Consider the following 288358-nt stretch of genomic DNA (forward strand, 5'->3'; position numbering starts at 1 on the left):
TTAATTTAGCAAAAATACTCTATTTTTTGAGAAAATTAAATAGGGAAAACTAGTAAATTGATTTCAAATGCTGTGATATATTTATCAGTAGTTATTTAGATGTAAAGGAACCCGTGATAATTAGAAAAATCTCAGATAATTAATCTAGCTAATTACTTTAGTAGAAATACTCTGTTTTTTGAGAAAATTAAATAGGGAAAATTAGTAAATTGATTTCAAATGCTGTGATATATTTATCAGTGGTTAATTAGGTGTTAAGAAACCCATGATAGTTGAGATAAGCTCAGATAATTAAAATAGCCACTTACTTTAGAAGAAATACTCTGTTTTTTTAGCAAATTAAACAGGGAAAATGTAAATTGATTTCAAATGCTGTGATATATTTATCAATGGTTAAATAGGTGTTAACAAATCGATGATAATTAGGAAAAGCTCAGATAATTAATCTAGCTAATTAGTTTAGCAAAAATACCTCTATTTTTTGAGCAATTTAAATAGGGGAAATTACTAAATTGATTTCAAATGCTGGGATATATTTATCAGTGGTTAATTAGGTGTTAAGGAACCCGTGATAATTAGGAGAAGCTCAGATAATTAATCTAGCTAATCACCTTAGCAGAAAAAATCTATTTTTTAGACTGAATTGAGCTATTTATCAGAGGTTTATTAGACCTTAGGAAACCCGTGATAATTATGCTACCATTAGAAGATTAGTTTAACTATATATCCCAGTAAAATTACATTAATTTTAGGAAAAAATAAAAAGAAAAATATAGTAAATTAAATCAAAAACTTTTGATATCAATATCAGAGAAGGAATACACCTTGAGGAATCTATGATAAATATTCCAACCTTAGATAAATAGTTTAGGTATGCATCTTAAATAAAAGTAATCGATTTTTGTATAAAATGGACAAGAAAAATTAGGAAATGGATTTATCCAATTGCCAAATAAATAACCGAGGTCCAAAATCTTTATTGAAGAGTGGAAAAAAAATTACTTATAGCATAATTAAGTTATAGGAGGAATAACTTATCAAATCGACTATTAAAGATCCCTATTTATTCCAAAAATCCTTATTTTTGGGTAAACAAGGAAAATGAAGGCTATTCAATTAAGCTTCTAATGGATTAAGTCTTTTTATAAGGCTGCCGAAATGGCTCCCAAGAGAACCAGGGGAAATCCTCTGACTGAAGAGGATGTTAGTAACAAGCGCAACAAAGCAACTAATGACCATGAAGCAGGGCCTAGCCATAGGCCAACAGAGGAGAGTCTACGGGCACCTGCCCCATAGCACATGGACGAGCAGTCCCATGTGGATTTCTATTATGTTCACTGATAGCTTTTAAAGTTCATTTTAAGTTAAGCATTGCATACGTAAGGTTAGGAAGGATAAAACTGGTTGTAAATGGAAGGTAACTTCCACGAAACCCACGAGCAATGATTGTAACAAGGAAAGAAATGATTGGGTTATAATTGATTGACCTAGGAAAGAAATGTTTGACCATCCTTAAGATAGCTTGTCTCAAGACAATTCTGATTCCTTGGAAATATTTTACTCCAGGTAATGAGTAATGATGGAGATACCATCATGGAAGAGTCGGTTACCTCGGCACGTGTGGAGTCTTTACCCCGTGCTTGTTTATGTTTATGGATAGTACTTTCAAGTTTATCCTAGAGGAACCGCCCGGTTGTATGGGCAACTGGTTTTGGCGTATGGGCGCCCGGACTTTGGGTGAAGACTTTTTCCACCCCGGTTTTATAAATAAGGAATGGGTGCCGTTTTTCACCCCTGTATATGTGGTCTTGAGACAAGTTAGTACTGGTCAATGATACTTTAGAATGACAGTACCTTGTCTTAAGTCTAAAGATGTCTGTTTTCTAAAAGAATGTTTTCAATACTGTTTTCAAGGGTTGTCTTAAGGAAATGCAGTTTTGAAAGTTAAAAAGAATCATTGTTTTAATTGTGAAAAGAATGTTGTAGTAATTAAACAACACAAAAATCATGTGTGAGTGCGGGGTGGTAAGTGGGGATTGAATAAGGTTGTCAATCATGGACGGGTGGACCTGATTAGTCAGGTAACTATCCATTCCCGCGCACTAAAACGTTTAGAAACTTCTTCACTTGGACAAGGAATCCACCAACGGCTGTGCCCTCACATATGCCAGGGGAAAAAAGCGTTGGCTAAGGAAACCTTAATTTAAAGGATGAAGGCATAGGGCCAAAAAAAAAAAATTCTTATAGGGTCCCGTTTCCACTGCGAGACAGGACTAGGTCTCTTCTAGGGCTATAAACCTAAACCATTGCCAATGGTAAGGGTGAATTCCCTGGAATTTTTCTTGTTTAAAGACTCTGACTTTAGTAGGCCTAGAGACCTGTCAATGGTACCATCCCATTTTTGGTGTCGATGGGATTGTGGACCTTACATATACCTAGATGATATTTTGTTCTCTTCAAGAAATCAAGAAGAACACGAGCATCATTGTTTGTATTGTTCTTTAAAAATTATGAAGGCAAGCTTGCAAGGAAAATTAGAGAAATGTGTTTTCCACCAAATGGAGGTGGAGTTCTTGGGCTATCTCATCTCTGAAAATGGAATTTCAATGGATCCAAAGAAGGTTAAGATCATTCTCCATTGAAAATTCCCACCTCTAAATGAGATGTTCAGTGCTTCCTAGGTTTTGCCAATTTTTATCAGATCTTTATCAAAGACTAATCCAAGATTGATGCTCCTTTAACAAGCTTGAGTAGGAAAGTGTGGAATTTTGAAGTAGAAGAAAACATTTTAAGCAGCAAGCTAACACGGACATCATTTTTTGGAGTTCTCTTTGTAAAACATTTATTATTTTGATAAATCGGGAATATTGTAACTCCTATTTTCTCGGATAAACTCTATAATTAATGAGCCGGGGCTACAAGCTTCCAGAGTGTATCAGCCAGTCACTACCCAGCTTTGGTAGAACTCCAGATTATTAGTTTTGACCACCCAAAAACCTTGGCTAAAATATAAAAGCCAATTTTTGTAAGTCTTTTACAAGTTCTGGATAAGAAATACACAGCGTGAGCTAACGGCACTCACTTCTCTCCTTCTCGTGCTTCCTACTCCCTCCCCGGTTGTCACATTGCAATTGCGTTTGTTGCATTGCAACCGCAGGTAAGAACTCTACGCATTGACGTAAGCAATTCATAGTATTTCGTAGCTTTTGGCGTCATCGACCCGCGGCCTAATTTCATCATAACTAGGAATTTACACTTTTAAATCAAAAACTAAGCATAGGGGGGGGTATTGGGACATCATTGCTAAGCATTTAGATGCATTCTGGGTCGAGAATGACTAGGTCAAAAATCCACTGTTGTTAATAATCACGATTTTGGAACTTGACCTAAAGTGGGTTTTAAGACCAGAAGCATGTATGCTTAGGTCTTATAAACTTGTCCTAGAAGTTTCATTACGTTTGGATGTCATTTGATGCTGTAACGGATGTGATTTGTTTGCCAATGAGTGATTGGCTTTTGGTCATTTCAGTCACTTGAGTGTAACTTGAGTTAGAAGCGAGTTGTTAGTTATTTTCCGAGATATTGACAACCTCTTATAGCCTCTATGCACTAGTCGTGTTAGCTTTGTCCCATGGTTCGACAAATTAATCGTGGTTCTCACTAATACTGCAATAAGATAGGACGGTGAGGTTAGACATGCGTCCCACATTTGGCGCTACTGTCGGGGATCGAAGAGACCTAAACTAGGGAAAAACACGAGCGTCTTGTGTAGTTGTCGATTAACATCCTCTAGGTTCACCTAGAGTTCAAAACTTTCTTTTAGAAACCGCATAGCTTAAGATTGTCGTCTTTTGTTGTGTAGAGGTAGCTTGGAAGTAATCGTACTTGCTGAGTGCCTTTAGGATTGTAGGATTATATAATTAAATTAGGATTTTGAGAATGATTGGTAGACGAGACAAGTCTTAAGATCAAGGCTTTGAAAAACATTAAAAACACAAGAAAATGAGTGTTTGTAGACACTTTCCACAACCCCATTGCATGAGAATCTAAGAGTAGGATAAGTAGAATCCGAGGTGGATTTCAGAACATTGCTCTCTCTGAAAGAATCAAGTGTGAGTTGTTATTGGAAGTTGCATAATTTCAGGTCTACAGTTAGAAATAGCTCGAAAAGACTCGAAACCACTCAATCCGACTGGAGAGTAAGCCTAAGAGTTGTCTGAACCAGTTGGTAAGTTGAGAGAGTTCGAGGTAAAAATTTCAAGAGTTGACCATTATTTACTTTTTCTTGACATTTTAGGCCAAATTAAGTTTTGCCTTGATTCATAGGCTTAGAATAACTCATATAAAGATTGTCTTTGAAAAAATTGCAAAAAAGTGCTCATTTCAAGCCTAAAGTTAATAATCACGATTATTAACTTTCTGCTCTAAATTGACCAAGATTCATATCATTGACTCATTGCATGTGTACAAACAACTTTTGTAAGGGCCCAAGAGATTTGGATCACTAAACTGGCAACAAATTGGGTAAAAACTAAAGTTTGTAATGACTTTTTGAATCTTGAGTATAAATTGCGGGAAAATTTATCCAAACTTGTTGAAATTTGATTCATAGGCTTATGATGATATGATAAACATGTATGCATGCTCAATTGACCAAAAAATTACAAAAAAACTGTCAAAAGTAAAAAATCGCGATTATTTACATCTGCCCCATTTTTCAACTTTTTTTATCAAGTCAGTATGCCACTAGCTTTAACATGTTGTAATAAGCCCACAAACCAAATTTGGTAGGATTTGGATCACTGGATTGAAAATTGTGACTAAAATTGCAAAGTTAGTTTGCGGACAGATAATTGATGACCATTTGACCAAAAATTGTCTAAACTTGATGAAACTTGGCTAGTGACCTTAATTTAAGGTGCTTAACAACTCTGTGTCAAAGTTGAGACAAAAAGTTACAAAATTATAGTTGGAGTAAATAATCGCGATTATTTACATCTGCTTGAAAATTTTGCAAGTTTGAGTATACCACAAGGTCAAGCATATCAGGTAGACCTCACAAACCAATTTTGGTGAAATTTGGATCCCAAAAGTGCACACAATTCCTGAAGAAGTCTCAGACACTTTTTCAGATTCAAATCCGAAATGTCTTCTTACTCGACTCACTAGAAAACTGGAACGACAGTGCGCTATAAGCATATACTATCTTTTTACAAGACTAACTGTCATGGAGCCCAGGTTTACTTGGACCCTAACGAGGAGTATGCTATTCTCATTGATGACCATGGTATTTAGTTCAAAGAAGAGGTTAGGCCAAACAAACAAGGAAAAATGTACATGGATCGAAATGGAACTCATTATTTACAAGTCGAAAACCCTGACGTGATAGACAAATGGGGGTTAGAAGTAAACACCATAATCCCAGATATGTCAGCAAAAGAAGGACCACCAACTTTAGAAATCGAGGAATACGATGAAGTAGACTTGAAGCCTTTGAAACGGCTTAGTACGGATAATCTTAGGATCGGAGTCTATTGTTGGGAAGATAGAAACATAAAAGATCTTCTGTGGACATCTCATGCCAAACCAGGACAATTAACAGCCATGAAGATCATCTATATCTTCAAGATCAAAGATAAGGGGTCAGCGGACTTACCTACCTACCTGTTTAGGGATTGTTATAACAACAACTTTGTTATGATGACTCCTGAGGAGGTAGAACAAACCAAATACCAAGGGTATTCCATACGGGATTGGATATTGGGACAAGGACCAGAAATAATTCCCAGAGATAAACACCGTGAGAGATCATCTGAGAGTAACGTGAAGAAACCAAAAACCACCTCATCACGTAGAAAACCGTGTGACACTAAGGCCAGTCTAGGGCTACATCAGTCACTATTTCCAAGAGACTGGTTTGAAGGACTCGGAACAGGACCAACTGCCAAAAGACCTAGAGTTGAACCAAACAGACGCGTCAGACCAGCTGATTTTCAGAAATGGGTTAGAAAATACAGTGGATCAAGGGTTCCATACGACCACTTAGCAAGCTTTAAGCAAGTGCCAAGAGCGTAGCGTATATTTGATTTCCATACCCAATTCGAGGGGTTTGGAATGACATTAGAAGGAAAAGAATTGACATGGTTCCAAAACATTCTACCAAGGTCAATCATGGACTTGAACACATTAGCTCAAGAATTTGTAGCTGCTTGTTCCAAAACGGGGATCAAACATAATACGGTAGCTTAAATCTATAGCTTTAAACAAAAACATGGTGAATTTGTTAGCGACTGTGCAACTCGAATGAAACAATACATTGCCAGATGCCCAGAGCTGGAGATACCTACAGAAGAACAACTTGTATCTTTGTTTCTGGAGGGATTTCTAAACAAAGAACTTCATGCTATACTCTTTAGTAAAAATCATACGACCCTAGAAGCGTGTGTCTCAAATGCTATTGACTTAGGAGACAATTACGAAATTTTCAACGAAGAAGATGTCCCTAAGGATAACCAAAGTGAGAAAACAGCATCCACTAAACCAGCACAAGTGGGAATGACTGTTGTAGCACCACTCTTAGCCATAGAAGATATGCTAAAAAGGGATGAAAGACATGATGAAGAACATGCAAAAAGCACCTATGAGGGGACCAGGACAAGGGATACCTCCACATAGACAACTAATTAGGCCACAAAAATGGTGTGCAATCGAGGTGAAATGGACCAACCATGAGACTCACGAGTGCTATTCAGACCAAAGTATGATGGGAATGTTCAGTACGTGTCCATATGGCCCAAGCTCAAAGACCACCAATGGGTATGGAAAGACCTCAACCTGTGTTGGGACAACAACCTCTGTATCCAGGACATAATGCAGTGCCTGTAAAGTACATGCACTCTGAAGGAGTCATAGATGAACAAGCATTAGTGCTTGTTACAGCCTATGCGGAACCTAGTTCCTCTACAGTAATGGTAGAAGGAGATTGGTATAATCCACATCCGCCACCAATGGAAGAAACCGTGACTTATGCTCCACCAGAGCTCGCACCAATGTATTATGTAGCTAATCAATGTGTCAGACCTCCCATGGTAAGACCCATGATGAAGACAAGAACAGGAAACTGTCATAACTATGGTGTTGATGATCATTGGAAAAATGAATGTCCAGAGTCTGACAAAAACCTCAAACCGATTGAAGCCTATTGCATACAATGTTGCAAAAAGGGAGGACACTTTTCGGAAGATTGTCCTAAAAATCCTTTGAACAAGGGTAAAACGATAGTAAATGTAGTCCAAGTGATACCTATTAGCTCATCAGAGAGTGAACCAATTGTTTCAATCAAGGTAATCACTAGAGTGCAGGCAAAGAAAAAGAAACACAACTCCTCTGATGATTCGGAGCATACGAAAGTTTCCTCTCAAAGAATCAAAAGAAGCAGAAGCAAAAGATATGAGATGAGAAAACAAAAACAACGGGTTGAAATCGAGGAGAAAGCAAAGAAGCTATTCCAGGAAAAGTTGAAAGAAACTGGAAGTGAATTTAAAGAAACTTCCTTGAAATCTGGAGGATCCATTCGGGTTGATAAAATTTTTGGGCCTATTAATGCTGCCTTGGAAGCCTACCAAGCAAGATTTAAAGCAGGCCAAAACATGGAAAACAAATGGAAAAACTATCCTTCTCCAGACATGGAAGCAACTAAGCTGGAAGCTTATCAAAATTTGGTAAGAATCACGAAAGAAATGCTGGAAAAACAAAAACCCAAGCTTGAAAGTATCGCAAAACCTGAAGAGCTTGTGGTAAAAGAAACAAAAGAAAAATGCAATGTAGTGGCATAACCCCATCTTGACACAAAAGAACCAGAGCTTATAGTGCTTGACAGCGAAGATGCCTTAGACGGAATTCCATTCATAGAGGAAGACTGGCTAGGACATTTATGGGAAAAAGTGAGAGAGATCAATGATGGGAGCATAACTCAAAAGTCAGCTCCTATAGAGGAAGTCTGGCTGGATAACCTACCTTTTGATATGAACATGGATTTACAATCCTTGTACGGGGATTGCAAATCGAAAGCTTCAGGAATGTCAAAACCATTGACCTTGAAAACATTACCTTCTTACTTTGGAGATAACGAAGATGAATCCATCGTGTGTAAGACCACTCAAGTAAAAAGAGCTAAATAGACCCTAGAAGTAGACACCCATTCAATCATGTCTACACCCATCCAATGCACTATTACCTTGGGAGAACTGTTAAAACTCAGACAATACTTGTGGAATGATTTACAAAAATCCCTAGAGAAGGTGGGGATAACTGGGTTAATCTCAAAAAAATTTGAAATTTTGAAAAATGAAATGGACAACAAAGAGATTCGATCAGTTCCCATGAACAAAGTCGGAGAAGATTATGAAGGGGAAGAAGGAAACACCACCCTCCCAGTGAAATATAATGACATTGAAACCATGGCAATACTGGATAGTGGAGCTGGCATAGCCATAGCCACTAAATCAGTATGGGAATCCCTTGAGGACAGCCAGCCATTAGAAAAACTCGAATGAAATTGCAGTTGGCTGACGAACACATAGAGAAACCATTAGAGCTGCTTGAAAAAGTGATAGTCAAATTCCTGTGGAATTGAATATCAACACACTTTTACCATAATAGACTTTGGGGGAAAAACTCAACTATGAAATCATATTTGGAAGACCTTTCATGAGACAGGTATAGCTTATCCAAGATTGGGGAAACAATTATCTGTACTTGAAGCAAGTGGGATCTATAACAAGAGTCAATCTAAAAGATCACACTTATAGAGATGTCTTGAAAACACCCATCCAAGAGTTTGATTCAGTCTCTTCGGCTGAAACTAAACTCCCATCCTAGTTAAACAAAGACACTCCTATTTGGATGTGTGGAGCTTCAGAGAACCAAAGCTTAAGACGAGAAGAATGTATCCTAGAAAGGGACTACACAGAAGAAGCCTATGTACTTGAACCCTTTCCAGAACATTTGTTTGAGCCATTTGAGTGGACTCAAATTTTAGCGACAATGGATGTATGTGTGAATACGTCTATGCCTGCTCAATTTTGCAATGAGGATGGCTACGAAATAATTCCCATCCAAATGATTTCAATCCTCAACATTGAAGACGAAGACGAAGAACCCAAAAACTTAATGAAATCTCAACAAGTCTTTTCAGACCCCTATTACGGTGCAGCTGATGAGTTAGATGAACACTCAGCTACCTCAAAAGATTCGGGGTAAGAAAAAGAGCATACGAGAGCTAAGCTACTCTTAAAAGGAGGGGAGGAAAAGTTTTTTGACTTTCCAAACCAGAAATCAAGAAGACAAAAATGGTATAGACGAAAGAGAGACACCAGAATTGTGAAAACACGACCTATGTCATCAGTCTTCAGTAAAACAAAATTCTTGATGCAGATAGATGCAAATGATTGTGTCAAGGACAAAATCATTGGCAAATATTCTTCAAACAAAAATTCAAAAACGTCTCAAACATCGAGCTAAACAGGGAAGGGTACTCAAGCAAACCCACATGATAAGAAGCCACTCATGACCATAGTCGAGTGGAAAAAGAAATATCAAGAGTTGAAAAAATCTCTAAAAGATATATACACAACCGAAATGGAAACCATGGAAGAGGATGGTAAGGATGTAATGCATGTTCCATCCCATTACAAAAAGTATACTCTCCAAGATCAGAAAATCATAATCGAACAACCTGTTAGGGAACTATGGAAACAGGGTGAGTCTTACGAAGGGCCTGAAAACGCTAAAAAGATAAACTTGGTCGAACAAGGAGAAGAGCCTTGACCTGTTTACATTGCGAATGACCTAACAGAAGAAGAAGAAAAGCTTTTGCTAAGCTTGTTAAAGGAATACCGAGATATCTTCGCTTGGTCTTACAAGGATCTCAAGGGTGTTGATCCAGAAATCTATCAACATACCATACCCATGAAAGATGATGCAAAACCAAGTAGACAGAGACCATATAAAAGAAGAGATTGAAAAACTAAAGGAAGCCAAATTCATTTACGAAATTGAACACACAGATTGGGTGTCTCCAATTGTGGTAGTACCCAAGAAGAATGGAAAATTACGAGTGTGTGTTAATCTCAAAAAGGTGAATGCAGCTATCATTAGAGGCAACTTTCCTCTTCCGATAACTGAGCATGTTTTAGAACGAGTTGCAGGAAAAGAATCTTACAGCTTCTTAGACGGCTTTTCGGGATACAATCAACTTTTGGTTGACCCAAAAGATCAGCATAAAACTGCTTTTGCAACAGAATGGGGTATATCCGTTTGGGTTAACTAATGCTCCAACCACGTTTCAAAGGTGATGAGCCAAGCTTTCAAAGAATATCTTAGAAAATTCTTAGAAGTATATATGGATGATCTATGTGTACATTCATCAATCCGGGCTGATCATTTTGAACACCTCAAAAAGGTATTCAAAAAATGTAGACTTTATAGGATTTGCTTAAATCCTGAAAATGTACATTCATGGGTAGACAAGGAAAAATTCTTTGATATATAGTGTCTAAAAATGGCATAACTACTGATATTGAGAAGATTCATATCATTGCTGATTTGCCATGGGAGAGACGGTTGTAGCCATTCACGCCGAATGATATTGGCATCTATCTTCTGAATGGTCATAGATTTAAACATTCTCCACTCCCACTCCATCGCTTCTTTGGCCGTGTCTTTTATTGCCACTTTTATGGCCTTCTGTAGCTTTTCTTCTTCTTCTTGTGTCAGATCTTGGCGTTCTTGTGAAGGTCTCACAAGGATATCCTCTTGCAAATTGGTGTCCACTGGATCTGACACATTTTCTATGTCAATTCCTTCCATTGCTACTGGCCCGGTGCTAAACTGTTGCGTTCAGTTTGTTGTTGGCCTTTCAACTCATCTATCTGCTTTTGAAATTTCTTCTTTGCCTCTTCCGCTTGATCTCCCAGTTCACTAGGAGGTCGTTCAGAACTGCATTGATTTTTTTCGCCTCCTTGAGCTTCCTCTTGATGTCTTCATTTTTTGTTTGCCATCTCTGAAATTCCTCGTCCATCTTTCTTTTCACGGCTTCTAGCTCATTTTTCATGGCCTGGTTCTCTTCTTCCAAGCGGTTTTGCATTACAAGAGATCCCTCAACCAGCATCAGTCTTTGCCTCTTCTCCAGTGTTAACTCCTTTTGGAGTTCCTTTATTTGTTCTTCATACAGGTCATTCTCTGAAGTTGTGCCAGTCGAGCTAGCAGCTCTGACTCTGGCCAGAGATGCCCTTAGCCTTTGGATGGTCTGATCTTTCACTTTCATCTGATCTTTCAGCTCGATCACTTCATCCTGGCTTGCCTCATGCTCTATCTCGGCCTTTTCCTTGGCATTCCTCAAGGTTTCCACCTCTTTGGACTCATCAGCAAGTTGTAGAGTCAGATTGTCCCTCTCTCTCTACGCATCTGTCAGTGACTTGCTGATTTTCTTGTATTCCTCTTCAGCTCTTTCAAGCTTGTGTTCAGCTGCCTGATTCTGTCGTTCCATCTCCTGGCATCTTTGTAATGCCGTGTTCAGATCGGCTTGCAGCTTTGTTTGTTTCTCTATGTTTTCTTGGCCATGTTTTTGCAGAGAGTCCACTTCAGCTTTGATAAGAACTTCATTTGTTTTGAGATTATCAATCTCACTCTAAGTGGACATTGATCTTGCTCTGAGCCCGGTTAGCTTTTGCATTACCACATCCCAATCATTGCGTAGTGGCTATAGGTCCACTGTATTGGTGGCCATCTCTTTCAACTCTACTAACCGAAGGCTTTGCATATGTTCCTTGGGTCTTGTGCTTGCCAACTCAAAGGCTACAGTAGCTGCCTCTTCTCGAGAGTACCCAACAGCTAGTAGATCAAGAAATATTCTAAAATTTCTTTCCTCTGGATCGGGCTTCTCCTCTTTCGGCTCATTTTCTGCCTTCTGCTCTTCCTCTTTGTTCTTCTCTTTCTTGGACTCTTTTTGTTCCTCAGGTCTGTTCAGCTCCTCTGTTTGTTGGGTTTGTGGAGGGCTAAGGGGAGGTGGTGATGGTGGTGGGATGGATTCCTGGCTTGACGATGGAGTTGGTGGCTTCTTCTTGAAATCCCGGTCCGCCTTGGTTTTTCTCTCTCTTTCTTGGCCTTCCTGCTCTTCTAGCAGCTGCCGTCTCACTTTGTCCACTTCTTCTTCTGTAAATGCGATATTCGGGATATTCTCCGCCGTAGCATCTAAAATCTCAAAGTTTTTGATATAGTCTTCGAACCAATCCCGGTGAACCCTTCGAGATGATCCGGACATAGCTTCAAGGGATGGCTTACACAACTCGCTCAAATCCCCTTTGAGTGCTCTCTCGGCTCTGAAACTTTCCATCAGTGTTTCTAGCCGTGCCGCTTTCTGTGACTTGGTTTCCTTGATTGGCACTTGTAGACTTTCTTTCTTTCCCTTCTTTGACTCTGGCGGCTTTTCTAGCACGGTCTCTAACCGTCGCTTTATCCTTGTGGCTACCCTGGGTGCCTTGGGAGGTTCTTCTTCTTTATCTTCCTTTAGCTTTAGCCAATCATTTTGTGAGGGAGATAGAGGGTAGTTTCCTTTGGCATGCAATGCTCCATAGAAAACTTTTGTTATCAGCTCCCCAGGTACAATATAGGTGGGATTTCTGTTCCCCATCTTCACTAGATTGTCGTGGATGTAAGCGGTGTAATTTATCACTTTTGGTTTGCCCTTCTGCATTGCCCAGGTGACAGTGGTTGGAATGGCTCCAGGTGGAATTCTGTATTTTTGTGGCCGCTTTGTACACATGTGGAAGTATTGATTGTAGAGTTGGCTCATGATAGCCACCTTCGGGTTTGCGATATCTTCAAATGTGTAGTTATTCTTCTTTTCCGAGTAGACCTTGACTTCATCTCACCTCTTTGTCACACTATCTCCTTTGTTTGAGATGTCAAGTGCGGCTGCTACCACCCTCTGTGTGATGACAATCATTGTATCTGGCTTGCCTTGCAGATCTGTGACTCGGGCCACTCCATCTTCTTTGATTGTGGTTACAAATTCCCACACTCTTTTTATATCAATCCCCGCTGGCAAAGCTTCCAAGTAGTTGTGGAGATCCAGCTTTTCCAAGTAATCTCCCATCTTGCTCTTGACAAATTCATTGAGCTCCCGAGGTATCATGGGTAACTCCACTGTATTTCCTTCAGGATCTTTGAATACTCCTTGGTAGATTCTCAAATCATTGGACTCTAGCAGATCATCCTGAATCCATGTGCTTGTGGGCTTCAGAGTTCCCTTTGGGATCACAAAAGGCTCCACTTCTTCTAAGTAGTCCTTTATAGTCATCCTCTTCTTCTTTGCAGGTGAATTTGCGGCTGCCATGGATCCTGTTGCACTCAATAGTCCAAAGTTAGCGTTTTTTACATATTATCTGATAAACTGAGTTCTAGCTACCCAATGACTTGAAAATTGAAAATAAAACTTAAAAGGAACAAGGGAAACTCTGCATTTGCTCATAGTATCTTTCTGGCTAAAAAATTATCATGTAGACATCCTATGTGTAGGATGTCTACCTTGTCTGTTTTTGGTGAAACTTGGCAGGCTTGTGGCCCTTGACCTATGAAACATGGCTATGTGATTGGAATTGGGTTTGGGCATCAAAAAGTGCAATTTTGGGCAGCTTCAATCTTTTGGCTCACAGATTGGGTAGGATGTCCTCAACAGGTGGAAAATGATATTCAAATGGGTTGAAAGTTGATATACATGCTTCTTACACCATGTAAATGGTTTCCATGAAGTCAGATCCTGCACAGTAGGTCAATATCACACTGGAGACATCCTACGCGTAGGATGTGCATTTCATCAGAATGTCTTGAAGTTGGTTCTAGGGGTAGCCCTTAGCATGTGGAACATGGCCCAGCTCTTAGATTTTGATTTGGATAAGCATTGGTGTTGTTTAGAGCATGTGTAGTGTTTTTAGGCTCAAAAAGTGAATCTTGGATGTTTTGGGGGCCAAACGTGATGGGAATGGCTTGAAATTTGATACATGAGCTTAGGAAGGTGTTATAAAGAGATCTGGAACTCAAAAATACCAGCTGGGGTTCAAATTGGTCATTTAGACATCCTACGCGTAGGATGTCTATTTCATCCATTTTCACATCTGACCCCACAGTTAGCTTGGCAATGTGCTCATGAGTATATTGTGCAAGTTTCATGTGATTTGGACTAGTTTTGGTAGGTCTATGACCCATTATTGCCTCTATGCTATGACTTTCTGTTTTCTGATGCATATGGGTCAACTTTTGTCCAAATGTGATGAAACTTGGTGGCTAGCATGTACAGGCTATGTAGAAACTGTGTGTGATATGAGATGTTGAGTTTGGCTCCCAGATATGGTTTTTAGACATCCTACGCGTAGGATGTCTCCTGATGTAATTTATATGGGAAGTGCTACTGGTGCCTGCCCTGAGCCCCCCTGAGTCCCTTTTAAGTCCTATTTCAACAAAAAAGTCAAATACATAGATAGAAACTCCCTGTTTGGATTTCAGATCCTTTGAGCCGTTTTCTGACTCTTGGAGTGCTTTTTGGCAATGAAATTTCTTGATGTTAGTCTCCATAGCTTCACGGTTCCTTGGGATCCTTGCCATATGGTTTTTGTTGACTTTGGCTTCACCGGAGCTCCGTTTGGCAATTTGTCGCTTTGGAAGCGCCCGTGGTTGCGTTCACATGTCGTCAATGACTTATGGTGGTCTACCACCCTAGGACTTGGTTGTTGATGGTCTAGGAAAGCCGCTCCTGAAGTTTGGTGGAAAACGGACATCCGGTTTCGCTGTGAGAGCTAGTTGACGCTTTGTGTGTCTGATGCCATTTTTGAAGCTTAGTGCCGCTTCGGGTTGCCTTATGGCCATGTGGTCTTTATAGACTTGTTGAGCATGTCGAGATGCTCCTACCCATGAGTTTTGGTAGCATTTGGGCGCCTTTCCACCGATTTACCATTTGGTGGCCTCTTGCGGGGCTCTAGAAGTTAGGGTTTTTCACAATGGTTTTCCGCCTCCTTTGGACATCCAAGAGTGGTCTTCTATGCTAGGGTAAGGTGCCGATGAAGTTTCATTGCTTTTGGGTTAGCCATTAGGTGGCCACTTCTACCTGTAGGTCTCTACTGCTCGCTTCCCGTGTGAACCCTACGCTAGTTTTCGCGTCAAAACATCAAACATACGCGAAAAGCTCAAGGTGGTGAGCCTACCTCTCATGTCTGGAACCTGTCGGGTGGTCGTGCACGTCGTAGAAGCCTCTGGAAGTCCGGTTTGCTCTAGGTGGCAAGAGCTCTCTCTCAAGAAGGCAATAGTAGAAATGAGCTTCAAATGAAGTGAAAAAATCTTATAATGGGGGTCCCCGAACCACTTTCCATGAAATTTGACATGTGCTCCCAACTTCTTGCGAGATACGGTTTAGGCTTGAAAAATTCTTGATTTGGACTCCATTTGCCCAGTTTTCGAGAAATTTGACGTTTCGGTCAAAATCTGGCCAAAACACGCTTTTCGCTCCATTCACATAATTGCACCCCCATTGTACCATAGGTTGTCCTCTAGTCACTGATTATCCCCATATTTTTTGTCTTTCATTACGATCGTATTTCACCTACTTTTTGTATTTTTGAAGTTTTTCTGCCGATAATTAGTAAAATTAAAAAGAAAATAGCAAATTAAACCTAGAAAATCCCCAAAAATCATAATAACTCAAAAAAATCACCGCAAAACACTATATACACTCTCATGCAATTTTGATGGCCGTATTTCTCCGTTTTACCAATATTTTATCCGAAAAATGGCTATTTTTACCTATATACACACATCTAGGGGCTTGATTTGGCGTTTGGCCCCATATACTTGTAGATTCATGCTATATAAGGTCATATGTACTTAGGTTAGTCCAGAAAATTTTGCAATCAAACGACAACCCTCTAAAATAGTCAAAAAACATGCCCTTTTTTGCTCTTTTTACCATTGGGTCCGCATTTGAGAATGTCTCCCCCCCTCCTAGCCGGAGTCCTCCCGGACGACAAGGTATCACCACAGAGTATGTGCCGTGCATGGGTTAAAAATTGTGTTAATGCTCGGCCGTGTAATGTGGCCCTATATGACGCATACTCGGTCAATGCATGGAAAAATCAATGCTGTGCAAGAGGAGGGGGGGAGGCATTGATTTGGTTGGCAGATTTTCCTTGCAAGTAAAAGTTGTAACTCCACTGCTCTCTGTCTTTCTTGCAAAAGTCGCTTGGTTTGCCACTACCTTCGATATGGCCTTGGCTGTCTCCTTGGAGAGAATTGTCGTGGCGGAATTGGCCATAGTCTTTGTCTCTTTTGTTTTCCTTTGGTAGCTTTGTTTTGTAGGTTTATTGCTACTTCCGCGGTTGTCATTGTTGTGCTGCTGATTGGCACCCACCTAGATCGGTTTGTCGGTTTCATATGTAGTATATGTCTGCATGTCGATGTTGCTTGTACTGAAGGGAGTTCCTATTGCTTTGGTTTCGGATCCAAATGCGAGTCGCATTTAAGTTGTTACTGAGCATTCTCTTCGGGATCCATATATTTTTTATTCCCTTGGTTTTTGGTGGATCTCTGTGCGTCTGTTGACTTCTTCTGTTGTATTGTGGTTTGTCTGCCATGTCAACTTTATCCTTCTGCACCCATATTTGTTTTTTGCATGTTGCTAAGCTTGGTCTTTTCACTGTGGTCTGTGTTGTTGGATGTTTGTAGCGAACATGGTTGGCAGTTCCCTGGTTGTTCTCCATGGGTATCGTGTTGTTCTTTAGTGGCACCCATCCCTTTGGTTCTTCATCCAATGATTGTGGTGCTACCATCTAATTCTTTCGGGGTTGCTAAGCAAAGGCTACCACCTGTTGTTCTTGTGCATGCTGAATTTTGACTGCATCCGAATTCCAATCTATCTGCACATTATACTCTTTTTGCCAAGGTTGTCCCAACAACATGGGGTGTTGTGTGCTTTCATTCTCAACCACATAAAACTTGTGTGGGTATATATATTGATGTAGTTGTACATGCAATATAGTCCAACCCAATGTTTTTAGCGAATGTGATGTACTACTTTCCAGCACTTGTGGAGTAGGATGTAGTTGATCTTTGGGTTTGAGCTGTTTGTATAATTTGTAAGAGATCAGATTTGCTTGAGCTCCAGAATCAAGCAATGCTGTCGATTCAACTTGATTGCTACCCACTTTGACTGCAACTATTGGCTCCATTGTGTCTTCACCAAAATTCTTTAGTCGAATAGCATTTATTCGCAAAGGTGATCCACATTATTGTTGTTGTCGCAGAAGCCTTCTTTTTACAATGTGTTCTTTTGCTTCTGCTTGGGCCTCTTCTCGTACCCTCTGTTTCTCTTTCATTCATTGTTTTTCTTGATGAATTTGTTGAAGCATCTCCTGTGTTAGTGGTAAATGATATTTTTTTAATCGACACCCACTAATCCAATTTGGCATTTCTTCTCCTGCTAATGTAGCAAGTTTGACAGCTCTACTTTGTGATAAGTCACTAATCACAAAGGGTCCCATCCCTCGCTTTTTAAGTTTCTTGGCATGTTGCTTCAAGGTATAAACAAGTACATAATCACGTGTTTTGAACTCTTTCGTGCGCACATGCTTGTCAAAAAACTCTTTTTGTCTTCTCTTTTTAGCATAGATCGAAGCTACAACTCTCAATCGAAGTTCATCTAGCTTTTCAAGATCATCTATTCTTGAAGAGAGTTCATGCCCTGTCCATTTTAAGCGTTTCGCTACTCGTAGAGTCGGAACTAAAAACTCTATGGGTAATATAGCATTTAGACCAAACACCATGTTGTACAGTGTCGTTCCGATTGATGTTTTGTAAGCTACCCTGTATGCCCATAGTGTTGAGTGTAATTGTTGATCCCAGTCTGTCCTTGACTCTGATACAATTTTAGTCAGAACAGTGCACAGTGTTTTATTTGTGGCTTCAGCTTGTCCATTTGCCTGTGGATGATATGGAGCAGATTTTCTATGTATGACCATGAATTTGTCTAGCAGATATTCAATGACTTCATTAAGAAAATGTGTTCCTCGATCACTGACAATTTTTATTGGTAGTCCGTATTGTACAAAGACATTCTCATACAAAAATTGTGCAGTGGTTCTTGCGTCTGCTTTTTGTGTTGCCTTGGCTTCCACCCATTTTGTGAGATAGTCCGTAGCCATAATGATATATTGAGAATGGGTGCGATATGCAGGGGGTGAAATAGGCCCCACAAAATCAATGCCCCATGTTGCAAATTCCCTTGCTCCCATCATTGGCCGTAGTGGCATCTCATCTCTCTTTATCCGCACCTTGGTGCGCTGACATGCGTCACAACGCTTTCCAAACTCCTCAGCATCCATATGCAATGTAGACCACCATATTCCTGCGGTAAAGACAATTTTTTCCGTCTTATCGCCTGAAAAATGGCCTCCACTTATTCCTCCATGTGCGTGTTCTAGAATCAGCAAGTATTCACTTTCACTTGCAGAGATTCTAAATTGATTGTCCTTTCCTCGCTTATAGCGTTGATTCCCTATTAAATTAAAGTCACGAGCCTCCAGCTCTATAGCCCTTTTTCGCGCTTTTGTTATTTTTTCAGGAAATGTCCTTGTTGTTAAGAAATCAATGATATATTGACTCCATGCAGGTGCAATATTTACCTGAAACAATGTCGCGTGATCCACCGATTGTTTGGCACTACATATAGTACAATTGTTAACATAAGTATGTGTGTCATCATACATAGTTGGCCAATAAACCCCCAATTGTTTCAGTCTTACATAGTTGGCCAATAAACCCCCAAGTGTAGGGTGTGTTCTCATTTTTTAACAATGAAATGCACAATCCTGGATGTGTGCTTCTTTAAGATAACACTCGAATTCCTCAGGATTTATACATAACCATAGAATTTGGTCCGAGCCTAGATGATACAGTCGTCCTGCAATCAACTGGAAGTTTTTTGTTTGTTGAATTGTTTGTTGTTTGGATATGTCTTCCTTGTTATCAAATCTACCTCCAAAGGAAAGAATGCTAACAATTTCCTGAGACCATTTGGGTATCATTTCAATATTGAAAAGATAAGCATCAGGTATGTCATCATCTACTCCTTCAGAAGCTTCCCCATTTTGCAGCCTTGAAAGATGATCCGCCCGTAGATGAGTTTTACCCTTTTTGACCACCAGTGTGAAGTCAAATTCTAGCAATATAATAAACCAGCGTACAATTCTCCCAGTATTGCATGGTTTATTTACTAGGTATAAAAGAGCTTGATGATCTGTGAAGAATACAAATTTGTTTGCGAGCAAATAATGCCAAAATTTACAGCATAAATCATTCCTAACCCCTCTCTTTCCGTGGTTATGTAGTTCTGTTCTGCACTATTTAGCTGTCGGCTTGCATAACAAACTGGGAAATCCATTGTTCCGTCTCCAGGTTGAGCTAGAATACTCCCAGTTGCATATGCAGATGCATCAATGTGAACATGGAATATCTTTTCCCAATCTGGTGCTTTAAGTATATGTGCTGATACAGGGTTTTCCTTAAGCTTTTGAAATGAAGTTTCACACTCCTCAGTCCAGTCGAAACTGACTAATAAGCGATAGAGAGGTTGTGCAATGACTGTATACATATATATGAATCTTCGATAATATCCGCAATGTCCCATGAAGAATTGTACTTGTTTGGCATTAGTAGGCCTGGGCAAATCTACTATGACTCTGATTTTGTCTAGGTCAGTCGTTATGCAATTTCTTGAGACAATATGTCCTCAGATGCGGCCTTGCCTAACCATAAAAATGCACTTTTCCGGGTTAAGACAGATTCGATATGTTCTGCACTTCTCAAATACCTTTTGTAAATGGTTAATATGTTCTTCTCATAAAAGAGAGTGTACACAGAGATCATCCATATATATTTCTAAGAATATTCTTAGGTATTCTTTGAACGCATGAGTCATTAACCTTTGGAAGGTAGCTGGGGCATTGGTTAAGCCAAAAGGCATAACTCTATACGCATATATTCCCCATTCTGTGGCAAACGTTGTTTTGTGTTGATCCTCTACTGCAATTGCCAGTTGGTTATACCCTGAAAACCCGTCTAGAAAGGAATAAGCCCGTTTCCTAGCCACCCTCTCAAGTACATGTTATGTGATCGGCAAGGGATAATTATCCCTTATGGTGGCTGCATTTACTTTTTTGAGGTTCACACACACACACACGCAGCTTTCCGTTATTTTTGGGGACAACCACAATGGGTGACACCCAATCTGTATGCTCGATTTCATAATGAATTCAGCTTCCATCAGCTTGTCAATCTACTCTTTGATTTGTTTAGCAAATGTGTCATTATATGTGTAAGGACACTGTTTGCTAGGTTTGGCATCTAATTTCAATGGAATTGTATGTTGGCATATCGATGGATCAACTCCTTTGAGGTCTTTGTAGGACCATGCAAACACATCTTTATACTTCTTGAGAAGTTGTGTTAGCGGTTCTTCTTCTTCAGGCTCTAAATCAGTTGCGATATAGACCGGCTGAGGCTTTTCACCTGGCGCAGTGAGGTCTATCCGTTTTGCATTCTCCGGCCCATCCTAAGATTCCTGGTTTATTCTTTCCCTAACTGGTGGTGTCATTATGATTTTTCTGTCCTGGATGGTGAATTTTTGATAGTGGGATGGTACATTCATGTTTCCCTTTTCCAACTCCTCCTTACCATCACTTTCTTCCTCAGTAGTCCATACCTCTCGTAACGACCGTTTTAATTCTTGGTATTTTTTTTTACACTCCATTTTGGTCCACTCTGGGTCTTTTTTTTTTCCAGTTTTGATTGTTGAGATTTTTTTGATTTTGTTTTTGTTTTAGCCTTCCGTACTTGTTTTATTCCCTCTTGTGTTCCTTCCCTTCGATCGTTTGAGAATCTGCCTGATATTTGGTCTTTTACACAATCCTCTGCTTTGACAAGCATTAGATAGTGAGTTTTATCTTTTATCATGGGCATCAGGTTCTCTCTCATTTTGTTTTCTGCTCGTTTTTTTCTATATCGTTCCTGGCGTCTAGGGTGCTGATTGGCAAAATCATAAAACTTGATATTCTCTATTTTCTCCCCATGCTCGCTTGAGCTGTCTGAACACTCGTTATCTGCATCATTATTTACCTCCAGATGCTCAGAGGAGTTATAAAACTCTTCTTGTTTTGGTGGTTCTACAATCTCATCTCCTGCTGGTATAAAGCTTACCATGTAATAGGGTAGCACATCATAGCCATCCTTATCGTAAAATTTTGTCGTTGGGCTATCTGTAATGGTACAAACATCCAATGTTGCTAGTATGTGTTCCCATTCCAGAGGTTCTAAGGCATCTTCAATAAAAGGTTCCGGAATATAATCATTGTCCTCAATAGCTCTTTCTAAGACGCATTCCTCTCTTTTTAAGCTCCCACAATGTGAAGCTCGGAACATCCATAGCTCTCTTTTTTGCCCTAACCATGCTGGGAGTTCGGACCCTGCCAGTGTATCTGAATCAAACTCTTCCACAGGTGTCTGGTTCACATCTTTGTAACTATGGTCTTTTAGGTGTATTTTGGTTGTAGTCTTGCCATGTCTGAGGTATATGTGGTCGTAACCCCAATCCTGAACCATCTTTAATTGTCTCATGAATGGTCTTCCCAAGATGATCTCGTAATTTTTCTTTTTGTCGAAATCGACTATTGCAAATGTATGCTCATACTCGGTTCCGCACGAGGTGACAATTACTTTTTCTAAAAGTCCTAGGGGCTTTTCCATGAACCCATCTGCCAGTTGCAATTTCATTCTGGTAGCTCTCAAAGCCAGTTTTCCCCATTTTTTCCAGATTTTCTTGGTGGCGATAGCGACTCCTGCTCCACTGTCAAGAATAGCTTTGGAAACTACTCCTTGGAATTCTACTGGTAGTGTGGTATTTCCATCTTCTCCCTCGCAATATTCTTCAACCTTGTTTAAAGGTACTGGTCTAGTGTTTAGTTGAGGCTTGTCCAATTCTCTGATCCCTTCTTGAAGCTTCGAGGTGGGGTCTTTTACTCCAAATTTTTCTAGGCATTTGCCTACAGTGGTCCACATGTTTGGCCGTAGCCTTAGGAGTTCGGCTAAAGTGATTGTGCATGCCACAAGGGTGGACAATAACTCAATCAACCCTTGTGAATCCATCATTATGTTAGAAGAAAGTCTTTGAGATGGGATTGCTCTCACCTCAGACTTCGCTTCATACTCCCCTAGGTAAGAAGGTAGAGTTCTTAGCGAGTCTGGTTGGCTGTGCCCCGAACTAATTGCTCCCTGGTCTCCCCCTTGTGAATGCATATCAAAGTTCATTTGTGATCTTGCCTCAAATTCTTCAATGGGAGGTAAGATCTCATTTTTCTCTTTTCTCATGCTATTCATTTGGTAGCTCACCCTGTTAGCTTCGTTGGCATCACGGATTTGCTTCCACCGGTCATCTAGACCGTTACAATCCTTACCCATATCTATCAGTGTTTTAGGTTGAAAACCATCAATTGTCTCATCTGTGATATTTGGCACTATGATAGGTCCTCTCCTAGACTCAGAGGCAGTCATGAGTCTCTCCTTCATGTCTACTTGTTTCTCTAAAGTTAGTTTGATAGGGGTTGGAGCTGGTACTTCGTGCCAACTTGCAGGTTTACCAAGCGGGTTTTCTATCAAGGATTGGGGTGGTTCAATCATATTTCAACACATTTCCAACCTATTTTTTTCTATTTCTGCATATGGATAAGTCATCCAGCTTTGCTCTTGGGTTTGATTGTTTTTTAGTCTGGCTTCGTATGCTTTTAAAAACGCATCTAACTGCTCATTTACGTTTTCTGTCAACACTGATCCTCCTGATCCTGCACTTTTGGGTTCTGCTATTTTCTTGGGTTCTATGGTTGCCACAGTGTGTGAGCTTAGACTAGTTAGATCCTCTACCCGCTCGAATCTATTCTTTGTGTGTTTTAACTCCTCGGACAGATCCGATTGTTCTCGTTCTCTCCTGGCTTTCATATGTGCCTTTCTAGCTTTCCAAGTGCTTCTCTGATTTTTCATTTATGAACTTAGGGCATCGGTCTTTGGCTCTTCAATTATGGGTTCTTTGAGCTTGGGCTCGTGTCACTACCTGAATAGGTATTACTATCTCGTTTTCTGACCCTCCACTTGAAGGCACTGCTTCCAGCATGTTCAAGGTAGTTTTTGCTCCTTTGCTTGGGTTCTTAGGGCAATCAGGAATCAAATGAGTAATTCCACACTCGGTGCAATATGCGTTGACTCTAATGATTTCATCATGAGGACAGTCTCTTAGCCAATGGTCTCCACCACATTTGTAGCAGGGTCCCTTAGGCTATTGAGGTGCTCCTTGAGCTCCTCTTTGTTGGTATGCATGTCTCTGCCCGCCCATGCCTCCGTTGGCTATGAACAACAATGTTCGTTCATCCAGGCTATATCTTCCTTCTGCTGCTGCCTGTGCAGTTGTTGGTGGCCTTGCACTTCCCATCATGCTCCATGGTTCTGGCGTTAGGGGTTCTTCCAATGGATAACAGACAGGATTTGCAGCATATCCATTGGGATCTTTGTAATATGCATGCATAGGTACCAAAGCCTTCTCTTCTAGATCGGTTATTGTTGGTGTGTATCTTATGCCGACTGGTCATAAGCCTGGTAGGGGTGGTTGCTGCCCCAACACTGGTTGTGGTCTTTCTACACCCACAGGTCCTGGTAGGTTGCCTGCTTGATATCTAGGCATTGGTGGAAGTTGTGGAGATGCTACCTGAGCTTGAGAGCATAAGGTCATTCTCTCACATATCCCTTATTATAATAACATTCCTCCATCACACGGTTTGTCCATTTTTGTTCAATAGCACACCACTTTGGCTGTTTAGCCTGAGGCTTGGCATACAGGTTAATGTTTTTTAGCACTTCCTCTACAAGCTGCTCCTGGATTACAGCTAATTCTCCTTTCAGTGCTGTCTTAGCGGACTTGCTTCCACTTTGTTGTGAGAATGAATCGTCATCAAGATCCTTGAATTCACCCTCCTTGTAGACCGCACAATTGTCTACAAGGTAAAGAGCCTCCTTAGTTAACTCATTTAACGTCGCGCTCCTCTTCATATGTAAGTCCTTCTGGAGATCTGCATTCCTTAGTCCTTGAATAAATATAAGCATAAGTCTGGACTAAGTTGGCAGTTCTTCCATAGGGCAGAACTTAACATATCTTTTTAGTGGTAGGGCTGCCTTTCGCACAGATTCCCCTTCTTTCTGTTTGAATTTATGGATTTGTGAGACTATATTATGAGCTATTCCCCTTTGTGAGAATTCCTCAATAAACTCGTCAAACACCTCCTCCATAGACTCAAAGTCTCTACGCTCCACAGAGTCAAACCAAGTAGCAGCATCCTCCTCTAGGGTTAGTCCAAACCCTGCAAATTGGGTAGGGAAGTCTAACACCTCTTCAGCTCTAATTACATGCACAAAGGCTGCTACATGATCCCTAGGATCTCTGTTTTCCGTGTATTTCTTGTTTACCCATTTTTGCACCTGAGAAGGTCTAATTCTACGATGGTCTACAAATCTCATCATTGGTTCTCCTCATCCCAATCGATATACCTCCTCTGGCCTTCGGTAGTGGGAGGGTTCCTCTCCTAGAGGTGCTCTTAAGCCATAATTTCTGACAGTTTTTGCAAGAGATGGTTCATCTCTCCGAACTCGTTCTATGGGTTGTCTTCCAGGCTCTATTGACCCTTGAGTTTTTGTCTTACTCTCTCCTTGATACCGTGAATAGAGTGGTGGTTCTTGTAAATCTCTTAGCCCTTGTGTGGCTCGATAACCATCTCGATTTTGGTCTTGTTCTAATGTTGCACTTTATCGAAGCCATGCCTGCAATGATGATTGGGTTGCTGGTTGGTTTTGGTAGTTGGACGTCTGTTGTCGGTTAGAATGTGAGGTCGCGTCATACTCTTCTGAGAATGGATTTGTTGACTTGCTAAGGGTGTAGGTAAACCCTTGGCACTTCTTCGGGGGCATATGTTGATGTTTCTGGAACCGTTGCCTTTTCTACCTCCTCTGGGAGAATACATTTGTATTCTCGCCCGTACCTATCAACAAAAACGATATCCTTCCCCATATCAATTTCATAAGAGAATAAGTAAAGAACCTTGTCTTTGCTTAATTCTTTTGGGTAGGGTTCTTTGCATAGAAAATAAGAGACTACTCCCTCGCTCTCATGCTTGTAAATTCCCACATTCTCATTATAGGTTGATACCTTGGTTGTTTTCTTATCATACATAAAAAGAGCTCGAGGTCGATCAATGTTTGGAGGCGGTTCTTGAGTTTCCAAAACCATTTTTCCTTTTGCCACGTTATCTCCATATCTATTGTAATCCTCAGGGTTACTAACTATCAGATAGTGGTTCCCCTTTTTGTCTCGGAATCTATCTCCATCATCATAGACTCGAATTATCTCCAGTCTCTGAGCAGGTCTTTCTTCAATACAAATACACTTGCATCCTCGATAGTCAGAATAAACTAGGGCTCCCCTCGAATTTGTTCCTTCTAAGAATATTATAGTGAACTTGGAGTCGTTCAAAGGATTTTGGGAGGTGCTTCCTCCTAGCATGGGTCCTTCATCGGAGAAACCTCCTAGATGTTGACTACCCATCATGAAGAAGGACTTATCTGATGAAGTGTGAGTATCATTACCCTCCTCAATGATCGGTGCTAGTGGATCTAGCCTTGCCTGAGTTACACTCTCCTCGGTGGATACTAAGCTACCCTGATCACCTGCCACCTTTTGATCTCTAGGAATGTGTCTTCCTGATCTTAAATTCATCACACTTAGAAATGCAATTTATCACAAATCCAAACACTCACCTAGCAAAGGATCAGTTTCCGCACAACTTCTTGCTTTGCCCGCTGAATATACCTATACACAAGCATTTAATTTCGGCAATCGAATCAAAGCATTTAACCGCTAGAGGTGGTCTTAGTAATGATTGGTATAACTAGAGGGTTAACCTCAACCACTACTGTATTTTATACACTTTTGATGTTCTTGATTAGGCCTACTAATCTGGAACTGTACTTCCCTCAAATGTTGGTCAAATTACAAGAAAAGTCTTAATTTCGTCTTTGCTCCGTCAAAATGTCAAACAAGGTCCAATTTCACTTCTGAAAGAAGTTCTGGAACTCTTAAGTCAATTGGAACATCCCTCTATGTCCTCAATCAGCTTTTCTTTTCACTAAGCCCCTGTAGACATCCTATGTGTAGGATGTCTAATCTGCTTTGTTTTGCTTGGATTTTGCACTATAGATTCCCCTTGATGTGCTGAGTAGACAGCTGTTTTTACTTTTTGATTTGGACACCTATAAGCTATTCAATTGATCAGAAACCTATTCCAGTAGCCTGATGTTGGTTTGACCAGTCAAATCAACTCCAATTTGGACCAAAATTGACTAGGAGGCTTGCCTCAGGCTATACAACACCCTGCTATGCCTACAATCAGTTTCTGGCTACTATTTCATGCATTAGACATTCTACGCGTAGCATGTCTAACTGCTCAAAATGGCTTCAAATGCCAAGCACAGACTCCTCTTATTGTGCTTATCACTTTGGTATGCTCAAAGCTGGGTTTGGAGTGCTAAATCATACAGAACACATCCTACGTGTAGGATGTCTATATGGTCTATTTGACCCCAAACTTGATGTCAGCAACCCAGTGCTATGCTTAGATTTTAGTTTGGATTTCAAAAGACCACAATTTTAGCTTTCCTAGCCCTTTTCAGTCAAAGATGCTAAAGTCTACTTAAAACCCAATTTTCTCACCCAATTGAGATGAAACCTTTCTTAGACACTCAATAAATCATGCAGATCATGCTCATGCAGCCATCCTATGGTTTTGGTCTTAAAATAATGCTTTGGCACAATTTGGGTAGGATGTCTGGCAATTTTTCTTTCTATCTGGCCTTATCCTGTCAAGATATGGTCAAACTTCCACATTCTAGGTGAAAATAGGGTAAAATCTACCTTCTAAACACACTAGTCAACTCGGATTTTGAAAATTTCCACCAGAACTCCCTGTAGACATCCTAAGCGTAGGATGTCTCTTGGCTTAAAATTTATTTTTTTCCTGACCGAAGTACTCCTGATGCTCTGCATCTCTCTCAGAAACACTCACTGAATCTTTGGCACTTCACTTCAGCTTCTAAACACTCTTTTTCGTCTTTTACAACCTTGTGATGAGCCTAATAGCAAATATAACATGCATGAAGTGCTCCAGATCATAAATCAGGATGTCCTACTTACGCTACTCCTACTCATCATATGAGATGGTGATATTGGTGTCTCGGTTGCTTCCGGGCCTCTCCGGACTCTCAAGCTCTCCTTTCACCGCCTCTACCACTCCAACTCCTACTCTCTACACCACAACTCAACTAATACCTAAAACTATCTAAGTCTACCTCAGTCGAAGGATCTAGGCCAGACACTCGCTCCCTAGACTCCTCCTAATACCTAGAGATTCCTCCACCCTCTGATCCCATCTCAATATAAGACGAGACTCTGGCAAGCCAGAGAATCCCTGTCCTCAAGGACTAGTCTCGGTCACCTACCTAGGGTTTTTGTCCCCAGCAGTGGCGCCAAGTTGGCGGATACATCGTGACGGACGTCAGCACAGCGAGGACTCACCTAACAAGATTTTTCCACTAGGACAAAGCTCGACCCGCATGCGCGTGGAAGAAAGCATAGGGTGTCAACCTACACTTGACCGACTCTCGACTACTTCCTACAGAGGTCTCTACCCAATGTCTAAGCTACAGCCTTCAGGAGTGCATAAGAGGAGATTTCCTACAACGCTTTCAAGAGCCAAATGCCCATCAAACGTTCTTGAAACACCACAGAACTTGAAGGAGACCCTATTAACACCAATAGGTCGCTCTCCCTAAGGTCCATGAACCAAAATCCCAACCTTAAACACCTGGTGCTAAATCACGTAGGATGTCTGGTCGAAATTTGTAGGTCATCGTTTCCAAAAACTAAAGTGCCTAATGTGTAGCTCTACTCAATGCGAACGCGTGGATACACTGAAATGCAAAAGCAGATAACGTATGCTCACCGAATCACCAGATATAGCTCATGGATCAAGTTCGCAAAACCAGACCGTACACCCTCAATGTAGGTATTGGCGCGTAGCTCTCGTCGGGGGCAACACGCTGCACTTCTCCGCACTCGATTCCAACCGCCGGTGCGCACGTGGTGTCAAGATGAAACTCTATCTCTCTCATACACAGTACGCTCACTCACACAGACAGGACTTTTTAAAAATGACAAAGGGGTGTTTTTCATGAAGGTCAAAAGTGGTATAAATACCTTACAATCTCAAACCCTAATGTTCCAATTTAACCATCTACTCAATCTAGATGTCAAAAATGGGATACAATCTGGAAGCTTCTGCAAGCCCCACTATTTACAAAGGTAAAGTGATGGTTTTTCTCAATTAAAGAATAATTACAAAAAATAATATTCTGCCGAACAATCATTCTCCGTTGGGTGTGTCCGGCCGTCGCTAACAGCATATCAGGAAACAAACGAGCAGAATGATGGGGAGTCATCTCCACCACCATTAAAGTAAGTTCACAAATCATCAAAGCTCAATTCCATGTGATCACAACAAAAGATATGCCATACGACATTGTAATGAGAATGCCAATGGCCCAGAAGATGTTAGTGATACAGAATTCAAACATGACGGAGTCATCAAAGACAACAAAGAATGAAGACCAAGACTGGTCGCCCGCGAACAACAGCACAAAGTCCTCAAGCACAACTCAAATGGAAGATCTTATGGAAGATGATTCATCTCCATCGAGCAGAACTTGAGAAGAGATTAAAGCAAATCAAGCAATAGCAAGTGCAGATCAAACAAAACAAAGAGCAACCACGGAAGCTATTGAGCAGAGAATGCCACCAAAGCAAGAAGTTAAGAAGAACAAGGTTTCTGACAACCAAGAAGCAATAGGAAGTCCAAAGATCATTCACTCATTGCCAGTTGAATCAACTGATGAAAGGCAGATTGGAAAACAGGGTCTCAACCCACCTTCCATATAGACACAATTAGATCAAAATGAGATCAAGGAAAAAGCTCAACAAAGATCTTTAACAGAACCAAAAATGCCAGATTCAGAGTTGCAAAAGTCACAAGGATCGAACACAAATCCTGCATACAAAGGTAAAGCTAAAGTGGAACTTCCACCGAATAGCAAAGAAGGTGTGCAACATATGCCTCTACATCAAAGAACCCTCATGGATCAGATTCTTCAAGCAAGTCAAGCTTTCAAAACTTCAAGTCAATTGCTGAGCCAATTGAAACCTCTAAGGAGACACCCAGAAAAGCAAAGATATTTCAGTCAAAGTACTCAACAAAGAAAACAAAAGTCAAGCAAGTGTTTGTTTCGAGCAGTTTAGTCAAAGTCAATGATCCGATTTGGATTAAAGATAGGAAATCAACACAGAAATACAAACACATGAAATGGATAGCATCACAATGGAGCTTAAAACAACAGGAGTACTATGGAGGTAATAGACAGATATGGCTACCGAAACCGCAGGTTAGAGCATATGAAGTGAAGTCATGACCCTCCCAAGAAAGAAGGCCCACAAGGTATCAACTTCGACAATATCCCAGGATACCTAAGAAGCAGTTATACAACAGAACAACATCAAAAGATGCTAAAGTATACCACAACTCTCATGAGGATACAAAACAAAGACGGATCTCAAATGATCTTCCTCTTAGACAAGGATTCTACACAGGTTATACAGAGATTTGGCTACCAGTCAACCACACCAAACTACACCAGACCTGCATGAAGATCTCAAGAACTCAACAAGACCTAGAGCAAAACAAAGTCAACAATGGAGATACAAAGGTCATCAAGAGATTTGGATTCCTAAGTCTTCCAATGCTCCGAGTCAAAAGTCGGATGCTAACAGCCAACAAAGGCCTACAACAACATCAAAGACTCCTATCAACAGGCCTAATTGGAGAATCAAATGGATAATGGAGTCCTCACAGTCAAAGAAGGACAACCCAACCAACGTGAATGCATATTCAAAGATGATAAAATAGGTATGGCAAAAGAAACCTTCAATGCCAACTTGGTCCTTCACTAATCCTCTTTTTGAGGATTGAAGCTTTTACCTGAAGAAATGTTTGTAGTAAGCACAAGAAAGTAAAAATTCAAGTTGCCAGGGTGCAAAAAACACTCTTTGGCATAGTCAGAGTCGGGCTGCTGAGCCATAAAATGAGCAAAGCATTAGTCCCAAAGCTTCAAGTCATATTAAACTCTGTGCTAAGAGTTGTAGTTATTAGGCTTACGCTCAAGGTGGAAGAGTTGAGCATATCTAAGTCATGTTGCTCATGATGGACGAGATGAGTATAAGAGTCGAAGTCTATTAACTTACAATTGGTGGAGTGTAGTAGAGTCCAACACTCACTCACAGTGCACAGTGAGATGAGAGCACATATCCTCGTCCTCAACGAAAACCATTCTTAAAGGGGTGCCAACTTGCAAAGCCATGTCAAATTCTTTTATAGCTACACCATCTTTCTGAATAACCCCTCAAAATCTTTCTTGCACAACATATTGTTTCCCATGCATTTCTGTGTATGCATAGATGTCCCATCATTGGACATATGCATTAGACACTCTTTTTTGCTTCCACCTAAGCACCTTGAGTGGACTACAACAGGCAAACCAATGTTCCATCATTCTACCCTTTCATATTTTTTGCCTTTTAATTCCATATCTATCAGCAAATAATCCTTTGAGTACTTCATTAATATTTCCCATGCTAATAAGTACTCCAATAATGCGTGTATCCCAAAGACACTTTTTTCCCGATGGATTTTTTCCCTTTGGTCATTTAGGTATTAGACCCTAATTTAGAATCTCATCATTCTACTTCCCATTGTACATACTTTTCATAAATACACATCAGTCTCACCAGTATGCTATTACAACGGACAAATACAACATCATCTCTCACATGAAACAACTTTGGACCACTGAAGATGCTGCAACAAATTGAACCTCATCAACAACTTCAATGACAAATGAAGACAATCAACCCATCAACAACCAATCAAAACCTTCCCTTGCCTCCATGGACACCTTTCAATAGTGCCCGAGGACGAGCACTAAAGTCGAAAGGGGGGAATGTTAACTGAGTCAATGTCAGTTAACAAAAGCTGCTAAAGACCGAAGACATACGGATTCACATCAAAGATCAAAGTGAAGAAGCAGTAAAGATTGGAGTTACACAATTTTCACGTTTTTCCAAAATGGTCACGTATTGTAAATTCCCGAATTATTTCAAGCCATTGTAATATTTTAATGTGTTACGGGATCAATGGGAGCTTCAAGATGTAAAGAATAGGTCAGTTAATGTGCCTTGGTAGCAGATTCAGTAAGTGGTGAGCCTTAAAGGCCTTGGGTGCCCGGACATTGCATATTTTTACCCTAGGTATATAAGGCAGTGTGTAAAAGAAATTAGGGTTCTCAAGTCATTTGTTGAGAGCATTCTTTGGTGAGAGCTCTTGAGGTGTGTGGCTATGGAGTCCTTGAGCTTCTCCTTGCTCATGAGACTTGATTAACATTAATCAATGATTCATTCTCTCTTACTTATTATGATTTCCTATGATGCTTAGATTAACTAGATCTTAACTAATTAGTGGTTAATCCCTCTCTAATCTTGTGTGATTGCCCTCTTTTGCTTGTGTGTGCATGTAGGTTTGATTGGAGTGTGGTGCTCGATAGATCTATGTGTGTGTGCTTACAATTAGTGTGTTACATGATAGGATTAGTGTTGTGTGTGTCTTGCAATATTAGTGTGTGCGTCTAATCTTGTGTGATTGCCCTCTTTTGCTTGTGTGTGCACGTAGGTTTGATTGGAGTGTGGTGCTCGATAGATCTATGTGCGTGTGCTTGCAATTAGTGTGTTACATGATAGGATTAGTGTTGTGTGTGTCTTGCAATCGTAGTGTGTGTGATTGGGTTTATTAGAGGTGAAGAGAAGTGGATATGGAGATTTCCCTTCATTGCAGCTTAGCTCCTCCATAGGCCGAGAAGCTCACCTCATAGAGTTAACCATTTGTGTTTCCACGATTAGCTCACTAACCATGTGAGTGTTTCCATGCCCTAGCCGGGTAGCTCATCCCTCCGGATTGATAATTTTATTGGTCATTGGAGCTATTGCAATGATGGAACCCCCCAACACGCATGTCTGAATCATTGGTATGTGCTTAACTCACAATAGTATGATGATTTTGTATGTGATGATGATGGATTATACCTTGCAGTTATCGGATCATCATCCTATTTTTTTGACACTATACTTTGGGCAATCCCTTTGTGATCGAACTCTTCCTTGCTCATGGGGCGTTTCAAGATTTGATTTTTGGACTTATCCCCCCCTTGCTTGCCCATATGAACCTTGATCTTGATGTTGCTTGGTTTTGTTTTTTTATGAAAATGCAATGTGCTATTCAAGACTATGGTAAATAGTACATGCATCATCTATTTGCAAGAATGTTAATGCTGCCAAACAAATTTGTCAATGGCTCCATGCATTGGCTAGCCCAAGGCCTTTGTCTGACTCTAGAATGTAAGCTTGTGTATGTATCCAACATAATGACAAGCAAAAACTTGATAAATGGCAGATACATGCTTGTCACAATGAGCTTTTGTCGATAAAGATTGCACTTCAAAACAATTTTTTAAGCATTTGCATCATATAAGGATTTCCCAGGACAATAAGCGTGTTATGCTTCCTTTAGGTGCTTAGACATCATCCAAACAAGAACTTGATGATGCCGTGGTCTCACATTTGAAAAAAGTGTTTGCTCCTCCTCCTTAGCCCTCTATAGTAGTTTGTCAAGCAAGACAATTGTTGCTCTCTCATGTACATCCAATACTTTCCTCACAGGATGCACAATTCCTTGAGAAACCATTCACTAATTCTGAGGTGCATTGTGTGTTTCTTGCATTGGGCCATTGACGATCCCTAGCTAAGATGGGCTTACTATAGAATTATTCCTTTCCTTTTGAGAGACTCTCAAAGAGACATTTCTTTTAATGCTAAATGTGGCATGACAAAAACAAGATTTGCCAGTATCCTAGGAAGGGACTTTGCTCAAATTGTTGCCTAAGCAAGCACTTTGGAAGCAAATCTTGCATTGGCGATGGCCAATTACTTTGCTGTCTATTTTTTACAACATAGTGGATAACTTGTTGGTGAATTGAATTAAAGATCACCTTCTTATAGGACTTCATGAGGATCACTATGGTTTCATTCCACGTTGCCAAATTGCTGACAACTTGGTGAATACATGCAATGGGATGTACTTGTTATGCAAGTTGATATTCAAAAGACTTTTGATACTCTGTAGTGTGACTATTTTGCAGCTACAATGCGGTGCCTTGGGTTTGGTCCTAAGTTAGCCAATGTCGTTTATTTGTTCTATGCTCATCGTACGTCTTCGGGGATTCTTGAAGGTGAACTGACAAAATCTTGGTATCTTGGCTATTGAGCTAGGCAGGGCTGTCCACTTAGTGCGTTGTTGTATGTTATTACCACTCACCTCTTGTTGATGTGTCTTGATTATTTGACCTCTGTTGTTCGTCTTCATGGCTTGAAATTACCCTCAAGTCAAAACTTTACTATGCATGCTTATGTAGAGTGGATTGGGTTATGCAATGCTTGAATGTAAAATTGCATTACTAGAAATTATCCACATGGCCTTTGCATGTTTGGCTACAAGTCGTTCAAAGTGTCTTAATGGCTTATGTTTAGTTCTATTTGCCATTGTTGCATTGGCCTTGTCATTGTCTCAATTCTCTTATGTTAGCTATTTTGTCTCATACTGTGGTAAACCCATGCTCACAAGAACGTAGAGTTTCTACAACTACCATGAACACTCCTCTTAGTCACCTGCTTTGGGATTGCTGCATTACTAGAGTTTGTCTGTACCGCATGTCAGCTTGTATGTGGTTCCGTTTCCTCTCTATGGTCTTCCACAAATGGTTCTAGGATTTTGGCATTCTCCCACCTTCCTTATAGCAATTTTCCGCCTTCTTGATGTGGGTCAATTTTTGGGCTTATTGGACCTTATGGAACTAACATAATGGTTGTATGTTCCACCGCCCTAATGTAGATCCTTCTCCATTTTTCAAGCTTCCCCTTAGTCAATCTTTACGTTTTGCCATGGAAGTTGGTGATATCACCCTTGAGATACATCAACTTTCCTATGAATGCTTTTAGCCCTCTTTCACAGTTGAACACTTATGTGCTCTTTCTTTTGTATATTCCTTTCCATGGGTTTTTCTTGCCTTGAGGTTTCCCGCTTGTAAATTACTCCCAAGGATTTACGAAAAAAAGAGTGTATAAGGAGTCTTGCATGACTTACCTTGGGAGGTGCAAAGCAAAAGGGAAGGGAAGAGATACGCCTAGGTCTTCTAAGGAGGACGTGGAGATATAAATATGCCTATTAAAATATGTTTGAAGGTGAAAATTTGCACATTATGCTATTTAAAGATGGAAAGAGATGCATTTTGTGCATTGTGATGCTTGTGTCTATCAAAAAAAAAGAAAGAACCATATGTACGGTGTGGAGTTGATAATAATACCATAGCAAACGTGTCCTTCCCCCACCACTTTTATCCCTCTAGAGTTGATATGCTTCTCATCTAGTGTTAAAAGGACTTTCTCATTGTGAAAATACTACATTAACGATGTTTTATGAAGACATATATCAATCCAGGCTGCCATGCCATGGTGTATTGTCCATGTGCCCCTTTGTTGGGCATCACAAAAAATCTTCAATCTTTATCACCTTCATCTATACTCTTTATAATAAAAATTATGTAAATTAATTGCTTTAATGTGTACATGATGGAATTTACGTATTTTTGAGATTACATAGAGAAAATCAAAATATGGAATATAAGTATATACCTTTGGTATTGATCGTCTTCATCAAAGCACAATCTTGGATGTATCGACTGCTAGACCTTCTTTACATTTTTCCACCACCTTGCCACTAGTATGTGTTTTGCCATCGTCATCCCTTCTGCGACTTCTGCCAACATGTCAACTTCACTTTTTCTATCATGCCTACCATTACCTACACTACTGATGTTCTTGGTCTCAGGGTATGTTAAATTTTCCTTATTGTCTATCTGTAGGCTCTCTCTCTCTCACACACACACACACACTCATAAACACAAACTTGCACTCTTTGGGACACCCATCTTGCATACATATGGATCAAGGCACGGCAAAGCACAACATCTTTCTCCAAGATCCCCTAAGACCACAAGCTTTTGAGATGCAAGAATAGGTTGGAGAAAGTCCTTCCCTTTGCATACATGAAAATAGGTCAAAGCTTCCTTGCACTATCCATGTTGGGCATATTTTGCAATCAGTGCATCCAAGTGATGAAATTTTAGAGAAGAAGCACTTCTTGTCCTTTTTTGACAAACCACATATGGCAGTCATATTGACCAAAGAACTAGGAAAGCACATCTTTCTCCAACCACCCCTGACGAACAATGCTATTGTGAATTTTCTTGATCATGTCAACATCTTGCGTAAGGTCACAAGCCTTCAAGATGAAACCTTGCCTTTGACTTGGAGTGTTGCAGTCGAGTTCATGCAGCCCGGAGTCTTGCCATCACCTTCACTCCTTAGCCAATTTCATAATGGTTGTTGCTGACATTTCTAACCCCAGTTTCCTTTGTATAAGCACATGTGATGCTTTACCTCCTACTGCTTTGATTGATGGCACCCTGGTTCTTTTATTGATAAGCAAAGGAGGCATTTGCACCCCTCCTTGCTCTAGATGGCCAATCGTGCCCTCTCAACTAGTCCTAATTTCCTAATTGCTCTTGAATAGATCACATTTTCCTAGTGCAATCCAATAGCCACCTGGCTGTTTCGTCCACACACCAGAGTTAGCGCACTCTAAGAGACCACTTTCTATGCAGGAAGCTGATTTGAAACTTTTTGAGCTTTTGTAAGGGTGCATATCAAACAAAGCACCTCCAAGCACAACATGTTTCACCAAGAACCCCCGATTAGCGCCCTCATCATGAGTAAACTTTTTCAAGGTGATGTCTTTCACTGCATAGGTGATTGTATCTGAAGAGACACCCTTTTCAATCACATGTGATAAAAATAGATACAAAATGACACCACCCTACAAGGTGCATGCATAGGTGATTCCATTTGCAAAGAACCCTTTTCACTTTGCGTCTGGTGAAAATAGTCTAGAGATTCCTTGCCACAATCATGTTGGGCATATCCTGTAATCAACTCAATCCAAGAGACAGCATCCTAAGCAGGAGCTCATCTAGAACTTTTTGAGATTTTGGAGGGCACCACATTTAGCATACAATTGACCAAAGCATCTCCAAGCACAACATGTTTCTCCATCGGCCTTGACTGGCAACCTCATAATGAATACTATCACCCACAACAATGTCTCACACAATGCCACATGCATTCAAGGTCATGCATAAGTATTGCATCAAGAGGGACCCTTTTCATTTTGTATCTTGTGAAAACAATCCAGACCTTCCTTGTCATGGCCATGTTGGTGAAAAGAATCCAGACCTTCCTAAGGTGATTGCACTCACAGAGACCAGATTTTTGCTTTGCATATGGTGAAAACATATACAAAATTTTAGAGGCCTACAAGTTCCATGCATAGGTGTTATTTGAAGTAGGGCCCTTTTTGCTTCACATCTGGTGAAAACAGTCCAAATCTTACTTGCCATAGCCATGTTAGGGCATATCCACTCACTCCAAGAGACAACATCCTGGGGCAGGGAGCTCATCCAACAACCCTTCCTTTCATTAGGCCCGCACTGAGTAGTAGACCTTTGTGCGCTCTAGTGAACAATCTAGCCCTTGCAATCCCTGTTGCCCCTAGCCTTAGATTAGTCTCTATTTTGCATTCCCAATGCTGGCCCTCAAACTTGTATTGCCAACTACTTACTAGAATTTCCACTCAACACAACTCTCATTCCTCGCAATAGTCAACCCTTATTGTTGTTTTTCATATCTATCCATACTACCTACTTATTTGCCCAACCTTCGCTTTCCACCTCTAACCCATCAAAGAGCTGCTCTGTCCACCCCTTCGAGCCACCCAGTGGAGCTTCCAATTTCCCATACACAATTGCCTTTTAGATTTATATCATGTGCAAATAGTCAAGAGATTCCTTTCCACGGCCATGTTTAGGTAAATCTTGAAATCAACACACTCCAAGACAACCTCCTACGCAGGATTACATCTAAAACTTTTCAAGATTTTGTGAGGGTGCAACATTTATCCTACATATTGACAAAAATACTTGCAAACACAACATGTCTCTCCGACAACCCATTGACTAGCAACATCATCGTGAATACTATCCCCCATGGTAACATCTTGCACAATGCTATAGTCCTTTTAGGTGCATACACAAGTGATTGCATCTGAAGAAGGGCCATTTTCACTTTGCATGTGTGAAAGAAGTCAGAGCTTCCTTGGCACGCCCATGTTAGACATATATTGCAATCAATGCACTCTAAGAGACCACATTCCAATTCGAAAGCCGATCCAAAACTTTTCAAGAGAACCTCATGTTTCTTCAATAGACCTTGACTAACAACCTCATCATGCATACTATCATGCATGGCAATCTCTTGCATGGGCAGGATACACTCAAGTCAACACATAGTTTAGAGCATCTAGTTTAGACATTGATGGGTTGTAGGCTTGCCTACTGTACTACAGATTATGGAGCCTAGAGACAAGTGCCAGTTTGGGTGCTTCTTACTCCAAATACACACAAGGCACTCATGGAACCTACAAGAATAGTTTGAGAGTGTGGGAGATAGTTACAACTCAAGGATTGAGAGTCCCAAGATTACATATAGACAATTTTGATACTACAAGGGCTTGTAGGAGATACACGCCTAGATAATAGATGAAGGCCACACACCCATGTACACCTGATTTTTCCCATAGGCTGACTTTGCATCCATCTCTCAGGTGAAATCGTTCTCTTTAGTGGTCACCTACAAGGGCCATGTTCATCCTCATCATCCAAATATCTTCTTTTCATCCATGGATAATATTGCCTTGTCATTTGTCCACACCTCTCATGGAAAGGCTAATTTTATTCCCTTATGTTATAGGCACAGACATTCAGAACAGACAAACACATGAATCAAAATGGAACTGGAACTGGAACAGAGCACAGAAATCGGAACAAACTAATTCCGCCATAAATTTTGCCTTCACATTCCCAAAAAGACACTGATCGACAGTTACATAATTCGAGAATACTAATGGACAACGCCCTTTCCCAAGAACACCCCTTGGAATCCCAAAAATACAAACGTTGATATTCCAAATTCCACTAAGGTAAAACATCAAAACTTCCCTTAGCTTAATACCTGGCACAGCCCGGTGGCTAGAGCCATAGGCTGACCTGGAGCCACAATCCCTTGATCAAGTAATTTTCTCCCCAGCAACTCCTTCTGCATCTGTCTCTACAGCCTTTTCTGTCACAAAATCCGGATCCGCTTGCTTTTCCACATCCGCTTCCACCTGATTTTCCACTTTCGATTCCACTCCACCTGCCAAATTCTGATCTAGTTCCAAAACGCCACTGCTCAGTTCCGTTGTCCACTTACTCAGACCCCCTGCACTTACTTCAATTTCCTTTATTTTGTTCTTCAACTCCTCCATCTCTGCAAGCCATTTGTATTTGATTGTGCCCTGAAAATCCATCAAGGAAAGTGTACATCTCATGTCCCGCTACATCATCCATAACTAAATCAATAAAAGGTAATGGAAATGGATCTGAAACTATTGCTGCATTCAATTTTCTGTAATCCACACAAACCCTTAACTTCCCAAACTTCTTAGGTACCACCACAATTGTTGACAACCACTCTGCCTGATCCACTGGCACAATGAATCCTTCATTTAGCAATTTGTCCAATTCCTCTTTCACCTGCTTGGCGTAATTTGGATTCATCCTATATCTTTGCTGAATCATTGGAATAGCATCCGTTCTCAAATTTATATGATGCTTGTAAACTTGAGGATCCATGCCTTTCAAATCAAAATAATCCCATGCAAAGACATCTATATACTCCAATAGTAATTCCTTCATGTTCTTCTTGAAACCATCCTCCAAATGAACACTAACTCTTACCATCTTTGGATGATCCTCCGTCCCCAAATTCAGATCCTGTAAATCATCCTCCTTAACTCGAGAAACTTTCTTTATCATCTTATCATACAGAGCATCCGCTCTCTGAATTGCCTTTGGCTCCAACTCCGAATCCTCCATCACAGTTTCTTCTTGGATTTTCCTCTCTTTTGAATTTTCCTTTTCCACACCATCTGTATTCCTCTCCAACTGATCAATTCCCAAACTGTTCTCTTTCACTACATTTTGTCAATGATCCGTTCCACATCAACCTCGAATACCGGAACAATTGTTGGATTTGCTACTAGGAAATATGCCTCTTCGTCATCCTCCAATCCTTCAGACATATTAATTGCTTGTGCCAACATCGGCTTTGTCGATTCTGACAATTCCTTCTTCGGCCCCATTGGTAATGTAACTTCTCTCCTTCCTTTCTTAACCATCACTTCATTTTTTTCCCAATCCTGTTTTAGCTTAGCCGTGAGAAACCATGGCCTCCCCAACAACATAGAATAAGTATTTTTTGAATCCTTCATCCTGATGACTACAAAGTTTACCATAAACTGCAATCCATGAATGATAATACCTTGCCTCCTTAACATCCCCATTGGTTGAACTCTACTCTGATCAGCCATGTGCACTTGAAATGGAGCTGGTTCCAACCTGAAATCTTGCATCCTTAGAAATTCCGATTCCGAACGTATGTTGACACCTGATCCACCATCCAATAGAACATCGGAAAATTTGCGGTTATTAAATTCCAACGACAGTGTCGGTACTGAAAATCCACATCCTCCGGGCTAATTTGGCAACTCTGAACTGTCTGTTGCACCTCATTCATACTTGGAGCAGTCTTTGACCTCCGCATCACTGTATATAATTTATCCCTGAAAATTGGAACTAATGACAACAACTGATCCAAGGTAAAATGTATAGAGGAATTAGTTAACTCTTCAAACAAGGCATCCGTCCTTTCTCTTTCCTTCTCCTCCTTTTTTACCCCTTTCTCCTTTGATTTCAGCTTGATCTGTTGTTGATCCTTTTCCATCAAATCTTCAGCTAGCTCATCCCAAATCTCCTTCTGCTCCTCCCAATCCAGTGGAGGTTTCAACCTTGCTTTTGACCTTGTTGTCACTAATACATCTACTTCCTCTTGCAAGCATTTAGAACAATCACATTCTGGCTGACAATCCATAGCCACTTCATTCACCCCCTGATCCTGAAACGATTCTACTACTATCAAACTACTTCCCGGTTCTTTGTTTGCTTCGACTAATTATGCTGGTGGTGCTGGCAACTACGGCACTTGTCCCCTTGGTTGTTGGTGATTCCCCCCTTGATAATTCGAAACCGATTGATTCCATCCTTGTGGTTGTGGCTGCCAATGTTGCTGCTGATCCCAATTCCCCCCCCATGCGGGTCTTGAATTATGCCATCCTCCATATCTCGGTCCTCTTCCAGAATTGAAATTTCGTCTTAATGATGGTCCCCCTTGATTAAATTGTGGTCTCCACCGAGAATATGGTTGTTGCCTTTGCCAACCTTGATTGTTGAACATCCTCTGCCTTCCTAATGTCTCTGGAAACACCCCATGACTTTGAGGTCCTTGTTGTTGAATCTTCTGCTGAATCCTTTCTGGTACAACACCCCTAAAATTTGGATTAAACCAACATTCCTTTGTCCAATGCCCATCCTTAACACAAATTTCACAATGAGGGGATTTTGATTCCACAACTTTCTGCACTCCCAACTTTTTCAATTTCTTCTCCACCAATTTGTCCACTCTATCATCTTTCCCTTTATCCTTAGACTTTTTCTTCAACTTCTTCTTGCTTTTCTTCTTCTTATCCTCATCTCCTTTTGAATCCGAATCATCATTGGAATCCTCTTCACTATCAGAATCCGTTTTCGTATCTGAATCAGTATCAGTTTCCGAATCCGAATCATCATTGGAATCCTCTTCACTATCAGAATCCGTTTTCGTATCTGAATCAGTATCAGTATCAGTTTCCGAATCCGAATCGGTGTCCGAATCCAAATCATCTGACCTCTTCCTTTTCTTCGACTTGCTTTTCTTCTTTTCTTTAGATGACCTCTTGGTTGCTTTCCCATGAGAGACCCCAAACCTTTTCTCTGCTCTTTGAGCTGTTTCCACTAATGCTTGTAATCCACCCACAACATCAACTCCAACAACAGCATTCTTCAATTCCTTCCTTAATCCATTCAAAAAATACCAAGCAAGCATTTCATCAGTTGGCCTTTCTTGAGCAGTCAGCCTTCTCACATATTGGTTAAACTTTTGTGCATAATTCTCAACAAACATTTTCCTTTGTTTCACTTTCCTAAGCTTGGTCAACACATCATGTGGAGTCTTTTCCCATCTGAACCTATTCAAAAATGTTGCTTTCAAGCCATCATAATCAGCAAAATGACTTGCTAGAAAATTGCTAAACCATTGCATAGCCTTCCCATCCAATGTAGCCTCAAACTGGCGCATCTTAGCTTGGGCATCGTACACTCCGGAAAATCCTCTGGCCTCGGTGTGTATGATGCCCAGGCTAAGATGCGCACACACCTGGTGAAGGGAAAAAATTCCCCGGCAGTCCTAGTGTGTTCACACACATCACTACCACATGTATATGGTAACAAATCTCCCCTGGGAGTGATGTGGTAAATGAGGGTTGGCACGAAGAGTAAAGGGAACTGCCATGCCCTGAGGATAGGATTAGTCGACAAAGGAGAGCAAGCCCAAATCTTTGCAAAAATCTTTAAACTTCTCACAAGACAATGCCTTTGTGAAAAGATTTGAAAGGTTGTCTTGTGTTGGCACTTAAGCCAAGCTAATCCCTCCTATTGAGAGCCTCTCCCTGACATAGTGGTAATGCACCTCAATGTGCTTTGTGTGAGCATGAAAAACTAGGTTCCTTGCAACTGCCAATGTGCTCTGACTGTCAGTGTGGATGATGTTGGCAATGTCTTGTACAACACCCAAATCAGCCATAAGGCGTCTGAGCCATACACACTCAACCATAGATGTGAAGACTGTCATGTACTCAGTCTCACAATTGGAAGTGGCCACAGTCGGTTGCTTCTTGCTCAACCATGAAATAAATGAACTGCCAAGCATGAAATAAAAACCACTTGTGGACACTCGCGTATCCTAACAACCAGCCCAATCTGAGTCCAAAAAAACATGTTAATCTGGCGGCAATGATCCCCCCTTGGGATAAAACAAGCCAAGATGCAAAGTGCCACTCAAGTAGAAAAAGTTCCTCTTGATTGTCTGCCAATGCTTAGACCCTGGGCTATGCATAAATCTACTGGCCTGTGAGACTGCAAATTGAATATCCGGCCTCATGTTGCATACATAAAGTAGGAAGCCAACAGTAGTTTCTTAAAGAGTGACATCAGCAGGATCACCAGCATCATGTAGACTCAACTTCAAACATGTTTCCATGGGAGTGGAAATAGATTTGCAATCCTCAAGTCCAAACTTACATAGCAATGTTTCTATGTAACTTTTCTGACACAAGGCAATACCACCATCACACTGCTTAAGTAATGATACAACAGCCCAAAATCTTTCATCTTAAAAGTAGCATTCAAATCAACCTTTAATTTAACAATATGTGCTTCATCGGGACCAGTGATCAACAAATCATCCACATAAAGAACAACAATGAGAAGTACATTGCCCTCACGCTTGACATACAAGGTGCTTCCTGTTGGACTGTTATGAAAGCCTCGTTTGACCAAATGAGTGTCATCTTTCTCATACCAAGCACGAGGAGATTGCTTCAACCCATACAAAGACTTCTTACACACTTTGTTCTCTTGTCCTTTCTTCACAAAACCACGAGGCTATGTTACATAGACTTCCTTAAAAATGTCACCATTCAAGAAAGAAGTAGCAATACTGGATTGATGTACATCCCAACCAAAATGAGCTGCCAATGCACATAGAAAACAAACAGTAGTCATATGACAAGTGGGAGCAAAATTTTCTTCATAATCTATGCCTTTCTGTTGCGCATAGCCTTTGCAGCAAATCGAGTCTTATGGCGATCAACCTCACCATCCGGCTTGCATTTTAACTTATAGACCCACTTTGTACCAATGGCCTTTTTTCCAGGAGGAAAATCACATAAAGTCCATGTGTCATTTTCTATAAGTGCATCATATTCTGATTGCATGGCAGCCATCCAATTTTCTGAATTCAGTGCTACATCAAAAGATAAAGGTTCCTCTATATCACATAAGCTAGACACAGCCAAAGCATAACAATCTGATGCGTAAGAGGCATGGTGAGAACTTGAACGAGTACGACTAGACAAAGGTGCATCCAAATGCAAAGTGTGCACCAATCATTTTGGCATACCTCTAGCGTGCTCATTTTCAGCCCTTTCCTCATCAAGTAAATCATGTGCATCTACATCAGTAATAGGCTGATTTGTAACATTTTCAGAAACCCCCATAGGCTGTACATTTTCCTCATTTGAATTTACATTCAAACTTCCACCACTAAAAAGAGGCAATAAACTATCATGAATGTCCTGTGAGCTTACATTACTATATCTAGTACATGATAGCAAAGGCTGAACAGAATCTTCCACAAACACAACATCACATGAGACCAAAATACGCTTTGTTTGTGGATGGTACAACCTGTAATATTTTCTTTCAACACTATAACCAACAAAAATACATTTGATAGTCTTATCATCCCAATTTTTTGTGTTGCACTTGTGGCAGTAAACCATAAGCCAAACAACCAAAACACGCAGGTTCTCGATAGATGGCTTTCTATCATGCCATGCTTCATATGGATCCAGAGATTGCAATGCTTTCATAGGATACCTGTTGAGTACATAAGTGGCACACATGACAGCCTCGAGCCAAAACAAATGTGGTAAAGCTTGACTATTGACCATACATCATGCCATTTCCGTAAGAGACCTATTTTTCCTCTCAACAATACCATTTTGTTGAGGCGTATACGGTAGTGTACATTGATGTTTTATCCCACACAAGACAAAAATGCATTAAATTCATGAGACATAGACTCCCCCCCTCGATCGGAACGGAGGGTGCCCATAGTACATTTTGACACATTTTCAGCCATACCAAGAAATTGCTTGAAGCACATAAACACTTCAGACTTAGCTTTCGACGGATATACCCATGCATGCCTAAGTAGTCATCAATGAAAGTCACAAATTACAAGTAATTTCCTAAGGATGGAGTTTGCATAGGTCCACAAACATCACTATGCACAAGTTGCAATCTGCATGTAGCATGAACTGACCCATCCTTTGGAAACTTAGCACGCTGCATTTTACCCAAAATACAGCCTTCACAGACATGTTTGATAGGTGCTTCAAGAGGCAGCAAAGAAGCAACCATATCATATCTTTGCAAACGCCAACAAATGCAGCAAAGTAGAAAAATTCAGATGCCCAAAACGTGCATGCCAAAGTTTTGCATCTGAAACATCCCTTGAATGTGCAATTGCATTCCCAAATTTTTGTCCACACTTGTCATACAAAGTGAGCTTATACATCCCATGACACAAAAGGCCAGATGCAACAATTTCATCACCAAAATTGAGCTCATGAATTGTGCATCTATCATCCACAAATTTGACTATGAGACAAAGTCTTGTAAGTGCAGATACAGACAAAAGATTCCTTTTTATCCCAGGTATATACAATGCATCAACAAGTGTGAAAGAACTACCATTTGCAGCAGTAAGCACAATATTTTCAACTCCTTGAACATGATAAGTTGCATTGTTGGCACAAGTCACCGTATTCCCATGAGGAGCATACTCAATAGAGGTAAACAAATCACGATGTGAGGTAATGTGCTTTGTAGCACCACTATAAAAAAACCAAACATGTGAATTTGCAGCAATTGACATACATGCATCATGGAGAACAGGATCATAAGTGCACTCTGCACTAAATGCCCTTTCCGCATCAACATCAGCATCACAATCTGCTTTGACAGAAGACCCTACAGCCAGTGCACTTGTATTGGACCTTGTAGTGGATCCAGCCTCTTTCTTCTTAGCCTCTTTTTCCTTCAATTTTGGACACTACTTGATCAAGGATCATTAGCTTTACAATAATGGCAGTGCATCTTATTTTTTCCCTTATCACCAGAATTACCAAACAAAGTGTTGCCAGCAAAAGCATTAGGAACAGAATTTGTGTCACTCGCACAGAACCATAAGAAGTGGTTACATTGCTATTCCCACCTTTTCTTTGAGTTGCAATAAAAGCCTGTTCAAGTGCACATTGCCTAGTCTTTTTTTTTTTGCAAAGTGGCTCTTGCAACAACAATGTACATAATGCATCAAACTTGACAACTTCAGGATTTCCTTGGGTCATAAGTCTCCAAGTACTAGCAAAAGTCTGGTAAGAATCTAGCAAAGCATCAAGAAACAGTCTGCACAAGTGAACTATCAAAAATGACTTATCCTGCAGAAATTAGTTGCTCATTAACATCCTTGACACCAGCAAGGAAAGTGTCCATTTCATCTTTCTCATGCATAATCTTCGATTCCAGCTCTTTACGCAGCAAAGCAATTTTAGCCTCATTGCGGCTTGCGTAAAGACTTGCTAGAATATCCCAAGCCTGTTTGGTAGATTTTGTTGAACGGATGTGAGGAGTGATAGTGCGCTTCACAGAGAATGCAATCAATGCATGAGTCTGTGCATCTCTTACATCCTAAGGAGCCTTCTCAAACGTAGGTAAAACAACTCTGACAATAGTAACCTTGGCAACAAAACGTGGAGCATCTTCAACATCGCCTGGATCCACAGTACTAGGATGCACATCAACGCAATGCACAATGTTCCAAACTCCCTTTGATACAAGTACATGATGCATCATGTAAGCCCACATAGGGTAATTTTCCCCATCCAATCTTTTCTCAGTACCAAACATCTTGAACACATCTGTGTTGTTGCCAGCCATGAAAACTTCCTACACCTGATGTGAAAACTGCTTGAAATGAGGAGAAATTGATTGAGACCAGCACGTTCTATATAGAACAACCCACACTAGACTGTATGGGACCTGTTATGCAATAATTGGCACTAACAAATTTTTGCACAAAATGCCAAACTTGCCTGTGCAGACCTAGCTGCAGTGGAAATCGAGGTCAAAATGAGCTTGAAATTAAATTCTGAGCAGACCGTGCTGACCGTGCTTGTAAGGTCTCTGACCCGATCACAAGAGCACCCTTGTAACACGAAATGAATACAATGGAATACGTTACTATTTTTAGCAGTTTTCCAGATTCTGTCAGTGCCATGATGTTTAGAATGTTATAAATCTTCAAAATGTGAATTAAAATAATTTTTGTAAAAAAATTCTAAAAATAGTAAGTTTTTGGTCAACTGAACCGTCCAGTCTCGACCGTCTCCAAAATCTGCACCCGTACCCCGAATTTGAAAAAAATGCATTTTCGGAACCCGGGGGGGGGGGGGGGGGACTGCTAAATATGGCATGTACTCAGACCCGTACGTCTTAGTTAGAGCTTAGTATAGCAATTTATGGCATCAAAATCCGACTCGTATGGCCCGTTTTAGCCTAAAACCAATTTTTCACAAAATTGTCCGGGAGGCACCGAGGGCCCGAGGCTGTGTGGGAACAGGTCCCAGCCCACTCCAGACCTACTTTAGCAGCTAGGGGGCGCCCTCTTGCTTTGTGGGAGTCTTGGGGAAGCTGCCAAGCCTGCAACTCAGTGTGAGAGTCAGTTTACTGAGCCAACTGGACACTTGGTGGGTAGGCAACTGGACTTGCCATGCAAGGACTGAGTGCTCATCCAGATGCAATTAGCAACACAAATCGATTTTCAGCCTATAGGAGCCTATTTAAAGGCCTACACACACACACACAGACATATATGCTCACACACACTCATTGCATACTCACACACCTACACACTGGGAAGGTGCTGCCGGCACACACACAGCTTTTGAAGGAGAAGCAAGGAGGGAGGTGCTGCCGAAATTCCCATCTCGAGGATTCATTGCATCAGAAATTTAAGAGGATTCTCATCCCTAATCACGGTAATTATGGTTTAATTATTGCTCTTCTTAATCTCATCATTACCCACTCATAATTCTTGTCTACTATGCCTACTTTTAGCTATAATTCTCTATAGCTGCTCTCTAAGTTTTCATAGCTATACTTCATTACATAATTATCATTCATTTAGTTAATTTATTCAGCCATTCATCATCCTTAATCAAGGATTAATGCATGATTAGGAAAGATTCTCTCTGTAGGCGGTATAATCAATAAATTGTCAGCTAGTAATAGTGTAGATTTGTCAGAATTCAATCTTTCACTACTCAATAGAGTTGTAATTAAATTATACTTAATCTTCTCCCACATTTAGATGCGATTAAGGCTGAAAATTAATCCGTCATTAGTCCAATAAGAAGAAGGTTTTTCCATCACACATGCCTCCGGTCACTCTGCACCTTCATATTGCTCTAGGAAAATGAATGAGCTTGCTTACTTCATATCTTTCGTGAATCAATTAGAAAAACTCTGAATTTCTTAATCATCTAAGCCAAGTAATTAACCTTAGAGTCGTTTCCCATAGGGTGGATACAAAATTACCCTTAAAAATTGCTAGGGCAAAAAGGGAAAAATCTAACCTCGTGCATAAGGAGGAGTCTTTAATAAATCTAATCTGCCGATTGGTTTGTCATGTTACTCTCGGACCTTAGCTCTTTTTTTTTTCAAGTCTATCATTTAAGTAGTGAGAAAAATGGCCCCGGTTAAGAGGACTCGCTTCGGTGGAGCCTACGACCGCGAGGCGGAAACAAGCAATGTCAACGGAAAAGGAAAGGCTCCCATGGACAAGCAAATACCGGCCATCTCACGGGCTATTGACGAAGAAATGGAAGAGGTAGGTCCCAATTTCTATTCAAGTTGTTTAATTAACATTGCATACGATTAGTTAGGAATGAACATATCCCCGAACATGTTGGAGAAATCCGACAGAAACCTCGGCATTGAATGCATAGTACATTTAAGTATAAAGTAGGAAAGAAATGATTGATGGGTATGCTGTTTGCAAGAGGAAAGAATGTTTGCTAGGGAAAATTTAGCTCGACATGTTCATTTTATTTCCAATGTTGAATCAGTCCTGACCCCCCTACTGATCACAGGGGGCAGAGTTCCTCGTTAGGGCTCTTGAATCCACGACTTACTTTTTATGCAGTGGATACCCACGACTTGCTTTCTATGCGGTGGGAACCCACGTCTTGCTTTCTATGCGGTGGGAGTGTCCATGACGTGCTTTCTATGCGGTGGACATACCTAGTTGTATGGGCAGCTAGGCGACAACGGGAGGAGTGAACTCTCGCTGGAGGGGGGATGTTGTACCTCCAGAACATTGGAACTTTTATGAATAAGTTTGAGTAGAATTTTTACTAGAATTCTGTCTTGGTGTTGTTTGCAATACTGGTTGAAGGGCTGTTTTAACGAACCATGTGATTCGGAATTAAACAAGGAATATCTATGTTGAACAACCTTTGTGGTAGTAATTAGGTCACACGAGGAAGTGTGAGTGTGGGGGTGGAAAGTTGGAGCTTGGCTCGGGTTGCCAATGCCTACGAGATGGGTGGTCTCGATTGGTCCGGAACTCTCTGTCCCCATAGTGCTTACTCGATATGGGTATTACTCATTGCCCCTAGAGCGGAGAATCCTCAAGAGTACGTGCCTCTGAAACATGGGAAAAAAGGCACTCGGGGTTTCTCTCCTCTTGGAAGGTAGGTCTTAGGATCGCTAGATAGTTAAGTACGCTTCCCCTGTGAGGTGGAGCTAGATCTCGTTGCTAGTAGGCTCGAACTCGACTCACTTTGTGATGAGAGATCGTCCGCTAGTTGAACCCTGAACCATTTTGTTTGCTTCCGCTATAGATCTAGTGGCCACCAGGTTTACCATCAGATCCGTTGTTTGATACGACGGGGTGGGGACCTCACACCTGGTATCAGAGCCTAGGTTAGGCTGGGAAAATAAAGTCGTATTGTTTGAACATTTAAAAGGAACTGAAAGTATATAGGTAGTTGATCCGAATTCCTTGCATTGGTGCTGCAGGAAGACCCCGTGCTCGAATATCGGAAGTTCCAAGTGTTTGAGCTTATTTATGAGCAAGCTCGAAGATCCCCTGTTTACCAGTTCAGGCGAGATGTCATGGAGATACTGTTGAAGGCTTATACGCCACACTCCACTCGCATTGATAAAGGATGGGAACTTGATTGGACATTTCCAGGAGGGGTTTACTACATCAATGCTCGGAAGCTAGGGTGCCTGGCTACCGACTTGAAGAAGATACGTTGGGGAGAAGAGTTGAGAGTGATAGAGATATTCTACTTGGTGCCCACACGATTGGACCAGACTGCTTGGGACAACAGACTAGCCAACCAAACCTATAACCAGCGCCCTATTGTAGCTACCACCACAACCATGGAGTTCCCCGATGTTCGATGCTATGGTTGCGGCGAGCACGGACATTACAGATCCAATTGCCCCAGGAACATTCATGCAACCAATGCCAATGCCGTACCCTTGAATACCCGTGGGCGTGGCCAAGCTAATGGAAGAGGAGGACGCGAAAGAATGAACAGAGGGCGAGGGCGTGGAGCTACCGCCAGAGTGAATGCCGCAGTAGTTCAACCAACTGTGGGTGATGAAGCAGTGGAGAGAGCAACCCTACATGCTGCAATTGACAATCCCAATGGTTGTGAGCAATACGCAGTCATTCATACGCCAGGATCTCTCAGAGGTGAACAAGTTAACTTCCTTATAGATTGTGGAAGTACTCTTTCATTTCTTTCACCCAGATGCATGAGAAAGCTTAAGCTAGATAAGTATCCGTCAAGCAAGCTAGTTGTCAAGTTAGCAAACGGCAAGGAGGTAGTATCTCAACACTCTGCAGGCAAAATTGACTTTGATTTATGGGGACACCCAACTTCTACCCAATTTCGAACCCTACCCTTAGGATTCTTTGATGGGATACTAGGGATGGACTGGTTAAAGCAAAATAAGGCCCATATCCATTGTGCACAAGGAAACTTTACATTTACAGATAACTTGGGTAATGAAGCCTTAATTCAGGGGGAAAATGGGAGACCTAGGGCTATTCTAGTTAAGGCCAGCAGACTCTTGAAGGGACTAAGAAAGGGTCAGCAAATATATGCAGTTAAACTCAATAAGGTGGACCAATCAAATACCTCACTTCGACCAGACTGGCTGAGGGAGTATGATGACGTATTCCCCGAAGACCTTACGAATCTTCCACCACACAGAGAGGTAGATCATGGGATTGAGACTATCCCTGGGTGTGAACCTATCTCAAAAAGACCTTATAAAATGTCACTTCCGGAGGCCATCGAACTCAAAGAACAACTTAGGCAACTCATTGAGCAAGGATTCATTCGACCCAGTACTTCTCCTTGGGGTGCTCCAGTTCTTTTTCAGAAGAAGAAGGATGGGACCTTAAGGCTATGCATAGACTACCGTGGGCTGAATCAGGTAACTGTCAAGAACAAGTATCCAATTCCAAGGATCGACGAACTCTTGGACAGGCTCCACGGCACCAAAATATTTACAAAGATTGATCTAAGGTCAGGATATTACCAAATCAGGATCAAGGAATTAGATATTCCAAAGACAGCTTTCAACACCAGGTATGGACACTACGAATTCACAGTAATGTCTGTTGGTCTAACAAATGCTCCTGCAAGCTTCAATCGACTCATGCAGGATATTTTCAAACCTTACCTGGACGACTTTGTCTTGGTTTTCTTTGATGACATTCTAGTCTATTCTAAGAATGAAACAGATCACAAGGATCATGTTCGCAAAGTACTTGATCTCCTTCGAGAACACCAGCTTTACGCTAAAGAGAGCAAGTGCACTTTTTGCTCACCAAAGGTCAACTATCTTGGATTTGTCATTTCGGCTGAAGGGATTTCAGTGGACCCAGACAAAGTCAAGGACATCGTTGACTGGCCTCAACCATCCACTGTCAGCGAAGTAAGGGGATTTCTTGGAATAACGGGATGGTACAGAATTTTTGTCAAGGATTATGCACGTATTGCTGCACCTTTGACGGAACTCCTGAAGAAAGGAATGAGGATCGATTGGAAGACCGAGCACGAGTCTAGTTTTGCTAAGCTAAAAGAATTCTTGGTCTCAGCTCCTATTTTAAAGCTTCCAGACTTCAGTAAAGAATTTGAAGTAGCGACAGATGCTAGTAAGTCTGCTCTAGGCGGAGTTCTTACTCAAGAAGGAAGACCGGTGGCGTATACTTCGCGAAAGCTGAGGGATCATGAGAAGAATTATCCCACTCATGATCTTGAACTTTTAGCAGTTATACATGCATTGAAGTTATGGAGACATTATCTTCTTGGACGCAAGTTTCAGCTGGTTACAGACCACAAGAGTTTAAAGTGGATTTTTACTCAACCCATTTTCAATATACGACAACGGCGATGGATAGAGCTATTACAGGAATATGACCTTGACATAAAGTATAGACCAGGGAAGGAAAACGCTGTTGCAGATGGTCTTAGCCGAAAATCGTTTCTCGGAGCTATCTCTATTCCAAATAACCCTATCTGGGATAGAATCAAAGAAGCATCCCTCGAAGATCCAGAGTACCAACATATGGCTTCATTAGTCCAGCAGAATAAGATGCCTGAAGCTAAAGATTACTCTCTTATGGGAGGATGTCTTTACTACAGACATAGACTCTGTGTACCCAGAGACCCAGCTTTAAAGAAGGCCATTCTATATGAAGCACACGATAGCCCTACATCCGGACACCCAGGCTATGCTAAAACTCTTCACGCCGTCAGAAGGAGTTATTTCTGGTCTGGAATGAAAGGAGACATACTTCGCTATGTGAGGCAATGTCTTTCTTGTCAACGGATAAAGGCCGAAAGGATCAAATTACCAGGGCAACTTCAACCTCTTGACATACCCCAGATGAAGTGGGAATGCATCAGTATGGATTTTGTTACAGGGTTACCTTCTAGGTTATGATTCTGTTTTCGTGGTTGTTGACATGCTCACAAAAGTGGCTCATCTAATACCCGTAAAGACAACCTTTACTGCTTCAGATATTAGTCGGGTATTCATCAAGGAGATTTTCAAGCTACATGGTCTACCCAAGCGTATTGTCAGTGATAGAGATGCCAAGTTTACATCAAAATTTTGGACTTCTCTTTTCCAATCTATTGGGTCACAATTAGATTTCAGTACAGCATACCATCCACAAACAGATGGGCAAACTGAAAGAGTTAATCAAGTCATTGAGGACATTCTCAGAGCCTATTGTTCGCAAGAACCAAGGAAGTGGTTACAATATCTACCTTTGGTAGAATATGCTTATAACTCTTCCGAACACAGAAGCATTGGAATGTCACCTTTCAAAGCTCTTTATGGACAGGACTGTTTAGCACCACTGAACTTTTCAGATCCAACCATCAGAGTAGAAGCCTCTAGAAAGATGTTAGAAGATATGGAAGCACAGACTAGAGCCATTCGCCAAGACATTCAGGCAGCTCAAGATAGGCAGAAGCACTATGCAGATAAGAACCGCACAGATAGAACTTTCAAGGAAGGAGATAAGGTTTTTCTCCGAGTCCGACCTAAGAAAAGCAATTTATCGCTAGGCAGATACAACAAGCTAAGCCCAAGGTATTGTGGACCATTTGAGATCGTTAAGGTTGTAAGTGACCAGGCCTACAAGCTAAAGTTACCTGCAAACTTGAAGGTTCATGATGTATTCCATGTCAGCTTACTCAAACCCTATATTCCCAATCCTGATCAATTCTTGGACTCAAATCAGATAGTCATACCAGCACAAGGAGTTCTCGAGCTCCAACCTGACTATGTACTTGAAACAAGGGAAAAAAAGTTACGCAACAGATCTATCACGGAGCATCTAGTAAAATGGAAGGATTACCCTGAAGAAGATGCAACTTGGGAGGACGAATCGACGCTCTTAAAAGATTACCCAAACTCATTCTTGAGATGAGGACATCTCAAATTTTTCACGTTGGGGAGGTTGTAAGGTCTCTGACCCAATCACAAGAGCACCCTTGTACCACGAAATGAATACAATGGAATAAGTTACTATTTTTAGCAGTTTTCCAGATTCTGTCAGTGCCATGATGTTTAGAATGTTATAAATCTTCAAAATGTGAATTAAAATAATTTTTGTGAAAAAATTCTAAAAATAGTTAGTTTTTGGTCAACTGAACCGTCCAATCTTGACCGTCTCGAAAATCTGCACCCGTACCCCGAATTTGAAAAAAATGCATTTTCGGACCCCGGGGGGGGGGACTGCTAAATATGGCATGTACTCAGACCTGTACGTCTTAGTTAGAGCTTAGTATAGCAATTTATGGCATCAAAATCCGACTCGTATGGCCCGTTTTAGCCTAAAACCAATTTTTCACAAAATTGTCCGGGAGGCACCGGGGGCCCGAGGCTGTGTGGGAACAGGTCCCAGCCCACTCCAGACCTGCTTTAGCAGCTAGGGGGCGCCCTCTTGCTTTGTGGGAGTCTTGGGGAAGCTGCCAAGCCTGCAACTCAGTGTGAGAGTCAGTTTACTGAGCCAACTGGACACTTGGTGGGTAGGCAACTGGACTTGCCATGCAAGGACTGAGTGCTCATCCAGATGCAATTAGCAACACAAATCGATTTTCAGCCTATAGGAGCCTATTTAAAGGCCTACACACACACACACAGACATATATGCTCACACACACTCATTGCATACTCACACACCTACACACTGGGAAGGTGCTGCCGGCACACACACAGCTTTTGAAGGAGAAGCAAGGAGGGAGGTGCTGCCGAAATTCCCATCTCGAGGATTCATTGCATCAGAAATTTAAGAGGATTCTCATCCCTAATCACGGTAATTATGGTTTAATTATTGCTCTTCTTAATCTCATCATTACCCACTCATAATTCTTGTCTACTATGCCTACTTTTAGCTATAATTCTCTATAGTTGCTCTCTAAGTTTTCATAGCTATACTTCATTACATAATTATCATTCATTTAGTTAATTTATTCAGCCATTCATCATCCTTAATCAAGGATTAATGCATGATTAAGAAAGATTCTCTCTGTAGGCGGTATAATCAATAAATTGTCAGCTAGTAATAGTGTAGATTTGTCAGAATTCAATCTTTCACTACTCAATAGAGTTGTAATTAAATTATACTTAATCTTCTCCCACATTTAGATGCGATTAAGGCTGAAAATTAATCCGTCATTAGTCCAATAAGAAGAAGGTTTTTCCATCACACATGCCTCCGGTCACTCTGCACCTTCATATTGCTCTAGGAAAATGAATGAGCTTGCTTACTTCATATCTTTCGTGAATCAATTAGAAAAACTCTGAATTTCTTAATCATCTAAGCCAAGTAATTAACCTTAGAGTCGTTTCCCATAGGGTGGATACAAAATTACCCTTAAAAATTGCTAGAGCAAAAAGGGAAAAATCTAACCTCGTGCATAAGGAGGAGTCTTTAATAAATCTAATCTGCCGATTGGTTTGTCATGTTACTCTCGGACCTTAGCTCTTTTTTTTTTCAATTCTATCATTTAAGTAGTGAGAAAAATGGCCCCGGTTAAGAGAACTCGCTTCGGTGGAGCCTACGACCGCGAGGCGGAAACAAGCAATGTCAACGGAAAAGGAAAGGCTCCCATGGACAAGCAAATACCGGCCATCTCACGGGCTATTGACGAAGAAATGGAAGAGGTAGGTCCCAATTTCTATTCAAGTTGTTTAATTAACATTGCATACGATTAGTTAGGAATGAACATATCCCCGAACATGTTGGAGAAATCCGACAGAAACCTCGGCATTGAATGCATAGTACATTTAAGTATAAAGTAGGAAAGAAATGATTGATGGGTATGCTGTTTGCAAGAGGAAAGAATGTTTGCTAGGGAAAATTTAGCTCGACATGTTCATTTTATTTCCAATGTTGAATCAGTCCTGACCCCCCTACTGATCACAGGGGGCAGAGTTCCTCGTTAGGGCTCTTGAATCCACGACTTACTTTTTATGCAGTGGATACCCACGACTTGCTTTCTATGCGGTGGGAACCCACGTCTTGCTTTCTATGCGGTGGGAGTGTCCATGACGTGCTTTCTATGCGGTGGACATACCTAGTTGTATGGGCAGCTAGGCGACAACGGGAGGAGTGAACTCTCGCTGGAGGGGGGATGTTGTACCTCCAGAACATTGGAACTTTTATGAATAAGTTTGAGTAGAATTTTTACTAGAATTCTGTCTTGGTGTTGTTTGCAATACTGGTTGAAGGGTTGTTTAACGAACCATGTGATTCGGAATTAAACAAGGAATATCTATGTTGAACAACCTTTGTGGGAGTAATTAGGTCACACGAGGAAGTGTGAGTGTGGGGGTGGAAAGTGGGGGCTTGGCTCGGGTTGCCAATGCCTACGAGATGGGTGGTCCCGATTGGTCGAGAACTCTCTGTCCCCATAGTGCTTACTCGATATGGGTATTACTCATTGCCCCTAGAGCGGCGAATCCTCGAGAGTACGTGCCTCTGAAACATGGGGAAAAAGGCACTCGGGGTTTCTCTCCTCTTGGAAGGTAGGTCTTAGGATCGCTAGATAGTTAAGTACGCTTCCCCTGCGAGGTGGAGCTAGATCTCGTTGCTAGTAGGCTCGAACTCGACTCACTTTGTGATGAGAGATCGTCCGCTAGTTGAACCCTGAACCATTTTGTTTGCTTCCGCTATAGATCTAGTGGCCACCAGGTTTACCATCAGATCCGTTGTTTGATACAACGGGGTGGGGACCTCACAGTGCTCTACAAATTCTCCCAAATTTTTTATTATTGACGCTCGCCAAAGCTTGTTGAAATCTGAGAAAACGAGCAGGGGTGTTTTGGTGACGTTGGCCCGGGAGGACGTGACCTGCTCTGATACCAATTGTTGGAATTAGGGTTGCACGGAAACGTGCACAACTTGGAGAAGACAAAGGAATCTCAAGGCACACAACAGAGAGTGTATTAATTACTGTGAAATGGAAAGATAGTTGGCCCTAGAGTGATGGGCGTATATACAATGCACAGAGGAAAAAACCTCCCAAAGAGAGAAAAAATGCCCCAATGGTCCTAGTGTGTTCACACACATCACTACCACATGTATATGGAACATAAAGGAGCTCCTACAACCTCTAGGATTGGATTGGATTGCCTTACCAATGATAATACTAGCTAAAATTGATGCTCATTGCAATGTGTTTAGACTTAATTATTTCTATAAAGAGAGTGTGACATTTTGAGAGGAAGTAGTGATTTCTTAATGACGAAACTAAGGTTTTTGTATGGAAGAAGTTGTTATGATGGCTGACCTGCTGGTTGCTGATTACTGTGGTCTTTACTCCTTTTTTATCATCATGGAAATTTTGGAAGGTTTCTTCCCCATAGGTCCTTATTTCATTAACTAGTTATTGTCTTATTTTGGTTTTCAACTCTACTCTACCTGTAATCTATGGCTTTGGTTTGTTGATATTCTAGGGATACTAGGCTTATGCTATCTTGAGGAATTCTATCAAATCTTAGTATACTAGTTATCTCTTGTAAATTTTGGATCATGGCAGTATATGGCACATATGGTACTTGTTTGGCTAAAAGGGTTTGTCTTGGATTCCTTCTTTGTCTAGGCTCTTGAACCCTTCATACTATTATGATGGTTTGAAAATGCTCCATAAAAAAATTTATATTGATCTCTAACTTGATCTCATTATAAAAGTTGCTTTACTTCTACATAAAGGTTTGTTCATTACTATCAAATGTAAATAAGAATGTATTGGATATTGGCCATGATAAATTTTTGTGGCTTGGGTTGATAATTGATAGTCAGGTACTAGAAAATAAGGACTTTTTGGTTTTGATAGCTTTCTCTTACCTAATATTATGATAGACTTCCTCACTCTCGCTAGTACTTCACTAAGGCCAAGCACATAGGTAGAAATTTGGAAGCTTATGTACCCCTATGATACTGACTATTGGATTATTTTTTCCCATTCTAGTTGTAAGCCTTGATAGGATTTCTTTTCTAGGATTATTTTCCAACATGCATCGGACCAGGTTATCACTATTAATTATTTCTTTCTTGCTTGTCTCCAAATAATATTACCTTGCATGTGGTTTAGTTACTACTGATCATATCTAGCCATGCACATATCTTGTTGTTTCTCTATCTTTGTAGTGACTACTTGAAGGGACTAATGGCGGACATGCTCACTACCTTGTTGGTTATGTACCCTGATTGGGATTGCATAACCGTTGGATACTAATGTGACTTGCAACAATCTTGGTTTTTCATGATTCCTTCTCTACCTTCTGATGATTTTGAGGAGTTGAAGTACCATTGATGGCTAAACTCTAATTAAAATTCTATGAAAGGAAGTATCCCTTACCTTGGCTTCCTTGCATCTTGAATCATAAACTTGTTTGGGTAACCTTTTGACTGATCAATAGGTACAATTGCTATACTAGGTCTTTAATAGATATAGCTTTGTTGAATCTACACTAATGCAAGATTTTGATGTGCATCTTTGTTTGAAAAACAAAGCTTTACTTATCTTATCATTCACTCATTTGAAGAACTATTTCTATTCTTGCTAGCGCCAATTCTAACTAATTTTTTAGGAAAATAGTGCTCAATTGGTTGTTTTACGTTGAAATTCATGCTTTATTACACAAGTTTTCTTTATCTCAATAGCATATTCATTGTGTGCTTGAATGGGATTTAGCCATCTTCATACTATAGACCTTCGATTCAAAAACATTCAAGTTGACGGTTTGCCTGATATACTAGGATATTTCTTTAATCTTAAGGCATAATGTTGAAAAAGAGAATAAAGGCGTGCAAAGTAGAAGTTGAGCATCAGGTTTTGGTTTTGATTTTCTATATTACCTAGTTGCTTTACCCTTCCTTGCTACTCATGGGCTGACCTGGTTATGGCGAGGCTCCCCTTTCCAAACCTTTTTTATTCTCTATAGGAAATAATCTCCCGGGACAAAGAAACGTTTGAGAATTGATTCTGATTCTTATCATGCTAACGATTACCTTGTTTTTTGTAAATTTTTAGATTCATATGATTTGTTAGCTTATTTTGTTGATACACTATTTTAGACTTTCATAGCCTATGCATTGCAATATACACATTTTGGACTCTAGTGAGATTAATATGGTTATCATTACTATGCTATCCAAAAAATAGTTGTTTTACTTCTTAACCTTTTAGCTGACTTCTAGTTTTGCTTTGGATTGATCTACAGACCTATTGATTAGATCATAGGTCAAATACATTGCCGATTAAATCATTTTCTCATACAACTAATGAGTATTGATTTCAAGATGGATGAGCTAGGTGGTTGATTTGGTTACTTGGATTCTATGTTGAATGAAAGCTACATTAAAGCTTCCTTTGATTTCTTTAATACTAATTTGAGATTGTGCAACAATGGCTTAGACTACAATTCATGGATTAGTTAAAAGAAAGAAGTTAGAAATTTGAAAGAAAATTACTCGAAAAACATGGACTACCAAATATAAGAAGATCTTCGTGATGGTAGTAGTTATGTGGTATAGAAAGTGTCAAAAAATACATGATTTTTTATGACTTAAAAACATGAGTTTTCCAGAGTGTTAAAAGATTGATACTTGAATAGGAAGTAGGTTACCTAATGCTACTTAAACCATCTCAAGGGGTGATGGCCTCTAAATGGGAACATATAATGAGTTTTTAAAAATTGAAGGACCCCAAACATTTAGTTTACAAGCTCGGTGTCAATGGACGTGGCGAAATCGGGCTTTGGAAAAAACTTCTTTTACTTCAAAACTTCACTTATTGTATGAAAGTAGCTAATCTAAAAAATATTATGTACAACATGGATCACACCTAATATGTTGAACTTATTAAATGTATCCAAGGCTCACAAATTTGTTGTCTTATTTATATGGATGTAGGTGATATTTCTATCTTTGCTTAGACAGGAGTAGTTTTGCTACAATCCAACCCTCAAGATAATGGCGTACTTGTATCTTTTCTTAAAGAGGAGTAGGTTTGCTACAATCCAACCCTAAAGATAATGGTGCATTTCATCTACGATTTCGTTAATTCTATCTTGATAAATGAAATGTATGCCTCATTCTGATCATATTGTACATAAATGATTCAAAGGCAGAGAAGTTTTTGTGCAAATCACCTTCCTAATGTCTAAAGACGGTTTTCTTTTGAACAAAGTATTCTTTTGTGTAAAAGTAGAATCTTTAAAACAACACACACATATGCACACACACTTTGTCACTATACTTGGCTTGACCTAATGACCTGCCTAGGCACTAATTCCCATATATCTTGAGAAGAGTGCTTATATGTGCTTTCCCTTTGTTTTACGGTTAAACACCTCTTTAATGAAGCTACTTCTGCTTGATATCCTGTCGCTATTTTAACTAACTTTTAATATGCTTGTTGATAGAGCTAATGGTTATTATGTCTTGTGGGTATTTATCAGTTGAATTTACCCTTCTATTGCCTCTAGTGGAGAAAGTGGGTCTATTTTGTAGGATGGAGCTAATGGGTATACTATTATATATGTGATTAACATAACCTGAGTGGAGGTTTGCCTAGCTTTTACTACTGCACTTGCTTTTGCCATACTTTTTGGAGCTGATGGTTATATTTTCTTAAAAGTAATTACCATAGAATTTTACTTGCTCTTGCTATGCATAATATTGTTGATGGTTATATGATCTTATCTCCTCATTAATTTCTTGGCTTTTATTATCATATGAATGATTGTGTGTTTTTGGCAATTCTTATGGCGAAGTGGGATCACCTTGTCTAATAACTGATTGTGTTTTTGGCAACTGATTTTGGTGAGTGTCCTTTTCAGCAACAACAGATTTTGGGACTTTGTTGCACGTCCTATGACGTGGTGGGAACTCCCTCATCAACATTTTTTTCACTCCCTCTTTATGTTGGTCTCATTTTTGTGCGATTAAAACCTGCATTAGTGAGATGGTGGAGCGACCCACTGCCTCTTAGGTTACCTTTTAAACATGTTGTTGGGGTATAAAGCCCAATGTGGTCGCCCAGGTAAGTGGGCGGGCCGCCAGGTATGTACACATATTCTTTTGTAAAAAACTAATAAGAACTCACTATGCTCTACACATTACAGTAGAGCGAGTTCACCATATCGTCGTGCTCTTCTTCTCGCACTCTCTCTCGCGTCGCACTTCTGCTCGTACTCCTTCAACTGGTATCAGAGCTCAGATCGAGGCTCGGGGAAGCACTGCAGGAGGCTAGATTCACCAGCTCAGATTGGAGTGAAATTCGACAAGCAAAGACACGGCTCCAAATCTCGTGGGCAAGCCCGAAGGGCTTGGTGTTGTCAGAATTTCATTCTGAGGTCATCTCGGCCATCGTTCGGCTTCGACAAAGGTCTGCGCAGGCCATTTTCGACTACGTGGTCTCGACGGGTGCAGATCCGACTCTGCAAATTTGGGGTTTTCGGCCTACGACTGCAGGTGTTGAGGATATCGACACTCCCAGAGTGTTGATTTGTGGTTGTCTACACATCGAAGGACGACTCACAGTTCTTGGAGGCGTGTCACATACGACACGGGCGCATCTACACACAGACTGTAGGCGACATCCACTAGTTCATCAGGTAGCTTGTGTTTGCTCGTTGATATTCCAGATTTCATCCTGATATTGTAGGTACTTCCACATGGGATGTATTGTCAGAGATGATGTATGTCTGTTGAGGGTTTGCTGGCTGTGAGTCACGCAGCAAACAACCGCCGCAGCGGTTACAGCATACAGTGAGAAATTTGTGGATGTATGACTTTGTGGGAAGTCTATGTACTGTCAGATTTACTGCAGCCTTTGTTGAGGGTCGAGTGAGGTTTTATTGAGCTGGGGGATTCTCGAATGTTGAGATCCTTTCGGTGATACAGGTCTTGGAGCGATCCCTCCAGCACCCTTAGATAGGCAGCTAGGATGTATTGACTGTGAGTTAGACAGTTGGGATTGCATCTTTGCTTTACTGCCGTTGAGGCATTGTCGCAGTCTATGCTTACAGGACAGTGACAGGACAGTCAGAGATAGTACAGGTGCAGGACAGGTTTACCCACAGCTTACAGTGTTAGAGAGACAATGGTTTTTTGAGCTGTTTTTTGGTCTGTTTTTAGTACACCAGAGCCATTTTACAAAGGAGACTCTGCCAAAATTTCTGCAGAATCTGAAGCTTTCTTGGTTCATTTGACAGGTTGATATTGGTTCAGAGGTCAGTTTACAGGGGAAACTCTGCCAAATTTTTCCCATGAAAGTAAACTACTGTGAAGTGTAGCTATGGCTAGATCAAAGGACACTGCTCTTTACAATATCAAGAAGCTGGATGGAACCAATTTCCCATTGTGGAAGAAGCAGATTTGGCACGTGTTGGTACAAAAGAAGCAGATAAAACCTATAAAGCTCAAGGGGATAAAACGAGAAGATATGGACGAAGATGAATGGAGCGAAATGGATGAATTGGCACTTTCTACCATTATGCTGACTTTGGCAGAAAGCGTTTACTTCAATGTAGCAGACGAGATGTCGGATTATCAAGCATGGTTAAAGCTGAGTGATCTTTATGAGAAGCAGAGTGCAGCTTCACAGGTATACTGGCTTAAGAAGCTTGTTGACTTGAAGATGAAAGAAGGGACACCTATGTCCAATCATCTGAATGAATTCAACACAATCTATAGTCAGTTGTCAGCTCAAGGTGTCAAGTTTGATGAACCTGTTAGAGCTATGTTCCTGTTGATCACATTGCCGGAAAGTTGGGACACTTTTCGCACAGCTTTGAGTAATTCTGCACCTCCAGATGGTTTGAACATAGCAGGTGTAGAAGGAATTCTGCTTACTGAAGAAACCAATAGAAATACAATGGACAAAGGCAAAGGAACAGCCTTAGTTGTCAGGGGAAGGACCAAAGAAAAGTACAAAGGTGGAAAGAGGAATCAGTCTCGTAGCAAGTCCCGCAGTGCTAAAGGCAAGAGTGACATAGAATGCTACCATTGTGGCAAGAAGGGTCACATGAAAAGAGATTGCAGAGAATGGAAAGCAGAAAAAGGCAAAGAGAAAGCTGAAGACCATGGTGAGAAGAACAAGTCCTCAGTGAAGATTCAAGAAATAAATGTGACAAACACTGTTGCAGAGGATGACAATCTAGTGTCAAGAGACATCTACTTCTTGAAGAATACAATGGACTCAGCTCTTCTTACAGCATCTGATGGAAATGCACTGAGTGACTGGATTATAGACTCAGGAGCATCACTTCATGTGTCTCCAAACAAGGAGTGGTTTACCTCTTATGTGACCACTAAAGATCATGTTCGGCTAGGCAATGGGCAGACATGTGAGATCTTAGGTGTTGGAGATGTTCAATTGAAGTTTCAGAATGGCTCTTCTTTCACGCTGAAGAATGTGAGACATGTTCCCGCAATTACAAAGAGCTTGATCAGCATAGGTTTACTTGATGATGCTGGCTATGTCACCACTTTTGGACAGAACATGTGGAAGATATCCAAGGGTTCTATGACAGTAGCACATGGAGTAAAGTCTGGAGGACTTTACATGATTTATGTATCAAATGTCTCTAAAAATGTAATCAATGTAACCGAGAAGCCGAACGTTTCTTTGTGGCATAGCCGGTTAGGACATATGTCCAAGAAGGGAATGGAAATCTTGTCTCGTTCTGGTTATTTGCCTGGCTTTTCATTTAATGATTTTGAATTCTGTGAACATTGTCTGTATGGTAAGCAAACACAGCAGCCACATAAGCATAGAAGCAGTAGAAGAGATACACAGTTCGCACTTGTTCATAGTGATTTGTGTGGACCTATGCCTAACCTATCTCTAGGGGGAGCTTCTTACTTTATGACATTTATAGATGATTACTCGAGGAAAGTATGGGTTTACTTTCTCAAGCACAAGGATGAAGCGTTTAGTGTTTTCAAAACGTTTGTGACACTTGTGGAGAATCAGAGTGGCAAGAAGCTTAAATGCTTACGCACTAACAATGGTGGAGAGTATGTTTCAAAGGCCTTTCAGGACTTTTGTGAGTCAAATGGTATAAAACGTGAACTTACTGCTCCTTACAATCCTCCTCAAAATGGTGTTGCTGAGAGGATGAATAGGACCATACAAGAGAAGGTCAGAAGTATGTTGTCTAATGCACAGCTGCCAAATGGGTTTTGGGCTGAAGCTGTATCAACAGCTGCTCATCTTGTAAATAGATCTCCTAGCAAGGTTTTGCAGAAGGATTCAGTGCCAGAGATGGTATGTTCAGGAAAAATGCCCTCATACAAGCATCTTAGAGTCTTTGGCTGTGAGGCATATACTCACGTTCCAAAGGAATTTAGGAACAAACTTGAGCCAAAGAGTAGAAAGTGCATCTTTCTAGGCTATGGTAATTCTGGTGAGATGGGGTACAGACTTTGGGATCCCGAATCCAGAAAGGTTGTCTGCAGCAATGATGTTCACTTTAATGAATCCAAATATCATTCTAAACCAGAGAGGGTTGAGGAGATTAGAAGAGTTGTCTTCCAAGAAGATGGACCTGCACGTGCAAGACAAAATGTCAGGGCTCAAGAGGAGCAAGGACAGAATAGAGTGGAACCACAGGTTGTGGCTGAGCCTGAGCCACCTATTGTGCGTAGATCTGGACGTGTCACGCGACCTCCTGATAGGTTTGTTCCATCTATGAACTATGTCATGTTGACTGATTGCAATGAGCCTTCATGTTACAAGGAAGCAGTGCAAATGAAGGACTCCGGGAATTGGCAATTGGCCATGCAGTCAGAGATGACAGCTCTGCATAAAAACAAGACATGGAAGCTAGTTAAATTACCACAGGGCAAAAAGGCTCTACCTTGTAAATGGGTTTACAGGTATAAGATCACCGCTCATGATAGTCAGCCAAAGTACAAAGCAAGGCTTGTTGCCAAGGGCTTTAAGCAAGAACAAGGCATTGACTTTGATGAAGTCTTCTCTCCGGTGGTCAAGATGACTACATTGAGATGCTTTCTTGCATTGGTTGCCATATTAGATTTGGTGTTGCACCAAATGGATGTCAAGACAGCGTTCTTGTATGGTGATTTAGATGTGGAAATTTACATGCAGCAGCCAGAAGGGTTTGTTGAGAAAGGCAAGGAAGATTGGGTATGCCAGTTGTTAAAGAGTCTTTATGGCTTAAAACAATCACCGAGGGCATGGTACCATAAATTCCACAAGTTTATGCTTTCTCAAGGCTACAAACGTAGTGAGTTCGATCACTGTCTATATACAAAGAAGGCTAAGGATGGTAGTTGGCTGATCCTTATTTTGTATGTGGATGACATGTTGCTTGCTGGCAAGCACTTGGAAGAAATTTCAGCTTTGAAGTCAAAGATGGCAAAATCGTTTGACATGAAAGACATGGGTGAGGCAAGTCATATACTTGGTATGCGCATTGAGAGAGACAGATCAAAGAAGTTGATTTGGTTATCTCAAACAGAGTATATTGACAAGGTTTTGCAACGTTTCAATATGGAGAAGGGAAAGGCACTGAGTGTTCCATTGCCACCATGTGTGAAACTTGGCAAACAAGATTGTCCTGTGTCTGAGGAAGAACAAGATGAAATGGATAAGATTCCATATGCGTCTGCAGTGGGTAGTTTGATGTATGCAATGATTGCTACTCGCCCAGACATTGCATTTGCAGTGGGAGTAGTAAGTCAATACATGTCAAACCCAGGCAAGAAACATTGGGAGGCAGTGAAAGGAATATTGAGATACCTGAAAGCTACAAAGAGTATGTGTATATGCTATGGGAGTCAGGAGCTAAGTGTAAAGGGTTTTACAGACTCAGATTATGCAGGTGACTTAGACAACCGATGGTCTACGTCAGGGTATGTCTTTACATTGGCTGGTGGAGCAGTATCATGGCGTTCTAGATTACAAGATTGTGTTACTCAATCTACTACAGAGGCTGAATATGTTGCAGCATCAGATGCATGCAAAGAATCAATTTGGCTTAATCGACTAGTAACAGATTTGGGAATCAAAGAAGAGATGCCTGTGTTATATTGTGATAGTCAAAGTGCTATACAATTGGCTCGCAATCCAGTTTATCACTCAAAGACAAAGCATGTGGATGTGAAGTATCATTTCATCATGGAAATGCTCGAGGATAAGCAACTTCAGCTTGTCAAAGTTCACACCACAGAAAATCCTGCTGATCTACTTACAAAAGGACTTCCCTCAGAGAGCTTTGCGCATTTTTGCAAGCAGTTAGGTGTAGGGTATTACATCACTTCTCTACATCTCTTGTACATTAGCTTGTATAGTAGCTTCTCTCACACTTAAAGTACCACATTGGACTTTAAGTGGGAGGTTGTTGGGGTATAAAGCCCAATGTGGTCGCCCAGGTAAGTGGGCGGGCTGCCAGGTATGTACACATATTCTTTTGTAAAAACCTAATAAGAACTCACTATGCTCTACACATTACAGTAGAGCGAGTTCACCATATCGTCGTTCTCTTCTTCTCGCACTCTCTCTCGCGTCGCACTTCCGCTCGTACTCCTTCACATGTTGTCCTATTTGCAGATGAGTATAATAAATCTTTGTGTATAGATAAACCTTTTTGCTTGGTTCGTTGATAGTGTTGCATAACTTTACATGGCCTGTTCTTTCAAATAACTTTACATGTTATTAGTTTTTGGCATGTGTACATTTAGTTTGATAAGGAGTGCAACCACACTTACAAATCTGTAGAATGAATGGCTTGGTGTGGGTTTTGACTGGCTGAGAATTTTTGACCTATCTTAGGAGGACATGTTGTATACCATGTTTGTTTAACCAGTTTAAGGCTAAAAGAGAGGATCTTTCCAAATGTTGGTTTGTAGATAATATTGACTCTTGTTTTCAATTGTCTAGTGTGCTACTAGGGTGGCTTATAACCCGTGATTATTTTACTTGATTAGGCTTACATATTGAAGGTGTTCTTAGTTATAATGCTTAAGCTGGACCTCACCAATTGGGTTTCGAATCCTAATATGGATTGCTAATGATTCGGTCCATTGATTTCTCTCCTTGTTTTGATAAAATCATATACAAACACTCATTATTGGTCTTTCATACCCTTGCTACTTTGGGCTGATGCTTGGTGACTGTTCAGACTTTGGCTGATGACTTTTTTCCTCCTTTTTTCTTTGAATCCCATTTTTTGTACTCTACTTTATTCAAAGTTAAACCATATTTTGCAAAAGGTATCCTCAAGATTAGAAGGCCATCACCCCTTTTGATTCAAGTGTCGTTAGGTATTTACAAAATGTAATTTATTCAACATCTCATTTGTTTTACGAAATCCAAGCTATTTAACTTTCCCTCAAAGTTGATTTGAAAAAACTATATATGTTCCTAGAAGATCTAAATTTTTTGTGATAAACTTGTCACATTATCTTGCCAAACCGTTATCATTGAAAGCATGCAGTGATTTAGCTACACCAAGGCATCATTTAAAGACTAGTAAAAGCTGCTTATAAGTATGCTCATTTGCCTTTAAGTCCATAATCATGAGTTAGGATATGGAGCAAGCTTTGGAGCGAGCTTTTTTTTTTGGGAGGGGGAGCCACTGGAGCACCACCATTGCCACCCTGATTTGCCACCAAAGCCACCAACTCTTCTCCTCCATCCTCTCCTCTTCCACCCCCTCCTTGGCCACCACTACTGCCACCCCCCTTGGCTACTTAAGCCACCCACTACTCCTCCACCCTGTCCTCTTACACCACCCACCTATCCCCTCTCATCCTCACTACCCTTTTCTCTTCACTCTCTTGCTCTCTCTTCGTCTCCTTGCCTCCACACCTCTTTCTCACTAAGCTCTCTCTCTCTCTCTCTCTCTCTCTCTCTCTCTCTCTCTCTCTCTCTCTCTCTCTCTCTCTCTCTCTCTCTCTCTACCATCGCCTTGCTTAACGGCATCCCTCTCCTACACCCTTCCTTTTTGTTTCTTCCTCCGTCCCTTTCTTCATCCACCCTTGCCTCTCACTACCACCAGATGCCGCCCATTACCACCTCTACCACCAGCGGCAAGTGGCACTATTTTTGAGCCACCACAACCCCTCTTGCTCCTCCACATTGCACCACCAACTTCCAACTCCCCTCCTCTCTCAAGCTCCAACCGCCCTCTCTCCCTCTCTCTATCTCTCTCCCCCCTCCCCCCCCCCCCCCATCTTCCTCTCTATCTCTCACACAATCTCATGTTTTTTTCTCCCTCTCCTTTGCTTCTCTCTCTCTCTCTCTCTCTCTCTCTCTCTCTCTCTCTCTCTCTCTCTCTCTCTATATATATATATATATATATATATATATATATATATATATATATATATATATATATATATATATATATATATATATATATATATATATATATATATATATATATATATATATATATATAGATGTGTGTGTGTACCTATCATAGGTACATAGTATTTATCTACTTCCTCTCTCACCATAGTTTTCTTAGTAGGTATTCTCTCTCTCTCTCTCTCTCTCTCTCTCTCTCTCTCTCTCTCTCTCTCTCTCTCTCTCTCTCTCTCTCTCTCTCTCTCTCTCTCTCTCTCTCTCTCTCTCTATGTGTGTGTGTGTGTGTGTGTGTGTGCGCTCGCACGTGTATTGAGAACCATCTCCATTTATCCAAGTCTATGTCTCTCCATACTTTCTTATGTAACCTCCCCCTCTCCCCCCCCCCCCCCCCCTCCTCTCTCTCTCTCTCTCTCTCTCTCTCTCTCTCTCTCTCTCTCTCTCTCTCTCTCTCTCATGTACACTATCTATCTCATTATTGTGCATTGAAGAGGTGGATATGGAAGGAGCATGTGCATTTGATACATCACATCATCCCTTTCATATTTTTAATGAAATGCAAAAGCTCGTGACTTTAGTATTGTGTGAAACTTATATTCTCAAACTTGCAGTGAGCATAATGTACATAGTTGATGTGACTCTTTTCTATTGCCCCAGTGTCCCGTCTTGCATTGAGGGGAGTAAGAGCCAAGCTGAATGATTCAGATAGTGTGTATCATTGACAAGTGGATAGTTTCAAGCATATTGGAAGGAGTATGGTTTTCTTTTTTTTAGCAAATAACATGGTTTTGTAGTTGGGGGCAACATCGGTGATGTAATGTATGCAGCATAGCACCTTGGTTGTTGTCAAATCCAAAATACACTAGAGTGTGTGCATTTGTGTGTGTGTGTGTGTGTGTGTGTGTGTGTGTGTGTGTGTGTGTGTGTGTGTGTGTGTGTGTGTGTGTGTGTGTGTGTGTGTGTGTGTGTGTGTGTGTGTGTGTGTGTGTGTGTGTGTGTAGCAGTTCTAAATCTATATAAATATACGCAAACGAACACCAACTGTTCACAGACAACAATTCTAGAAAAGTACACTGGCTTTGCACAGTAATTTATTTGCAGTTGAAAATAAATTATGTACAAGGTAATGAAGATAACAAAATACAGCTCAAGAATCCTTAAACACAAAGTTTGGGAAATCTTGTATCACACTACGAGATCCACCATTTGTTAAGAACTGGACGTTTTAATCAAGGAAGGTAGCCCTCACCTGCACCCATAGCCACAAGAAAACTATTCGTTAGCACGTGACTGTACGCAAGTGATGCAGGGCATCCCAATTGTTATCCATGTCACCTTAAAAAACACATAGTTCTTAACTAGTATATTGTTTATATTTGAAAAAACATTTCTTTGGCATTTTTGCCAATCTGATACAGAAAAGTGAACACTCATAAAGCATCTATGTATGTCAGAATTTCCAAATTTATAAACCTGAGATCACCCCCTTTTTTTATTTTTATTAAAAAAAACATTATTTCTCAACAAATATTTATGCTTATCATGTCATGTCTGCCATATTGTAGCCCAAGCCAGATATAAACTTCATATATATATATATATATATATATATATATCATAAAGCCCTAGATGAGTTAGTCCTTAGACGAGACTCAGACCTGTCGAAAAAGAAACGACAAAAGATTCACCAGCAAAGATCAGTGAAAGGGAATTATATGACTTTCCTTATCATACCAAGGCCTTAAAAACCAACTTCTAGAAGCTTTTATGTATATACTACAAGATGTTAGGTATGAATCAGTTAATATGTATTTGAGTGAAATTAGGAAGCCAGCAGATGAAGACCAGCAAATTCTATTGAATAGCCGAGGTTCAAACTAACCAAGACCTTCAAACCTCAGTCACTATGTTGAAGTAATGGTAAGTCACCGAACACTATCACTAAACTTCATAGTATGAGATGTATAAAAGACCAAGTAACTTTGCAACCAGCTTAATACAGTATGTGTTGCCACACTTTAGCTCCATAGACAATCCGGTATGTGTTGCCACTCTTAATCAATCCAGTATGTGTTGCCACTCTCAGCTTTTTAAATAATTAGAGAAAGAGCAACCTATCAGAAGCTAGTACTAAGTAAATATAAAATAGTTTTTAGCAGATTCAGTGAGATAGGCATTTGCTCTTTAAAAAAATTCGATCTTACTAGTAGGTGATGTAATATGGTAGAACCAGTTAAGTCAATTTGCAAAACCAAAATTTTCTCCTACACGTGGTTATGAGATACTACTTACTACCAACCAAATATTAGACGACAGGACACCATTTCCGAAACCTGTATTAAGTGCCCTCAGAATAATCTACAGCTGATTCAATAGAATAGGTACCAGAACTAGAAAGTGAATCACTGAAGGGACTGTCCTCTTACTGAAAGGACCTCAACAAAGTAGTGTAGCAATAAACCAAAATATCTTTTCAACTTTATAAGATCATTACGGGTCATTTTTTTGTGAATTTCTGGTATTTTTTTTTTCTTGCAGTATCCCTTTCAAGAGTACATTACATCTAATGAGTATTTTTTAACAGAACATAACATCATCACCCATATATACAATTCCTTTCCTTTAAGTACCATACAATCCTCTTACCTCAACAGTCAAACTCCCTTATACCAGGCAGTCTCCCCATTTTTCTTTTTTTATAATTTTTTTTTTACAGATTATTCCTCAGAAAACCAGTTTTACAGCACTTTTTACGGCAACCAATCATATTACCATCATCATTCAAAAAAAAAAGGTATTTCTTAGTTTAACTGAGCCATTCACACTTCTTCCCTTAACAGTAAGAGTCAATTTCTAGAACCAGGTTATATATCTATTCTTTTGTTTATTTTACGAAAACAAACACTATTAGTCAAAAGAGGGTTACAATTTCCTAACTGTCCTAGAGCAGACATGTACTCCCACTAAAGTCTCTTCATTCCAAAAATTCGGTACCAGTATTCTGAGTTTATTCAATCTGAGGTCAGCACATGTAAAAATTGTACTCCGACTCTTTAGTATTAGAGCAGACATAGGTTTCCAACATTATATGCACACTATTTTTAGCTTATTTTTGTAGATATTTGTGAATTTCTGGCTCTATGTAGAGACCAGCGAGACATACATCAAACAATTGAATAATCCCAGCTAATATTACCTTTTCCAATGCAGTCCGCTCCCTAATCATGCCATTGGACATGCTCAAGTCATATTATTCCATAGCCGACAGTGTCAGACTAATCCCCTCCAAAAAAGATATAGCATACAAAACCAGTTTTTATTTTCCCTTCCACTTATTTCACGGACCCATACCACATAAGTCAAAGAAAAACCATAACTTGCATCGATGACAAAGCGAGCCAATCTTATATCTCCTCTTACTCCTTTTACACACGAAAGCTCAGTATCCGGAAACGAATTAACTGGTTTTTTTTAAAAAAAAACTTTCTCAAAACAGTCTCAGCAAAGCTACACAGTGTTTATAGAAACTCCCTAGAGCAAGACAGAAAATTTCTGTTAACCTGAAGATTAGGAGACGATGACGCCTCCACAATGGCTTTCTCCGATTTTTTCGGCGTGTTTGAGCCACAGCAACCAGTAGATAGAATACGCACAATTTTGAACTAACACACGCAGAGAAATGATAATAGAGCATGCAGCTATGTGAGTATGATAACTCACCTTAGAAGTCATATTTATATAGTTGATGCTCCTCTGTAGAGTAGACGGGACAGTTGAGTTGGACAGGTTATGCCCACAATCGAGGAAGTCAGTCTAGGCACGTACACCAGTATCCCCCATAGCCTAAGATCCGCAGGCAGAATCCGGAGGTTAACAGGTAAGATTCCTCAATATGAGCACCTACTGCTCAAGGGAAAAATGGTAGGGAAGACTGTCATCGCAGACCATTCCTCAAAAACCTAAGCGGTGGCGTGCAGTACACATAACCGGAGAGCATGCAAAACCCATTAGGATTCCTAGAGTTTGTTTGTAGCAGGTATTTCCTAATTGGATACAGCTGTTATTCAGTAGCCAAAGGATATACTTATAAAGATCTTCCTCTTTAAAGCTGAACGGTGTAGATTTATTCGATTTTTTTACCCATCCTTTATTCGCTTTTTGTGAGATGCATGTATACCCAAGTTCCTTTCTGTGGGCAAAGGCAATCTTTATAAGACACGATAAGGTAAAAATAAGTCCCCATGGCCCATCTAAAGGGATGTTTTCATAGCATTGAGTTATGTCTGCCGTGAAGATAGAGTAAATGCTTTCTGGGAGGTTGATAAACACCTTAGCTGCGTTTTTAATGACCCAAAAAGGGCAATAATCTATATTTCTGAATCTCTTTATATCTCTGTGTTTGATGGCATGGATATTTTTTATTTCTAGTAGGACCAAATTTAAGCAGTGGGTGATATCATTCGTAACACAAGAGAACAGGCTATTTGAAGCGTCAGAAATCCATCTAAATTTCTGCTTATGATTCTTATATGTTGGGAAGAGTACAAGAATTTTTAGAGATTCAGGACTATAACCGAGTCCTGATAATTCCTTGTTCAATGTTGTAGCTACACAAAGCGGAGAGTTATCAAGTTTACTAAAGTCATTACTATTAGGTCTTGAACTGGCGGCCTCAAATTCCAATTTTTTACATATAACGGATGCAGTGTTTGAAGCTTTATCTAGGCCAATAATGAGCCATTTCTTTTTAATATCATAGATAGAGGTCTTCATTTTTGGCGTAAGCCAGGTAGTATCAGTGTTTAGCCGTACTTGTGGCAAAAGACTGATCTTTTTCCAAAAAAATCTTTTGAGTGTTGATGTAAGTTGGAAGTGAACTTCCTCCTCCAGTTGGAGTTTAAAGGCCAAGTCGGCCAGGCATTCAAGTATTGCTGATAAGGCACTTTGGGGATTTAACGAAAAAGGAGGAATATGATTCAATCCATTACTCAATAGACTCCTTACTTGAGGATCCGAAACGATTTCTAAGTTAGAAGTACAAACATGTAAACCAAAGTCAATGAAGGTTTTACAGAATTTTTTAAATAGATGACAAGAGCAGATAGGTATCTCATTATTATGGAGAAACTTAATGGAATAAAAAAGATTCTTAATAGGCGGCGAGTATTTCCAACCAATCATCACATCCTTTAGTAATAAATTTGACCCAAAAATATGTCCAAAACATTCTGCAAAGACAACTTGGGGAGTAAAGAAATCCAAAATTTTGTTTGTAAACAATGTGTGAAAATCTTACTACACACTTCTTCCTTTGGAGGTAGGTAACGTCTTCCGCAAGCAATCCATCGATCCTGCATATTACATATCCAAAAGGTTTCTGACCGGTAGGTTTCTACCCCTACCTCTCACAAAACTTCTACCTCTCCCTCTTCCAAACACAGATTCACTCGAGGAGGGGGTTAGGAAAGAGGTGTAAGACGCCGCCGGAGAGACAAGAGTATTAGGACGTTTGTAAACTTGAGATTCATCTTCTTCAATATTCGGTTTAATTTGGCTAACTATACTTTTGATACCTTTAAAGCCGCCATAAGTGGTTAGCAGAGTCCCACATCCATCAGATCCAAGCTCTTCAAGGGTGTCACGCATAATTGATCTATACTGAATAAAGGCAATTTGAGCTAAGACCAGATCCTTCGCTTGACCACCAAGCCAAGAACAAAAGAGGGAAATGTGAAATTCTTCTGCTTTATCAGGAAAGATACTAGGCAGATTGTTGAGGGCATACCAAATAGCATGGTCAAACCAGATTATGCTTGACTCGCAAGAAGCTTTGGGGTCCAAGAATATTCAAGCACACTTAAGGTCAGGCCTGAACACATTTCACACTGTTTCGGTGTAGTAATCAGCAATGCTTTTACTAAAGGTCATCACTCCTTTAGTCCTTGCATATAACCCTGTATTCAAACTACATTTTTTATCATCAAGGAAACTCATATTGAAAGGAGCTTTAATCAGATCCCCTTTGTCCAAGAGTTGGATCCCTTTTAGAACTTTAAGTTTGAATTCCTCAATAGTAGCAAGGGCCAAGTTGGCAAGGAAGACCCAGGTTTCCATGGATATGGGTGCAAGAAATCCTTTATTTGGAAACATCCACAACATGTGCTCGACTCCCAAGGATTCTACCTCAACTTGTCGGGACGGTAAAAAAGGAAAGGCCCTAGAGACTTTCGGTACCATGTCCAAAAGCGAGGCTTCACTGAGTGAACAAAGGTCTTTTTGAAATTCCTTTACAGCTTCTAAAGCAGCTGCATCTCTACAGAAGAGGCTATTCTGTGGAGGGACAATAGGCGTAGAGGGAGCAATAACAAAGATAGGACTAAGCCCACAAAATTTTCTAAGAAGATTGGACAGTTCAGAACCTTTGGAAGAAAAAGACGCTAAGTCTTGAATATGTGCTTTGGAAAGTCCAGCCAAATTTGAAGTAAATTCCATCAAAAGGTTGATACCATCATATTTATTTTTTACAAGAAGAGCTAGTACTTTAACCCATACATCAAATGAAATCAGTTGGACAAGAGATAGACTAGACTCCTTCGAAGCATCATAAATTAGGGCAGAAGCTTCTCTATCTTGTATACATCTTAGTACAAGAAGAGAGGCTAGGGAAAGGGGTTCCACAGGAAGAGCCAGTCCTTGGGAAAGGGGAACAATCTGCAAAATTATCATTAGTTAGAATTCCATAGTCTAGGAAGAGGAGCATAGACCTGAAGATCTAATACAAAGTGTTACATTTTTTTGAATTTTACAGCCCTATGAAGATAAGGCCGAGTCCTATGTGAGATACAAGGGAAGGTCTTTTCTATTTCTTTAGCTAGACGTAATTTCTCTGAAATCAGAGCTCTTTTCTGGGTCAAAGAAGACTTTCATTCTTGCAGTGAGCTTTCCCACGACCTGGTTAACAGAAGTAATAGATTATGTAAATGATAGTATTTAAAGTAAAGTAAGAAGCATGAATATAAAGTGGAATGGTAGTGCTAGCAACCTTTTCACCAGTCAGGTTAAAAAAACCACAGAGACTGTGTGATAGCACCCCTGCCTATTAGAGTATAAACTTTACACTATCATAGGCGAAAGTTTCTAGAGTCATTTTCTGAGAGACAAAAACTGTCAAGTCAATCTCTCTTTTGCGTTTATTGTGTGTGTAGCAGTTCTAAAACTATATAAATATACGCAAACGAACACCAACTGTTCACAGACAACAATTCTAGAAAAGTACACTGGCTTTGCACAGTAATTTATTTGCAGTTGAAAATAAATTATGTACAAGGTAATGAAGATAGCAAAATACAGCTCAAGAATCCTTAAACACAAAGTTTGGGAAATCTTGTATCACACTACGAGATCCACCATTTGTTAAGAACTGGACGTTTTAATCAAGGAAGGTAGCCCTCACCTGCACCCATAGCCACAAGAAAACTATTCGTTAGCACGTGACTGTATGCAGGTGATGCAGGGCATCCCAATTGTTATCCATGTCACCTTAAAAAACACATAGTTCTTAACTAGTATATTGTTTATATTTGAAAAAACATTTCTTTGGCATTTTTGCCAATCTGATACAGAAAAGTGAACACTCATAAAGCATCTATGTATGTCAAAATTTCCAAATTTATAAACCTGAGCTCACCCCCTTTTTTTATTTTTATTAAAAAAAACATTATTTCTCAACAAATATTTATGCTTATCATGTCATGTCTGCCATACTGTAGCCCAAGCCAGATATAAACTTTATATATATATATATCATAAAGCCCTAGATGAGTTAGTCCTTAGACGAGACTCAGACCTGTCGAAAAAGAAACGACAAAAGATTCACCGGCAAAGATCAGTTAAAGGGAATTATATGACTTTCCTTATCATACCAAGGCCTTAAAAACCAACTTCTAGAAGCTTTTATGTATATACTGCAAGGTGTTAGGTATGAATCAGTTAATATGTATTTGAGTGAAATTAGGAAGCCAGCAGATGAAGACCAGCAAATTCTATTGAATAGCCGAGGTTCAAACTAACCAAGACCTTCAAATCTCAGTCACTATGTTGAAGTAATGGTAAGTCACCGAACACTATCACTAAACTTCATAGTATGAGATGTATAAAAGACCAAGTAACTTTGCAACCAGCTTAATCCGGTATGTGTTACCACACTTTAGCTCCATAGACAATCCGGTATGTGTTGCCACTCTTAATCAATCCAGTATGTGTTGCCACTCTCAGCTTTTTAAATAATTAGAGAAAGAGAAACCTATCAGAAGCTAGTACTAAGTAAATATAAAATAGTTTTTAGCAGATTCAGTGAGATAGGCATTTGCTCTAAAAAAAAATTCGATCTTACTAGTAGGTGATGTAATATGGTAGAACCAGTTAAGTCAATTTGCAAAACCAAAATTTTCTCCTACACGTGGTTATGAGATACTACTTACTACCAACCAAATATTAGACGACAGGACACCATTTCCGAAACCTGTATTAAGTGCCCTCAGAATAATCTACAGCTGATTCAATAGAATAGGTACCAGAACTAGAAAGTGAATCACTGAAGGGACTGTCCTCTTACTGAAAGGACCTTAGCAAAGTAGTGTTACAATAAACCAAACTATCTTTTCAACTTTATAAGATCATTACGGGTCATTTTTTTGTGAATTTCTGGTATATTTTTTTTCTTGCAGTATCCCTTTCAAGAGTACATTACATCTAATGAGTAGTTTTTAACAGAACATAACATCATCACCCATATATACAATTCCTTTCATTTAAGTACCATACAATCCTCTTACCTCAGCAGTCAAACTCCCTTATAACAGGCAGTCTCCCCATTTTTCTTTTTTTATAATTTTTTTTTACAGATTATTCCTCAGAAAACCAGTTTTACAGCACTTTTTACGGCAACCAATCATACTACCATCATCATTCAAAAAAAAAACCAGGTATTTCTCAGTTTAACTGAGCCATTCACACTTCTTCCCTTAACAGTAAGACTCAATTTCCAGAACCAGGTTATATATCTATTCTTTTGTTTATTTTATGAAAACAAACACTATTAGTCAAAAGAGGGTTACAGTTTCCTAACTGTCCCAGAGCAGACATGTACTCCCACTAAAGTCTTCATTCCAAGTCTCTTCATTCCAAAAATTCGGTACCAGTATTCTGAGTTTATTCAGTCTGAGGTCAGCACATGTAAAAATTGTACTCCGACTCTTTAGTATTAGAGCAGACATAGGTTTCCAACATTAGATGCACACTATTTTTAGCTTATTTTTTTAGATATTTGTGAATTTCTGGCTCTATGTAAAACCAGCGAGACATACATCAAACAATTGAATAATCCTAGCTAATATTACCTTTTCCAATGCAGTCCGCTCCCTAATCATGCCATTAGACATGCTCAAGTCATATTATTCCATAGCCGACAGTGTCTGACTAATCCCCTCCAAAAAAGATATAGCATACAAAACCAGTTTTTATTTTCCCTTCCACTTATTTCACGGACCCATACCACATAAGTCAAAGAAAAACCATAACTTGCATCGATGACAAAGCGAGCCAATCTTATATCTCCTCTTACTCCTTTTACACACGAAAGCTCAGTATCCGGAAACGAATTAACTGGTTTTTCTAAAAAAAAACTTTCTCAAAACAGTCTCAGCAAAGCTACACAGTGTTTATAGAAACTCCCTAGAGCAAGACAGAAAATTTCTGTTAACCTGAATATTAGGAGACGATGACGCCTCCACAATGGCTTTCTCCGATTTTTTCGGCATGTTTGAGCCACAGCAACCAGTAGATAGAATACGCACAATTTTGAACTAACACACGCAGAGAGATGATAACAGAGCATGCAGCTATGTGAGTATGATAACTCACCTTAGAAGTCATATTTATATAGTTGATGCTCCTCTGTAGAGCAGACGGGACAGTTGAGTTGGACAGGTTATGCCCACAATCGAGGAAGTCAGTCTAGGCACGTACACTAGTATCCCCCATAGCCTAAGATCTGGAGGCAGAATCCGGAGGTTAACAGGTAAGATTCCTCAATATCAGCACCTACTGCTCAAGGGAAAAATGGTGGAGAAGACTGTCATCACAGACCATTCCTCAAAAACCTAAGCGGTGACGTGCAGTAGATGCAAGAAGGACCTCAAGCCACGCTTACAACAAATTAAAGATTTGTACTGTGACCAACACAATGTGAAGCCAAGTTGGACAGTCCACCTCAAACTATGGTAACATAAGATAGCATATATTCCCATAGTCAAAGCCCGGTTTTTATCCACTAGAAGCGATTATATTCGGTGTCGGGTATTTAAACCCCAGTAGGTATTTTTATCTGCTATCCTAGCCTGACCTTAAGTTTTAGTATTTCCTTAGTGTAAAACACTTTTCTACACTGTGAGTATATGATATTTTTTGGGAGAACTTTCCAAATCATAATAAGTCTTAGGAGTTAATAAACTTTTTTTATTCTAAATGGTTGTTTAAATAAATAAAAAAACAAATCTCGAGTATCATTTCCAGAGTAAGTGGTTTTTAACTATTTTGTTTAAATTTAAATGCAAAGCCCGGTCAGACAGACTACATCACCCCAAGGTAAAATTAAATAGCAATAGTTCCCATATTCATACCCAGGTCTCTAGACTCATAGCTAGTAAGTTGTATTAGGTCTTGGGTATATATACACAGTAGGTATTTATACCTGCTATCCATGCCCTATGCTAAGCTTCCGCCCGCACACTAGTGTGAAAAAAACACCTTTTAAAGTGTGAGAGACAACACCATATTAGGCACACTTTCCTATTTCAAAAATGGTTTTATTAGAGATGGTTGGTCAAATATAAAACCCCAAGTATAGAGTATCATTTCCAGAGTTTGGCATTCTTCATCTATTTTGCATCCTTGGTGTATTATGGCCTACTGTCATGACCAGGTTTTTTTCATAGCAACTGCACATCTCTTTATGTCAAATGAATCTATACACCGAGCAACATTACTCCGTTATGAACAGCATCTATTCCCGCAGTTAGGAACTTCTGTTTCCCAAACAAAGTGGTGGACATATCAGGACAGAGTGACCAGAGTGACACTTTGGGGTCGTGAACATTTCAAGAATAATATCTGATTGGTGATGTTTACTGAAGCAGTGGGTCTAGGGCCTAAGTATTATTATATCGAGCATTCCATAAAGCCTGGTTTTTCAGATCGGCTATATCTGCTAGCCCAATTTCTACCTCCTCAAAAGATTTTCCTATACTGTAGTTATGGTCATCAGCTACGAGGATATTTTAACTATACTCACCACACTCGGGAGTATGGAGTAGCCTTGGCGACTCGTATTGTGCCTTTGGCAGAGAGGCCAAATACTTGCTTCTACTGTGACAGCTGTTTGTGTGATCATGCGATGGGCGGCATAATAGAGATGTAGCTGCAAAGCTCATTAGCTAAGCTTTTTTTGTCCCATGACAGCTTTTTTGTGTGAGTGTGTGTGTGTGTGTGTGTGTATGTGTGTGTGCCCACCCATTCCCAGGCACCTTATCCTATGAGGTAGTAGACCCCATAGAATAGGGGCCTACCACCTCAAGAAGTGTTTGTATTAATTCGCAAACAAGCTATGCTGAGGTTAGATTTATTCTGATTTAAGCAGACTTATCAGATTTTGTAAGTCAAACTTAAGGTAGGTCCATTTGTGTTTTTCTAAGGAGTTGCAGATGCATGCAACAAGGTCTTTTTTTGTAAACCCGTTCTTAATGAACTTGGTAATCAAAGTTTCGATCGCTTCATATGCTCTAAAACAGTCGGACAAGGCATACATTATAAGAAAAATCATTCCAAGACAAGTGTGTAGAGAGTTTTTGTACGGTCTATTGCTTTTTTTCTTCGTAAATTCAGAGGACACAAGCTTAAGTTTATCTCTTTTCCAAAAGAAACGAGTTTAAAAATTTCCCAAAAATGGGGAAGTTAAAGTAATCTCAATATTCAGAAAGTGTGTTCTAGAAATGATCCATTTATCTTGCCATAGTACTCTCTCGGAGAATGTAGGTTCAATACTTAAGCAAGGTGGATAAATATCTTTAAGAGTAATCTCAAATATGGGGTTGTTGATGCTACAAAGGTCATCCATAAATCTGAATGAATGTGCAAAATGTGTGAGTAACGAATTACTTGCAGGGTTATTTAATATTTTTTGGAGCCATTGATATTCGAAGTAACAGAGATAAAGATTACACATAACCGGAGAGCATGCAAAACCCATTGGGATTCCTAGAGTTTGTTTGTAGCAGGTATTTCCTAATTGGATACAGCTGTTATTCAGTAGCCAAAGGATATACTTATAAAGATCTTCCTCTTTAAAGCTGAACGGTGCAGATTTATTCGATTTTTTTACCCATCCTTTATTCGCTTTTTGTGAGATGCATGTATACCCAAGTTCCTTTCTGTGGGCAAAGGCAATCTTTATAAGACACGATAAGGTATAAATAAGTCCCCATGGCCCATATAAAGGGATATTTTCATAGCATTGAGTTATGTCTGCCGTGAAGATAGAGTAAATGCTTTCTGGGAGGTTGATAAACACCTCAGCTGCGTTTTTTATGACCCAAAAAGGGCAACAATCTATATTTCTGAATCTCTTTATATCTCTGTGTTTGATGGCACATATATTTTTTATTTCTAGTAGGACCAAATTTAAGCAGTGGGTGATATCATTCGTAACACAAGAGAACAGGCTATTTGAAGCGTCAGAAATCCATCTAAATTTATGCTTATGATTCTTATATGTTGGGAAGAGTACGGGAATTTTTAGAGATTCAGGACTATAACCGAGTCCTGATAATTCCTTGTTCAATGTTGTAGCTACACGAAGCGGAGAGTTATCAAGTTTACTAAAGTCATTACTATTAGGTCTTGAACTAGCCGCCTCAAATGCCAATTTTTTACATATAACCGATGCAGTGTTTGAAGCTTTATCTAATGAAAAAGAGTGGAGATGAGAAGACAGAAGGACTATGCTAATTTATTTATTTTTAATGTATATTCCAAATGTGCAATATGGCACAACATTTTCTTTTGCTATGCTGTTATTTATATTACATGAATAGCTTTCCACCTTTTCATGCTTTCACCCGTCTATGAGAAGCATCTAAGATTGGTATCAAAGTATGATTTGTAGCCTCTTACATCTATTCATGTTTGGTAGAATTTGTTAAGAGAATGTGCCATGCATCACTTTTAGAAATGCAATAGACTATATATGTAGATAGAGAGCACTGATAGCATTTTCTTGGAAGTGAAGATAGCCCTGTGAGAATAGAATTGATATTTCTTTGGCCACAACAACACGTGGATCACATACTAGTCTAGTTAATATAAAATCAAATCTTTGGAAGAATCTAAGCAAGATTAAGAAGTGGAGTCTTGCCAAACTGTTATGAGCATGTCTTGAGCTAGAAAAGAGCGAGAAAATGTGCTCACAATATACAAGATCACATTACAAGACTAGAGTACAAGGCAAGACTTGATTATAAGAACAAAACCCGAACACAAGATAACTAGAAGAGGACTTATCTCACAACTAGTGTTGGGTGGTAAGATTGAGGGGCTTTAGTCCAAGACCTCCATTTATACTTTTGCTTAGGGAGGTTAAGAGAGACACATGTCAATACAAGAGTGTGCCACATGGCATGACATGCACATCAATACATGGTGCACATGCATGGTGACACATGGCGTAGGAGGTATGATAACATAAGTAATAACATAATTTTTAATATTTTTGCCTTTTTGAAATAAAATAAATGTGCCATGGTCATAAATTGAGAATACAGGGTATATAACTTGGTTAACTCTTAAACCAAAATAAGTTTCTTTTGAAATTTTTGGAATCTTAAGGATAGATTTAGTTCAATTGAATATGTTTTGAATCAAATTCAAATAGAAATTGACCCCAAAATCATATCTAAAAGGTTACAAGGATAGTTTAAATAATGAAAATTTTGAAAGCCCTAGTAGATACTATATCACATGGGCTAGAAGACATTAAATAACATGGACTAACATATATACATATTTCTAGTTGAAGTAGGAAATTGCAACAAGAGTTAGCAGAATCATAGTTTCAAGCGCATATGCTTGGGAAATATGTTTGGCCACATGCCAAAGACTAAAATAGTAGCACAAGGTGCCTAGGGAATCTAAAGGCCTACTTGGGAAGTTGGGTGGTGCTAAAGGATAGCTTTGTTTGCTAAGAATCTATAAAAAGGACGTTAGCTCTCACAATTTCTCTTAGACTCAAGACCTTGTCATTTTATCCCTAGCTTTAGAGAGACTCTTCTCAAATTCACTAAGAGAACAAAATTCTAAGTGAATTAATTGAACTAATTAACCATAAACCTCATAAATTGATGAAAGACAAATAAATTTAGGCTTATTTTTACATTCATATCATAAATTAGGAAGAATTATGCCTCTCCACATTTTAAATTAGCTTCATTATATATAACTAAAAATAGAAATTACATGTTTATTAGAATATTTAAGAGTAAAATTGCTTATTTCTAGCTTATATATTGAGGAAATATACTAAAATAATTTACACAATAATGAGATAATTTTTAAACCTTTCACACACTATTGAAAATTTGTTTAAATTATATCAAAATTACATTTATAATTCTAATAGCTATTAGAGTGGATACTATCTACTTTTAGCCCTAAAATTAATGAGAAATATAGAAACATAACCTTCATAATATTAGTAATTACTAGGCTCAAATCTCTTTGTTTTCATAAAATGTCAAAGAGAAAAATTAATACATTAACTTAGAAAATTATGTGATAACTTTCAAAGTTAAAACACGTTGCTAGAAAGTCGTAATAAAAATATCTTGATTAGATAATTAGCTTAGCTAATCACCAAGTCTAAAGTTATTTATTTTAGTAAAAAATTAAAGGGAAAATTTTATAAGTTTATTAAAAAAATTATGTGATAACTTTTATAGCTAGAATACAATGTTAGAAACCATGATAAAAATATCTTGATTGGATATTTAGTTTAAATAATTACTAAGCTCAAAATTGTATATTTTTAGCAAAAAATGAAAGTGAAAATTTAGTAAATTAACTTAGAAAACTATGTAGCAATGTTAAAAGTTAGAGTATTATATTAGAAAGTTGTGATAAAAATTCTTGATGATATACTTAGTTTTAATAATTACCATGTCTAAAATCCTCTAGTTTTAGTAGAAAATCAACAAGAAATGTTGATAAATTAAGAAGGAATGTTAGAAAATTTATAAGGAAATTTATTGAATTAACTCAAAAAATTATGTGACAATTTTAGAGTTAGAGTGAACTATTAAAAAGTCATGACAAAAATATATTGATCAGTTATTTAGATAAGTAATTACCATGCCCAAATTTTGTGTTTTTTATTATAAATCAAAAGAGAAAATTACAAAGTTAGCTTAAAAAATTATGTGATAATTTTGTATAGCTATAACACACTGTTAGAAATCTAGGATAAAAATATTTCGTTTCTATATTTTGTTTAGATCATTACTATGCCAGACAATCTATATTTTCAACAATAAGTTAAAGGAAAAAACTAGCAAATTAGCTTTGAAATTTATGTGATAATTCAAAATGCTAAAACAAGGTATTAAAAACCCATGATTTTAAAATTGTACCTAAAAGGACTTGTAGTACTATAACTTAATAAAATTCTTAGATTCTTGAAAATTGGATTAAATAAAGTAGGAAAAATGCATCATGGAAATTCTCATGGTAAACTTTTGAGGCGTCAAAAATACTTTACATAAATAATGGTTAAGTATCCTTTTACATAACAGTTAGGATAGGGACTCAAAAAGAATGTGCGCAAGCCATCAGATAGAGGAGGACGTCACCGCAAAGAGGGCCATTGCCACTCACGACCATGAGGCCGGTATGAGTAGCATCTCAATTGATGAGAGTGTTTGTGTTCCCTAAGCCACAATAGATCCTAGCTTTGAATTAGTCCTAGGTGGGTGATTGGCTATTAAAAATTCTGTAATTTAGTGTAAGTTCTTTAAGTTATAGCATTGCGTGCGTTAGGAAGTAGATAGGTTCTTAGGAAATGTTAAACTAACCAAGCATGCATGGAAGGACATCTTCCAAGAAACACAATGAACTTGTTTAAAAAACTAAGAAAGAAATGATTAAGTTAGTCTGGATGAACTAGGGAAGAACTATTTGATCATCCTTGAAACACCTTGTCACTTTTAAGCCCGCCACTCTCGTGGATGATGAGTCTCTACTCAATTTACCTCTATGTTTCTACATATGTAGGATACCATTTTCTTATCCTAAGGAAGCTGCCTTGTTGTATGGAAAATTGCTTAAGGTGTATAGTGGGCATCCAATCTATTGGGTGTTCTTCTACCCTGGTTTGGGAATAAAGAAATGGTTGTTGTTTTTTACACCTACTTATCAAGAATGTATAAAAAAGCTGGTATCTCTCACAATTTCTCTCAAACTTAAAGAGTTTGTCATTTTATATGTAACAAAATTGAACTTATTCTTTGTAACTAGTGAAAAACAGAATGACTTAGTGAGCTTTACATTAAGAAAATTCCTTATAAAGATAGAGAAAGTCCTTGGTTGGAGATAGCATCATGATCTACACATCTATCTAGCATGGCATGAACAGTAACTTGAAAAGAGAGAGTAGGAGAGAGTGACAACAGTTGAGGACAGGATTTACTTGGACCCGGTCCCCCCCCAAAAGGATTTTGTATTATAGATACTCCCATGAAGAGAGTCTTGTTTACAATACAAGATTTGTGTTCCTCAAGACAACTTGGATGCCATGAAGATGGAAACCTCGGCCTCAGACACCTTCAAAGGTGGAGAGAGCTAGCAGGGAATGAGGAAAGATCGAGGGAAGAAGAAGTATCATACGAGAAAGAAGTATTCTTCTCATCATAGATTACTCTTAGAGCATAGAATAGCATAGTATTGAAAATGGAGAGAATATGCACTTGCTTTAGCTTTTCTCTTGCTTGGATTTGCATTCCATATACAAGAGTTTTCAATGTAGGCTCTCTACTTCTCAAGCTTGGAGAAGGAGATGAAGCTTTCCATTAAAGCTTGGAGCTTTGTCTTCCTCACAATGGGAGTTTAAGAGAGAAGAGAGCACTCCTTCCTCATGCCTTGAAGAATCAATGAAAATACACTGCAAGTACTGGTTTTGTGTGTGAGGGGTTTTCCTTATGAGTGAAGCCTCAAAATTCCACATTCACTCATGCTCACTCACACACACACATTCCCCACACACACGCACGTGCGCAAGGGTCGAATTTGACCTCCCTTAGAGTTCCTTGGGGCATACCCAAGCCCTCCCTTTGGTTATTTTGCCTCTCACATCCCCCTCTCTCAAGCTTTCATTGGCCACTTGAGCAGAAGGCCCATACCTTGCACTTTGCATGCCTAATTTGTATTGGATAGCTTAAGGAAGCCTTTTAGCAAGTAAGTGAGGCTATGTACCTTAGTCAAGACTTCCCCTTTGATCCAAATGACTCACCTTATCTTCTGGAAGTCTCCTTGAGCCCATGTGAATACATGTCCATGTGCTAATCCTATGTGGCATGCTGACACGGCATGCCTATGTGGCATTAACCTTATACCTTAGAATGACCTTAGTCTTTTAATTGAACTATAGACATAAAATTATAACATAAACCAATAGGACCATCTTTTAGCTATAATTTAGGGAAGGCTATGCGGTAGCCTCGGGGTAGCAACTACCTGCTAATTTGGAATTGACCAAATTAAATTGTCTTAGGTAGGCTCCTCGTACCCTAGACCACATGCTTAGTCTTTATCAAGCATGTTGACAAAGTAAAAAGTGCTTCCTATATTTTAGGATAATTTCCTATAATTTAGGAAATGCTAAATTATAGCTCACGATGTTCCCTGACTTTTTATCTAATGGTCCTAGCCTTCAGGACTTGAAACACTTACCTTTGGAGGCTTTAATGAAGCAACTCGTGAGGTCCTTGAGCTCCATTACATGAGCATTGCTCTTTGGTAGACTGTCTCCAATTGGAACTTTAGAGAGATGATTGCATCTCTCTCTTCTTGATCCCGTGCTGAGACAAGACTAGTAGCACATTCTAATATTCCAACCCTTGTTCCCTTTATCCTCCCGTATTAAATGATCATTTTAATAAAAGTGAATCATTTGGAATTGTTAAATATTAGTTTTTATGACATTACCTTGCCCTTGAAATCATAGTCGTCCTCGACTATGAGGCATATATGATAAAGCATATCCGTTAGTCCATGTTGCATAGCGGGTATAGGATCCCTTTTTACCCAACAACATCATGCTAGAATGGATGACTAATCCACTTGGTGCTTGAGAGACTAAGCTACCGCAAGCATGTCTTTACTTTAGTCCATATCATACTTCCAAAGTAAAGTGACAGGTTTTACTTGGCGTTTGGAGAAGTCGTCACCACAAACATGATCCTAAGTATGCATACTTTCAAATTTGTGCACAATAAAAGTGAAAGAGAGTCTGATAAGACAAAACTTTATTTATTCACATTGCATTTACATTTGCTTACTCCATTGTATCATTGTAAGCATCCATCTTACCCTTAAGCTATACTCCTTGCATCCACTTAGCATCTTAAAAAGGATAATTATTAAATTTGATAAGATATCATCAAATAATATTACCTTTTTTAGCCTTCTCCTCTTCTCGTAAGATGTACTCAGGGAAGAGTACCTCTTCTTGATGTTCGATCTTTGGAGGGTCGTCATTTACTGTGTCTCGTGGTGGCTCTCCTTTTTAAGGCTTGAGTAGGCTTGCATGAAAAGCCATGTGTGTGAGGTAGTAATTTGAGGCTTTTTGGGCTTATTGCTCTTTGGTAGTCTATCTCTCCTTGTGGACCCATTTATAGATATTTCTAATTCTCCTCTTAGTCCTCTGTGGAGATAAATCTAAAAGCACTTTTTTGCCCGTAAAATACCTTAAACAAGGCTTTGAGCTAGACCTTTCATTGTCTGTGAAGATCAAGGCTCTTTTGTGCATAAGAGCAACAGCCTTTCTCTTTTGCTGAAGATAAATTTTTCCTATGTTTTGGGCATAGTTATTAGCAATTAAGATCTTTCTAGATACTTTAAATAGTAATGGACTTTTGGATCTTTCATTTATCATCTCAAAAGGTGTCGTTTCCTTAGAAATATGTACAATGTCATAACTATTTCTCTTATTAGGAACATTGATCTACTTCATAGAGTTTTTTTTAGGTGAACCATTGTACTTTGGCCATCCATTTATAGGTGATAGGCCTAAGAAAATTTAATTTTATATCTAGAGTTAATAGACCCTTCCAGAAGTTACTAGTCATTTTAGGATCTCTATCCAACATCATAAACATAGGCAAGCCATGATACTTGAAAACGTTTGTCTTGTTGCCATACCGTGCATTTTGAAACATAACATTGTATATGTCGTTTCATGGTCATACATTTCTACTCCTTAAAGAATAGCTTGAATCTCTCCATGTCCCGCATAAAGGGAGCATGAAATTCTACATATAGCCTATTGCCATAGAGAAGATAACCATCTTGTAAGGTAAATGGTTCTTCTTTTTTTCTTAGAGCAAGGGCTGATATTATATGCTTGAAATTGGGATCAATAGCATACTCACCTGATTTGTTTGTCGGAAATCTTGGTTTGCGTCATGAAGTACTTGAGGCTTTGTGATTTGTTCGTAAGATGAATGGAGTCCCCAACAATAAATAATGCTTCCATGTGTTTAGGGCATGTAGGACAGCTAATAGCTCTTTTTCATAGATGCCCAAAATTTTCTCATCAGATTTGAGTCTTCTACTCTCATATGCTATGGCATGTCCTTCTTGAAGTAAAGATGTCATAAAATCTAATATCTAACCAACCCAAATGATTTTCTCATATTAAATTGATCACTTAATGTGGGAGAATAAATGGGAACAAGTGTTAAGATATAGATATGTGCTTATAGATCTATCTCAACACGGGGCCAGTAGTAAAGGGGCCCAAATGGGAGATGGTCTATCAAGAGCAAGGCTAACCAATGGAGCATAAGACCTTAGAGTTAGATTCATTGAAGATATCCAATAATGTGTGTAAAAGTCCTTTGACCTTAGGTAAGCTAGGGCTGAGCTTGAGTTGGGAACCCGGCCCAAGCTCGAGGTGCTTGACCTGCTTGAGGTGCTTGTCGTGCTTGAGGTGTTTGTCCTTCTTGAGGTGCTTGATTAAGGTGCTTGAGGTGCTTGACTTACTCCATGCTTGAGGTGCTTGACTTGCTACATGATTAAGGTGCTTGAGGTGCCTTGAGATGCTTGCCTGAGATGCTTGTGGGAACACCCCCTAGTCCAAGTGCTTTGTCATGCTTGATGACTAAGGTGCTTGAGCTCCTAAAGTCAAAAGCATCCCTACAAGAGGGGGGGCAAGCCCTTTTCCTAGGGATTAGAGAGAGAACACACACTCACACTCACAAGGGAAGCCCCAGCTTGAAGAGGCAGCAAGGACACATGTCAGGTCCCTACCCATGTTACCTTCATGTGTTGCTTGAAGCCTATTGGCTAGGCTTCAAAGGGGTCCAATGATAAATTACTTGAATTATCTAATTGTTTTTGCATTTATCAAGTCCTCTCTCTCAAAGGGGAAAGGGGGACACTTGTCCCAAGGCTACCCATGTTGCTTGTAATGGCTCCTGCTTGTGATTGGCTAGGCCTGGAGGGGTCCAATGAGCTTCAAGCATGAGCTACAAGGGGGGGTCAACCCAAGCAAGCTAGGGGGGTGCTTAGGGGGTATACTCACCCACACACACTCACAAACACTCTCATTGTGTACTATGCAAAGTGCAAGAGCTCCCTCTCCTTCTCCAAGAAAGTAGAGGTTGAGAGCCTACACCAACACTCTTGGCTATGGAGTGCAAATCCAACCAAGAGCCATGCTTCAATGCTTAAGCTTGCCATCTCCTTCTTCTTCATTACTATGCTATTATGTATGCTAGCAACAAGAGTATGATAAGTGAGGAACTAATTCTTTCTCCTACGAAATGTTTCTTCTTCCTCTTCCCTACCCTCATTCCCTGCTAGCTCTCTCCACCTTCGAAGGTGTTTGAGGTCTTGGGAATGAGGCTTGGGATAGTTAAAGCTTTCTTCAAGTTTATGTTATGTTTGTGATGCATGAAGCCTTCCATCTCCATGGCATCACCTAGGTCACAAGGAACACAAAGACTGTATTGTAACAAGTCTCTCTTTATGGGAGAAATCATAATACAAATGCCTATTGGAGGGGGGGGCGGCTCCACATAAATCCGGTCCTCAACTGTTGTCATGTTCTCTTAACTCTCTCTCTTGCAAAAGTATTGTCTATGCCAAGTTAACTAGTTGCTATGATTATGTTGCTATCTTCAATTATGTCAACCCGCTATGCTCACAAAATCATTTCTTGAAAGTACTCTCATTAAATTCCGCTACTCTCACATATTAAGGCAAATTCCATTACATTGGTATCAGAGCATTTGGTTTCTCTTTTCTTGCTTAAGAAGAGAGGTCCTTAAGTAGCCTATAAATGGTTGATGTTGTTAATTGTAATAGAGTAAGTGGAACTGGGATCTAATATCGGTTTTGTTAAGCCCACTATGTGGGGGATGGTGCACACCTCGGGAGCTTTGGACTTAATAATGGAGTCTTTTTAGACTTGCCTACGGCTTTACCATTATTGAGCCATAAGAAGTCTGAAAGGAGCTAGCCCTTGGCAATTCCGCTATGTTAGACCTACTCCTCTACTCTCTATAATTAACCACTTTGAGCCATGGGTGTAGATACTTAAGAGCCGATTTTCAAAGGCTAAGAGGAGTGGCAACTAAGGTTTTGTATTGCCAAAGCATACACTAAGTATAAACATAAATTTTGTTAACATGGCTGACAATAATCAAGAGAGTAGAATGAACATTGATAGCTTTGATTTTGCACATGAAGGTGCTAATGATGATGCTCCCATGTTTGTGAATTATCTCGTCACTAGGTTGCAACAAGCTATGGGCAACCCTGTTTTGCAAGCCGAAGTTACTCAACAACTTCGTGCTTATGGAATTTCCCTTCCTCTCCCAGAGGAGAGAGAGCTTAGGAGGCCTCTTGAAGAGACCCCCAAAAGAAGACTCTCTCCCATTCGAGAGGAGGAATCCAAAGAGAAAGAAAGCAATGAAAGTCTAAGTTCTTCTGAAGAGGTGGCTCCACGAAGACGGCGGTCTAGACGATCGCCTACTCCTCCCAAGAGGAAAAGAGCAACCTATAGTCCTTCTCCTCATCACTCTGAAAGGCAAGAGAGGAAACAAAGGAAGAAAAGGGCTAGGAAGAGGTCACCCTCTTCTCCTTCTTCTTCACCTTCCTCCTCTTCCGATGAAAGTTATGGCTATTCTCTTAGAGAATACAAGAGGGGAGGACATCGCAAATCATTTCCTGCATGGCGAAGGTCACAAAAGCTAAAGAAGTTCAAGGAGGGAGGAAAGAGTATCTCTTTTCTCACCTACGATGGCACCTTTGGTGCTACCGGCAAAGTGTTGGCCTTCATCCAGCAATTTGATGCGGCCTTTGGGGACGAGGGCTTCACAGAGTCCTCCAAGCTACGCCATGTAGCTATGCACTTCCAAAAATCAGCTCGTCAATGGTGGGCTAGCCTTCGTGGCAATGGAGAAGCCCCAAAGACATGGAAAACTCTACGAGTTTCCATCATGAAGCAATTTCTTCCAAGTGATACTAAAGATAAAGTTCTTACCGAATGGCGCGGCTTGAAGCCTCTCTCTCATGAGTCTATCAACAAGTATGTATACAAGTTTTGGGATTTACATCTCAAAGCTGTTGTCTTTCAAAAGATAGACTTTGCCGAGCAAAGACAGCAATTTTGTGCGGGATTACCTGAAGAGATGGCCGAATATATCAACTCTCAACGGCCCGGTACTATTACCGAAGTAATCCACCACACCATGGTTGCTTCACGCATCAATTTCCATCAAGGGGCTAGACGTAATGTCAAGCCCATGGAAAACAAAGATAAAAATGATGCAAAGGGGAAATCCAATGCTCAAAATAATTCCCAAGGCACTTCCAACAACAACAATCGGTCCAAGGAGAAGGGAGTTTACAAAGGTAAAAACAAACTCTCTCCTGAAGAGCTTGAAGCTTTTCGCAAGGACCATAAATGTTTCAAGTGTGGGGAGCAAGGACATGGCTATCGTTCTTGCCCCAAGAAGAATACTCGCAATGAGACTCCTAGGGCTTCCACCATCGAAGCTCCAAAAGAGGATGCTCATTGCAAAGGATCATCACTCTCCTATGCTTGGGGAAAGGTAAGAGAGCATGATGCCTTCATCTTGTTTGACCCTGGCTCTACTCTCAACTTCATATCAATAGAGTTGGCCACCAAGTTGGGCATTCAAGCTTTTGAGATGGGAGATATAGTAACAGCTGATGCAGCTTTCAAGGGACAACAAGCCTCCGTTACTCCCTTGATTGGGAAGTTGAGGCTTCATGTCCAAAGCTATGTTGACAAAGAAGATTTCTTCATCTCTCCTCTCCAACATCAGGATGTTATCCTAGGGGCACCATGGTTTGATCGCATGGCTGCCAACATGAAGTTCCCTGAAAGGAGAATTTACTTCACCTACAGGGGAAAGAACATGTATATAGATGCTAGTGAGCGTGGTCGCACTATTCCACTTGTGAATCCTCTTTCTTTTGATAAATCAATGAAGAGGTCAGTTTCTGCGTACATGATTTATGTCAAAGAGTCTCTAAAAGCTAATAATGTTTCATCAAATGAAAATGATAGGAATCAAGAAGAGTTAGACTTGTCTACTTTTTTAAAAGGATTCCAAGATGTGTTCATCGATGATATCCCTATGGACCTACCTCCAAAACGAGGGGATGATGACCATCGTATTGAGCTCCTTCCAGGAAGCTCACCGCCTAACAAACCTCCTTATCGAGTCTCACAAGCTCAACAAGAGGAGATTATGAGGCAAGTACAGGAATTGGTAGACAAAGGGATGGTGAGGCCTAGTTCCTCTCCCTTTTGTTCTCCAGTCCTTTTAGTGCAAAAGAAAGATGGTACATACCGTATGTGTGTGGACTATCGAGCACTAAACCATATCACTATCAAAAACAGATTTCCCGTGCCTCGGGTAGAAGATCTATTTGATAAGCTACAAGGCTCTACCTACTTCAGTAGGATTGACCTTAAGAGTGGCTATCATCAAATAAGGATAGTGGATGAAGATATCCTAAAGACCGCGTTTCGCACAACATTTGGTCTTTATGAATATCTAGTCATGCCTTTTGGCTTGACTAATGCACCAGCTACTTTCAATCGTCTCATGGAGAAAATTTTTAGACCATATCGTAAATTCACTGGAGTGTTCTTTGATGATATCATCATCTACTCCAAGTCTTTGGAGGAACATAAGCAACATCTCCAAGTGATTTTTCAAGCCTTGAGGGAGAACAAACTTTTTCTCAACCAAAAGAAAAGTGAATTCTTCCTTCAAGAGATTCAATATCTAGGTCATATTGTCTCTCACGATGGTATTCGTATGGATCCATCAAAGTTAGAGGTAATAAAATCATGGCCTAACCCAAGGAATCTACATGAGCTAAGAAGCTTTATTGGTATGTGTGCATACTATAGACGCTTCATAGCAAAATTCTCTCAAGTAGCAGGACCACTACACGACTTAACAAAGAAGAACGTTAAGTTTGTATGGACTGCTAAGGAGCAAAATGCTTTTGAAAAACTCAAAGAGCAGCTTACTTCCCAACCAGTCCTCGTGCTTCCGGATCTCTCAAACCCATTTGAGGTCCAATGTGATGCGTGTGGTGATTGCCTTGGAGCGGTTTTGCTTCAAGAAGGGCATGCCATAGCATATGAGAGGCGAAGGCTCAATAGTGATGAACGAGTCTTGGGCATTTATGAGAAAGAGCTTTTAGTTGTTCTACATGCCCTAGATACATGGAAGCACTACCTATTGGGGACTCCATTTATCCTACAAACCGACCACCAAAGTCTCAAGTATTTCATGACGCAAACCAAACTTTCCGACAAACAAATGAGGTGGGCAAATTTTCTTTCGCAATTTAATTTCCATATTGCTCACATAGTTGGTAAGCACAATCAAGTTGCCGATGCACTTTCACGATGACCAAAAGTTAATGCGGTGTCTATAGCTACTCACAATGATCTATCCTCTATGATAGATGAGTATGCTACTGACCCTGACTTTAGAGACATAATGACAGCCCTTGCTTTGGGGAAGAAAGAGGAACCATTCACCTTGCAGGATGGTTATCTTCTCCACGGCAATAGGCTATGTGTTACCCATTCCCTTCGTGAGAAGGTTATGTATGAATCCCATGCTCCTCCATATGCAGGGCATAGAGGTATTCAACCTACTCTCCGAGGAGTAGAGACGTATTTCTATTGGCCTACCATGAAAGTGGACATACAAGAGTATGTTTCAAAATGTGTAGTATGCCAAAAGACCAAGTATGATAGAGGGAAGCAACCTGGATTACTCCAGCCAATGCCTATTCCAAATTCACCATGGGAGAGTATATCCATGGATTCATCTTTGGATTACCCAAGTCTATCCATGGGAATACAAGAATATGGACAATAGTCGACAAGTTTAGCAAGCAAGCACATTTTATTCCTGTCAAAAAGACTATTAAGGCACATCAAATGGCAACTCTCTTCATATCTCAGATTTTCAAACACCATGGATTACCCACATCCATCGTGTCAGATAGAGATCCTAGAATGACCAGTAATTTTTGGAAAGGTCTCTTTGAAAATCTAGGAACAAGATTGAATTTCTCTTCGGCCTATCACCCACAAACGGATGGCCAAAGTGAGATAGCCAATCTTACAATACTCAATCTACTCAAGACTTATGTTACCGAAGTAGATCAACGCTCACAATGGGAAAAGTATTTACCTCTAGTAGAGTATGCCTACAATAATACTGTCCATACTTCTACGGGGAAAGCACCTTTTGAGATCATAGAGGGAAGACCTAAACGTCCCTTGCTACTCAAAGTACATGGGAAGATCTTCGCCGCCAATGAGTATAGCCGTGCCTTCTATCTTTCCTTTCCCTCTTCTTGTCTTGGTGAGGAGAAGGAGATCTCTTACTTTTTGGTGGTGATAGTGACCTTTGGGGCCTTCGTCTTGTCGAGGAGCTACATCCTCATCATTGGAAGAATTACAGGGATGATCCTCTTCCTCCATTGGAGCTTTATCCTTCTATATATTTCCATGACTTTGATGGGCAATTCCTTGCCTCTTTGCTCATGGAATATCAGTTGGCTTTGCTCTCTTTTTCCCTCAGGAATTTCTATTTTGGAAGTCTCACCATGAGGCCTCTCTGAAATTCTTTCATTTTGGGGAAGAGTGAGTAATGTGCCAGCTTGAAGTTGAGCTTGCACTTCAGCTTGTAACTCATAGCTTCTTGTAACCTGGTAACAAGAAAATTCACAAGCATGGGAGCATCATTAACAGCAACTTCATGTGCAAAATCAAAGTCATCTACACTAATTCTACTCTCTTTATTATTTTCAGCCATGTTGCTAGATTGTGTAACATCAATTCCAACCTTCATGATCTACTCTAGGACCTCTCTTCTTAATCAAGAAAAGAGTAACCTAATGTTCTGATACCAATGTAACGAAATTGAACTTATTCTTTGTAACTAGCAGAAAACAGAATGACTTAGTGAGCTTTACATTAAGCAAACTCCTTATAAAGATAGAGAAAGTGCTTGGTTGGAGATAGCATCATGATCTACACATCTATCTAGCATGGCATGAGCAATAACTTGAAAAAGAGAGAGTAGGAGAGAGTGACCACAGTTGAGGACCGGATTTACTTGGACCCCCTCCAAAAGTATTTTGTATTATAGATACTCCCATGAAGAGAGTCTTGTCTACAACACAAACTTTGTGTTCCTTAAGACAACTTGGATGCCATGAAGATGGAAACCTCACGCATCACGACATGCTTCTTTCTACAACATAACATATCCCAACCCTCAGTCCCAAGACCTCAAAAACCTTCAAAGGTGGAGAGAGCTAGCAGGGAATGAGGAAAGATCGAGGGAAGAAGAAGTATCATACGAGAAGGAAGTATTCTTCTCATCATAGATTACTCTTAGAGCATAGCATAGCATAGTAATGAATATAGAGAGAAGATGAGCTTGCTTTAGCTTGTTTCTTGCTTGGATTTGCATTCCATATACAAGAGTTGTCGATGTTGGCTCTCTACTTCTCAAGCTTGGAGAAGGAGCTGAAGCTTTCCATTAAAGCTTGGAACTTTGTCTTCCTCACAATGGGAGTGTGAGAGAGAAGAGAGCACTCCTTGCTCATGCCTTGAAGAGTCAATGAAAATACATTGCAACTACTGGTTTTGTGTGTGAGGGGTTTGCCTTGTGAGTGAAGCCTCAAAAGTCCACATTCACTCATGCTCACTCACACACGCACATTCCCACACACACACACACACACACACACAAGGGTCGAATTTGACCTCCCTTAGAGTTCCTTGGGGCATACCCAAGCCCTCCCTTTGGTTATTTTGCCTCTCACATCCCCCTCTCTCAAGCTTTCATTGGCCACTTGAGCAGAAGGCCCATACCTTGCACTTTGCATGCCTAATTTATATTGGATAGCTTAAGGAAGCCTTTTAGCAAGTGAGGCTATGTACCTTAGTCAAGACTTCCCCTTTGATCCAAATGACTCACCTTATCTTCTGGAAGTCTCCTTGAGCCCATGTGAATACATGTCCATGTGCTAATCCTATGTGGCATGCTCACATGGCATGCCTACGTGGCATTAACCTTATACCTTAGAATGACCTTAGTCTTTTAATTGAACTATAGACATAAAATTATAACATAAACCATTAGGACCATATTTTAGCTATAATTTAGGGCTATGCGATCGCCTCGGGGTAGCAACTACCTGCTAATTTGGGACTGACCAAATTAAATTGTCTTAGGTAGGCTCCTTGTACCCTAGACCACATACTTAGTCTTTATCAAGCATGTTGACAAAGTAAAAAGTGCTTTCTATATTTTAGGAGAATTTCTTATAATTTAGGAAATGCTAAATTATAGCTCACGATGTTCCCTAACTTCTTATCTAACGTTCCTAGCCTTAAGGACTTGAAACGCTTACCTTTGGAGTCTTTAATGAAGCAACTCGTCAGGTCCTTAAGCTCCATTACATGAGCATTGCTCTCTGGTATGTCTCCAATTGGACCTTTAGAGAGATGCTTACATCTCTCTCTTCTTGATCCCGTGCTGAGACAAGACTAGTAGCAGATTCTAATATTCCAACCCTTGCTCCCTTTATCCTCCCGTATTAAATGATCAGTTTAATAACAGTTGGAATTGTTAGATATTAGGTTTTATGACATTATCTCTAGCTTTAGAGAGATTCTTCTTAAATTCACTAAGAGAGGGAAACTCTAAGTGAACTAATCAAAGTAATTAACCTTAAATCTTATAAATTAGTGAAAGACAAATTAATTTATGTTTATTTTGATACTAATATTATAAATTAGGAAGGACTAGGCTTCTCCATATTGTTAATTAACTTCATTATTCATACTTAGAGTGTTGAACATTCTTTCATAACCAAACAAAAACTACATGATTATTAGAATACATTAGAAATAAAATTGTTGATTTTAACTTAAATAAAGAAAAAAGACACTTAAATGACTTAGTTAGTTATGAGATCATTTTCAAAGCTTCCACACACTCTAAAAAAGATTCAATTATTAGATCAAAATTCTATTTATTATTTTGAAAATTATTAGAGTAAAAATATATATATATATATATATATATTAATCTAAGATATATAAAAACATACGGAAATTAGTATGTTAACTTAGAAAATAAGGTGGTAACTTTTGTAGCTAGAATACATTGTTAGAGATGGATAATAAAAATATATCGATTGAATCTTTAGTTTAGATAATTACTAAGCCCAAAATTCTATAATTTTTGCAAAAAATAAAGTGAAAATTTGGAAAATTAACTTAGAAAACTAATTTTCAAAGTTATAGTACTATATTAAAATTGCATAATTAAAAATTATTGATCAAATATTTATTTTAGATAATTATCAGGCCTAAAATTCTCTATTTTAAGAAAAAAATCAAAAAGAGAAATTGGTAAGTTAACTCAAAAAATTTAGTGATAATTTTTAGAGCTAAAGACATTGTTAAAAGGTGATAATAAAATAATAAAATAATCTCGACTAGATATTTAGTTTAGATAATTATCATGTATAATTTTTTTGTTTGTGATTATACATCAAAAGAAAAAAAATTAAAGTTAGTTCAAAAAATTATGTGATAATTTTTAGAGCTAAAAAACAATGTTAAGAAGCTAGGATAAAAGTATGTTCTTTAGACATTCAATTTAGGTAGTTATTATGTTTAAAAACTCTATTTTTTACTATAAATCAAAGGAAAAAGTTAACAAATTATCTTTGAGATCTATGTGATAGCAATCAAATGCAATATAAGATATTGGGAAGCCATGATAATAGTACATATAAAAAAGAACTACCAGTAGTACTATAATCCAATAAAAGGCTAAGATTCTTGAAAATGGGACTAAATTAACTAGAAAAAATGCATCATGAAAACTATCATTGAGTTTTCAATACTTTATCCAATTTTTAAACATTCTTTTATATAAGGATAAGGATGTGTCCTCGAAAAGAATGCGTGTAAGCCATTAGATATAGGAGGAGCTCACCGCAAAGAAGACCAAGGCCATTCATGACCATGAGTCTTGTCCGAGTAGCATCTCAACTGATGATAGTGTTTGTGCACCCCAAATGCCATTCCCAAATTAGTGCCAGATTGGTCCTTATAGGAAACTTGACGAAGTAACAAACCTCTGAGGTAGTACTAGAGCTAGGCATAGTTGAGAAATCTAAGAGTGCTAGTCCTCGCATGGGTGTGTGGGTGCTACATAGTGGCACTATGGTGGTGGCTATTGGTGATCCTTGATGGCACTTGTTGGTTGTTGTCATGTAGGCTTGCAAGGGTTGGTTCCTAGAGAGGGGGGGGGGGGGGGGGGGGGCTTGGCACCCTCTTTTGGGATGAATCTTGGGCTTGTTTCACACTCGTTGTGGTGGCTGAGGAAAAGGTCATGGTTGGCATTAACCAGGTGGCATGCATGTGGAAAAATTACCAAAACAAGTGGGACACTTGTGTGGTCAAAAGTTGAATTCTAAAAAAGTAAAGACTCCCTTTTTGTATCGACCTTGGAAAGCATGTAGGAGTTTTATTTTTGGATTGTGTGAAGAGCAAGAGTAGGTTGAAAACCTTTTTTGTAAGAAGAAGCTCCGTAAAAGTTTTGGGTGCTCAATCACATCGTTTTCATTTCTTTTCAATGTCAATTTACCCTTCGCCTTCGTCTTTTTTGTGAGTCTCTTATCCTTGTTGTGCCAATTGAGAGAGAGAGAGAGAGAGAGAGAGAGAGAGAGAGAGAGAGAGAGAGAGAGAGAGAGAGAGAGAGAGAGAGAGAGAGTGCACGTGTGCGTGTGCATGCATGTGTGCGTGTGCATGCATGTGTGTGTGTGTGTGCGCATGTGCATGTGTGCCTTCGGGATTGTGGATGTCTACAAAGGGGGGAGGGGGGGGGAGAGAGAGAGAGAGAGAGAGAGAGAGAGAGAGAGAGAGAGAGAGAGAGAGAGAGAGAGAGAGAGAGAGAGAGATAGAGAGAGAGAGGGGTGTTTGAGCGTGTTGGAGAATCAAAGCATTGGGTGTGTGTGTGTGTGTGTGTGTGTGTGTGTGTGTGTGTGTGTGTGTGTGTGTGTGTGTGTGTGTGTGTGTGTGTGTGTGTGTGTGTGTGTGTGTGTGTGTGTGTGTGTGTGTGTGTGTGTGTGTGTGTGTGTAGTTGTATTACTTATATAATAAAACAAAAATGAACTTTAAAGCTCAAAAGACAGCTGGCTTTAGACAGTTAACTGACAATGATTATTACAAAAACAACTCAGTCTTAGAATTATTTTTGTACAATTCTATATGAATGAGGTCTCATTCTAGTGTAAAAGTACAATAGTTGATCTCAAAAGTATGTTCCAAGAAGTAGTAAGAGCCTGTGATGTCAAGGATAGACAATTTCTTTAAGCCAAAAAGAATAGAGGAAATTGAAGTTACTTCATATGCCCTAACCTGTGGTTTTGGTACCCATATATGTCAGTTACCTCCATACTACTCCTGCTCTTTTAAGCTCCATTGTGATGCTATCCATCCCATATGTTTGTCTTTATGTGTTGATTCCCTGTCTTTAATCCAAACCGGATCATTGACTTTGACTAAACTGCTCGGAATAAACACGTGCTTGACTTTCCTTTGCTTTCTTGAGTACTTTGGCTGATATACCTTTGATTTGTTGGGTGGCTCCTTAGAGGTTTTAGTTGGGTCAGCAATTGACTTTAAGTTTTGAAAGCCTGACTTGCTTGAAGAAGCTGATCCATGAGGGTTCTTTGATGTAGAGGCATATGCTGTCACATCTTCTTTGCTAATTGGTGGAGGGTCCACTTTGGCCTTACCTTTGTCTGCAAGATTTGTCTTCTTTACCTCTGGTCTCGGTGGCATTCTCTCCTCAATAGCTTTCGTGGTTGTTCTTTGTTGTGTTTGATCTACACTTGCTATTGCCTGATTTTCTTTAAGCTCTTCTGAAGTTCTGATTGATGGAGATGAATCATCTCCAATAAGATCTGCGTTAATATCAGTCTCCATTTGAACTGTGCTTTGAGGACTGTGTGTTGTTGTCCACAGGTGACCAGTCTTGATCTTCATTATTTGTTGTCTCTGAAGACTACATCCTGTTTACATCTTGTATCTCTAACATCTTCTAGGCCATTGGCCTTCCCATTATGATGTTGTCTGGCATATCTTTTGCTATGATCATGTGGAATTGAGCTATGATTATCTGTGAACTTACTTCAATGGTGGTGGAGATGATTCCCCAGCATTCTGTTCATTTGTTTCCTGATATGCTCACAATTCAGGAGCATCTTCCAGTTGTGGTTGGCCACATTTTTTCCAAAAGCAAAAAGACAAGAGGTTTTTGTCTAGTTGAAAATCTAGCTTTACTTCTCTTGACAACTTTTCTTCGTTTTCAACAATGTTGCACTTGATCATCTCAGGAGTTGTTGTGTCCTTTGGTTGAGCTTTATCTGAAGTTTCTTTGCTTTGACCACCTGCTTCAATCGATGTTGGCTCCATTGGCTGTAATATTGTAGTTTTTTTTGCAACTAATGAGCATTATCCACCTGCATCTGAGTACCTTTGATCTTAATAGATCCATTGTACTTTCTGGTGGAATCTGTCTCTTCGGAGGAGATTTTGGTGGTGACATTTGTGTAGCTTTTTGGACTTTAGCTCCCATTGAATTTGAATTTTCTTTCACCTGTTCTGATATCTTGAGGCTTTGCATCATCTTCAGATAGTCTTTGAATTTAGTTGGGCCATCTGTAGGGGTTTGTACAAGGTCATGATCTTGCTGATATTTGTTACCATGTGCATCTTGATATGCATATGTGAGCTTGATCACATGTAACTGTTTGAAAACTATTGGATTTGTTGGCTTTTGGATTTGACTTGTGGAGATCAACTGAAACTTCTGTCCTTGATGATCTTCATAGAGGCATTTGTCTGCAGATTTTGAGGGAATCTGGGTCATTTGGAAACTTCCAACAACCATATGATCTTTTAATGGTTTCTGTCTTGAAGGGGTCTGTTGGTTAGAGACTCTAGGGCTTCTAACTGGTGTAGCATTTCCTGATATATAACTGAGCTTGATGGATTTAGAGCTCCCCCCTTCCTAGGGTGATCACTATAGCCTGTTTCATTTATAAGAGTTCAAAATTGTTTGGCTCTGGTTTAATCTCACCTTTTGGAACTGTGAAGACACACTTTGGGTGGCACTGTTGATGTTTGGCATCTGTCAACCTTCTGCATAGTTTCCTATGTATCTCCTTGAAACATGACAAATTATTCCCCAAGTCAAGCTATAGATAGCATTATTTTGCCCTGATATTGTCTATCCCATGGGTCTCCTATGATATGAGCTTCTGTGGTTTCATGACCCAAGGCATCATAGATCGTTTATATCTACGAATGTTTTGGTCAAAGTATGTGCTCGTCTGGTCACAACATCGAAGTCTAATTTCCGATGGAGGAGAGTTTGGCGTCGAACAAATTTATGGGTTCACTCGGGTGATATCCTTCAACTCTAGAGAGGATGGGCTATAATAGATTCTTTCCTCTGAAATGAACCATCCTTTATGATCTATCATGCACTTCTATAAGTTGGTATGTGGGCCGTTCAAACACTGGTTGATCCTTTTTGTACAGGTTTCCTTTTTGGTCTACATAGTGTGCATATGAATTATGGGTGCGATACAATGCTAACATCATTATGTTTGATGTGTCCCTTAGACTTGTGAATAATTCCACACTTGTGGCAGTGGATGTAGAATCATTTGCAAACCTAACATTCTTTTCAACCTTTGGTGATATCTGGACACCTTGACCAAATTCATGCAGGGATTTGTTGCTCAAAGAATCAATTTTAATCTTTTCAGGTTTTTGTGCATCTTCATGCTGATTTTGAATTTGCGGTGTTTTTACTGGTGCATCTAAAGGTAATGCAGAATCATTTGATTGCATTAAAAGTGATGAGTTAAATGCACTTACATCCAGATTCTCATTTCTAATTTTTATGTACCTTGCTTGGCAGTTGATGTATCCTTGTGTCTGAATTTCTTGAACAATCTTCAGAAAAATGTCCACCTTTTCGTCCACAATCTCAGCAATACGCCATGACTAGTGGTATTTCATTTGGTTCTGTCATGTCAAGTAACTAAGGAGCTTCTGCTTCTATGCTGGCCAAGTTGTCGGCATCTTCTTTTAAAACACTGAGCATCAAGCTATAGACTGCTCCATCTTGACCTTTGTACCGTCTTTGACTTGGTTCTTTAATTAGACTGGCTCCAATTGCAATTCCGATTCTCGATTATAGATTTGACCACTGTAATCCATGTACAATGACCCTGATTGCATATGCACCAACTATATGTTTTGCTGGCTTATGCAGATTTCTAGATAAACACTTGGGTTGATTTTTTGCACTTCTATTTGCACTTCATCTTTGATCTTGCAATACCTGGTTCCACTGAAGTTTGTGAACATCTGGGAGTTCTCTGAATCTGGCTTCACTCTGATCAATAGGATCTTGGCTCTTGTGTTTCTTTTACTGCTCATCAAGTATCTATGGCCTTCTGAATCTGCATATAAGACTTTATCTCCATTGTAGCCATATAGTTGTAAAATATGGTCTTGTGCAGTTGTACATGTGTTGCCACTGCTAGTAGCTTGCTCTGTTGTACTTCAACTCTCTGGTTGACTTGAGTCCATGTTGGCTTATTCTGTAAAAACTGTTTCCTAGCAAATTTTGGTATCGATTAGCAAAATTTTTGCTATTCTTACTAGCCTAATCTGCATTCACATGTGAGTGTACCCCTGCTCGTCCGACTGGGAGCTCAATTTGCAATGCTATACTTGCACCTGCTCGTTTCTCGCATGCAAAATTTTGAAATTTATTTGCCTGACACTGTACTGCTTGGAGTTGGTCTTTTTGCTCGTTTTTTTCGACTGATCTTCTGCTATTTATGACTGTTTCATTATTTGCTCGTTTCTTTTCTCAGTTGTTGCTCTCGATTTTCACTCGCTTTTGCGCGGTGTGATTCTCCGACGTGTGTTTTTCCAGGCGTTGTTATTTTTGCTTTTCTGGCTTTTTCTGGCACTTTCGATGACTTTCTTTTTATTTTCTTAATTTTTTGGTCTTTTTATGATTTTTTAATGATTTTTTTGGAAAGTTTTGACTTTTAGGAAATTTCTTGTCAATTTTCTGAAATTTTTATGAGGTTTTTAATTTTTATGGTTTTTTTGAATTTTTGTGATTTTTTCGATCAGTTTATGATTTTTATGATTTTTCGTGGCTTTTTATAAATTTTCTATGATTTTTGGTGAATTATCTTTGTATTTTCAAATTTTTATGATTTTTTAAGTGTTTTTTATTTTTTTGTGAATTTTTTTTTTTTTTAATGATAATTTTTTGAGTCTTTTTTTACTTTTTATGAAATTTTTAGAATCTTTTTTTATTTTTTTGAATATTTTTGTGATATTTTTAATCCTTGTTTTGATTTTTTTATTGGAATTTTTTTGTCAATGTTTGATTTTTCTAATTTTGTGTGATATTCTAAACACTTTTTGATTTTTAAGAGTTTTATAAATTTTTTTGGTGATTTTTTATTCTTTTTTATGAGTTTTATTCTTTTTTATGGTTGTTTGTTGTTTTGATTTTTGAAAAGAAATTATTTTTTGTGATTTTATTTGATTTTTTATTATTATTTTTGTAATGTTTGAAACTCTTTTTTTTAATTTAATAGCAAAACTCACAATTGTGAGTGAATTATATTGAACGGCCCAAAAAATTACAAGGTCTTGACATGCTCTTGTTAAGCCATGACATCATCTAGGGACCATACTTACATCGACTATCAGGGTAGCCACCCCTACCAACCCGCCCCCTCCTCCTTGATACACAAGGTCCATAATCTTGTTATTCTGAGATCTTTTATTTCCCGATGACCAAGATTTGCCCCCATCCTAGGCATTCCATCTGCTGACAACAAGGCACAAGTAGTCCTAGACCAATCCTCCGAGTGTTGCTTGGGCCTGAGTGTCCATATTAGCACTTTGCTTTCTTGTATAATTTCTGCGAAGCTTGCCACCTCAAAACCTCCTTCAAACACATGGCGGTTCCTTGTCTGCCATACATTATATAAGAAGAGGTATCTGACGATCTGAGTGATGACGAGGAGTGCAGGACTACTTGAATTCTTATCTCCAAGGAATAGGTTAGTTTTGAGAAAAATAATTTTCCATGTTCTTTGGACCCACTTGCATATTTTCCCTGCGAGGCCTTTGATAGTTGGGCAATCCATGAATAGGTGGGCTAGATCTTCACTAGCCAACCTGTATCCCAAGCATCGATCTGACCCAATCCCTCTCTCCTGAATCTTCACCCTCGTCGGTAAAGCCCCCCACATAACCTTCCATAAGAAAACCTTCATGTGCTGCGGAACCTTTGGCTTCCATATGTTCTCCATTACATGCTCCCACCTTTCCTCCGGCCATTGCTTTTTCCATAGCTTGTTAAGAGGGCTAGACCAATTTTTCTTTTGCATCATTGTCTAATAAATGATTTCAGTATGGGGTTTCCATAAGAGACTGCTTTTGGGCCATTTCCAGGCATTCCAGTCCAACTCCGAATCACAGATTGGCATCACTAGATTGTCAAGCTCTTTCATCACTTTGTGGACAAGCAAGACCTCCAAGCTATTAAGTTGGTACTGGGTAACCATAAGGTCAATGGTTTTCCAAATCTTGTTGCCACTGTCCCAGAAGTGCCCAAGTCACTTCAAACCCTTATTATTCAGCTTCCTAGTTGTCTCAGTCCAATGGGGAGTTTGTGGCGGATCTACAACTTTGGAAAGCCACGGGGACCAATGCAGAATGGAGTTCTTGAAGTATCTGGCTTCTTCTCCCCACTTTAAGACTCATGCTACTCTATTGCATTTTCTTACCAATTCTCCTGAGCTCCCCCCTAGTCTTAAGGTAGACCACGCTGGGGCTAGCAATTTGTCACGAACCACCACCCCTCTCCACTTTCCACCCTTCGAAGTATCTGGCTTCTTCTCCCCACTTTAAGACTCATGCTACTCTATTGCATTTTCTTACCAATTCTCCTGAGCTCCCCCCCAGTCTTAAGGTAGACCACGCTGGGGCTAGCAGTTTGTCATGAACCACCACCCCTCTCCACTTTCCACCCTTCGAGCCAAGTTTAGCTGCTTCTATCATATCTCTGATCATGACATCCCAAACTTGATCCTGTTTAGTCAAGGAAACAACAAATTTGGCGCAACAAGCTTCTGCATGGACCACAGGGTTGAGAATTTTGAGGCCTCCTTGATTCCCCAACCGAGCAACTGATTCCCAACGGGCCCATTGCCATGGCCTTGAAGATTTCGTGTTATTTTTCCATAAAAACCTTTTTACTGGTTTCAAGAACTCTTTCCAGTGACACTTAGCCATCTTGAGAAGCGGGCTAGTGAAGGTAATATAAGGGATCATAAAGGCATTCATCACTTTTATCCGACTTGGGAATGGGAGAAGAGCATACTCCCACCTACTCATTTTTGTTTTGATTTTTTCAAGCACCCACTCAAATCTTTGCTTGTGAGTTACGTCCACCCCCAAGGGGGCTCCCAGATGTCTAAAGATATTCCCTTTTGTGACAATCTCCCGCGACCAGACAAAAGGGTCAAATGAGTCATTTTCCGATAGGGAGATCAGCCTTGACTTCTCTATATTACACTAGGACCCCGAAGCTACTGAGAATATTTGTACAATCTCCAGATCTTTTCTGATGACCTGGGGGCACGCCTTCAAGAAGAGGAGAGAATTGTCTGCAAAAATTTCTGCCAGGAGTTGGCTATTTCCTGGTAAGGCAAGGCCTTGCAACTCCCCTCGTTCCGCACTAGCTTCGAGCGTTGTGATTAGAGGATGTGATCCTATGGCAAAAAGTAGGGGGGCCAGAGGGCATCCCTACTTAATAGACCTTTTGACCTCAAAAGAGCCCACAATTCTATCGTTGAATAGGAGCTCTGACTGGCTTCCAGCCCCCATTACACGTACCAGCCGACATAGGCGAGGCCCAAAGCCCAGAGCTTCCATGACGGCTTCTATATATGTCCATGTTATTCTGTCATAAGCCTTGTCCAGGTCCAACTGTAGAAGAATGCACTCCTGCTTTGTGACAGTTGCGTATTCGATGCCCACCATTGCTGCCAAGATGTTATTGTAAATGGACCTTCCTTTGATGAACCCATGTTGATGGGGTGAGATGATCTTGGTTAGTAAGGGGGCTAATCTGAGGGATACTGCTTTAGCTATAATTTTGTAGGCCATCAACATCATCGTTATAGGGCGCCAATGTTTCAGTTGAGAACAACAGATCTGTTTTGGGATGGGTTTGATAAGCCCTCTCTTTACACTTATCTCCAACGACCCTTCGACCATGGCTTTATTGGCCAATCTTGTGATTGGGCCCTTGAGATCATCCCAAAATTCTCTATAGAATTCCACCGTCATCCCGTCCCAACCAGGGGACTTTTCCTTGCCAAGGGCTTGCAATGCTATTGAACATTCGTCTTCGGAGAACGCCCTTTCCAAGCAATTAGCTTCTGAGTGGGGAGTTTCCTTCTTGACACTCTGAAGTAAGGTCCCTATGGCTTCTTCCACTTCTTGGGACTGGGTCTCTGGCCATCCAATGATTTGACTGAGGTAGCTCAATGTCATACCATCCATTTCATCCTGGTTATGAACTGTTGTCCCTTTCTCATCATCGAGCGAGCAGACGTGGCCCCGGCTCTTCTTGATTTTCAAAGCCCTAAAAAACTGAGCTTGATTGGAGGCTTCAGGTTGAAGGAAAGTCTCCCTGGAGAGAAGCCTTGCCTGTTTTATATCTTCTAACTGCTCAGTAGCAAGGTTAGATTTGGCTTTGAGCCATCATTTGTGCTCCTCCTCAGTAGCATGCCCATTGGCTTTTATGGAGGTAAGCAATTGTACCTCTGTAGTAAGATGCAAAAGGTGTACCTCCCTAGATTTCTTGATTCGGGGGCCCGAGGTTTTGATTTCTTTCTGGATGCTCCGAGCAAAGATTACCCACGCATTGTGTTTGTTGAGGTCGACATCTTTTTTGAGCTTGCCCAATGCTTTCTTGGTTAGATTCCTGAAAAGAGGGTCTTTGAATAGGTGTGCCCCTTTCACTAACAGTTTTTTCTCACCTCTTGGGGTCTGCTCCTCCTCTTTATTCTTCTTAAAATGTATGTGCAGAGGAATGTGATCCGAAAGGCTTTTTGTTGGGACTACCTTCATCTCCATCAACGATGGTATCCAGTCAGCTTGGTGCGAGCAATAGCATCTGTCTAGCCTGGAGGCAGTGCGGGAATACTGGAGGCTTGTGTAGGTGAAACCAGGCGTGCATTGCCCACTTTTTGCACAAACTTTGCCATTTAGACCTTTCTGAGCCAGCTAGCATACTAGAGGATCCTGTTCTATCCCTACTCTTTTCTACCATACTAAAGTCGCTAACCAACAGCACTCCCCTTCAATAGGGGTATCTCTAAGATGCATCCATAGTTTAGCTCTATCTTTTGCATTGCAAGGGTTGTACACATCCCCAATGGTAAAGAGACGCCCTTCCCATCTGATTCTAATCCCCAGGATTCTGCCGGATGGGTGGTCAAGAACCAACTTCGCTTCCAATTCTCTGTCCGCAATGCTGAGGACGCCATTGAAACCGTTACTTCCTTCTCCATAGAATACTAGTTTCTTTCCTAGCACCTGCTTTCTCTTGCTATGGGCATCTAAGTGGTGTTCCTGGATGGCCCAACAGTTGACTGTCTTCTCCTTTCTTATTTCCTCCTAGAATAGGGTACTCTTCTTACGGGTTTTCAACCCCTTTACGTTCCAAGATTGGATAGTGAGAGACTCCATCATTAATGAGGGGTTCATTGGGATAGAGGAACAAATTCTTCAGCATCCGAATCATTCCCCCTCCCTTCTCCTTGGTCTCAGGAGAATCCGGGGGTTCCAAGTCAGGGGATTCCTTTTCTTGCAGTGCTGCAAATGGATTGTGTAGTGGGACAATGAACCCCCCTCCTTTCGAAGGGGTGGAGGATGAATTAGATCCTTTCACCTCAAGTGTTCTCACGACTTGCAGCACTTTGGAGTCTCTTTCCACTGTCTTCACTCTTTTGGCTCTTTTCAGACCAAGGACTTGAACAATCGTCGCTGTTGTCACTGTCATAAATTTGGGGGTAGCAGCGGGAGTAATGATCCTATTATTATTTCCTACACCTTCTAAAGTTCCTTGTATGGGAATCAATTCCTCTACAATCTTTTCCTACATCTTAATATCTATTTTCTCACATACCATATCCCCTTTATCCTTCCCTGCATTTTTCCCTTCGTTACTGCCTCCTTGCTTCTCCAGCCCTTCCATCGGGGATTCCATTTTATTGGGGGCCTATGTTGTCGGAGCTGCAGTATCATTACACTTCAAGGGGCAATCCTTGGCGAAGTGCCCAAAGTTTTTGCATTTAAAACATGCCCCAAAAATGTTTCAAAGTTTAGCGGGATGGTAACAAGCCCAGCTCCGACATTGATAACCATGCTCTTAGGTGGCGTTTTAGACGCATCCCATCCTATACAAACCCTGTTTGAGGTTCTTCCAAACCCTCTCTTGTTAGATATAAATAAGGGAGTGCCCAGTTGGCTAGCAAGCATCTTGAGATTTTTCCACAGCCAGCTAGGCAGTCCCACAAACTCAACCCAAACCGGATGAAACTCTTGTAGAGATTCAACTGAGTCGAACACTCACTCCCAAGGCACCACACAAACCGTAGTTCTATTAAATAATAGGGGCCCTTTTGTCAAGGATCTTTTCTACATTGGAGGCCCCTTTGAATCTCACTGAACAAAAACCTTTAGCTAGGTAAAAAGTACTTTCAACTGCTCCTCCATGACCAAGAATTTGAGGGCCCTGAAGCCATTGGATCATCTCAAACCTGTTTGGGATTCTTCCATTGAACCCAACTACAAGCGTTAGCTTAGCTTGCCTGGCTAACTGTTTTTTAATAAGTGTTGGTGGATCGCTACAGTAATAGCCTCCGCAACCTCCAACTGCTGTGGAAAAGACTTTTTTAAAGCAAAAAAGGCTCGATCTGCCAAACCGTCTCCTACCAACCCACTGTATTCTGTTTGGGAGCAAGTTCTTTTGTTGTTGTTAGGGCCGGACTCAATCATTTTGCTGACTTCCATGAGCTCTTGTTGAAGTCTAGCTTTTGTATTCTGCAGGTTTTTGATATCTCCTTCACTTGACATCCCTTCTGCTAAGCCTTTTCCGTAATCCTTAGGGTTAGGCCCCTTGAGTATGCTAGCAAACGAAATACCTAGCCTGCGAGTAGCAAATGCACTTGACACTTTATTTACGTTCGCACAGATGGGACCCTGAGGAACCCCGTCTTGGAGGGTTTTTACCTTGAATTTGAACCCTTGTGCTGAGCCCATTTTCTCTCTTGTTTCCTTAGAGGGAGCTTTTTCAGTTGGGACAGTTTTGTCCTCTTTCATGGTTGGAGCCTTTGGCGAGTTGGGGCTTAACATGTCTGTATCATGTATCGGTCTCAAGACGGAGCCACTGCCTACATCCATTGGCACGGCTAGCTCCATTCCGGATATTTTCCCCGCCGCTAACATCTATGAAAATTTGACAATATCCTCACTTGCGACCAGAGCGTTGAGTTCCATTATCAACAGACTTACAACCCTTGATTGAGCTCAAGACCTTAAAGGCACATAGGCAAAGAGACAAAGAGGTAATAATCTCTTGCTTGATAAAAACTTAAGGCTGGATTTTGGGAAGCAAAGTGATAATCTTTAATTTAGATCACCAAACAAGAAAAAAAAACGTAGGCAAGAGCTAATAATCGTTGTTACAAACAACGATTAATAGCAGGCATAACAGAGAAAGAGGGAGCAGGGGTTGCGGGAGGCAATGAGGTGCTCGTCATGCAGCTTCTGTGCATAGGAGACAGTGACGATCCTGACTCAGGCAAGGCGGACGCAAGCACAACTCTGTACACGTTTTCTGCTCGCCATCGCTTAGGTCAAAAAGATATTCTCCGGCTTATCAGTGATAGCTCACATCTTGCAGCAGTAGCTCATACCTTGTTGAGCTTGCAGGAAAAGCTAGAGAAGGCAGCTCTGTGAGTTTGCGCCGGTCTTACTATAGCATTCTTCTCCCCCTGTGTAGGTTTTCTACCTTACTCAACATGCTCTTTACAACTCTTCTTCTTAAACTCTTTTTTATCTGATTTTAATTTTTTTATTAAATTGAATAATCAAACTAACCTAAACAAACTTAAATAAACTAACTCAATTAAACTAAGACTTACCTGGGGACAGCGTTGACTTCAGAGCACGAGCCCTGGCAGCTGAGCAGCGAGCAGAGCAGCGAGCACAGATTACGAGTCAGCGCACGCGCGAGCAACAACAGACGAGCGTGGACGGGGGCGGCCTAGGTCTGGCTTGATGTTTCGCACGTGTGGGCTGCAGCTAGTGAAAGAGAGAGAGTGGAGAGAGGCTTGGCACGCGGTAGTGGAGAGAGGAGAGAGAAAGTCAACGGCCAGTGGGGCAGCATGCACTAGCAGGGAGGTACACGCCAAAAGGAAGAAGAGAGAGTGCGTGCGCGTGGGGAGTGAAAAGACAACACAGTGATGTGGCGGTGGCAGGCCGAGTACGATGAGGACGAAAGGGTGTGTGTGTGAGAGAGAGAGGGAGGTCACGCTGGGAGAGAGAGAGTGAGGGTGTTAATGTGAGGGTGAGGGGGAGGAGAGAGATGATTGATAATCGTTCTTGTTGTGAGAGGGGGAGGAGAGAGAGAGAGTGAGGGGGTTAGTGAATAGTCGTTAATTGAGACTTGGGAGGGGGAGGAGAGAGAGAGAGAGAGAGAGAGCGAGGGTGTGGGGGTGTGTTCACGCGGAACGAGACAAGCGCGGACGGAAGGAGAGGAAGAAAACGAAGAAGATTTTTCTAGTGTCGTAGGAAACTATCCCAAGAGATCGTAAAGATCTATCCGTAGAGGGATTTTATTAAGCTTGAAACCGGCCATTTTTATTATTGTTTTTTTTTATTTTCAAATTTCCAAAAATGCCAAAAATAGGTCAAAAATTAGTCGAAAGCGCTAAAATTTACTAGAAAATCCAAAAAATCGCCAGAAAAATCCAAAAAATTCTTGAAAATTTCTAGAAACCTTAGAAAATCATCATCATTCACAACCAAACATTTTTGACACGCAAAAGCAGACCAAAAATACAAATTTTACCGAAAATGTAATTTGCGATATAATCATCAATCCGACCCTCGAAAATAGCAAAACGCTCAAAACTCGACCACAGAGGGCACAAATGCGAACAAATGATGTCGTAAATACGCACACACAAAATAGCTCATAAAGATCACAAAATATTAAATTTTTATAGAATTAATAAAAAATTAATGCAAAAATTATTCAAAAAATACCCAAAAAATTTCTAAAAATTTTCCACACATAGGGGAATAGTGCAGCCAATTAAAACTGCAAAAATCTCATCAATTCAATTGCCAAACAATTTCATCAATAAAATCAAGTCAAGGCAATTAAAGCGCCAAATTATTGACAAAATTAGGTAAAAAGTTGATGCAATTGGAGTGTGTAAATCCCTGTTTTGAGCACAAAAACGCAGCAATTAACCATTACACACATCAAATATGCAATCAAAAATTAAATCAATCATGCAAATTAAACACTTTTTAGGCACACATACACTAATACAATTGGCATTTTTTACCAATCTTTAGGTGCGCACACAAAATGGTAAAACTTGTCGAAATTGCAATGTGATTTCACAAATCATTAGTTGGGCATGACCACAACACAAATCAATCATCACAATTGAAAATTCATTAAGCACACATTAATTTTTAGATGCACAAACATGAGCAAAATAGTGCACACACACATTAAATTAGGCATACACACACTCAATTAGAATGCACACACACTTGATTTTAGTGCACACACACTTGAAATTGACCATCCAAACATGCAATTAACTCAATTAGGCACCCAATTAGCAATCCACAATCACCAATTAGCAATTGAAACTTGTCAAATTCATATGCCAGCAAATCTTAAAAATTTCGGGATTACGACGGTATGAAAATGAATAATCAAAAAAATTTCAATCCAACATAGCATCGACATTGCATTGCATCAACATTACATTGCATCATGGTGGGATCTCTACACAATTTTACACATCCTTAGATTCTAGGGAGGTTGAAAATACCACCTTGATTACCTTTCCATTGAAGATCAATTGAATGGTCGAATGCTCCAATCCTTCATAGCAAATTAGTAAGATAGCAAGAATTAGTCAAATTAGCAAGGGTTTAGTGTGAAATTAGAGTGTGTAAAATACGGTGACACATTAGGGAAATATGAACGCATTGCTTCATGCACACACATCCAAAATCCACAAAAACATAAACACACAAGTGAAATTAGTGAGGAAACGCATTCATTTATGCCGCAATTACACTAGCTTAGGCGGCAATGACGCCAAATGTTGAACGGGTGTCTAACCTCACTCCTATCTTATTGCAGATTTAGCGAGAACCACGATTAAGTTGTCAATCCATGGGATGAAGCTGACTCGACTAGTGCATAGAGGCTACAAGAGGTTGTCAATCTCTCGGAAAACAACAAACAACTCATATCTAACTCAAGCTACACTCAAGTGATTAAAATCACCAAAAGCCAATCGCTCATCAGCGAACAAATCACATCCGTTACAACATCAAATGACATCCAAATGTAACGAAACTTCTACGACAAGTTTATAAGACCTAAGCACACATGCTTATGGTCTCAAATCCTACTTTAGGTCAAGTGCAAAAATCACGATTATTAACAGCAGTGGATTTTTGACCTAGTCGTTTATGACCCAGAATGCATCTAAATGCTTAGCAATGATGCCCCAATACCTCTCCTATACCTAGTTTTTTATTTTGATTCGTCCGTGGGTTGGCGATGCCAAAAGCTACGAAATACCGTGAAATGCTTACGCCAATGCGTAGAGCTCTTACCTGCGGTTGCAACGCAACAGACGCGACTGCAATGTGACAAACCGGGGAGTGAGTAGGAAGCGCGAGAAGGAGAGAAGCGAACGCCGTTAGCTCACGCTGTGTATTGCATTATCCAAAACTTAAAAAATAACTTACAAAAATTGGCTTTTATACCTTAGCCAAGGTTTTTGGTGGTCAAAACTAATAATCTGGGAGCTCTCACTAAAGATGGGTAAAGACAAGTTGATATAATCTAGAAGCTTGTAGCCCTGGCTCATCAATTACAAAGTTTATCCAAAAAATAGGAGTTACAATATTCCTGATTTATCAAAATAATAAGTGTTTTTACAATGAGAGCTCCAAAAAATGGTATTTGAGTTAGCTTGCTTCTAACATTCCCCCCCTCCTCGCCTATGCCGTCCCTTGACACAGATTTATGGACTGAAATAATCTTTGAGTTGACGACGACTGGCGAGGCGGTCTTTAAGTGTATGTAGAGCCTTTTCGTATTTGATCTTTCTCTCCTTGTCTGGCACCTGCAAAAACTATATAGTGACTCTGTTTTTAAGCTCGACTGCGGAGTAGCCTATAAATCTTGAAGTCAGGTTGCTTATAACTGGGCCAAAAATCTTCGTTCGCCAAGTGAAAAACCCTGTGTAGAACTCTTCCTCAAATGCCAACATATTATGAGAAGGTAAGAACATGCAACTCGCGTAGAAGCCATAGAGGAATTCTTTGGAAGGTTGGCCACTGAGGTCGTAGCATAAACCCTTATTGCCCTCAAGGAAGGACATCCATGGGGCTCCTGCTTGCTCTAGCTCATGAAAGACTTCGATGCAGGTGAGCAACATTCGGAAAATTTTGTAAAGCATAGCACATGAGAGATCAAGAGGCTTTTGAAGAATGACATGGCACCCGTTAGGGTTTTCACCATGTAGTCCTCTGTCCGGCGTTCCCTTTTCTGGAGTTGGCAATCTTGGATAATTCAGCCATGTAGGCCGCTTCTTTGTTATTGCCTCATGTGCTTGCCAGGTCCTTACTCTTGGTACGTGACAAAAAGTTGGATCTTTTTGAAGTGTCGTAGGTGCTCTTGTGAACAGAATCAGGTATCTAGGATTCTTGTTCAGCCAGCTCTTTCTCCACTAAGGGTGGACTTCATTTGCGCCTTCTATTTGCATGTCTTTATAAATTCTTTCCTTGACTTGGAACAGCTCTACTTTTATCAAGGCATATGGCAGTGATTGATGATGCCATCAGGCATTGATTTGGTTGGGAGTGAGTTGAGTAACATTGGCAGAGTGAAGAACTCTCAACTCCCAATCCATCGTTGCTTTCCATTGCTCATCTGTCTCCTGGGTAAACTTTTCTTTAAGTGCATCTTTCTCAGCTTTTGACAGCTGGACCATTGGCACTTCATCAGCTTCTATTAATGGTACTTGGAAATCTTCTTCACCACCTAGCCCTTCTGCTAGGCTGTGTTTCCATCTCAACGAAAGATACTGAGGGAATATCAATATGTGGCTGCTTTGACATACCTGCTTCTTCTTACATCTCTTGCTGTCCATCTCACAGTAGCTGGTTCACTCTCTTCAGCTCGGCTATTTCCTTGAGCAGCTCTTCTTCTCTTTGTACCCGCATTAATGCAAGGTCTCTGAGTTGTGACTGCTCCAGCTTTAGCTCTAGCTTGAGATCTTTATTCTTGTTCTCTAGTGCTTTGTACACTTCATCTGTACCTTTGATCGAGGCAATTGCGGGATTTTCTCTTATCTGTCGTAAAAAGGTTGCCTGATTGTTGATCCTCTACTCTGAATATTGCAATGATCCGTTTGCTAAGTCTAGCTGTACTTGGATCTTCTAAATTGACAAAGTTGTAGTTAAGATTTTGTTAGTAACCTCTGTCAGCTGCTCGTCTTTGGTTTTGTAGGCATCTGTTAACTTCATGAGAAGTTTGCCTAACTCTTCCATTTTCTTTTGCTACTTGTCTCTTGCTAGCTGGTGTTGTTCAGCTTCAGCTTTCAATTCTTGAACTTGTTTTTGAGAATTAGTGATGACATTTAATATGTCCTCTAACTCTCCTTGGAGAGCGTCGATCACCATCTCCAATTCTTTAGCCTTTGTGCTACGGCTAAGTGTTGTTGACCGGAGTTTTTCTGTCATATCTGCATCTACTTTGCATATTCATTGACTTGGAGAATTACCTCATCATTGGTCTGCAGTGTTCATTTCTTGTGAGTTGCCTAGACGTTTTGGCAGTCTCTTGTGATTCTCTTGGTGGGGTTCTGGCGGTTGTTTGTGGTAGCAACCGGGTTTGTTCTTCCCCTTGAGGCTATGCCTGGGCCTCTTCTGCTTTGTCTGCTTGAAGCTTCATGGATGCCTCAGCCATTTCTTGTTGGGTGGTGGTAGATGGGGTTTCCTCTGTTTCATGTTCCTTGTTTGCTCAAACTTTGTTGACTCCTCTGGTGTAGGACTTGCTGCCCTTTCCGGCTCTGGTTCTTTTGCTTTAACTTGGTCAAAAATATCTCCTGCCTGTTGTGTAGAATTTGCTGCTTCTTGTGGTTCAGGCTTCTTTTTCTTTGGTTGGCTCGCCCTCTGTGGGTCTATCTATTGGTGATGGTTGTGGGCTTGGCATGGGGTGGCCGTGCTGTTCCGTAGTAGGTGAAGATGGTCAGGGAGACATGTCACTTTTTTCATGCTGGGTCTCTCGTTGTGCGGTTGCTTCTTCTGCTTGATTTTCTTGCTCGAATGCATCTGCTCTAGCTTTTCTTTCTACTTCTTGAGCTTCTTTTAGCTTTAATGCCTCCGTCTCCTGATACATTCTTCCCAATAAATCCTTTGGATCTTTTGCTTCTCTCCCTGCAGAGTGCTTTGTTCTTGGTCTTTTTATTTCTATAGGTACCCACTTTGCAGGGTCCTTGCCTTGAGCTTGGCGGCTTCGTTCATAAGAGTGCTTCTCTCTCTCAAACCTTGCCTGCTTTTGTTGAGGCTCCTCTTGATGTGTTGCCACTGGTTTTCTTTACATTTCTTCAATGCGGGCTCTTCTTTCCTCATTGTCTCAGATTTCGCTGCTATGACAGAATCTTCATCAAATTTGTAAGTTCTTTTGGTGGACCTTGTGGCTCGAAGGGATGGTTGTGCAGACACGATCCATGTGTTCTGATCTGGGGCAAGTGGCAAATTGTCTGCCATGCCGATAGCATGGTAGGCTATTCTTGTGAGTACCTCAGGTGCTCCCAGATATGTTATCTTACCCTCTTTCTTTGTATCCCTCAATGTGGACTAAACATATTGTGCGTGCTTGAGGGGTTGCCTGGTTGTTGACTTTAACACTTGTGTAAATTTATTCGCAACTACATGATTGGGTGTTGTGTATCTTGGTTGTCTCTTTGCAAGAAAGTGAAAGTGTTGATGATATGATCTTGCTGGTTCTTCCATTTGCTTCTAGATAAGGTCGACAAAGGTTGTCGCAATGGTTTCCTTGGTGAAGGTATCTACTGTCTTTCTATCTCTAGCTCTCATGGTCATCCCTTTTGCTGGCAATTTGAGGGCTTTGGCCACTATCTCCTTCCTAATTACCACTTTGACCTTGTTCCCTTGCTGATCAGAGATCTGGGGTGTTCCATCTTTCTTGACTCTGGACAGGAGCTCATAAGCTTTCTAAAAATCTACTCCACATGGCTCTTGGTCGTAGAACTCTCTGAGCCCAAGCCTTCTGTTAGCTTCTTTTGTCTTGGGCTTTGCTGCGACATCATAGACCTCTTTTGGCACAAGTTGTAGTTCTACCTGATGTCCTTCTTCACTTTTGAATCTACCTATGAAAATCGTTGTGTTATTTGTTAAGTATGGAGCCTGATTTACCCTTGTAATTTTCTGTGGTAAAAGCTTACATTTGTAAGGCCCCCATTATGAGGAGAAGCCATCGTGCGTGAAGGAAAATCACTCACCGGAAACCAAAATTTTCACGGACAAGAATCAGGGGCAACTTTAAAGGCCACTTTTTTTTTCGCCGGAATATTATGGCCGGACGGCGGCCGGAAAGTGGTCGAAAAACAACCAGTCGGTTGGCCGGTGGCCGGTAGTCAATGGCCGATGGCCGGTGGCCGGTGGTCGGAAGTCAATGGCCGGTGGCCGGAGGCCGAATTCAAAAGCGGACTTGTCTTCTCAAGAGTGGCCACACATGGGCGGATTGGAGGGTCCGATTTGGATTTATTCGCACAAGGGCGGCTACACATGGCTGTCTCTCATAAGAGAGGGCAGCCCTTTTGGCCTATAAAAGGAGGCCATTTCTACACACATTTGATAGTGTGAAGTTGATGCAACAAGGTGAGTGTGAGGTGGTGAGAGTGAAGCAAGGCGGGAGCTCCATTAAGGGTATAATCCCTTTGTAAACTACTACTTGTTTTGAAGTACTAAAGCCATTGAGTGGCTGCTTTCCCGTGGACGTAGCCCACATTGGGTGAACCACGTATATCGTGTGTACTCTCTCACTCTCTCTCTACTCTATAATCTCGTGTATATAAATCTGTCTCTCTCCATTAAGTAATCTACTCAATTATCTATTTAGCTACGTCTTATTTCCTAACATTATTCTCCTAAAGCTGTTCTTTAGACAGATAGGTTGCTTTGGCTTTCTTTACTGAAATGGGGTCCAGTTGGTATGGTGGTAGCTCTTGCAGCTTCTCCTTTTGGGAGACCCTTTTCTTGGCCTTCTCTGCAGCTTGCATGGCTCCTGTTAAGTGAATAGAGTGTCAAAGTTAGAAAATTTAGCAGATTCCGCCTTGAATTGTCCTTCAGTCTGAATTGCTAACAAATTGAGTCCAATTTGCTTCAAATCAGTTTTTGAACATACATAGATGCATAAAACATGTACAGATCAAAATCATGAAGTCCAAGCAAAAACTTCCAACAAAAGTGAATAATCGTGATTATTTACAGCTGAGAGATTTTTTCTTCTTCTTGCAATTTTGACATTATAGGCTTGAAGTATGTATCAATTAGATACTCTGAGTGAAGAGTGGGCTTATTTGGGTGTACAGGGTGAAATGGTGTCAGATTTGGGCTTTAGGTCTCTGAAACAGTAGATGTAAAGGAATTTTGAGATTTTGAACTCCAAATTTGTTCAAATTTGGTTAGTGGGCTTAGGACATCATGTACTTTGGTCCCATGATGGCAAAGTTGCGATTTTTTCCCATCTTGGCAAAACAGTAAATAATTGCAATTATTAACATTTTCATCAAAAAACACCAATTTAGGAATTTAGGGAATTATTCAAGTCCCATTTTTTAACATAGGACTTGAAAACTCAAAGCTTTTTGTCTCTTTTGCTCTAAATTTAGCACATATATTGATTGTTCCATTTATGATCAAGGCACTAGAAGATCAATTTAGGAATGCTCTGAAAAGTTCATCCCATCTTTTATAATGGTGCTTCTAATTTTGGCTATCTAAAGGAGTCAATCATGTAGTGTATACTATCCTCTTAATAGTGGAAGAATATATGCTCTACAACTAAATATACATATACATTTTAACTATTTGGAGATAAAAGATTTGATAGTGTTCTAATGTTACATAAAAATTAACTTCACTTTTTTAAAATTTTGGACAAGGTAAATTTCAAAATAGTAACCAATGATTGGACTTTTTCCAAGAACAAAGATACAGTTTTCCTCCTTCAGACCAAGTTTATGCAAGAAAAAATAAAACATGCTAATGCTTATAAAAGTTTGAAAATGTCTATCACAATTCTTGAAACAAGCTATAGGTTTGTGATCTCTAAGAAAAAGGTTTTGTTTAAAGTTTAGAATTCCCACAAGGGTCAATCTTAATTTTGAGCCTTCAACATTTTCTAGGAATAAAATCGGCATGAAGCTTGAACTTGAGCTTCGACCCACTTATAAGCACAAAATGGGCATGGGTTTTAGCCTCCACCCCATTTTGGGTAAGGAATGTGCAAGATCCTTGAACTTAAGGGCAAGCCTCTATCACTTGCTAGATAGAAAATGGGTACAAGGCTTGCCACTCCACCCCTACTAGCTACAAAATGGGAAGAAAGGAACTCACATGGATATCTCAAAAAGAAAGTGCGCATGAGACCTCCTCTACCTTGTAAATTGTTGTAGAAATAATGGGCATGAGGCTCGAACTTAAGTTCGAACCTCCACCTCATTCACACAAATTATTGGTATGACGCTCAGATTCAAACACAAGCCTCCACCCCTACTAGGTACAAAATGGGAAGAAAGGCAGTTACATGGTATATCTCAAAAAGAAATTGGGCATGAGACCTCCTCTACCGTGTTGTAGTAATAATGGGCATGAGGCTCGAACTTAAGTTCGAACCTCTACCTCATTATTTTGACACAAATTATTGGCATGAGGCTCAAATTCAAACACAAGCCTCCACCCGTACTAGGTACAAAATGGGAAGAAAGGCTACATGGTATATCTCAAAAAGAAATCGGTCATGTGACCTCCTCCGCCTTGTTGTAGTAATAAATATGGCCATGAGGCTCGAACTTAAGTTCGAGCCTCAACCCCTCCAAGGTACAAAAAAGGCACAAGACACCCACATGACATAGTTCAAAAACCTAACATAAGGCAACAAAAAGTAGAGAGAGAGAGAGAATGGATTCTACAGAAGATACTTGGTGGACGCAATCTTGTTGCACACAAGATATTCTTAAATTCAGAATTGCCTCGGTCCAATGCTGTTAATTTAAGCTGACTAGCACAATATGGCATAGCTCTTCTGGCTACCTGGAGGTCTCTTGGAGGTTCTCTTCAAAATGACACACACCCCTTGTGGCCTACTTGAAATTTCTCCATTGTTGGTAGCAGCTCCAACCTGATTCGCTATCTTGTTAAGCAACTTCACCAAATAAGCCTGTTGCCGTTTCCATGACAATGGTCGCCTCCTAGTGGTGGACAAGAGCCCAAGGGTGGAATGATAGTGGTGCATTGAATGGTGAGTTTGAGAGTTTTATCCTGTATGAATCAAAGAGCTTTGCTTTGTAGAACTCGCTACTCGCAACACACACATTTGGCAGCAGCATCAAGTTTCCAAAACTTTTAGCGTGGGCTGCTAGCAGGAAACGGTGGCAGATGGTTGCCAAAAGGTTCAACATAGGCAGTGGGCAATGGTGGAGGATGGTTGCCGAGAGGTTTAGCAGGGACAGTAGGCGATGGTGGAGGATGGTTGCAGAGAGGTTTAGCAGGGACAGTGATCCCCTTTTGCTTCGTCATCCTCCAAAGTTGTCGGCTTGTCCCTTCTTGTTGTAGGAGCAGTTGGGATCATGCCGCCTCACACTATACATTTGTCTCTACAAAGCCACAGATGTTGGCAACAATCTAGGCGACATAGAGGCGGATGGTTTAGCATGGACTTCTAGCACGAACGATCATTACTGGGCGGTTCAGCAAGTGGGATTGCCACCTCACACCGTCCGTTTGTCTCTGTAGATCCACAGATGCTAGAAGCAGTTCAAGCGATAGTGGGGTGGAGACTCAATGCTGAGAGGTTCAGCATGGTGATAGTGGGGTGCGACTCAATGTTGAGAGATTCAGCATGGTGATAGTGGGGCTGATGGTTGCCAAGAGGTTCACCATGGTAATCGATAGCAGCGTTTCCAGATCCGTCGTTAGTATATGACGGCTGTCAATTTCAAAATTCAAATTAAAGTGTTCTAAATTTGGATGGGTGGCCAAGGTCGAGCATACAAATTCTTCATCGTGCGGATGGGCCACACCCTTTGTTCACTTAGAGATCAAGAGTAGAGCATCCATTGACCCTCTAGGCTCGACATCAAGTTTGAGCATTTGGTTCAAGACTTTGTGCTAGACTTGGGGAAAAATGCATTTGAGCCTCCAAGGTAGTTATGAGTGAGAGTCCTGTCTCGCTAAATTGAGTGTCTGCAAGGGCTCAATGTGGTGCAACAACTTGGTGCACATGTCATGAAAAGTGCTTCCAAAACTTGGAGGGGATGGATCTATGCTCTATAAGCACTCCAGAAGCTGGCTTGATCATGAGGTTTTACAAAGCATCAGCATGCCAACCGGTTGTGCCAGGTCACAAGTAGCTCAACAAAGAAAATAACCTATTGAAACTGCTGCAACAAAATGGGCAAATTGGTAAACCCTTACTTGCTCATCGGAAGGCTACCTACAAATTTCCTTGCACTTTGTCATAGTCGTGTGCCAGGAATGAGTGCATATAGAACATGAGAACGGTGAGCCTCTCCAACCCTTGCAAAAAGTGTTAGGTGGGATGTGGCTCTGAGGGTGTTTACAAGTCATAGACTTGAGCCTCAACAGCAATTTTGATTCCATCTTTCCTAATCTATTATCACCACAAAGAATCTACAATTGTTTTTGTTTGCATTGGCAAGGAGCCTGAACCTAGAGCTTGAGCCTCCACATCTCTAGACACACCCTATAATTGTTTTTGTTAGTTAATGCATTGGCAAGGAGCCTAAACCTAAATTATCTTGAGCCTCCATGTCTCTTAACAAAACTTTTGTTCTTATTCTTGCTCAATAGTTACTAGTCACTGGTGGACATAGCAGTCATAGGGGTAAAACATCACATGTTTTCTTTATACACATCTTTTCATGTTTTAGCACAACTAGAATTTTCACAAGATCGAGACTTATGCATTGGCAAGGAGACTCATCCTAGAGTTTGAGCCTCTAAATCTCATCTACCACAAGCTTTGTTTGGGAATTTGAGGACCACTGTTAAATTTCAATTATTTACAGCTTTCTTGCAAAACTTGAGAATTTTGACCTAAACATATTCTATACACCTAAAACAAGTCATAAATTGAATTTGGTAAAATTTGGAGTTGTCGGCATCACTTCGTGCTTTATCGACTCCGAAATCACCAATTTTTGTGACTACATGGCCTGTACAGTTGGTTAGTCACTTTTGAAGCTATGGACTTGTCCGCTACATAGTCCTGAAGCAACTCATCCAATTTTGGTCCATTTGGAGTCAATTTGACCTCGTATGGCTTTTTCTACTTTTTGAGGGCTTGCCTTGATTGATTTTATGAAACCAATCATATATATTGTGTCTAGACCTCATATATAAGTTGTTTGTGGAGTCATAATCCAATTCTGGCATCTGCCAAAAACCTAGCTTTTCTACTTGGGACCCCCTCACCCTTGCCGAATGGTGAACTATTGATATAGAAGTGTTCTATTATGTTGGGGCCTGCTACAGTTCAAGTCTCGTCTGATTTGGTTGAGCTGACAGGCCGCTATGGTCGATTTTTGGCCGTAGGTCTTCGCGCACTGCTCGGATTCTAGGGTTTTTTTCAAGGGTTTAGACTAGCTACCGGCCGTACAGAATGGATCATTGATAAGTATAGAACTTACCCCTCATGTGTCGTGTAAGATGATGCTGAAAACAGGCAGTTGTGGACTCCAGAAAATGCACGCGAAGAAGGTCGAAAAGCTCTCTCTCCAAAGGCAACAAGTGGAAATGAGGTGATTTTAGCCTACCTTGGGTATCTATACTCGAACTTCCCGAACCATTTTTTTTCAAATTCCTCTGTTAGTCCTACTAGGCCGTGAAATCTATGTTACTCAAAAATTTTCCCAAGCGGATTCCTATAGCTCATTCTGCAAGAATTCTGCAAAAGTAGGTCTGGCCGCCTAATTTAGGCTTCCCGCTTCCATCTGCCGATTTGATTGAAATTTTTTGTGCATGTCCGCCTTGTCTTTTTTATCATCAATGTATCTTCTATTTTTCATCTGAGCTCCTTTGTTATTTATTATTAATTTTTGACTTGTTTATTGGAAAAATCAAAGAAAATAACAAAATACGCTAAAAAAGAAAAGTAGAAATCAATAATTAAGAAAATCCATTGAAAAACACACCTTGACTGTTTTTTGTTGGATTTCTCCATTTTTAAGTCTCAATATCAAGAAAAATAACCAAAAAGGTCTATTTTTTGATGATTTTTTGATAGTATATACACTATTTACACTCATTGGGGAGATATGTTAGTTAAATTTCCATGTTGATGATTTATAAGGGTATTATTAGATAATTTTGCAAAAAAAAATGCATGTTAATATCAAACTTTTTCCTCCCTCTTCAAACATTGCCCTTAATTATTTAGTGCCCTTCCACCCCTCCTAGATGGCGTACTCCGAGACGACTGTGTGAATGGGTTGAACAATCGTATCTATGCATAGCCCTAGTTGGCTCTACCATGCTTTGAAGATCTATGCAGTTTAAACCATTATGTTGTGCAAGAGTTGGGTCTTGAGTAATTAACTCAAGGGTTGCTGATGTCGAGGCTAACTGATGCTGTCTTCAAAAGAGCAATTCTTGTAGCTTGTGTGTTTTTTTCTTGATTGTACCATCAGGATGCTTTACACGTTGATTGCCTAAGCTGTTGGTATCACTTTTGAAGGTTGTCAAGTTTTTAGCCGCCATTGATATCTTGGTTTGTCTTGGTCACAAATGGTGTGGTTGAGTTTTTTGAGGCTTAACTCTCCATTGCTTGATCAGTTTTATAGTTTGCGGAGAAGATAAGTGCTCCTTTTTCTTCCAAATCCATTTCGTGTTAGGTTCCTTGCGTAGAGATGCTTGTCTCTATGTTGTACTCTTTGGAACCATCTTTGGTATTGTCGATGATGTTTTGGGCATCCAGATTTGAATTGGGTTGTCCTTAAGCTGTGCTTTTGGTACCCAAATTTTCTTGACTCCTTGCATGCTACTTGTAGCATTTGCTTGTTGAGAGAATTGAGAAGAATGATTGCTTTGTTGTTTTCTCTGTTGATTACTCCCTTTCCACTCCTCTTTGCTTGGTGCAATTGGAACAATGAGTTGTCCGCCTTTAGGTGATAGCTTGAGCTGATTTGTATCCCAATCTGGTACTGCCTTGTACGTCCGCATCCATGAGATTTCAAGAATCACTGTCTCATTCATGTGTTCATATAGTAAGCATACAACCTTATGAGGACATGAACATCCATGTACTATCACATCTAAGTTGACTACTCCCAATGTTGGTGTTCGGTTCTTGTTGCATCCTTTGATAGTTGTTATTCCTGCTGTTTAAGACTGACTTGTTGCTTTCTTGTACGTGGAATAACTAATTGCATTTACTTGGGCTCTTGCATAGACCAATGCATTTGTGCTATGATTGTTGAGTTGTACTTTGATGCAAAGGTCCATTCCATCTAACTATTCATCATCTGTTAACACCGCATCTTTCTGCAATTCCCATTGTTGGTCATCTATTTCTAGGGTGTTAATGGGAATAGGTATTTGTTGATTCTTGAGAGCAGATTTTCTTTTGAGTACTTGAAGCTGAGCTTCTTCTTAGGCTTCATCAATAACCTGCTGTTGTTTTATCTTCCTTTGCTTAGCTGTATGCATTCTTTCTAGCAATTCATTGGTTAGTGGCACATTATACTTCTTTAATTGACAGTTGCTAATCCAATTAGCCATTGGTTCACCATCTAGGGTGGACAACTTAACTGCTCCACTTGGAGATACATCTTCAATGATAAACAATCCGTTTCCCTTTTTCTCCAACTTGGAAATGTGTGGCTTAAGAGAATAGACTAAAACTAAATCCCCTTTTTTGAAGATTTTTGTAATTAGATGGGAATCAAAAAACTATTTTGTTTTCGCTTTTGTGCATAGATGTGAGCTACAGCAGTTAGCCTTTGCTCATCTAGCTTTTCTAAATCTTCAAGTCTCTCTGACAATTCATGCCCAGTCCACTCAAGATCCTTAGCTACCCTTAGTGTCGGCAATAAAACCTCTATTGGTAGTATGGCATCAAGACCATAAACAAAGTTAAAGGATGTAGTATTTAAAGTTGTTTTGAATGAAACTTGATAAGCCCATAGAGCTGCATGGATATTCATTTCCGAGTCTATCCTTCCTGAACTAACCACTTTGGTCAATACCGAGCTAAGAATTTTATTCATATACTCAGCTTCTCTGTTTGCTTGGGGTTGATAGGAGCTGATTTGTTATGGATGACCATAAATTCATTAAGCACATACTCGATTACCTCATTGAGGAAATGAGTTCCCCTATCACTGACAATATCTATTGACATTCCATATCTTGTGAACACATACTCATATAAGAATGCGGCGGTTGTTCTGGCATCATTCTTTTGAGTTGCCTTAGCCTTGGCCCACTTGGTCAAATAGTCCGTAGCTACAATGGTATATTGAGCTTGGGTTCTATAAGAAGGTGGTTGTATTGGCCCAACAAAATCTATACCCCATTTTGCGAAAGCTCTAGCTTCCATCATTGGTCTTAAGGACATGCTATCTACACGTGCTGATATTTTTGCTTATTAACAAGCATCACACCTTCGAACATATTCTTTGGCATCTGCAAAAAGTGTTGGCCACCATATGCATGCCATTAAGATTGCTCTTGTAGTGGTCTCACTAGAAAAGTGACATCCAACTAGTCTAGCATGTGCTTGTTCTATAATTGGAATATATTCGTCTTCATTTGCACAAAGATGCAGATGTTGGTCCTTGCCTCTCCGATACAATTGGTTTCCAATAAGAGCATAATCTCTTGCTTTAGTTTCAATTGCTCTTTGACGACGTTTACTCATATTCTCAGGAAATGTTCGGCTTGATAAGTAAGTAACTAGATAGTTACTCCACTTAGGAACATGCAACATTTGGAACAATGTTACATGAGGTATGGGTGTTTGTTTTTTACATTGAGGATAGTTTTTCACAAAAAAATAAATATCACTCCTCATAGTTGGTCAAAATACTCCAAGTTTTAAGATCCGTCACATAGTTTGATCTTTTGCAAAGTGAAGTCCTACTATGGTAATATGTGCTTGACTTAGGTATTGGGTTTTCTCCTTAGGATTGATGCATAAGAGCAATATTCCATCCAATTTCTTTTGTACAACCTTCCAACTAGCAATTGATATATAGCCAATTGCTCAATTAATCCGGTTATAATAGGAAGTGGTATTTGCGAATCCACTTGAGCTATGGTCATCAATGATACCATATTTTCCAACCATCGAGGTATCATTTCCAGGGAGAACAGATAGGCATCTGGTAGATCATTGTCTACTCCTTTAGGTGGTTCCCCTGAAACAATCCTAGATAAATTATCTGCTCTTTGATGAGTAGTGCCCTTTTTCACAACTACAATGAAATCAATTCCAGAAGAATGATGAACCATCTCACTATTCTTCCTGTGCTACATGGCTTGTTGATCAAGTACAATAAGGCTTGGTGGTCCACAAAGAACACAAATTTGTTTGCTAATAGCTAATGTATGTACTTTTTTACGGCATAGATCATTCCTAGTCCTTCCCGTTTGGTGGTGGTATAATTTTTTTCTGCCATATTCAACTGTCCGCTAGCATAAAAAATAGGAAAACCAATTTTCCCGTCTCCTGGTTGAGCTAGTACAGACCCAATGAAAATTGGAAGCATCTACATGTATGTGGAATATCTTATTCCAATCTGGTGCTTTCAATATTGGAGCTGAAGTGAGAGCTTGCTTAAGCTTCATGAAGGATTCTTCACATGCCTCAGTCCATTCAAAGTGTGTAATCAAGATATACATGGGTTTTTCAATAATAGCATACATATAAATGAACTGTCTGTAATATCCCCAGTGCCTCATGAAGGCTTGAACCCCCTTGACTGTTGTCGATCTAGGCAAATTAGTAATAACATGAATTTTTTCCATATCATTAGCTATACCATTTTTAGACACTATATGTCCAAGAATTTTTCCTTGTCTCCCCATGAATGTGCACTTCTCAGGATTTAAGCAAATCCTATAAAGTCTACATTTTTCAAATACTTTTTTGAGGTGTTCAAAATGATGAGCTCGGATTGATGAATGTACGCATAGATCATCCATATATACTTTTAAAAAATTCCTAAGATATTCTTTAAAAGAATGGCTCATCAATCTTTGAAATGTGGCAGGAGCATTAGTTAACCCAAAAGGCGTAACTCGATGGGCAAAAATACCCCATTCCGTTGCAAAGGTAGTTTTATTCTAGTTTTTGGGGTCAGCCAAAAGTTGATTGTATCCCAAAAATCCATCTAAAAAGCTGTAAGCTTCTTTACCTACAACTTGTTCTAAAACATGCTCAATGATTGGAAGAGGAAAGCTGTCTCTAATGGTAGCTGCATTCACTTTCTTGAGGTTGACACACACTCATAATTTGCCATTTTTCTTGGGTACTACCACAATTGGAGACACCCAATCTATGTGTTCAATTTCATGAATGAATTCAACCTCCCTTAGCTTTTCAATATCTTCTTTGATCTTCCTAGCAAATGTTTCATCGTATGTGTATGGCCTTTGTCTACTTGGTTTTGCATCATCTCTCATGGGTATGGTATGTTGACAGATTTCTGGATCAACACCCTTGAGATCCTTGTAAGACCAAGCAAAGATATCTCGATATTCTTTCAGTAAGCTTAACAAAATCCCTTCTTCTTATTTCGTAAGGTCATTTGCAATGTAGACTGGTCTAGGCTCTTCTCTTGGTTTGGCCATATCTATCTTTTTTGCGTTTTCAGGTCCTTCATAGGACTCCACCTGTTTTTGTAGTTCCCTTACAGTTTGTTCAACTATGATTTTTTGATCTTAGAGAGTATATTTCTTGTAATGGGATGGAACACTTATTACATCTTTACCATCTTCTTCAGTGGTTTTCATTTCAGTTGTATATATCTCCTTTAGAGCTTTTCTTAACTCTTGATATTTCTTTTTTCATTCGACTCTTGTCATGGTTGAATCCTTGTCCTGGTTTTTAGGTTTTGCTTGAGTGTCCTTTCTTGTTTTTCTCGATGTTTTTCACATTTCTAGATTTTTGTTTGAAGGATATCTGCCACTCATTTTGTCCTTGACACAATCATGTGCATCTATCTGCATTAGGAACTGTGTTCTACTGGAGACTGATGGCATAGGTCTAGCTTTCAAATTTCTAGTGTCTCGTTTTTGTCTATACCATTCCTGTCTTCTAGGTTTCTGGTTAGGAAAGTCAAAAGACTTTTCCTCCCCTCCTTTCATGAGTAGTCTAGCTCTAACATGTTTTTTTTCTGACCCTGAATCATCTGAGGTAGCTGAGTGTTCTTCTAACTCATTTGTTGCATCATAGTAGAGGTCTGAAAAAACTTGTTGAGCTTTCATCAAGTCCTTGGGTTCCTGAATTTCGTCTTCAATGTGGAGGGTTGAGATCGTTTGTATGGGGATTATGTCATATCCATCCTCATTGCAGAATTGAGTAGACATAGACGTATTTACACATACATCCATTGTTGCTAAAATTTGAGTCCGGTCAAATGGCTCAAAAAAATGCTCGAGAAAGGGTTCAAGTACATAGGCTTCGTCTATGCAATCCCTTTCTAAGATACATTCCGATGGTTAATTCTTTTATAAAGTTTATGTTATGCTTGTGATGCATGAAGCTTTCCATCTTCATAGCATCACCTAGGTCACAAGGAACACAAAGATTGTATTGTACCAAGTCTCTCTTTATAAGAGAATATTTAATACAAAAGCCTATTGGAGGGGAGATGTAGACCGTTGGGTCAACAACACAACATAACTCAATTTTTGTACCAAAGTCTAATTTTCATGAGAGTTATGAAATGCTATCGATTATGATTGAAAACATCATCTGGAATGAGTAGTTACTCTAGTTAAAGAAGCCGGGGTGCAATGGCACTTCTCGATTGTACATACAAAGCCATTTTACCCCTTGAACTCTATTTTAGGTTTAACCTATGGTAGCCTTAGTATATATAAGGTACCTATATCATTTTGTAAAGAAGAACTTTTATCATAATCAAGTTTTAAGCTGTTGTCGACTGTGTGAGAGAGGAAGAGAGAGAGTGTGAGCTTCATCCTGACACTGATCCCCATGCATTCATCACATTGGAGATCTGACTGCACCATCATGATAGCCTCAACAAGAGCTACACATTGATACCAAGCATTCCTTGCAGAACGTAGCACACGCTCTAACGCATCTACGAGCTATTTGCGGCTATAAGTGTATCAAACAATGTCTATTTTTTGCCTGTAAGTAGTCCTCAGAATCATGGCAACGTAAGCTATGCCTAGGGTCTCATAGATTTCAATTTTGGACACTTCCAAAATATTGCTCTGTCTTCATATGCATTTGAGTGTAGAGGCTTTGGGACAGGTGTATCCTAGTGAGGGGACGGTGTTCCATAAGTTTCGTACAATTCTGGTATGATTTGGTGAGTTTCCTTTTGTTTGTGTGTATGTGAGTTGAGTGATGTAGTTGAGAGCAGTGAGATTCTAGATTGTGGTTTAGTTAGCCTTCCAAAGTGTTGTATGCATGGGATGATCTCAGCCTGACAAGCTAAAGAGATTCACTTTGTTCACCTATCATGTCATCTATGTCCTCGATGGACATTATGTTGATCTAGGTTGTGTTGCATGCACTTTATGGTGGTGTGATTTGCTCCCGCAACATTGGCGCCACTGTCAGGGACACAAGGACTTGAGTAGGTAATCCTACTAACACTCGTGTGATGGATGCTTGCTTTAGTTTTGGCTAAAGAAAGCATTTTTCTTAAGTGGATCCGGAAGAGGTTATTCCGAGATCAAGTGGATAGCCTGGAAGCGTGTGTCTTGTCGAGGGTCTGTGACTAGGTAGATTTAGTTAGAATTTGTAGTATTAGATGTAGATTAGAGTAGTTGTTGGTTGTTGAGTGTGATTTGTGCCGTGATAAAAACGTTTGCTAGTCCGTGTGTGGCATTGAAACGTTTTTTCTACTCATAGATGCAAAACCCCATATGATGTGTAGGAGTAACTTTAGGTAAGTGATCTGATTTTGATCTAGAGCTATTCATCATTGATTTATTTTGCTGAAGTGCTTGTTTGCATTTAGAATCTCTGAAAAGTCTCCTTTTGAGGAAAAAATGCAATAAACAGCTTTCTGTTGCTCTTTTTGCATGATTGATTGATATTGAGCATATAAGAGGGCATGTGCAAGGTTTCTATGAAGAAAAACTGAAATTCTATAAACTTGGACATCATACACGTATGATGTCTCAAGAGGCTTATGGAGACCAAATCTGAAAAATTTGACTACACCAGAGTGTTCAAAAGGGGGGGTTTACCCTAAGTACACATTGAGACTAGAGTTTTGACCAACTCTTGACACCCAAAAGACAAAAGACGGAGTGTCGGAAACGGAAAAACAAAAAACTGTGATTTTGAGCACATTTTTGCATGAAAATTGGTAGAAGTGCTTGAAAACTAGTCCTAGAGACTTGGGGATGCTTGTGAATGAATTTTGACTAGAAATTCATTAGCAGACATCATACGCTTATGGTGTTTGAAGGGTGATTCTGGCAGCAAATTTGAATTTTTGACATTATACCTATCTTCTGCATGTTGTATTGATTGAGCACATACACAAAATCTCATTTCATTTGGTCTTATAGATTGAGAGTTAAGGGGATTTTACTCTTTCAGGGGATTTCCTTATCAAAAGTGATGATTTTGTGCAATTTTGGCATCCAAAATTTGTTGAGCACATATTCTGTTCTACACATTAAGGGTAGCACCTCGTCACTATATGGCACGGCTCCAGCCAAGGGGGATCTATGGTGGGAAAGAGAAGCGAGAATTGCAATGCAATCTCAATCGTCCATCGACGTAGTGAACTAGGGGTAAACTAGGATGAACTAAGGATGAACTCGGGGCAAAAATGGTGCCCCGAGTTTACCCCTAGTTCACTCGCCTCGCAGGGTGTGGGTTAAACCCGGGACCTCTCGATTGCCACATGAATGTCCTACCACCATGCTAGCGCATGTCGCTGCCGATGTTGGCATGGCACATGATCACACCCTAGTTTACCTACCCCTAGTTCACCCTTGGTTCACCCTTGGTTCACCCCCAGTTCACCCTAGTTCACTGCATAACGCGATGGCTAAGATTAAAGCCCGAGGGATTCACTCTATATACAAAATGGGACGCCACCTGCAAGCGGACAACTTTGATAAAACCCCTATATACGACTCATATTAGGGAATATGACCCCCCTTTCTACGCTTATACGACAATCAATGAAGAAAACTATCATACCCCTATCTTACATATAAATGAAGGAAACTATGATACCCCTATAAAATTTAGGTCTCGCATTATCTAACAGAGTAAAACTAGTCAAAGAGTGTGTAGCATAGTGATTGGCAACATACTAAGGAACCACTCTTCTATTGATAACTAGATGTACCCTCAATTTATCTTCGTTTAACTTTCAAACTATGTGTTCCATTCAAACAAGACAACAGATATGTTAGACTTGAATTTGTTTTACACGTGTCAATGGACTTTATCAATTGTTATACATGTCCATCTTACAACATTTTTAACTTAAAACTATTGTCCAATCATTTATTTTTGTGTTTGAAAAAAGTCTCAAGGTGTGAGTTATATCTGGTTCTTTTTAAACTTGTTATCAAAAAGGTCATCACTCCTTTAAAATACAAGTATGTTAACATAGGTTATAGATAAGGTTATTACATACCTCATTTTTTTATTATCTTTAAAAATTTCTTATTTAAATAGTTAAAATTTTGATCAAAAGGTCACCACCCCTTCCGATCCAAGTGTCTTAATCCCTGTTTTTGTCCAAAAAGCATTTTGTGTCTTTTATACCCAAAGTATTGTTTGTAAAAGTCTTTTGTTTGAGTCAAACAACACCATAAATTAGTCAAAAAAACAATGTTCAATCCAGTCCAAAACCTAATAATCTATATGATTGAAACCAGTAAGACATCACGGTAGAGAATAGTTTGCCCAGAAGCACAGATAACCCAAGTTAGGCCCCAAGCTATAGCATCCATGGTACCGGGATTGTGTCCGACAAAAAGTCCTTCAAGTTTACAGGGCTAAGAGGGAGAGTTGTCAAAAAGGTAGTAGTGTCGAACCCTCCAAATACCAACCAGTTTAGCTTGATAAACAGATTAGTACTACATTTCTTAAGCTACAACAGATTTTCAAAACAGTAGACAGTTCTGCAGCTTATTCCTCACCGCATCATCAATACCCAATCAAAACATGTGAACACCATTCACATTTGGATAAATAAAAACCATAACCCATTGTCTTAAACCAATCCAACTTAGATGATAGCCCTAATAAGCTTGTCTTGGAAAGGACCAATCACGACTGAGAGATTATAAAATGACAAAAAACCCCTTATCATTATCGATCAAATACGATCAATACAGAGTTTTTGTATCACCTTATTAAGTGCCACCTATTTCCAATAGGTAAACGAAATGCGATACCCATGAAATAAGTCTTAAACTTACGATCAGTATGTGTTCGAGGCAGGACACCCCACCAGTTTATGGTGCTCTTAGGTCATGTTTAACCAAGCAACTGATATTCTCTTCATTGTGAAGACTACTATAAAGCAAATCAATCAACAAGTAGTGCAATCTTTCATTAACTAATTTCCATACTCACAATAATGTAAGTGTCCCGTTTTTTATGCAGCGGTATGCTTATGCGAAGCTCACAAACCAAAAACAAAAACTGATGAAGTAACCAGATCATTAAAGCATGAACCATATACCAAAAAACCTTTAGAACATTAGTATATCAACCAGATTTATGAGTTATCAAAAGTTAAACACTGACCTGAGAGGGTTGTTCAGACAACTCCATAATTGCATAGTAAGTGGCTACGCACTCACTCCTCTCTTTCACATACACACTCAAAAATAAAATCACCCAAGACTAAGTGAGGGACCAAAGAACCCTCACCTCTTATATAGCAGTGCTGCAAGGCTCAATACTTTAGACTTAGCAAGGCGGTAAAAACACCCACGATCCCTGTACTCATCAATAGGTGCAAGTTTCCAAAAAGCTAATACGACCGCCCCTACTTGTATAGCAGGGGTTGAGAGGGAGAGAAAAGGCAGGATTTAGCGTGGGGTTGCCCTGAGCACGGGGTATGATGCAATAGGGACAAGGGGAGAGGGCGTGAAAGGTCGGCCGGTTTTTAGAGGCATGAATTTCATGTTCCTTAAGCTTTGTACTACAGGTGGGTACCCATAAGCGGAAGAAAAAATAGAATTTTCTCGGTTATCAAATTAAGAAATGTTGAGCCAAAGGATGGGTAGAGCAAGTCTAGGGGGGATTTTTTGTGGGCATGAGGTGTATTTCTTAAGGGTTTTAAAAAAATAGTTAGACAAACACAATTTATATTAATGCTAAACAACATAAGTTGTGATGTTTTCAACAGAAAATTTGTAGTGCATGTAAAGTAATTAGCTGTTGAAAACATGATCTTGGTTTATGGGTACCCCAATTTATTAGGGCAAAGGTTCCTATGGGGGGAAGGAACTGTGAGGGCATGGGTCAACCAATCAAAGTTGGTAGCAATACCACTTTGTGTGTGTGTGTGTGTGTGTGTGTGTGTGTGTGTACCCAAGGTTTCCCACTTGTAACTAATTCCAATGTTTTACCCCAAAAAAAAAAGTGTGTGTGTGTACCCAACCTGTCCCAAGCTCCATACACAATGAGTCAGTAGTAGGCCCATTGTGCATGGACCTACTACCTAATTAGAGAGATGAGGTTAGCACGGCTGAGTTGTAGGCCAGGCAAGTCATTTCGAGAAATAGTCTTGATGATTTTGTTTATTAAGTCATTCCTTTTGAATCCGTTAAGGAAAAACTTGTGAATAAGTAGCTTGATGTCTTCCCATGCTAAGAAACCGTTAGAGGAAGAATATAAGATTAAGTATAGGAGGATGATGCATGTACTAAGAGCATCTTTATGAGGTTGGTTAATGTTCTTTTTTATGAATTCTACGGGAGGGATATTCAATAGGTCTCTTTTCCAAGTGAAACGGTAGTCATAGCCGCCATTACAAGGGTTATGAAGTATAATTTTGAAGTTAAGGAGTTGTGCCGATGTAGAATAGAAGCCAGAGGTTGTGGTAAAACCTTAACCATAAGTTGGTTCAATCTTGAGGCAGTTAGGGTAAATAAGATTAATTTTTTCCACAAAAAAAAAATTGTTGAGGCTTAGGGTGTCATCCATATATCGGTACATATGTTCAAACAGGGAGAGTTTATGATAGCCATCTTTATCTTCCATGGTTTTGAGAAACCATTTTTGTTCAAAGTAGGCTAAATATAGATTACACATAAGGGGTGAGCAAGAAAATCTCATAGGGATGCCTAGGCTTTTTTTAAAGCATTGGCCTCAGAAGAGTATAGTATAGTTATCTAGAATCCAAGAAATGCTATTTAATAGTTTTTCCTCATTAAAGTGTAAGGGGTGAGAAGAGTGGGGCTTTTAAATCCATCTTGGTATATTGGTAAGAGAAAGTAGAAGAAACCTTTCTTCCTAGCATGTTTAAATGCTAACCCAATCATTTGTAATAGAATATTATTCAACCCTATATCTCCATCCAAAGGTATATTTTTGTAGCATTGAGTGATGCCTGTTGTGAAGAGTTTTGGAAAAGTTAAGAGTGACCTCAATAGAATTTTTAACTAGCCAAAAGGGGTTATACTGTATTTGGAGGAAGTTGAAACAGATTTTTTGTTTAGTTGCACAAACAGATTTAAACTCTGAAGTACAAGGTCAAGTCAAAGGGTGATATCTTTAGTAATGTCAGTAAAAATCCCATTCAAAGCATCTGATATCCATCTGAATTTACTCTTATAATGTTTATATATGGGAAAAAGGATGGGAAGCTTGATAGTCTAAAGAATAGCTAAGATTCCAAAGATGCTTAGAGATCTTATCTCAGTAACCATACGAGGAGAAGCAGTGTGAATTCATTCCCAAATTTGAGAGTGAGTTGCTTTCCAAGCCAAGTTTTTGCACATAAGAATAGGATAGTTGGAGCTTTTATCCAGCCCTACTACAAACCAATTTTGTGAAAGTTTTTGAAATTCAACTCCAAATGTGGTGTGATCTAGGAATTCTCAGTGGACAATCATTTCAAAGGTATGAAAGGATTTTTTGAAAGAAACATTGTTCAACTAATTTAGTCAAGTCCAGTAGGATTGTCTTCTCTAGTTGGAGAGTACTAACAAGGTCAGTTAAGCAGCTAAGTAAAGCTAATAAAGCAAGATATGGGTTTTTTGGAAAGTTAGGGATGTGATTTAGTCCTTTAGCTAAGATTTTTTGGACAATATTATCCTTAATTAAATAAAAATCACCAAGTGCAGACATGCTTTCCATAGTTATCAAAATCCTTAACAAAAGAACCGTATTTATCACAAGCCATTCCGGGATAGTGTTGTGATGTAAGAAATCATTCTAGTAGACAATACTCTTGATAGGTTGTTGATACCTTGAGCCAATGAGCACATTATCAACAATTTCATGATTGCCAATAATTAAGTAAAAGCACTCACAGAATACCGTTTTGGGGTGAACCCAATCGAGAAGTTCATTGTGGAATAGACATTGTAAATAGATAAACTCCTTGGAAGAGGTCTTCTTTGAAAGATGCATCCTTCCGCAAGGGCCAAAAGTAACCTACACAATATCGATGATCATAAGTCAAGGAGGTGCCAGATGGGAGTATTTCTTCCTCTTCCCCTAGTAAAGCTACGAGACTTTCCTCTGTTATAATTGGAGGAAGAATTGGGGGTCAAAAAAGATGTGAACGAGTTATTGGGGGTGGTTAAAGATTTAAGTCTTTTCAACGAAGGGGAATCATCATCTTCAATACAAGGCTTAAGTAGACTAGCGATGGTTTTGACACCTTTATAGTTGGCATAAGTGGTCAGATACCTGGTTCATCGGATTTGAGTTCTTTAAGGATATTCAACGTAAGCCCACAAAAAATATTAAAAGCAATTTGAGCAACCACTAATTGTTTGGCTTGGCCTCCTAATTAAGAACAGATAAGGGATGAATGAAGGTCCACCGGTTTCTCGGGGAAGAGTTGGTCAAGATGGTTGAGGATATACCAAATAGCATGGTCGAACCACATGAGGCTTTGGGGTCAAGAAACTTGCAAGCATATTTTACATATAGCCAAAATACATTCCAGATTGATTTAGTGTAAAAAGTCAAGATTGCTCTTAGCAAACTCCATGTTCCCTTTTGTACGAATGTACAATCCTTCATTAGAGGAGCATTTAGAGCGGTCAATAAAGTAAAGGTTGAAGGGGTCTTTGATGAGTTCCCCTTTGTCAAGGAATTGTCCTTCTTTCAAAATCCTAAGTCTACAATCCTCAACTATGGAGGCGGGTAGATTTGCGAAATAAACCCAAGTTTCACTCAAAATGGGTGCCAAAAAGGCTTTGTTAGGTAGAACCTAGAGCTGTTGATCCTCTCCAAATGACTCAATTTCAATTTGTCTAATAGGTAGAAAAGGAAAAACTTTGGAAACTTTGTGTACCATTTCTAAAAGGTTAGAGTCACTAAGGGAGCAAAGATTGTTTTGAAACTCCTTGAAAGCTTCAAGCGCAGCACTATCTCTGCAAAAGATGTCATCTATTTGAGGAATAGCTAGAGTAGTGGGGATACTGATAAAAGATGGATTGAGGCCACAAAATTTTTTGAGAAAGTTAGATACATTAGGGAATTTGGGAGGTCATTTGGAGGGCCTTCTAAGAAAATACAATTTTTTTCCTTCTCTCTCTAGAAAATTGGTGTGGTAAAAGAAAAGGTGTCCTCATCAACCGGTCAAAAAGTGTACTTTGAAGTGGATTCTTTTGACAGAGTCATAACAGCCGTAATGATTGACGGAATGTCCCTTTTTAGTTATCTTGAATACACCTCATCATATAGGAGGAAATTTCTTTTCCATACGATGTATGCAGTAGGGATTCTAGGGAGTAATGGCTCTATACTCTTCTGTTTCTTGATTTTCTTGATTGTGTATTCATGGCTTCTTCATCCACCCCCTCAAACCTTCTCAATAAACTTCATAAATATCATTTACACATTGAATTGAATCCTAAAAATGAGCCTTTATGCAAGCGAAGTAAAATAAACACAACAGTAACACCCACGGAGAAAGCAAGACTCAGAGTAGGGGGAGCAAAACACATAGATTTATGGAAAAAATGGCTCTCTCTATCCTTTGAATCCTATGACCAATTCCTCCCTTTGAATCCTATGACCAATGCCTCCCTTGCATTTGCAAATCCCACTACTTTATTGACCTTTGCAGGTGACGGACAAAATGCTTTACTTGGCTACTACACAAAGCTCTGCCTGGGAAATTAGAAATTCAAAACATCATGGTTCACCATCAAGCAAACAAGATTGTACAACTTTCTACTTTGCATTGTGGGGACCAAAAAACCCTTTTGCAGTGCACACAAGAAATACAAAAATTGCAAGAAAAAATGCGGAACTTACAAAGGAAAGTTACAAGCTTAGGTGTTCGTGTGCAAAAGAAGAGACTACGGAATCTTGAAACCTTGAAGGTTGGCTCTGGAGGTCTCAAGAAAAGAATCCAAGCAGTGAGGTCAGAATTGTGAACCTTTTAGTTTATTTCAACTATAAATTGTTTCTTCTTATGTCTGTATATTTTCTATGTAGACATGTTATATATCCAGACAAAGAAAACATAGATCCAAAGGCCAATGTAGGAAATCATTTGAAGCCTTTGATAGCAAGTGGTCTCTCAAAGGATATAATGCATGACAAAAAGTATAAGGTTTTGCAGCGGGATGTTGTTGACCGTTTTATTACAAAGATTGCAACAGTGCCTACCAGTGAAATACAGGGAACACTTGACTCCCTTGGTGTGAGTAAGAGAGGGTACTTAGCTATTCAACAGTCTATCTCCTCCATTTTTTTGAAGAATGGAATAAAGTCTAAACTTCTATCAACAGCAGCAAGTGTTTGGAAAGAAAGACTTAACCTCAACCATGCACCGATAGATTTCATTGGATGTCCATTTCATATTCATGGTATTTATAGATCTCAAGGAACAAGTCTAACCTACGATGAGTACAACAATATCTTCATGGACCTCACTTTGTTGCAAACTAAAATAGTTGAGTTCTACAATGTAACATTTGAAGAGACGGGTGGCTTGGTGCTTTTCAAGTATTCCATTTTGATCTTCTCTTCAGCTTTGGTGAGCCCTCTTGAGATTTAATTTTAGATTTAGTTTCACGTCTCATGCAAATTTACTCTTGAAGGTAAAGAAAGAAGACCATGACATTTTATATTGGGTGTTCCATCAAACCCCTATCAAAGAAAGACTTAACCTCAACCATGCACCGATAGATTTCATTGGATGTCCATTTCATATTCATGGTATTTATAGATCTCAAGGAACAAGTCTAACCTACGATGAGTACAACAATATCTTCATGGACCTCACTTTGTTGCAAACTAAAATAGTTGAGTTCTACAATGTAACATTTGAAGAGACGGGTGGCTTGGTGCTTTTCAAGTATTCCATTTTGATCTTCTCTTCAGCTTTAGTGAGCCCTCTTGATATTTAATTTTAGATTTAGTTTCACGTCTCATGCAAATTTACTCTTGAATGTAAAGAAAGAAGACCATGACATTTTATATTGGGTGTTCCATCAAACCCCTATCCCTGGTATCATTAATAAACAAGTGAATCAAGGAAAGGTGCTAGTTGTCAATGGGAGGGGAGACTTTCAAGTCCAATGGAATCTTATAGGTGACCTTAAAACATTGAAGTGTATGTATAATTGTGGAATGTGTGCTATGATAAAGGCTCCATGCTTGTATTGCATGGAGCCTGCAAAGATGATGGACCCAAAATGGTGGAGAAAGGCTCCTACCTGCCACAATGAGGATCCTAATTTCCACCCAGTTTTGGATATTCAACTTGTCAATGCATGCTCTTTGCAGAATTGTGGAGAAGTTGGTGTATCTATACATCGGGTTTGCTTGGAAAATCAAGAAATCAAAAGAACAGAAGGCTGCAGTAGAGGCGCTTGAATTGGTTTTGTCAAAGATGGGTCTCCATGGAGGCAATGTGAAAATCCAGCGGGACGAGAAAATGTCAACCAATGATAAAGATGTACCTTGCAAACCATCTATTGGTGGGGTCAAGGCACATCATTTTTTATCAAAACCAATAGGCGTCAAAGATAAGAAGCTAACCAAGCATGGAAGGATATATCAGTCCACTTATGTCAGCAAAATTGAGTTTCAGCAATGGAAAAATCTCCATATGGCAGTGAAGGACCAAGAACCCACAACTCGCAATGCCAAGGGTGAAGTGTGGCGTTCCATCGATGTGCTATTTCAGATGTGTGACAAAGATGAGTAGACACATAATCATCTAAACAAGTTTAAGGAGAACCTTCAACTACTAAAGAAAGCATTTAGGACAGCATGGACTGAAACTCAGATTACTCATTACATGGTATTGTTAAAGCACCCTTTTAAATGATAAGGGCTAAAAGGTTGTTTAAAATTCCTGACAACTTGTTTTATTTGCAGTACATCATTTTCAATCACTTACCATACTTCATTTAAAAGTATGGAAACCCAGGCATATGGAATACCCAAGGCTTGGAAAAGTCTCATTACATGGCCAAGAATGCATATTTCAAACACACACAACATGATGGCTCTCGAGATAAGGCAAACAGTTTGAAAGAGTTGCTTCAGTGGTTTTATCACAGAATCCTTCATTAGCTGTAGGCAAAAACATGTACTCGATTGTTCGGCAACAGCACAAGCAATTAGGCATTTGCAACAAAGGAAACAGAAATGAGTAGAGGCATTCAACAACTCCAGTGCTCGTGAAGGCCAAAGAAAGTGGAGAGAGACAATGCATCATGTTAACTATAGGTGGATCAAGAGATTTTGATTTTAGGTTACAATATGTATAAGAGATGTCTAATGATATAATAGATATATTACAAATCACAAGTCTCTCAACTTGATGACAGATAGTGGATATCTTTTGGCACATTACCCTTGTATCGGATCATTAAATATTTGCCATAATCTAATAGTTCATTTTGATTCCCCAAAGTGAGTGCCATTGTTGTGTATGTGTAATAATAAGTTGCACGACCACCAGTGTGCCCCGGACAGTATCCAAAATATTCTATAGCAAAAACTTTGTCAATGAGGATAACTTTGTCTGCATTTTGTGGTAGGCTTGGTCCACCTAGGAAGCGTGAGAGCATCTTGAGGGTGAGTGTTGCAGTACTTCCCTCTTGGGACATTCCATTGTGAAAGGCTAGTATGGTTGTCTCACAGAGTTTGGCAAGGTATTGTCCTAGTGTTGCATCCCTTCCGTGATACTCTCTTGTTCAATGACAAAGGAAGTCATCCTTTTCAGCAATCCATGACTGTACACAAAAGGATGAGTTAGAGAAAGTCCGTAACAGCTAGAAATTTTTTTAATGTTTTTTAGTTTTTTTTTTTTTTTGTGGGGAGGGGGGGGTTACCATGTAGCTCATCTTGCATATATAAGTCATCCTTCCATAGGTCCATTGACCTCGTGGACCCTTGTGCGGGACGCATAAACCAGTCCTCTATTCCTGAGTATTGGTTGATGGCCTGAGGTCGTTTCTGATAGCTTGGAAGGTGGATTCATCTGAAAGTGTCTCTCTACACTTTTCTGCCTTCTCAAAGCAGAGTTTTAGGCACTCCATCAGGTTACTAGAGGTTACCATCACCTCCTCCTCACTGATGTCATCAGATACAAATCAACTCCTCACCTCTTGAAATTTGGAGAGCATGGTAAGTGCAAAGTCCTCCCTTAAAGAAAATATACTTTGAATGTCATGGAGGAAAATGTATGATCTCTCACCAAATTTGAACTCTGGCAATCCAAGAAGCATCAATGTGGCTTGCTTCTCACTAAAGCCAGAGACATCTAAGGTAGTTTGATGTCAGATGTTTTAACTGTAAGTATTTTGCTTTGTTGCACCTCTTTAGCCTCTACCTCAAGATTAATATCCTCCTCAATCTCAGGAACCTCATTGGACTCCATGTCCTCATCATCTTGTTCATCGGGTGGTTGATCCTCCTCATCCATTACCTTTGTAGGATCTTTCAATAGACTAGCAAATAGAGAATTTAAGAATAGAAGGAACCCAAAGGATTCTTTGATTAGCTTGAAATCTCGCTCGTGCATAGGACACTGTGAGGGTCTATAGATGATAGGCAACTGATGGTACTTCTTGTATGACCATCTTGTGGAAGTGCACCATCACCATGTCAGCAATAGCCACCTTGCTCTTGTGGACCTCAAGCTCAAACTTGTCTCTTTCATACTTAAGGAATCATTGTGTTGAGATATAGGTCATCCAGAATGAATGGGGCATTGAAGATAGAAGAGACCTTGCCGAACATTTCAGCAGCTCCTTCAGATACTGCAAAATCAAACAGTCCTTCATCCACACATACAGGATCTTGTAATTTATGCTCATTTAAGAAATTTATAATGCATAATTTCTTGCAAAAGAAACATTGCTATAGAAAAACCAGAAAGTAAGCATATAGATTCCCCAATTGTGTCCCTATGAGGTATTTGTATATAAATAAATGAGTGATCGAACAAATCCAAAAGTGAAATTTGTTTTAAGGCTAATCTTTCATAAATTAAAAATAAGAAGCTCAACATGTGCAATCTTTGGGATATGACAGAAATCATCAAATGTGGCTTGCATAATTATCGAGCAAAGTATCACCCTAAGTAATGGAGTGATAGATCTAGTATACATGCAACATAAGACTATGCAAATTTAGCTGAATTAAATGTTGCATGTGGTCGTTAATTGAATTCACAAATATTGCATATTTGACCCGAATGATTCTCTGTATTAAATTCTAGTCGAAAAGAAAAAAAAATTCACACAAGAGTTGAAAAAATGTAAAGCACATATATAAGTGGTAACCGTGGATTATTGCATGCACCCCGCTCATGTTTTTCTTAGACTAGGGAGCAAAGTTACTGAAACATCAACTTTTGTTTTGCATAGGTGCTTTTCATGAGTGTAGTTACTATTGAGGTTGTGTGTAAAAGTGAGGGATTATAATTTTTATGAGTGCTTTGTCTAGCATTTTATAAGTTTGCAAAATCATTTTTTGAGATGTTTTCTACATTTCTTGTACCAAAGTAGTGCTAATTTTTACAAACAGCTCATTCATATGTTTTCATTTGGACCCTAGAATGAGAAGCAAGTTTTAAATGTCCAAAAGAGGCCATTAGCATGAAGCCAATTCTTCGTCAATCCAAGTCTAAAGTTATATTCCATGTTCATGTGGATGTATTTGGTATGGCGATGAGGGCTATTTTGGTGCAACCTGGTGGGAAGGCAGACTACTCAATATACTTTGTCAGTCACCGATTTTGTACGGCAGAGTTACTCCACAACTGAGAGAGGCATTGGGAATGGTGTTTAATACAACCAAATTCAGACATTATCTGTTGGGTTGCACTTCTATATAGACCATCAAGCACTTCTCTTTCTGATTAACAAAGTGGTTCAAGGACAATTAATCAGATGGGTGATTTTTCTGTTAGAGTTTGAATTTAAGATCTCCCATAAGACAGGAAAAACTCACTGTGATGCTAACTTCTTATCCAGAAGTACTGAGAGAATTTTAGCTACATCATTAAGAGACGAACCAGTTGATCCTGAACTTTTCCAAACTACGGCAACGGATGGGCCAGATCCAAAGTGGTAAGATGTGTATGATTTTCTCTAGTTTTGAGGCTTTCTAGAGGATTGGTAACAAGAAGGCTTTGATAATCAAAAGCTTAAAATTCACTATCATAGATGGATCACTACACAAGTTAGACATTTGAGGGAGTTTTGAGAAGATATGTGCCGATGCAGGGCAGAATGCAAGTCAAGACTAAGGCTCATAGTGGGAGCTCACGAGAACATTTTTCCATTGATATCACTTACAAGAATATTTTACAAGTAGGGTTATGGTGGCAAAGTATGTTATCAGATGTTAGGGATTTTTACAAAACATGTGATATTTGCAAGAGAACAAGCAGACCAACTACAGCAGACATGACACCTCTAACCACAACATAACCATCGGGCATCTTTATATGAAATGGGGTCTTGACTTCATGGGTCCATTCAAGAAGGTTACTCTCAGCGAGAACAAGTATATACTTATAGGAACATGTTATTTGAGTCCAAAGAAACCCAATCTAAAGATAGCATGGTTAGGACCATATGAGGTGGACTCATTATTCTTGAATGGCATTTGATTCTGAAGATCCCCCACTCAATCTATTCTTTATAAGACCAAAAGAGGTCAGGATAGTTGAAGAAAGGCATTCAAATGATGATATGAGGGTCACAAAACTTCAGACTCAGATAGGGGATAATCACAAGGCATATAAAGTTCATAACAATCACTGGTGGTGCATTAAAGAGCGTATCTTTTTGGATAGCCCATCGGTTATCATTATAAGGGTAGAACAATGCATGAACGCCACGTCAATAATGGCTAGTATACTCTCGATGTGCGCAAAGAGTGGAGTATTCATGGCTTGAATTAGAATAACTACGAGAAGGGTGTGCGACCCCTGAGCATTCCTTCACCCCCTACGTGCACAGAGCTTCCTACTAGAGACGCTCCTCTTGTATCTCCTCCACCTCCAATTGCTACACGTGTCGATAAACTTGAGTACTTGTGGTTTGCATCACCTTCTTCCTCTAGTGAGTTTTCCTTTTCTAACAAATTTTGTCATAGGGCTCAAAGATGGTGAAGCGAGGTGCAATTTCTACTCAATCCATGCAAACAATGTTGGTTGGATGAGTAGAATCAACCATAACTAAACTCTAGCAAGGGTTGGTACATCCTGAGTCACAGTCCACGGTGCCCATGAAAACATCAACAAGAATGTGTTTCAGGAACAAGAGAAGGAGTTCTTACAAACTTGGGGTATGATGGCCTTAGTGAAAGCTATCAGGTTGTCATTTGATGCCAACATCATCCAGCAGGTCATTGATACCTTTGAATTCGACGTAGGGAAATCCATTGTCAATGGAAAAAACATTCAGATCACTATTGTAGCTATCTCTCAAGTGTTAGGTTGCCCTTTGACCAAAAGGCATGAACCGCCCATCAAGAAACAAAAACTTACAAAAGAATTATCGGTTCACTAAGAAATCTATCACCACCTCAACTATTGAGAATAAAGTGAAACCAATACCCGACCATGCTCTTGGGACTTCAGGAGCAACTGTAACTATATTGCCTTGCACAACTCCAAACACAACCATTGAATTGCAAAAAGTTCCATAGCAAGCAACTACATCTAAGCAAACTACTGTAGTAACCTCTACAATCATCAAAACTCCAGTCGATCGATTGCAAGCGTTTTAGAAGAATTTGCTGGTGGGCAGCGTGGTGATGGATTCATCACAAAAATTACCACTGCCATACAAAGTTTATGTGCTCACTTATAGAACCAACAAGACAAATCCAGAAACGATTACAGATGGGTGTGTAGCAACCATCCAGATTGGGTGCAACATTATGAAGTGCAAGGCTCAGTTAAGCAGTCTGATATCACCCATATGGAGGAAGATCTTGAGAGAGAGAAAATTATTTCACTTAAAGAATATCTAATTGAAGAGGAATGGAGAATCTAAAGACCATCAAGGAGCTCCAACAATAGGTGGATCAGTTGACGCTGCAAAATTCCACTTAAACGCTGATAACTGGAAACTGACCAAGGACATGTCGGCATAGCGGGTGCAGTTGGATCAAAAAACCACTACTCTCAACAATGTGAAGGAAGTGCACAATGTCACGAAACAATCCATTGACAAATATATATATCAGCCTCTGGTTGATATTTCCAACCCTGAGAAGGAAATCTAACGTTAAAACTTGAGGATTTGTAGAATATGGCCAGTACTCTTGAAGTCGAGCTCGATCTACACCAACATTCTAGCCAACCAAGCTCTCATCGAGCATTTCACTCACAATGTTGATGATGATGAGGATGGGGATGATGAACAAGATAAGGACCGAGAGACTTGGGGGGGGGGGGGGGGGGGGGGGGGGGGGGGGGGGGCTTAGATAAGAAGGATGATGATGACGAACATCCTCCACCCCCTCCGGCTCCTAGATCTACTTCGGGTGCCAATCATCCCAGTTCAAGAGAGGGAGACTCTGTCCAATGGACCAGTCGGCTGATAAAACTCAAAGCCAGGGTGACCAAACCAAGTAAGGGCAAGCTGATGTGCCACCAGATCGGCCACCACAAGTCCAACAGTAGAGGATGAGGATCACCAGATGGGATAAGGGAAAGGTCGTGCTAATAGGGTTAGATTCATAGCCCAACACAGGCTTCTCCAACCACTATCTAACCTCTCTCCAAGTCTCAACAAAAGCCTACGTCAGGAAAAATCCCTCCAAATCTAGAATTTTCTACATGATGATGACACTTACTCACATCTAGAGAGGTTTCAGATGTTGTATGTTGATGCTAAAAGCATGATCCAACAATGGAAAGTCATTAATTATCATGAATAGGAAACCTACACATTACCTCCTCACCCTAATTCCATTCAAGTAACAGACTCGGTTTTGGACAGAGTGTGTACTAACACAAGATAATCTACTGGTAAACCCCCAAACTCAAGAGTTGAGCACGATGAATATTTAGAGTTTGGGTATTCATCTGAAAATGTTGCTAGGGAACCAACTAGCTTAGAAATGTATGAAAGATGTGAGAATGGAGATGCGGGCTCTACTGGTGAAGATGTAGATCAACATGAGGCTGCTAGACCACAAAGTTACAATCCTTCTGGAAAATAATGCATCCAGTAGCAAAGGGCCACGAACTTGGATGAGCCTCAGAGAACAAGAGACTGCACTAAAAAGCCTATTTCATCCAGTTAGAATTTTGAGAAAGGTGATGCAATAGGAAAACCAATTTGTCTTGAACTATATTAGAGCAGTTTTGGACTCACCAATACTTATGTATGTCATTCATATGAAAGATGATGAGCTATATTGTCTCAAACTATATTCAAGCAATATCGGACATACGTAAGTACCGGACTCGCCAGTACTTATGTATGCCATTCCTATGAAAGATGAGGAGCTACCACGCTTCTATCCTAGCTCTATACTTATGTATGTCAAACCTATGAAAGATGACGAGCTACCATGCTTCTATCCACCTCTGTACCCGAAGTACAATGAACCAATTTATCAACATAGATATATCATAATTGTGGATCATATCAGAGAGTGATATAAGTAGAACAAGGCACTTCGGGTCACCTAGGAGAATGTTTTGAATGAGACAAAGTAGAAAACCACAGTCTCACATCTCAAAGAGGAGCTAATCAATTTCAGAGGGATTATGACTCAGTGGAGAAGCCAGATCAATCTATTGATCAATTGTACAAATGAGTTGTTACAACTCTCAAAATCAAGGCTTTCAAAATCCTTGAGAAGGAATTGGCCAGCAAATCCAGCTAGTTGGATTCATACTGCTTCAATCTTTCATAAATTGGCAAGGACATGGCTTACCAAAGGCTAGAAAACTTGTGCGACCCCGACACTAAGACATGGAATGTGCTTACGCCCTACGAAGCGCAGATGATGACGAAACATTAAAAGCAATCGGAGCATGAAACTATCTATCGCATCAACTAGAAGGAGAACACTGGCATTGGAGCTCAAGGTTGTAGCCAATGAGGATTCCTTCAGCACCACAGACGATCCAAAAGGCCACTATGAAGAAAGCTTCAAATAAACGCAAGTGCAAACGCTAATTTCAGCACAGTATCCTAAATTTTGAAATACATCAAAATCCCAAGAAAGGGGAGGAGGATGTAGATAGTGATATTTGCCTCTATACAAACACTTCAACGTAATCAGATTATCAATCACCAATAGTAATTACAATTAGTAACTATAACAATGTACGATCAGTTAGAACCCAGTGCGAACACCTATAAATAGGACATGCTACTTTCATTTTGGGGACCTTGTCACTCTATCAGTCTGTCATTAGCCGGTCAAGTTGTTGGTCTCATTGTAACCCAGCACTCAGTGCCCATTGATACTTTTGATTCATTATCTGAATACATCATTTCTAGTGTCTTGTGTCCAATATTTGACTTTGTGCTTTCAATTTAGTTCATTATCTGATTTTTTTTATGTTCATCTTAAGAATGGATCTGTTGTCCTATCAATCTAACATCAATATTTAACTTCGTGCTTTCAGTTCCCGTTCATTATCTAATTTTTTTGATGTTCATCTTAAATCTAGATTCATTGTCCTATTCAATCTGACAGCTGGCTTTGAAACTCGAACCTGGAATAGCTGTTAGCGTGACCGCCGCATTCCAACCTCCAGCGATGTCTAGGCAAGCTTTTGTGACCAAGATGGTTAGGATAACAAAACCAATGAGGCACATATTAAGAAGCATTTAGAAAGTTAGATATAATATATCAAAGTGGTAGCTTCTACAGGCGAATAGGCAAGAGATTGTGATTATGAATAAGTCACAATTGTTTAGATTATGCCACAATCGAGTTTGATTCTTTACATACCTCTTCTATGGTACTTCAATTAAAATTTTAGGGTAAAACGCAACTTCACTAACACGTGGATGTCAAGAAGAACAAAACATCGCGGCTTGGGAAAAGGTAGACTCGCTTTATCGAGTACCGATTCACATTAAAGAATGGCCACCTCAAATTTTTGCAAGAAGGATTTGAGGCAGGCTCAAATTTCAAGTGGCAGTTGAATAGTTCAAAACTATGTAGAAGTTTCCTTCTCAAACATGTTTTTCACCTTCTCACAAGAGTGAAAAGGATTCAAAGCCGGCTCCATAAAATCTTCTCATAAACAGGTGAAGACTGAATTCAGAGCAACCTCCATAAAACCATTTTCTCTAGCACTGCAGAACGGTGTTCTCAAAACAGAAAATTGGGGTTTAGTACATTTTTAATCAGTTAAAATTGCAAAGTCCATGCTAGAGAATCCTTGAAGAAAATAGAGAAAATTACAAGTTTTGTGTAATAACCGCAAATCCTTTAGATTTTGACCTGAACACAGGCCAGCTTCTGGCAGACGTCTGAATGAACCCTGTTTGATAACGATGATGGAAAGGACAGCAAGGTCCCTACAAGTCCAATCAAGTCCTTCGCTTTTAACGTACAGGCTACAGCGTGGCATGTCCACAGCTAGAGTTTCAACTTGAGCAGGATAAAAGGGACAGCAATGAAAGAAGATTGATTGACTGTATGCACACAACTAAAACTGGCTTAGCATTATGCAAGGCAGGAAGCTACCAATTTTAAGATCCACATACACGTCTGATTTTCTGGAATAGTGGGCTTAGAGCACATGCAATTGCAATCCCGCAGAGTTATCTCCGACAGATTCCTTCCTGAGGGACCTTCCACTGAGAACCAACAATTTATGGAAAACTAAGGCTCTGATTAGCTGCCAGATGCCCTGCAAATGGAAGGCTGGAAGCCTCGGTTCGAATCAAGAGGGCAAACTTTTTTATAATGGCAGAGGGGCCAACCATGCATGTGTCCATGACATCTGTCAAAGACCTCTCTAGGTTGCGAACTTGACTCTCAGAAGACCCAACATTCATTTGTTACCCTTGCCATTGGTTACCCCATTCCAGCTCCTGATCCTCGAAAGCAGAGCAAGTTCTAAGAGAAACAGGACTTAAAAAAGCTGGAAAGATGGTTCCCACTTTCAATGCATTGAGGCACAAATACAGCTCTGTTTCACATGAAGCACCAACTCGGTTTGTGATCAACGTACCACCAAGGGAAGCTCCCATTGGGAGCATTGCCATTCACGTAGGTCAAAGGACAAATGCAGTGTGGACATTCCCAACAAGGCAACTTACATTCTCAATTCAGCAACGATGGCTCCCAAGCTGCAAGGGCATCCCTTGGCATACAAGGTCCATGACCAGGGGTCCATCACCATCCCCTGGTCGCTGTTCCCAATTCCCCTGCTACCATACGCACCCCAGATAGCGAGCATAGGATAAAATTTGGCATGATATACACATGCAGTTCAAACATTTGGCAGTGGCAAAAGTGACTAATAGCGTTCATTTAACTCAAAAGTATTGTACAGTTGCATCATAGAGCTGTGGAGATATGGTGTGCAGGGAGGTCCAACAAAATCAGCCTTGAAGATGCAGAATGGGTCTAAGGTGGTTATATCACACGCTAAAGTTGTGACCCTTGCAATTCATATATTGGTAAACTTTCAAAGAACTTTATTTTTAAGAGTTCAGAAGCTTTATTTTTGACATAGGAGCATGTTGCTCCTCGTAACAAACTGACTACCAGAGAGTGCCAATTCTCCCAGGTCAAGCAAAGCAAACAGAAGAGTACATATTTAACATTTAGGTGAAATGAGCCACTTTTAAGTACTTAGTTGAACCAAATGTACCAATGAGGAAGACGCTTACAATAAGAATATGAAAACTGCCAGTACATAATCACATGCGAGTTTGTTGTAGAATCAATACAAACTCATCTACAATCATGTGGCTTACTTGCATTAGCCTCCAGAACGGCTACATCAAAAAATTTGTTACAATTGGCATTAGCTCAGCTGCAATTATTGCTTGCTTGCATTGACCTCCACAAGAAATCAATGCAACCCTTGCTATTGTCATCAGTGTCGACCATTAATACGACACATGTAAGCTCAACCAACTTCCTTTTTGAGCTCTACACATTACAGTTGAGCCTGTCTCACTTTTGTCGTTTGTATATCTTTCCCAAGAACGCTTTTAGCACAGTCTGCACCGATATAATCTCTCTCTCTCTCTCTCTCTCTCTCTCTCTCTCTCTCTCTCTCTCTCTCTCTCTCTCAGCCACACCCATACGTGAACACATATATAAATATAACTTTTTAAAAAAATAAACATGAACCCAAATATAGCAATGACTCACTTGCAATGCGTGATCTTCTTGATTCTCAATTTCAGCAACCAGCTTATCGTAGACTTCCTTCTCGTATTCAGAGAATACTGACTGAAAAATCCCACTCAAATTTGTCAATGGCATAAAGCGCAGACTACCTTAATCCTTGCTGGAAACACAAGCAACAAAACCTGTAAAGCAAGCTCATTGTAGATTGTTTTCACTTTAGAAACACATGTTGGGTCTGCCTTCCCATAATTGTCCTGTAAATAATAAGTGCTCATTACATGGAACATTGAGCTTTATTAAAATACAAATGGAAAAAAAACCCCATAGATATTACAAGAAGACATTGTCGTTGATCACAGTTTGCTCGCTTGAGGGCTTGAACAATAAGCCAAGAGCATTTACTATCTTCTATATCTGTTCCAATCTACCGCATAGCAAAGAGATTGTTACAGACAGAAATCTTGTCAATTTTATAAATAATTGAAACATAAACCACTACTCACTTTCCCAATGAAATGAGGATCTCCATAGCAATCCAAGTAATCATCCTGCAAATAAGTTGCATATAGGTGAGCTTTCAGCTTCTCCACCAGATTGCTTTTTACAAGAAAAACTTAAGCCACCTGAACTTGGAAATAAGTGCCCATCAACACCAGAATATCTTGTGTGGGCTTATAATTTTCCAAGTTCTTTCCCATCATCAGCAGAGCACAGGCAACCTAACCAAAAAAAAAAAAGCTTGTTATTCTCTTCTGTTCCGTGTGAGATATTTACGTAAGAAATGCTAAAAATGTATATGATATTGATAGAAGTCCTACTGGAAGGTAAAAGGAGTAATATGCTGTTTTGCATTGCACAATTTTTATGTATCTGCACATTCAAAAACAGGTTTAATATGTTAATGTTGTTGAAAAAAAAATCACAGCCAAGAAAAATTCCACCATGATACTAAAAAAAACCACATTCCAGTTATGGATTCTATAATAAAGCATAAATTTCGAATGGGATCACATACGTTGATATTACGTATTTGGAGAGGTCCACTTCTCCAGCTGGAGTAGTGATTAAATCTAGCATTTGTCCAGCAGATGTCTGGAATTCCACCTGATCAATGGATCAAACCATTAGCGTATCGTGCAGCATTAAATATTGTTGAAGACCAAAGACTCTCAACAACTTGCCTCGTTGAAAAGATCGTTTAGTTCCAAGTAGTAGGCTTTGCTTCGAAAGTACCACCTCAGCATTCTGAATATGTGGTTTCGGAGTAAAATTCCATCATTGATGGCAATAAATCCAACCTACACAAAACACTGTTTGTTGATCACCAATACTGACAGGAAAGTCTACACCAATTATTGATAGATGTAATGTGTGTGACCATTTGCGAAACTTGCAAGTAAGAATGTTACTAGAACAGAACACCGTTTCTTTCATCAAATAATAGTAACATGCACTAAGTTCGTCCGATACATTTAAATAGTTTACGACAAATTCAGCAGACCTGTGGAACTCTGTACCAACATGGTTGGCCACGTCTTGTAATGGAGCTGTCCATTATGTCATCCAAGACAAGGAAATAAGCTTGAAGCTGACCAAACACCAGAGATGCATGAAGCTTTAGAGCATGCCATCTATAGATCTTTGCGCAATCAACACTACAAAAAAGAAGGAGCTTGCGTACCCACTCAATACACCATCCAAGTACAGATGCCAATAATTTTTCCTCTTCAGAAAGCTCTACCCCATTTTTTAGATGTTTTAGGCTGTCAACTACAGACAAACCGCGGTTGAGCTTTCCTGCAAAATAACAAGACACTGTTGTTAACATAAACCATGGAAAACTGGGCATCGGCACTTGCATGAAGCAGAATGCAGACCAAAAAAAAAAAAACCACAGAAAGCAACCCACCTCCTGGTACATTATAGTCGAGCATCTGCACAGAAACGTGAAATTTTATAATTCACACTTCAAATGAGGATGGAATTGAAAACAAACAGCAAGCAGAGCAATGCATCACAAATGAACCACCACAATTGTGCCATATATAGCAGATCAAGGTCGATCCTACCCTCGCCACCCATCTTCTGGAATCGTCTGTGTACGTGAAAGCCTCTGTATCTTCCAACAATTGAGATTTAAGCTTCTGATAGACTTCAAGAAACTCTGCGCGATTGGCGGGTGCACCCTTGGCTACGTCAGGGTCGGCATTGGGAGCCATCGTACACAGGAAATAGCAGACACAACCACAAATTGCGGGTGAATGAAGATCGCCTACACACAACTGCGCAAAGATGTGTGAGAGAGAGAGAAGGAAAGGAAGAAGAAAGGGGGGGGGGGGGGGGGGGGGGGGGGGGGGGGGTATGTTGCTGCTGCTCGGCCCGTGCACTCCTGAAATCTAGCACGGGCCCTATTTCTATGGTGTCCTCAAGGGCCTCAGCACTATCTCACACGGGCATGGGTTGGATGGGATCAATGGCCCACTCCTATTTCCGAGAGCAGGTGCATCATGGGCCGTCCGATGTTGCGATGCACCCGAATTTACCAATTTGTTCGAATTTACTAGAAGAAGAGATTCTATCCGTCTATGCTTAATGAAGCGTCCCTACCCCTGCTCTACGACGCGAGAGCGCGAGAGAGAGAGAGAGAGAGAGACAGAGAGAGAGAGAGAGAGAGAGAGAGAGAGAGAGAGAGATCTAATTGGAAGGCATGGCATCTTCTCGTCATGGCCTCCCCCTTCTCACTCCTTTACCTCTAAATCTCCTCAGGCATCTTCTCGTCATCTCTACTAATGGGCTATTTTTTTATTTTTTTTGAGCCGGTACCCCCCGTCCCCACTCATAGATGGTTTACATATTACAAAGAGCCCCACTTAAATAATAAGGTAAATGTGCACATTGTTCATCATCATTTTGAAACAAAATACAATAAAAAGAAAGTTGTTTTTGCTTTCGTATTATAAGAAACGATAGATTCAATAAGCATAGAATGTAATAAAACAATTAAGTGAAATGAATTTTTTTGAAATCTTTAAATGAAAGGACCCTTTATCAATACCTGAGAGAGTGGTCGGAAAAGTCTTTTTGCTGAAATAGTGAGTTTCTTCCTTAGATAGATGCAAAGTGGAAATACTAGTATTTCAAATTTGCAAGATGTTTGAGTTATTTTCTAGTATATTTTATTGATTTTTTTTTTGCTTTACCATCCTTTGCAACCGATAATCTTGATTTTCAATCAACTCAACATTAAACTGAAGCACGCCTTTCTCGAACACTAAACCTCACATCATGGGATCAAACTCCTATGAATATGTTGTTTAACCTTTTGTTCTCTAAGTCTTTTTCAAGCATACCAAAACAAAGTTAAGGGAGGAATGAGATTTATGAAAAGTAAGTTTAAATGAGTGGTTACAATCACGTGAAATTTTTATTGTGTTTTAATATAAAACTAGTGTGTGACTTAGAGTTGCTGCAGTAATGGCTTTTAGTATTATGAAACAAACCTGTGCTTCAATAAATAAAATATCAATGTACAATGGATGTTACATTAATGTATATTAAGTTTTTTTAAACACTCAATACTTTTTGAATTTATTTGGTCATATTAACACAACAAAATAAAGAAATTAAGGTGGATCTATAAACCATTGCATAAACTCATGTACACCATAGGGTCACCAATGATTAAGATTGTATAAATCTCTGGTGCTTTTGTAACTGAGATGATATGGTAGGGTTAGCGAATTGCGAGCGTGGTCTACAGGTGTAGGGGCTGCAAGGTCTCATGGTTTCACAATCTGGGGCTCTTTGCGAAGCATGAGGATCACGATCTGAGGACTCGAGGGTAGGAGGATTGCAGTGGAGTTGTGAGTGGTGGGTAGCAACAGGACCTGCTCTACGAACACGTAGTGGTGGCTACATGGCATTGCTCAGCGGGCTCTTGAGGTGCGAAGGGGTGGGAGGTTGCCCGTAGTCTGCTTTGCATTCGAGCCCAGCCCCAGCCCATGTCATTTTCTTGATATTGAGCGTGCGGCCATCTCCCAATTATTATCTTGTTGGCGATTATTGTCTAAGAGACCAAGCTACGATTATTATCATGCTGACGATTATTGTCTAAGAGACCAAGCTACAATTATTATTATCATGCTGACGATTATTGTCTAAGAGACCAAGCTACAATTATTAGCTAGTTGTTAAAGCGATTATTATCTTCTTGAAGTTCTTTTTGGCCCTTTAGGTCTTGAATCTATTATTTCTTTAAATTCTTTTTGCCCTTAAAAGTATTGAGGTTAATCAAGTATTGTTAGTCTGTGTCATTCAGCAATGGAACCCGACGCTCTGGTCGTAAGTGAAGACATTGTCAAATTTTTACAAATGTTAGCGGTGGGTAAAATACCTGAAATGGAGGTAGCCGTGCCGATGGATGAAGGCGACGGCTCGGTCTTGGGACCGGTGTATGATGCGAAAATGTCGAGCCACTTCGCCAAAGGTTTCAACCGTGAAAGAGGACAAAACTGTCTCAATTGAAAAAGTTCCCTCTGAGGAAACAAGAGAGAAATTGGGCTCGGCTCAAGGGTTCAAATTTGAGGTAAAAACTTTCAAAGACGGGATTCCTCAGGGTCCCATCTGTACGAATGTAAATAAGGCGTCAATTGCATCTGTAGCTCGCAGGCTAGGCATCTCGTTTGCTAGCATAGTCAAGGGGCTAACTCTAAAGATTATGGAAAAGGCTCATAAGAAGGGATGTCGAGTGAAGGAGATATCAAAAAACTGCATAATACAAGAGCTAGACTTCAGCAAGAGCTCAAGGAAGTCACAAAATGATTGAGTCCGGCCCCAACAACAAAAGAACTTGCTCCCAAACAGATTACAGTGGATTGGTTGAAAACGGGTTGGCAAATCGGGCCTTTTCTGCTTTAAAAAAGTCTTTGCCACAGCAGGTGGAGGTTGCTGAGGCTATCACTGTAGCAATTCCACCAACACTTATCCAAAAATAGTTAGCAAGTCAAGCTAAGCTAACGCTTGTATTTGGGCTCAGTGGAAGAATCCCGAACAGGTTTGAGATGATTCAATGGCTTCAGGGCCCTCAAATTCTTGGTCATGGAGGAGCAGTTGAAAGTACTTTTTACCTAGCTAAAGATTTTTGTTCAGTGAGATTCAAAGAGGCCTCCGATGTGGAAAAGATCCTTGACAAAGGGCCCCTTGTAATGGAAATTGTCTATGAACTTTGGAAGTAGCGGAATTAGGAAATTAGGTGAAGCACTTTTAAGAGATTAATTTGTGAGCATAGCGGGTGAACTTAGTTGATGGTAGCAACATAAACACGGTACTTAGTTAACTTGGCATGAACAATACTTTTGCAAGAGAGAGAGAGAGAGTTTAGAGAACATGACAATAGTTGAGGACCGGATTCATATGGAGCCGGTCCCCCCTCCAATAGGCATTTGTATTATAGTTTCTCCCATCAAGAGAGACTTGGTACAATACAATCTTTGTGTTCCTTGTGACCTAGGTGATGCAATGAAGATGGAAAGCCTCATGCATCACAAACATAACATAAACTTGAAGAAAGCAATAACTATCCCAAGCCTCGGTCCCAAGGCCTCAAACACCTTCGAAGGTGGAGAGAGCTAGCAGAGAATGAGGATAGGGAAGAGGAAGAAGAAACATTCCATAGGAGAAAAAAGTAGTTCCTCACTTATCATTACTCTTCTTGCTAGCATACATAATAGCATAGTTAATGGAGATGGAGAAGATGGCAAGCTTAAGCATTGAAGCATGGCTCTTGGTTGGATTTGCATCCCATAGTCAAGAGTGTTGGTGTAGGCTTTCACTCTCACAAGCTTGGAGAAGGAGGTGGTGTTCTTCAACTTTCACCAAGTGAGAATGGTGTGTGTGTGTGTGTGATGGTGTATATCCTCCTAGCACCCCCCTCCTTGCTTTGGGCGAGTGGAGACTTTTCCACATGTTGCAGGCTCATTGGACCCATCTCCCCCTGGCCAATCACATGTAGCATGCAGTCAAGTACATGGGTAGACTTTTGACAAGTGTCCTCCTTACCCCTTAGAGAGAGAGAGAGAGAGAGAGAGAGAGAGAGAGAGAGAGAGAGAGAGAGGGGAAAGTTAGACAAGTCTAACTCTTCTTGATTCCTACCATTCACCTTTGATGAAACATTAGGACCTTTTAGGGATTCTTTGACAAAAATCATGTACACAAAAGATGAGCTTTTAATTGATTTATCAAGGGCAAGAGGATTTACAAGTGGTATAGTACGACCAGACTCATTAGCATCTATATACATATTCTTTCCCCTATAGTAGGTGAAGTAGATTCTCCTTTCAGGGAACTTCATGTTGGAAGCCATGCGGTTGAACCATGGTATCCCTAGGATAACATCCTCATGTTGGAGAGGAGAGATGAAGAAGTCTTCTTTGTCGACATAGCTTTGGACATGAAGCCTCAACTTCCCAATCAAGGGAGTAACGGAGGCTTGCTGTCCCTTGAAAGCGGCATCGGCTGTTACAGCATCTCCGATCTCAAAAGCTTGAATGCCCAACTTGGTGGCCAACTCCATTGATATGAAGTTGAGAGCAGAACCAGGGTCAAACAAGATGAAAGCATCATGCTCCCTTACCTTTCCCCAAGCATAGGAGAGAGGTGATCCTTTGCAATGAGTATCCTCTTTTGGAGCTTCGATAGTGGAAGCTCTAGGAGTCTCATTGCGAGCATTTCTTTTGGGGCAAGAACGATAGCCATGTCCTCGCTCCCCACACTTAAAACATTTGTGATCCTTGCAAAAAAATTCAAGCTCTTCAGGAGAGATTTTATTTTTACCTTTGTAACCTCCTTTCTCCTTGGACCGATTTGTTGTTGTTGTTGTTGGAATGGCCGTGGGAAAAATTTTGGGCACTAATTTTTCCCTTTGCATCACTTTTGTCTTTATTTTCCATGGGTTTGACATTCCGTCTTTATGCGTGAAGCAACCATGGTATGGTGTATTACTTCGCTGATAGAGTCAGGCAGTTGAGAGTTGACATACTCGGCCATCTCTTCAGGTAATCCCGCACAAAATTGTTGTTTTTGCTCAGCAAAGTCTATCTTTTGAAAGACAGTAGCCTTGAGATGTAAATCCCAAAACTTGTCCACATATTTGTGGATAGACTCATGAGAGAGAAGCCTTAAACTCAGCCATTCGGTGAGCACTTTGTCCTTTGCATCACTTGCAAGGAATTGCTTCATGATGGAAACTCTTAGAGTTTTCCATGTCTTTGGGGCTTCGTCATTGCCTCAAAGGCTAGCCCACCATTGACGAGCTGATCTTTGGAAGTGCATAGCTACATGGTGTAGCTTGGAGGACTCCGTGAAGCCCTCGTCTCCAAAGGCCGCATCAAATTGTTGGATGAAGGCCAATACTTTGTCGGTAGCACCAAAGGTGCCATCATAAATGAGAAAAGAGATACTCTTTCCTCCCTCTTTGAACTTCTTGAGCTTTTGTGACCTTCGCCATGCAGGGTAAGATTTGCGATGTCCTCCCCTCTTATATTCTCTAGGAGAATAGCCATAGCTTTCATCGGTAGAGGAGGAAGGTGAAGAAGAAGGAGAAGAGGGTGGCCTCTTTCTTGCCCTTTCCTTCCTTGGTTTCCTCTCTTCCCTTTTGGAGTGATGAGGAGAAGGACTATGGGTTAACAGTTTTCTCTTGGGAGGAGTTGGTGATCGTTTAGTCCTCCTCCTTCGTGGAGCCACATCTTTGGAGGAATTTAGGGATTCATTGCTTTCTTGATCTTTGGATTCCTCCTCTCATATGGGAGAGAGTCTTCTTTTGGGGGTCTCTTCAAGAGGCCTCGTAAGCTCTCTCTCCTCTTGGAGAGGAAAGGAAATCCCATAAGCACGAAGTTGTTGAGTAACTTCGGCTTGCAAAATGGGGTTGGCCATACCTTGTTGCAACCTAGTGACAAGATAATTAACAAACATGGGAGCATCATCATTAGCACCTTCATGTGCAAAATCAAAGTTATCAATGATCATTCTCCTCTCTTGATTATTGTCAGCCATGCTAATTAAACTTATGTGTTTACTTTGTGTATGCTTTGGCAATTCAAAACCTTAATTGCTACTCCTCTTAGCCTTTGAAAATAGGCACTTAAGTATCTACATCCACGGCTAGAATTGGTTAACTATAGAGAGTAGTGGAGTGAGTCTAACATAGCGAAGTTGTCGAGGGATAGCTCCTGTCGGACTTCTTATGGCTCAATAATGGTAAAGCCGTAGGCAAGTCTAAAAAGACTCCATTATTAAGTCCAAAACTCCCGAGGTGTGCACCATATCCCACATAGTGGGCTCAACAAAACCGATAATAGATCCCAGTCCCACTTACCCTAATATAATTAACAAAATCGACCATTAATAGGCTACTTAAGGACCTCTCTTCTTAAGTAAGAAAAGAGAAACCAAATGCTATGAGACCAATGTAATGGAAATTGCCTATGAACTTTGGAAGTAGCGGAATTAGGAAATTAGGTGAAGCACTTTTAAGAGATTACTTTGTGAGCATAGCGGGTGAACTTAGTTGATGGTAGCAACATAAACATGGTACTTAGTTAACTTGGCATGAACAATACTTTTGCAAGAGAGAGAGAGAGTTTAGAGAACATGACAATAGTTGAGGACCGGATTCATATGGAGCCGGTCCCCCCTCCAATAGGCATTTGTATTATAGTTTCTCCCATCAAGAGAGACTTGGTACAATACAATCTTTGTGTTCCTTGTGACCTAGGTGATGCAATGAAGATGGAAAGCCTTATGCATCACAAACATAACATAAACTTGAAGAAAGCATTAACTATCCCAAGCCTCAGTCCCAAGGCCTCAAACACCTTCGAAGGTGGAGAGAGCTAGCGGTGAATGAGGATAGGGAAGAGGAAGAAGAAACATTCCATAGGAGAAAGAAGTAGTTCCTCACTTATCATTACTCTTCTTGCTAGCATACATAATAGCATAGTAATGGAGATGGAGAAGATGGCAAGCTTAAGCATTGAAGCATGGCTCTTGGTTGGATTTGCATTCCATAGCCAAGAGTGTTGGTGTAGGCTTTCACTCTCACAAGCTTGGAGAAGGAGGTGGTGTTCCTCAACTTTCACCAAGTGAGAATGGTGTGTGTGTGTGTGATGGTGTATATCCTCCTAGCACCCCCCTCCTTGCTTTGGGTGAGTGGAGACTTTTCCACATGCTGCAGGCTCATTGGACCCCTCTCCCCCTGGCCAATCACATGTAGCATGCAGTCAAGTACATGGGTAGTCAAGTACATGCAGTCAAGTACATGGGTAGACTTTTGACAAAAAGAGAAACCAAATGTTACGATACCAATGTATGGAATTGACCTATTAACTTGAGAGTAGCGGAAATTAAAGATAGTACTTTTCTGAAACTACTTTGTGAGCATAGAGGGTGAACATAATTGATGGTAGCAACATAAACATAGCATTTAGTTAACTTGGCATGAACAATACTTTTGTAAGAGAGAGAATTTAGAGAACATGACAACATTTGAGGACCGGATTTATGTGGAGTCGGTCCCCCCTACAATAGGCATTTGTATTATGATTTCTCCCGTCGAGAGAGATTTGTTATAATACAATCTTTGTGTTCCTTGTGACCTAGGTGATGCAATGAAGATGGAAAGCTTCATGCATCACGGGCATAACATAAACTTTGAGGAAAGCATTAGCTATCCCAAGCCTCAGTCCCGAGACCTCAAACACCTTCAAAGGTGGAGAGAGCTAGTAGGGAATGAGGGTAGGGAAGAGGAAGAAGAAACATTTCATAGAAGAAAGAATTAGTTCCTCACTTATCATTACTCTTCTTACTAGCATACATAATATGAAGATGGAGAAGATGGAAAGCTTAAGCATTGAAGCATGGCTCTTGGTTGGATTTGCATTCCATAGCGAAGAGTGTTGGTGTAGGCTCTCAACCTCTCTACTTGCTTGGAGAAGGAGAGGGAGCTCTTGCACTTTGCACTTCACACAATGAGAGTGTGTGTGAATTAGCACATGTCTATATCTTAACCCTTGTTCTCGTTTATTCTCCCACATTAAATGATCAATTTAATATGAGAAAATCATTTGGGTTGGTTAGATATTAGATTTTATGACAGTATAATGGCAAACTGAAGCCTCAGCCATGTGTCAGCATATCTGAGAGAGAGAGAGAGAGAGAGAGAGAGAGAGAGAGAGAGAGAGAGATGCAATCTTGAATGTTGGACCAGGGCAAGGGCGAGATCCTATAGGTCTTCAATGTATAAGCATGTCCAACTGTCCCCCCCCCCCCCCCCCCCCCCCCCCCCCCCCCCCCCCCCCACCCCCCCCCCCCCCCCCCCCCCCCCCCCCCCCCCCCCCCCCTCTCTCTCTCTCTCTCATGGTCCATGTTGCGCTAGCCATAGGTTTCTTATTCTCCCCGCCTCTATCATGCAAAATCCTCCATCTTCACAACATACTCGCACATAAGGTCTCTCCTCACCCTGCTCAACCACCCTTCTCCTTGCATCTGCTAGATTTTCCATCTCATTGCACTCCAAACCGCTGCCATCCCTCCTGCCTTTCACTATGAGGCTCACCACAACAATAGTGAAAGGCAGGAGGTCTTGAATGTTGGACCAGGGCAAGGCCAAGATCTTATAGGTCTTCAATGCATAAGCAAGTCCAATTGCCTCTCTCTCTCTCTCTCTCTCTCTCTCTCTCTCTCTCTCTCTCTCTCTCTCTCTCTCTCTCATGGTCCATGTTGCGCTAGCCATAGGTTTCTTATTTTCCCCGGCTCTATCATGCAGAATCCTCCATCTTCACAACATACTTTCACATAAGGTCTCTCCTCACCCTATTCAACCACCCTACTCCTCGCGTTTTCTAGCTTTTGCAGCTTGTCGCACTCCAAACCGCTGCCATCCCTCGCCATCAATAGGACCCTCACGATAGCCAATGTAACATTTAATGGCCTAATAACTTATGTGTAGCGGAAATTAGCATGAACATAGTGGGCATTTCATTAGAATAGATTCCTAATGAGAATTACAAGAGTGCTTGGGTGGAGAGAGCAACAAAAAGCATAACACCTAGTTAGATAGCATCAACAATACTTTCAAAAGAGAGAGAAATTAAGCTATTGACAACAGTTGAGGACCGGATTTGCATGGAGCCGGTCCCCCCTCCAAAAGGCTTTGTATTATGGTTTCTCCCATCAAGAGAGACATTGTACAATACAATTCTTTGTGTTCCTTCAAGACTAGCTAGTGCAATGAAGATGGAAGCTTCATGCACTAAGCAAAACACTTAATCAAACACAACTTGAATTATCCCCGTTCTCAGACCCAAGACCTCACACACCTTCGAAGATGGTGAGAGCTAGCAGGGTATGAGAGTAGATTGAGAGGAAGAAGGAGTATCTTACGAGAAAGATGTACATCTCCTCACATAATCACTCATATGTAGCATATCTTAGCTTAGTAATTAGCTTGGTAGAGGAGATGAGCATGCATTGAAGCTTGGCTCTTGGTTGGATTTGCATCCACGTGCCAAGAGAGTGTTGATGTAGGCTTCTATCTCACAAGCTTGGAGTAGGTGATGAGTTCTCCATTAAAGCTTGGGGAAGAGATAGTCTTCTCTTTCTTCACACATAAGCTTGTGTGAGTGTGTGTGTGTGATAATCCCTTGCAAAAATCATCCCCCTCTCTCTCTTGGGCGAGCCATCTTGCTAATTGCTCTTGCTGCAGCCTCATTGGCCCTCCCCCAGTCAAGCCAATTACAATTAAGCAGCATAAGTGATAGCCTTCTGACACGTGTCCCCCTTTCCCCTTTTGTGAGAGCTTTAGGTAATTAAATAATTAAAATAAACTCTCATTGGATCCCTTTTCCTCCTGGCCAATAGGAATCAGGCAAGCCATGGGGCTCCTGAATGCTCATTGGACCCCTTGGGAGACTGCCCAATAGTCTTCTAGGAGACTTAATTCTCATTGGTTTCTTTTATTAAATGTTTTTAAATTAATTAAACTAGATTTACTCTAGCTTAATTCTCATTGGTCCACTTCAAGGGTCATCCAATAGAAATTGGGCACACCTTGTGGGCATCTGGCCTAGGGAGCTGACATGTGTCCCTCATTCCCTTTGTGTAAAGGGAACCTGTGTGTGTGTGTGTGTGTGTGTGTGTGGCTTTCTCTCTCATCCCCTACCTTTAGGGCTCGCCCCCTCCCATGTAGGGATGTGCAAAGACTTTTAGGGCACACACAAAGCATCCAATTTTCCCTAGGGTTGACCTTTGGACACAACTTTTGAATTTTGGAACCTTAGCATTTTGGAAGTCTTAATGGGCTGAACCTTAGGGTCTTTTTAGCCCATTGTTACACATGGCTCTTTTGCATATGGCCCCCCCTTTGGATCCCTATTTTCCCTCCTTTGGATCCCTACTGTGGCAGGTCTGCTAGCTTAACCAATATTCTAGCTTTTTCTCCCCTGGCCTTCCCCACATTAAATGATCAGTTTAATATGAGAAAATCATTTAGGAGAATTAGATATTGATTATTATGACAGCCAACAATTTTTCATTGCCTATAGACTTGACCTTCTGACCTTCTTGCTCACCACTCCACTTTCATTTGACCTCCGTAGCTCTAGCAGTACCCCGCAATCATTCGACCTCTGTAGGGTTCTCCTATAATGATACTGCATTGCTAGCTTTTTCTCTCATCCTTTATCGCCATTATTGGCTCTACTCCTATAAATTTTTTCCCCCTGCCATCGAGGTGATTTTGGTAGTGGCAATGCAAACATGCATTAACAATTGCAAGGGTTGGGTCACATCTCCTAGGTGGATAGGATTGTGACTTCCTGACATGGCATACTCTGGATGATGGTTAAGGCGGACAGCCCGCTGTCACGGATGCTTGAGAGTCAGTCTTCTTGAGTTTCCTACAAGAAAGCATTAGAAGATTCTAGAAGGCTCTAGAAGATTCTAGAAAAATGGCATGGAAGATTCTACAAGATTGAAGAAAGCGTTGGAAGGTTCTAGAAGATGGATTGCATCATTGCTTATGTCATTGTCTATATCATTTCTTATGTCATCGCATGTATCATCACCTATGTCATTGTCTACATTATCACTAGAAAGTTCTAGAAACATCTAGAAGAATCTAGAAGGACCCAAAAGATTCTAGAAGATTTTAGAAGGTTCTAGAAGCATCTAGTAGATTCTAGAAGTATCAACAAGATTCTAGAAGTAGCCAGAAGAATCTATAAAGTTTTAGAATCTTGAAGAAGAATCTAGAAGGTCCTAAAAAGTTCTAAAAGCTTGGAAGGCTCCTTAAGTTTGAGCAAGAATTTAGAAGAATTTTAACCTCTTAAGCTCGAGGAGGAACCTAGAAGGTTCTTAACCTCCTTAAGCTTGAGAAATGTCACGGATGCGAGTTCTTAGAAGAGTTATAAAAATTTCTAGAAGTATCTAGAAGGTTCTAGAAAGTTCTAGAAGCTTGAAGAAAAATCTAGAATTTCCTAGAAAGTTCTAGAAGCTTGATGTTTCTTAACCTCCTTAGAGGAAGAATCTAGAAGGTTCTTAACCTCCTTAATCTTGAGGAAGAACCTAGAAGGTTCCTAACCTCCTTAAGCTCTAGTATAAATAGAGGTCTTGGGCTACACGCCCCTCAATCTTGCCAGCACCGGTTGTGAGGCTCATGCGAGGTACGTCTTCTTCTAGTTATGTCATGTTATCAAGTCTTGTTCGTGTAATGAGTCTTCTCAGCACCAGTGGTGAGGCTCCTATGAGGTAAGTCCTCTTCTAGTTCTTGTCTTGCAAGTCTTGCCTTGTAAGTCAAGCTTTGTAATCCAAGTTTGTAATCAGGTTCATATAATCAAGTATTATGTCTTATAATCAAGATTAAGTGTTACAATCAAGTTTCAAGCCCTTGTATATTGTGAGTGCCTCCTCTTACTCTGCTCTAGCTCAAGACGTGCTCATAATAGTTTGGCAAGACTCCACTTCTTGATTTTGCCTAGCCATGGAATCTATTTTGAAAGGTGTTATGTCTAGCTTGCAAACATTGAAACAACAAATTTAGGAGCTACATGCACGATGGAAAATAGAGCAACCATGCTTGCCAAGTCTAGTGGTGCAAGATCAACATAGAGTCTAAGAATCACGTGAAGCCAATATGTGCAAAAACCACCCGTGGTTTTAGTTAGTCCACCACAACAAAGGAGGGAGCCCAAGGTCAACCCACTTGAAAAGCATGATGGGACAAGATCAAAGTTTAGAGGCTTCTTTTAGCAAGTGGAGCTCTCTATATGAATGCAACCAAAGCTATACTTGGATGGTGCTTCTCAAGTTAGTCTCATTGGTGCACTTCTCTAAACACGCTTTGGAGAAGTAGTTGTCAAAACTACGCTTACCAAGCTACAACAAGGCTATCACCCTTCTTCATTCATTGGGGAAAGAATGAGAAAGCTTTTCTTTGAGGATATTTACCACTATCATGGGCTTCAACGTGACATTGTTTCAAATCAAGGACCATCGTTCATATAAAAGCTTTTGGAAAGGCTTGTTCAAGCTTCAAGTAGTAAAGATTACCTCTCTTCATCCAATCATCCACAGAATGATGGACAAACAGAGGGGGTGAATCAAGTCTTAGAGCAGTATCTTGGATGCACAATCAACTATATCAAGAAAATTGGGTAGTCCTCATTGAGTTTGCCTCCAACAATGTTATTCATGCTTCTACTCAACATACCCCATTCTTTGCCAATCATGACCCAGGCCCAAAGATACATGTCCACATGAATCACCAAGTGAAGAATCCAACTGCCACAGATTTTAGCCAGACATCTACAAAAAATTCGTAAGGAATTGAAGATGGATATTAGAAGAGCTCAATGGATCTATAAAGCTAGCATGAACAAGCACCAAATGCAACATCTCCCTTATGAGATTGGGGATCGAGTGTAGCTTCTTCACCACGACTTGCGTTCATCTCGCCCTTTGCAAAAGCTAGACTATCAAAGACTTGGGCCATTCGAGATAATTGGCCAAGTGAATCCATTTACATATCATCTCCAGTTACCACATTCTATGAAGATTCATCCAATCTTTCATGTTTCATTGTTAGAGCCTTGTCATCAGTGCCAAATTTTTGGTAGATGCTCATAGCCACCACCACCCTTAAAGATTAATGGTCATGAAGAATATGAAGTTGAGCATATCCTTGACTCCAAAATCTCTCATGAAAGACTTTAGTACATTGTACATTGGAAAGGTTATGATGCAAGTGAATGACCTTGGGAGGTTGCATAGTAACCTTCATCGTGCATCAGCCAAATTTCATGAGTTCCATCAACAATATCCACCGAAGCCTTCCCCTACATCAAGAAGGACAACCGCTCCTTGTCTCTAGAGGAGGGGGTATTGTCATGCATACGATCTCTTAGAAGAGTTTTAGGAAGTTGCAGAAGAATCTAGAAGCTTGAAGAAAAATCTAAAAGGTCCTAAAAGAAGCTTGAAGAAGAACCTATAAGGTTTTAGAAGCTCGAAGAAGAACCTAGAAGGTTCTTGACCTCCTTAAGCTTGAGAAAGAACCTAGACGATTCTTAACCTCATTAAGCTTGAGGAAGAACCTAGAAGGTTTCTAACCTCCTTAAGCTCTAGTATAAATAGAGGTCTTGGGCTACAAGCCCCTCAGTCTTCTCAACACCAGTTTTGAGGCTCTTACGATGTAATGGAATTGGCCTATTAACTTGAGAGTAGCGAAAATTAGAGAGAGTACTTTTGTGAAATTACTTTGTGAGCATAGCGGGTGAACATAATTGATGGTAGCAACATAAACATAGCATTTAGTTAACTTGGCATGAACAATACTTTTGCAAGAGAGTCAGTATAGAAAACAAGACAACAGTTGAGGACCGGATTTATGTGGGGCCGGTCCCCCCTCCAATAGGCATTTGTATTATGGTTTCTCCCATCAAGGGAGACTTGTTGCAATACAATCTTTGTGTTCCTTGTGACCTAGCTGATGCAATGAATATGGAAAGCTTCATGCATCACGAGCATAACATAAACTTTGAGGAAAGCATTAACTATCCCAAGCCTCACTCCCAAGACCTCAAACACCTTTGAAGGTGGAGAGAGCTAGCAGGGAATGAGGGTAGGCAAGAGGAAGAAGAACCATTTCACAGGAGAAAGAACTAGTTCCTCACTTATCATCACTCTTCTTGCTAGCATACATAATAGCATAGTAATGAAGATGGAGAAGATGGAAAGCTTAAGCATTGAAGCATGGCTCTTGGTTGAATTTGCATTCCATAGCCAAGAGTGTTGGTGTAGGCTCTCAACCTCTCTACTTACTTGGAGAAGGAGAGGGAGCTCTTGCACTTTGCACTTCACACAATGAGAGTGTGTGTGGGAGAGTATACTCCTCAAGAAGGCCCTCTACTTGCTTTGGTCGACCCCCCCTTGTAGCTCATGCTTGAAGCTCATTGGACCCCTCCACGCCTAGCCAATCACAAGCAAGAGTCATACCAAGCAACAACGGTAGCTTTGGGACAAGTGTCCCCCTTTCCTCTTTGAGAGAGAGGGATTGATAAATGTCAAAACAATTAATTAAATCCACTAAATTATCATTGGACCCCTTGGAATGCCAACTAATAGGCTTTAGGCACACCATTAGGGTAACCTAGCTAGGGGCTTGACATGTGTCTTACTTGCCTCTTGGGCAAGGGGTGCCTTTTGGGGGAGAGAGTGGTCAAGCAACCACCCCCCCTTCTTGCATGGCTCACCCCCTTCTTGTAGGGATTTACTTTGACTTTTGTGCCACCTCAAGCCCCTCAACCTTGGGCCTAGTTCTCACCACAAGCTTGGCCCTTAAGCCCCTCAAGCTTGGGCTAGGTTCTCACCTCAAGTACAGCCCTAACATCTCAAGCATGACAAGCACCTCAAGCATCTCAATCATCAAGCACTTCAAGCATCTAAAGCATCTCAATACTCATGCATGTCAAGCACCTCAAGTTTGGACCGGGTTCCCACCTAAAGCACAACCCTAGCTTACTAAGGTCAAAGGACTTTTAACACTAACTATTGGAAGTCTTCAATGAAGCTAACCCTAAGGTCTTTATGCTCCATTGATTAGCCTTGCTCTTTGATGGACCATCTCTCATTTGGGTCCCTTTACCATTTGTCATAAAAACTAATCTAATACTTCCAAATGATTTTCTCATGTTAAACTGATCATTTAACATGGGGAAGTACCAGGGGAGTAAAAGCTAGGATATTGGTAAGGCTGCCAGACCGTTCTTTGTCAGGGATCCAAAGGAGGGAAAATAGGGATCCAAAGGGGGACAGTCTGCAAAAGAGTAATGTGCTTCAATGGGGCTTAAAAGACCTAAGGTTCAACCCCAGTAAGACTTCCATAGGCTAAAGTTCCTAATTTTGATTGTATTGTCCAAAGGCCAAAGTAGGGAAAATATTGGATGCTCATGGGAAGACTAAAAAGTCTTTCCACATCCCTAGGAAGGAGGGGGCAAGATTGTAGGGGATGAGAGAGAAACACACACACACAGACGCACTCCAAAGCTCCCCCTTTACACAAAGGGAATACTGGACACATGTCAGGATCCTAACCCAGTTGCTCCCAATCTCCCCTCAAATCCTATTGGATGGCCATAGAGGTGGACCAATGAGAATTAGGCTAAAGTAAATTTAGTCTAATCAATTTAAAAATGCTTGGTAAAAGAACCAATAGAAATTAAGCTCCCTAGAAGACTATTGGACAGTCTACCAAGGGGTCCAATGAGCATCCAGTAGCCCAATGGCTTGCCTGATTCCTATTGGTCAGAAGACAAAAAGGTCCAATGAGAGTTTAGATGAATTATTTAATTACCTGAAGCTCTCATAAAAGGGGAAAGGGGGACACACGTCACAAGACTATCAATTATGCTTCTAATTTGTGATTGGCTAAGCTTTGAAGGAGCCAATGAGAGGCCAACATGAGCAAAAAGCAAGAGGGGTCGACCAAGAGAGAGAAAGCTTGGCATTTTTAGTCTTACACACTTTGCTACACACACACACACACACACACACACACACGCAATTTATGTGTTGAGCAAAGAACTCCATCTCCTTCTCCAAGCATTGAGAAGCAGAGGCCTACACCAACAACTCTTGGCTATGGAATGAAAATCCAACCAAGAGCCAAGCTTCAATGGCATGCTCATCTCCTCTACCATGCTAATTACTAAGCTAAGCTATGCTACTAGAGTCATTATGTGATGAGAATACTTCTTTCTCATAAGATACATCTTCTTCCTCTCAATCTATCCTCATTCCCTGCTAGCTCTCACCATTTTTGAAGGTGTGTGAGGTCTTGGGACTGAGGCTAGGGACACTAGGTGTGTTTTTCAAGCCTAATTTGGTGCGTGAAGCTTCCATCTTCACTGTACGAACTAGTTTTGTCAAGGAACACAAAGATTGTATTGTACAAAAGGCTCCTTTGCTGGGAGAAGCTATAATACAAAGCCTTTATGGAGGGGGACCGACTCCATGTAAATCCGGTCCTCAAATGTTGTCAATTGTTCTATTTGTCTCTCTTTTCAAGTATTGTCAATGCCAAATTAGCTAGGTGTAAATTGCTATGTTGATTTCTCAAATTAAGTACTCTCTCTATGCTCATTAGGGTCTTGTTCTTAATGAAAATGCTCACTATGTTATCAATTTCTGCTACACACAAGTTACTAGTGCATTAAATGTTACAACTTACACCATTGGCCCTGTGTTGAGATAGATCATGTCTATATCCTAACCCTTGTTCCCATTTATTCTCCCACATTAAATGATCAGTTCAATATGAGAAAATCATTTTGGTTGGTTAGATATTAAATTTTATGACATTACCTCTCTCTTGAAATCATAGTCGTCCTCGAGTATGAGGTTCAAAAGATAAAGCCTTAGTCATTAGTCAATCATAATTAGCGGGTAGAGGATCCCTTTTTACCCTACGACATCTTTCCAAGATGTATGACTAATCCATTTGATGCTTGGGAGACATAGCTGTCGTAGAACGATATACATATTTTGGGGGACCACTCCACCAATACTATGTAAATCCAGGAGAAGTGAAAACCACAACTACTCGCACGCGACCAGAAACTGGGCGTGTAAGTCCACTGAGAACTAGAGTGGAATATTCTTTTGGACAATGATTTTCAAACACACACAGGGGTAGTGCAACACTTGACTTGACTTACCCCACTAGAATCCCTCCGACTATTACACGAGATTGACTTAATGAACGTATAGCGGATAGGATACCAATTATAGTGCCAAGGGGAGATTTTGAACCTAGAGAGACCACACTAGGAGGACCAGGGGTGGTGAGGATGGTTGCAGAGTCCAGATGCATGCGACCATCTCAAGTGGCAAAATGTGTACCCAAAAAGTATAGTGGATTGGGAGATCCGTATGCCCATATTCCGATCTTCAAACACGTGTTGAGGGCAGAATAGGTAACTGATTTCCATACTCAATATGAAGGTTTTGGGTTGAATTTAGAAGGAATTGCTTTGACCTGGTTTCAACCTTTAAACAGCCTGGAATTCCCAAATATTGAGCAACTTCTCCGAGAATTCGCTGAGGAATCCTCAAAGAGAGGAATTAAGCATAATAATGTCTCCCAGATCTATGCATTTAGACAAAAGGAGAAGGAAAAGGTGAAGGAAGCCTTGCTTCATTTCAAGCAATACATAGAAAGATGCCCTGCTAGAGAACTACCTTAGGATGAGAGATTGTCAGTCCTTTTCATAGAAGGGTCGCGAAATGACACTCTCAAAAAAGACTTGCACTTAAAGGCATGTGTTACCTTTGAGCAAGTCATGAAAGAGGCATTGTATCTGGTAGACAATTCCAAGGCATATGGAGAGGTGACCAAAGACACAAACCAAGGGACGAGTAGCACCTCTTCAACCACTAGTGAGTCCACAATGAAATTGGGCAGGCAAAACCCAACTGTGCCGAACGTTGATCAAATGATCGAAGAAGTGATCAGAAGGATAAATCAAGGAAACAGGACGAACCTAAACACACGATAATCGTCCACCCAAAAATGTGACACTGGCGGAGGAGATCACCAAACTCAGTGGTGCAACCTTCAACAGAGGCCAGGAGTCAACGTACCACTTGTACTAAAGTGGTGTGCTACTGAACAAACCATGAAACCCACTAATGTTTCTATAATAGAAACTATACTCGAGAGAGACAATACGGGCCACATGGAGGGCAGCAGTTTCCACCCCCTCCAAGATACCAAGTTGGGAAAATAACACAATCCAAGGGCAGGAAAAACCTCAACCTGTGTTGGGGCATCAACCTCCTTTATCCCAAGAAAACAGGGCCATGGCAAGGATTTCTCAACCCATAGAAGCACCTTCTGATCAGAGTATGGTCTAGGTAGTTTCGTACCAAGAAGATTTAGACAATACCTATGAGAGAGGGTTTGACAGGAATGCATATGCTTTGGAGGGACAAATTCCATGGATGGTCCCGGAAGAGATGCCAGAGCCCTCATACATAGCCCAACCAACAAAAAACCATTGGTTGGTCGTTGAAAATATGCTTATGTTTATGGCAACTAGAACTATAGACCTAGGGGATATTGTCCTAGAACAAGACAACCAATGGGGGCTCCACAAGCTTCTCCACCACCTGTAGGACCATGCTATGAATGCGGGGGGATCATTGGGCAAGGATTTGTCCACACAAAGGAGAACGAATCAAACTTTTTGGGTTCTATGAAGGGTGTACAAATGACCATTTCATTCCACATTGTCCAAAAAACCCTGATAACAAAGGAAAACCAACCATGAACAAAATTGGAATTGTGCCAAGCTCAAGTGGATTAGAAACAGAACCAACCATTTTGATAGACATGGTAATGAGAGCCCAAGCACATGAGGCTACAAGGAACGCCCCAGCCAGCCAAACAGAGATAGAAAATTTGTCTGTCAGAACCCCTAGGAAATCCTAGAAGGCAAAACGAGACAAGATAAAAGCCAAAAGAGAGAAAGAAAAAATGGCTTTGGAAACCAAATTATTGCAAACGGAGGAACAATTGAGGATGGAAAGAGACCTTAAGAAAAAAGGTGATGTAGCAAAGCCATCGGCAATACCGTTGGGAGGATTTGTCTTGGTGGACAAGGTCTTTGAGCCCTTGGCCGCGATCTTAAACGCTTACGATGCTAGGTTAAAACCTAACCAAACTTAGGATAGGTGGCTAACGTACCCTCACCCTGGGTATGAAAAAGAGAGGTTAAAAATGTGCAAGGAGCTCATCCAAGCCGCTCAAGCGCTTATGGAACCACTTGTTCCGATTGCTCCAAAAATTGAGCTATTAATCCGCAAAAAAAATCAAGGGTTAAAGGAGTGTAGAATTGGAGACGGAGATCAACAGATTCTGTAAAGGAAATGCCCTTGGATACAAGGATAGCAGCCAATACGACAGATGGGATGTATTTGCAAGCACCTTTGCCAATTCCTGAGGTGGAAGAACAATGGCCACAGGATTTGTGGGAACATATCAGAAACAAAAAAGATGGAAGCACAACACTTCAATCAGCACCAATCACGGAGACCCACCTCCAGTATGAGCTCTACCCAAATGATATCCGATCATTGTATGGTGATGCAGGTACGGAGATATCGGAAGACAACAAACCTTAGTCATTGAAAACTTTACCTTCATTTATTGGCAACCATGAAACCAGATCAGAGGTAAAGAAAGTACCATCTCAATGGAAGGCTAATCCTAGATGATGGATACCAAATCTCTTCATGAGCTGATGTCATCTCCAATCCATTATATGCTAACTCTATCAGAGTTACTACATATAAGATCTCATCTTTGGACAGAGGTGGATTTCTTTTTGGAGAAAATAGGGTTGGTAATTCCGCCACCAAATGCTTCTCCAAAAACACTGAATATCCAAACCATGAAACAGGCTAAACGTGAGCTAGTACCAGTGAACAAGGTGGGAGACTATTGTGAAGGGGAAGATGGAAATACTACCCTGCCCGTGGAGTACAAAGACGTAAAGTCAATAGCAATATTGGATAGTGGAGTCGGAATAGCCATAGCCACCAAAGCAATGTGGGAAAAATGGGAAAAACCTGCTCAATTGCATATGAACACACGTTTGCTATTATGAATTTTGATGAGAGCAGCAATTTCGATATCATATTGGGCAGACCATTTATGCGTCAGCTCAAAATGGTACAGGATTGGGGTTACGACTACATCTACCTAAGAAACAAGGATGTCACTACGAAGATCAGTGTCACGGACCATAGCTATAGAGATGCGGAATGAACCCCCAGGAGAGGAACTAAACTCCACAATTGACCAAGAAGGAGAAATACCGGCTTGTCTACAAAACAAAGCTCACAATTGGACATGTGAAGCTTCTGAAGGTGGTAGTTTAAGAAAACAAGATTGCATTCATAATAGGTAAACACAAGATGAGGCATATGTACCAGAACCATTTCCAAAAGAGATGTTCGAACCTTTTGGATGGAAGCAAATACTGGCCACTCTTGATGTACTTTATTTGACATTTTAGTATGTGAAGAAAACATTAAACTTTAGTTGTTACTCTTTACTATGAGACTAGTTATTACTTTAAATTATGAAAAGTTAAGTAAAGCTTTACACTGCATAGGGCCAATTTTATGTTCTTTGCTTTGCAATATAGAGGGCCATGGCAAGAAAGGAAAGAGATGGTGGCCACACAGGGGGAGGGGGAGGGGGCGAGAGAGAGAGAGAGAGAGAGAGAGAGAGAGAGAGAGAGAGGGAGGGAAGGAGAAGGGAGGAGGAGGGGGATAGGTAAAAACAAAAGAAGACAATGTCGAGGTTTTGCAATAGTGCATTTCTGTTATGACTTTCAATGGTTTGCTTATGCATTGTGTGGAGTCCCCGTGTAGCAACCTCCTTCCTCCCATGTAGTTGTGTGCAAGAGGAGCTCCCCTTGCTCAACAACAATATGGGACTATGGAAAGGTTGTTCATGGAGTTGTAAGTTTGGTTGGGCATGTCATAAGTTTGGTTGGGCATGCACGAAGCAGATGGTACACAATGCCTTGTCTTGTCCGAAAGAGGTCTAGCGTTAAGGAAACTTAGTGCCAAAAAAAGTAGCTATGGGGATATGTTGTACAAGTTATCTCCCCCCCCCCCCCCCCCCCCCCCCCAAAAAAAAAAAAAAAAAAAAAAACCCATCTCTCTTCACTTGGATTCCTTTTGAATGATTTGCTCAGCTTTTGCTTTGCTCACAAAAGTTTGCTCGCCATTTGGTAGAACTCGCTACCAACAATTCCATAGACTCATGCTTTTCTCTCAAGTGAGTAATTGTTCTCTTATTTCAACCAAATGATGGAAGAATGCTTAACAAGAACAAATCATCACTATTTGTAGTTTTAAATTGCAAACGAAAAAATAGTTATTTGCAAATTGGTGTGGAACAATCCCCAAAGTGGCTTTGAAAGAGGAAAAGAAAGTTGCTCAATCCCATAAGGCAAAGACATGTAATTGTACTCATCCGTGCATATTGCTACAGAGTGCCCTTTGCACTAAACACATACATGCCTGCACACATTCATCACTGTTTGCACACACCCCATCACCATAGTCGTTTGGAATTGTATTTTAGATTACTAAGAAAACCCTTTTAACCATGTGAAGAATAGGAGGTGTGTAAGAGAGAGTGAGGGATAAAAAGACTTTTTCAATGCTTTCTCAACTTATGTCTCCAACCCCCTTACCCATGCATCACAATTTTGCCAGCCACATTTAATAAGACCCAAATTTAGTCCAGGCTAAGGAATATTGCATTTTGGTTTTACTCAAGGTGAAGAATGGAATACACAACTTACACAAAGCAAGAGTGCATTTTGTGTAGCTGGACCTGGATAAGGCTTATGACAGAATAACATGGACATATATAGAAGCAGTCATGGAAGCTTTGGGCTTTGGGCCTCGCCTATGTCCTCTTATTGATGCACTAGGGGCTGGTAGCCAATCAGAGCTCCTATTTAACAATAGAATAGTGGGCTCTTTTGAGGTCAAAAGGTCTATTAAGCAGGGATGCCCTTTGGCCCCCTTCTCTTTGCCATAGGTTCACATCCTTTAATCACGACGCTCGAAGCTAGTGTTGAGCGCGGGGAGTTGCAAGGCCTGGCTCTACCAGGGAACCACCAACTACTTGCAGAACTATTTGTAGATGATTCTCTCCTCTTCTTGAAGGAGTGTCCCCAGGTCGTCCGGAAAGCTCTGGAGATTGTACAAATGTTCTCTGTAACTTCGGGGTCCCAATGTAATATAGAGAAGTCAAGGCTGATCTCCCTGTCGAAAAATGACTCATTTGACCCTTTTGATTGGTCGGGGGAGATTGTTACTAAAGGAATATTTTCAGACATCTGGGGCCCCCCTTGGGGGTGGACGTAACTCACAAACAAAGATGTCAATGGGTCCTGAAAAAATCAGAACAAAAATGAGTAGGTGGGAGTATGTTCTTCTCCCATTCCCAAGCCGGATAAAAGTGATTAATGCTTTTATGCTCCCTTATATTGCCTTCACTAGCGCGCTTCTCAAGATGGCTAAAAGTCACTGGAAAGAGTTCTTAAAACCGGTAAAAAGGTTTTTATGGAAAAATAACACAAAGTCCTCCAAGCCATGGAAATGGGCCTCCTGGGAGTCAATCACTCGGCCAGTAAATCAAGGAGGCCTGGGAATTCTCAACCCTATGGCCCATGCAGAAGCTTGCTGCACCAAATTTGTAGTCATTCCCTTCAATTGGAATGTTGTTAACCGACACCCATTGTTAGAGCCTCTAATCATAGGGGACATAATGACTTTTGATTTGAATCTTGTTGGGTCACATTAACTTCATGGGATCCAAAGTTGCACCTCTTGGGTTAGTAATCTTTTGGAAGATTTTGAATATGGAAATATCCTCCTCCCTGTTCTCATTTGATATTTTTTGTTCACTTTTAAACCTTCAATCGGTGTAATTCTTGAAGGCGTGTTCCACCCAACTCTCCTTAAAACCGTCTTTTGCTTAGTTTTTGTCTCCCTCCGTAGAGTTCATCTACAAAATCTATGAACATGATTTATTGCATAATTTTCGTCAAGAATTCAATTCATATCATAATTCATTAGTATTGTTCATATGTGTGTGTGTGTGTGTATATGAGAGAGAGAGAGCGCCACTTCAAAGACCTTCTCCCAGGACTTGTGAAATTTTCACTTGTTTTTTTTGGCATGCCAAAAAAGGCCTTAGAGAACAAGGGATTAAGGAGTGCACTCATAAGAGTTTGATCTCTTGATGTGAATATTGACTCATTGAATTTTCTAAATATTTTAATTTTGTGAAAGAGTTGTTTCATTCTTTTGGTTATTAAGTCTACCCTTTCTTATTAAAAAAAAGATATATATATTTTTTTAGTTTGCTAATGGGTCATTTTATTTTATTGTATTTATTTATTTTCTTATTATTTTATTCTATATTAGAATGCCAATGTGAGCCTTTCACCCATTTTTTTTTGGCAAATCTCACAATATGTGAGAGGTTATATTAATAAGAGAAAACCATTATATCAGCACCATGCCCAATCTGAGTCATGCCCACATACATTCCAAAGTAGAGCAATCAGGATTTTCACAAGGAGCCCCAACCTTGCATACATCAAATCGTCATAGTTTTGATGGTGAGAGTTACCCTATTCCGTTTGTCTGAGATCTTGCTTTTCCCAATCCCAATAATAGTATCCTTGCTTTCTTGGATAATCTTTGAGTAGATGGCTCGAGAGATCCTGGACAAACACTCGGTTGTTCTTGGCCTTCTAGATATGGTGGAAGAAGAAGAATCTAACAGCTTGAGTACTTATCACAAGCACTTCGCTTTTCATACCTTTCCCTCCAAGGAGCAAATCATTCTTGGAAAACCCTATCTTACAATTCTTTTGTATCCATTTGCACACCTTACCTTCCATCTCTCTAACCCTTAGGCACTCCATGAATAAGTGGGATAGGTCCTCCCTAGTCGTTTTGCAACCTGAGCACCTATCAGAGACAATACCTCAGCTAAGATCTTGTCGCCTATTGGCCGGGCCCCCATAACACCTTCCATAGAAAAATATTCATTACAAGGGTAGCTGAGGGTCCATATGGTCTTTGTAGACAACAACCACCGAGCCTGCGGCCATTGCTTCCTCCACTGTTTGCTGAGTGGGGCCCTTTTTTGTATCTCTCTATAAAAAAAAGGGCCCCACTTAAATGACAAACCTTTCATCTTGTTATTTAAGTGGGGCCCTTTTTTGTATAGAGAGATACCTACAACTTGAAATTACAGCTCACACACTGGACTTTGTGAGGTGGAGCATCCTAGCCAGATAAAGTAGGTAGAATGCCAATGTGAGCCTTTCACCTTGTTATTTAAGTGGGGCCTTTTTTGTATAGAGAGATACCTACAACTTGAAATTACAACTCACACACCCCACTATGTGAGGTGGAGCATCCTAGCCAAATAAATTAGGTAGAATGCCAATGTGAGCCTTTCACCTTGTTATTTAAGTGGGGCCCTTTTTTGTATATAGAGATACCTACAACTTAAAACTACAACTCACACACCGACTTTGTGAATTGGAGCATCCCAACCGGATAAGGTAGGCTAACCCATCATATAGACTTAGGGAACAATCCCTAAGGACTACATGTCATATGAGTTGTCAAGGGGCTTTCAACATAAGACCTTGGACACAAGAGGCTCTTACTCTATCAACTGAGCTAGCACTCGTTGACATTTAAGTGTGGCCCTTGGTAACATATAAGGATTTGTGATTGTGTGTGTATAATGAAAAATACAGTTTTATATTAAAACGAAACAAAAAATGATGTGATTATAAGCACTGTTCAAACCTACCCTCCATAACTCTTATTGCCCTTGACTTAGACAGCCTTCTTGACTTCTCTTTCTTGCCTTAACAAAGAATGTACAATGGAACTCATGCACTACATGTGCCTTCCGGGGACAACATTTCCAAAAAGGAGCTATAAAATGTGGCCTTATAAAGGAGCCATTCACCAACCAGGGAAATGCACTAAACCATTTGTATATTCTATAACAATAAAACAAAATGTAAGGTACATAAGACATTATTGAAGATGGGAGTTAGACATGGCACATTTAAAATTGTATTACCTTCTATACTTACTAGTGTGTGACACGTGCATTGTTGAGGCCAAGAAAAGTATGGCCATTGAGTCATACACATCCACATATATGCAGGTGTGTGTGTGTGTGTGTGTGTGCATGTGCACAAGCGAAGAGGGTGGAATGTAGTCCTTATAATCACTCCAAGAAGATGGTAATTTTCTCTCTTTTTTATTAGATCTTGAGATCAATACTCGATGAGTAGATATTTGATATCTATTTGGATTGTTCTTCTCCCTCCCTCTCTCTCTATCATCAGGTCTCTCGTCAAGAATGTCTCTCTCTCTCTCTCTCTCTCTCTCTCTCTCTCTCTCTCTCTCTCTCTCTCTCTATCATCAGGTCTTGAGTCAAGAATGTCGCTCTCTCTCTCTCTCATCAGGTCTTGAGTCTCTCTCTCTCTCTCTCTCTCTCTCTCTCTCTCTCTCTCTCTCTCTCTCTCTCTCTCTCAGACACACACGTGCACAAAGTTTTGATTTGAAATCTTGTTAGGTAGATCTTTCAGATATCTCTTAGTGAAGAAGAAAAAAAACTATAGTCGATTCTACAACAAGAGATGGAAAACCATTGACCTTCTGGTTACCCAGTACCAACTTAATAGCTTGGAGGTCTTGCTTGTCCACAAAGTGATGAAAGAGCTTGACAATATAGTGATACCAATCTGTGATTCGGAGTTTGACGGGAATGCCTGGAAAGTGATGAAAGAGCTTGACAATATAGTGATACCAATCTGTGATTCGGAGTTTGACGGGAATGCCTGGAAATGGCCCGGAAGTAGTCTCTTATGGAAATCCATCCTAAAGGCATTTATCATACAATGATGCATAAGAAGACTTGGTCTAGTCTCCCTTAACAAGACTTGGTCTAGTCCCCCTTAACAAGATACGGAAAAACCAATGGCCGAAGGAAAGGTGGGAGCAAGTAATGGAGAACATCTGGAAGCCAAGGTTTTGTAGTACATGAAGGTATTTTTATGGAAGGTAATTTGGGGTGCTCTACCGACGGGGGTGAAGATTTAGGAGAGAGGGATTGGGTCAGATCGATGCTTGGGGTGCAGGTTGGCTAGTGAAGATCTGGCCCACCTATTCATGGAATGCCCAACTATCAAAGGCCTCGCAGGGAAAATATGCAAGTGGTTCCAAAGAACATGGAAAATTGGTTTTTCCAAGACTGATCTACTCCTTGGAGGTAAGAATTCAGGTGGTCCTGCCATCCTCATCAGCACTCAAATTGTCAGGTACTTCTTCTTACATAATGTATGGCAGACAAGGAACCACCGTGTGTTTGAAGGAGGTTTTGAGGTGGTAAGCTTCACAGAAATTATACAAGAAAGCAAAGTGCTATTATGGACGCTCGGGTGCAAGAAACACTCGGAGGACTGGTCTAGGACTACTTGTGCCTTGTTGTCAGCAAATGGAATGCCTAGGACGGGAAAAAATCTTGGTCATCGATAAATAAAAGATCTCAGAAGAACTTGATAATGGACCTTCTATATCAAGGATAAGGGGGCGGTTTGGTAGGGGTGGCTTGCCTGATAGCCGATGTAATTATGGTCCCTGGATGATGTCATGGTTCAACACGAGCATGACACGACCTTGTAATTTTTTGGGTTGATGAATATAATTCACTCACAATTGTGAGTTTTGAAAAAAAAAAAAGAAAGAAAGAAAAAAAACTATAATAACCTTTGAGTGTGGCAGATTGGTTACTATAATTCCCTCTTAAATACCATGTCTTAAGTTCAAGACTTGTCAAATAGAGCTTTGAGCTCCCTTGATGTGTTCCTATGATATTATAAATTCCCTCTCTCTCTCTCTCTCTCTCTCTCTCTCTTTCTCCATCTCTCCACTTTCACAAGCCTAGGCCAAGTGCATCTTTGAAGTTTGTTGGAAGTTTTTTTTTTTGGTGGGTTGGATATTTGATCGAGTAGATCTTTGATATTTTTTGGATTGTTCTTATGACAATAACAAATTTCTTCTTCTTCCTCCCTTCTTTCCCTCGCTCTCTCTCTCTCTCTCTCACACACACACACACACACACACACACTCTCTCTCTCTCTCTCTCACACACTCACACACACACACACACACACACACACACACACACACACACACACACACACAAGTTTTGAGCTCAAAGACATGTCGAGTAAATATTTGGGATATCTCTCAGCGAATAAGAAGAGGAAACTATAACAATATTTGAGTGTGACAATTTGGTTATCACAGTTCCCTCTTAAATGTTAGGTCTTAAGTTCAAAACTTTTCAAGTAGAGCTTTGAGGTCTCTTGATTCTCTCTCTCTCTCTCTCTCTCTCTCTCTCTCTCTCTCTCTCTCTCGCTTCAAGTCTTGGTCAAGTAGTTCTTTGAAGTCTGTTGGAATTCTTTTTTTATGGTGGGTTGGAATTCTCTTTATCTCTCTTTCTCTCTCTCTCTCTCTCTCTCTCTCTCTCTCTCTCTACATTGCACAATGCGTAGAAGCATCAAGAGCTTGAATTTATTGAAGCTCTTTAAAATAAAGTTTCAAGGTAGAGCCACCCTTTAAATGGAATGTGGATGCCTCCAGGACTCCTCTCTCTCTCTCTCTCTCTCTCTCTCTCTCTCTCTCTCCACGCAAGGGTTTAACATATTTTCAATAGGTACACCCCTCCTCTCTTGGTATAGCATGTTGTCTGGTTGGTGAGAGATTGATTGTGGATGTACTGAGCATCCAAATTTTCTACGTTTGTCATTCCTTTCCATTTTGGGCTATTTAGGACACCTGATGTTGACTAAAAACCCAGGATTCAATGTAATTTTATCACTAAAATTGCAAAATCCCGGCTCGAGTCCAAGCTTTCCTTGAAGAAAATAGGCAAAATTTTACAAGTTGGTGTAAACATCAACAATTCTTCAAATTTTGACCTAAAATCTTAAAGAGTTTTATTATGCTCTTATTTATTTTAAAATTGCTTTGATTAGGAAAAATGTTTTTGGCAAGCCCCATATTCCATACCTCTCTCTCTTTCTCACCACATACTCATGTTGTTTCACATTAGATGTAGGTATTGCCAATCTGACTCCAAGACCATCTGACTTTGCCTCTTTGCGCAAAGCTACAATGTGCAATGTGTGTATGGTCAGGGTTAAAAGGACAATGATACATGAAGGTGCCAAATACGAGGTTTTACCTCAATATTGTCCGACCAGTGGAAGTTTTTAAAGTTTGGCCTTTTTTGAAGCTCAAGTATCAAAATGAATCACCATTCAAATTTGAGGGTTGTCCGCGTGCATATTGTGTAGAAAAAATTAAGTGAAAGGGTCACGATGGCTTTCTAAAACAATAAGAAAGTGGTAAAATCATTATGTTGAGTTTAACTAGAATTATATAAGGGAAAGCATTTCTCAAGAATGTCTCTTTTATCAAGCGACCGAGTTTACTTCTTGCAAAGAAGCGAACCGAAAATACTTGCAAAAATATTAAAATTTGTGGATTTTTGAACTAAGTTCTCACAGCTTTCATTGTTTTTTCTTCCCTTTGCCATGGTTTGCTCTCACACACACACACACATAAAAAACTCATGAATATATATGTGTGTATATAAATAAATAAATAAATAAATATGTGTGTGTATGTGTATAAAATTTACTAAAATCATGCAAAAAATAGAATACAAGAGAAATCAAGCCATGTGAGGATGTGAAATAAATAAATCTATTTAATATCTAAAATTCAAAAGAATATTTAAGATAAATTTCAATCATAATCATCGTTGAAAACATTGACTAACTCAACTCTCCTCTGAGTCTTGTTTTAAAAAACCGAAAAGGAAAAAAAAAAAAAAGAGTTCTACTTGACCTTCAAATGGAAAGTAGAACCACCTTTCCAATGGTTTTCAAAAGAAAAAGTAGCCCCTCCAAATTTGAGGGTTGGAATTTCTTTATCTAGAAAAGCCGAGTCTCTTTTCAAATGACACGTGGAGGGTTTCTTTTTGCTTGAAATTTCAAAGGTCCATTACATATTATACACAGTATAAATATGGACCAACCTTTACTTTTACTATGAAGCATTGAAATCTTCTTTTGTTTTTAATTTTTCAAAAGTCCCCGTCGTTTTCAAACCTTCTCAGTTTTGAGGTTTTAGGATGCCAAAGTTAACATTCACCTTGTTAGACTTGAAAAAGCACGCACCCCTGAATTTTGAGCCACAACTTTCAATGAAAATTAAAGCTCACATATAACAAGCAAATCAGGAGCCAACATGTTTCTTTCAAGTTGAAAGAGCAAAGTAGGGTGCAAGAAAAATCTGTTGAAACTTTATGAGAATACTAGTATGTCACGCACATGTTGCTACTGCTAAAGAAAAGCATGGCTTCTATTTTGAAATACGATCCTCCTTTTCAAAGTCAAAAAATTAGCCTTGTTTTTGGTGTTATGTGCACAACAGGGGCACTATTGGCACATTGTACAACCCCCTAGAAGGTCGAGCACCTATCCTCTTGAACCTTCCAAATAAAGTGATATGTCATATCAATGTGTGTCATCTTTGCATGAAACACTACGTTCCATGATGGCACTTTGATTATCACAATGCAAAATTGAAACTTTTACGTTAATGTCTAAATATTTCACTAGATGAGTAAGCCATATAACTTCTTGCTAGCATCTGATGTAGCAACATACTTTACTTTTGTAATAGAATGAAGCATACAATCTTGCAAACAAGATCACCATGAACTACAACATTAGTTAATGTAAAGACATAATTATGTAAAGACATAGCCTATGTAGATGGTTTGATGTCCACATTCCGTACATAATCTGTATTTGTGTAGCCAATTACGCATGATTCTTTGCCTCCAAAGAATATTAGTTAATGTAAAGACATAGCCTATGTAGACGGTTTGATGTCCACATTCCCCTACATAATCTATATTTGTGTAACCAATTACACATAGCAAGTACACAACTCTTTTGTACAACAAAGTATAACATCACACCAAGGATTGCGCGTGGATCTGCGGCTTGGTAGGAAAGACATGCAAGTGGGTTCAAAAGACATGGAAGATTGGGCTCTACAAAAAGATCTCTTCTTGGGTGGGAAGGTGTTCATGAGCCAACCACTGCTAATCAGTACACAAATTGTCATGTTCTGTTACTTTAAACACGTCTGGAAGGTCAAGAACTATCGGCTATTTGAGAACGTCATTGAATCATCCAGATTTATGGAGATCATCCAAGAAAGCAAGGAAGCGATAATAGCCATTGGGAAATGAAGGAACTTTGAAGAGTGGAACAAGGTGGTGACTATAGTAATATCGAAACCACATGGGTAAGTGCTTTACAACTGCTATGGCGTGGTTCCCTTATTAGCCAATGTACTGATGGTTGTTGGAAGATGTCATGGCTCAACATGAGCATGACTAGCTATTGTAATTCTTTTGGTTTGTTAATATAATCCACTCACAATTGTGAGTTTTGCAAAAAAAAAAAGAAAAAAAAAGGAGAAGAAGAAATCTTGGTCATATCATCTCTTTACACATGAGATTTGAGACAATAATCTTGGCTTAGTTTCACATATGGAGGCAATGGAATGAAACTGGCTTCCCCCCTCCATATTGAAATGCTTCAAAACATGGCAAATGTACTTTTTTTGGTAACAAGTAAAGAAACTTCTTTTAGTTGTTGTCTTGTGTAATGCACACTTTGGGGTAAAGGTAGTGTGCCTCTTATTTCGGTCGGACACATCAGAGGTCCAATCGTTCGTCGTTACTTCTACACACCTTATTCTTTATTAGTTAGAAGAATAAGTGGCTCTCTCACACACATAGTGTAAAGCTGCTCCACCACATCCATCTCTCTCTCTCTCTCTCTTCCCCCCCCCCCCCCCCCCCCCCGCACATGCACCACATTTGTGCACTCACATTTGGTATCATAGCTTTGGTTTTACGATAGATGGAGTGCTACAGAGAAGTGAGCTTTCGGCTATGGTGAGCTCGTTTTTGGTGGGAGTTTGAGTTTGGTGAGCAACCACTATATCTATGCTCATGGAAGCTTAATGGACATTCCCAAGCTTGAGAGAAGATTGTATTGCAAGTGTGTATGCTTTTTTGCAGCTATATTTGTAAGAAGAATGTAGCTTTGTATTTCCACAGGTCATTTTTTGGTCTCCAAAACAATGTTTTATACATAACTTTTGCATATGGAATGCAATTTATGCAAGGGCAGGGTGTAACCTAGGGTTTTGGCATGCTCCAAACACAATGGTGATGTCTATTTGGACTAATTTTGACCTCTAAATTTTTTGCAGCGGTAGCTATTTGTTGTGCGTCGTGGATTTCACACATGGTTTTCTCTCCGATGTGAGAGTGGTATTAATTGCATGCTTGCTCTCAGGTGGGAGGATATGATGTAGGCTTGAGTGTGGTTTTTGTGCATGATTTCATCATGGTTTTGAGCATGTTTATGGTATGTATGGTTATTATGGTCAGATAGTCAAAATGCTGCTGAAACTCAAATTTTGCTCCTTCAGTTTTATGCGCATGATTTGATGTAATCCAAGTAATGATTGCAAGTTGCACTCAGGGCTTGTGCAAAATCCTCTACAAGTGGGAGATTAGTGGGTGTATGCCTCAATACCGCACTGGGTGAGCTTGGTGATTAGCTCAAAGATTTGCAGCGTCTTGTGCATAGATATAGTTTATGTATTGACATTGTAGAGCTTTACGTTCATTGATTCCAGTTGAGGGATTTCTGGATTGTTTGCCATTGGCTTTGGCATTGTGCAATTGTGTTTTGGCATTTTTTACTTCCTCAGTTTTTTTGGTGACATTTTGCTCCAATTATAGGGGGGACTGCCGATTTTTAATCAGGTTTTATGTGTTTTGTGACAGGTGCTAGAGAGCTATTTTAGCCACATTTTGGCTTACGCCTATACGAATGGTCATTTTGATTGCACTCTCATTGCGTATGGTCACGATTTATGCATGATTAGTTCTTGGTTTTGGAAGAGGGTTATGCGCTTTATACGATTTTTGCCATAGTTTTGGTGGCAGGTGTTTGATCAGCTAGTTTTCTTTTGTATTGTGTGGAGCAGTTATGCTCTTGTGGATAGTGCATTTACACATTGTGTGGGTGATCTATATACTCATTTTGTGCTCAATTATGGCATCTTGCAGTGACAGTTCATCATTGGATACACAGGTTGGTATATCAGGTAAATCTTAGAAGCGCATACATGTGATTTGTTGGCATTGTGGCCGACTAGGGCACATGAGGAGCCGTTGTAGAGAGCTTGAGATCTTGCAAGCGCGTGCGCATGCGCACACACACACACACACATGTGTACTTATTTATCCAACAATTAAATTATATAAATATAACTAATTTTTTTCACAAGGTTACGTATTTACCTTGATCAAAACTCCTAGGTTATACCCTAAACCATCTGAGATTACACTTGCTCCTACCACTTGTGAAGTAATTCTTTATTGGGTCACTATCATTGTATACTAGAATGAGGCTTCATTCTCATATGCCATGTACAAAGATAATTCTAAGATTAAGTTGTTTTTGTACTAATTTTTGCCTTTTCTCTAAATCCAGCTGTCTTTTGAATGTAAAGTTCATTTATGTCTTATTATATAATTTAAAACACACACACACACACACACACACACACACACACAAAGATGGAGGAAAAACCGTGTTCTTCTTCTTCACTAACTCAAGATAAGAGGTCTACAAAAAATAAGAGAAAAGATAAGAATATAAAGGGAAACTAGTACAACAATCTACTGTAAACTACTTGTGAGTGAGGTGAATGGATAAGTGTTCCATCAATTGGTAGGTAGACCAACTTGATGTAGTACAATTGTAGTATAATTGACAAAGATATGTAGTACAACTGTAGTATCATTGGCAAAGATATGTGTATTCACCAAGGCATGCCAGTGATGATGACTATTAGTGATAGTCATCTAGGAGTTGTACATGTTGAGCTTGCCATCTCAACACCCACAAAATATATTCCCCATTCAGGAAAAATTCACGCCCTTATCATTGGTCTCAATGGCATATGATCTTCTTTCTATGGAATTTTTACCCTTTGGCAAGCATCACATTGTTCAACATAGTCTTTGTCATAAAGAATCAGAGTAGGCCACCAAATCCTAAGCATCATAATAGATTTAGAAGCGGTGTCAGCTGAAAAATGTCCCCCTATTAATCTTGCATGCATTTCTTCTAAGATAGAATTATATTCACATAAGCAAAGTTGTTGGTCTTTCCTTGACTATATAGTTGGCCTCTAATAAGAGCATAATCTTGAGCCTCTATTGCAATTTGTCTTTATCTCCATTTACTCTAGGTTTTTTTTTTAAAATCAAGTCAAGAGGTACTCTACTTTGTGTTTCTCCCATTGGGGTACAACCATAATCTTGAATAGTATGATAGATGCTACTGGAGCTACCTCACGACATTGTTCACAACTCTCATGTATTTATGGACATCCATTTTCATTGATGGAAAATAAACACCTAAGCATTTGAGCCTTTTAATAGCTTGACCCTTTACAAAGGGCCAACTTGTTATGGTATCATGAGCTTGGCACAAACCAAAATATTATCTTGCAATTCTATGTGTAGATTTAGAACTCCATTAGAATTTTTTGAATACATATTCTTGCAAGTAATTAGTACATTTCTCATTCTTCAATTATCTTAGAGTTTAATGGAATAAAAATCCAAGTGTCAAATTTTGCTATGCTTATTAGAGTAACAATTTTTTTGACCATTTTATGGAGAAAACTCATGTATTTGGTAGAGCATCATCTACACCTTTAGATGCTTCTCTTGATGTAACCCTAGAAAGGGGATAATCTCTAATATGTATGGTTAAAAAAATATAAAGTCAAATTCCAAAAATATTATGAACCATCTCATGTTTCTACCTTTCTCCCAATGTTAAAGTATACTTCATCTTTGTGGACATCAAATAATGCAAGTTATGTGTGTCCCTAGCTTTCACCACTTTTCTTCATTCTCACCTATGTATGAAGATAAGGTTTTAAAAGTATTTGATTTTGAATTCCTAGATTTCTTTTGAACCCCAATCCCTAGACAATCGATTGCATGTCAAATTCCATGGGTGGATGTTCAAAGCACAACTCTGCAAATGGTGCAAACCCTAAAGTCTAACTACCATCATTTGAATTTCTTATAACATCCCATAGATGGTTAAGCCAGACTTCTACCATAAGAAAAATCCCATCTACTCCATCCTTTGTATCAGGCACAATAAAAGTTGGTTTCCTCATGAGCTCATGTTCTTTTTCTTTTCTGTGTCCAACTTTTTACTCGTTTTTTATTTTTCTTATTTTGTTCCAACTAGTGTTGATGGTCTCGTCTTTTACATTTCCAAAAGTTCTTGTGTATAATTTGAACCAAGTTTTGATAAGCTTTAAGCTTAGCTTTCTCTAGCTTAGGGTTTTGGGTAGTGTTTCCATTTTTTTTCCAAGTTCTACCTAGCTTGTAAGCCAAGTTAATATGATTCTAGTGAAGCATTTATTGGCTCAAATACTTTGTCTACCAAGACCTAACCCCCGAGGGGTTAGTGGATTCCTCTTTCTTATCTTGGAAAGTGGATGTATCCATTTTCTTAAGCAATCTTTCTACTTTCTTGGGCCATATTTTGGTGTTTCTTTTTTCTCCATAATGTTTTCTTTATATAAATTATCCTATTTTCAAATGATTATTTTACTTCACCTAAATTTTGTGCAATTTCTTTCCCTTGGAGCTTGTTTTGAACTCCATCAACTTTCAAGGGTATTTCTATCTCACTCTATGATAGACTTGATGGAATTACTCCCACCATGTGAATGGTAGATTACCCTTATGATTAGGGTTTTATGACATTCATTTGGAAAGTGTCCGCCCCTTTTGCAACAATCATAGAAATAGACTATTGAACACATGAGGATATTTGTTCTTTCAACGGCATCAACCCCACAATTATGGCAATTTCTAGTCCCAAGTCTTGTCTTGGGTTGAGGCTATTGCCGTACCAATGGCTATCTTGCCCCTTGATCTACAATGAAATACCCTAGGGTAGTTTTTGATTATGTATAATAGATTGGTTCCATCATTAGAGCTAGTTGTTGTGCATACCATTCCTCTTCCACAAACATTAATGAACTACCCTCTCCATAGATAATTATTGGCACTAAAGCCTTCTCATCTATGAGATCTTTAGGTTGCATCATTTTGACAAGAATAGCATTGTTGCTTGGCAAATGGAGGTTGTTGACCTAACAAAAATTGAGATTCCATGCCCATTGCAAATTTTTTCACCTATACATAGGATTCTCTTATGGTATCATCAACACGTGTGATATGGTCGCCTCATATTAGGCTTTTAGCAGAACTCATGGGTCTCTTGGTTAGTCCATTTTTGCTATACAACACATCATTTCTAGTTTTGTTGGCCCATTGACAGACTTGCCGGTGGTCCTTCTCTTACTACTCTCAATGCTAATTGTGCTAAGTAGTTCCTTGTTCCACAGTGGTGCTTGCAAAGGAGACATGAGGATTTAGTTTTTTTGTTATTGGGCAACCATTGCCTGATCGAGAGATCTCTGTACTTTGTTTCTTAAATCTCATGGTCTCCCATTAAATTAAACATGTTGTTATAGTTATCCATGAATGAGTATTTTGAAAGCAATGTCATATGTTTATCTTGAAGATATAGATGATTTTATTGTCATTGAGAGTAAGTGGCTTAGGATTCCATGCCATTAAGAATTTGGTTGAGCTCCAATTGTCCCATTTGTGAATCCCTAGGTCATTGGTGCTTTGTTTTTGGTAGTACAAAAACTTGATAGCACATAATCATCCAAATTAGTGGAAGGTGGACCGTCCTTGACTTTGTTGAGATGGTGTTGTCTCAGGTGCTATTGGCACTACTAGCTATTTTAAACATCAACATTCTTGTGGTCCTCGATCTTGAGAAATTTGGTACTCTTAGGGTCAATGTAGTAATCTCCCTATCTTAAAGTCAACAAATATTCTTGAAATTTAATTTCATGGTTATCAATACTGCCACATACTCATCCAATGGTTATCAATAGTAACCACACATTGTCACATACTCATCCAATGGTTCTATAGATTTGATTCCCATGTTTATTCTACATATAGAACTAAAGGGTACACAAATACCAAATAGTTGTGTTAAGTCTTGAGCTGCTTGATTGGGAGCCCATTTAGAACAAATGTAGAGTATAACTCAAATCTTCCTTCAGGGATTGTTGACAATTGATCTCCTTGGTGGCACTCTCTTCACTTGATGCCAGACTCTTTGAATCTCTAATTGATCCTAGGTGTCACGATATATGGCCTGATTTAAGGTGCATAGATTTTTACTTAACCACTAAATTGTAAGGCTAACCTGGATTCTTTTGACTAGTAGTTTGTTGGCTCCAATCCGCTCACACACCACCACCACCACCACCACCACCACCACCAACAATGCTTCAAATCTATATGGGAACTTGAATTATCAATATGGAAGTTTTGTATCCACACTTTGTAGAGGACTAACCTATTTTTGGTCAAGAATTTCCTTTTCCAAGGTCTGAAATCCACAACATACCATATTTGACATGAAACCCCGTTTTGGGTTAAACTTGACTTGTGGTGGGTATTTTTGACCCAATCTTGAAAACCTATAAAGTGCTTATGTCTCTACAATCTTGTTAAGTCAAATAGCCCCCTCATGAACAATAGTCCAATGATATAGATTTTTAGACCTTCCTAAGTTATGATATGACACAATTGTTTCCTATGTCAAGCATAATACCTTGTCATAATTTGGTCACACTTGGATCGCATTAAATTGTCTTAAGTCCAATTTTCAATCTTGCTAACTCTTTGGTTTTAGTTTTTGGTCTTGATTGATGATAAAGTTGTCCAAATTTGGTTTTGAATTTTGCTATAGGCTTTGTTAAGTAACTATATACACTCTAAACCCAACACTTGGTAAAAAGGTCTGTTACAAGTCCCCAAGTCAAATATCACAATATTGGACTTTTGTCCTAGCTTTTGAACAAACTTATTATTTTAATAATCCTCTACTTTATAAGACTAATGGTACCTCTTGTGTGCAACTTGGACTTGCTTTAAAGAAAAGTTTTCAATCTCTTGGTTTGTTTGCAAATTTTTCCAATTTTACTCAGTTGGTCTCAATTCAAATGCCCAAATTTGTCAAAAACTGATGTGCACCTTGTAGACAATATGCACCGATAGGTTAGAAGGTCTTTAATCAAATTTTGCCTCAGACTCTAGTATCATGTGACTTCTTTACCTTGATGGTGCTTACCCTATGTATCTTGTCGTTGACTCTCCTATAGATTGACTATTGTAGCAATTGGGCGCATTAGTTTTAAATTTGGAAATAGTTTCGGATTTGGAAATGTTGAAAATTTGAGTTGTTGATGCCTTAGAGCCCTTTCAGATTCTAAAATATCATTAATCTTTGCATTTAGCAAATGACATGAGAAGCTTAATTCTATCAAGCAGTTTCTTTGACTCTTTTATCCAAGAAGGCTTGACCATTGTGGGTGCAATGTTCGTAGGACTTAGGCTAGCTTTGTTTGTTGTTGTCAATGTGACTCTTTGGGCCTTGGGAAGCTGATTTGCACAATCTTTGACACTTTGTGACACTATTGACTCACCTTGACTACTCTTCATAAAAATTTCTTGGCTTTGGGGTTTACAAATGAATTAAGACATTTTGTGAAGAGGACCCTTGAAATACCTCATTAGTTGGTGTTGCTTGTGTGTTAAACAAAGAAATCTCTCTAACACTGGTGGCTTTTTGTCACCAATTTCTTAGGAAGTGGCTTGTAGAGTGCTAAGATGTCAAGCTCAACATGTAGTACTACTCCTAGATGAGTCATTATTACTGATGTTCCTTGGTGGATACATATCTTTGCTAGTGACACTACAGTTGGATAACATTGACTTGGTCTACCTGTCAAAGTGATGGCACTTATCCATCCAATTTGCTCACTAGTGGTTCACCTTAAGCTGTTGTACTAGTTTCCTCCTATGTTGTATTTTTCCATTCATTTTTTGTAGACTTCTTATCTTGAGTTAGTGAAGAAGAAGAAGTACAAGTTTTTCCTCCATCTATGTGTGTGCACGTGTGCGTGCGTATGCTCAAGCTCTCTCTTTCTCTATCTCTTAACACGGTATCAGTTGGTTGTGTCTGAGGAGTTTGGAGCAACAATTAGGAGTAGTAGAAGAAGCCATGCCACGATTCTCGAGAGCCATCATCAAACGATTTCTGATTGAGGTGCTTCTTAATGGAGATTGTGCATGTAGGGTTTGTCTAGTCAAATTTACATTTCAGGTGCGTTTCAACCCCCATTTTGGAGTTAGAGCGCGTTCGCATGCAAAAAGGTAAAGTTTGGTTTTTACAGATCTACGTTTTGGTGGTGCAAAACATTATGCTTTGGCTATTGTGTTCTTAGATATTGTTTAGTATTGTGAAACATGTGAATTTATGCATACTATGCTTACTGGTGGCTAGTAGGTTGCTCAGAGACATGGTGGAATGTTGGAAACATGTCATCCAAATGATGGTGGACTCAACTAGATTGTTAGAGAGAAGTTGTGGTAAGAACAATTTCCATGCTTGGAAGTTTAGAATGACCAATTTCCTTATGGGTAAAGGTTATTGGGAGTACATTGATGGAGAGTATGAGACAACATCAATCTTACCAGAGGAAGGTGCAACTTTTGTGCAAATAAAGGTATTTATATATTGGAACCAAGGAACTCAAAAGGTTATGTATTGGCTTCTGTGAGTGTGCAAGGCACTATGATTGAGACATAACAGATGCTCACACCCCCAAGAAGGCTTGGAAAGAACCAATTTATCAATGGCTATTCACTAAAGATAAAGTACATATGTGAGTCCCTTGCATCAATTGGTGTTACAATTGATGATGTGGAAGGATGTTTATGAGGATTAGGTCAAGAATACAAAAAGTTTAAGACTGATATCCATCTTTGAGAAATGTGGAAGTATGTTTGTGAGGATTTGGTCCATAATACAAACATTTTAAGACTGATATTTATCTTCAAGAAATGTGGAAGTATGTTTGTGAGGATTAGGTCCATAATACAAACATTTTAAAACTGATATCCATCTTCAAGAAAATGTTACCACCTTTACAAATTTGGTGTCCTTACTAATTATGGAAGAGAAGGATCTTAAGAAAGACTCCTCTAAATAGGGCATAAATAATTCTAAACAAGTTTTCTTTCACAATAGAGGAAGAGGACCCGATACAGGTCATGTAGGTGGTCAAGGAATTATCAACCACCAAGCACATCAACAAAATAATGCTCAGAGAGAGAGAGAGCACATGTGGCCAAGGAGACGGTTGGTTTTTTGTTTGGAAATGTAGTGCTTGAAGTGTTGAATGAGCTGGTCTAGACGGAAGGTTATGGGTTAAAAGTTATGGCTATTCAAAGTTGAGGTGGTTTGTAGACCCTAGATGGACATGACAGGTGGAGATAGTTGGTTAGAGATGGTTTTAGCAGATAGAGGTGTAGAGCTCATCATGTGGAGCATGTTGGTCTTTTCAGATCGTCATTTGGAGTTCTGGTTGCCAAGGTATTTCCAGTTGAAGTTTCACTGGGGGCCAGTTTGTGCTAGTTTAGCTGCATTGGTCGATGTTCCATCTGAGGTTGATGGAGCCTTTCTAGGGTTTTTATGCAGAATATGTGGTATATGAAGACCATAGGAAATGAATACACATCAAATAGAGTTCGGATGGGAAATATGCTAAGGTTTGAAGTTGGGGAGCAAATGCACTAAAGTGATGCCATATTATTTTTTCCGATTTTGGTGCGCATCGTTGGAAGGCCCGACAAAGTCAAGGTGCAGTGGGGATTATATGGCTTGAAGTCTACAAAGTGGAGTTCCGAGGGGAAGTCGGGGCTCCTAGAAAGCAGGTATTCATGCATGGCTTGGGCCTCAAGCAAGTTGTCAAGAATAACAAGGGCGCCTTCACATGCAAAGTGGGGGTCCAAATATAGAAAAAGCTCGATAAAAAAAGAGTGGTGGTTCACATGCCCATAAGAGGAAAGTTTTTTGTTATTAAGGAGGTCAATTTTTGGCCAAGAGAGAGGGTCAAGAGGAGCTCTCGAGGGAGATGAGTTTGTGGACATCTTTGGAGCCAACAAGGGCTCCAGCATGAGGTTTTCCAAATTCTCTCAACAAGGAGAGCAACACGGAGGTGAAGCCAAGGATTGCAAGGTTGTTTTTGCACTCATTGATGCCATGCCAACATAGCCACATTGTAGCAAGTTTCATGGTTGTTGTAGAAGGTGTTTCTTCCCCCTTCCCCCCCTCCTCATCTTTGCTCTACTCCAACTGTCTGGTGCTGGTGTGCAAGATGTGTGTGCCTCCTCGGGCCTCTGCGTGTGTGTGAGAGAAAGAAAGAGTGACGTGTGATGTGTGAAGGTTGTAAACAAGTAAAACTAGTGTGGTGTGCTGTCAGTCGGTGATGCAAAGCATGCGTGCAAATGGTGGTTTGCATGTGGTTTGTATCGATTTTTGAAGGTAAACTCTAGTGGATTGGGGTGCAATGTATATCCTGGGCTATAGAGAGGCATCGTGTTTGTGTTCTGGGTGCATTCCCATTTCCCCCTTTCCATCTTCTAGTGCCTCCATGGAGGAGCATCTGATTGCTCCTGGTTGAAGGTTAAAGCAGGGTTTTGGTGAAGTCAAGTGTGTAGTTTTTGAAGAGTAGGCATTGGTGAAGAAAGACATGGTTGGGTTATCTAATTTCGCTGGAGAGTAGACTGTCAAGAGAAGAAGGTGCAGTTTGAGTTTTTTTGCTCCTGGTTTGGGGAAAAGCAAAGAGACGGTACGACTGATTGCAAGATGAAGAAAAGGCAAATTGGATAGCTTTGGAAGTGGCTTTTTGACGTCAATTTGTGCGGGATGTGCAGTTGAATGAAGTAAAGCGGAAGCTGGATGACCTAAAGCAAAGTTTGGATGGAAATTTTCAAACATTTGTGTGGGAATTTGAAGCCCTTTGCAGACAACTAATGGAGGTAAGTGCTACACAAAATGTTGATTATTTGAAATTGAGCAAATTTATGGATTTCCTTCATGAAGAGGTGCGAGATAAGGTCGAAGTAGATGGGAGTGTGATGTATGATAAAGCAATTAATTTGGCAAGAGGTTGGACCAAGAAGATCTTGAAGAAGCGGCAAGCGAGGCAAAGTTTGTCAAATGCGGTGGTGCCCATGTCAGTTGAAGTGGTGGAAGTGAAGCCAAGGTTGGTGCAAAGAGAAGTGTCGGTGCAAGAGGAACCGAGGGTTTTATGGTTGCAAAGAGACGGAGTGGTTTCTATGCCAAAGATGCCAATTAGGGAAGCTCTAGTTGTGGAAGAAGTGCAAGTGGTTCCAGGTCGGGAAGAAGATGCACATGCAAACTCAGGCATGGTTGAGGAAACTCCATTGGTGAGTCCTAGAGATCAGAGATTGCGGTTTGCAAATGAAGTCAAAGTGATAAAGGTAGAGCAAATCCTAGAGCTTGAGATAGAAGAAGAAGTGAAAACGAAGGATAGCAGTTCGATGTATGCTGATAAGGCATTGAAAATCTACTCGTCCCACTTGAGGTATGAGGAATTTATATTTTGCATTTGGATAAAGATGCATTCAAGAAGTAGGAGAAACTGAAAACCAATGTGCCACAGATGAAGTTCAAGTGGAGGAATCCAAGAATATAGAAGTGGACATGCATGTAAAGATGCTATGCACTGCTATGCTAATGGCTATGCTTGTGAAGATTGCAGAGTGGAATGTGCTACAATGGTGCAACATGTACGGAGTTTTTCTGTAAAAGGAAATGCAAACTTGGCTTTGGAAGGAGACGAGGGCAATGCAGTAGAGGATGATTCTCTATCTCCTTTGGCTGAGGATGAAGAGGAAGAGCAGGTAAATGAGGTTGACAAGGCAGAGATGATGATTGATCTTGAAGGGCCTATTGATGAAGAAGGGGTTGATGATATTGGGATTGAGTTCAAAGAAGGTGTGAAAGAGAGCGTGGAGATAATGGTGTAACCATGCAGGAGGTGTGCTCTATGGCAAATGATGGAGATTCCCAAGTTGTGCCAAAGCTTTTTGAAGAGGTATGTAGTTCATTATTTAAAAGTATGCTTGTGAGTGCAACAATAGAGTGTTTTATAAGCAAGATACAGGGTTCTCTTGAGAGGAGAAACACTTTACATGGTTGGAAGGGAGGATCAGACGTGTTTGTTGGTTCAGATGGTGTATTGGTAGAGTCAGATGTGTTGATGAGGCAAACTATTGCTCAAATGACTCATAAAACTTTGAATTCACTGTTTTATAGTATACCTTTGGACTTCCTCTTTGGGGCTCTTTGAACACGGTGAGCCACATGCCTTCGGGCACATCATTGTGGCTCAGCTGTCGTGGACTCTCACCCATGAGGCTAAGGCCATTTCCTATGGAACCCCTCCTTACTTCAACAAAACTTTCCTTGGCATGGATATTCAATTTTGGGGGACATTAAAACAATGACCACTTGCTTCACACACAAAATACCTCACATGCAACCCATAAATCTACACCGCAAAGTCACAAAATGAGTCAAGTAACTATTGACGTAATGCTCTTCTTTTCCATGATAGTGGAATGCACTCAATCCTAAGCCTTGTCTCCCCTGCTGTTCAAGGTCCTACTGTTTTGTGTCCCTCAGCACCTAATTCTTCATGCAACATACTTCTAAGTGTCCATGGTGCTTTTGTTCTTTTGAGAGCCGTCTTTTTTGAGCTTCTATAGAGTCTCTCTCTCTCTCTCTCTCTCTCCTCTCTCTCTCTCTCTCTCTCTCTCTCTCTCTCTCTCTCTCTCTCTCTCTCTCTCTCTCAAGTTGACAAATTTTTTGTGAGAACTCGAAGATACCTGTCTGCTCAAATTTCTAATTTGGGCTCATTTTGGCCTTTGTTTCCACTACAGGTAGTACTGCACAAGTTATTTTGTCATTTTGTGCAAATTTTTTATAAGTGCCATTTTTGCATAATAAGTCCCTTACGCTCTTCTACAGTTTGTGCTATATAGCACGTGTTGTTCCCACTCTCGTTCTCCTCTTTTCAACCAATTTTCACATTAGGTGCATCATTTACCATGGCTGACAACAACATATATGTGTTCAAGATGTTTGCTGTTGAGGACAGATTGGATGTGGAAAATGACCCTATGTCCGCTTATATGATGCAACATGTTCTTGTGTCAAAGGGCTTTTGGAACATTGTGCAGGACATTGATGTAAGTCTTGGTTCTGAGGATACACGTGATGTTGAGGATGTTGCAGGTCTTGCTGCTGTTAGAGTTGTTTTTCCTACAGCAGAACAAGCTCGTTCGGATGTAAAAGATGCACAGGCTCATGCATTGATTGGTTTGTCTTTGAAGCACACTATTACTCCTCACAACCTTTCATCAAAATCTACAAAACAGACTTGGGATATTTTGGCTGGTCTTTATGCAAGTCGCAATGAGGCAAAAATTGCATTGCTGCGTAAAGAGCTGGAGTCAAAGATTATGCATGAGGAAGATGATATGAACACTTTCCTTGCTAGTGTCAAGGATATCAATGAGAAAATTTTGAATGTAGATGAAGTCATTTCAGACAATTCCCTTGTGCAAACTGTTCTTGATGCCTTGCCAGATTCTTACCAGAATTTTGCTAGTACTTGGAGACTTATGACCCGAGGAAATTCTGAAGTTGTCAAGTTTGATGCATTATGCACATAGCTATTGCAAGAGTCGCATTCCAGAAAAAACAGGACTAGATAGCGTGCAGTTGAACATGCCTTTATTGCTGCTCAAAGAAAAGGTGGTATGTCATAAATTTAATATCTAGCTTTACCAAATGATTTTCTCATATTAAACTCATCATTTAATATGGGAAGATAAAAGGGGAACAAGAGTTAGGATATAGATATGTGCTTCTAGACCTATCTCAACAGGGGACCAAAAGGAGACAATCTACCAAAGAGCAATGTGCAATAAGTGCTTCTAGACTTATTTCAGCAGGGGACCAAAAGGAGCGGTCTACCAAAGAGCAATGTGTAATAAGTGATTCTAGACTTATCTCAATAGGGCACCAAGAGGAGAAATGGTTGCATCTCAATAGGGGTCCAAAAGGAGATAGTCTATCAAAGAGCAACGTGTGTCTAATGGAGCTTAAAGACCTTAGGGTCTGCTTCATTAAAGACCTCCAAAGGTTAGTGTTAGAAGTTATTAGACCTTAGGCAAGCTAGGGTTGTGTTTGAGGTGGGAACCCAGCGCAAGCTTGAGGTGCTTGAGAAGCTTCCCATGCATGGGGGGGTAAGGTGCTTGAGGGGCTTGAGTAAAAAAGAGACCCTACAAAGGAGGGGGAATCTTTGACTTAACCTCCCACTCATCCAAAGGGCACCCCCTTTCTCAACGGGCACATGGACACATGTCACGCTCTCCTTATTAACCACATGGTGTGCTTGAATTCTATTGGCTAGCTAAAGAGGGGTCCAATGAGCTTCTAGTTTAATGCAACAAATATCTAGATATTTTCAAGCTCTCTCTCTCTCTCTCAAAAAGGTAAGGAGGACACTTGCCCAAAGACTACCTATGTTGCTTGAAATGCATTGTGCATGTGATTGGCTAGGCTTAGAGGGGTCCAATGAGCTTCAAGCTTGAGCTACAAGGAGGGGGTCGACCAAGACTAGCGTGGAGCCTTCAAGGATCAAGAAGCCGCAATTACTCCCTTGATTGGGAAATTGAGGCTTCATGTTCAAGACTATGTTGACAACAAGGAATATTTTTTCATCTCTCCTCTCCAACATGAGGATGTTATCCTAGGGGCACCATGGTTCAGTCGCATGGTTGCCACTATGAAGTTCCCTGAAAGGAGAATTTACTTCAATTACAAGGAAAAAGCCATGTATATAGATGCTAATGAGTCGGGGAACACCATATCGCTGGTAAATACGCTTGCTTTTGATAAGTCCATAAAAATCTCTACTTGTGCATACATGATTTTTGTTGAGGAATCTGTAAATGATTCCAATGTTTTCACAAGTAGCAATAAAGGGAATCAAGAGGAATTAGAGTTTTCTAATTTTCTAAATGGATTCCAAGATGTTTTCAAATGACATCCCTAGTGAGCTACCTCCAAAATGAGGGATGACGACCATGCAATAGAGCTTCTACCAGGAAACTCACCGCCTAATAAACTTCCTTATCGAGTTTTACAAGCTCAACAAGAGGAGATCATGAGGCAACTGCATAAATTGGTGGAAAAAGGGATGATGAGGTCTAGCTCCTCTCCATTCTGTTCATACCAATGCTTTTAATGCAAAAGAAAGACGGAACATATCACATGTGTGTCGACTATAGAGCACTAAATAGGATCACTTTAATAAAAAAAGGATTTCCCATGCCACAAGTAGAAGATCTATTTGATAAGTTACAAGTTTTGGCCTGACAAATTCTCTACCTGCATTCAAACTCATGATGGACAAAAATATTCAAGCCACTCAAATTCTCTTGAGGAGTACAAGCGACACCTCCATGTAATTTTTCAAGTTGTGAGAGAGAATAAGCTTTTCATTAATCAAAAGAAAAGTGAATTTTTCCTACAAGAGATTCAATATTTAGGTCACATTATCTCTAAATATGGCACCCGTATGGATCCAACAAAGTTAGAGGTAATAAAAGAATGGCCTAATCCAAGGAATCTACAGGAGGTATGAAGCTTTATAGGTATGTGTGCATACTATAGATGCTTCATACAAAAATTGTCGCTAATAGCAGGCCCATTACATGACTTAACAAAAAAGAACGCTAAGTATCCATGGACTGCAAAAGTGCAAGAAGGTTTTGAGAAGCTTATCTCTCAAATTGTGCTCACACTACTAGATATCTCAAAACCATTTGAGGTCCAATGTGATGTTTGTGGTGATTGCGTTGGAGCTATTTTGCTTCAAGAAGGGCATGCCATAGCATATGAGAGTCAAAGACTCAACTCCGATAAGCAAGTATTGGACAAATACAAAAAAGAGCTACTAGCTGTTCTATATGCCCTAGACACATGGAAACACTATCCCTTGGGGACTCCATTCATCCTGCAAATGGATCACAAAGCCTCAAGAACTTCATGACGCAAACCAAGCTCTCTGACAAAAAAAAAAGAGGTGGAAAAATTTTCTTTTGCAATTTAAATTTCATATTGCCCACATTGCTTGCAAGCACAATCAAGTGGTCGATGCACTTTCACGACAGCCAAGGTCAAATGTGGTGTCGATATCACTCACAATGATCTATATTTTATGATAGATGAGTATGCTCTTGACCGAGACTTTAAGTATGTAATTACAGCCTTTGCATTAGGGAAGAAATAAGAGCCATTCACCTTGGAGGATGGTTACTTTCTAAATGGAAATAGGCTACGTGTTACTCATCCATACAATAAGAAATTCATGTGGTATGAATCCCATACTTCTCCTTATGTGGGGCAAAGGGGGATTCCATAATCTATTCTTTGAGGAGTAGAAATTTACTTTTGTTGGTCTACCATGAAAAGTAAACATACAATAATATGTTTCAAAATCCGTGGTATGCCAAAAGATTGTTTCAGTCGTCGTCGACAGAAACAATCTTGGATATAACCGAGATTCACAAGAATCTTTTCCAAAGATTAAAGAGGTTATATCCATCGCACAGCAAAGGCAAAAAAGGGCTGCTGCTAATAAGCACATAAGATCCTGAGCCTTTAAGGAAAATGATTGGGTCTTACTAAAGTTTCTCAAGGCTCATCTAAGGCATACTACGCGCAAGAATCCTACAGGCCACCAAAAGTATTATGCTAAACTAGCAAAAAGATACTATGGTCCTTTAGAAATTCTTAAGCCAATCAATGAGATGGCTTATCAATTAAAGTTTTCCAACCATTGGCTCATGCGTAATGTTTTCCATGGGAGCCTACTTAAACCTTACAAAGGAGCACCACCAAAAGAAGCAATAGTTGTAGACCCTCCAAAAATCAAAGATCAAGAATAATACTTCAATCTGAGTCCATCCTATGACATGAAGACAACATATTAAGAAACGATAAGACTATTTGCCCATATCTTATCAAGTTTAAGAAATATCCTTTTAAAGATGCTAGATGCATGCAAGGAACCTAGCTAAAGGATAATATAACCTTGTCAATGCTTACAATGATGCCTTAGAGTAAGCATTTTAAATAAACAATGTTTTTGTCTTATAAGACTCATTCTCTTTCTTCTATTGTGCACAAAATTCAAGAAGTATGCATGCTTGGGATCATGTTTGTGGTGACGACGTCTCCCAAACACCAAGTAGAACTTGTCACTCTACTTTGGAAGTATGATATGGAATAAAGAGCAGACATGCTTGCGGCAGCTAAGTCTCTCGAGCACCAAATGGATTAGGCATCCATTCTAGAATGATGTTGTAGGGTAAAAAGGGATCGTCTACCAGCTAAGAAACATGGAATAATGACTAGGCTTTATCTTCTCTACCTCATAGTCAAGGACGACTAGATTTCAGGAGAGAGGTGATGTCATAAAATATAATATCTAACTTTACCAAATGATTTTCTCATATTAAACTGATAATTTAATATGGGAAGATAAAGGGGGAACAAGAGTTAGGATATAGATATGTGCTTCTAGACCTGTCTCAACAGTGGACCAAAAGGAGAAATGGTTGCATCTCAATAGGGGTTCAAAAGGAGATGGTCTACCAAAGAGCAATGTGCAATAAGCGCTTCTAGAATCATCTCCAGGGGACTAAAAGGAGAAATGGTTGCATCTCAATAAGTGTCCAAAAGGAGACGGCCTACCAAAGAGCAATGTGTAATAAGTGCTTCTAGACTTATCTCAGCAGGGGGACCAAGAGGAGAGATGGTTGCATCTCAATAGGGTTCCAAAAGGAGATAGTCTATCAAAGAGAAACGTGCATCTAATGGAGCACAAAGACCTTAGGGTTAGCTTCATTAAATACCTCCAAATATTAGTGTTAAAAGTCCTTAGACCTTAGGCAAGCTGGGGCTGTGGTTGAGGTGGAAACTCGGCTTAAGCTTGAGGTGCTTGTCATGCTTGCTCACTAAGGTGCTTGTTGAGGTGCTTCTCGTGCTTGCTGACTAAGGTGCTTGAGGTGCTTGTCATACTTGATGACTAAGGTGCTTGAGGTGCTTGTCATGATTGATGAGTAAGGTGATTGAGAAGCTTCCCATGCATGGGGGGTAAGCTGCTTGAGGGGCTTGAGTAAAAAAGAGACCCTACAAAGGAGGGGGAAAGCCCCAAATTTAGGGGAATCTTTGACTTGACCTCCCACTCACCCAAAGGAAATCCCCTTTCTCAAGGGGCACATGGACACATGCCAGGCTCTCCTTATCAGCCACATGGTGTACTTGAATCCTATTGGCTGGGCTAAAGAGGGATCCAATGAGCTTGTAGTTCAATGCAACAAATATCTAGATATTTTCAATCTCTCTCTCTCAAAGGGGTAAGGAAGACACTTGCCCAAAGACTACCCATGTTTCTTGAAATGCATTGTGCATGTGATTGGCTAGGCTTAGAGGGGTTCAATGAGCTTCAAGCTTGAGCAACAAGGAGGGGGTCAACCAAGACTACCAAGGTGTGTACTTGGGGGTATACACCCTCACACACACTCATTTTTCACATATTCTCACTTGGTGAAAGTGCAAGAACTCTATCTCCTTCTCCAAGCTTGTTGAGAAGTTGAGAGCCTACACAAACACTCTTGGCTATGAAATGAAAATCCAACCAAGAGCCATGCTTCAATGCTTAAGCTTGCCATCTTCTCTATCTTCATTACTATGCTATTATGCTATGCTAAGCAAGAAGAGTGATGATAAGTGAGGAACTATTTCTTTCTCCTATGAATGATTCTTCTTCCTCTTCCCTACCCTCATTCCCCGCTAGCTCTCTTCACCTTCAAAGGTGTTTGGGGCCTTTGGGATTGAGGCCGGGAATGGTTAATGCTTTTACAAAGTTTATGTTATGCTCGTGATGCATGAAGCTTTCCATCTTCATAGCATCACCAAGGTTACAAGGAACACAAAGATTGTATTGTACCAAGTCTCTCTTTCTGGGAGAATCTATAATACAAAAGCCTATTGGAGGGAGGACCAGCTCCACATAAATCCGGTCCTCAACTGTTGTCAAGCTCTCTAAATTCTCTCTCTTGCAAAATTTAATTAAGTATAATGGTTATGTTGCTACCACTAATTAAGTTCACCCTCTATGTTCTCAAAGTAGTCTCATAAAAATGCTCACTATAGTTCTCTTAATTCCGCTATTCTCAATGTTCATAGGCCATTTCCATTACATGAAAACAACAATGCAACCACTTCTTATTGTTCTTCTTCGCGTGGAAAATCACTTGTTTATAATGCTTTTTCTGGCAGCAATTCATTTGGAAATTTTGGTGATAAGGACAAAAAGAAGATGCATTGTCATTATTGTAAAGCCAATGATCACTTGATCAAGCAGTGTTCTAAGTTGAAGACCAAAGAGGCTAAGAAGAAAGAGGTTGGTTCCACTACTAATGCCGGTTCCACTACAAATGCAACTATTGTTGAGTCCTCTATGAAAGGAGATTGTGATACTGATATTGATGCAGAATGCGCTTCTAGTGCAGAGTGCACCTATAATCTTGTTGTCCATGATGCATGCATGTCAGTTGTTTCAGATTCAAAAGTGTGATATTTTGACAGTGGTGCTGCAAAGCACATTACCTCACATCATGATTTGTTCACCTCTCTTGAGTCTGTCCCTCATGGGAATTCAGTTACTTGTGCCAACAATGCCTCTTATTGGGTTCAGGGAGTTGGAAAGATTGTGCTTATTGCTACAAATGGTGGTTCTTTACACTTGTTGATGCACTTTATGTACATGGGATCAAGAAGAATCTTTTGTCTGTATTTGCACTTGCTAGACTTGGTCTTGTAGTCAAATTTGTGGATGACAGATTTATAGTACATGATCTCAATTTTGATGAGATGAAATTGTTGCATATGGCATTTTATGTTGTGGGCTGTATAAGCTCACTTTGTATAACAAGTGTGGGCAAAATTTTGCAAATGCAGTTCTGGATTTAAAGGCTATTTCAGATGCAAAACTTTGGCATGCACGTTTTGGTCATCTGAATTTTTCCAGTTTGCTGCGTATACAGAAATTTGATATGGTTGCTTCTTTGCCACCTCTTGAAGCACCTATCAAATATGTTTATGAAGGTTGTATTTTGGGTAAGATGTAGCGTTCAAAGTTTCCAAAGGATGGTTCAGTTAGGGCCACATGTAGGTTGTAGCTTGTGCATAGTGATGTTTGTGTGCCCATGCAAACTCCGTCCTTGGGCAATTACCTTTACTTCGTGACTTTCATTGATGATTACTCCAGGCATGCATTGGTATTTCCGCTTAAAGCAAAGTGCAAAGTATTTATGTGCTTCAAACAATTTCTGGCTATGGTTTTAAATGTCTCAAGATATACTATGGGCACCCTCTTTTCCGATGTCTCATGAATTTAATGCATTTCTGGCTAGTTGTGGGATAAAACACCATTGTACAGTGCCTTATAAGACTCATCAGAATAGTGTTCCTGAGAGGAATAATAGTTCACTTACAAAAATGGTACAATGTATGGTCAAAAGTCAAGCTTTGCCGCATTCGTTTTGGCTGGAGGCCATCATGTGTTCCACTTATGGACTTAACAGGTGTCCTATGAAAGCTTTACAGTCTATGACTCCATATGAAGCATGGCATGATAGAAATCCTTCTATTGAGCACATGCATGTTTTTGGCTGTTTGGCATGTGCTTTGGTGCCACAAACACATCATAGAAAATTGGATGATAAGGCTGTCAAATGTATTTTTGTTGGTTATAGTGTTGAAAGCAAAGGTTACAGGTTGTATCATCCACAAACAAAGCGTATTCTAGTTTCATGGGATGTTGTGTTTGTGGAAGATTCTTTTCAGCCCTTGATGTCATGTACTAGAGACAATAATGTAAGCTCATATGAATTTATGACACTTTGTTTCCTCTTTCAGTGGTGGAAGTTTGAATGTAAATTCCAATGAGGCAAATGTACAACCTATGGGGGTTTTTGAAAATGTTACAGATCAGCCTATTACTGATGCAGGTGTACATGATGTACTTGAGGACGAAAGGGTTGAAAATGAACAAGCTAGAGGTATGCCAAAATGGCTGGTGCATACATTGCGTGCTAGTAAATTGGATGCACCTTTGTCTAGTCGCACTTTTTTAGGCTCTCTCCATGCATCTTATGCATCAAATTGTTATGCTTTGGTTGTGTCTAGCTTACATGATGTTGAGGAACCTCTATCTTTTGATGAAGCACATAATTCAAAAAATTGGACGGTTGCCATGAAATCAGAATATGATGCACTTATAGAAAATGACATATGGAATTTATGTGGATTTGCCTCCTGGCAAAAAGGCCATTGCTACAAAGTGGGTTTACAAGTTGAAAAGCCGGATGGTGAGATTGATCACTATAAGACTCGACTTGTTGTAAAGGGTTATGCACAACAAAAAGGCATAGATTATAAAGAGACTTTTTCTCCCACTTATTGTATGACTACTGTGTGTTTTCTATGTGCATTGGCAGTTCATTTTGTTTGGGATGTACATCAATCAGACACTATTACTGCTTTCTTGAATGGTGACATATTTGAGGAAGTTTATGTAACGCAGCCTCATAGTTTTGTCAAGAAAGAACAAGAGGATAAAGTGTGCAAATGTAACAAAGCTTTGTATGGGTTAAAGCAATCTCCTCGTGCTTGGTATGAGAAGGTTGACACTCATTTGGTCAAATGAGGCTTTTGTAATAGTCCTACATAAAGAACATTGTATGTAAAGCATGAGGGTGATGTACTTCTCATTGTGGTTCTCTACGTGGATAATTTGCTGATCCCTGGACCAAATGAGAGACATATTGTTGAATTTAAGGCTGATTTGAATTCTACTTTCAAGATGAAAGATTTGGAGATGTTGAATCATTACTTGGGTATATATTTTAAGCAATGTGATGGTGGTATTGCCTTATGCCAGAAAAGTTACATAGAGACATTGCTATTGTGGACACTTCTAGTTGTGAGGCTGAGTACATGGCAATCTTCATAGTTAAGGTTGAGTGTGTATGGCTCAGATGCCTTATGGATGATTTCGGTGTTGGACAAGACACTACCAACACTAAGTACACGGACAGTTAGAGTGCATTATCAGTTGCAAGGAACCCAGTTTTTCATGCTCGCACAAAGTACATTGAGGTGCATTACCACTATGTCAAGGAGAGGCTCTCAACAAGAGAGATCAGCTTGGCTTATGTGCCAACATAGGACAACCTTGGAGATCTTTTCACAAAGGCATTGCCTTGTGAGAAGTTCAAATCTTTCCACAAAGCTTTGGGCTTACTCCCCTCTGTGGACTGATCATGTCCTCAGGGCATGGAACTTCCCTTTACTCTATGTGCTAGCTCTAGTTCACCGCATCACTCCAGCGGGGATTTGTTACCATATACATGTGGTAGTGATGTGTGTGAACACACTTAGGACCATTGGGGCATTTTTTCCCTCACTAGGATGTTCCCCCCCCCCCCCCCCCCCCCCCCCCGTGCATTGTATATACACCCATCACTCTATGTCTATCTATCTTTGCACACTTAGTAATACACTCTCTGTTGTGTGTCTTGAACTTCCTTCATCTTCTCCAAGCTATGTGTGTATTCCTACAACCCTAATTCCAACAACTACCATGTAGAACACCCATGTAGCAATTATGGCATGCTTGGATGGGGCAAGAAAGCACAATTGGAGGGCCAACATACAACAAGAGAGTTGCCAAGAATAGCGGGCTTGTGAAAACAACAGAGAGGGTCTGATGTATAGAGACAATGTGTGTGTGTGTGTGTGTGTGTGTGAGAGAGAGAGAGAGAGAGAGAGAGAGAGAGAGAGAGAGAGAGAGAGAGAGAGAGAGAGAGAGAGAGAGAGAGAGAGAGAGTAGTCATGTGTGTATTGTGGGATCTTGAAGGACTCATAATTGGGACTAGTTGCAGACTTGGGGATGTCAAAAAGAGAGAGAGAGAGAGGGAACTTCAGAGGATAATCTGTGCAATTCTATAACGAGCCCCACCCAATCAATTTCATGCTCAACTCTCCTTTATTATCATTCTTTGCATGCAACCATAAGTCAAAATTACTTGCAATTGATTGAACTTGTCTAAATTCTTCTTGTCACTCTATTTTAGTAAAAGAAATGTGCACAAATTAATCCCAAAACATAATTAGCATTGGCATGCATCCAATCCATAAAGTCTTTCACCATCTTGCAATTCTCGTGTCAATTTGATAATTCCTTTATCACACTTGTTAGAATAGATTGAATTCATTCATGCACAATTTTTTTGGTTTTGAATTCAAATTTGGATTGATTTATAAATTATAATCAATTGAGAGATGCATACATGCGTGATTAATGCATGAATTCCTCACAATTGCAACTTCAATCCCATGTATTGATCATTGCAACTTTTTTGCTCACATGCCATGCCAAAAAATCATCCAAATCCAATTTGGATTTGTCAATTGGGTCTGCAAGGCTATACACATTTATTTTTTGGGTACGATTGGGTACATATAAATGCAACATTGGCATGTTCCTCCTTTGGTTAGTCATTAGCATAGAAATTCACTTAAAATTTGTAACTAGCAAAAGGTACCAATTATTCATTCACACATTAGATTGCACATGCCATTGATTGGAATACACACCCAAAATTAGGACAATTTTTTTTGCAATTAATCCATCAAATTCACATTGCATAGCTCAAAATTCATACTTGATCAAGCATAAACCAATCAATCGATTTCTCAAAAATCAACCCTAATTTGACCTAATCAATTTCACTCCAATTCAATCAAATTAGGCATAAAGTGTAGGTGACTTGATTTACACACCTAATTTTTAGCAGATGATTAACACACATTGGAGCCACATTAACCAATCAGGAATTCAGTTGAGCAAGTGTTAGCGGGTTCGCCGTGATGGACGATGGAGCACAGTGAGAACACAGACCAACAAACTGTCAATCCGAGGACGTAGCTGACCCGACTAGGGCATGGAGGCAATCTCTGGGTTGTCAACCCTGAGCTAGACACGAACAACACTCTACAGTCACTAATCCTACCACAACACTACCATAAAGCAAAGAAACAGACAACGCATCCTACGAAACACTACAAGCTCGAAACAGTCTCAAATCATATCAAAATGACTCGAAATCGGAGGGCAAGACTCACAAGGACATATCCTATATGGCCAAACACCTAAACCCTGAAAACCATAACTGTAAGATCTCTAATGGCTGTCGCGATAGACTCAAAACAACAATTTCCAAAGTGTCCGAAACTGATCTACAAAGACATCAACACGAAGAGCTTCTCGCCCTGATTCTAACGACTACTCGATCATTCAGAACGGATATCGTTTGAGGTACTTACGACCAAATATAGCTCGTAGCAGGCGAGCTCGCGATGTGGTCCTCGGCTTGCATTGCTTGCATTGACGCGGAGAGCTCCTCGACGCTAACACGCTCCTACTCTCATATCTGCAATGTGATTAGTGTGCACGACGGTGTGTGTGCGTGAAGCTCACTACTGTGTGCTGCAGAATCCACGACTGTATATTAATTGAGATAACGTAACGTGTCCTTTACAAAGCCTTAGGTTTGAGCTTATATACAAAGCCTTCAAACCTAATGTCCGGCCAAATGACCTGAATTGTCCCTAGGCTTCTACAGAGCTTAATTACAAGAAACTGAGTGGGCTTTACTCATGATACAAGCATCTGCGGCCAAACTACAAGTGCCGATTTAAAATATGAGGTTCCCGTAAACATTACAAAAGTGGCTGTAATGGCTCAAAATAATAATAACGGGATATTCGATGACGTCCATGAACTCATATCTTCATGTTGCAGCATCCATCTTCATCTTCATTACTTCATCACCATCTTCATGTGGAATCTTTATAGAATCTTTAAGGAATCTTAATGGAATCTTTGTGGAAACGTTGATGAAAGGGTGTCCTTTCTACACTCTCCCCCTCCAAATTCTTGTTGTCCCCGACAAGACCCTATGTCTTTGCTGGCCTTGAAGAGTTCTTGATGTCTTGGTGTTGGTTGAAGTTGTTGTGGCAGCCTCTTCTACAGTTGGTTGCTTTGCGTGATATTAAAGCTGTCTTGAAGTTGTACCTGTAGTGTATCTGAAGCCTGGAAAACTCCCCCTCCGATTGGTTGTTGTATCTTGAATTGCATGAGGTTGTATCGACTTGTTGGTGAAGCAGGTCATTGTCATTGTAGCTCTAGTATTTGCTTTTCCTGTGGTTGTTATCTGGCAGTTGTACCTGTAAGTTGACTTGAAGCTTTGTCAAACTGTTTTTTGGCCTCTCCCTTTTGACTTGTCAGTAGATTTTCAATTAGTAGTGTGGGGATATCGTGGTTCTTCTTGTTTTTGTTGTTATAAAAAATAAAAGAGTAAAAGTAAAATGTAGCGTATATACAAAATGAAGGTCTTAGATACCTGGATAAGACTAAAGGGAAAAACCCAGTGGGAAAAAATGTCTTTAGTCATAATTAAATGCGAGGCTATATGTACTTAGGTTCTGATGTTATAGAGTTATGCTGAGTTAAAGTACATATGGCCATATGGCTACTAGTATGGACTTGATATACATGGATAAGTGTTAGTAGCTTGAAGTCAGAGTCATTGCTGTTGAGCAAAGGCTTATAAAACTTGTTTCTGCTTGGTCATCATCATTTGTTTGTGTAAGTGCATGAGTGGAATAAAAAAGAGTGCCTAATGCATATGTCCAATGATGGGACATCTATATGCTTGCACAGAGTTATGCATGTTAAACAAGATGCGGTGCGAGAGAAGAGTATTGATGGGTTCTTCATGGAGTTAGTGTAGCGAGCAAAACATATAGCATGAGTGCTTCAAAAGCTTTCACTACTCATAGAAGGGTTTTTGTTGTCGAGGTTTCTCCACTCTTCCTCACTGTGTCAAGTGCGTGAGTGTTTTTGTTTTGGACTACTCCGCCTTCTCCACCTTATATATTATATGGACTTTGACTCTTATGCTCACCTCTTCCAGCATGAGCGACATGATTTTATGTATGCTCAACTCTCCAACTTGAGCTTATACCTATTAGCTAGACTCATAGACCACAGAAAAATATTAACTTGAAGCTTGGGTCTGACACTTTGCTCATTTAGTGGCTTAGCTGCCCGACTCTAGACTCTTATGCCATGTGAGTTTAATGGCGACTTGGACTTAGCTGATCACGGCCTGAAATCCAATTCCATATGCTTTTGATGTTTAGGCCTTTCTCGTTAGTTTCTGTTTGAGATGCCATGTTGTCCAATACATTAGCATATATCTGCTCTTCATTCCTTGGTAGCAAATTGTGGTCGCTTGATGAGACATGTATTGATGTTGAAGCAATGGTTGATGAAGTCTTCTTCTTCGAGATAGTGTTCTTCAAAATTGTGACCTCCGCATTTACCGTTGCTTTCTTTTTGTTGTTAAGAGGCCGTAAGGAGTTGTGTATCTTTCTTGTTGTTGAGCCTCAATCGCGGATTTTGGAACCCACATTGTTCTTGGGCCTGGTGTGATCTCCTTTGCCACTTGCCTTGTTTCTTCTTTGACTTGATGGTACCTTGTCTTTAACTTCCAAATATGGCTGTTGCTTTTGTAAAAGCCTTGCTCTTGTAGTAATTGACAAGGGATCCATCTATAGGTTGTAGTACTCTTGGGTGTAGCGTGTGGCTGCCCTTGATTTCTTGATGTTTCTTGCTTTTCCTGGGTGATTCCTTGATAAGCTACTACCTTAGGTAACCAGATTTGAAAGTTACCCTCATAGAATCCTTGTTCTTCGAGTAACTCGACTGGAATGAATCTTTGGACTTGCTTGGAGGTGAGATCTTCACTTGACTTTGTTGGGTAGTCTGGTAGAATTCTGATTTCATTACCTAGACTTGTCATATGGTTTGTCCAGTGGAAGACCTTCTCTTTTGCTTTTTGTACCTGTCCTTCCTCTTAGTTGAGTTATGTGATTGACATTGATGGCTTTGTTGATTCCTGTCTGAGTGGTTGTCATGGGATGGATATCGCCAGGCTAATCTTGGGCTTGTTGACCCAAACATATGAATTTTCTTTCTTGTAGCCTTGTGCATTAATTGACTCGCTTGATGTGATCCATCCTGTTACCTTTGCTTGTTGAGGTTGTTCCTGTGATTGTATCCAAATTGGATCATTAACTTTAATCTGTGCCTTGGATACTAGCACTTGGTTGACCTGTTTTGACTTCCTTTGGAGACTTTTGGGCGATGGAAACTTCGGTTGATAGACTTTTTGCTTGGGTTTCCATTGTTTTGTTGATGGTTTGGCTTTTGAGGTAGAGGCTTTGTCTTGCACTTACATTGGCTGGGCTAGAGACTGTGGGCTTACTTTAGCTTTGCCTTTTTCAGTAGCCAAGAATCTTTGAACTGTTGTAGGCTTGATCTCTGTTGCCACTTGATAGCTTGTCGTGATGACCATTGTTGAAGATTCAGGCTCATCTTCAAAGACTTGTGCCCATGGCTTGGACAAAATCAAGTGTGTTCCCATTTGTCGAGAATCTACCACCAAGATTTTTTCTTTGACATTCTGTGAGTGTAGTTGGAGAGTAGCTTTTGCAATCCCCATACTTATAACATCTACTTCGGGTGAGAGATTTACCTTTAATTGAATATCATAAAGCTTTGGCTTACCTAGAAGTAACCACATGCCATATGACATGACATTAGTCGTGGAATTTGTATCAATTTCTGCCATAAAATTCATCTTGACTCCGTCTTGTGCACTTAGCAAAAAGTTGATCTTCTTTGGTACTAGATTGCCTGTGTTCTCTTGAGTGACTTGAGCAATCTTTGGCCTGGACTCCTTGTTGTCTTCTTCTTCATTGTTCACACTTGTGAGTTCATCTGTGTGTTCTAGATCCTGCTTGACCACCATTTCCTCTGATATGTCTTTTGGAGAGACAAAATCAGCATTTGGTTCTTGTAGAGTCATAGGCTCTTCTTCCTCGGCTCAACTGTTGAAATGTCACCAATAGTGTCTGAACTTCCTGTCAATTGCTGCACCTCTTCTTTGATTGATTCCAAGTCTTCATATTGCTCGTTTGTAGGTGCTGGACCTGAAGCATCTTCTTTGGATCTTAGCCCTTCTTCCTACAACTTTGCTTTGTTGACTTGTGGCTCCTCCTTTGTACTATGCATTCAAGTTGGACAATTTGTAATCAAGTGTGTTATCGCACACTGATTGCAAAGAGCACCTATTTCTATATGACCAGTATTCGGGCTAGGTATCTGGTTTTGTGCTATCCCCATAGCTGATAACCCCGTTTCGAACTCATACTCAGATTCTTCATCTATCTCACACATAACCCTTAGCATGTAGTAGGGGACTATGTCATACCCATTCTCATCGCAATTTTTTTTTGGTGTGGTCTCATTAACACAGACATCCAAAGTAGCCAATATCTGAGTCCACTCTAGCGGTTCTAACGCCTCTTTCGGAAAAGGTTCTCTTATGTAAGCATCATCTTCTAAGACCCTCTCTAAGGCATTCTCATTTCTCCCAAAGTCACTACACTCCGATGCTCCGTACATCCAGATTTCTTTCTTTTTACCCATCCACGGATGGTCTGTTGATCCATTTGTGTTGCAGAATCAAAATCTTCCACAGGCGTTCTAGTTACATCTTGGTAACTATGATTTCTCATATGTACACGTGTTGTGGTTTCAGCATGTCTCAAGTATAGATAATCATAACCCCAATCTTGTACCATCTTGAGTTGTCTCATGAATGGTCTTCCAAGGATGATTTCATAGTTATTTTTCTTGCCAAAGTCAACTATGGCAAAAGTATGCGGATACTCTATACCACAAGAAGACACCACTATCGCTTCTAGCAATCCCATGGGTCTTTCCACATGCCCATCCGCTAACTTTAATTTTATTCTGGTTGTTCTAAAGGCGGGCCTACCCCATTTCTCCCATATTCGTTTTGTTGCTATGGCAATTCCTGCTCCGCTGTCAAGTATAGCTTTCATTTCAATCCCATTATACTTGACAGGCAAAGTGGCATTACCATCTTCTCCTTCATAGTACTCTCCTACTTTGTTCAGAGGTACCGGTCTTACATTTGATCTAGGCTTCTCGATCTCATCTAGCTCTTTTTCCACGAACCTTAACGGGCTTTTGATCCCAATTTTTTCCAAGCATTTTCCTATATCCGTCCACATACTTGGCCTGATTTTTAAAAGTTTTGCCAACGTAATTGTGCACTTCACTGGCGTGGATAGCAAGTCAGTCAAATTTTTTGTGTCCAATTCTTTTGTCCCTCCTAGCCTCTGTGATGGAACTCTCACAATCTCAGACTTTGCCTCAAAATCTCCCATGTATCTATGGCAAAGTTCTTAACTATGCAGGTCTACTGTCTTCGGAGGCTACCGATCCTACGTCACCATAATATGACCTCACATCAACACTCATTTGTGGTCTATCTAATGTGATTTCAGGAAATGGTGCTGGTCCAGCATCCTCTTCTCTTTTTTGGGCATCTCGGATAGCCTTCCATAACTCCTCTGGCCACTGCTCCTCAACTATAGGAACATAAGGTGGGAAATCCCTCATTGATTCATCTGTTGTATTTTGGACTACCCTTGAGTCTTGCGACCTTGGCAGTGGTTCTTCCCTATGATCCACCTCTTCTCTAGGCAATTCGTCTACTTTAATGCTCTCGTATTTGTGCACTGGGGTGACTATCCTATCCTTCAGTTCTGGTGGAGGTGGTTCTAGCAATGCTTTAGCAGTTTCAATGAGCTGCTTACACATTTCTAGCCTCTGCTTCTCTAGTTCAGGATAAGGATAAGTCATCCATCTTTGTTCTAAGGTCTGTCTATTTGCCAATCTAGCCTCATAAGCCTGTAAAATCGCGTCTAAAGGCTCATTCACTTTGTCCACTAGGATAGATCCTCCTGAACTAGCACTCTTGGGTGCTTCAGCTGGTTTAAGGGTTTCAACTTCCCTTTGCTGTGTCTGTTGCTCTTGAGTTGTTTCCAACTCAGCTGTAACAACCTTTTCTTCTCCTTTTTCCCTTTCTAGTCTCGCTTTCATTCTAGTCCTTCTTGCTCGTCTAGAGTTTCTACGGCTTTTGGAACTCTTACCAGTCTCTCCATCTGTAGGCTTCTGCTCTTGCACTTTTGCTTGTGCTCTTGTGACAACGTTTACTGGAGTAACTTGCTTACTTTCATCTTCTTGTTGTTTAAGCACCTGTTCTTTTGCAATTGCTTCTTGCTCTGTTGTTGTTGTCGTCTCTCCTTTTGTTGCGGCTCGTTCTTTCTCTGATTTGATGGTAGAAGGAAAGGTAACATGTGGTTGCATTTTACCTTTCTTTCTTAGATTCTTAGGACAATCCAAAATCATATGTGTGACTGCACACTCATTACAATATACATTTATCATGATATCATGGTGTGGACAATCCTTAATCAAGTGATCACTACTACCACATCTGTCACATGGACGTATTGGTTGTTGTGGCAATACTTGATATTGACGTTGAAGTGGCCTCTGATCTACCACATTTCTTTCTATTTGAAGCTCATGACTCACATATGCATTTCTAGCAGCTATGGGTCTTTCACTTAAGAACACTTGTTCCACTATAGGATGATATCTAAGCGGTTGAGACATAACATGCTCAAACCCTGGTGGAGTCTTAGGTCTATAGTCAGGAAAATGTTACGTCGGTTGGTCCCCTCCACATGTCATGCACCTGCGTCATTGAGGAACTCTATAGGCTGGTACTCTGTCAGAGTGGTTGATGCGTTGCATCACATTCTCTATGATTTTATCCTCAACATTTACTTGTTTTTATCCTAGATTCCCTCTTTGATCCTCAAGATTAGTGATTTTATTTTTCTCAGTCGCATCATTCATCTTCTTATGACCATCGTCATAGAATTCGCAATTGTCAACTAGGTCAACTGCCGCTTTGGTCACCTCTTCCAAGGTTTGGTATCTTTTCATGTATAGGTCCTTTTGGAGATTCTCATTCCTAAGCCCTCTGATGAAGCATAGGATCTGACGTTCTGGCGTGGGTAACTCTTGGGTAGGACATCTAGCAACATATTGCTTGAAACGCTGTATTGCATGTCTCAATGTTTCTGTTTCGCCTTGTTTAAATTCCTGAATCTTAGGAAGGGTGTTATGTTTTATGCCCCTCTTGGTGAATTCTTGAACAAATTCATCCAACATTTTCTCAATGGTTGTGAACTCTCTCCGGTTCAATAGTTCAAACCATGCTTGTGCATTGTCTTCCAATGTAAGTCCAAAACCGTCATACTGCGTGTGGAAGTCCTCTACTCGTTCTGCTCGTAGGAATTGCTTGAAAGCCGAGACATGGGCGTATGGGTCTCCTATGCCATTGTACTTCCTATTTACCCATTTTCTTAGCTGAGATGGTCTTATACTTTGGGGTGCAAAGTATGGAACCATACTCCTCTCTGGTATCGTTTCATCTCTCGTTATCGCTCTAGGGGGAAATCCAGGTGGTGGTCCCCTCTTTGGAATTCTCTTAGAGGTTCCTGTGTTTTGTGGATGTATCGGAGGTCCTTCATTGACCAAATATCCACTCATCTCTAATTTGGTTCGTGGATTTGTGCTTTCTATAGCTGTATATTCTCGTCCATACTTGTCAACAAATAAGGATGTCCATTGTCGGTCGACCTCGTATGTATAGACATATAAGAGCTTGTATTCTATCAGTTCATCTGGGTAGGGCTCTAAGCAACTGTAAAGGTTGAATTGATTTCCATTAATATACCTATATAGTCCTTCACTTTCATGGTTATACGTCCAAACTTTCTCCACAAAATTGGTCTTTATGTACTGTAGGTTTGGAAGATCTATTCTGGGCGGGTGCTCATCTATCCCTGCAATCCATGTACTTGTATAAGTTGAGTCTGAGTCTGAGTCTGAGTCTGATGTAGACATGACTTCTAGGCTTAATAGATCTAGCTTGTTGTAGTAATACCTCTCTCAGTGTGTTCAAGTGTTTTGGTCAGGGAAAATCCAAAATTATGTCCAAAACCGTGAGCGTTTTCTCACAATTCTCTCAAATTGTCGGTTTTAGACACCCCTGACTTCCGGATGCATTTTGAGGCCTTAAACATCGTTTTTTTCAAAATTGACCAAAATGTATGCTGTTGAGAACCATTTTGGTCAATTTACTCTAACATCTGTAGTGCTGCTCTCAAGCTACGTTTTGATAAAAAAAGTTTTGGAATCGGAGTCCGTATGTGAAACTTATGACCAAAACAGTGAGATGTAATTTGGAAAGTTGCTCTATCTGATGTTTTTTCAAGTGGCCAGTTTGAGCCCAAAATTGGTGTGTGCACTCCTTAGGAAATGATAAACCCAGTGGTATACTTGGTTTCAAAAACTTTTCTCAAAATTTTTTCCTCAATTGTCTATCGCGATAGGCTCACCAAGTACCCCTTGCAGATGTCCAAATGCACTCAAACTTTGTGTACAGGGTATAATGGGCCTTCTGAACCCAAATATGAAGTCAGATTTGAATTTTGATTTTTCTACAGTGAATTTCTGAGTCTATCGCGATAGACTCACCAGAGTGTTACTGGGATACAATTTTTCAAATGTTTTTACAGATTTGAGTTCCCCCTTCTCTTGAGATACTACTCACCAAGTTTCAACCAATTTGGAATACTTTTCCTTTGTAACTTGCATCAAACAACAATCTCTTTTCTGATCTTGTGAAGTAATCCACTTAGATGCACTTTCAATGCTCCAAATTTACTCAAAATTTAACCATAGGCTCACAACAACATGTAGAACAAGGCTCTAAGGTCAGTTTTCAAAAATTTCATTTTCTGTGAAAAAGCCCCAGTCTATCGCGATAGACTCAGTAGACTCTTCAGTTTTGAAAATTTTCCAGATTTCTCTTTACCATTGTGTTCCCTATGCTCTGTACACCTTGCTCACCAATTTCCACTTGTTTTGGAGTTTTTCTTAGGTCTCTAACTCCAACTCTAGAATTCTGAGTCTATCTGATCACTAGAAAATAGACTTAGGATGACTTCCCAATGTCCAAAATCCACCAAATTTTGTGTGTAACCTCTTGAGAGGCTAAACAAGCTATGCTTCAGAGGGTTTTGAAATTTTCAATTTCTTTGGCCCTGCTTTGAGTCTATCGCGATAGACTCAGCAAGTACCCCTTTTACAGGTCAAACTTGAACTTTGACTATACCATTGTGTTCCAATACCTCTCCTTAGTCCTCCTACCAATTTTCAAGTGGTTTGGACTTTTACTTTGTCAGTTAGACCAGATCTGGTGTTTTCTGCAAGGTGAATCCTCTCAAATGGTCTTAGACCCACTTTCTGATGTCCAAATGACTTCAAAATTTTTATGTGTCCTTGATAGCACCTTTCCAAGCTATGCCACAGAGGTTTTTGAAAAATTCAGTTTCTATCATTGGGTTATTAGTCTATCGCGATAGACTCACTAAGTATGCTAACATGACACTTTTTTCAAATTTTCTCTTCACAGATGTGTTCCCTACCCTTTGTAGATCATGTATACCAAGTTTCACAAGGTTTGGAAATTTGGTCAAGTCCCTTTACCCAATTTGTCTCTCAAGTTTGACTCTAAAGACCAGACTTGAGGTTTAGTGGTTAAGCAGGTGTCCAAGTACACTCAATTTTTGGGAGCAGCATTGTATTGATGTGTTTTACCTGTGGTATGAGGGGTTTTGCCTGATTGTGATTCTATCTCCAATTCATCAGTCTATCGCGATAGACTGGGCAGAGAGCCACTGGGAAGTGATTTTTTTCTCTGTTTTTGGACAGTTTGGTTCCCAATGCCCTTAGAAGCCTATCCCCAAAGTTTCATTCAATTTGGACTTCTTTTCCTTTGGATTCAAGCATTTCACAATTCACTTCCTTACACTCAGAAAAAGCAAATTCCCACTTAGATGCACAAGCACTGATGCAAACGCTTTGAAATTTCACATACAAGCTCTAGAGCATATGCAAAACAAGGTCATATGAAAAACTTTTTTTTTTGTTGAAAATTACAGATTTGGTTTCATTTTTTTTTGTTTTTTAGGGTTTTTTTTTTTTGGATTGGACCAAATCTGTGTTTTCCCCCTACCTTACTGTCTCCAATGCAAAAACAAGGACTCAAATCGGCTTTCAAGCCACCATTTTAGAGCATTTTTACCAAAATCAGCACAATTCCGTCTTTTGTGTTTTCAAGCACATTTTCATGTTAAAATTGCTCTAGATCAACATCAGATGTCCTACACTACCTAAAGTCCTACTTTGGATGGTTGAATGGTTGTTTTTGCTTTTTGGCAAGCAAACAGCCTCCTACTTACCTTTTGCGTTTTTCAAGTTCTTCACAACCATAAGTCACAACCAAACACACAAACGATAAAACCTAATCTAAACACACAACAAAATAATATAACCATACCTCAACCTCATGGTGGACCACCTCGGCGAGATGCAGGCTCCTTGGCTATCCCTCAATCAAGAGATCCGCTCTCTGACTTCCCACTAAGAAGGCAAATGGTGACAACACTCTAGAAAACTCTAGAGAAACGCTATACTATCAAACACGAGTGATGCGGTCTACGCTAGTTTAGGCGCTTCGTCCCCGGCAACAACGCCAATGTTAGCGGGTTCGTCGCGATGGATGATGGAGCACAGCGAGAACACATACCAACAAACTGTCAATCCGAGGACGTAGCTGACCCGACTAGGGCATGGAGGCAATCTCTGGGTTGTCAACCCTGAGCTAGACATGAACAACACTCTATAGTCACTAATCCTACCACAACACTACCATAAAGCAAAGAAACAAACAACGCATCCTACGAAACACTACAAGCTCGAAACAGTCTCAAATCATATCAGAATGACTCGAAATCGGAGGGCAAGACTCACAAGGACATATCCTATATGGCCAAACACCTAAACCCTGAAAACCATAACTGTAAGATCTCTAATCGCTGTCGCGATAGACTCAAAACAACAATTTCCAAAGTGTCCGAAACTAATCTACAAAGACATCAACACGAAGAGCTTCTCGCCTTGATTATAACGACTACTCGATCATTCAGAACGGATGTCGTTTGAGGTACTTACGACCAAATTTAGCTCGTAGCAGGCGGGCTCGCGATGTGGTCCTCGGCTTGCATTGCTTGCGTCGACGCGGAGAGCTCATCGATGCTAACACGCTCCTACTCTCATATCTACAATGTGATTAGTGTGCGTGACGGTGTGTGTGCGTGAAGCTCACTACTGTGTTCTGCAGAACCCACGACTGTATATTAATTGAGATAACGTAACATATCTTTTACAAAGCCTTAGGTTTCAGCTTATATACAAAGCCTTCAAACCTAATGTCCGGCCAAATGACCTGAATTGTCCCTAGGCTTCTACAAAGCTTAATTACAAGAAACTGAGTGGGCTTTACTCATGATACAAGCATCTGCGGCCAAAATACAAGTGCCGATTTAAAAGGGTTCCCGTAAACATTACAAAAGTGGCCGTAATGGCTCAAAATAACAATAATGGGATATTCGATGACGTCCATGAACTCATATCTTCATGTTGCAGCATCCATCTTCATCTTCATTACTTCATCACCATCTTCATGTGGAATCTTCACAAAATCTTTGAGGAATCTTAATGGAATCTTTGTGGAAACGTTGTTGAAAGGGCGTCCTTTTGAACAGCAAGTTAGTGCACCTACATCATCAACACATTCCAAGCAATTCCTTGTTCCATGCAAAGATGCATCATTGCACACACAAGTGTGTGAAGGAATCCCTAGCTCCGAGCGAGCAAATCCAAGCAAGTTCTAAACCAAGAAAAAAAATACAAAAAACAGACACATAGACACAATGTTGTCAAACACCAATAGTTTCCAAGAGCACATTCCTAGGATGGAAGTTTCTAGTAAATCGAAATGCCAACAAAAAACTGCTACCATATATTAATACTTGACAAAATAGTGTGTCTCCCACCTTTATCAAATCTTAAAAAGTCAAAATTGCATCTTGTAAACTCCTAGGCTGATAGTTAATAGATGGGCGATGGTTGAATGCACTTCATTGTGCTCAATTCATGGGATGCACCACATGATCATTCCTTGGAAGGTAGTTTTTTCTTGGCTCCACCAAAGCAAAAAGTGCACACAATAGTCCACTTTGATTTGCTTCATCTACCACGAATTCTCTAGATTTTGTCTTTGCACAATCTTATTCAACATTTTCCAAAACTCTATCTAGCATGTTAATTTTCAACTCACAAGTGGCTACAAGTTTCATTAATTCATGCACAAAATGGCTCATATACATGAGCCAACATAGGAGCGACATAGTAGGCCACCCTTGCACATAGTGTGTGTGATCAGAGTGGAGTTATACAAGATGGTGAGCAAGTTTTTCCGAGCGACAAAAAAATGAGCGAGACCCTCAATAAAGGGTTTTGTATATTAAAGAGATTTTCAAAAGTGATAAGGGAAAAGAAAAGTGTGATAACAGTGTGATAAGTGGTCCTAGAGGCACTCCTAACTTAGAGTGATAAAAGGTGGAAGCAAGGTTTGCAAGTAAGTCGAGACAAGTGCATCATCGGAATCTAGGGAGGCACACACATAGCTAGTGGCCAAACATCTTGACAAAATGGGATCTGTCTCGCATCCAAACTTGAGACACCCCCCCTCCCCCCGCGATGACATAAGAAGTTAAGAAAACAAGCCATAAAGGTGTGGCTCCTCTGTGAAATCCCTTTCCATGCCAATCCAAAGTTTATTATGAGTGTTTGATTTGAGTCTATCAAGTAATGTTTCACTGAACTATCTATAGGAGTCATCCCTAGTGCACAAAGCAATGGTGGACTCTCTGTAATGTAAAGCAGAGGGAGTACAAAAAACATGATAGAAGTAACACACTACAAGAAAACATCAATCATTAAGTTAACTTTCCATGACATTGTCTTGCCATCCCTCCTATATGAAACCTTTGCCCATCATGCCCTAAGCATGTGCTCGTGTACCAAAATCCATGCTTGAGAATGCATCCCACCATGAAAATCACCAGTAATCACAATGTAGTAACCAATCATAGCAATGCACCTAGTATCACTACAACCAAATGATCCAGTTTGGGGAAGTGCGTGGCAACGAAGACAAAGTGCAACACACATTGCAATCTTTGTGTGCCATCACTCTCTACTTAGACAAAAAATTATTTTAATACATTGATCTATTCTACCCATGATAAATATGTACTAATATACAAGAAAAAGTTTTTGTATCTTGAGACCATAACTCTTGCTCTCTAGCAAGAACATGACCTCTGTCTATATGAATCCGCCAAGGAAAATGCTCAAGTTCCCATTACGAGAGGTGATGAATGGTTGATGGATACGTGCATCCCTTGTTGCTCTTGACATGAGCCCAAGAACGTGCAAGCACAAGAATGAGCACAATGTGGTCATTCTTAAAACATGAGCAAAAGTATCTTCAATAGGAAGTATAATACCATGCTCAAAACAGTTATAGGCATGTCCACAATGTGGCTCATGCTCAAAAAATGAGCAAAGTATCTTGCAAACATGGAGTATAATAGCATGCTCAAAACAAGTATGATTATATATACCTCTCAAATGACAGATAGAGATGAATTAACTATCATCGATAAACTAATTGTTGAGATGCCATGTAGTAGTAGTCAATTTTCTTTATAGCTTGCACTTCCATATCCTTGGCTTTTTTCCCAATTGCTACTTAAGTGGAAAAAGATTTTCCGCCGTTAAAGAATATATCGATGTAGTACATCTCGATGGTGCAATCATGTGGGATATCAATCCCTCTATGCAATCAACATAGTCATCAAGGACCTTCCGTGGATCCCCCTAGGCACATCAACATAGTCAACAAGGACCTTACCACCACGGACCCATTTCGACAGGTTTCCGGCTTCTCCAACATGCATCGTGGCTTTCTTTTTTACAAAGAGGCATTTCTCGTGGGAGGGGGTTGACCCTCGCTTTCCAAACTAGAAGGGGTTCAGATGTACATGCAAGCGTTAACCATGCACAGTTGGTGTAACTGATCCCAAATGGGTAGAGTTTCTAAGTTTCACGAGTTAAATAGAACACATTCATGGAAATTGTGGACGCCAACAACCTTGATTGCTACATAGGGAGCCAGCTTGAAGAGGCACATATTTTGTCCTTGAAAACTAACGTGAAATTGCCCCTCCAAAATGTGATCCAATTTAACCAAGAATCAGATTTTATAAAAATAAAAAAAAACAAGGAAGTATTGCAACATTGTCTGGATCCGGCGACATGGCGTTGTCCTTGCTAGAAACGATCCACGTCGACGTGGATTGGTTTGGCATAGTTTGACCAAGGTTGTTGGCGCTTGCTAGCATATCCTGTTGAAGCTATTTTAATTTAAAAGATACAAAAAATCTAGAAACGTTTGTGTATCGTGGATCCATCGACATGGCATCGTCCTTGCTAGAGCCGGTCCGCGCCGGCGCGGACTGGTTTGGCATAGTTTCACCAAGGCTGTTGGAGCCTGCTGGGTATAGCATGTTGGAGCCGTCTTCATTTTAAAAATACAAAAAATTTAAAAACCTACTTTGGTATAGCGCGATGACAAGTTGTTTACGTAGCATTAATGTGTAGCATGCGAAACCTGTTGGAACCAGTCCACGCCGGTGCGGACTGGTTTCGATAGGTTTGAGAAGGGCATTGACAAAGCAAGAGGCCCACAAGAAATCCTGTAAAGAGATACAACGGCAAGCAAAGGCTTCGACAAATGAAAATGGAAAATTCCTGGCAAGCGGCTCCAGAAAAGGCTTCTGCAGAACAAAACATAGGTTGCCAATGTGCTGGTTGAAATCGGTGGAAAGCTTCATGTCGTTTTTTTACCTGCAATGCTTCATCTTGTTTGGAATGGAAGGCTCAAAGACTTAATGAGTATGTGAAAGTGGTCCTTGGGCAAAGTAATGGTGGCCAAAATGAGAAAAATTAGGTAGAGATTGAAGCCCAACCTTCTCAAAAGGTTGCTAATACTGAACAATTACAACAAAATATGCAAGACATTATGACCATGATGCAGGAATTGTGACTCAGTGTTCTTGAAGATGGAAGTGGTTGTGGCCGTGGCTGTGGTAGAGGAATGGCCCACGCATGTGAAATTCAGCCTAATGCTAATGCGGGTCGTGGACAAGGCATCTTTGAGCCACAAAGGAGGTTCATCCCTACCTGTTATAATTGTGGTGAACTTGGTCATATCAACACTTATTGTTAAAAGCCAACAAGGATGGGAGGTGATACTTTTCCACTTCCCCAACAGATTCCTAATAGAGCTAATGATTATGCCTTGGATACACGAGGAGATCAAGGTACTGAACAGGGAAATCAAGCCTCAACCTCCGATGGTCATGTGGGTATTGTGCGGGTTGAAAAGAAAGAAGCAGATATGCTACCCATAGACAAAAGAGAGAGGGAAGGCTATGCCACTCCAGGTCCTAGCAAAAAGAAAGGGAAGGAGAAAGAGGGTGAAGATGCGAAAGCCAAGAGGAAGAGAAGACCTTGTAGACGGTTTGAAGTAGCAAATTTACCTTTGGGAGAAGGCCAAACAACTTATAGTTTAAAGGAAGACCTGATACCCTTGCAAATGTGCATTTACCAGGTTGTTCCCACCTTTTTCCTTTATAGAATATTTTTACTTCCTTTTTCCTTTATATATATTAGTAAAATTATCTAGTTATATTTCAAGCAATCACATATACTTCTCCATGCATATCGCTATCCTCGTCCCAGGACTCGGGTATCTTGTCCCATCTGCCAAGTGTGGAGGCGCCTTTACATAGATTTTGATTCTTATTTTTTCTTTATCTTGTGTGGAAAGGCTTCAAAGATAATCTACTTTAGGTTTCTTCTAAATCAATAATCTCGAGAAGAAGAACAAAGGTCCGACTGATCAGATAATTGCGGAATAGTCCATTTAGGTTCTTAGCCTTTCCAAGGTTCCTTTTTTTACCAAACAATTTGAAGAGTTCCTTAACTAAATAACATCCTCCTCCCTTATCATGATCCCTCCATGGATCCTTTTTTCTTTCCTTTTCCCGTCGGCATCATGCCTACCCGGACTAGGCCGATTTCTAGACGCATCCATGGGTCCATTTCACCCAGCCAGGACACACTCCCATTCAATCCCCATTTCTAGGGTAAGGAATGAACCCGAACTCACAACATAGACCACCACTTATCAGTCCTAGCCAAAAAGAACCATTCCCCATTGTATCCCACAGGTAAACACCTGTGCCGGCTTTTTCTCCAAACACGAAGACAAGTTCACACTTAAATCTCTATGTTATGCTAGGGCTATCCACATCAATCTTCTCGGTAAATTTTTTAATCTTAGTTTAAATTTAGATTAAGCTCCTTGAGTTGTAATCCCTTAATTCCTATTTCCTTTTAATTTTCTACCCAAAACAAGACCTTTAAAAAAACAACAAATCTCTTGGGAGTTTAAGGTTTTGTCTCGACGTAAGTTTCGAGTTAACCCCGACTTTGTTGAATCCCATTTGGTCCCTTTTTATCATTGCAATCCATGGAGAATTTCCATGGAAGCGATGGGAGTTTTATGTTCAAGCAACACAGTCACGACATCCGTGAAGCTATCCCCTTACTCCACCCTTCAAATTTGCAAAACAAACTTGAAAGTAGACAAACTTGAAATGAACAATGCATATGCTTTCTATAACGATTTTTTCTTGGTGTGTCTATGCGTGGTACACACAAAACTTTGAAATGCACCAACTTGCAATCTTGGACAATTAATCAGAAACTTCCCTTGAGTGCTTATGCAAGAGTGAAACCCTTCTTTGCATGGTATTGTAAAAATTGCGAAGTTCCTAAGAGTGGACATGCTAGTGTATCGTAAAATATGCAATAGTGTATGAATGATTAACAAATTCTTCTTTAAGAAGGGATTTAGGTGTATCTTTACTACTGTGGAGAGGATTAATTATGTTGCTAGAAGACGCTTATGGTTTCAGAACATCCCATTTGGTAAGCGAGAAAAGAGGGAATAACTTTTTGGGACACCCTCCTTTTTAAGTAACTTCCTTTGGTTATGTTAAATTAACCTTCAAAACCTCAACTTCTCCTTGAGAAAATTAAGTATTAACCTAATTTGCATTACTACCAAAACCTTGCACATATACAACCAACCAAGAAGTTATGTTTTCTTCTTAAGCGAAAAGGATTGCTTATGAAAATTGAAGAGCTTAAGCGTGAATTTAAGTAAGCATGAAGTAAATTTATGGGAAATAACAAGATAACCTTAGTACCATAGTGTGTATATGGTAAGATCTTCTCCTTGCTTTGGAAGAGCAACAACGAAGTGTATTGACGTAACCGGTTCTTTTTCGCTTCACTTTGCTTGAAAACCACCGATTTGGCTATGGGAATAGAGAGAGGTTAAGAAAATTCAAGCTATGAAACGCTTGTAGGTTAAGAGAGAGAAGGTGAGGAGTGTAATGGTAATTTGGATTATGGTTATGGCTTCTCTTGAGGAGAGAGGGGTGTGTAGGGGTGTGTGTGAAGGAGGATTAGATTTGGCTTTCATAGCTCACTATCAAGCTTGCACTTTCAAAATGTGTAGCACTGTGAAGTGTTTAATGAGTAGGGAAGGCCTCCTTTTAAGCTTAATTTGATAACGCCCTTAACTTATCGTGATAGGTTACTTTTTCATATCTTGTAACATTTAATGGCCTAATAACTTATGTGTAGCGGAAATTAACATGAACATAGTGGGCATTTCATTAGAATAGATTCCTAATGAGAATTACAAGAGTGCTTGGGTGGAGAGAGCAACAAAAGGTATAACACCTAGTTAGATAGCATCGAAAATACTTTCAAAAGAGAGAGAAATTAAGCTATTGACAACAGTTGAGGACCGGATTTTCATGGAGCCGGTCCCCCCTCCAAAAGGCTTTGTATTATGGTTTCTCCTATCAAGAGAGACATTGTACAATACAATTCTTTGTGTTCCTTCAAGACTAGCTAGTGCAATGAAGATGGAAGCTTCATGCACTAAGCAAAACACTTAATCAAACAAAACTTGAATTATCCCCGTTCTCAGACCCAAGACCTCACACACCTTCGAAGATGGTGAGAGCTAGCAGGGTATGAGAGTAGATTGAGAGGAAGAAGGAGTATCTTACGAGAAAGATGTACATCTCCTCACATAATCACTCATATTAGCATAGCTTAGCTTAGTAATTAGCTTGGTAGAGAAGATGAGCATGCATTGAAGCTTGGCTCTTGGTTGGATTTGCATCCACATGCCAAGAGAGTGTTGATGTAGGCTTCTATCTCACAAGCTTGGAGTAGGTGATGAGTTCTCCATTAAAGCTTGGGAAGAGATAGTCTTCTCTTTCTTCACACATGAGCTTGTGTGAGTGTGTGTGTGTGTGATAATGCCTTGCAAAAATCAGCCCCCTCTCTCTCTTGGGCGAGCCCTCTTGCTAATTGCTCTTGCTGAAGCCTCATTGGCCCTCCCCAAGTCAAGCCAATTACAATTAAGCAGCATAAGTGATAGCCTTCTGACATGTGTCCCCCTTTCCCCTTTTGTGAGAGCTTTAGGTAATTAAATAATTAAACTAAACTCTCATTGGACCCCTTTGCCTCCTGGCCAATAGGAATCAGGCAAGCCATGGGTCTTCTGAATGCTCATTGGACCCCTTGGGAGACTGCCCAATAGTCTTCTAGGAGACTTAATTCTCATTGGTTTCTTTTATTAAATGTTTTTAAATTAATTAAACTAGATTTACTCTAGCTTAATTCTCATTGGTCCACTTCAAGGGTCTTCCAATAGGAATTGGGCACACCTTGTGGGCATCTCGCCTAAGGAGCTGACATGTGTCCCTCATTCCCTTTGTGTAAAGGGAACCTCTGTGTGTGTGTGTGTGTGTGTGTGTGTGTGGCTTTCTCTCTCATCCCCTACCTTTAGGGCTCGCCCCCTCCCATGTAGGGATGTGCAAAGACTTTTAGGGCACACACAAAGCATCCAATTTTCCCTAGGGTTGACCTTTGGACACAACCTTTGAATTTTGGAACCTTAGCATTTTGGAAGTCTTAATGGGCTGAACCTTAGGGTCTTTTTAGCCCATTGTTGCACATGGTTCTTTTGTAGATGGCCCCCCCTTTGGATCCCTATTTCCCTCCTTTGGATCCCTAATGTGGCCGGTCTGCTAGCTTAACCAATATTCTAGCTTTTTCTCCCCTGGCACTTCCCCACATTAAATGATCAGTTTAATATGAGAAAATCATTTAGGAGAATTAGATATTGATTATTATGACATTACCTCTCTCTTGAAATCATAGTCGTCCTCGACAATGGTGTAGAGAAGATAAAGAATATTCATGAGTCCTTTTCTTAGCGGGTAGAGGATCCCTATGTTACCCTACGACATCATTCCATAATGGATGACTAGTCCATTTGGCGCTTGAGAGCCTGAGGCTGCCGCAAGCATGTCTGCACATTAGTTCTATCAGTCTTCCATAGTAGAGTGACAAGCTCTACTTGGTGTTTGGGAGACGTCGTCTCCGCAAACTTGATCTAAGCATGCATACTAATTCATTTTTGTGCACAAATAAAGAAAAAGAGAGTCATATAAGACAAAAATTTTGTTCATTTTCAACATTTTGTACATTTGCTTACTCTTGGGAAGCAATTGTAAGCATTGACAAGGTTTAGGTTATCCTTTAATTGTATGCCTTGCATCCATCTAGCATCTTCAAAAGGATAATTCTTAAACTTAATAAGATATCGTCGGATAGTCTTACCGCCTCTTAATACCTTGTCTTCATGTCGGAGAATGGACTCGGGCTGCAGCACCTCCTCTTGGTCCTCAATCTCCGGTGGGTCTTCAATAGTTGGTTCTTGAGGTGGCTCTCCTTTGTAAGGCTTAATAGGCTCACATGGAAAGCATTGTGTATGAGCCAATGATTGGGCAACTTGAGTTGATAGGCCATCTCGTTGATTGGCCTAAGAATCTGGAAGGGACCATAGTACCTTTTTGCTAGTTTAGCATAGTACTTTTGGTGGCCCGTAGGATTCTTGCCCGTCGTGTGCCTTAATCGAGCCTTGGGAAACTTTAACAAGACCCAATCATTTTCTTTAAAGGCTTGGGCTATTCTGTGCTTGTCAGCAACAGCCTTTTGCCTTTGCTGTGAGATAGAGATAGCATCCTTAATCTTTTGGAAAGATTCTTGTAGGTCTCGGCTATACTCATCTGCAACGAAGATCTTCCCATGTACCTTAAGTAGCAAGGGACACTATGGACATGGGCAAGCCATGGTACTTGAAAATTTGTGAAATAAAGAGGGTTGCCATTTGATGGGCTTTGATAGTCTTTTTGACAGGTATAAAATGAGCTTGTTTACTAAACCTGTCTACTATCGTCCATATTCCCGTATTCCCATGGATAAACTTAGGCAATCCAAAGATAAAATCCATGGATATGCTCGCCCATGGTGAATTAGGGATTGGCAAGGGTTGAAGCAATCCAAGTTGCTTCCCTCTATCAAATTTTGTCTTTTGGCATACTACACATTTGGAAACATACTCTTGTATGCTCACTTTCATGGTAGGCCAATAGAAATATGTTTCAATTCCCTTTAAGGTAGACTGAATGCCTCTATGCCCCGCATAAGGTGGAGCATGAGATTCATACATTACTTTCTCACGTAGTGAGTTAATGACGCATAGTCTATTGCCATAGAGAAGATAACCATCTTGTAAAGTGAATGGTTCTTCTTTCTTCCCTAATGCCAGGGCTGAAATCACATCTCTAAAGTCGGAATCAATAGCGTACTCATCTATCATTGAAGATAGATCATTGTGAGTTGCTATGGAAACCGCATTCACTCTCGGCCGTCTTGAGAGTGCATCGGCTACTTGATTATGCTTGCCAGCAATGTGAGCAATATGAAAATGAAATTGCGAAAGGAAATTTACCCACCTCATTTGTTTGTCGGAGAGCTTGGTCTGCGTCATGAAGTACTTAAGACTTTGGTGATCCGTTCGCAGAATGAAAGGAGTCCCCAATAAATAGTGCTTCCATGAGTCTAAGGCATGTAGAACTGCAAGGAGTTCCTTTTTGTATATGCCTAGAGCTTGCTCAACAGGGTCGAGCCTTCGGCTCTCATAGCCTATGGCGTGCCCTTCTTGGAGCAAAACAACTCCAAGGCAATCACCACAAGCATCACATTGGACCTCAAATGGTTTTGAGATATCCGGTAGTGTAAGCATAGGTTGAGAGATAATCTTTTCTTTAAGCTTTTCAAAAGCATTGTTCTCCTTAGCAGACCATGTATACCTAACGCTTTTCTTTGTTAGGTCATGTAATGGTCCCGCAATTTGTGAGAACTTTTCTATGAAGCGTCTATAGTATGCACACATACCTATAAAGCTTCTTAGTTCATGAAGATTCCTTGGTTTAGGCCATCCTTTTATTACCTCTAACTTGGATGGATCCATTTGGATGCCATCTTGAGAGATAATGTGACCTAAATACTGAATCTCTTGCAAGAAAAATTCACTTTTCTTTCGATTAACATAAAGTTTATTCTCTTTCAAAACTTGAAATATTACCTGGAGATGTTGCTTGTGTTCCTCCAATGAATTAGAGTAGATGATAATATCATCAAAGAACACTCCAGTGAAGGTTCGATGAGGCCTGAACAGCTTCTCCATCAAGTGGTTGAATGTGGCTGGTGCATTGGTCAAGCCAAAAGGCATGACAATGTATTCGTAAAGACCAAATGTAGTACGAAATGCGGTCTTTACAATGTCTTGATCAACTATCCTTATTTGATGATAGCCACTTTTTAGGTCAACCCTACTGAAGTAGGTTGATCCTTGTAGCTTATCAAATAGGTCTTCTACCCGTGGAACGGGAAACCTATTCTCGATAGTGATCCTATTTAGTGCTCTATAGTCGACACACATACGATATGTGCCGTATTTCTTTTGCACTAATAGCACAGGTGAGAAAAATGGAGATGAGCTTGGCCTAACCATACCCTTCTCAACTAACTCATGCACTTGCCGCATAATCTCCTCTTGTTGAGCTTGAGAAACTCTATAAGGAGGTTTATTAGGCGGTGAACTTCCTGGAAGAAGTTCAATTGCATGGTCATCATTACCTCGTTTAGGAGGTAGCTCACAAGGGATGTCGTCAATAAAAACATCTTGAAACCCCTTGAGAAAATTGGATAACTCTAATTCCTTTTGGTTGCTTTTATTTTCTTTTGCTAAAGCATTAGATTCATTTTGAGAGTCTTTAACAAAAATCATGTACACGGAAATAGAGCTCTTTATTGACTTGTTGAAAGCTGGTGTATGTACAATGGGGATGGTGTTACCCATTTCCTTAGCATCTATATACATGTCTTTTTCCCTGAACTTAAAGGAGATTTCCTTTCAGGAAATTTAACATCGGCAGCCAGGCGGTCAAACCACGGTGCCCCTAGGATTACATCCTCATGCTTGAGAGGAGAGATAAAGAAGTCCTCTTTGTCCACATAGCCTTGGACATGAAGCCTCAATTTCCCGATTAAGGGAGTGACTGAAGCTTCTTGCCCCTTGAAGGCACTGTCTGCGGGTAGGACATCTCCCATCTCGTAGGATTGTATTCCTAGCTTGGTGGCCAACTCTATAGATATAAAATTGTGAGTAGAACCAGGGTCAAAGAGAATAAAAGCATCATGTTCTCTTACCTTTCCCCAAGCATGGCATAGAGGAGATCCTTTGTGGTGAGTTTGGTGAGTCTCCTCCTCTTGGATTTCAACCAAGGAAGCTCTAGGAGGATCTTGGCGGTTGTTCTTTTGGGGACAAGTGCGGTACGCATGCCCTTGTTCGCTGCACTTGAAACACCGGTTATCCTTACGATAACGCTCAAGCTCTTCAGGAGAGAGTTTATTCTTACCTTTGTAAACTCCCTTCTCTTTAGCTTTGTTGGAGTTGCCCTTAGGAGACTTTTGGACATTGTCCTTCCCCTTAGGCTCATTGGAACCCTTATTTTTTGGGGGCTTATTATTTCTTTTTGCCCCCGTTTGGAAATTGATTCGAGAGGCGACCATAGTGTGGTGTATTACCGCCGATATGGTACGTGGTCTTTGGGAGTTGACATACTCCGCCATTTCTTCGGTTAAGCCCGCACAAAATTGTTGCTTTTGCTCTCCAAAATCCAACTTTTTGAAGACAGTGGCTTTGAGTTGTAGGTCCCAAAACTTGTCTACATATTTGTGGATAGATTCATTGGGAGAGAGCTTTAAGCTTCGCCATTCGGTGAGTACTTTGTCTTTGGCATCGGTGGCCAAAAACTGCTTCATAATGGAAGCTCTTAAAGCTTTCCATGTTCGTGGAGCTTCACCGTTGGCTCGTAGGCTAGACCACCATTGTCTGGCAGACTTTTGAAAGTGCATAGCTACATGGCGTAGCTTAGAGGACTCCGTGAATCCCTCATATCCAAACGCCGCATCGAATTGCTGGATAAAGGCCAAGACTTTGTCCGTGGCACCAAAGGTACCATCATAGGTAAGGAAAGAGATACTCTTCCCTCCCTCTTTGAATTTCTTCAACTTGGATGACCTCTTGCATGCGGCATAGGATTTCCTATGACCTCTTCTTTTTGATGGTTCAAAGGTTGCACCATCACTTTCTTTAGAAGGTGAAGAATTTGAAGAAGGTGGAGAAGAGGGTGACCTCTTTCTCACCTTTTTCTTGTCTTGATCTTTGTCGTCTTCACCTTAGCTTTCATAAGAGGAAGAGGATGAAGAAGATGGAGAAGAGGGTGTCCTCTTTCTCGCCTTTTTCTTCTCTTGCTTTTTATCATCCCTCTTTGAATTATGGCGTGGAGAAGAGTGTGATGGTCTTCTCCGCTTTGGTGGTGATGGAGAGCGTTTAGCCCACCGTCTTCGTGGAGCCATCTCTGCCGAGGTGGCGGAAGATTCGCTTCTTTCTCGTTCCTTCAGTGGAGGCTCTTGAGTTCTCCTTTGGGAAGGAGATACATCATCAAGAAGTAAATTCTTGAGCCCTTCATAAGGATTCTCTTCTTCTTCCTGAATCGGAGAGAGACCTCTTTTGGTAGTCTCACAAGGAGGCTTCCTAGGTGTTCTCTCGTCATGGTGATGAGCTTGGAGAATCTCGTGAGCACAGAGCTGCCGTTGCACTTCACTTTGGAGAGATGGATTGCCCATGGCTTGTTGAAGCCTAGAAACAAGATAGTTAACAAGCATTGAAGCATCATTAGTAGCTTGTTCATGAGCAAAATCAAAGTTATCAACATTAATTTCACTCTCTTTACTATTGTCAGCCATTCTAACAACTTTTAGGTGTAAAATTTTTAGGTGTACTTTGGCACTTCAAGCCCTAGTTGCTACTCCTCTTTACCCCTTTAGAAAAAGCACTCAAGCTACTGTACCCGCGGCTCGAATACCATTAATTGCAAGGAATAGAAGAGAGGGTCTTTCGACACCAAAACAACACCGGCTCCTGCCAAGCTTCTAATAGCTCAATAGTGGTTAAGCCATAGGCAAGCCCCATAGGACTCCACTATTAAGACCATAGCTCTCGATGGTGATGCCCCGTTAACTGCACGAGGGCAAGGGCACTGCAAGGCTGAAAAATCCCTATTCTACTTACTCACAGGCAATTAATAATACCAACCATTTGTAGCTAGCTTGAGGACCTCCCTTCTTGAGCAAGAAAAGAGAAACCTTGAGCTCTGATACCAATGTAACATTTAATGGCCTAATAATTTATGTGTAGCGGAAATTAGCATGAACATAGTGGGCATTTCATTAGAATAGATTCCTAATGAGAATTACAAGAGTGCTTGGGTGGATAGAGCAACAAAAAGCATAACACCTAGTTAGATAGCATCGAAAATACTTTCAAAAGAGAGAGCAATTAAGCTATTGACAACAGTTGAGGACCGGATTTTCATGGAGCCGGTCCCCCCTCCAAAAGGCTTTGTATTATGGTTTCTCCCATCAAGAGAGACATTGTACAATACAATTCTTTGTGTTCCTTCAAGACTAGCTAGTGCAATGAAGATGGAAGCTTCATGCACTAAGCAAAACACTTAACAAACAACACTTGAATTATCCCCGTTCTCAGACCCAAGACCTCACACACCTTCGAAGATGGTAAGAGCTAGCAGGGTATGAGAGTAGATTGAGAGGAAGAAGGAGTATCTTACGAGAAAGATGTACATGTCCTCACATAATCACTCATATTAGCATAGCTTAGCTTAGTAATTAGCTTGGTAGAGAAGATGAGCATGCATTGAAGCTTGGCTCTTGGTTGGATTTGCATCCACATGCCAAGAGAGTGTTGATGTAGGCTTCTATCTCACAAGCTTGGAGTAGGGGATGAGTTCTCCATTAAAGCTTGGGAAGAGATAGTCTTCTCTTTCTTCACACATGAGCTTGTGTGAGTGTGTGTGTGTGTGTGTGATAATGCCTTGCAAAAATCAGCCCCCTCTCTCTCTTGGGCGAGCCCTCTTGCTAATTGCTCTTGCTGAAGCCTCATTGGCCCTCCCCAAGTCAAGCCAATTACAATTAAGCAGCATAAGTGATAGCCTTCTGACATGTGTCCCCCTTTCCCCTTTTGTGAGAGCTTTAGGTAATTAAATAATTAAACTAAACTCTCATTGGACCCCTTTGCCTTCTGGCCAATAGGAATCAGGCAAGCCATGGGTCTCCTGAATGCTCATTGGACCCCTTGGGAGACTGCCCAATAGTCTTCTAGGAGACTTAATTCTCATTGGTTTCTTTTATTAAATGTTTTTAAATTAATTAAACTAGATTTACTCTAGCTTAATTCTCATTGGTCCACTTCAAGGGTCTTCCAATAGGAATTGGGCACACCTTGTGGGCATCTCGCCTAAGGAGCTGACATGTGTCCCTCATTCCCTTTGTGTAAAGGGAACCTGTGTGTGTGTGTGTGTGGCTTTCTCTCTCATCCCCTACCTTTCGGGCTCGCCCCCTCCCATGTAGGGATGTGCAAAGACTTTTAGGGCACACACAAAGCATCCAATTTTCCCTAGAGTTGACCTTTGGACACAACCTTTGAATTTTGGAACCTTAGCATTTTGGAAGTCTTAATGGGCTGAACCTTAGGGTCTTTTTAGCCCATTGTTGCACATGGCTCTTTTGCAGATGGCCCCCCCTTTGGATCCCTATTTTCCCTCCTTTGGATCCCTACTTTGGCCGGTCTGCTAGCTTAACCAATATTCTAGCTTTTTCTCCCCTGGCACTTCCCCACATTAAATGATCAGTTTAATATGAGAAAATCATTTAGGAGAATTAGATATTGATTATTATGACATATCTTGATATCCTTTCTTCTTTTTCAAAGCTTCTCCAACAAGCTACTTATGCAAGAAGCTATTTTTTTTAAAACAAGTGGCTACTTTTTCAATTCAACAAGCTACTTTTCAACAAGTGGTTTTTTCAACAAGCTACTTTTCAACAAGTGGCTTATTCAAAGTCGATGGCTTAGATATGTCATCAAGAGTAAGGGCTAAGAGGAGGACATTACAAAACTCAAGAGGCAGTGGAAGTCGTTTCGTGAATCCAGAGAAAAATCCAAAGCATGGGACAAGTATAGTGTTGGCTGTGGGAGAGTTACCCCACATTTGTCCTGTGGTGAACGCTTGGCACAAAGGTGTGGGCATGGGAGAGGCCTACATTGATGGAGGTGCTCAAGTTTGTGTGATCACGCAATCATGTGTCGAGAGACTAGTCTCATTACATGCGAAAGCTCTGGGTTTTGGATTCGACTAGCAAACCATGCCAAAGTGAAGTATTTGAGGCTGATCAAGAATTTGGAGGTTGAAGTCTTTGACGTGAAGGTTATAGTAAACTTTCATGTTATGCCAGCTGGCCTAGGAGCTTTTCCTCTCATTTTGGGATGACCTTGGTTGAAAGTTGTTGGTGATGTGCAAGGTTGGGGCAAGGGCACAATGTGTGTGTGTATGGCAAGAAGAGTGAAAAGAGGGTGGATATGACTACCAAGCAACCTATGGTACTAGAAGATGTAATTGAGAATGATGAATCCAAAGTTACCAGTGAAGACAGTTCTGAAGATTCAAAACGTAGCTCTGCTTCTAGTTCCAGTTGATGAGGGTGAAGTGTCATTCTTGTTGTTGGACGGGGAGAAGAGGGAAGTGGGTAAAATGTTGCAAGTGTCAGGGAATATAAATGCTTCAAGCCGTTTAAAGAAACTTGAGGAGTTGATGCAGCCTAAATAGGAATTGCAAATGAAGTGGGTAAAATGTTGCAAGTGTCAGGGAATATAAATGCTTCAAGCCGTTTAAAGAAGCTTGAGGAGTTGATGCAGCCTAAATAGGAATTGCAAATGAAGAAAGAGTTGATTCAAATATGATGAGTACCAATCTGACACAAGGAGAAAGAAGGGAGTACTTAGCAATGCTGGACAGGTTTCCAAATCTTTTTATCACTTCATATCAAGAAATAAGGGGTTTTGTTGGAGATCTTGTGAAGATTGAACTAATTGAAGGGGCAAAGCCAATACGACAAAAATTAAGAAGGATGGGTAAGGAGAAAATGGATGCTTTAAAGGAAGAAGTGGATAAACTTTTGGATGCAAGGTTCATTGTGCAAGTTGATAATGCTGAATGGGTGAGCCCTGTAGTGGTCACTCCAAAGAAAGATGGGCGTTGGAGAGTTTGTGTTGATTACAAGCCATTCATTGTAGATGCAGTGGCTGGCTTTGAAAGATCATTATTCAGGATATTTTCAGCTTATCCTTGCTCCCAAAGATCGGAAAAAGTCTACTTTTATCACGCCATGGGTTTTTTTTTCTTTTTCTTCCTTCTTTTTGGGTTGACAAATGGGCCTAGAGCTTTTGAAAGAAAAGTGGATTGGGTCCTTACCCCATTCCTTGGGAAGTTTGTCAAAGGATTCATAGATGATTTCTATGTATACAGCTCAAGGAAAGAGCATGTTCAAAATCTTGAAATGACTTTTGCAACGTATGATGAATGTGGGGGTCAGCTGAACCCTAAGAAATCTCATTTGGCACAGCCACGGGTGAAGCTTCTTGGACATGTGATTTCAAAAAATGGGATTGAAGCGGATCCAGAGAAAGTGGAGGCTTTGTTGTTGCTGTCATCTCCAAAAGATACAAGACAATTGGCCACTTTCATACATAAGGTTAAATATATGTCTCGTTTCATGCCTTTGGTATCACAACTATTGTATCCATTGCAGCACAAACAGTTAAGAATGATCCCTTGGAGTGGTCTCATGACTATGACGATGTTTTTGACAGAGTCAAAGAGGTTTTGAGTACACTACCCATTATGCAAGCTCCTAACTGGGAAAAGGAGTTTTATGTTAACCCATTAGTGGGAGATGATGCTATTGGGGCCATGTTGTTGTAAAAAGGGAAGGAATCTCAGTATATGAAGCCTATTCATTATGCTAGCAGAGTAAAGACTCCTCATGAAAGAGATTACTTTGAAATTGAATTGATGATGACCAGTATGGTTTATGCTTGTAGCAGATGATTCATACACTACTTGTTGCAAAAGTTGTTCACCTTTCTCACCAGTTATTCATTGCTTCCTCAATTGTCCAATAATTCAAATATATCAAAAAATGAAATGGGTTATTGACCTTCAAGAATTTTAGTTCACCTTTTTGGTGGAAGAGAGTACTCGGGCTACCTTGGCAGATTTACTCACTTGTAAAGACACTCCTGTTTTGGTTAAGGAAGAGGTGGTGCAAAAGAAGAAAGTCGAGACTCTTGCCATATCTGATGCTTCACTGTTATATTTTGATGGCTCTTATGGAAGAAGTCATGATGTTGCTTCGGGAGGCATTGTCATTTATGATGCACAAGGAAAACTTGTAAGGAAGCAAGGGTTGAAACTTGATGCAAAAAGTAACAATGAAGCAGAGTACATGGCTCTTGAAGGTGGTTTGCACATTTGTTTACAATTGGGAATTAGTTGCTTGCATATCAAAGTAGATGCCTTGTTGGTCGCGAAGCAAGTATTGGGAGTATGCAAGAATAAGAATCCTAAACTGAAGAATTTATCCTTCAAGGTTGCTCAAAAAGTTTGAAGCATGGAGTTTGCAGCATATTGAGAGGTCTCAAAATGAAGAAGCTCATGATGCTGCCCAAGAAATGATCACTTGCGTGTTTGTGCTAAATGAAAATTCCCCTTTATATCATGGGAGGGAAGTGTTATCAAAGAAGATGGATTTTTTGTTGACAAGTGTCCTACCTGAAGGTTTACCATCCTCAAAAAAGTATGCATTTATAAGAAAATCTAGGAAATACAAAATTCTTGATGATGTACTTTACATGAAAGGAAGTGATTTGGTTTTGTGTCGTGTGCCCCGGAAAAAAGAAAATCTACAAGATCTTGGAAGAAAATCATGAGGGATCTAATGGAGTCCATTTTGCCATGAAGATCATGTTGCATAAAATTTTGCCAAGAAGGCTATGTATGGCCAAGCATTCAGTGGGATGTTAACCATTGGTGCAAGTCATGTTTGCCTTGCCAAAGGATGGAAAAGAGAATTTTGAAGCCCAATTTGCGAAAGACAATTCTAGCTTTTGATGTGTTTGAAAAATGGAGTCTTGATGCTATTGGACGCTTACCTATGACTAGCAAAAGAAATGCTTATATTTTGACAACAGTGGACGCTTACCTATGCTATTGGATGCTTACCTATGACTAGAAAAAGAAATGCTTATATTTTGACAACAGTGGATTATTTGTCACGATGGGCAGAAGCCAAGGCTGTCAAATAGATTACCAATAAGGAAATGGGGAAGTTTATTTATGAGCATATATGTTGCAAAGTTGGTGTGCCACTAGAGCTACTTTCTGATAGAGGACCAGGATACAATTCTCCTTATTATCCACAATGCAATGGTCTCAATGAGAGGTTCAATGGAGAGTTGGTGAAAATCTTGACAAAGATGACCCAGACACATGGGAAAACCTGGGATTCAGAGTTGCCTTGTGCATCATGGGCCTATAGACTGCTATCAAAACAAGCACAGGGTTTTCTCCTTACCACTTGGTCTATGGAAATAAGCATTATTGTTGCCAATTGAAGTGGAGATTCTTGCACTCAAGTTATTGTCATTTGGGAGATGAAGAGCAAAAAAATACTTGGCAGAAAAGGTTGTTGGATCTACAATGTTTGCAATTAGACAGAGTTTTAGCTTTGAGCTACGATGAAGAAGTGTCAAAGAAGGATTAGCTAAAAGCTAATAAATAAAATAGAGGAGGTTTTTGACAAGCCACTTTCTCCATTGCCCGCACAGCACATGCACCCCCACAAAAAGGTTTGTGTTCAAAGTAGCTAGAGTGGTCCACAATGACTGCACGACACCACTTTCTCCATTGCTCGCACAGTGTCGTACGCCCCTACAACAAGAAACTCTAACTCTCCATCTTCTATCTCTTGCATCTTGCTCTATTGCTCTCTCTCTCTCTCTCTCTCTCTCTCTCCCTCCCCCTTCCCACCTCTCTCTTCCATAAACTGCTTTAGGATATTCTAGTGAAGATCATCGGGGGTGGCGTAGTGCCATCGTCCTTCGAAATGCAGCCACAACTCCTAACTTGCTCCCTCTAATGGTCATGGTGATTTCTTTCATAAAGTCCATCTTGATGGGAATTCCTTGTTTCAAATACGCAAGTATGAATATTCAGGTCTCTCGTGCTCCCCATATTGGTCTTCAAGATTCATGAGGCTGTACATGGCTAATGAAAACACACCAACAAACCCTACTGCTATGAACCTAAACCATTCTTTGTTTCCTTGAGGTTCTCCTCGTGCAATGCAGTTGCCAAGAAATGATGGGATGAACTTGGTCCTGCAGAGGAAAGTGGGACAGGCAGGTGATGTCCCCTAAAAATGGAGCTTAGTTGTTGCCATGCAATGTGCACCATCTCTCTTGCGTCGTGTCTCCCACACTCTCTGTTATTACTATGATATAGCAGAGAGAGAGAGATTAGACCTGTTATTCTTATGCTTGAGTGGTAACTATAACCTGAGAAGACATGTGTGAATTAGGGTGCGTGGAGGAGGACGTGCCTCACAAATTTATGCTACCCACCAAGCCATATAAGCCAAAGCTCTGGTTGCCTTCAATCAAAATTTTGTGGATGAAAAATCAAAGAAGGAGATTTGTGATATGCTCTCTCTCTCTCTCTCTCTCTCTCTCTCTCTCTCTCTCTCCCCTGTGCCTATCAAAATCACTGAGCATGTCTCTAAGTTCCTCCAGTGATGGATCATGGGAGCCATGCAGGCAATGGTCATATGGTTTTGGCTTGCCTTAAGGTTAACTACCATAAGTTTGGTTACTAAGGTTAGGCTATGGTCACACAAGGCAGTGTTTCCACAGACAAGACTGACAATCTTCAACAAGATGGCACTTTCCACCGGCTTCATCATGCTACTATGCCTAAAAAGGTATAGTTTTAAAATTAAGCCGAGAACACTCTTTCTCACTACATGCTGCTCCTCGTCACCCTTTGAGATGCCATAGTTGCTATGGTCAGAATCTATCAAGGATTAAACTAAGCGTCACCTGACCATGCTCTTAACTACCTTAGGTTTTGTTTGTCACTGTTGTGCACATCGTTAGCCTAAATATTAACCATTTATTATGTTAATAGTGGCTAATCTATGGGGTATTGTGGGGATTTGAAGTAGACATGATGTGAGATAAACCATAATTTTTGCAAGCATTACACTATGATATCCCAACAAATGCAAGCAATTAATCTTAAAAGCATAGGGGGACTCGGATTTTACACTCTGATATGCCCACAAATGCAAGCAACTAATGCCCAAAGATCCACTTTCTTCTAAATGCTATCCATTTTTGTATTGCCGTATTGACTAGGTATGAAGAGGTCTGTAAGCAATCATTCTCCAAAGATGTTACATCTTTTTTAAAGGTTCTCTATGATTACAAAGAGGCATAATGCATAGATACTATCAACCTTACAAACCATGAACAAGGGGGGCTTAGTTCATAGTTCATGTAGATGTAATAGTGTACCATGTAGATACCTAGGACTTGGAATCCATGATGAAAGCATTATGCAGGCAATCAAATATTATTGATATTGATTTGAAACCTTATATCTCCTTATTAATGAACTTCCATTTTATGAATCTTGCTTGGTTTTTGTTTGCTCAAAAGTTTTTACTCAAGGTTTGATAGGAATCAGTGTGTGCACCAACGAATCAACTCCAAAATTGACTAATGTATGTCAAAAATCAATCACTCATATCATAAGATTAAGCATGGATTATCACAAAAACTAGCTTAAGTGATGAAATCATCCTCTAATTAGAGGGAATTACTTATATATTATACTTCAAAGGTTAGTGGTTATGTTAGTGAAATTAGTCAAAACTAGTGAAAATTAGCATGAAATTAATTAGCATTGAAATGAAGCAAAATTAGTGATGGCTAGTGTGAAATTAGTGAAATTTGTCAAGAGATAGATAAGGAGAGAGCTTGAGTACTTGCAAGTGCACACACAAATACACACACACAAAGATAGAGGCAAAAGACTATACTTCTTCTTCTTCACTTACTCAAGATAAGAGGTCTACAAAACATAAGGGCAAATACAACATAAAAGGAAACTAGTACCTGTAAACCACTAGTTAGTGAGGTGAGTAGATAAGTGTGCCATCACTCTGGTAGGTAGACCAACATGGTGTAGTACATATGTGGTATCACATGCAAAGATATGTGTATCAACCAGGGCGCACGAGTGATGATGACTGTCGGTGGTAGTCATCCAAAAGCAGTACATGTTGAACTTGACATCTCAACACTCCTCCTCAAGCTCAATGACATCTCCCGTATGCCAAGAATTTCTCAAAATTGTCGTAGCTTCTTCGCTCCAAGTGCCTTTGTGAAGATATTTGTCGCCACGTATTCAAGGTTGATGCCGCCTACCAAGACCCTCTCTTTGATCACGTGATAGTGCACCTCAATGTGATTTGTCTTGGCATGAACACTGAGTTTTGTGCCAACTGTATGCTATTAAGGTCATCACAAAAAATGAAAATTGGCCTTTGTACCTGTAGTTCAATGTCGTGAAGTAGCAATCCCAACCATTCTACCTCACATGCAACCACTACAACACCTCTGTACTCTACCTTTGTACTTGAAAGAGCAATCGTAGGTTGCTTATTAATGCTCCATGTGATAACAACACTCCCACGTGAAAACATGAATTCGATGGTAGATTTGTGATTGTATGTACTAACAACCCAATCCGCATTTGTGTAGCCATAGACCTGCAACTCCACATCAACCCTATGAAAGAGTGCATAGTACAAAGTAGCACTCACATAGTGCAAAGTGCGTCTCACACGCATCCAAGTGTGGTTTCTTGGGAGATTACATAAACCGGCGCACCAATCCAATTGTGTAGCTCAAGTTTGGACGTGAGATAGTCAAGTAGATCAAGCTGCCCACAATCTTCCTGTACATGGTATCATTCTCAAGCACTTGACCTGTAACATTCCCCAACTTCAAATTTTGGTCTACGTGCATTGAAATTGGCTTACAATCATCCATACCATACTTTTTCAACATATCCAAAGCACATTGCCTTATGACATCCATACACCCTCTTCTGTGCAAATAATTTCAATGCCCAAAACATACAGCAAGTCTCCCAAGTCTTTCATCTCAAACTCTTGCATAAGTAGAGCCTTTACACACTCTACTTTAGCCACATTATCACCTCCAATAGTCAGATCATCGACATAGATTCATATTACCACAATTGGTACCTCATTCTTTTGCACATACAATGAATGATCTACTTTAGATATCTCAAAGTGGCCCAATGAAATGAGGAATGCCACAATCCTCTCATACCAAGATCTAGGTGCTTGTTTTAGCCCATACAATGCTTTTTTTAACCTGCATACAAGGTCATGTAGCCTCATATTTGCATAACCTTGTGGCTATTCCATATATGAAACTTCCTCCAAGTTTCCATTCAAAAATGCATTCTTTATATCCATTTTCTTCAACACCCATTTTAGCACAACAGACATTGCAATAAACACATGAATTATAGCCATCTTGTGAGAAATACCCCTCCACGGGGGTCTATGCTCAAAATATACAATTTACACCTTTATACAATTTTCAATATACATCTTAGTGCAAAAGTTTTCGCATAGGGAAGGAGCTCTCAGCACCCGACCAAGCATGGAGTTTAGGCCATGAGTCGGACTGCATCCAGAGGCACCTAGCAACTAGTGCTGCCCTTGAATGGGTGTTATGAATGAAAGCGTACTAAAAAAAAAAACATTGTGAAGGGTGAATATATGTGTACACCGTGTTGCCGGAAGAGAGAGAGAGAGAGAGAGAGAGAGAGAGAGAGAGAGAGAGAGAGAGAGAGAGAGAGAGAGAGAGAGAGAGAGAGAACATAGTGGAGGGTGAAATAGAGTGCACAGAGACATGAGAGTATGACAATAGAGAATCTATAAATGCCCTATCTAAATGAAACAAGTAACCATGTATTAATACAATGACAAAATCTGGGTATACCATAACATTAAAAAAAAAAGTTTATAAAAAAATAACTAACAGAGCACTAGACCCTATGTAGGGATCAACTGGTCCACCCATCCACATCCGCTCTACTACGGACAAAGAGAATTCACTTTTCCGAAAGCAAGCCAGAACACCTCCAATCTACCTGAGCCACACATAAGGTGAGTCCACTTCGCCTCCCTCCATGAACGCGAGCTGTGATAGGATCCCAAGTACCAGTAGGTGGTAGGGTATCAACACCAAAAATACTAATTTAGGCGCCACACGATGCCCAACACCATGTGTTTAGGCAAAGCCAAGACAAAATCCCCGATGCGTTAGCCGTGTAGTTCGTTCAACCCCCGACGCACTAACTGTGTCGATGAGCCTAGCAAAAAGAATAAGACCTAGGCAGCACCCCCAATCTAGCAAAGCCCCAGATCAACGACCCTTTAGTCTAAGGTTAAGCGATGTAGGTGATCCTAGTCTTGTAGCGATGTTGCCATGAGAAACATAACACATGAGTCCAATCACAATAGTACTTTCCATATGCACAAACAATCGTTTCCAAGCAGTTAGACTGTACAGGGTCTTGACCCTTACACGTCCACCATAAACCATCTAGATCACTTAATGATCAAATCCCAAAACCATAAACCATAATCTGATCACATCCCATGGGTGAGCACTCCACCCAACTCGGATGAGGCACAATCTATCCTGCATAACCACCTTAGAACATGGCTACATAACCATATCTAGAAAAAAATCATGAGCCACACCGGCTTCCACCATAAAATTGCAACCATAATCCATGACGGAATATCAGCCCTTAACCACAAATCATAATCACACTGAACCAACTCCCACACTTGGAGTTTGACATATCCTCTGCAACAATCAATCGGAGTCCACACACATATGACTCTTAAGACATGATTCTTTCATGCATAAAAAGAGTCCGACCAACAACTAATCTCATGGTATAAAAATCCAATTTTGATGACATCCAACCATGCAAAATTGATGCATCACATATGTACTTCACCTCTCTAGCACATAGAGCTAGTTTTGACCTAGAAAGGTGGAAAGCAATCATAACCATGCACATGAGGCATCCAAATAAATCCATAAATTTCCATACATCATATAATAACATTCCATCACCATAAAAATGATGCAAAACAGCTCCGACCTTTAGGTCAACCATAAACTTTAACTTCACACATATGCAAATTTTTTTTTTGGCATTTTCAGGAGCACGCATAACATGCAAATGAAAGTATTTGACCTCAAACCAATGCATCAAGCTCAACTCCATAATATATACTAGCACTCCATCACATCACTTTACCCATATGGTACTCACACAACAAACGGTAATCCAAAAAGAAAGCCACTTTAATCATATCTGCCTATGTGGTTTGGGTTGTCTAGCCATATAACCTCGCATAAGTTTATGGGCACCTAATAACTGAAATCAACTCACCAAAACAAACCATAAATCATACATAAAGAGCTCGATTAACTCACCACGTCATATGGTACTCCCCCTAGGTAGCACCCCTACACGCGTAGGTAAAACCGGTTATGGAACGATTAATAGCTCGCATTCCCGAGGTGATAACGGAGACCTAAATACGTTTAACATCAAGTTTCATCAATATTTTCAATTGGTTAAGTGGGTTTTTCCCATTCGGTGAATCTATATAGTGGTTCTCCAAGGAGCCTAGAGTCAAAAAAATTGGTTTGTGTAGTGGGCAACAAGCTGTTTTTTGATCATGTCTCTTAGCTTGTGTGTGATTTTCACATGACACCTAAGAGAGAAACTGTTTAGAATGATGTATTTTACCTCCGGTACAAAGAGTTCAGGCTGATTCATAACGGTTTGTGAGTTATGACCAAAACAGTGTTCCTACTATCTCTATGACGTGAAACAAAAAGCGCTTTTTATTCATGCATGTGATCATAAACGCATCATGTGCATAAGTCAATGTGTTAAGCATGATGAAATAATCATGGGAAAATTTCATACGTACTCGCGCGTACACCGTGAAACGAGAGAGTAGATAGTAAGCAAATAGAGAGAGAATATCCTTCTTCTTCTTCTTCTTATTCTTCTTCCCATATACAAGAGAGAAGAGCTCATGAATATGGTGATGAAGAGCTTGCACCACTTCGTATAATAGATACGTATAGCCTTGCGGTAGTAGACACAACAAACGGCATTGAAAACTAAGCACTAATATGCAATTTATAGGCAAGTGTAGCAGGCCGCCAGAGTGATGCCCAAGCCAAAAACTAGCGTTGGATTTTGGGCAAGGAATAGCTCCAGCTTATTGTTCACTTTTCTAAAAAGGTTGATGGTTAACATTCCCATTGTTGTTATTATTGACAAGCGGTCCACTTCGGACAAAAGGTGGGTTTCCTGGTCTGAAATTCCCTTGGTTTTGAGGTTGTATCTGGTTTTGGTTAAAGTTTTGTTGGTTGAAGTTCCTCTGAATTGCCAATGGTCTGGGTCTAAAATTTCCAAAATTTTGATTCGGATTAAAGTTTCTATGATTGTAATTGTCCACCAATCCTATGAAGCTTGAATTATTAAATGGACAATCGCTGGATTGATGACCAGGATCAAGACAAGTGTAGCACAAATGATCCTCTTTGGCTTTTATACGTAATAAGCTCTCTCTTCTTTGCTGTGAATTTCCAAACATTTGCTCCTCCTTGGGACAAGGCCTTTTGATTTCATGAACAAGAGTAGGTTTTGGTTTTCTCTTTTTGCTATTGGATAACTCTATTTCAATGGGTTTTCCTACATCAAGGACATCTACAAAATTGATAAGAGGAAGACTTTGGAGTCTAGTCTTCATAGGATTATGTAACCCTGACACAAATCAAGCTATCTTGACCTCTTGAGTCATCCCTGCTGAAGCATCTTTGACAAAAGTTAAGGAATGTTGATAGTATGATTCCAGATCTTTGGTTCCTTGAGTACAATCAAGGAACTCATTCATACGGTCTGAATGATAGACTTTGTTTTGATAGTTCTTCTTGAGCTGGGTTTTAACGTAATCCCAAGTTGCAGCATTAGGATCAACATTGTTTTTCATGCAATGGTCTCTCCACCAACGCTTGGCTGTTTTCTCTAGCTTGAACTTAGCTATGATGGCTTTGTTCACTGTGATGAATGAGCCAAATCAAAGTAGTCATCCATGAACTCAACCCAATCTTTGAGAACTTTGTCTACATCTTTGTCTTCCCCACTAAAATTTCAGGTTCAGACTTGCAAAGCATAGCATCGATGTCCCTATCAATGATGGTGTGTTGAGAAAAAATAGGTGCATTTGCGCTAGCAGCAGCCGCATTTCCTCTAAGAGGCATGGTCACTTATTGCACCACATCAACCAAAATCACACTTAGTAAAATATTCTAATCTGCTTGAATTGCTTAAGTCAGACAGAATAGACAGTTGAAGATAAGATGAGAGAGAAATAAGAGAAAAAATAACGAATAATTTAATCCAATTTCTATATCGTAAAATTTTTGGCTTTCCAAAAAGTTTACAAAGTGTCTTGAAAGTTTCTAATAAATCCTAATGGCTCTGACATAATGCACTCGGTAATAGCCATTGTGACATCCTTCCACCAATGGAGTATAGTTGTCCCATTCCTTGAGTATATCGGATCGGTGATCCCAATAGTCCTTTTTGATCTTTGGTTGAAACATTTCTTCGTTGGCGTGTGAGTCATACCATTGTTGAGTAAGGGATTTGTTCGTTACAAGTACTCCCATTTTTGTGTGAACAATTTCTTTCTTGTACCCTGAGAGATACCCCTCCCCAGGGTCTGTTGTAAGGTTTCCAGTTTTTGAAACCTTAAAGATTGTATAAATAGAGTCACCTTGTTAGTTTTTTAAATTCTTGTTAATTTTAGTACCTTGCTTGAAAGATTTTAAGGGTCTAGCTTAGTTTTCCCTCTTTGCGGGCAGTTTTCACATCAGGTGCAAACACTTGCCATGCCTGACAACAACACAAATGTGTTCAAGTTGTTTGTTGTGTTGAGGATAAATTGGATGGGGACAATTACCCAAGTTTGGGCTTACATGATGCAATATGTTCTAGTGTCAAAGGGTGTTTGGAATGTTGTACAGGGCAAGGCATTGATGTACATCCTGGTTCTATGGATGTAGGTGATGCTGAGGATGTTGCAGGTTTTAGTGGTAGGGTTGTTGCCACCAGAGTTGTTTTGCCTGTGGGTGAGCATGCTTATTTTGGGATGTTAGGGAGATGTACAGGCTCATGCATTGATTGTGTTAATCTGTAAAGCGTACCATTACTCTTCACATTTTCTCAATTGAATCAACTAAACATGCTTGGTAGCTTAATCAAACTGATATGATTATTGAAAAACCAATGTAGAACTGTCTGACCGTGGCAAATATTGGTATTTTTGGAATCTTAAGCACAACAAACCCTGGGCTAGAAATTTTTAGAACAAAATTTCGATAAAATCTAAAAAAGTTATGGGCTCTGAAAGATTACACTAGGAATTTAATTAGTTAAGTAAAATTGGATGGTTTCAGTAATTATTATCAATAAAGACTTTCTTATCCTAAGGTTCTAGAAATTAATGATATTTCCAATTTTCATCATTAAAAATCAAAGAAATTAGTAAAAATCGATTCTGTGTCTCTGGGGACTGTGTGGGGTAATGATGAAATTTCCCAGACTAGATTTAGCAGCAGGGGGCGTTTTTCTGACCTGTAGGGCTGCTTGGGATGCAAGTTATTGCCATTTTCCAGCCTGTGAGTGCCCAGAAACCTATAAATATGACCCTTGCTTCACAATTTCAGACAGCCTTGGATCCTTGACACACTCTCTCTCATCTAGAGAGTCCGCTACGCAGAAATCAGTAGAGATTAAACTCTAGTTGATTAACTTATACGGTAATTAGCCTAATTTTTCTTAATTAGCAAGGCTAGATTAATCTATTTTCTTAATAAATTAAAGATTAGGCCTATGTATACTCATAAATCCTCTCTTAATTAAATATTCTCTGTTGATTGTTGTAATTAAAGCTTGGGAATATTAAGCTAATTAATTATCATATCATATTAGGACTGAAATTATCCAAATTAACCATAAATTAATGGAAAATATATTAATAAAGTTTAGATTAGGTTGAGGTAATTATCAGAGCGTCATTAGACAATCATTAATCTAGGAAAATTGTCTTCTAATTTTTTGAGTAATTTTCATAATTAATTAGACAGAATTACACTATTTTTTTGAGAAAATTAAAGGGGAAAATAATCAAATTGATTCAAAATGATTTGAGTTATTTATCAAAGGTTAATTATATGTTAGGGAACTCTAATAATTATGTCAAGCTCAGATAATTAATTTACCTAATTACTTTAGCATAAATACTCTGTTTTAAGGATAAATTAAAATGGGGAAATTAGTAAATTGATTCCAATTACTTTGAGTTATTTATCAGAGGTTAATTACATGTTAGGGAACCCGTGATAATTATGTCAAGCTCAGAGAATTAATTTACCTAATTACTTTAGCAGAAATACTCTGTTTTAAGGATAAATTAAAAGGGTGAAATTAGTAAATTGATTCCAATTACTTTGAGTTATTTATCAGAGGTTAATAACATGTTAGGGAACTCGTGATAATTATATCAAGCTCAGATAATTAATTTATCTAATTACTTTAGCAGAAATACTCTGTTTTTAGGACAAATTAAAAGGGGAAAATTGATTCCAATTGCTTTGAATTACTTGTCAGAGGTTAATTACATGTTAGAGAACCCATGATAATTATGTCAAGCTCAGATAATTAAGTTACCTAATTACTTTAGCAGAAATACTCTGTCTTTAGGACAAATTAACAGGGGGAAATTAGTAAAATGATTCAAAATGCTTTGAGTTATTTATCAGAGGTTAATTAAATGTTAGGAAACCCGTGATAATTATGTCAAGCTCAGATAATTAATTTACCTAATTACTTTAGCAAAAATACTTAATTTTTAGGACAAATTAAAAGGGGGAAATTAGTAGATTGATTCCAATTACTTTGAGTTATTTATCAGAGATTAATTACATGTTAGGAAACCAATGATAATTATTTCAAGCTTAGATACTTAATTTACCTAATTACGTTAGTAGAAATACTCTGTTTTTAGGACAAATTAAAAGAGGAAAATTAATAAATTGATGGCAATTTCTTTGAGTTATTTATTAGAGGTTAATTATATATTAGAAAACCCGTGATAATTATGTTAATCTTAGATAATTAGTTTACCTAATTATCTTAACAGAATTTCACTGTTTTTAGGACAAATAAAAAGGGGCAAAATAGAAAACTATTTCAAAATGCTTTAAGATAATTATGAGAGGTTAATTGCATCTTAGGAAACACGTGATAATTATATCAATCTTAGATAATTAGTTTACTTAATTATCTTAGCAAAATTACACTGTTTTTAGGAGAAAATAGCAAATTGATTCAAAATCTTGAAGATAATTATCAGATATTAATTACATCTTTGGAAATATGTGATAATTATCTTAGCCACATATAATTATTTTAGATAATTATCCTAGTAGAAAATCACTATTATTGAGGATAAATTAAAGGAGGAAATTAGTAAATCATATGCTATGATTACATGCTATTTATCAGAGCTAGATTTTAGGATAAAGAGGCCATGATAATTATGTCAAGGTTAGAAAAGTAGTATAGATATTTATCTAAGTAAAATTATACTAATTTTAGCTTAAAACTAAAGAGGGAAATTAGTAAATCATGCTATATAATTACATGCTATTTATTAGAGCTAGATTACATGATGAAAATATCGTGTTAATTATGTCAAGGTTAGAAACTTAGTATAGATATTTATCTAAGTCAAAATATACTAACTCAGATTGAAATTTTAAGGGAGAAATTAGTAAATCATGTTATATGATTACATTCAATTTATAAAGCTAGCTTACCTAATAAAGAGGTCGTGATAATTATGTCAAGGTTAGAAAAGTAGTATAAATATTTATTTAAGTCAAATTATCCTAATTTTTGTTGAAAATTGAAGATGAAAATTATATTATTAGGTTGAAAAATAATAAGATAATTACCAGAGGTCAAAAATATCTTGATCTACTTGTGGTAATTATACCATAGTTAATTAGTGAGGTTAGGAAATTATAATTGACCAAAAGTTCTATTTTTAGCAAATGATTAATTACAGTGAATAGACTTTGTGGTCAAAAGTTTTTAGAAAAATTATAGTAAGCGTAAACCTATGATGTCAAGTTGACAAAATGAAATCTTTAAGATAAAATAAATATTAAGCCCAAAATAAGTAGATTCCAAGCTTAAAAGTCGATGGGAAAATTAGGAAAAAGATATAGACAATTATAAGAAAATTAGGAGAGCTTAGAAAACCCTTACGAAAGTGGTGGAAAAAGTTATCATGCCTATATAGACAAATAAGAAATTACTAGGTCAAGAATTTACCCATTAACACTAGGTTTGTGTTTGAGCCACTTAAGTGGCTTGAGCCACAATAGTGGCTCGGCACCTCATTCTATAAATTTGTCTCTATGATTGCCTATTTTTCAATAAACTATGATCATAGAATACCATTGAGATCCTATGACATAGATGAAAACTCTAGTATACCATTTATCTCAAAAAAGTGTAAAATTAAAATTTTTAATTTACTAAAAATAGTAAGAAGCCACAAAATTGGCTTTTAAATTTGACAGCATACACGTTTTTGAGGCCTAAAACAAGTCGACAGTTATTTTTCTAAAAATAGTATATGCATATATTCTCATTGCATATATATCCATGTATTTTTCAAAAAAGTTTCAATGTGCTCTGAAGGATTTTAAGGAGTCTACATGGGATATCGATTTTTTTGAGTGATTTTTGTTTGATTGTACCTAAAATATGGCTCTTAAAAAATAATAATTTTACATGAAATTATTTATTTCTATTTTTTTTCAACTCCCTACATGCCTTGAGAACCAATCCCTAAAAGGTTTTGATGAGGTTTTTTGTGGTCCATGAGAACAAGAATTTACAAAAAAGTTGCTTATAGCCACAAAAGTGGCTCATGCTAATACAACCCTAGTGTTAAGACTATGAATTTAACCTTGGATGGGTTACGGTTGATTATAAAGGTTGAATCTAGATTTCGGATAATTTACCGAATGATTAGACGTCCTTTTTATACGGATAAGAAGTTATGGCACTTAAAAGGACCCGAGTAAATCCTACATCTGATGATGAGGATGTAGCTCCAAAAATAACTAGAGCTTCGTACGACGATGAAGCTGGGCCTAGTAGTAGGCCTACAGAAGAGAGTCTTCAGGCGCCAGCGCAGCAGCAGAGATGGCCAATCAATCCCAGGTGGGTTTCCCATTATTCAACTAAATCTTTAAATAGTTTAAGTTCTTTTATAAGTTAGCATTGCATACATAAGGAGTGAGTAAGAATCAGAAAAGGGATAATTGACAAAAAATGGAAGGTAACTTCCAACGTGCATTTGTTTATAAAGTAGGAAAGAATTGTTTGGGATAAAACTGGTTGAATTAGGAAAGATATGATTAATCATCCTTAAGACAGCTTGTCTCAAGACGCCTCCGACTCCTTGGTATAAATTGATGATAATGATTGGCTTTCTAGCCAGAGATAAGTCGGTTACCTCCATGAACGATGAGTTTCTACTTCGTGTCATGTCTTGATGTTTCTACATAAGTTAGCATACCGTTTTTTATCCTAGGGGAGCCGCCCGGTTGTATGGGCAACTGGTTTGGTGTATGGGCACCCGGAACCTTGGGTGGGGGTTTATCCACTCCGGATTGTGAATAAGGAATGGGTGCCGTTTTTTTCACCCTTAGGTGGTTTTGAAACAAGAAGAGTATTGGTCATGGTTATTATGGACAATGTTTTGATTGACAGTACCCTGTCTTAAGTTTAAAGATGTCTGTTTTCTAAAAGAATGCTTTCAATGCTGTCTTCAAGAAATTTCTATGATGGAACATTAAAAGAAACCATTATTTTAAATGTTAAAACAATGTGATAGTAAGATAAATGAATCATGTGTGAGTGCGGGGTGGTAAGTGGGGATTGACTAAGGTTGTCAATCAAGGACGGGTGGACCTGATTAGTCAGGTAACTATCCATCCCTGATTAGTCATGTGTGAGTGCGGGGTGGTAAGTGGGGATTGACTAAGGTTGTCAATCAAGGATGGGTGGACCTGATTAGTCAGGTAACTATCCATCCCTGCACACTAAAAACGTTTAGAAAACCTCTTCACTTGGAAGAGAAGTCCACTAGCGGTTGTGCCCTCACATTTGTTAGGGGGAAAAAAGCGTTGGTTGAGGATATCTTAGCTCAACTTGTGGAAGTTATAGGGCCGAAATAGTTTTGAACTTTTAATATATTATCCCATTTTCACTGCGAGATAGGACTAGGTCTTCTTCTAAGGTTATAGACCCAAGCCATTGTCAATTGTAAAGGTCTATCCCTTGGATTTTTCTTGTTTAGAGACTCTGATTTTTATCAGACCTAGAGACCTGTCAAGGATCCCATCCCGATCTTGGTATTGGCGGGTTGGGGGTATCAGAGCGTGTGTTAATTAAAGTCTTGGACCTAGGGAAAAATTTAAGGCGTTAGGTTGAAATAAGTGTTCTTTGACAAATTTAATTAAAGACGTATTTAATTGAAAAGAGGGAGTGAAAGGAAGAGAGAGAATTATCCCCATCTTTGCAGGTAGATTTCCATCAGGCCTATCGCAAATCCATGGATTTCAACATTAGGTTTATGAGGGCTTGCCTATCCCGACACTATTCAATGCGGAAAAGCGTGATGAAATGGCTAGATAATAGATTTCTCCTTCCACTTGGAGAATCAAGTGGTCAGAATCTGGTGGAATTTTCTTCATTGATGCGATAGAGTTAGAAGGTTTAGAACTAAATATGAAGAGACTCAAATGGGCCGAAGATCTTCAAGTGATTGAAGTATACTTTTTCATTGGGATGGAGAATCCAAAAGAAACCCTTGTAATAGATGATATCCAAGTATCACAAAATCAGTGGGTGTTTGATCAGGTATCTAAAGTAATCTACCCATGTAGAATTAGTCCCATAGGAGTAGGCCCTAGTTTTAGTGGACCAAAAGATGCTGTATATTTTGATCCTATATCTGATCCACCAAAGTCCACAAGATTCTAGTATAGGATTGTCGTCACCCTTATACATAGTAGGATCTTCATGGATTATATTAACTCTTGTACATACTATGGTTCTCACGGGTATGCTATAATCAGTTTTGTTTATAGCTTGGTGATTATCTTCATCCTGTGTGCAAAATTTTTGAGTATAAGATAGGTTAAAAGCATAAGTAAAAGAGACTTCATCTGGTACTAAATTCCACTAATTCAATCTCAGAGAAATACTCGTGTAAAGAACCTTTACACTAAGAGAAACAATTACTAATAAAGCAAGTTCAACTCCCTACTTTCAAAGGAGAGGGACCCAATTTAGAGTGAGATGTCGAAGCATGGTTAGATGCTATGGACGACTATTTTTAAAACTGCAGGAACTGCTTAGGAAAACCAAACAATGTTAGGTATGTTCCGTCTCACGGCGGAGATGCCAAACTTTGGTGGAAGCAACACTGCAGAGATAATCCCACGAGTAGTCCATCTTGGGAGAATCAACCTTAATGAACAAGGAAGATGAAAGAGCCACTTGCTTGGCTAAAGTTAGTAATCCTAGAGCTCAACAACAATAGGCAGTTTTGTAGACCACTATAAGTCGATAATGTAAAACTTTGAGTTACTTATATAAGGGTATACATTATTTTCTTTTCCACTAAGTTAGTATTCAATCAAGAAATCAAGGGTTGATCTAGCAAATGAGACAGAGGTCCTGATGGTATGAAAAGAATTTGCATTTTGAGAATGAGATAGTTATCAAGAAACCAATTCACATTCTTTGTGCACACGATAGCCTTCCTTGGAAAATGACCTAGATATGAAAGTTTTAAGGTACGAGACTAATAGGAAGCCGAAAAGAACTCTTGGTATGATACTTCTTAAAACCCTTTACATATTGTTGGTCAACCAGGTTAGAGCACAAAGGGGGTACCTCTAGTGAAATGGTGGAAGCTTGTGCCGAACGCAGACTGCTCAGAATGGCAAGAACACGCTGAGCGCGTTCAGATTGGAAAAGCTGAAATACATTATACTTGTCGAACGTTGATTGCTCTGAATGGTCAGTTAGATTGAGCGCGTTCATGTTGACAAGGTGGATATATGGATCTTTTATGGAATTGATTTAACCTGGTTTTTGAGATGATACAAATGGGTTGTAAAGGTTTTTAAGATGGACTCAACACTAAGAGTTTCTTGAGGAAAAATTGGCTAGCAAGTAACTCCAACCATAACCTAAAAAGAAATCTTAGAGTAATTAGTAACATTTGGTAAAGTGGAAAGGTTATCCCTTCGAAGATGCCACTTGGGAGGATGAATTTCTCTTCTCAAAGATTTTTTCAATTTCGGTTGAGATGAGGGCATCTCAAATTCTTAAGTTGGGGTGATTGTAAGGTTTCTAGTTTCTGAAACCTTAAAGATTGTATAAAGCTTAATCAAACTGATATGATTATTGAAAAACCAATGTAGAACTGTCCGACCGTGGCAAATATTGGTATTTTTGGAATCTTAAGCACAGCAAACCCCTGGCTAGAAATTTTCAGAACAAAATTTTGATAAAATTTGGAAAAGTTACGGGCTCTGAAAGATTATACTAGGAATTTAATTAGTTAAGTAAAATTGGATGGTTTTAGTAATTATTATCAATAAAGACTTTCTTATCCTAAGGTTCTAGAAATTACTGATATTTTCAATTTTCATCATTTAAAATCAGAGAAATTAGTAAAAATCAATTCTGTGTATCTGGGGGACTGTGTGGGGTAATGATGAACTCTCTCAGACTAGATTTAGCAGCAGGGGGCATTTTTTTGACCTGTAGGGCTGCTTGGGATGCAAGTTACTGCCATTTTCCAGCCTATGAGTGCCCAAAACCCTATAATATGACCCTTGCTTCACAATTTCAAACAGACTCGGAGCCTTGACACACTCTCCTCTCATCTAGAGAGACCGCTACGTAGAAATCACTAGTGATTAAGCTCTAGTTGATTAACTTAAACGGTAATTAGCGTAATCCTTCTTAATTAGCAAGGCTAGATTAATCTATTTTCTTAATAAATTAAAGATTAGGCCTATGTTTACTCATAAATCCTCTCTTAATTAAATATTCTCTGTTGATTTTTGTAATTAAAGCTTGGGAATATTAAGCTAATTAATTATCCTATCATATTAGGGCTGAAATTATCCAAATTAACCATAAATTAATGAGAAATATATTAATAAAGTTTAGACTATATTGAAATAATTATCAGAGCTGCATTAGACATTCATTAAGCTAGAAAAATTATCTTATAAGTTTTTAAGTAATTTTCATAATTAATTAGGCAGAATTACACTGTTTTTTTGAGAAAATTAAAGATTTTTTTTTTCAACTTGATTCAAAATGATTTGAGTTATTTATCAAAGGTTAATTATATGTTAGGAAACCCGTGATAATTATATCAACCTCAGATAATTAATTTACCTATTAACTTTAGCAGAAATACTCTATTTTAAGGACAAATTAAAAGGGGGAAATTAGTAAATTGATTTCAATTACTTTGAGTTATTTATCAGAGGTTCATTACATGTTAGGAAATCCATAATAATTATTTCAAGGTCAGATAATTAATTTATCTAATTACTTTAGCAGAAATAATCTATTTTTAGGACAAATTAAAAGGGATAAATTAGTAAATTGATTCCAATTACTTTGAGTTATTTATCAGAGGTTAATTACATGTTAGGGAACCTACGATAATTATATCAAGCTCAGATAATTAATTTACCCAGTTACTTTAACAGAAATACACTATCTTTAGGACAAATTAAAAGAGAAGAATTAATTCCAATTGCTTCGAGTTATTTATCAGAGGTTAATTACATGGTAGAGAACCTATGATAATTATTTCAAGCTCAGATAATTAAGTTACCTAATTACTTTAGTACAAATACTCTATCTTTATGATAAATTAAAAGGGGAAAATTAGTAAATTGATTCAAAATGCTTTGAGTTATTTATTAGAGGTTAATTACATATTAGGGAACCCGTGATAATTATGTTAAGCTCAGATAATTAATTTACCTAATTACTTTAGCAGAAATACTCTATTTTTAGGACAAATTAAAAAGAGGAAATTAGTAAATTGATTCCAATTACTTTGAGTTATTTATCAGAGGTTAATTACTTGTTAGAAAACTCGTGATAATTATTTCAAGCTTAGATAATTAATTTACTTAATTACTTTAGCAAAAATACTCTGTTTTTAGGACAAATTAAAAGGGGTAAATTAGTAAATTGATGCCAATTGCTTTGAGTTATTTATCAGAGGTTAATTATATATTAGAAAACTTGTGATAATTATGATAATCTCAGATAATTAGTTTAGCTAATTATCTTAGCAGAATTACACTATTTTTAGGACAAATTAAAAGGAGAAAATAGCAAATTGATTCAAAATGCTTGAAGATAATTATCAAAGATTAATTACATCTTAGGAAATCCGTGATAATTATCTTAGCCACAGATAAGTATGTTAGATAATTATCTTAGTAGAAAATCACTATTATTGAGGGTAAATTAAAGGGGAAAATTAGTAAATCATGTGCTATGATTACATGCTATTTATTAGAGATAGATTTTAGAATAAAGAGTCTATGATAATTATTTCAAGGTTAAAAAAGTAGTATAGATATTTATCTAAGTCAATTTATACTAATTCTAACTTAAAACTAAAGAGGGAAATTAGTAAATCATGCTATATAATTACATGCTATTTATCAGAGCTAGATTACATGATGAAAAGACCTTGATAATTATTTCAAGGTTAGAAACTTAGTATAAATATTTATCGAAGTCAAAATATACTAATTCGGGTTGGAATTTCAAGGGGAAAATTAGTAAATCATGTTATATGATTACATTCTAATTATCAAAGTTAGCTTACCTAATAAAGAGGTCGTGATAATTACGTCAAAGTTAGAAAAGTAGTATAAATATTTATTTAAGTCAAATTATCCTAATTTTTGTTGAAAATTGAAGATGAAAATTATATTATTAAGTTGGAAAATAATAAGATAATTACCAGAGGTCAAAACTATCTTGATCTACTTGTGGTAATTATACCATAGTTAATTAGTGAGGTTAGGAAATTATAATTGACCAAAAGTCCTATTTTTAGAAAATGATTAATTAAAGTAAATATACTTTGTGGTCAAAAGTTTTAGGAAAATTATAGTAAGTGTAAACTTATGAATTCAAGTTGAGGAAAGGAAATATTTAAGATAAAATAACTAGAATAAATATTAAGCCCAAAATAAGTAGATTCCAAGCTTAAAAGTTGATGGGAAAATTAGGAAAAAGATATAGACAATTATAAGAAAATTAGGAGAGCTTAGAAAACCCTTATGAAAGTGGTGGAAAAAGTTATAATGCCTATATAGACAAATAATAAATTACTAGGTCAAGAATTTACCCATTAAGAGAATAAATTTAACCTTGGATGGGTTACGGTTGATTATAAAGGTTGAATCTAGATTTCGGATAATTTGCCTAATGATTAGACGTCCTTTTTATAAGGATAAGAAGTTATGGCACCTAAAAAGACCCGAGTAAATCCTACATCTGATTTACCTGATTAATGCAATGACAAAATTTGGATATATCATAACATTAAAAAAAAAGAGTTTATGACAAAATAATTAGCAGGGCACCGGACCCTGTGTAGCAATCAACAGGTCTACCTATCCACTTCCGCTCTACTACAGACAGAGAGAATTTCACTTCGTCGGGAGTGAGCCAGAACACCTTCAACCTACCTGAGCCAGACATAGACTAAGGCTGCTTCGCCTCCCTCCATGGACCCGAGCTCTGAAAGTATCCCAAGTACCAGCAGGTGGTAGGGTATCAACACCAACCATACCATCAAGTTTCATCAAGCTTTTCAATTGGTTAAGTGGGTATGCCCATCCGGTGAACCTATATAGTGGTTCTCCAAGGAGCTTGGAGTCAAAAAAATTGGTTGTGCAGTGGACAGCAAGCTGTTTTTTGACCATATCTCTTAGCTCATGCGTGATTTTCACATGACATCAAGAGAGAGAAAATGTTCTAATGATGTGTTTTATCTCCAATGTAAAGGGTTCGGGCTGATTCATAACGGTTTGTGAGTTATGACCAAAACAGTGTTCCTACCGCCTCTATAACGTGAAACGAAAAGCACCTTTTATGCATGCACGTGATCATAAACGAATCATGTGCATAAATCAACGTGTTAAACATGATGCAATAATCATGGGCCAACTTCATACGTACTCAGTTAATCCATACATGCACTTGTATCAAAATAGCAATCACCAAGAGGGTGACTACTCAGAAAACGACACAAAGAGAGAGATGATGATGGCTATGGAGTTTAGGGCTTCTCACCGTGATTTAGAATCTATTAGGGACTATCAAAAGTTTTCTTGCTTTGCCACAAGAGAGCAGTGATGAGAGCTACATAGAGGTTTTCACCACGAGAGCTTCTCGAAGAGCGTGTACACCGTGAAATGAAAGAGTGGATAGTAAGCAAGTAGAGAGAGAATATCCTTCTTTTTCTTCTTCTTCTTCCCATATACGAGAGAGAAGAGCTTATGGAGATGGTGTTGAAGAGTTTGCACCACTCCGTATAATAGATACGTATAGCCTTGCGGTAGTAGATGCAACAAACGACACTGAAAATTGAGCACTAACTGGCAATTTATAGGCAATTTGAAGTGTAAATTCCTACTTATGATGAAATTAGGCCATGGTTGGCAACACCAAAAGTTAGAAATATTGTGGTGTGTTTACGTCATGCGTAGAGCTCTTACTTGCGGTTGCAATGCAACAAACACAACTCCAATGTGACAACCGGGGAGGGAGTAGGAAGCGCGAGAAGGAGAGAAGTGAGTGCCGTTAGCTCACGTTGTGTATTTCATTAGCCAAAAACTGCAAATAAATTACAAAAATTGGATTTTATACCTTAGCCAAGGTTTTTGGTGGTCAAAACTAATTATTTGGGAGCTCTAACTAAAGATAGGCAATGACAGGTTGATACAATCTGGAAGCTTGTAGCCCTAGCTCATTAATTACAAGGTTTATCCAAAAAATAGGAGTTACAATATTCTTGATTGATCAAAATAATAAGTGCTTTTACAATGAGAGCTCCAAAAAATGGTATCCGTGGTGTCCATGTTAGCTTGCTGCTAACATTCCCCCCTCCTTGCCTGTGTCGTCCCTTGACACAACTTTATGGATTGAAGTAGTCTTCGGGTTGACGGGTGGCGAGGCGGTCTTTAAGCGTATTGAGTGCCTTTTGGTATCTGATTTTCCTTTCTTTATCGGGCACTTGCAAGAACTGCATGGTGACTTTGTTTTTTATCTCCACTGCTGAGTAGCCTACAAAGCGTGATGTCAGGTTGCTAATCACTGGCCCAAATATTTTCATTTGCCAAGTGAAAAACCCTATGTAGAACGCTTCCTCGAACGCAGCATATAGTGAGAAGGTAGAAACATACACCTGGCATAGAAGCCATTGAGGACTTCTTAGGAAGGTTGTCCACCACTGAGATCATAGCACAACCCTTTGTTACCCTCAAGGAATGACATCCAAGGGGCGCCTGGTTGCTCTGGATCATGGAACACTTCGATGCAGGTGAGCACCATTTGACAGGTTTTGTATAACATTGGACATGACAAATCTGGTAGACTTTTAAAGAATGACATGGCGCCCGTTAGGGTTTTCACCATGTACTCTTCCGTCGGTGGTCCCTTTTCTGGAGCAGGCAATCTGGGGTAATTCACCCAAGTTGGCCTCTTCTTTGTTAGTGCCTCATGTGCTATCCAGGTCCTTACTCTTGGTACAGGACAGAAGGTAGGATCCTTTTGCAGGGCCGCAGGTGCTCTTGTGAACAAAATCAAGTACCTTGGATTCTTGTTCAACCAACTCAACCTCCACTTCGGGTGGTCTTGATCTGTGCCCTTGACTTTCATGCCGGTGTAAAGCTTTTATTTTACTTGTAGAAAATCCACTTTAATTAGAGGATAGGGTAGGGATTATTGGTGCCATTGCGCATTGATTTGATTGGGAGTGAGTTGTGTGACATTGACGGAATGAAGTACTCTCAGCTCCCAATCCATTGTTGCCTTCCACTACTCATCTACCTCTTGTGTAATTTTTTCCTTTAGTGCATCTTCCTCAACCTTTGAGAGCTAGACCATTGGCACTGTGTCTGCTTCAATAATGGGTACTTGAAACTCCTCCTCGCCACTTAGCTCTTCAGCTGGCTGCGTTTCCATCTCAACGAATGACACTGAGGGGATTTCTATGTGAGGTTTCTCTGAAGTGCTTGACTCTTCTTGTGTTTTTGGCCGTCCCTCTCTCAGTACCTAATTGACTCTTTTGAGTTCAGTTATTTCCTTCAACAACTCGTCTTCTCTTTGGACCCGCATTAAAGCCAAGTCTCTACGCTGAGACTTCTCCAATTTTAGCTCCAGCTCGAGGTCTTTTTTTTTTCTCTAATGCCTTGTAGACCTCGTCTATTCCTTTGATCAAGGCCACGACTGGATTCTCTCGTATTTGCCGCAAGAATATGGCATGATCATTTATCCTTTGTTCTGAGTATTGTAGAGAAGCATTTGCCACATCTAACTATACTTGAATTTTTTGAATTGAGAGGGTTGTGGTTAGAAGCTCATTTGTAACTTCTATTAGTTGCTCATCCTTTGCTTTGCATGCATCTGACAATTTTGTAAGCAATTCACCCAGTTCCTCCATTTCTTTTTGTGCTGCTTATCCCTCGTAAGCTGATGTTGTTCAGTTTATGCTTTCAACTCCTGCACTTGCCTCTGTAGATCAGTGATGACATTGAGTCGGTCTTCTAACTCCCCTTGGAGTGCATCAATCAGCATCTCTAACTCTTTGGTCCTTGTGCTACGGCCAATTGTTGTTGATGAGCAAAGTCATTCAGTCATGTCCTGCATTTGCTTAGCATATTCATTAACTTGTAGGATGACTTCGTCATTTGATTGCCAGTCTTCATTTCGTGCCAACTGACTAAATGTTTATGTAGTCTCTTGTTTTTCTGTTTCTTTTGTTTGCTCAATTGTTGCAATTCTAACTGTTGGTGATGGTGGTGGGCTCGGCATGGGGTGATCTTGGTGTTCAAAAACAGGAGAAGAGATTCGGGGAGACACATCACCTTGAGCATGTTGTGCTTCTCCTTGTGCAATGGATTCCTCTACTTGCTTTTGCTGTGCTACCGCCTCTTTAGCTTTACTTGCCATTTCTTGTGCTCAGCTTTAAAGCTTCTGCTTTTTGATACATCTATTCCAGGGATTCCGTGGGATCTTTAGCCTTCTTCTTGGTGTGATGTTTGGTTCTTGGTCCTTAAGCCCAATAGGCACCCACTTTTCTGGGTCCTTTCCTTGTGCTTGGCGGCCGCGTTGGTAAGAGTGTTTTTCTCGTTCAAACCTGGCTTGATTTTGTATGGGTTCCTCTTGGTGTGCTGCCACAGATTTTCTCTTCATCTCTTCTATCCGCGCTCTCCTTTGCTCATTATCTGAGCTTTCACTGGTGTGCCGTTCTAACGAGCTCTCAACAAACTCTTCATCTCACTTGTATGATCTCTTGGCAGATCTTGTAGCTTGAGGATAAGGTTGTGCTGACATTATCCAAGTGTTCTGATCTGGGACAGGTGTCAAGTTGTCGGCCATGCCGATGGCATGGTAAGCAATCCTTGTCAAAACCTCTGGTGCACCCAGGTATGTGATTTTTCCTTTTTTTTTGTCCCTTTCAATGTGGACAAAACATATTGTGCGTGGTCAATTGGTTGCCTGGTTCTTGATTTGAGGACTTGCGTAAAGGTTGTGGCAATCACATGATTGGGTGTTGTATACCTTAGCGGCCTCTTAGCAAGGAAGTGGAAGTGGTGGTGGTACAACCTTGCGGGCTCTTCCACCTGTTTGTGAATGAGGTCTACAAATGTAGCCGCGGCGGTTTCTTTGGTGAAAGTTCTGGCCGTCTTCCTATCTCTTGCCCTCATTGTCATTCCTTTTGTTGGCAGTTTGAGTGCTTCTGCCACTATCTCCTTGGTGATCACCACTTCAACTTTATTCCCTTGAGGGTCAGAGATCTGTACAGTTCCATCTTCTTTGATCGTGGACAAAAGCTCGTAAGCCTTTTGGAAGTCCACCCCACACGGCTCTTGTTCATAGAAATCTCTGAGTCCTAGCCTTCTGTTGGCTTCTTTGGTTTCGGGCTTTGCGGCGATATCATATACCTCTTTGGGTAGAAGTTGCAGCTCTACCTGATGTCCCTCTTCACTCTTGAATCTGCTGCTGAACGCTATGGTGTTGTGCTCTTCAAGTTGTTCCTTTGAGAGATATGTCGCTTTTGCATTCTTGACTGAATCGGGGTCTAGTTGATATGCTGGTAACTCTTGCAATTGTTCTTTTTGGTTGAGCTTCTTCTTGGCCCTCTCTGCTGCTTGCATGGCTCCTGTCCAGTGAATAGAGTGTCAAAGTTAGCAGATTTGACAGATTTTTCTTTGAAATGTCTTTTAGTTTGAAATGCTGACAATTCTGGTCTAATTTGCTTCAAATCAATTTTTGAACAAGCATAAATGCATAAAAACATGTAAGGAACAAAATTATAAAGTCCAAACAAAAAATTGCAACAAAAGTAAATAATCGCGATTATTTACAGGTGAGTAAATTTTTCAGCTTTTTGCAAATTTGGCATTACAGGCTTGAAGTATATACCAAATTGATACTCTGAGTGAAATATGGGCTCATTTGGATGCATAGGATGAAAATGGTACCAGATTTTGACTTTAGGTCTCTGAAACAGTAGATATAAAGGAAATTTGAGATTTTGAGCTCCAAACTTGTTCAAACTTGGCTAGTGGGCTTAGCACATCATGTACTTTGGATGTATGATGGCAAAATAGCAAAATTCCCCCATTTTGACATGAAAGTAAATAATCACGATTATTAACTTTTTTTTAACAAAAATCAACATTTTTTGGCACAACTTGGTTCTAGGAATTGTATAGACCTTGTGTATGGGATATGGGGTGATTTGGATCAAGAAATATGTCTCATAACTCAGAATTTGGCTTGCAAAGACTTCTTTGCATTTTTTGGCAATTTTCCAAGTTATATGTGATCATTTTGGCTCATACTTGAATTTTGACATGTATTAGGTGTGTACAATTGATATGTAAGGTGATGATGCAACTTTCAAGCAAAAATAGTGCAAAAGTAAATAATCGCGATTATTTATAACAGTCACATTTTTCTTGCAAAACTTAAAATTTTTGACCTAAACACATTTTATACACCTAAAACAAGTCCTAAATTGAATTTGATAAAGTTTGGTTTTTCGGCATCACTTTGTGCTTTGTCAACTCTAAAATCACCAATTTCTATGACTACACTGCCTGTTGAGTTGGTCAGTCACTTTTGAGGCTTTGGACTTGTCTGCAACATAGTCGTGAAGCAACTCATCCAATTCTGGCTCATTTGGAGTCAGCTTGACCTCGTATGTCGAATTTGATGCTTTGTAGCCTTCGAGCTGTCTTCTGCTTTTTGAGGGCTTTGCTTGATTGATTTCATGAAACCAATCATATGCATTGTGTATAGACCTCGTAGGCAAGCTGTCTATGGAGTCAGAACCGAATTCTGGCATCTGCCAAAACCCTAGCCTTTCTACTTGGGATCCCCTTAACCCTCGCCGAATGGTCAACTGATGATATGAAAAGGTTCTATTATGTTAGGGCATTCTACAGTTCAAATCCCATCTGGTTTGGTTGAGCTAACAGGCCGCTATGGACAGTTTTTGATCGTAGGTCTTCGTGCACTGCTCGGATTCTAGGGTTTTTTCTAGGGGTTTAGACTAGCTACCGGATGTACGAAATGGATCATTGATGAGTAAAGAACTTACACCTCATGTCTTATGTGAGATGGCGCTGAAAACGGGTGACTGTAGACTCCAGAAAGTACGTGCGAAAGAGGTCGAAATGCTCTCTCTCCAAGGGCAACAAGTGGAAATGAGGTAATTTTAGCCTACCTTGGATGTCTATACTTGGACTTTCCGAACCATTTTCCCCCTGATTCCCCCGTTAGTCCTACTAAGCCGTGAAATCTATGTTAGACTCAAAAATTTTCCCAATCGGATTCATGTAGCTCATTCTGCAAGAATTTTGCAAAAGTAGGTCTGGCCGCCTAATTTAGGCTTCCCGCTTCTATCTTCCGATTTCACTGAAATTTTTTGTGCTTGTCTTTCTTGTCGTTTTGATCACCATCGTGTCTTCGATTTTTCCATCTGAGCTCTCTTGCTATTTATTTAATTTTTGACCTGTTTATTGAGAAAAATCAAAGAAAATAACAAAATGTGCTAAAAAGAAAAGTGAAAATCCAATAATTGAGAAAATCCATTGAAAAACATAGCTTTATTGTTTTTTATTGGATTTCTCTATTTTTAAGTCTAAAAGGACTATTTTTTGATAGTATATACACTATTTACACTCATCAGAAATATATTATCAGTTAATTTTTCCTTGTTGATGAATTATAAGGACATTATTAGGTAATTTTGCAAAAAGCACACGTTAACATCGAACTTTCACAAAGACGCAAATGTTGATCCTTACCTCTCCGATACAATTGGTTTCCAATAAGAGCATAGTCTTTTGCTTGAGTTTCAATTGCTCTTTGACGGCGTTTACTCATATCCTTAGGAAATGTTCGGCTTGATAAGTAAGTAATTAGATAGTTACTCCACTTAGGAACATGCGACATTTGGAACAATGTTACGTGAGGATGGGTGTCTGTTTTTGACAATGAGGACAATCCTTTACAAAAGAGAAAACATCACTCCTCATAGTCGGCCAAAATACTCCAAGTCTCAAAATTCGTCGCATAGTTTGGTCTTCCGCAAAGTGAAGTCCTACTATGGTAATATGTACTTAACTTAGGTAGTGGTTTTTCTCTTCAGTATTAATGCATAAGAGAAATATTCCATCTCGATTCTTTTTGTATAGCCTACCAGCTAGTAATTGATACATCACCGATTGCTTGATTAACCCAAATGTAATAGGAAGCGGTATTTGTGAATCCACTTGAGTTATGTCATCAATGACAACATGTTTTCCGACCATCGAGGTATCATCTCCACGGAGAACAAATAGGCATCTGGTAGATCATCGTCTACCCCTTTAGGTGATTCTCCTAAAATAATCCTTGACAAATGATCTACTCTTTGATGTGCAGTGCCCTTTTTTACAACTGTTGAGCCAGCAGAGGATCACACCCACATTTTTGCTCACACCCATCATTTTGTAACCATTGATTGTAATAAATGTCTTTCCGACATTAATTTTGATTTGAGCCATTCATTAAGTAACGGGACTCAATTGAGTTTCCAGCTTGTAATCCCGAAGTAATTTCACCTGTTAATGTAAATAATTAGAGATGTTCTCACCTCCAAGGCTGAGGTATATAAGCCAAAGTTTTGTAACCTAAGGAAGATTCAATTTAATCAAAGTGAGTTTTTGAGCGCCGTGACTGTGTCTGAGAGAGAGAGAGAGAGAGAGAGAGTCTTATCTCCTTGCTACGCGAGCTACGGGGCCGCCATTGGAGAAGCGACACCGCCATTGTGTTAGCAACGGTGAGAGCTACGCACAGATACCAAGAGTGCGTGCTATCGGCTTCTACGTGTGGTAAGTTCCTACGAGCTTCGGTGTGAGTTTTCTTCCAACTCGTGTGTCGGAATAGAGCGTGCAGCATATCTATAGAACCACAACGAGTAGAGCTACACATTAGTACCATCGGGGTCAAGTTTCGGTCACCTGTATTTTTCGGCCTGTCTTCATACGCGTTTACCGCACGGAGTGGTTATAGGTTGATTTTGCAGTTCAAGTCTTTAGGGTGTTGTTCTTACCTAGTGTATAGACTTCCCCTTGAGTTTGAGATCGATTCAATGATTCTAGATCCTGTTTCGTATAGCATTCGTTCGTAGTACGGATTTCAGTCACTTGCGTATTTTAGAACTTAGATTTGATTTCCTTAGTAGTGATTGTCATTAGAAGGTCGAGTAGGTGATTTGACACCCACCTAGTTGTTTCCATGCGCCTGCGGGTCAAGCTTCGTCCTCGTCTGACAAATTCTGTTGTTGGTTGAGTTCTCGCTATTTAGCTTCCGCTAGCGGCGTAACCGCCTTAACATTTGGCGCCGCTGCCGGGGACGAGAGCCCTAAGTAGGTGACCTTAGACTAATCCTACGAGGTGAGTCGTATAAACTACTTTGTATACTTTAGTTAGAAAAGATCTAGGAGTGGTGGACTCCGAAGGTCTCGAGAGATACTAGGAAGTGGGGTATTCCTGGGTCTTCCGTGTTGACAGTATTTTTAGTCTAGCTTAGATTAGATTGTTTTTGATGGTGTTTAAGTGGTTGTTGACATAAAAAGCATTTGCTACTCCTTGTGTGGTAGTAAATCTCTTTATATTTTCAATTGCAAAAAATCCATTTTATGATTAGAAGTAGCTTAGGTAGGGCCTGATTTGATCCTGATCTAGAGCTATCAATTGGTGTTCTATTTGCTTGATGTGTTTGATTGCATGTTAGATCACTGAAAAAGTCTCTTTGGTAGTGAAATATGCAATAAACAAAGTTCAGAAAAATTTTCTGTGTAACTGATTGTTGCTGAGCACTTAAAAGAGCTATTGGAAGAGTTCTGTGCTGAAAAACTGGAAATCTGCAACTTTAGACATCATACGCGTATGATGTCTTAGGACCTAAACAGAGACTAAAATTGAAAATTTGACATTGCCAGAGTGTTTAGAAGGGGGGTTTTACCCTAAGATCAACTTAAAACAAGAGCATTAACACTCAAAGAAACCCAAAAAGACAAGTCGGAGTCCAAGAAACGCAAAGAATAGGAAATTTTGGATTCAAATCTTGTTTTTACATTCAAACCTGACAAAAACACTTGAAACTCAATTATAAACATTGGAGAAGGCTTAAAACCAAAAATAGTCAAAATCTGGGACAAAAGACATCATACGCGTATAATGTCTTTTGGCACATCCACTGCTTATTTTTGAAATCTGACCTGACAAGATTGTTACAAACACTGTAGAAAGCATAAATATCAAGTTTGGACCCAAATTGATGAAAAAGACATCATACGCGTATGATGTCTTTGACCTAATTTTGGACATATTTTGATACTTTGCTAACACAGATCCATTGTAATAGCTGTCTAGAGGTTATATTTCAAGTTTCATACCATTTGGATCACAATTGACCCAAAAAACAAGTCAAAAGCGGAAAATTGCCAAGAAAAGCCTAAATTAGCCATAACTTGCTCAAACAGAGTTCAAACTGAATTTTGTGAGTGAACAGAGCATAAAGGGGCCACTGAGAGTGAGCATAACCAAAATAGTCAAAATCTGTGAAAAAAGACATCATACGCGTATAATGTCTTTTTCAGCATAACAGTAACAAAATTCTCACTTGATGAAACAGAAGTTGTCCAACTGACAAGATTAAACAATTGACCAAGTATCAGTCAGTTTGGATCAATTCTGACCACAAAAACTTGGGGAAAACAAATTGCCGAGACGGAAAAGTTACAGTCCTTTAGGGGAATTGATGAATTTGAGATCGGGCAGGAATCTCCGGAATAATCAACCAAAACAAGGGGAACCAGCAAGTGTCATATCAACCGAGGGAAGTGTAAACCAAAGTTGGGTGCAACCATTAGAGCCGATCTTTGAAGGAAGTGTTTCTGATACTTCTTCGGAGAGGTCTTACGAGATTTTCACCGAACACTTGAACTTGAATAACAGAGAAAATATGGCAGCAGGATCATCAAACCCTTCCGCCACCATGAAGCTATTGTTCATAAAATACCAGTACGACAATGAGCAAGGTGCCAAGATCTACAAAGATGGAATGGACCGCTATTGTGTAAAGATAGAAGATAGACCTAGTGAGTTCAAGGACTTAGTGCCTGTGAGCTATAGCGGAGATAGATATCTAGATGACGAGGGTACCATGTACTTGGTAGTCCTAAACCCTAACATTGTGGACAAGTGGGGATTGATGGGCACCAAAGCCAAATAGATGAAGAACTCGAGGAGAAAGCACCAATAATGAACTTCCCTAATGCGAGGTTAAGAAGAGAGAATGAAACTACAAGGATCAACACTGATAACATCTATGTGGGGCTGTACAAATATAATAATGGGGAGCAAGATCTCTATTATAGATGTGAAGAACCCTACACCGGAGAGTTGACAGACCAAAAAAGACTTTATGTCTTTACCTACACAGAGGGATCGGAAGTGAAAATTGCCGCTTACGATAAGTATGGCAGGCAATACTCAACAATGGGCAAGAAAGAATTAGAAGGATATACATACTTTGGGGGACCACTACATCAGTATTATGTTACTTCTAGCTCACATAGACCAGCACCAACAAATGGAGTGCAAAACTCAATGACAACAGGAGGACAAAGAACTCAGGTTGCTGACTCTTTCAGTCAACCTTGGGACTCGAAGCTCGGACCAATGGGATCATTACATTCCAGAGAGTCAATGGAGACGAATCGAGGTAGTGCAGTTCCAATCCCCACCTATACCACACCAGGTCCAAGGTTTGAAGCGGAACCATCACATTTACCTCCTAGTAGTAGATTCAGGGCGGGGGAACCGACAAGGGTAACCCATGAAGTCCATGATGCTAGAGAAAGCTTTAGCCGAGACACAGGAGCAATGAGATTGGTAGCAGATCATAGACGTATGAGACCATCTCAAGTAGCCAAGTGTATGCCAAAGAAGTATGGTGGTTCAGGAGATCCGTATGCACATGTGTCACTCTTTAAGCAAGTCTTAAGAGCTGAGCAGATAACAGATTTCCATACACAATACGAGGGATTTGGTCTTACTCTAGAAGGTACTGCATTGACATGGTTTCAACCAATGAACATAGGGGGATTCCATGACATTGACCATTTGCTAAGAGAGTTTGCTGAGGAATTCTCAAAACGAGGGATTAAGCACAATACGGTCTCACAAATATATGCTTTTAAACAGAGAGAACACGAAAAAGTGAAGGAAGCTTCACTTCGCTTCAAACAATACATTGAGAGATGTCCAGTACGTGAACGACCACAAGATGACAGACTATCTGTTCTCTTTATTGAGGGACTGAGGAACGACACTCTCAAGAAGGACTTGCACTTGAAAGCTTGTACAAGTTTCGAGCAAGTAACGAGAGAGGCATTGTACTTAGTGGATAACTGTACGGTTTATGGAGAGGTGTCAGCGGATACAGATTTTGCATCCAGTAGCTCCTCCTCCGTAGCGAGCGAGACTACCACTAAAAAGAATGTTCAAACAACAACCATGCCAAATGTAGAGCAAATGATAGAAGATGCTCTAAAAAGGATGGCACCATACCAAAAACCATTGCCAAAAACACTGAAATGGTGTGCTATTGAACAAAAATGGACAAATCATCCAACAGAGGAGTGTTATTACAACAAAGGGTATGTAAGGGAGCGCCAGTATGCACCTCCTGCTCAATTAGCACCACCTCAGATACATCCAGTACCTCGATACCCAACGGGAAATGTACCAGGACCTATGGGGATAGAAAGACCGCAACCGGTATTGGGACAACAACCACCTTTACCAGGAGCAAGACCAGTGGGCATTAGATATGCACCAACCTTAGAGAATCAGGAAGAACAAGCCTTAGTGCCTGTTCAAGCCTATTATGAAGAATCGGGTGCACACATGTCTCCAACAGTGTATTACCCACCAGAAGAACCAAAACAACCAGAACCATGGGGCATGATGGGGAATGTTGGAATACCAACAATTACAAGTGCTTCTGATGAAGAGAGATACAATATGGACGCAAGAACCTTGATGTTCATAGCTCATGGAGGGTTAGCAGGACAGAGACCATCCTATCCACAAAGGACGAATCAAATGGGACCAAGACCAGCACTAGGACCCTGTTACAAGTGTGGAGGTGACCATCTGATGAATGTTTGCCCACATACGGAAATCATTAGAATTAACGCTTATTGCACTGAGTGTGGGGTTACTCACTTCATTGAGGATTGTTCAAAGAATCCAAACAAAGTGCAAAAGACGACATTGAATATGCTAGAAACTATTCCTACCAGCAGTGGGTCTGAAAATGAAACTCTGATACCAACGCAAGTTGTTACTAGAGCTCAAGCTAAGAAAACCACTAGAGAACCTGAGAATGGAAAGTTAGCGACTGAAGTGGTTAGTCAAGGACCGCGGAGTCAGAAAAACACATGGAAAGCTAGAAAAGCACGCATGAAGTTGAGAAAAGAACGTGAAGACGCTATTCTAGCTGAGGAACTAAAGCAAACTAAAGCTAGATTAGAAAAACTTGAGAGTCAAAACGGGAAACGAGAGATGAGCCCGGAAAGAACGAAACAAAAGAGTATCAAAGAAACAACGAGCTTAAGCTCAGGGGGATCAGTGCTAGTCGACAAGTACACGAACCATTGGACGCACTGATGAGAGCTTACGAAGCTAGGTTAAAGAACAACCAAACACAAGAACAGAGGTGGATGACATACCCAAACGCGGAATTGGAAAAGCAGAGACTTGAAATGTGCCAGAGAATGATCGAGACTGCACAAGCCTTATTAGAACCACCAAAAGAAACAATGAATTGTGGAAAGGAAAACCCAATTCAGCAAGAGACTATCGTTTCACGGGTAGCTGAAAAGACTCCCAGTGCACAAAAGCCTGAAAATACACAAAAGGATGACCGCATAGTATTGAACACAACCGATCAGGAGATAGAGAGTTTTCATCCAGTCATACAGAGGATTTACGGAAAAGATGAGGATTACAATGAATTTTGGAAACAAGTGAGAGAGGCAAACTTTGCAAACGAGCTAAGTTGCCAAGCTAATCAGACAAATTGGGAAAAGGACATCAGGAATCCTCCCATAGTGGAATTTGAGGCAGGATCTCAAGTGGACTTGGATCTGCAATCTTACTGGGGAGATGGGGGCTCTGTTAGAACAATGGAGAGCAAACCTCATTCACTGAAAACCTTACCTTCATACTTAGGAGAGTATGAAGCAAAATCCGAGATTAGAGCACTTCCCTCACGAAAAATCTCATCAGAAAAAGTCATGGACTCGCAAGGATTGATAGAGATTTTGTCAACACCAGTGACATGCACTATCACTCTAGCTGAGCTTTTGAGGCTAAGACCACATATGTGGACCACTGTAGGAAAATGCTTGGAGAAATTCGGGATAAAAGATCCAACATCGAGATTGCAAGAGAGCATTGAGGAGCTGAGCAAGCCACAAAAGAACGCTAAGCCTGTACCCTTAAACAAGGTCGGAGAGTATTGCGAAGGTGAAGAGGGGAATACAACCTTACCAGTTGAATTCCAAGGAGTGAACACAATGGCAATACTAGACAGCGGAGCTGGGGTAGCCATTGCTACAAAAGAAATCTGGAAAAAATGGGGGAAACCAGCAATAAGGAAGACTAGGTTGAAACTCCAATTAGCAGATGGACACATGGAGAAACCTATGGGGTTATTAGAGAAAGTTGTAGTGACTTCTTGCGGCATTGAATACGAACATACTTTTGCTATTGTCGATTTTGGCAAGGAGAATAACTATGATATCATACTGGGAAGACCATTCATGAGACAGTTGAAAATGGTCCAAGATTGGGGCTACGATCACATATACTTGAGAAATATGGAAACCACTACACGTGTGAACCTGAAAGACCATAGCTACAAAGATGTGAACCGAACACCGGTAGAGGAGTTTGATTCAGCTACTTTGGCGGGATCCGAATTTCCAGCTTGGTTAGGTAAACCCAAGGAGTTATGGATGTGTGGAGCTTCGAAATGTGGAAGTCTGAAACGAGAAGAATGTGTTTTAGAAAGGGCTATCGAAGACGAAACTTATGTAGGAGAACCCTTTCCAGAGGACACGTTTGAACCATTAGAATGGACACACATTCTAGCAACCCTAGATGTTTGTGCAATTCCGGATGGTCCCACAACGAAATTTTGCGACAAGGACGGGTACGACGTGGTTCCGTATTTCATGTTGAGAACTGTACTCGAAAAAGAAACTGAAAAGAACGATACACTGGAAAAGAAGATGAAGAAGAGGTGTTTCACGACATTCCCAATCATCCAGAGTGGGGAAATGAAGCAGACAACGAGTCAACGGACAATTCAAGCGGAAACGAAGAAACTATAACGGATGTCCGATTTTATGATTTTCCGAACCAAACTAAACAACGCCAGAAACACTATAGAGCAAAGAAAAAAACAAAAGGGGTTAGAACCAATCCGATACCTAGAATAAGAGGAAAAAATCAATTCCTAATGCTAGTAAAGGCGAAGATTGTGTTAAGGATAAGATTTCTGGAAGAATGAGAGGCAGTGATCAAAAGAGCTTACGAAAAGACAAAAGAGGCTCAAGAAATCAAGTTCAAAATAATGGAACGAAAACTGAAACAGAAAAATCAGAAAAGAACAAGCGCAACAGAGAATACACGGAGTCCAAGTTAGAACGTAGAAACAAGTACAGAGAGCTCAAGAAAACTCTGAAGGAAGTTTGGACGACAGAAATTGAGAGTGGAGAGGACGAAAACGTCAAAATCAAGGAAAACATGGATGTTCCCTCTCACTATAGGAAATTCACAATAGAGGATAGGAAGGTGATATTAACCCCACCTATTCGAGAGAGGAAGGAGAACGAATCTTATGACGGACCGGAGGATGCAAAAAAAGTTGATTTAGCAGCTCCAGGTGAGACGCCTAGACCGGTGTACATAGCCACAGATTTGTCCCAAGCGAGGAAGAGAGACTTTTGAGTCTTCTCAGAGAGTATAGGGATGTGTTTGCATGGTCTTATAAGGACTTAAAGGGAGTTGACCCATCGATATGCCAACACTCAATCCCACTGAAACAAGACGCAAAGCCTAGCAGACAGAGACCATACACATATAATGATACTTTTGCTAAGCGAATCAAGGAAGAGATAGATAAGCTAATGGAAGCTGAATTCATATACGAGATTGAACACACTGATTGGGTATCTCCGATTGTGGTAGTACCTAAGAAGAACGGAAAACTCCGAGTGTGTGTCAACTTAAAGAAAGTGAATGCTGCAACAATCAGGGACAATTATCCCCTGCCGATAACTGATCATGTTCTAGAGCGTGTATCAGGGAAAACAGCATACTCCTTTCTTGATGGTTTTTCAGGATATAACCAGCTAGCCATAGCACTGGAAGATCAACATAAAACAGCTTTTGCAACGGAGTGGGGAATTTATGCTTATCGGGTTATGCCTTTTGGTCTAACCAATGCTCCCGCAACCTTCCAGAGGCTGATGACGCATGCTTTCAAAGAATACTTAAGGCTGTTTCTCGAAATATACATGGATGACTTATGTGTACATTCTCTACTGAGAGATGAGCATCTAGAACACCTAAGAAAAGTATTTGAGAAATGTAGGACATATCGCATTTGTCTCAATCCTGAGAAATGTGTGTTTATGGTCCGACAGGGCAGAATTCTGGGACATATTGTCTCACAAAACGGAATATCCACGGATTTAGAGAAGATAAAAGTTATAGTGGATATGCCTAGACCAACCAATGCGAAACAAGTACAGAGCTTTATGGGACATTGCGGATATTATAGACGATTCATTTACATGTACGCTATAATAGGCCAACCACTTTACAGGCTAATAGTGAACTTTGAATGGACAGAGGAGTGTGAGGAATCATTCAAGAAATTGAAAGAGGCACTCATTACTGCTCCAGTCTTGAAATCACCAGATTGGGAGAAGATATTCCATGTGCACATAGATGCTTCTGCATATGCAATAGGATGCATTCTGGCTCAGCCAGAAGAAGGAAACATGGATTTTCCTATCTGTTACGCCAGTCGACAGCTCAACCATGCAGAGAAGAATTACACCACAACAGAGCGAGAGGGATTAGGAATGATATATGCTGTGAAGAAATTTCGGCATTATCTTCTAGCCAACAAGTTTGTGTTTTTTACGGATCACCAAGCCTTGCTCTACCTAGTGAATAAACCATGCAATACCGGGAGAATAGTGAGATGGTTCATTATCTTACTGGAATTCGACTTCACGGTAGTAGTAAAGAAAGGAAAAACACATCTTAGAGCTGATCATCTTTCGCGATTAACGAATGGAGAAGACCCTATAGGAGTAGATGACGACATGCCAGACGCGTACTTGTTCAACATAGAAATGATACCTAAGTGGTCTCAAAATGTCGTTGACCTATTAACCTATGGAGGAGAGTTCGATAGAAGAGAATACAACCTGAAACATATTGCTATTCAGCAATCCAAGAATCTTCAATTGATTGCAGGAAGGTTGTATCAATTGGGAAATGATCATGTTTTACGACTATGCATCAATCCTGAGGAATATAATATATATCTGAGCGAAGCACATGTTCAGGAATGTGCATTTCATTGTTCAAGAAGGAACACATATAGGAATTTGTTACAATTGGGAGTCTATTGGCCAGGAATGAAAGAAAGCGTACATGAATATGTCACAGTATGTATTGTATGTTCATCAAAACCGCCAGCCGAGTATTCAACATTATATCAGATAATGATCGCTCCAAAATGGAGTCAGTATATTGTTGAATATCTCACAAATAGAACTTTCCCAGAAGGAACGTCAAAAGCTCGTCAGAAATCTGTAGAGACAGAAGCTAGAGATTACGCTTTAATAGGAGATCAACTCTATAAGAGAGGTAAAGACAACCAGCTTAGGATTTGCGCATCAGAGTCTGAGTATGTGATAATCCTGGAGCAAGCTCATGGAGGAGTAGGTGGAGGCCATTTCTCAGGTGATAAGACAGCAAAACTTGTCTTAGCCGCAGGAATATGGTGGCCAACATTACATATGGACGCTGAGGAATACGTTAAACGGTGTGATGACTGTCAGCGGACCAAAGTACCACTTAAAAGAGATGATATGCCGCTTAGACCAATGATGGGGGCAAGAGCTTTTGCAAAATGGGGGATTGATTATGTCGGACCCATTTCACCTCCTGCATATAAGACTCATGCACAATACATATTGTGGCTACAGACTATCTAACAAAGTGGGTCGAAGCAAAGGCAACTCAAAAAGCAGATGCCAGGACCACGGCACAATTTCTATATGAATACGTCTTTGTACGATATGGATTGCCAATAGAAATTGTGAGTGATCGAGGCACACATTTCATAAATGAAGTGATAGAGATCCTTCTAGATGAATTCATGGTAATCCATAGGAAATCAGCCCCGTATCATCCACAAGCAAACGGACAAGCTGAAGCAACAAACAAAACCATATGCACGGTCCTTACGAAGATTGTATCTAAGTCGAGAACTGACTGGGACCAGAAGTTGCATTCAACATTATGGGCATATAGGGTAGCATATAAAACATCAATAGGAACGACCCCATATAACATGGTTTTTGGGCTAAATGCTATCTTGCCAATAGAATTCTTGATTTCAACCTTAAGGGTGGCTAAGGATCTAGAGTGGACAGGGCACGAGCTCTCTGATAGATTAGATGACCTGGAAAAGCTAGATGAGCTTCGCCTAAAAGCAGTAGCTTCCATCTACGCTCAAAAAAGGCGACAAAAGGAATTTTTTGATAAGCATGTGCGGACTAAAGAGTTTAAAGTTGGGGACTATGTCCTAGTTTACACTCTGAAACAGCATGCTAAAAAGCTTAAAAAGCGAGGGATGGGACCTCTGGTGATTAAAGATCTATCACCAAGTGGAGCCGTCAAGCTTGCTACATTAGACGGAGAAGAAATGCCCAATTGGATTAGTGGATGCAGAGTGAAAAAGTATCTGTTGCCGCTAACACAAGACATGCTTCTCAAAATACATCAAGAAAAGCTGCGTGTCCAGAAAAAGAAAAAGATTGAGGAGGAAGCGCAAGCCGAGGCGAAGGAAAGAATGGAGAAAAGAAGACTACTGCGTCAGAAACAGCGCAATGAAGGAGCAATACGAATAAACGCAGTTAGTATAACAGAAATGGGGAATGACAAAGAAGAACCCATCATTGAATGCAAAGTAGGAACCAACCAAATCAAAGCCAGAGCACTATTGGATTCAGGAGCTCAAGCTAACCTACTTTCACTCAGTTTGTATAGACAATTGACAAATGACACTAAACTACAAACTGCCAAGCAAGAGTTAAAGAGTTACTCTGAGAATTCAATCAAAACTGTCGGATGCACAGTTTTACATATACAGATTAACCAATATGTGTATCCTCATATGTTTTACGTGGTTGAAGACCAAGCTACACAACATCCATTATTGCTAGGACAACCATGGCAGAAGCAATACAATGCAATGATTGACTGGAGTTCTAAATCAGTGCTTATCAAATACGAAGGTGAAAGTCAATCAGTTAAGTTCACCAAAGGAGCAGAGCCAACTCCAAAGGAAGAATCCACGGACAAGGTCAAACAACAAACAGAGAAAAAGAAGAAGCAATGGCAACCAAAAGTTTCTATACAACCGGACTACTCTTCGACGAGGAATTCTCAACAGCGGATAAGGAAGACAAGCAATAATATAACAGCTCAACCTTGGAAAAAAATGGAGTCAACGTTGGTATGGAGACCAAAAAAGGTGGTGCTAGAAAAAACAAACAGAGTCTTCAATACCAGACAACAGAGTGATCCCCGACAATCAAGGACAGTGAAACAGATCTGGATTCCAAAGCAGTTCATGATGGCACAAAGCTATAGCAAGCAAATTTGGATCCCAAAGATTTGTAAAAAGGAACTCCCTTCAATACAATCAACGGAAACTCCTAGGTATTTCAAGCCAAGGAAATCAACACACAGAACAAAGCAGGTTTGGGTCGCAAAGAGTTTGTGGCAAGCACAAGCAAAGCGGAAGCAGATTTGGATTGTAAAAAAAGACAACAAGGTAACGAAGAATCCATCTACTGATTCTACTACTGAAGTGCCAAAACCAACCCAAAACCCGACCACCAATCCTTCAATCAAACAAAGAGCAGCTTTATTGGAAAGACTGTTGTATCATCGCTCTACAATTACATTGGGAACTTATGACCAAAACAACTACAATGCTTCACCCACAGACACTTCATAGTCGTCCGGGAGGACTCAGACTCGGAGGGGGGGAGGTATATAGGAGCTACAAAGCAGCTACAAGCGGAAAAAAAAACAAAGAAAAACAAAAATTATATTACAAGGGCAGTGTCTTACATGATTTTGCAATTTTTTATGTTTGATTGCGGATATTGATAATATTTATGCCCTTATATACCTTGTTTTGCAACAAGAAGAGATCAAATGATGAATTTGGGTCTCTAGATGTGTAAATATCACTAAATAAGAGTGTTTTTGGAGCTAAAAAGTGGAAAAAAGTGGTAATCCAAGTCCAAAAATCACAAAGAAGTGTATATTCATATACACAGGGTTACCAGATATTTATCGTGTATGTTTGGAATTTTTTGGCTTCAATTTGCTATTTTCCTTTATTTTTATGATTTTCTTAATAAAAATAAAAGAAAAATAAAAAAGCAAGTGAAATGAGATCGGAAAAAAGAAAAGAATAGACGGTGATGATCCTAATGACAAGGGCAACCCATGGTAAAAATGGGGTACAATTCTGAAAAAGTTGCGGAAAGCCCGAAATGACAGAATTTTGGCAAAGTGGACAGATTTCTCAGAAACAGGTCAAATGGAGTCCAAATTGAGAAATTTCAAATCCTAAAGTGCATTTCACGACGAGATAGGAGCACATGTCAAATTTGGTAACAAGTGATCCGGGAAGCCCGAAGTTAAGTATTTTTCACTTCACTATCAAGCTCATTTCCACTATTACCTTCTTGGAGAGAGCAAAGAGCACACAGGAGCATCCGACCTTCTACCGCCTTCTACGACTGCTACGAGAGCTCAGAGGACACCAGACATGAGAGGTAGACTCGTTGCCATAAGCTTTTGATGCTTATCGTTAACTTTTGTCGCGAAAACTCACCAAAACCAAGAAACAAGAGCAGACGGGGAATGGGGAAGAACGCTAGGTAGGGGCACAACCGCCTAACCAAACCTTGCAAGAACTTAGAGGTGGGTTACCCTAACATAGAAGATGAGTTTCTAGCACTCAAAGCTCGAGAAAGAACGACTGGAAAAACCCTAGGTCAACAGAGCCTGCAAGAGGCAAACAGAAAAAAGTTGTCGGAACGACACAAAACTTCTCAGGAAGCTTAACAACATCGAGGGAAATGCAACCATGGAGTATCTCCGGGTTTGGATCACCAAAAGTAGGTCGGAACAACCGATTCGGCTGCGGACACACAAAGCGTCATTTTGGCATAACGGCTAAAATTGACGACCAAATGACATGAAACTTCACGAGCAGTTTCAACTATACATGGATGACTTATGTTTGCAAGCAAAACCCAAAAGAAAGCTGATTCACTTACCGATGGTGAAAAAGACGCTTTCGAGCAACCAAATGGATAAAGATGGAGAACGGGGAGCCAAAGTCAAGTCCAACCAACTGGATGGCTTCACAACATATCCAATGAGCTGGAAATGCAACTCTCAAGAAGAAAAGTTGAAGAAATTCAACTCCAAGGCAAAAAGACGACTTCGGAGACTGAAATGCCTATAAGGGGGCTTTTTAGCTAAACTGATGACTTTTTAAGTTGAAAACTAGTTAGCAGGGCTTAGGGCACTAGCACAAAGCATTCTTTGCACAAAAAGACCAACATTTCAAGAAAAGACATCATACGCGTATGATGTCTCACAGCATGATTTTCACATTCATTTCAACATTTGAGTGCATAGCCTCATTCCACATGTTAATCACATCCTATGAACCAAGTATCATGAGAATTGGAGTTAGAAAACCCAAGGAAAACCAAAAAGACGCAAAGTAGGCCATAAAATTGATTTTTGGTCCTAATTTTGTCAAAATAACTCCAAACTCATTGAAACTTTGTAGGATTGTTGATTAACACATCTACAAGCTATCTGGAACCAAAAAGCACCATTTTGACACAAAAGACATCATACGCGTATGATGTCTATTTGCACTTACAGAGCCAAAAACGCTCATTTGTCATCATACATCCATTATATATATCTAATACATGCTACATATGAAGTTTGGAACCATTTGGTCAAGTGGATCACCCCATTAGCCCAATTAAGAGAAAATCCTTCATACAAAGCCTATTTTTGTCCCAAATCCAACATATTCAAGTCCAAACCAAGATTTGAGTATAAACAGTCCTTCACTAGCACATGGAGAGTCCACAGAACCAATCCCATGAAAAATTGATGAAAAAGACATCATACGCGTATGATGTCTCCAGAGCCATTTTTAGTCCAAATTCTATCCAAACTTGATAAATCCACTGAATAAGCCTATCTAAAGCCAAAACCAAGCTTATAGAGAAAATTGGTCCAAAAATGCAATAAAAGACATCATACGCGTATGATGTCTCACTATGTGATTTTGGCACCTCAGGGCTTCAACCACCAAACAGAAGTGTTCTACATGCCATTTGAAAGTAATCCACCAAGTTTTATCCAATTTGGATCATAAAATCCATTTCCCTTTCAAAATTTTGCCAAGAGCCTGAATTGGACTAAACTGGCCAAAACTTGACCAAATGGGATCCAAACTCAAATCCAAGCATATGACACTCATGTATACACTATCAGCTACAAGCACAACCAATATGAAGTCATTCTGACACAAAAGACATCATACGCGTATGATGTCTCAAGCATGTTTTTGAGCCCAGTTTGCATATTTTTCCACCTACATTGCATCCTTAGGCCCTGAATAGCTCATGTTTCAATTTTCAAGTCATTTGAATAGTTAAAAGCTTCATTTCGGCTTTCAGTACTAAAAAGACGCTAACTTCTGTAATTGGAGTTACAGGATCCATGGATTCCGCTAAGTCATCGGCAACTAAGAGAAAAAGACCAACCATCAAGGATGCTCTTGCAGAGGCAGAACCTTTTGATATTCCAACAGAAACCCTCAAGCCAACCAAGACTTGGGTGGAGGAAGCAGTACTAGAAAAAGAGGGAATAAAGATCTACCAGGGGACTTTCAGAGATCCTCAGGGGCAATCGGTCGATGTACCTATGATCCCACGAGAATTAGTGGATTATAGCAGATCAGAGAACATCAGCAGATACCTGGAAAAGGCTGACTTACACAGGTTCTTCACCTCGAGACCATCAGGTGTAGACACAAGAAGAGTGTATGAGTTGGCAACATCCATTCAGAAGGATGGGAAAGCCACGTTGACAGCCATGGATGGAGAAACAGTTGAAGTACAGATCACTCCACAGCTCATTGCAGATGCATTGAAGCTGCACAACAAAGGGAGTTCTGTCAGAGAAAGAAGGGAGGCCATAGAGGTCTATGGATCAAAGAAACAAAATACAACCTACGGAGATATGGCAGATCAACGAGCGGCAACCCTTTGCCGATTATACAACCAGTTTTTCCATGTGTGCTACACCACCCCATGCCATTGCGACAACCATCACATGGGCACTGAAGAGCAACGTGCCAAAAGAGGTGAATTATGCTCAATACATCCACGAGCAAGTAATCGCCATGCACAACCAGAAGCCAAAGTACATAGGAGGAGGAGAAATCCTAACAAGAATAGCTTATGAAGCTATTGGAGCTAGGGATCAAGGGCCACGGATTCCCTCCCAGAATGAGTGGCTTAGAGAAGCCGATGAGGAGGAAGAACAACAAGAAGTATCCAAGAGGGCGTCCACAAGAGCACGCCGAAAACTAGAAATAGCTTCAGAACCTGAAGAGGCTGTGGACGAGCCGCTCAAGAAGAAAGTGAAGAAGAAGGCTGATCCCAAGCAAACCAAAAGTCAAAAAGCCGCAAGAATGGAAAGGCTGATAGAGCAGTTTAGAGCGGAAAGAGCTCTAAAGGGGGACTTTGAAGAAATGTGGGTGCCAGACCCCACTAAAGTCGGAACCAGCTCAGCCAGGCCACATGTTGATCAATATGATCAATATATTAGAGCTTATGAGGAGTCGGAGGCCATACTGGAGCAGCAACCTGTCGAGCCTTATACTGAAGAGGAAGTACAGCTTTTAAAAGCTGAGCTGCAAAAGGACGACAAGGGGAAGAAGAAAGTAGATGAGTCTACTGAACCTCAAGAGAAAGACGAGCAAGCAAACAAAGGGAAAGCCAAGATGACTCAGGAAAATCAGCCCTCTTTTACTGTTGTACCAAGCCCGAAGAAGATGGAAATTATTGTGGAGGAAACCACAATAGAAATAGAAACAGAAGTTATGGAAAAGTCGGAGGCCGGGACCAAGGAAAAGGAGATAGATCCAGTTCAGCAAAAGAAAGATGATTATGAGGATCTGGTAGCGATCGGATACAGTGAAGAAGAGGCCCTGGAGGCAGTTTATGGGATATCCCTACGGAAACAAGATGATCGGAAAGGGACGAAGGAAAAGACAAAGGGTACAATGGAGAGTAAAGAGAAAATGGACGAGCCGAAGCCATTGGAGGTGGTGGCAGAAAGAGCTGTCAAGTTGACAGATGAAGATGAAAAAGACATGCACATGGTGCATGAACTGCTCAGCAAGATTAAAGAAAGATCCAGAGCAAAGGAAGTAGCACTTGAGACAGCAAAACAAAAGGAAGCAGAGTTGCAGAAGAAGTTAGAGAATGCTATGACTGAATCTGAAAGTCATAAAGCATCACTCTACGACGCAGAAAACGAGAGAGACGGCTTGATACTCCAACTAGCCGAAGCTTCAAGAGAGGTAACAAGTTCACAGGAAGCAAAGGAGAGAATAGAAGATGAGCTGGAGGCAGCCAAGGATGAGCTCATTGAGCTAAGGGAAAGAGTCGAACTTCAAGAAAGGACAATCACGAGACTCAGGACCACCCCTAGAGCTAGCAGAGCAGGAACAGAACAGGAGGGAGCCCTCGTACCAGCTCTGGAAGATCAGGTCAGAAGTTTGCAAAGAGAGCTAAGGTTAGAGCAAGTGCAAAGATTGCACATGGCGGAGGGATCATTGGCTGCAGAGGAGAGGCTCACATCAGAAAACCAAACACTAAGGACAGAAAATGAGGCCCTCCGCAAACAGCTCCAAGACCTCCAAGAGCAACAAAGAAGAGAAACAGAGCCACCACAAGAAGAAGCATGGGGAGCAGCCATAGAGCTACCTGAAACTGGAGAGGCAACCACAATTGAAGATCCAGCCCCAGTTCAAGAAGTGGCCTCGACTTCAGGAATCTCTGAAGAAGAAGAACAAAGGCTCCAGGACCAAATAGAAAAGTCAACAGAGGAAAGTGCCAAGGCGGAAATGGAATGGGAAAGGAGACTCCTCATCTCCATTAGACTTCAAGGTTTAGACACAAAAGTGCTCCATGAAGAGTGGATGCAACCCAGCCTGCCTTTCCCTCTGATGAAATTTGAAGTGATAAAGACGAAAAAGAGAATAGAGGAGGAGCAGTATGTCGCTCTTTACGAAGGAGACATCACAAAGGATGAACAATCAAAGAAGATTGTAGATTCTCAACCTAGATGGAGGAAAGGTTGGCTGAACAAATACCCAGCCTACCTCATCTACTTGGTAGAGGCTCCAAAGGAGATTCGGGAGGATGCAACCTTCTGCCCGGTGCCAAGAGTCAGAAACTGGAAAGAGCATGGCAGGATTGCAGAAAAGAAGCCAAATTGGCTTAATTACCCAAGGATGCCAGGACCAAAGGAAGGAGAGAGAATAGGTAAAGCCTACATGGTGAAAACCCTAACGGGCACCATCAAACTCTTTACTGGCTCTCCTGACCTTTCGTGTCAGATGCTAAAGAAAATCTGCAGGACTCTCTTAGCATGCATTGAAGTGTTCGCGCCAGATAAAGCCACGACCTCGAGTCTACTATCGACGGCCGACACAGTGACGGATATGATGTATGATCTTTCATTGCAGCCATCACCAAAGGTGTTACATCTCTTATACCAAAGAATTATGTTTTTGCCTAGCTTCCACATGCAAACATTCGAAGAAGCTTTCTACACCGGCTTTTTCACTCACGAAAGCAAAATATTCGGCCCAACCTTGACCATCGGCAACCTACGCTACGAATCACATTTGCAGATGCTCAAGACGACAGGACTCTATTGACCAAGCCTAAAAGTCATGTCAGGGACGACATGAACGCGGAGGGGGGGAGTGTTGAGCCAGCAGAGGATCACACCCACATTTTTGCTCACACCCATCATTTTGTAACCATTGATTGTAATAAATGTCTTTCCGACATTAATTTTGATTTGAGCCATTCATTAAGTAACGGGACTCAATTGAGTTTCCAGCTTGTAATCCCGAAGTAATTTCACCTGTTAATGTAAATAATTAGAGATGTTCTCACCTCCAAGGCTGAGGTATATAAGCCAAAGTTTTGTAACCTAAGGAAGATTCAATTTAATCAAAGTGAGTTTTTGAGCGCCGTGACTGTGTCTGAGAGAGAGAGAGAGAGAGAGAGAGAGAGTCTTATCTCCTTGCTACGCGAGCTACGGGGCCGCCATTGGAGAAGCGACACCGCCATTGTGTTAGCAACGGTGAGAGCTACGCACAGATACCAAGAGTGCGTGCTATCGGCTTCTACGTGTGGTAAGTTCCTACGAGCTTCGGTGTGAGTTTTCTTCCAACTCGTGTGTCGGAATAGAGCGTGCAGCATATCTATAGAACCACAACGAGTAGAGCTACACATTAGTACCATCGGGGTCAAGTTTCGGTCACCTGTATTTTTCGGCCTGTCTTCATACGCGTTTACCGCACGGAGTGGTTATAGGTTGATTTTGCAGTTCAAGTCTTTAGGGTGTTGTTCTTACCTAGTGTATAGACTTCCCCTTGAGTTTGAGATCGATTCAATGATTCTAGATCCTGTTTCGTATAGCATTCGTTCGTAGTACGGATTTCAGTCACTTGCGTATTTTAGAACTTAGATTTGATTTCCTTAGTAGTGATTGTCATTAGAAGGTCGAGTAGGTGATTTGACACCCACCTAGTTGTTTCCATGCGCCTGCGGGTCAAGCTTCGTCCTCGTCTGACAAATTCTGTTGTTGGTTGAGTTCTCGCTATTTAGCTTCCGCTAGCGGCGTAACCGCCTTAACATTTGGCGCCGCTGCCGGGGACGAGAGCCCTAAGTAGGTGACCTTAGACTAATCCTACGAGGTGAGTCGTATAAACTACTTTGTATACTTTAGTTAGAAAAGATCTAGGAGTGGTGGACTCCGAAGGTCTCGAGAGATACTAGGAAGTGGGGTATTCCTGGGTCTTCCGCGTTGACAGTATTTTTAGTCTAGCTTAGATTAGATTGTTTTTGATGGTGTTTAAGTGGTTGTTGACATAAAAAGCATTTGCTACTCCTTGTGTGGTAGTAAATCTCTTTATATTTTCAATTGCAAAAAATCCATTTTATGATTAGAAGTAGCTTAGGTAGGGCCTGATTTGATCCTGATCTAGAGCTATCAATTGGTGTTCTATTCGCTTGATGTGTTTGATTGCATGTTAGATCACTGAAAAAGTCTCTTTGGTAGTGAAATATGCAATAAACAAAGTTCAGAAAAATTTTCTGTGTAACTGATTGTTGCTGAGCACTTAAAAGAGCTATTGGAAGAGTTCTGTGCTGAAAAACTGGAAATCTGCAACTTTAGACATCATACGCGTATGATGTCTTAGGACCTAAACAGAGACTAAAATTGAAAATTTGACATTGCCAGAGTGTTTAGAAGGGGGGTTTTACCCTAAGATCAACTTAAAACAAGAACATTAACACTCAAAGAAACCCAAAAAAGACAAGTCGGAGTCCAAGAAACGCAAAGAATAGAAAATTTTGGATTCAAATCTTGTTTTTACATTCAAACCTGACAAAAACACTTGAAACTCAATTATAAACATTGGAGAAGGCTTAAAACCAAAAATAGTCAAAATCTGGGACAAAAGACATCATATGCGTATAATGTCTTTTGGCACATCCACTGCTTATTTTTGAAATCTGACCTGACAAGATTGTTACAAACACTGTAGAAAGCATAAATATCAAGTTTGGACCCAAATTGATGAAAAAGACATCATACGCGTATGATGTCTTTGACCTAATTTTGGACCAAGTATAACAAAGCTTGGTGGTCCACAAAGAACACAAACTTGTGGCTAATAGGTAATGTCTATACTTTTTTATGGCATAGATCATTCCTAATCCTTCCCTTTTGGTGGTGATATAATACTTTTCTGCCATGTTCAATTGTCGGCTAGCATAAGAAAAAGAAAATTCAATTTTCCCATCTCCTCGTTGAGCTATATACACCCTATGGCAAAATTGGAAGCATCTACATGTATGTGGAATATCTTATCCCAATATGGTGCTTTTAATATTGGAGCTGAAGTGAGAGCTTGTTTAAGCTTTATAAAGGATTCTTCACATGCTTCAATCCACTCAAAGTGTGTAATCAAGCTACACATGGGTTTTGAAATTATAGCGTACATGTAAATGAACCGTTTGTAATAATCCACAATGCCCCATGAAGGCTTGAACCCCTTTGACTGTTGTTGGTCTATGCAAATCAGCAATGACATGAATTTTATCCATATCGATAGCTATGCCATTTTTAGACACTATATATGTCCAAGAATTTTTCCTTGTCTACCCATGAATGTACGCTTTTCAGGATTTAAGCAAATCCTATAAAGTCTACATTTTTCGAATACCTTTTTGAGGTGTTCAAAATGATCAGCTCGGATTGATGAATGTACGCATAGATCATCCATATACACTTCCAAGAATTTTCTTAGATACTCTTCAAAAGCATGGCTCATTAATCTTTCAAAGGTGGCATGAGCATTAGTTAACCCAAAGGGCATAACCCGATAGGCAAAAATACCCCATTCCGTTGCAAAAGCAGTTTTATGCTAATCTTTTGGGTCAACCAAAAATTGATTGTATCCCGAAAAGCCATCTAAGAAGCTATAAGCTTCTTTTCCTACAACTTGTTCTAACACACACTTAGTGATTGGAAGAGGAAAGTGTCTCTAATGGTAGCTGCATTCTCTTTTTTGAGGTTGACACACACTCGTAATTTTCCATTCTTCTTGGGAACTATCACAATTGGAGACACCCAATCTGTGTGTTCAATTTTCATAAATGAATTCGGCTTCCTTTAGTTTCTCAATCTCTTCTTTGATCTTCTTGGCAAATGTTTCATTGTATGTGTATGGCCTTTGTCTACTTGGTTTCGCATCATCTCTCATGGGTATGGTATGTTGACAAATTTTTTGATCAACACCCTTGAGATCCTTGTAAGACCAAGCAAAGATATCTCGGTATTCTTTTAGTAAGCTTAGTAAAATCTCTTCTCAACATATTCTGTTAGGTCATTTGCAATGTAGGCAGGCCTAGGTTCTTCCCCTGGTTTAGCCAAGTCTATCTTTTTTGCGTTCTCAGGCCCTTCGTAGAACTCGCCTTGTTTTTGTAGTTCTCTGTAAGGACCCCAAACCCGCCGACACCAAAAGCGGGATGGACCATTGACAGGTCTCTAGGCCTACTAAGTCAGAGTCCTTAAACAAGAAAAATTCCAGGGAATTCACCCTTACCATTGACAATGGTTTAGGTTTACAGCCCTAGAAGGAGACCTAGTCCTATCTCGCAGTGGAAACGGGACCATTAAAAGAGAAAAAACTATTCCGGCCCTATAACATGTGTGAGGGTACAGCCGTTGGTGGATTCCTCTTCCAAGTGAAGAAGTTTCTAAACGTTACTGACTTGTCTCAAGACCACCTATACAGGGGTGAAAAAACGGTACCCATTCCTTATTTATAAAAACCGGGGTGGAAAAAGCCATCACCCAAAGTCCGGGCGCCCATACGCCAACCGGTTGCCCATACAACCGGGCGGTTCCTCTAGGATAAACTTGATATCCTAAGTAATATCCACAAACCCAAACAAGCACGAGGTAAAGACTCCACGTGCGCTGAGGAAACCGAATCATCCATGGCAGAATCATCATCATTACTCATTACCTGGAGTAAAATATTCCAAGGAATCATAGGTGTCTTGAGACAAGCTGTCTTAAGGATGGTCAAACATTTCTTTTCTAAGTCAATCAATCATAACCCAATCATTTATTTCCTATTTACAATCATTGCTCGTTGGTTTCTTGGAAGTAACCTTCCATTTGCAGCCAATTTATCCTTCCTAACCTTTACGTATGCAATGGTAACTTGAAAATAAACTTTAAAAGATTTAAGTGAACAAAATAGAAATCCACCTGGGACTGGTCATCCATGTGCTGCTGCGCAGAAGCCTGCAAACTTTCCTCCATCGGCCTATGGTTAGGCCCAGCCTCATGGTCATAAGTGGATTTATTTCTTTTGTTGCTAATATCCTCTTCTTCGGTAAGAGGATTTCCTCTGGTTCTCTTTGGAGCCATATTGGTAGCCTTATAAAAAGACTCAATCGATTAGAGTTTTAATTTAATAATATATTTTCTTCTTTTTTTAACCCAAAAATAAGGATTTTTGGAGTAAGTAGGTATCCTTGATAGTTAATTGGATGAGATATTTCTCCTGTAACTTCCTTGTACTATTAGTAATTTTCCATAATTACCATTTAATTAGGGAAGCTATTTAACTGGGTTTCTCCTTAGTCTATATTCCATGAATATTTTATATTTAACCTTAGTAAATTATAAATCCTATCTGCTAATGGATTACTCACCCTAAATGTAATTTGATATGTTCTATCTTTAGGAATTTTCATAAATTTGATTTATAACTTTTCCCTCCTATACTTATGGTCTAATTTAGGCAAATTTTACTAATAGTAATTTATTATACCAATCATTTATGCTGAGGTAATTTTCCAAACCTTCAATAGTGATTTTGGACCTCAGGTATTTATTTGGTAATTATATAGATTCATTTACTAATTTCCATTCTCTATTTTATACACAAAATCGGTTACTTTTAATGAAGATAAGTATTTAAACTATTTATTTGAGGTTAAAATAATTATCATGGGTTCCCTAAGATGTGATTAACCTCTAATAAATAACTCAAAGCATTTTGAATCAATTTTCTATTTTCCCTCTTTTAATTTGTCCTAAAAACATTGTAATTCTGTTAAGATAATTAGGTAAACTAATTATATGAGGTTAGAATAATTATCAAAGGTTTTTAAAGATGTGATTAACCTCTGATAAATAACTCAAAGCATTTTGAATCAATTTGCTATTTTCTCCCTTTTAATTTGTCCTAAAGACAGTGTAATTTTGCTAAAATAATTAGGTAAACTAATCATCTGAGGTTGACATAATTATCACGAGTTTCCAAAGATGTGATTAACCTCTAATAAATAACTCAAAGAATTTTGAATTAATTTTCTATTTTCCTCTTTTAATTTGTCCTAAAAATAGTGTAATTCTGCTAAGATAATTAGGTAAACTAATTATCTGAGGTTCATATAATTATCAAGAGTTTTGTAAGATGTGATTAATCTCTAATAAATAACTCAAAGCATTTTGAATCAATTTTCTATTTCTCCCTTTGAATTTGTCAAAAAAATAGTGTAATTCTGCTAAGATAATTAGGTAAACTATTTATCTGAGGTTAAAATAATTATCATGGGCTTCCTAAGATGTGATTAACCTCTGATAAATAACTCAAAGCATTGTGAATCCATTTGCTATTTTTCCCCTTTTAATTTGTCTTAAAAACAATGTACTTCTGCTAAGATAATTAGGTAAACTATTTATCTGAGATGAACATAATTATCACGGGTTCCCTAAGATGTGATTAAATTTTGATAAATAACTCAAAGCATTTTGAATCAATTTTCTATTTTATCTCTTTTAATTTGTCCTAAAAACAGTGTAATTCTGGTAAGTTAATTAGGTAAACTAATTATCTCAGGTTAACATAATTATCACGAGTTTCGTAAGATATAATTAACCTATGATAATTATCTTAAAGCATTTTGAAATAGTTTGATCATGCCCCTTTATTTTTCTCTCAAAAACAGTGTAATTCTTCTTAATTAATTATGAAAATTACTCAAAAAATTATAAGATAATTTTCCTAGCATAATTATAGTCTAACATAGTTTTGATGATTATCTCAACTTAATCTAAACTTTATTAGTATAATTCCCATTAATTTATAATTAAAATGGATAATTTCAGCCCTAATATGATATAATAATTAATTAGCTTAATATCCCTAATCTTAATCACAATAATCAGCAGAGAATATTTAATTAAGAGAGGATTTTTGAGTATACATAAGATTAATCTTCAATTTATTAAGAAAATAGGTTAACCTAGCTTTGCTAATTAAGAAAGATTAGGGCTAATTACTGTTTAATTAACCAACTAGAGCTTGATCTCTAGTGATTTCTGCGTAGAGGTCTCTCTAGATGAGAGAGAGAGAGTGCCAAGGCTCCGAGCTAAATTTTTATGAAGGAAAGGGGATCTTTTTATAGTTTTTCTGGGCCTCGGGCTGTTCCTGGCAGGTTCTGGCACCTCAAGCAAGCCCCCAGCTTCTAGGTAGCACCACCTGCTGCTATATCTATCCCAGGCAGGTTCCCCACAGCTCCACACTGCCCCCTCAGCTTCCAGAATCGATTTTGATTGATTTTACTGATTTTTAATGATGAAAATTGGAATATCAGTAAACTCTAGAACCTTAGAATAAGGAAGTCTTTGTTAATAATAATTACTGAAACCATCCAATCTTATTTATCTAATTGAATTCCTAGTGTAACCTTTCAGGGCCCGTAACTTTTCCGAATTTTATCAGAATCTAATTCTGAAAATTACTAACCATAGTAAAGCTCTGGTTATGATTCCATAAATACCAATATCAGCCACAATTGAATCATTCAACAGTGGTTTTCAAGTTGATTTTACAAGATTTGTACAATTTCTAAGGTTTCAAAAACTGGAAACCTTACATTCTTTAACAGGTTGTTCAACAATGATTTTTTGATCTTGGAGAGTATACTTTTTGTAATGGGATGGAACACTCATTACATCTTTACCATCCTCTTCTGTGGTTTCCATTTCGA

At 39.8% G+C, this 288358-nt stretch overlaps 1 protein-coding gene across 1 annotated transcript; it reads right to left on the bottom strand.

The window, feature by feature from the left end:
- Positions 1–149165: 149165 nt before the first annotated feature.
- On the bottom strand, positions 149166–152034 carry LOC147466010 (farnesyl pyrophosphate synthase-like). Its single transcript, XM_086523363.1, has 13 exons — positions 151771–152034; positions 151611–151635; positions 151383–151498; positions 151203–151289; positions 150883–150999; positions 150717–150805; positions 150520–150571; positions 150325–150420; positions 150205–150249; positions 150036–150125; positions 149884–149955; positions 149723–149803; positions 149166–149569 (listed from the first exon to the last, which is right to left on the bottom strand). The coding sequence occupies exons 1-13, from the start codon at positions 151918–151920 to the stop codon at positions 149522–149524; spliced, it is 1068 nt and encodes a 355-aa protein (XP_086379489.1). The 5' UTR covers positions 151921–152034; the 3' UTR covers positions 149166–149521.
- Between the last annotated feature and the right edge of the window lie 136324 nt (positions 152035–288358).

This window comes from Adiantum capillus-veneris, chromosome 1 (genome assembly GCF_014529385.1).
Source record: "Adiantum capillus-veneris isolate H3 chromosome 1, ASM1452938v2, whole genome shotgun sequence".
Lineage (NCBI taxonomy): Eukaryota > Viridiplantae > Streptophyta > Polypodiopsida > Polypodiales > Pteridaceae > Adiantum > Adiantum capillus-veneris.

What these genes read in the sequence shown, in the direction of transcription:
- LOC147466010 (XM_086523363.1), bottom strand. Translation starts at nt 151,920, where the DNA reads ATGGCTCCCAATGCCGACCCTGACGTAGCCAAGGGTGCACCCGCCAAT. An exon ending in TTGGATGGTGTATTGAGTGG is followed by an intron (nt 151,290 to 151,382) that starts GTACGCAAGCTC and finishes GTGTTTGGTCAG; the next exon opens with CTTCAAGCTTATTTCCTTGT. An exon ending in ATCAACGACAATGTCTTCTT is followed by an intron (nt 149,956 to 150,035) that starts GTAATATCTATG and finishes TATTATTTACAG; the next exon opens with GACAATTATGGGAAGGCAGA.